At 35.3% G+C, this 211,721-nt stretch overlaps 3 protein-coding genes across 9 annotated transcripts in view; all 3 read right to left on the minus strand.

The window, feature by feature from the left end:
• Positions 1-1,164: 1,164 nt before the first annotated feature.
• On the minus strand, positions 1,165-121,906 carry LOC103230383 (complement factor H-related protein 4). Of its 5 annotated transcripts, none has more exons than XM_037985776.2 (10): positions 121,748-121,906; positions 18,411-18,605; positions 15,860-16,042; positions 14,132-14,308; positions 13,692-13,874; positions 11,138-11,335; positions 8,735-8,917; positions 6,734-6,910; positions 6,265-6,447; positions 2,831-3,252 (listed from the first exon to the last, which is right to left on the minus strand). In XM_037985776.2, the coding sequence occupies exons 1-10, from the start codon at positions 121,803-121,805 to the stop codon at positions 3,056-3,058; spliced, it is 1,734 nt and encodes a 577-aa protein (XP_037841704.2). In that variant the 5' UTR covers positions 121,806-121,906; the 3' UTR covers positions 2,831-3,055. The 5 variants fall into 5 exon arrangements, with proteins under 5 accessions (XP_072867527.1, XP_072867528.1, XP_037841704.2 ...); XM_037985775.2 differs by having other exon boundaries at positions 18,411-18,608; XM_073011426.1 differs by lacking the exons at positions 6,734-6,910; positions 11,138-11,335; positions 13,692-13,874; ... (1 more) ...; positions 15,860-16,042; positions 18,411-18,605 and adding exons at positions 74,892-75,068; positions 75,506-75,700 and having other exon boundaries at positions 1,165-3,252; positions 121,748-121,854.
• Positions 83,149-118,019, minus strand: LOC119619702 (complement factor H-related protein 1-like). Its single transcript, XM_073011934.1, has 5 exons — positions 118,004-118,019; positions 117,267-117,461; positions 116,650-116,826; positions 87,118-87,294; positions 83,149-83,402 (listed from the first exon to the last, which is right to left on the minus strand). The coding sequence occupies exons 1-5, from the start codon at positions 118,017-118,019 to the stop codon at positions 83,149-83,151; spliced, it is 819 nt and encodes a 272-aa protein (XP_072868035.1).
• A 23,554-nt stretch (positions 121,907-145,460) lies between the features above and the next one.
• CFH (complement factor H) overlaps positions 145,461-211,721 on the minus strand; it is a 111,176-nt gene continuing 44,915 nt past the window's right edge. The window contains exons 10-22 of one of the 3 annotated variants that reach the window (XM_007989082.3): positions 193,663-193,845; positions 191,440-191,616; positions 178,972-179,148; positions 177,625-177,807; positions 177,337-177,516; positions 175,760-175,936; positions 161,325-161,507; positions 160,674-160,859; positions 157,537-157,710; positions 156,271-156,447; positions 154,718-154,894; positions 152,343-152,525; positions 145,461-145,854 (exon numbers count right to left, since the gene is read on the minus strand). In XM_007989082.3, the coding sequence (XP_007987273.2) occupies positions 145,640-145,854; positions 152,343-152,525; positions 154,718-154,894; positions 156,271-156,447; positions 157,537-157,710; positions 160,674-160,859; positions 161,325-161,507; positions 175,760-175,936; positions 177,337-177,516; positions 177,625-177,807; positions 178,972-179,148; positions 191,440-191,616; positions 193,663-193,845 (2,372 nt within the window). In that variant the 3' untranslated portion in view covers positions 145,461-145,639. Of the gene's footprint in view, positions 145,855-152,342; positions 152,526-154,717; positions 154,895-156,270; positions 156,448-157,536; positions 157,711-160,673; positions 160,860-161,324; positions 161,508-175,759; positions 175,937-177,336; positions 177,517-177,624; positions 177,808-178,971; positions 179,149-191,439; positions 191,617-193,662; positions 193,846-205,564; positions 205,816-211,721 lie in introns of those variants that run through there. The other 2 variants (XM_007989083.3, XM_007989085.3) reach the window with 2 other exon arrangements.

Raw genomic sequence — 211,721 nt, forward strand, 5'->3', positions numbered from 1 at the left:
GTCTGGAGTACAGTGGGCCTCTTCTCACAGCTCCACTAAGCAGTGCCCCAGTGGGGACTCTGTGTGGGGGTTTCTACCCCACATTTTCCTCCTGCACTGCCATAGCAGAGGTTCTCCATGAGGTCCCCACCCTTTCAGCAAACATTTGCTGGACATCCAGGCATTTCCATACATCCTCTGAAATCTAAGCAGAGGTTCCCAAACCTTAATTCTTGACTTCTGTGCACCCACAAGCTCAACATCACATGGACGCTACCAAGGCTTGGGGCTTGCACGATCTGAAGCAATGGTCTGAGCTCTATGTCGGCCCCTTTTAGCCCCTGCTGGGATGCAAGGCACCAACTCCTGAAACTGCAAAAAGCAGCAAGGTCCTGGGCCTTGCTCACAAAACCATTTTTTTCTCCTAGGCCTCTGGGCCTGTGATGGGAGGGGTTGCCCTGAAGACCTCTGACATGCCCTGGAAACATTTTCCCCTTTGTCTTGGCGATTAACACTTGGCTTCTCATTACTTGTGCAAATTTCTGCAGCCAGCTTAAATTGCTCCCCAGAAAATGGGTTTTTCTTTTCTATCAAATCATCAGGCTGCAAATTTTCTGAACTTTTATGCTCTGCTTCCCTTTTAACATAATTTTCAATTCCAAACCATATATTTGCGAATATATAAAACCATATATTGTGAATATATAAAATGGAATGCTTTTAACCGCACCCAAGTCATCCCTTGAATGCTTCGCTGCTTAGAAATTTCTTCCGCCAGATGCTCTAAATCATCTCTCTCAAGTTGAAAGTTCCACAGATCTCTAGGGCAGTGGCAAAATACCACCAGTCTCTGAGCTATAACATAGCGACAATCACCTTTGTTCCAGTTCCCAACAAGTTTCTCATCTCTATCTGAGACCACCTCAGCCTAGATTGTATTGTCCAAATCACTATCAGCATTTTGGTCAAAGTCATTCAACAAGTCTCTAAGAAGTTCCAAACTTCCCCACATCTTCCTTCTTTCTTCTGAGTCCTCCAAACTGTTTCAACCTCTGCCTGTTTCCTAGTTCTGAAGTCACTTCTACATTTTTTTGTTATCTTTACAGCAGCACCCCACTCTACTGGTACCAATTTACTGTATTAGTTGATTCTCACACTGCTAATAAAAACATACTTGAGACTAGGTAATTTATAAAGGAAAGATGTTTAATGGACTCACAGTTCCACATTGCTGGGAAGGCCTCACAATCATGGCAGAAGGTGAAGGAGTAGCAAAGGTACATCTTACATGGTGGCAGGCAAGAGAATTTGTCCAGGGGAACTATCATTTATAAAATCATTAGATCTCATGAGACGTATTCACTACCATGAGTAGGGTATGAGGGAAACTGCCCCCATGATTCAATTATCTCCACTTGGCCCCACCTTTGATGCATGGGGATTATATAATTCAAGGTGAGAATTGCGGGGATGGGGGGGACCCAGCCAAACCATATCAACAATCATTTTTGAAATTTTATTTATGATATATGTTGATGAAGTAATGTTAGTCACTGGAACTAATAAAACAATTTTTTTACTTTTTATTCACCGGTCTCTGCAAACCTGTTATGTGAAAACCCAGTTAGATTTGATAGCTTACCTCATTTTTCAGTCTTAAAAAGTTATTCCTAGCTTTAGTCACCAAAACCTCAGTCTAGCAATTAACATTTCTCATGCTCTACAGGACTAGATCGTTATACAAGTTCATGCTTTTTTCTCTATAACCAGGAAAAATGTTGGGGAAGGGAACTTTGTTTTCTTTTCTTCCTACCCTGCAACTTCTCACTAAGCATATGCTAACTGGGGGTAAAAATCTATTAAAGTGAATACAGATTTCAATTTGTTAACAGGGATAAATAATATTTTTTAAAAAATCCTTATGTACAGAAAAAATCAAGTACAGAACAGAATGAGAGTGAACACGATAACAGGAGAAAAGACAAAAAAAAATCTGAAGCAAAACAATAAGAAATACAAAAACCACATATGAAGAAACTTTTAAAATATTTGTATTAAGAAAACACAAATGTAGCCTTAAATAAATCAGAAAAAGAATTATTTCCTTAAATAGGAATTTTCAGCATCCTATTTATTTATTTATTTTTAAGACAGGGTCTCACTCTATTGCCCAGGCTGGAGTGCGGTGGCACTATCTTGGCTCAGTTCAACCTTTGCCCCACTGGTTAAAGCGATTCTCCCACCTCAGCCTCCTGAGTAGCTGGGACTACAGGTGCACGCCATCACGCCCAGCTAGTTTTTCCTATTTTTAGTAGAGACAGGGTTTCACCATGTTGGCCAGACTGGTCTCGAACTTTTGACCTCAGATGATCTGCCCAGCTTGACCTCTCAAAATGCTAGGATTAGTGTACCTGGCTTCAGCATCCTAAAGTGTCAACATTGCCCAAGTTAATATATACATTTAATGCACTTCCGGCTGTATTCTCAATGCTCTGAAAGGGTTAGCAAAACCTCTTTTATTTTTTCACAGGAAAATGATAATAATTCACCTTCTTCAGTACTATTTCCTTTAAATCATGATAATGATATAATGTCAGTGTTTGACAGGAAACACTACTTTTAATAAAAATGACCCTTTTTGGTTAACTGCATCTAGAGGACCATGGCTGCAGTAAGGGAATACTATAGTGTGTTTATTTTCACTTACAACTTTAGTATCTAATTTTATGGTATTGTTACTTCCCCAAATAAAGTCTAAAGTCATTTTGTTTCTATGTCTAGGTATATTATACAACATGCAGAAAGCCATTCAGTTATCAGTTTCTATAGTTACTAATTCATTGATAGGAAGTCCAATATAAGGCTAGTTTTTATTATTTTAGTACAAGCATAAGCAATAATTTAGTTTGTTGTAACATTTTTGAGAACATATTAAGTTGCAAATTGAAACTATTATTTTAGTTTTCTTTGAAATAAAATAGAAATTACAACAATATCAGAAGCTATCTTTGCAAGCTTTGAGACTACAAGAGTGAGAAGTGGAAGCTGGACATACATTAAGGGTAACAATGCTGCCTTATTCGCATCTGGGATATTCCAGTATCCCTTCCCAACACACTGCTTGAAATGATGGAATTGATGTATTTGCATTATATCCCAATTTGCACATAAATTCAATGGTATCCCCTGTTTTTGCATAATAGTTTCTGTCACTTTTTCCTTTTAACTGTATGTTATTTTTATTCATGTTTTCTTCAGTTATTATACATGGATCTGAAAGCAGAAAAAAAAACAATTAACAATCATAATCTTCCCTTTCATGAGCAAATAAAATGCATCCTAATGAATACTTTAGGGTAAAATAAAATTATAAAAGAATCCAAATAGTTAATAGTTATTAACTTGTGCTACATACTGACTTTAGCATTTTACAAATATAGAAAGTTCAGTTGCACTTCTCCAATGTCACAGCAGAGATCATCAGGGGAGGGTGATAAACGTGGACCCTGGCAGCCTTTCTCTAGAACCTGAACTCTTCTTCCCTAAAACATGTTATGTCCACCCTAGTGACTTCATATCAAAAAGGATTATGCTAACATGTTCTGTTGGAGTCTTGGTTATTGATTCTCCTTTCCCCTCTATTCGACCAGCCATGACTACAAACACTCCAAATGTACTCACGTTTTGCTAGTTTAATTCTACGTTTCTATTTTTCTCTCATGCCCACGATGTAGAAACAGAACTATAGAAAGCTATAATCTTTCTAATAGTCATCTATTAAAATGAAACTCTCTCTAGATACATACATACATAAATATACCTCAATATCTATCAATTATATCTCTATATATCACCATCATCTATCCCTGTCATCTTCATTTTCTATTTTAAAGAGAGGCAAGGATAAGCACACAAGAGTTAATTTGAATCCCTACATGATTATGGACAAATTACTCTATCTCACTATGCCTTCATCTGTAAAATCGGTAAGATAATGTTACTTCCACATATGGGTTTTCTTTTATAAAATTCTTTTTTAAAAACATTTATAATTTTTTTTTTTTTTTTAGTTCCAGGGTACATGCGCAGGATGTGCAGGTTTGTTATATAGGTAAATGTGTGACATGGTGGTTTGCTGCACCTGTCAACCCATACCCTAGGTATTAAACCTAATTCTTACCTGATAAAACTTTCAGTTCTTAAAGATATCATTCACTCATCTATCTCTTCTTTGGACTCAAGTATTCTGCATTCTAGTTGAGCCCTTAATAGCATTAGTATTTCTTTAGAAATTTCCCCAAATCATATTTTAATACATCTTTCAAGCACTTACTAAAATAAATTTCTTAACATAGTACATATCACTTCTGAAATCCAAAAATTTTTAAGAGCTCTTCAATACATTCAGGGACTGCTTACAATTCAAAAATAAATATTATTCAAACTCTAAATATTTCTCCAAACATATTTTCCAAAACTTTCTAAAGTTTCCTGTTGCCCGGGAAAGTTTTCCTCATTGCTTTAATATGCCATATGTGTATGTAATATTTTCCATAAGGTTGCCTTTTTCCCTAGAATTCTCTGCTTGAATGCTCTTCACTTCTTTAGTTTTGAAGACAGAAAGTCTTGCTTGTATCATGGAACTGATCTTATATCTTCAGATAATTATAATCCTTTCCTGTTCTTGACTGTGAGAAGACGTAATGCTTTTGCTGTGAAACGCGTCTTAGGAGTGTCCATATCCTCAATCAAATTTAAGACTCAGAATTTATCTCTGAAACCTAACACTTTTCTATGAAATCAGGTTTGAAGATACTTGTAAACTATTTTGATTTGAGGATACTAATTTTCCTCTGCAGTCTTGCCACTTGCATAGTTTGGAGCTCAAACTTGGACACGATCATCTACAGAAGTGGTTACATAAATAGGGGACAATAATTAACGTTTAGCCCATTTTAGGATCAGCCAAAATATCAATGTCTTCAGTCAATATGAAAGGTAAAAGGTAGCATAGCATCAAAATAAAGGAAATGAGTCACATCACATAAAAGAATTGCTTGTATCATCCTGTACTTAGGAACTTGAGCACTTGAAAAACTCATGAACTTACAGTTTAAGAGCTGTGATAGGAATAGGTCATCTGATATGCAAGGCCTGATGGGTATCCCAGGGCTCTACCTCATAGGCTAGAGGAAACTTGTGGCAAATTTTCTGTTAGGTTTTCTTGTTGTTGCCATAATTATTGTGGCTCTTATTTTGAATTGTGTGTGCTTTAAGTTCATAGGATTTGCGGGACAAAATTCTGAGAGTATACCTATATTGCAGACTTAAGGGGGTTTTAGTGTATTTATTTTGATTCTGGTATAAGGGAAGGGGAGAATAAGGTAAAAATGGAAACGCATTGGGTTATGGAAATGGCTGTAGTGCCCATTAATTTCTTTCTTGCTTGCTAGGAATACTGATAAAATATAAGTAAGAATAATAATCAGAGAAAGAACTTCTCAGTTTAACCAGGTATGTGTTCTATCAGGAAGAATTTCATGTTTTCAAGTAGGATTTAATAGTTCGTGGTTTTTTGAAACAGTGTTTTCAAAACTGTTTGAAAACTCTTCACCTAAGTTTTAATAATGTGAAAATGATCACTGTTGTTAAACTGAGATGCTGCATTTCATATGTACGCAATAAACAGATGTTGTTCTTGAAGAATCATTAACAAATTGCAGACTCTGAACATTCTTGTTTGTTTGTTTTTTTTCCCTCTCTTTTGCTTTTCTTTTCTTTTTCTTTTTTTGAGATGGAGTCTTGCTCTGTCGCCCAGGCTGGAGTGCAGTGACGTGATTTCAGCTCACTGCAAGCTCCGCTTGCCGGTTTCAAGCGATTCTCCTGCCTCACCCTCTTGAGTAGCTGGGATTACAGGCACGTGCCAGTATGCCTGGCAATTTTTTATATTTTTTTGTAGAGATGAGTTCACCATGTTGGTCAGGCTGGTCTCGAACTCCTGACCTCGTGATCTGCCTGCCTTGGCCTCCCAAAGTGCTGGGACTACAGGCGTGAGCCACCACCCCAGGCCAACATTCCTGTTTTAAAACAGAAACTTGGTCATTGTTTACATGGAATTTTCCAAGTTTATATACATATATCAAGATCTGAAAGGCAAACATTCAGCAGAATAGCTGTTTGTGAACACAGTTCTAGGGTAATAACCCATAAAAATTCTAGTATCAATAAGCACGTATCAAACTTATTACTCTGATTTTCTCAGAATCTAGAATATTAAGAACTTACTTATGCATCTTGGTGGCTCTGACCACTCTCCATTACTACATGTTACATATTGAGAACCCTGAAGTTCATAGTAGGACTGGCATTGGTACTCGACTGTTGACTGTGGCAGATACACTTTTTGCGGGAAGGACTTGATATCTCCATTGCTAATAGGTGGAGGAGGCCCACACTTTTCTGAAGAATCTGAAAAAGAAATATTTTATATGTGGGGAAAAATCAACAGTTTTATCGGACACTTTTTAAATAAAGCTTTTCATATATTCTCAACTGTGTCTTATTTGATTTCTTAGGAAGACATTTGCATTTTCAACCTTGTTCTTTTTTTTTGTCTCAAAATAATTCACACTCATATGAGGACTACATATATATGTATATATATGTACACACTTATATGTGTACATATACATAAGTAGTTGTCTATTATTTTATTTAATTCTAGTAAAAAGAAATACTTGTATAAAATACTTACTATAGCATGTTGGCAAATGTGACCAGCCATCTTCACCACACACTGTGGAACCTGTGGTGTTTCCATATCTGCTTTCATATCCATCATAGCATTCATAGTCCAATGTGTCATGGAGCTTAAACCACATGCCATTACTCTTGGCTCTGGAATTCTCCAAAACAGGCGTATCACAAAATTCTGAAACAAAATAAAACTGAGGATTGCTTTTCTATGCCATATGATGTACAATTCAACTAAGAAAGTTTCATTATAGGAATAAAATTTACCAATCAGTGTGTGCTAATAAATTGAGTACTGTTAAAAAATAGTCTGATAATCAGTGCTTTTTGTGCTATAATAGTTAACTACAATAGTTAAATATATTTCTCTCTATATATTCTTCTTATCATTTAAATTCTGTGAAAATATATTAAGAACATTTAGTTAGTCCTATTTTTATCTGTGAAAATCTCATTGGCTGTTATTAAAGTCTACTATTACGATGCTACAATGTAGTATTTTAAAGATGATAAAATTTTGTGAATTTAAAACATGGTGAACCCCGTTTCTACAAAAAATGCAAAAATTAGCTGTAATCCCAGCTACTCAGAGGGGTGAGGCAGGAGAATGACTTGAATCCGGCAGGCGGAGCTTGCAGTGAGCTGAAATCACATCACTGCACTCCAGCCTGAGAGACAGAGGGAGACTCCGATTGAAGAAAAAAAAAAAAAAAAAAGAAAAGAAAGAGAAAAATAAAAAATTTTTGTGATTTTAAACTTTGTGAATTTTAAAGATGATAAAATTTTGTGAATTTAAATGTAACTATTTATGTATTTATGTAACTATTTACTAACAGTAAGGGTGTATATGTTAGATAAAAATTATATTAATTAGATATAAGTTCTATACAAATTTATGAAGCAGCCTATCGTTTTTTTTACAAGTTTTAATGTAGATCATTTATCAAAGCTGAGTAAAATTGAAGTATACACTTTACACAGAGTCCATGATAAGCATAGAAATAGTAAACAGTATTCTAGAAATGTAGGAATTGATACAGTCTGGAAAACCTATGGTAACTTTGAGATAATCACTTTGTAAGTATATCTTTCTTTTTTCCCACTTAGTTTAATATTTTTGAGATTCATCCATGTTGTATTATGTATCAAGGTTCCATATTATCTCATGGCCAAAAATAGTTGAATTGTACCCTTGAAAAAGAAGTGGATTTTGGAGTATGTAAATTATACAACAGTCTCTGGGTTAAAAATACATTAAGCAATTTATCTTTAAAACTTTTTGTGAATATCTAAAAAGGAAAGAAAAAAATCAAATTTTGCCACTGAAAGACTTCCTTTGTTCATTATGCAATCTCTTTATCATAATAAGTAAAGGTCGAGCATGTTCAGAGAACTTTACGTGTAAGGAATCCATTGGCAAGTATGAGGTTTGTAAACATTCAGCCCACCCACCTACCCTTTTCCTTTACTTGTTTTCTCTGTAGTAAACAATAGGCTGGAGATAATTTTTTGATTGGATATCCTCAGTAGCATCATCGATACAAATCATTAAGGTCTGATTCTCCTGATGCTAGCAGAAATTCAGAATTAAGGATTCATTTCTCCCCTGACATGTACATTTTTTCTGAGTGTGAGCAAGGAATACAATACAAGCAGTTGATAATTTTGAAATGCAAATAAAGACAAAAGAACAAAGTTTTTATTGGCAACTAATACATTTTGCTGATATTCCCATGCAGCTGCCTAACTAGTCTGTACATTATAAGATTGCTTTTATGTAAAGGCACATTGAGTTGTAAGAGATGAAATGATCATCTTCCCAAGTAGCCATTACTCTAAAAATGCAGAAGACTTAGTTTGGCCCAGAATGTTAAATGGTATTAGAAGTATTTGTATCTCTTTACTCCTAAAAGTGTTTTCTATATTTTTAAGTAAAACACTATCATCTCAAAGAGAGGAAAGAAGCTGACAGAAACTGAATGGGAATATGTAAATCACTTACTAATGCAAATTGGTTGTGCTGACCATCCATTTTGCAAACATGTAATTGATCCTGAAGAATTTCCATCTGCTGTTGCATATCCTGGTTTACATTTATATTGCATTTCTTTATTTAAAATATAAATAGAGGAAGATTCAGAAATAAATCCATTTTCAATTTCTATATCTGATTTTGAGCATGTTCCTAAAATAGAAAAAGTAGAGAAAAAATACGTATTTGTTGGATACTTCTTTTATAGAAGGGAACAAGTAAAAACATGGCAATATGGCAAAACAATGAAACATTTGTTAATGAATTGAAAACAGCAAAACTGGAAGTTTTCTAAACATCAGTGTTCTTAAAAGGAAACCACGAATTTTTGAAGGAAATGTTGAAAACACAGGGAAAGGCAGAATAAAAGCAAAGAATCCTTGAGACTGTCAACAGAGTTGTGGCAGGCCTTGAAAAATGCAGATCTAGCAGACTCTCAAGTCCCTAATGATATTTTGGAAGACTTTCTGGCTACTTTGCAACAACCTAAGTATTTTTGGTACTATTAAGGTGTCTTACACCTCATTAAGTCAAATGCCATTTCCCAGGCAAAGATAATGTACACACTGCTACCACAGGCAAGAAAGTAATTTTGTAAATCCTTTATCTCCAACAATTGAAAATGGTTGTCATCTTAAGTGGGTGCTTAAACACATAGAGACGTGGTATTTGAGAGGAATGTGGAAATGTAAACAGAAAAAAGAAAGCAAACAAGATTGCCAAAAGAAGTTCTAATACATTCGTAATGTGTTTGTTCTTTATATATTAGTAATGTATGTGTTCTACACATTACTAATGGGTATATGCATAAGATAGTAATTATTTTAGTAATGTTATGTTCTAAGATATTAGTAGTGTACATGTTCTTTTCTAATTAGTAATTAGAAAAAAATGTAAATGGACCAATTTTACTATCTGAAAGGAAAAGAAATCATGTTAAAGATGATACATATTTATAATATAGCATTTGTCATAATCATGAGTTTTCTGATCTATTCTTGCCTACTTTTCAATTAATCTCCTCCAGTCTCTAAACTACAGTGTTCAGTTTCTCTTGTTAACAATTTTATTTTCAATATCTATAAAGCACTTGACACACAACAATATTTATTAGGCAAATTAATGATAGAGTTGGTGCCTATGGCTTAGGCTATTGTTGAGGATACTTGCTCCTACAAGCTGTAAGGAGATTCCCATTGTCTTTCATCTCAATTATATAATAATTATCATGCGGTTTCTATAATGGAATGTTTTTGTAAATTGCAAGCAATACACGAAAACGACTTTCAGAGACTCCTTTGCCTAAAAAGTGAAAGTCAGCTATAACAGAAGATGAGTCTTAATTTAAAGCAACAGATCACTAACTATAACAATAGATGTCATATAATTGTGAGAGATGTACAAGTGACCTTTGAGAAAGCATTATATTTATTGTTTAGCTAATGCTATAATTTTATAATCTACTTAAATCAATGCATTTAGCATGATTTCAGTATAAATACTGAAGCAGTGTTACTTTCACCTGTATTTTATTTATTTTGTGTTATTCATGACATATTTCTATTGTTACTTAACTATTAAGTGACAGAATTCACTCATTATCCAGAAATTATAAATATATTCACACATCTTTGGAACTGAAAACTAGCTAGGCTTCTACTTAAAAATAAAAAAGATATATATTTAGCTTGAGAGTTGATATACAAAATTTTCCTGTTAAAGGTCTAGATCTCAGACAGTTACGGACATACTGGGATCTCAAACGAGTGGAACTGCCACGAATGTATCTGGGAGGAGGAGACCAATCATCCTCTGTACATGAAACTGTGGTCTGCACATTTGGAAGATGGTAGTCGGGACAGACTTCAGCTTTTACAGATTGACCCTGTCAATATGTCCCTTCATATTTTGTGTTATATCCATTCTCCAAATAACTGAGAATACATTGTCCTAAAGACCATACAATGATTAAAAAGTAGATTAGAAACATGAATTTAATCAAAATAGTATATTAAAATAATTTTTAGAATATTTAAATAAGACTGCATCAATACTCAAAAATAATGTATAACTGAAGGAAAACTAAAGCTACTCTAAATGTACAAAAAAGTCAGTATTCAGTGTTACTTATCTTTAATTTTTATAAAATATGTTTAGAATATATCTGTATTCTCCTACAGTTCCTATATTTATTTCTCATGTGATTTTCATGAAGATCTCATAACAGAAAAAATCCATTTTGGTCTTTTTGCTTGAACAACTCTTTCCTTGGTACCATTTCTGTCATATAAGACAATGTAATCATTTATTTGCTCTTCTCTCTCCATTCTTTGCAAGTTTTATGCACATATTGTTGTGAAGAGGTTTACTTACTGAGGCATGGGACTGTTGGCAACCACCCATCTTGTGTGCAATGAATGTAATCCCAGTAACTTCCTGAAGGAGTCACAAAATTTGCATCACAGTAATAGGAGTAAGATTTTCCTGCAGCTACTGGAAAGTATGGTCTACGTATAGTCTCATAATATAGACCTCCATGTTGAATTTCTGGAAACTCACAAGGTTTCATTACTTGTAACAAAAAACAAAAATAGTATAAATAATGTTTCACTGTAACAGACAATGATATGAGATGACTGTTTTGATTATGTTACCTTCCACATAATGGTTTTGTTTTCTTTTTTCTTTTTTTTCTTTTTTGATATGGAATTTCACACTTCTGCCCAAGCTGGAGTGCAATGATATGATCTTGGCTCACTGTAACCTCCATCTCCTAGGTTCAAGCAATTCTCCTGCCTCAGCTTTCTGAGTAGCTGGCACTATGGGCACACACCACCATGCCCATCTAATTTTTGTAATTTTAGTAGACACAGGATTTTACCATATTGGTCAGGCTGGTCTCGAACTCCTGACCTCAGGTGATCCACCCACTTCAGCCTCCCAAAGTGCTGGAAATACAGATGCGAGCTACCGCACCTGGTTCGTTTTATTTTAGAATTTTTTTAAAAAATTTTTATAATAATTTTTTAAGTTCTGGGATACATGTGTAGGATGTGATGGTTTGTTACATAGGTAAATGTGTGCCATGGTGATTTGCACCACCTATCAACCCGTACCCTATGTATTAAACTCAATTCTTCCATGGTAAGCTTTCCATTTTTGATGATATCATTCACTCCTCTTTCTCTCCTTTTGATGAAAGTATTCGGCACTCAAGTCTAGCCCTTATTAACATTGGTATTTCTTTAGAAACTTCCCCAAGTCATATTTTAATACATCTTTCATGAACTTACATATATACATTTCTTCACATAGTACATATCACTTCTGAAATCCAAAAATGTTTAAGAGCTCTCAATACATTCAGGGGCTATTTACAATTCAAAAATAAATATTATTTGAGCACTAAATACTCCTCCAAACGTATTTTCTAACACTTTCTAAAGTAGATACAGAAGTGAATACATAAATAGGGGACAATAATTAAGGTTTAGCTCATCTAGGATCAGCCAAGATATCAGCGTCATCAGTCAATATAAAAGGTAAAAGGCAGCATAGCATCATAATAAAGGAAATGAGTCACATCACAGAAAAGAGCTGCTGGTATCATCCTATACTTAGGAACCTGAGCATTTGAAAAACTCATGAGTTTACAGTTTAAGAGCTGTGATAGGAATAGGTTATCTGATATGCAATGCCTGATGGGTATCCCAGGACTCTACGTCATAGGCTAGCAGAAACTTGTGGCAAACTTTCTGTTAGGTTTTCTTGTTGTTGCCATAATTATTTTGGCTCATATATTTTGAATTGTGTTGCTTCAAGTTCATAGGACTTGGAGAACAGATTCTGGAAGTATACCTATATTACTGACTTGAGGGATTTTTCAAGTATCCATTTTGATTCTGGGATGAAGGGAGAGTAGATAAAGGTAAAGACAGAAAACATGGGGTTTTAGAAATGGCTGACCTTTCCTTTAATTTCTTTCTTTCTTGCTAGAAATATTGGTAAAATATAAGAAAGAACAATAATCAGAGAAAGAACTTCTCAGTGTTAACTAGCTATGTGCTCTCTCAGGATGCATTTCAGGTTTTCAAGAAGGATTTTAGTTAATCATTCATGGTTTTTATTATAATTTAAGTTCTGGGGTACACGTGCAGAACGTGCAGTGTTTTTACATAGGTATATATGTGCCATGGTGGTGTGCTGCACCCATCAACACATAACCTACATTAGGTATTTCTCCTAGTGCTATCCCTCCCTTAGCTCCTCACTCTGTGACAGGCACTGGTGTGTGATGTTCCCCTCCTTGAGTCCACCTGTTCTCCTTGTTCAACTCCCACTTATGAGTGAGAATATGTGGTGTTTGATTTTCTGTTCTTGTGATAATTTGCTGAGAAGGATGGTTTTCAGCTTCATCTTTGTCCCAGCAAAGGACATGAACTCATCCTTTTTTATGGCTGCATAGTATTCCATTGTGTATATGTGCCACATTTTCTTTACCCAGTCTATCATTGATGGACATTTGGGTTGGCTCCAAGTTCATTGTTTTTAAAACAGTGTTTTCAAAACTCTTTGAAAACTCTTTTCCTAAATGTTAATAATGTGAAAATGATTACTGATCTTAAGTTGAGATGCCATATTTCATATGTGTGCAATACATCGATGTCATTCTTGAAGACTGATTATATCCATTAACAAATTGATGTCTCTGAACAATCCTGTTTTAAAAAAGAAACTTTGTCATCATTTACATGAAATTTTCCAAGCTTATACACTTACATATTAAGATCTGAAAGGCAAACATTCAGCAGAATAGCTGTTTGTGAACACTGTTCTAGGGTAATAACCCATAAAAATTTTAGTATAAATAAGCAAAGATCAAACTTATTACTCTAATTTTCTCAGATCCAGAATATTAAGAACTTACATCTGCATCTTGGTGGTTCTGACCACTCTCCATTACTACAAGTTACATATTGAGAACCCTGAAGTTCATAGTAGGACTGGCATTGGTACTCGACTGTTGACTGTGGCAGATACACTTTTTGCGGGAAGGACTTGGTATCTCCATTGCTAATAGGTGGAGGAGGCCCACACTTTTCTGAAGAATCTGAAAAAAAATACATGTAGGGGAAAATCAACAGTTTTCTTGGACACTTTCTGAAGTTTTTTATATAGTCTTAACTGTATCTTATTTGATGTCTTAGGAAGACATTTGCATTTTCAACCTTGGTTTTTTTTTTTTAAGTTTCAAGGTAATTCACACTCAAATGAGGACTGCATGTGTATGTACATATACATATGTATGTTTTTATTTATTTATTTATTTAATTCTAGTAAAAAGAAATACTTGAATAAAATACTTACTATAGCATGTTGGCAAATGCGACCAGCCGTCTTCACCACACACTATGGAACCTGTGGTGTTTCCATATCTGCTTTCATATCCATCATAGCATTCATAGTCCAATGTGTCATGGAGCTTAAACCACATGCCATTACTCTTGGCTGTGGAATTCTCAAAAACTGGCATATCACAAAGTTCTGAAACAAAATAAAACTGAGGATTGCTTTTCTATGCCATATGATGTACAATTCAACTAAGAAAGTTTCATTATAGGAATAAAATTTACCAATCAGTGTGCACTAATAAATTGAGTACTATTAAAAAATAGTCTGACAATCAGTGCTTTCTTTGTGCTGTAACAGTTAATTAGAAGAGAAAAATATATTTCCCTATATATATCCTTGTCATCATTTAAATCCTATGAAAAACATATTAACAATATTTAGTTAGACCTATTTTTATTTGAGAACATAATGCATTATTTTAAAGACGATAAAATTTTGTGAATTTAAAAGTTAATATACATATTTATGTACACAATTTACTGACAGTATTGGTGTATAAGTTGTATTAAAATTATATTCATTGGATAATAGGTTCTACAAAAATATATAAAGCATCTTATCTTTTATTTTACAAGTCTTATAGTAGATCATTTATCAAAGCTGAGTCAAATTAGATTGAAGTATACAGCTTTTCTTTACACAGAGCCCATGATAAGCATAGAAAATGAAAACAGTAGTCTAGAAATGTAGGAATTGATATTTTATAGCTCCCAAACCTCAGAGTAACTTTGAGATAATCACTTTCTAATTGTATCCTTTCTTTTTTTCACTTAACTTAATACTTTTGAGATTCATCCATGCTCTGTTATGTATCAGTAGTCCCTTCCATTTCATCTCATGGCTAAAAATAGTTGAATTGTAGACTTGAAAATGAAGTGGATTTTTCACTATGTAAATTATATATCAATATGTGTGTTAAAAATAAATTAAATAATTTATCTTTAAAAATCTTTGTGAATGTCTACAGAGAAAAGACAAAAAAGATCAACTTTTGTCACTGCAAGATTTCCATTGTTCATTATGCAATCTCTTTAATAATAAGTAATTACAAGTTGGGAATGTTTTAGAGAACTTTAGTTGTAAGGAATCCATTGCCAAGTATGAGGTTTGTAAACATTCAGCCCACCCACTTACCCTTTTCCTTTACTTGTTTTCTCTGTACTAGACTATAAGCTGGAAATAATTTTCTGAGTTGGTTCTCCTCAGTTGCATCATTGATACGAATTATTAAGGTCTCATTCTCCTGATGCTAGCAGAAACTCAGAATTAAGCACTCATCCCTTCCCCGACATGTACATCTTTGCTGAGTGTGAGCAAGGAATACAATACAAGCATTTGATAATTTTGAAATACGAAGAAAGGGAAAAGAACAAAGTTTTTATTGACAACTATTACATTTTGCTGAGAGTCCCATGCAGCTGCCTTACTAGTCTGTACATTATAAGATTGCTTTTATGCAAAGGCAAATTGAATTGAAAGAGATGGAATGATCATCTTCCCAAGTAGCCATTACTCTAAAAAGGCAAAAAAGGCTTAGTTTGGCCCAGAATGTTAAATGATATTAGAAGTGTTTATATCTCTTTACTCCTAAAAGTGTTTTCTATGTTTTTAAGTAAAACACTATCATCTCAAAGAGAGGAACGAAGTTGACAGAAACTGAATGGGAATATGTAAATCACTTACTAATGCAAATTGGTTGTGTTGACCATCCATTTTGCAAACATGTAATTGATCCTGAAGAATTTCCATCTGCTGTTGCATATCCTGGCTTACATTTATATTGTATTTCTTTATTTAAAACATAAATAGAAGAAGATTCAGAAATAAATCCATTTTCAACTTCTATATCTGATTTTGAGCATGTTCCTAAAATAGAAAAAGTAGAGAAAAAAGTAAATATTTGTTGAATATTTCTTTTATAGAAGGGAATAAGTAAAAACATGGCAATACGGTAAAACAATGAAACATTTATTAAGGAATTTAAAACAGCAAAACTGGAATTTTCCTAGACATCCATGTTCCTAAAATAAACCATGAATTTTGAAAGAAAATAGTGAAAACACAGGGAAAGGCAGAATAAAAGCAAAGAATCCTTGAGACTGTCAACAGAGCTCTGGCAGGCCTTGAGGAGGAATGCAGATCTTGCAGACTCTGAACTCCCTCAAATTTTTGGAAGAATTTCTGGCTGCTTTGCAATAACCTGAATCTTTTTGATGCTGTTAAGAGATCTTAGACCTCATATAGTCAAATGCCATTTCCCAGGCAAAGATACAGTGAACACTACTACCATAGACAAAAAAATAAATTTGAAAATCTTTAATCTCCAGGAATTTAAAATGGTTGTCATCTTAAGTGGGTCTTAAACCCACCTAGACATGGTGTTTGAGAGAAATGTGGAAATGTAAGCAGGAAAAAAACAAACAAGCAAGATAATAAAAATAAGTTCTAGTATACTAGTAATGTATATGTTCTTTATATATTATCACTGTGGACCAATTTTACTATCTGAAAGGAAAAGAAATCATGTTAAAGATGATACATATTTATAATATAGCATTTGTCATAATCATGAGTTTTCTGATCTATTCTTGCCTACTTTCCTATTAATCTCCTCCAGCCTCTAAACTACAGTGTTCAGTTTCTCTTGTTAACAATTTTATTTTCAATACCTGTAAAGGTGCTCGACACACAACAATATTTGTTAAGTGAATTAATAACAGAGTTGGTGCCGATAGCAGGAGACAAAGGGACTTTTCTTTTAGAGGCTTACACTGTTGTTGAGGACAGTGCTCCTATGAATGTGCAAGAAGATTCCCATTCCCCTTCATTCCTATTGTATCCTAATTATCATATAGTTTCTGTAATGGAATGTTTTATAAATTGCAAATAATACACACAAAAAACTTTCAGAGACCCCTTTACCTAAAAGGTGAAAGTCAGCTATAACTGAATATAAGTTTTAATTTAAAGCATGTGAGAGACGTACAAGTGACCTTTGGGCAAGCATTGTATTTTTTAATTAATGTTATAATTTTATAATCTACTTAAATCAATGCATTCACTTTGATATAAACACTGAAGCAGTGTTACTTTAATGTGTATTTAATGTATTTTGTGATCTTCATAACATATATATGTTTGTGTGTATATATGTGTGTGTATATACATATATATATATATATATATTTTTTTTTTTTTTTTTGAGATGGAGTCTTGCCCTCTCACCGAGTCTGGAGTGCAGTGGTCCAATCTAGGCTCACTGCAACCTACGCCTCCCTGGTTCAAGCCATTCTTCAGCCTCAACCTCCTGGATAGCTGGGATTACAGGCTTGTGCCACCGCATCTGGCTAATTTTTGTATTTTTAGTAGAGATGGGGTTTCACTGTGTTGGCCAGGCTGGTCTTGAGCTCCTTACCTAAAGTGATCTGCCCATCTTTGCCTCCTGTAGTGCTGGGTTTACAGGAGTGAGCCACCGCACCTGGCCACTGACTTATATTTCTGTTGTTACTTGACCCTATTAAATGACAGAATCCACTAATTATCCAGAACTTATAAAGGTGTTCAGATATATTTGGAACTGGGAACTAGATAGGCTTTTGTTTTAAAATAAAAAGACATAAATTCAGCTTGAGAGTTGATATACGAAATTTTCCAGTTAAATGTCTAGATCTTAGGCAGTTATGGACATACTGGGATCTCAAACAAGTGGACTAACTGACACCAATGCATCTGGGAGGAGACCAGCTCTAAATACGTTCTTCCATATTTTTTATTATATCCATTCTCCAAATAATTGAAAATACATTGTCCTAAGGACCATAAAATGATTTAAAGGTAAATTAGAGACATGAATTTGATCAAAATGCTATATTAAAATAACTTTTAGAATATTTAAATAACACTGCATCAATACTCAAAACTAATGGATAACTCAAGAAAAATTAAACCTAGTACTAAGTGTTTGTACAAAAAAGTCAGTATTCAATGTTATTTAACCGTAGTTTTTATGATAAAATATATTTAAATTATATAGGTATTCTCCTAAAGTTCCTACATTTATTTCTCATGTAATTTTCATGAAGATCTCATAATAGAAAAGATCCATTTTGGTCTTTTTGCTTGAATAACTCTTCCTTTGGTCCTATTTCTGTTACATAAGACAATATAATCGTTTATTTGCTTTTCTCTCACTCTTTTCAAGTTTTATGCACATATTGTAAAGAGGTTTACTTACTGAGGCATGGGACTGTAGGCGACCACCCATCTTGTGTGCAATGAATGTAATCCCAGTAACTTCCTGAAGGAGTCACAAAATTTGCATCACAGTAATAGGAGTAAGATTTTCCTGCAGCTACTGGAAAGTATGGTCTACGCTTACTCTCATAATACAGACCTCCATGTTGAATTTCTGGAAAATTGCAAGGTTTCACTTCTTGTAATAAAAAACAAAAAACAGTATAAATTATGTTTTACTATAATGGATAATCATACAACAGATGACATTTTTGATCAATGAATTATTTTCTCTTCTAAGCATAATTACACTCATTGAATTAGGGGTTTTAGGGCAAGAAAAGTTACAGAATTCCAATGATCTAGATATGTGAAGAGCTGTTTGCTAATGAAGATTGAAGAAAACTGCAGACCTATTTAATGTACTCTCCATGAGTACAGATCTTCTAGTCCTGGTTGATTAGTGAGCTTCCTGGTTGAGAGATGAAGACGCTTATTTTACCATTCAGCTCATGTCTTCTTTTCCTTTCTGTTCCATTCCGTTAGAAATCAGAGCCCTGCCTTTTCTTCTCAGACCAACTCTATAGTGGGAGATAGTAGTTTTTGGGGGATTGTAAAAAATTGACTGGAAGGAATGTAAAAACTACAGGGAAACATAGAGATTTCTCATTGATCACATAACACAACAAAATAATATTGCTAATTCATGTCTCAAACCAGTTATTAAGACAAGATTTCTATTCTTTATTTAACTAGGAAAATGAACTACGAATATTTCTTAATATCTAAATATCTAAGAATATAATAAGCATTTTTATTTATTTTTAATGTCGATTAGAAAGTAAGATGTTTTTAATGTTTTATGTAATTTTTTTTTTTTTGAGACGGTGTCTCGCTCTGTCACCCAGGCTGGAGTGCAGTGTCCAGATCTCAGCTCACTGCAAGCTCTCTCTGTCACCCAGGCTGGAGTGCAGTGGCCAGATCTCAGCTCACTGCAAGCTCCACTTCCCGGGTTTATGCCATTCTCCTTCCTCAGCCTCCCGAGCAGCTGGGACAACAGGCGCCCGCCACCTCGCCTGGCTAGTTTTTTTTGTATTTTTAGTAGAGACGGGGTTTCACCGGATTAGCCAGGATGGTCTCGATCTCCTGACTTTGTGATCTGCCCGTCTCGGCCTCCCAAAGTGCTAGGATGTAAAATATTTTTAGCATACTATAATTACAGTTTATTGAGGAATTTGTGTATATTGAATATTTGACATATAAGTTTAAGCCTATGTCATCATAAGGCTTATACTTGATGTTTCCAAAAAAAGTTTCCACTCCCATGGGATGATTCAGAGATAATCTACTACTTGTAATACTAGAATAGTATTCAGTTTTTCTATGAAATGTGATCATTGTTCAAGAAACCTTATACTACACATAAAAGATTCCAACATATGCACCACACACACACATACACACACACACAATATTGTTTATGATCTCCATTATTCTTTAGTCCACTGGTTTATTGTCTTTCTTTCTTATTTTTTCATTAGAGAGATTCTCAGGCAGTTTCTACAGTCTTGTTATGTGGATTATAAATGCTGACTTCTTGCATCTCTTAAGCACCTTTATTTAAATGATATGTGAGTAACTTCTCTAGGTATAGATTCTTGGCCTACAGTCCATATTTCTCATCACCTTTTTTTTTTTCTTTTTTTTTTTCTGCCACATTTTTGAAACTTCCAATGTGGAAGTTCAAATATTCATTCAGTTTCATTGCTTATAAATAGCATTTCAATTACTCTGATTTTAGGGTATAAATCCTCAGTTGTGCTGTTTTTGAAGCTGAGCTCAACCTCTTCCCCCTATTGCAATAGCCAGATAAAATCTGTCTTGTCATATTTAACAAGGGTCAGATGAATAATTTGTCTTTAACACATCTTGCATTCATCAATCTATTTCTTTTTGTTTAATTAGAAAAATTTTTCAAGCGATTTCTATAGATTAGTTTTTGCAGATTGTAACTTTGAATCCTTGCATGTTGTAAATGTATTTAACAAAGACCTGGGAACAATACCTTGTCTTTGTATAGTTTCTTGGCCTATATCCATATCTCTCATTGTTGATAGATTTTGCCCCTCATTTTTTGAACCTTCCAAAGTTGAGCTCAAAATGCTCGTTTAGTTTCATTCCTTCTATGTTACATTATGCTGTTTTCCCCCCACCACTGTTTGGAGATTTGTATTATTTTCTCTTTACTTTTGAACTTTGCGAATTTCACCATGATACATTATGATACATTGGCATAGGTCATTTAAGACTAATTCCAGCAGGCGGAGCAAGATGGCCGAATAGGAACAGCTCCAGTCTCCAGCTCCCAGCGCGAGTGACACAGAAGACAGGTGATTTCTGCATTATCAACTGAGGTACTGAGTTTGTCTCACTGGGGAGTACCGGACAATCGGTGCTGGTCAGCTGTTGCAGCCCGACCAGCGAGTGCTGAAGCAGGGCGAGGCATCGCCTCACCTGGGAAGCGCAAGGGGGAAGGGAATCCCTTTTCCTAGCCAGGGGAACTGAGACACACAACACCTGGAAAATCGGGTAACTCCCACCCCAATACTGCACTTTAAGCAAATGGGCACACCAGGAGATTATATCCCACACCTGGCCAGGAGGGTCCCATGCCCAAGGAGCCTTCCTCATTGCTAGCACAGCAGTCTGCGATCTAAGCGCAAGGCAGCAGCGAGGCTGGGGGAGGGGCATCTGCCATTGCTGAGGCTTAAGTAGGTAAACAAAGTCCTGGGAAGATCGAACTGGGTCGAGCTCACAGCAGTTCAAGGAGGCCTGCCAGTCTCTGTAGACTCCACCTCTGGGGACAGGGCACAGCTAAACAACAACAATAACAAAAAGCAGAAGAAACCTCTGCAGATGCAAGCGACTCTGTCTGACAGCTTTGAAGAGAGCGGTGGATCTCCCCACACAGACGTTGAGATCTGAGAACGGACAGACTGCCTGCTCAAGTGGGTCCCTGACCCCTGAGTAGCCTAACTGGGAGACATCCTCCACTAGGGGCAGACCGACACCCCACACCTCACATGGTGGAGTACACCCCTGAGAGGAAGCTTCCAAAGCAAGAATCAGACAGGTACACTCGCTGTTCAGCAGTATTCTATCTTCTGCAGCCTATGCTGCTGACACCCAGGCAAACAGGGTCTGCAGTGGACCTCAAGCAATCTCCAACAGACCTACAGCTGAGGGTCCTGACTGTTAGAAGGAAAACTAACAAACAGGAAGGACACCGACACCAAAACTCCATCAGTACGACACCATCAACAAAGACCAGAGGCAGATAAAACCACAAAGATGGGGAAAAAGCAGGGCAGAAAAGCTGGAAATTCAAAAAATAAGAGCGCATCTCCCCCTCGAAAGGAACACAGCTCATCGCCAGCAACAGATCAAAGCTGGACGGAGAATGACTTTGACAAGATGAGAGAAGAAGGCTTCAGTCCATCAAACTTCTCAGAGCTAAAGGAGGAATTACGTACTCAGTGCAAAGAAACTAAAAATCTTGAAAAAAGAGTGGAAGAATTGATAACCAGAATAATTCATGCAGAGAAGGCCATAAATGAACGGACAGAGATGAAAACCATGACACGAGAAATACGTGACAAATGCACAAGCTTCGGTAACCGACTCAATCAACTGGAAGAAAGATTATCAGCGATCGAGGATCAAATGAATGAAATGAAGCGAGAAGAGAAATCTAAAGAAAAAAGAAGAAAAAGAAATGAACAAAGCCTGCAAGAAGTATGGGATTATGTAAAAAGACCAAATCTACGTCTGATTGGGGTGCCTGAAAGTGAGGGGGAAAATAGAAGCAAGTTGGAAAACACTCTTCAGGATATCATCCAGGAGAACTTCCCCAACCTAGTAGGGCAGGCCAACATTCAAATTCAGGAAATACAGAGAACGCCACAAAGATACTCCTCGAGAAGAGCAACTCCAAGACACATAATTGCCAGATTCACCAAAGTTGAAATGAAGGAAAAAATCTTAAGGGCAGCCAGAGAGAAAGGTCGGGTTACCCACAAAGGGAAGCCCATCAGACTAACAGCAGATCTCTCAGCAGAAACTCTACAAGCCAGAAGAGAGTGGGGGCCAATATTCAACATTCTTAAAGAAAAGAATTTTCAACCCAGAATTTCCTATCCAGCCAAACTAAGTTTCATAAGTGAAGGAAAAATAAAATCCTTTACAGACAAGCAAATGCTTAGAGATTTTGTCACCACCAGGCCTGCCTTACAAGAGACCCTGAAGGAAGCACTAATCATGGAAAGGAACAACCAGTACCAGCCATTGCAAAAACATGCCAAAATGTAAAGACCATCGAGGCTAGGAAGAAACTGCATCAACTAACAAGCAAAATAACCTGTTAATATCATAATGGCAGGATCAAGTTCACACATAACAATATTAACCTTAAATGAAAGTGGACTAAATGCTCCAATTAAAAGACACAGACTGGCAAACTGGATAAAGAGTCAAGACCCATCAGTCTGCTGTATTCAGGAGACCCATCTCACATGCAGAGACATACATAGGCTCAAAATAAAGGGATGGAGGAAGATCTACCAAGCAAATGGAGAACAAAAAAAAGCAGGGGTTCCAATACTAGTCTCTGATGAAACAGACTTTAAACCATCAAAGATCAAAAGAGACAAAGAAGGCCATTACATAATGGTAAAGGGATCAATTCAACAGGAAGAGCTAACTATCCTAAATATATATGCACCCAATACAGGAGCACCCAGATTCATAAAGCAAGTCCTTAGAGACTTACAGAGAGACTTAGACTCCAATACAATAATAATGGGAGACTTCAACACCCCACTGTCAACATTAGACAAATCAAAGAGACAGAAAGTTAACAAGGATATCCAGGAATTGAACTCATCTCTGCAGCAAGCAGACCTAATAGACATCTACAGAACTCTCCACCCCAAATCAACAGAATATACATTCTTCTTAGCACCACATCACACTTATTCCAAAATTGACCACATAATTGGAAGTAAAGCACTCCTCAGCAAATGTAAACAAACAGAAATTATAACAAACTGTCTCTCAGACTACAGTGCAATCAAACTAGAACTCACGACTAAGAAACTCAATCAAAACCGCTCAACTACATGGAAACTGAATAACCTGCTCCTGAATGACTACTGGGTATATAACGAAACGAAGGCAGAAATAAAGATGTTCTTTGAAACCAATGAGAATGAAGATACAACATACCAGAATCTCTGGGACACATTTAAAGCAGTGTGTAGAGGGAAATTTATAGCACTAAATGCCCACAAGACAAAGCTGGAAAGATCTAAAATTGACACTCTAACATCATAATTAAAAGAACTAGAGAAGCAAGAGCAAACACATTCAAAACTAGCAGAACGCAAGAAATAACTAAGATCAGAGCAGAACTGAAGGAGATAGAGACACAAAAAACCCTCCAAAAAATCAATGAATCCAGGATCTGGTTTTCTGAAAAGAGAAACAAAATGGATAGACTGCTAGCAAGACTAATAAAGAAGAAAAGAGAGAAGAATCAAATAGATGCAATAAAAAATGATAAAGGGGATATCACCACCGACCCCACAGAAATACAAACTAACATAAGAGAATACTATAAACACCTCTACGCAAATAAACTAGAAAATCTAGAAGAAATGGATAATTTCCTGGACACTTACACTCTTCCAAGACTAAACCAGGAAGAAGTTGAATCCCTGAATAGACCAATAGCAGGCTCTGAAATTGAGGCAATAATTAATAGCCTACCAACCAAAAAAAGTACAGGAACAGATGGATTCACAGCTGAATTCTACCAGAGGTACAAGGAGGAGCTGGTACCATTGCTTCTGAAACTATTCCAATCAATAGAAAAAGAGGGAATCCTCCCTAACTCATTTTATGAGGCCAACATCATCCTGATACCATAGCCTGGCAGAGACACAACAAAAAAAAGAGAATTTTAGACCAATATCCCTGATGAACATCGATGCAAACATCCTCAGTAAAATACTGGCAAACTGGATCCAACAGCACATCAAAAAACTTATCCACCATGATCAAGTGGGCTTCATCCCTGGGATGCAAGGCTGGTTCAACATACGCAAATCAATAAATGTAATCCAGCATATAAACAGAAACAAAGACAAAAACCACATGATTATCTCAATAGGTGCAGAAAGGCCTTTGACAAAATTCAACAGCCCTTCATGCTAAAAACACTCAATAAATTCGGTATTGATGGAACGTACCTCAAAATCATAAGAGCTATTTATGACAAACCCACAGCCAATATCATACTGAACGGGAAAAAACTGGAAGCATTCCTTTTGAAAACTGGCACAAGACAGGGATGCCCTCTCTCACCACTCCTATTCAACATAGTGTTGGAAGTTCTGGCTAGGGCAATCAGGCAAGAGAAAGAAATCAAGGGTATTCAGTTAGGAAAAGAAGAAGTCAAATTGTCCTGTTTGCAGATGACATGATTGTATATCTAGAAAACCCCATTGTCTCAGCCCGAAATCTCCTTAAGCTGATAAGAAACTTCAGCAAAGTCTCAGGATACAAAATTAATGTGCAAAAATCGCAAGCATTCTTATACACCAGTAACACAAATAGAGAGCCAAATCATGAATGAAATTCCATTCACAATTGCTTCAAAGAGAATAAAATACCTAGGAATCCAACTTACAAGGGATGGAAAGGACCTCTTCAAGGAGAACTACAAACCACTGCTCAGTGAAATAAAAGAGGACATAAACAAATGGAAGAACATACCATGCTCATGGATAGGAAGAATCAATATCGTGAAAATGGCCATACTGCCCAAGGTAATTTATAGATTCAATGCCATCCCCATCAAGATACCAATGAATTTCTTCACAGAAATGGAAAAAACTGCTTTAAAGTTCATATGGAACCAAAAAAGAGTCCGCATCTCCAAGACAATCCTAAGTCAAAAGAACAAAGCTGGAGGCATCACGCTACCTAACTTCAAACTGTACTACAAGGCTACTGTAACCAAACAGCATGGTACTGGTACCAAAACAGAGATATAGACCAATGGAACAGAACAGAGTCCTCAGAAATAATACCACACATCTCCAGTCATCTGATCTTTGACAAACCTGAGAAAAATAAGAAATGGGGAAAGGATTCCCCATTTAATAAATGTGCTGGGAAAATTGGCTAGCCATAAGTAGAAAGCTGAAACTGGATCCTTTCCTTACTCCTTACATGAAAATTAATTCAAGATAGATTAGAGACTTAAATGTTAGACCTAATGCCATAAAAACCCTAGAAGAAAACCTAGGTAATACCATTCAGGACATAGGCATGGGCAAGGACTTCATGTCTAAAATACCAAAAGTAACAGCAACAAAAGCCAAAATTGGCAAATGGGATCTCATTAAACTAAAGAGCTTCTGCACAGCAAAATAAACTACCATCAGAGTGAACAGGCAACCTACAGAAAGGGAGAAAATTTTTGCAATCTACTCATCAGACAAAGGGCTAATATCCAGAACCTACAAAGAACTCAAACAAATTTACAAGAAAAAAACAAACAAGCCCATCAAAAAGTGGGCAAAGGATATGAACAGACCCTTCTCAAAAGAGGACATTCACACAGCCAACAGACACATGAAAAAATGCTCATCATCACTGGCCATCAGAGAAATGCAAATCAAAACCACAATGAGATACCATCTCACACCAGTTAGAACGGCAATCATTAAAAAGTCAGGAAACAACAGGTGCTGGAGAGGATGTGGAGAAATAGGAACACTTTTACACTGTTGGTGGGATTGTAAACTAGTTCAACCATTATGGTAAACAATATGGCGATTCCTCAAGGATCTAGAACTAGAAGTACCATATGACCCAACCATCCTATTACTGAGTATATACCCAAAGGATTATAAATCATTCTGCTATAAAGACACATGCACACGTATGTTTATTGCGGCACTATTCACAATAGCAAAGACTTGGAATCAACCCAAATGTCCATCAGTGACAGACTGGATTAACAAAATGGGCACATATACACCATGGAATACTATGCAGCCATAAAAAAGGATGAGTTTGTGTCCTTTGTAGGGACATGGATGCAGCTGGAAACCATCATTCTCAGCAAACTATCGCAAGAACAGAAAACCAAACACCGCATGTTCTCACTCATAGGTGGGAACTGAACAATGAGATCACTTGGACTTGGGAAGGGGAACATCACACACTGGGGCCTATCACGGGGAGGGGGGAGGGGGGAGGGATTGCATTGGGAGTTATACCTGATGTAAATGACGAGTTGATGGGTGCTGACGAGTTGATGGGTGCTGACGAGTTGATGGGTGCAGCACACCAACATGGCACCAGTATACATATGTAACAAATCTGCACATTATGCACATGCACCCTAGAACTTAAAGTATAATAATAATACTACTACTACTACTAATAATAAAAGACTAATTCCACCTTGGATAAGCTTGAGTCTTTGGATTTGCAGGAAGTGAGCCTTGAGAAACTCAATTAAATTTTCCATTAAATGGTAGAGCAGAGATTTAATCTTTAGTTTTCTGATTTCAGAACAAGTATAGTTATCTATCTCATGATGGTGTTTCATAGAATGTAAGTAACATAGTCTGCTGAGATTTCTTTTCAAAAAAATCAAAAAGGAATTATAATTAAAAGTAGCTATCATTATCATTAATTCCACAAGCTTGAGCCACTTTGTGACTTTTCTTTTTTACTGAGCAAATTTAGAACACTTTTATCTTTTTCACATGGTAGTTCTCTAAAGAAAAAAAAAATTCCACCAATGATCTAATTGGCATTGAAGTTAGCAGAACTTAGAGCAGCTTCATTCTATTTCTTAATCTTCTACCAATGTAAGTTGTAGACTCATAAGCAGTTATGATGGTTCTATCACAATGTTAACTCAAACTGACCTTAATATTGATTAAAATGCTCACTGATTTTTATAGTGGTTGCTAATCTCTTTGTACCAGTACAGCTGATTCCTTTGACCCAGGACCAGGATCTTACAGTTACCACTATTCAATTTAATTTTATTGGATTTAGCTTTGCACATAGGATTCTTCTGGAATCATGAATCTATACTAATGCAGATTCACTATCACCATTTGCTGTAGCATTTTGTTTGTGAATTTATACTGCATTTCTCCTACATCATTAAACTATGGGCAGACACAAAAGAGTAATAAAGCCTGAGAATAAAACGCTGTAACTGAGAATCAGGAAAAACATATTTAATAAAACTACAAACTACTTGATAAATCATCAAACCAGTCAGTTTCTCCATCTTTTCCACACAAATTTCAGAAGGTCATTTGTAAAATACTTTTGCAGAAAACCAGATATAACTGGGATTCAGTTGGTCCAGAAGCATTTGGGCTGATCTAGGATTTTCATAAGCCAACTATAGAATAATTACATATTTTCCTTACAGTTTTTATGCACATTGAAATTGATTTCACAGTTACAATAGCTACCTCTCTTAAGAGCTCATGCTTTTGGCAATTCATCTGGGCTTGGGCACGATAATCCTAACACCTTGGGAGGCCAAGGTGCAAGGACCGCTTGAGGCCAGGAGTTTGAGATCAACCTAGGCATCATAGAAAGACCTTGTGTCTATAAAATAAAAATAAAACATTAACTGGGCATGGTGACACATGCCTATATTCCCAGCTGCTTAGGAGATTGCAGTGGGAAGATCGTTTGAGCCAAGGAGGTCGAGATTACAGTGACGTATACTGTGCTGCTGCACTCCAGCCTGGGCAACGTATACTGTGCTGCTGCACTCCAGCCTGGGCACTCCAGCCTGGGCAACAAAACAAGGTTTTAAAAAGAAGAGAAAAGAACATTTTTCTGTCATGGACTATCCACTTTAAGTATGGTTCCCTTTACAATGCACTTCAAGATAGAAAAAAAGAATATGTTTGTAGAGACAGGAAAAAACCCCCAAAAAGGCAAAAGAACCATCATAGAAATAAAACACCGTATTGACGTGAGAGACCTTTTGCTACCTTTGATGATTTGTGGAAATTCCGCAAATTCTTCAATACTCCTTCCTCAAAATAGTGGAGTCTAATTCTCTTCCACTTGTTGTGTGCTGGACTTAGTGACTCATTTCTGAAGAATAAATATGGCTCAGGTGAGAGTGTGTAACTTGGTGATAAATGACATGAAGGCTTCCTCTTCCTCCTCACTCTCTCTATCTTGAATCTTTAGCTCTGGAGAAATTTAGTTGCCATTTAAGCAACCTGTGAAGGGGACAATGTGGTAAGGTACTGGGGCCTCCTACCAACATCTGTGTGAGTGAGCCATGTTGGAAGCAGATCTTGCAGCCCAGCCACGTTGTTAGGTCACACAGCCCAGGCCAACATCCTTGACAGCTACACAGGAGAGAATCTGACCCAGAACTAAACAGCAAAGTCACTCCCAAATGCCTGACCCACAAAATCTGTGAGAAAATAAAGGTTTGTTGTTTTAAGCAAATATGCTTTTAGCAAAATATGTTACACAACCATACATAATTAACATACTAGGCTTTAGAGGGTACTTGTCTCACCCAGTGTATTATTTTGGACATTGGAACAGTAGAGACATACCTATTCATACACACACTTACATGTGTATAATTCTGAGTGACAAATATTAAAAAGAATTTAGTTTACAAAAATCGTTTTAAATTCTACTTAGAATTGTCTACTTTGGAAAACAAAGAGTTCTTAAAACTCCATATACTAAAATATTGAAATTTATTGTTTCCCCTATTTTTTGTATTTAAGAGAAAGTAATTTCAGATTTTAAATGTAAAGTCAATACATGGACTGGAACTTACCGCTACATCCTGGAGCAAGTAGGTACCCACCCACTACTAGTGCATTTGTCCTGGTTCCCTGGGTTGCAGGATAAAAGCCATCTATACACTTACATATGATTAAATCTTCAATTCTGTGTTTTGCCCTTTCAGGTGTGTAGACACCATTTTGAATATAAGGAGGATTATATTTTTTTTTTTCTGAAAAGAAAATGGCTGTGTGGACTATGTAGAAATGACTACCCATTAAAATAAAGTACATTCTTGCTAGAAACACAGTAAAAATGCAAATAAGAAGGAAGGCCTGAGTAAGGACTTACCAGTGTTAACCATCCATGTATTCTTCACAGAAGTCTTTCAGCTTTTCTCCTTGAGTACACATATCTTAGTTTTGGTTGATTTAGTGAGAGTCTTTGATAAGGAAAGGAGACAGGCAAATACTGGGTAGAAGAGGGCGGTGCCCCAGCAAAGGCCCCATCCCAACCTTAAATGAGGACAGATATGTCTGTTTTCCTGTCCAAAATGTTGCCTTTTGGCCCTCCATGCTCCTCATCCGGTCCCCATATAAACCCAGCACCTTAGCGGGCACACTTAGACGGCTGAACATCAAGACTAATCACTGTGGAACACGGCGGCAGAGAGAGAAGAGGAGGGATGTCTGGATGCCAGGGAGGTGGGTTCCGCTGGGGAAGGTCGGAGAAAAATCTGGCCGCTGGATGGCCCAACTCCAGGGGAAGACTACCTTCCCACTCCATCCCCTACTTCGGGCTCCCCTTCGAACTTGCTGAGAGCCACCTCCATCATTCAATAAAATCTTGCACTCATTCTTTGAGCCCGCATGTGATCCAATTCTTTCGGAACAGGGCAAAGGCTCAGGACACAGAAGGCTATACACTGGTCCCAGGCTCTTGAGATAAGGCAGAGGGTCCTTTGAACTGATTAACATGCAAGCCGTCTGCAGACAGCAAATCTGAGTTTGGTAACACACGTCCACCTGGGCTTCCGTAGTCAGACACCTACCCCTAGACTCTGCCCTGGGGCCAGAACTCAAAAGCACTTATGCCGGCCTCTGGACCTGCCCGTCTGCCAGCAGCTCCTAGGGGTTTGAGCTGCGGGGCGACAAAGCAGGTGACACCCCTGTTGCATGTCCTGCGAGGGGAATCAGGGAACCCTCCCATTTATAAGCTCTTTTCAGCTCATGAAAATATTTCCCCAAATATAAGTTTTATGAAAGCATCTTTCAGCATTTCCTTCTGAACTACAACCCAAACAATGCCTAAACACCTTTCTAATATAATACAGTGTTTTTGGGAAAAAAGCATTGTTAGGGAATGACTTTCACTTGGCCTTAGTGTGAATGACTTGGCCTTGTCAACATGGGTGGTGTTATTTTAAACACAGAACATCCTGTACAGTGATTTTCATTGTAAAGTGTGTGATGCCAAACTTCAATAAAATTTCTTTTTGGTAATTGAACCTGAAAAAGAAGAAGGAGGAGGAGGAGGAGGAGGAGGAGGAGGAGGAGGAGGAGGAGGAGGAGGAGGAGGAGGAGGAGGAGAAAGGTGCTTTCACCAATTCAGTCCTTCAGTCCTTGGTCTTTTTTTCTTTCTGTTCCTTTCCATCAGAATTCAGAGTCCTGCCTTTTCTTCTCAGAACAACTCAATGGATGGAGTTAGTAGTGTTTTTGTCTGATACCTAATGTAAATGAGGAGTTAATGGGTGCAGCACACCAACACAGCACATGTATATGTATACATATGTAATAAATCTGCACGTTGTGCACAGGTACCCTACAACTTAAAGCATAATAATAATAATAATAATAATAATAATAAAGATTAAATTCATTAGTTTGTTATTCTATTTACTGAAAGCAATGTAAGAAATATAGAAAAAGAAATCTGGGAAGATGGCGGAGGAGGAAACACCTGGAATTTGACTCCTCACCTTTACAGTTGCATGGCCAGAATTTGTCTAATTGTACTATTTTTGGAGTCTATTGAAGGCCTACAACTTCTAGGGATGACTTGGATCATAAGTTGCACTCACATTCAGTAGATTTTAGCTCCTAGCACAGTGGCATATGTTCATACCACGCTCGTTAGCCACATGATAGGCAGCTGTATGTGTATTTCTGGAGCAACCTGCGCATAGCATCAGGGAGTCAGAGTGTCGAAAACAACTCGATTCTTCAAATATTTGAGATTTGTGATCTGATTGCTGGGTTCTTTGATCACAGAGATGCAGAGAGAAAGATAGGCGGCCATTGTTTTTGCAGCTTTCTCCATTGTTGCAATTCCCTCTCCTTGGCTGATGTGAATTTGCCCAAGGGGAGATATGCTAGGATATTCAAAAGTAACCGCATGAATGGGGAAAATTAGAAAATGACTATGAACACTTAGGAAAAAGTGCAGGCTTGGAAAACACTGGAGACAACCTAAAGTCTATACTACAGTCTAATTCTTGACACAGACATAGCCTACAGCATTCAGACAAAAACAATAAATGAAAACAATGCAGAAAGAACCTCAGCAAACATGTAGGAGAATCTGATTCCCATTGTTACCCATTATTAAATTAAAATGTTCAGTTTTCAACAAAAAAATTATGTCATATAAAGAAATAGGAAAATATGGCCTATTAAAAAAATAAACTGAAAGTTTCCCTGAAAAAGTTCTGATGGTAGGTCTATTAGACAGAAACTTTAAGATAACTGTATTAAAGATGCTGAAAGAAGTAAAGAAAGACGTGAAGAAAGAAAATGATGTATGATCAAAATGGAAATATGAATAAAGGATAGAAAGCCTGAAAAGGAACCAAAAAGAAATTCTGAAGGCACAAAGTACAATCATTGAAAAGGAAAAAGATCAAAAAAGAGATTCAGACGCATAGTAGAGCAGGCAGATAAAGGAATCAACAATTTTAGGAAAACCAAAATTATTGAATCTGAATAACAGAAAAAGAGATTAAAGTATAACGTGAAGAGAATCTAAGGAACACAGGACAGCAGGAAGCCGACCAACATACACAAAGTGGATTTCAGAAGGAGAAGAGAGAGAAAGATGAATAGAGAATGTTTGAAGAAATAATGGCATTGATAGAGACCTTCAATAAACTTAATGAACTTAATGAGAATGAACTCAAAGAGATAGATATCAAGATACATTAAAATCAAGATTTTGTCAAAGATCAGATGGCTGTAGATGTGCGGTATTATTTCTGAGGGCTCTGTTTTGTTCCATTGCTCTATATCTCTGTTTTGGTACCAGTACCATGCTGTTTCGGTTACTGTAGCCTTGTAGTATAGTTTGAAGTCAGGTAGTGTGATGCCTCCAGCTTTGTTCTTTTGGTTTAGGATTGTCTTGGCAATGTGGAGTCTTTTCTGGTTCCATATGAACTTTAAAGCAGTTTTTTCCAATTCTGTGAAGAAAGTCATTGGTAGCTTAATGAGGATGGCATTGAATCTATAAATTACCTTGGGCAGTGTGGTCATTTTCACAATATTGATTCTTCCTATCCATGAGCATGGTATGTTCTTCCATTTGTTTGTGTCCTCTTTTATTTCACTGAGCAGTGGTTTGTAGTTCTCTGTGAAGAGGACCTTTCCATCCCTTGTAAGTTGGATTCCTAGGTATTTTATTCTCTTTGAAGCTATTGTGAATAGGAGTTCATTCATGATTTGGCTCTCTGTCTGTTACTGGTGTATAAGAATGCTTGTGATTTTTGTACATTGATTTTGTATCCTGAGACTTTGCTGAAGTTTCTTACCAGCTTAAGGAGATTTTGGGCTGAGACAATAGGGTTTTCTAAATATCTGATCTTTGACAAACCTGACAAAAACAAGAAATGGGGAAAAGATTCCCTATATAATAAATCGTGCTGGGAAAATTGGTTAGCCATAAGTAGAAAGCTGAAATTGGATCCTTTCCTTACTCCTTACACGAAAATTAATTCAAGATGGATTAGAGACTTAAATGTTAGACTAAAACCATAAAAACCCTAGAAGAAAACCTAGGTAATACCATTCAGGACATAGGCATGGGCAAGGACTTCATGTCTAAAACACCAAAAGCAACGGCAACAAAGGCCAAAATTGACAAATGGGGTGTAATTAAACTAAAGAGCTTCTGCACAGCAAAAGAAACTACCATCAGAGTGAACAGGCAACCTACAGAATGGGAGAAAATTTTTGCAATCTACTCATCTGACAAAGGGCTAATATCTAGAACCTATAAAGAGCTCAATCAAATTTACAAGAAAAAAACAAACAACCCCATCAAAAAGTGGGCAAAGGATATGAACAGACCCTTCTCAAAAGAAGACATTCATACAGCCAACAGACACATGAAAAAATGCTCATCATAATTCGCCATCAGAGAAATGCAAATCAAAACCACAATGAGATGCCATCTGACACCAGTTAGAATGGCAATCATTAAAATATCAGGAAACAACAGGTGCTGGAGAGGATGTGGAGAAATAGGAACACTTTTACACTGTTGGTGGGATTGTAAACTAGTTCAACCATTGTGGAAAACAGTGTGACGATTCCTCAAGGATGTAGAACTAGAAATACCATTCGACCCAGCCATCCCATTACTGGGTATATACCCAAAGGATTATAAGTCATGCTGCTATAAAGACACATGCACACGTATATTTATTGCAGCACTAATCACAATAGCAAAGACTTGGAATCAACCCAAATGTCCATCAGTGACAGGCTGGATTAAGAAAATGTGGCACATATACACCATGGAATACTATGCAGCCATAAAAAAAGATGAGTTCGTGTCCTTTGTAGGGACATGGATGCAGCTGGAAACCATCATTCTCAGCAAACTATCACAAGAACAGAAAACCAAATACCATAGGTTCTCACGCATAGGTGGGAACTGAACAATGAGATCACTTGGACACAGGAAGGGGATCATCACACACCAGGTCCTATTGTAGGGAGGGGTAGCGGGGAGGGATAGCATTAGGAGATACACCTAATGTCAATGACGAGTTAATGGGTGCAACACACCAACATGGCACATGTATACATATGTAACAAACCTGCACGTTGTGCACATGTACCCTATAACTTAAAGTATAATTTAAAAAATCAAGCTTTAATTTAATTAAGTTATTTAATTTGTAGAGATAGGGTCTTGCTCCGTCACCCAGGCAGGAGTGCAGTGATGTGATCATAGCTCACTGCAATCTCAAATTCCTAGTCCAAAGCAATCCTACTGCCTCCGCCTTTTCAATAGTAGGACTACAGGCATGCTCTACTATATCAGGGTAAGTTTTTAATTTAATATAACTTTTTATTATTTTTTTGACAGGGTCATGCTCTGGCACCCAGGCCGGAATGCAGTGATGTGATCACTGCTCACTGTAGCCTCGACCTCCTGGACTCAAGTGATCCTTTCACTTCAGCCTCTTGAGTAGCTGGGACTACAGGTGCATTTCACCATACCTGAAGACTTTTTGTTGTTGTTGTTTTAGAAACAGGGTTTTGCCATGCTAGCCAGGCTGGCCTCAAACTGCTGGCTTTAAGCAACTCTCCCCATTCAGATTTCCAAAGTGCTGGTTTTACAGGAATGAGATACTATACTTGGTGATAATCAAACTTTTAAATAGCAAAGACACAGAGAGTCTTGAATGAAGCAAGAGAGAAGCAATTTCTCACAGGTATTTCTTAGTTAGATTATTAGCAGATTTCTCATCAGAAACTTATAGGCCAGAAGGTGTTGGGCCAATATGTTCAATATGCTAAAAGAAAAAACGTCTTTCAAATAAGAATCCCATATGTGTCAAAAGTGTCCTTCAAAAGTGAAGGAGAAATTAATTCATTCCCAAATAAACAAAAGCTGAGGGAGTTTGAGACCACTAGACCCATCTTTCAAGAAATGTCTAATAGAGTCCTGAAGGGTAAAGTGAAATAATACTGGACAGTAACTGGACAGTAAAGGAAGAAATAATGACCTCAATAAAGGTAAATACATGAGCAATTTAAAAAGACCAGCATTACAGTAACAATGGTTTTGTTTCCATTTTTTTTTTTATTTTCTATATGATTTAAAAGACCAGTGAAGTTTAGAAAAACAATTATTAACCTGAAAGCTTTTATTGTTGTAACTTTGATTTATAACTCCACATTTCATTTTCTACATGATTTAAGAAAACAATGCATTTAAATGAATTATTACATTTTGGGCACATGATGTGTAAAGAAGCAATTCTGTGACATTAACAACTGAAAAGGGGGAATGGAGCAAAGTTTTTATGTATTAATGAAGTTAAGCAGGTGCAATTCAACCGAGAGTGTTGTAATATGTAATAGGTGTAAATGAGAGTTAATATTCAGATGGGGGGGTGGTTTTAAGAAGCCATTGGGGAAATTTTTGTGTTCTCTTCCCAACTGTTAAGAGTTATCATGGAAGCACATAGAGAGATTAGGTCTGTGTCACCTGAGTCTTAGAATTCTTGTAATAAACAGAATTCCCTTCTAAGCTACATTGAAAACAAAGTGTGAACAAGACATAAACTTTGGTTTATTAAGCTACTGAGATTTGAGAATACAATTATTCCCAAATAAAAAGAAAATCTGCTTCTTGTGTTGGTAAACCTTTTACATCTGAAGACAAACAATGGTATTCCACGTACTATCAGCCAAACATAAATTGAATGTGGGTTATCATTTTCTTGTGTTCATTAATATCTTTCTAACATTTTTTCTGAACAGTACTTATAAGTGAAGATCGCTCAATTGTGTAGTGAAATATATTTTCCAAGGACCTGCTTGTGAGCTCAAGTCAAAAATTAAAAGAAAAATAAATTATAAAATCAACTCAAAAGATAACTGCAGTTTTAAAAATAGAGTATAATTAAAACAAGGTTTGTATGTGTAATTTTGAATCATACAACTTAAAATGTGGAGGGCTCAGAAGAGATCAACTCTTCTACCCTGCCATCCCCACAACATATGGCAATATCTGTAAAGGTCACCATTTTAGAAAGTCACTCGACCTCTGACTCGATGTTGGATAAAACTGTTACCTGCTTCACTGACTGTGACAGTCTTCATCAAAAGCTAACTTGCTCCCCTTCATAAGTGCTTTGAAATACCTCGACAGTCATCATAATGCTATAACTGTACCTTTTTGCATGCTTCTTGTGCTATAATTTCTTTAACTCTTCAACTATCTATATATTGTCTTCCATGCCGTGATAGTTTGATACCAATCATTTTAAAATGTGGTAGAGCGAGTGCAATACACTATTACAGATATGATATTTGGTGGGCAAACCACGCAGTTGAGATTAATTCATTGATAATGAAAAACATCATTCCTTGTGAAGTCTAGAAGAGATAGATGTTTCTTTCAGTACCACCATTGTCTATTAATATTAGGCTTATTAATGAATATCTTCATTTTCTTCCACTTAATTGTGTTGTTAGTTCAATGTTTCCTCATCTGGTATCAGTGGAATTTACTTTTAAAAGCTAAATATAAATGTTGTTTCCACTAGGTAAATCTGCCAACACAAAAGTAAAAATTCTTTTTTGACTTGAATGCTTCATGAATGATTTATTTGTTCTTAATAGATAAATAATAAAGGTATTTTTGAAAGAAGTTAAAATTTTAATTAAAAATATGTTGCTGATTTTCCTTGATTTGAAGGTTAGTTCTCTTGAGATAAATAGGGTAGAGTAATATTCTTTAAATGTATATATGAATTTCAATATAGACATAGGTTTGCTGTGACAGCTATTTTCTCTGAGTCAGCTGCAAAAATAACCCATGCTCTGTTTATTCATAATATAGTAATTATTGACAGAATTTTTTTGGGGGGAGAAATTCATGTTAATCATTCTCATTACCTCTCTCAAACTTAACCGAAATTCTGAATTTGTGGTGTTCCCTTTCATTCAATTTTTCTATCAAAACAAACAAACAAAAAAACACAACAGGCACAAAAAAAACCAGGCAATAATCTTTGATATCAGCTTCTCTCAACCATTTTCTTCTGGGATTACAGCAACCATAACTAGTTTCCTTATCTTCACTTCTCACCTTTATAATCTATTTTCTTGTGTATAAATTAATGACCCTTCATCTGGTCATTTTATTTCTCCACTTAAAATCCTTAATGGATCCCAAATCAGCTAACAGTACAAGAATAACCTCATTCCACTTTCTCCACTTCTCCTACGTAGTATGGTCTCTTTGGCAATTTTGGAAATTTTATCAGCATTAACTTAAACTGAGCTTATCTAACTCTATACCAAGTTATGCTAAAGCTGTCGGTTCAGGGTGCACACATTAGCAATGACTGTTTTTTGGAAAAGAGAGAAAATAAATATTACTGTAACATGAGAAAAAATCTGAAATGTAGCAAATTATCTCCAGAAATAAAACATTTTGTTGTGTTTTGTGGCATTTTGTTTGTTAGAATTCATGTATCAGGTGAGATATATTATTGATATAAAAATATAGGCACACACACGAATATACATATATATTTATACATTCCATATGTATATGTATATATATATGCATATATATAGAGAATGTTGAACAACACAGTTTAAATAGCATACAATTTATGTTTCTTTATAATTTCAAAACAAGTTTCTTTATATCAAGTTCTTCATAATTCTGAAACAATGATAGAAATTAATATTTACATTATATTTGTTATGAAATCTTAAGAATATAACTAAAGAAAAATCTGTAAGTTTGAATCATAAATCAGAGAGAACTGGAAGGAGGCTAGTGGCACGACAGCTTTAGTGTGCAGATGAGAAGACTAAATTCAGAGAAGTGACATCTTTACTTTGTAGGAAGCACTTGCTAGTTACGGAACTGGCCCTAGAGGTTTGTTGGGTGACTCATGACAACTTCTCCGACCCAGCCCTTCAACCATGGATGCACAGTTTTCTGCTGAGTCTCCTCCGTATTGGAAAATCTAACCTTCCCTGCTTTGTGTAACGTCCTGAGATACTCCTACGTTTTCTTATGGTTGCAGGATATTTAGTCCGAGGAAGAAAGGGAAATAAACTAAAGGAAATAATTTTATTTATTTATTTATTGAGACAGTCTTGCTCTGTTGCCAAGGCTGGAGTTCAGTAGTGCGATCTTGACTCACTGCAATCTCCACCTCCCAGGTTCAAGTGATTCTCCTTCCTCAGCATCCTGAGTAGCTGAAATTACAGGTGTTTGTCACCATGCCTGGCTAATTTTTTGAATTTTTAGTAGAGACAGTGTTTCATCATGTTGGCCAGGCTGGTCTCGAACTCCTGGCCTCAGGAGATTGACCCACCTCGACCTCCAAATTGCTGGGATTACAGGCATGAGCCACCATGCCACCATGCCCGGTCAAAAATTCTTTTTCTTAGTAAATGATATTTTCAAACCTGAAGTGAGGTTTTCATAGTTTAGGTTGATTTCTAAAAATCGTTTCTCCCACTAGAAGACACTGGAGTTTCATAGAGAAATTATTGGAACTGGGTGTGTAGTAGGAAAAGTCAAGGAAAGCCTGGAACCTTTTGTTATGCCAAAGCTTATTGGGGGCACGTGAAATACACACAGAAGTCAGCTTCTTAGTGAGATTTGAAACAAATTTGAGCGTCCCAAAGAAGTACAATGGCAACTGATTGTAATGCATTGGGTATTGAAAATGATCCAGTTTGAAAGGGATTTAGAAGCAACCCTGCTCTACAATACGAATTGTCACCCTTGATACTTTGTTATGGCAACTCTAATAGATGAATGTAATATCTATACAATTTTAAAAGGATATTCATAATTAAAATAATTTTCCTGACAACCTATTTTTAAATAAATGTTAATAATTTATGAGTTGATGAAAGAAATAATATTCAATACAAAGTCAATGAACATTATAATAGGTTATAATTACTAATTTTCTGTCAAGTTTATCTTTCAAATAGCATGGCTTCCAAAATAATTATTATTCAGAACTGAAACGTCAACTATGATTAAAAAAAGTTTCCTAGCATAAGCAACTCACAAAGTATGTCTTTCATTAATCATATGAAAAATATTTCTTAGATTTGCTTTACCAGATTCTAAATATTTATGAATACAGGTATATAAAAACACAAAGTATTCAACAACACAAAACTCAGCAAGGACAATACAGCCAAGATATAATTACCAAATTCTAATAAATACCCTCTAAAATATGTATTGTGGGTATATACGTATCCTTGAGTGAAAAGTAAAAATTAGTTTTAATTATATTATTTTAATAAATTGTGTAAATATCATTGTATTTTTCTGCTAGCGCTACTATAACAAAGTACCACAGATTTCATAGAAATTTATTTCCTTGGAGGTCTGGAGGATAATAATTTGAGATATAGCTGTCAACAGGGTTGCATTCTTCTGAGGCCTCTTCCTTTGCCTTGTAAATGGTTGTATTCTGTCTATGCCTTTATGTGGTCTTCTCTCTATATGGTGTGTCCTTATTTTCTCTTCTTATTGACACCGGTTATACTGGAGTAGGGCCCACCTGAATCATTGACCTTTAACTTAATTACATCTTTAAGCACTCCTTCTCCAAATGCAGTCGTATTCTCAGGTATTGGGAATTTGGGCTTCAACAAATGAACTTTGGAGGAATGCAGTTGAACCAATGCTACTGAATACACAAAGATGTTTCTCTCTACCAAGGTATTATTCCACTAAATGAGTTACTTTCTCCATTCAGATATATAGGTGCGACCCTATATATCTAGATACTATATATCTATATATCTAGATACTATAGACATTTTGCTCAAGTTTACTCTTAGAAAGAGTTCACTGGAGGAGACAAGTTTTCGACTGGAATATCAAATAAGAAAGAATTTGTCATGATTCTTATAGTGCTTTTGAGAAAGTAAGTAAGAAAGTATAGAGCTTATTCTAATCTAATTTCAGTCATTTCAAAATAGTACTGATTCTCTATTTTTCTGCATTGCATTCTACTTTAATCTATTTAATCCTTATTTTAAAAAATGTGCCTGTAGCAGTTTAGTTAACAAAGGAAATAACAGGAGAAATTGCTTTTTTTTTCATATTGGCACAAATCAAGGTTGATTTTGCACAGCAATTAAAACTAGCAAATCATGTGATAGATAATACTGTAAAACCTAAAATTCTTAACGTAGAATCAAATAAGGTGGCATAGTTTTGAGAGGAGTGGCTGAGGGAAAAGATACTCTCATAAATTGACAGTGGGATTTCCAGTATTATCCTACACTACATTTGTTGGAACATTATAAAGTTTTGGACAATTACAAAATTTGTTTTCTTCATTAATGGCCACACACCCTTGATTCTCCATGATTTTTACCCCATGTGGTTCCACTGCTAATGTTATTATGTAGTTCTTTAATATGCAAGGCCTGCATTCAAAGAGATAGTTAATATAGAAAATACATGACTACTGAAGAGAAAACATATCAGAGAACAATGACATAAAGCTATGAAAGGTATTTATTTCTGTATTTGTTTATTGCACATTTGCTAGAAAATTCAGAAATGCAAATTAAAATTTACTGTCATTGCAATGTAAGCTTATATTCTGCTTTTTGATTACATATATGTTGTGATTTACATATTGCTAATCTTGTTGAAATATTAAATTCTTATGATAATTAGTTTTAGCAGCTTTCTTAAGGTATAATGGAAATGTAAGAAATGGCATAATTTAAAATATTTTATTTGCGGTTTTGATATATGAATCTATAAAAAATCACTATATGTAAGATTATGAAAATGTCGATCACTCCCAAAGTTCCCCTTGTATTACGAATGAGAAACTTCTGAACATTTTAAGGTTAGAATCTGTCTAATGACATGTTTTCTACTTAAAATTTTATAAGTATATTCACATATCTCCATAATGAATATTAAATACCTTTTACGCTGCAGAACTTGTAAAACAAAGAAAATATTATTCATTTTTTCTTTAAGTTGGAATGAGATTTTTTTTCATAAAATTAATTTCTGTTGTACTCTCACAAAATATGCTACTTCTGCTAGCATAGTGAATATATCCTATTAGATTTATAAAAAAATTATAGACATACAAAGCTAGATATTACATGAAGTTACAATTAAGAGGGAAGCTGAGTGTTTAGATCTCTTTCAACTTACCTTGTCCACTAGCACAGGAAACCCACAAGGTGAGAATGACATTGATTAGTAACAACATGTTAGATATTCTCAGCAGTATATTCATACAACAGTTTCAGTTGCACTGTTTGAAATCTTTCATTATGAGTTATCACATAATTCTGAATTTAAGTGCACTACCACGAAGCTAGGTCTTTAAGGTCACTTAGTAAATATCAAAGTTCAGAGAGTTTTGCAAAAATGCTTCAATGATTCCTATTAGTGGTTTCACAATCATCTGTGGAATTGATTCCCTGATATGTACATGTACAGTTTTATTTAGCGACAGTAATAGACCAACTCCAAAAGTAACATAAAATATTAATTCATTTTTATTTCTTAGTTTTTGAGCAAAGAGAGTTTTAATAAAGGGAACAAAAGGCTTCTGCAACTATCGGAAGCACTGAGGGAACAAAGGTCGGAAATGCTATTTCCAGAAAATTCCAAAGTTCAGGAATCTTAGTGATGCCCTCACTAATTATCCATGGTGCTGCAGTGGATGTTTCTCAGGAAAACTTCCAGAAGCAAGGAAAGCTACTGTTGGTGATCTCAGCTGCTACCAGCAGCTGCTGCCAGAGAATGCTTTGTCTTTATCTTCTTCCAAATCTTCTTTAAGTACATGTTATGGAGAAATCTGAGGGAGAAGCAAGCTATGGAGAAAGGGACTTCAGAAACTGTAGTTTCAGACTTATCTTCTGCACTGCAGAAGAAAATGAAGATAGGAGCTGGGTTGATGTTACGTTGAAAATAAACGTCTGGCACACTATTCTACTTCTGAAAATCCTGCTGTTTGAGCATGGCAAGTTGTTTTTTTCCACAAATGGTCACGATACTATCTCCTGTCCCAGATACTCTTCTCACAATGAGAACACTAATTTTAAAATTAAACACTGGAAAATAGGTGAAGTTCTTCAACAAACAGATTAATCATAAACGAATAACACTCAGAGTCCATGTCACTAAAATTTTCTGTTGTCCTTTGCTTTCCAATTCCCAGCTTAATTATTTAAGAATACACGTATTGATTTTGTGAAACAAAAATCAATACGGGTTTGTCTGGACCCCATTCCACTGCCCGTATTTTCATGTGTTTAGAGAAGCATACTGAGTTTCAGAACTCACAATAGATCATACTGGGTACAAAAGTTTCAGCATATATATATATATATACACACACACACATACATATAAAAATTTATGTTTTGTTGGAAGAATATAACTCAAGTCCACACATGTTCTCTAATTGACTTCTTCTGTTCTTTCTTTACTTTATTTTACATTATCATACTTGCCATGATTTAAGATTCCGTTGATTAAAATAAGAGAATCGTGGAGAGAATAACATCAGCAAAATAGCAGTGTAGGCGTTCTCCAGTTTCCCTCTCTCCTACAGAAATTCAAGTATCAACTACCCAGAGCCAAGTTTACCACTCTGAATATAATAGAATATAAGAGTGAAGCTATAATATAGGAAACAATTTAAAATAATAGCTACAATAGTGGTTGAAGGATATGTGATTTAAAAAGTTGTAAGTTGTGACATCGAAAATTCAAAATGTGGACTGAAGTAGAGTAAAAATATAGTGTTGATTTTTCTTGTAAAAAGTGAATCACAAGTTGTTATCATGGTAAAATAAGCTGTTATAAATATAAGAATTTTGTGAGCCTCATAGTAACCACAACACAAATCTATAGTAAGTACACTACAAATAAAAAGAGAAGAGGCACACAACACTAACAGAAAAAAATCAACCACAAAGGAAGGAAGAAGAGAGGAAGAAAAAAAATATCGGCCAAACGACTAGAAAGCAATTAAAAATGGCAATAGTTAATCTTTGTCTATCAATAATTACTTTGAATAACAATGTAATAATAATGAATTATTCAATTAAAAGACATAGAGTGGGTTAGTGGATTAAAAAAAAAGAAACAACACTCGACTATATGCTCCCTGCAAGAGACCCATATTACCTCTAAGGACTCATAGTCTGAAAGTGAAGTGATAGCAAGAGATACTCCATGCTATTGGAAACAATAAAAGACCAGGAGCAGCTATACGTAAATCAGATAAATTAGACTTTAAGTAAAAACAGAAAAAGAAACAAAGAAAGTCGTCATATAATGATAAAGTCATCAATTCAGCATAAGCACATGAGAATTGTAAATATATATATATACATATTTATATACACTCAACATTAGAGCAGCTCTATATATAAAGCAAATATTAACAGCTCTAAAGAGAGAGAGAAAGATTGCAATGCAATAATAGTAGGAGACTTCAACTCCCTACTTTCAGCAGTGGAAAGATACCCCAGACTGAAAATCAACAAAAAAGCACTGAATTTAAAGTACATTCTAGATCAAATGGCTTTAACAGGCATTTTTGGAATATTTAATTCAACAGCTGTAGAACACATTCTCCTCAACTGCACATAGAATATTCTCTAGAATAGCTCATAAGTTAGGTCATAAAACAAGTTGTAACAAATAGAAAAAAATTTAGAATTACATCAAGAATCTTTTCTGATCATAATGGTATAAAACTGGTAATTAGTAACAGAAGAAAACTTGGAAATTTTGCAAACATTTGGAAATTAAACAGCATGTTTATTTAAAACCAATGGGTCAATGAAGGAACTAAAAGGAAAATTTGAAACGTTTTTAGACAAATGACCATGGAGACACAACATAGCATAATAGATGAGATACAGCAAAACCAGTTCTAAGAGGAAACTTTATAGCAATAAATGCCTTACCAAAAAGAGGAAAGCTCTCAAATAAACAACCAAACATTGCACCTTAAGGAGCTAGAAAAACAAGAACAACCTTATCAAAACCAAGTAGAAAAGGAAATAATGAATATCAGAGCAGAAATAAACAACATAGAGACTAAATGTAAATACAAAAAAAGTAAAGATTTGTTTTAAAAAAATAAAAACAAAATTGACAAACCTTTTATTAGACTAAGAAAAAAATAGAGAAGATCCAAATAAATAAAATCAGAGGTGAAAAAGGAGACATTACCTCTGGTTCTACAAAAAAACACAAAGTATCATAAAAGACTATAAGAAACAAATATTTGTTTAAAAAAAAATTTGGTAAACCTGGAACAAATGGATAAATTTTTGGACACAAACAACATATCAAGACTGAATTCGGAATATACAGAGAATCAAAACAGACAAGTAATGAGTAAGGAGATTAAACCAGTAATAAAATTCACCTATCAAAAAAGCCCAAAACCTGATGTCTTCACTGCTCAATTCTAGCAAACATGTTTTTAAAAAGAAAACTGATAGTATTTTTTCTCAAATTATGCAAAAAAAAAAAAAAAAAAAAAAAGATAATGGAATTTTGTAACTCATTCTAGCATGCCAACTGATACCAAAACCAAACAAGGAAATAACACAAAAAGAAAACTACAGACTGATGTCCCTGTTGAACAGAGGTGCTAAAATTCTTAATAAATTACAAGAAAAGTGAATTTCTGTTTGTTTGTTTGTTTTTGAGAAAGGGTCTCTCTCTGTCAGCCCAGTTGGAATGCAGAGGCACAATCTTGGTTCGTTGTGTCCCTGACATCTTGGCCTCAAGCAATACTTTTACCTCAGCCTCCTGAGTAGCTGGAACTATAGGCCTGTGACAGCACACCTAGCTAATGTTTGTATTTTTTGTAGAGATGGGTTTTTTCCATGTTACCTGGGCTGGTCTCAGACTCCTGGGTTCAAGCAATCGGCTCCTCTTAGCTTCCCAAAGTGCTGGGATTACAGGCATGAAACACTGTGCCTAGCCTAGAAACTGAACAGCACATTTAAAAGATCATTCAGCATAATCAAGTGGAACTCATTTCAAGGACGCAAAGATGGGTCAACATATGCAACATATGCAAGGAAGCATATCACAATAACAGAATAAACGAAACTATACGATCATTTCAATAGAAACAGAAAAAGCATTTGAGAAATGGACATTTCTTCAATATAAAGACTCTCAACAAATTATTCCTCTTCCAAGATACGAATTTAACAACTATCTACACAGAAAAAAAAAAAACCAAAAAACAAAACACCTTCATGAAACAAACAAATAAACAAAAAAACAGGTTAGTACTCTTAGTACCTGGTTTTAACTTCATATCCCTGAAAGAGTCCCCGAAGAGATAGATAATACAGTCTTGAATCACTGACACCACCAAAGCTTTCCCCTATCTCCACACTTGCAGCTGTGCCATGATATACAGAGCCTTTCTCTAGGCACTGAGGGAGGGAGAACACAGCAACTGTGAGTTATTGAACAAAGTGCTGTGCTGTTAGAGCAGAAAGGAAAATCAGACCAAACTCACCTAACACCTGCCCATGGAGGGAACATTTAAACCAATCCTAGCCATGATGGAATCGTTGATCACAGGGGTCTGAAGTCGAGTTCCTGCAAATCTTGCCATCTAAGGCTACCTACCATGCATTGTGTCTCTAAATAAACTAGAGAGACAGTCTAGGACATAAGGACTGCAACACTTAATGTGAGTCCTAGTGCTCAACTAGGCCCAGAGACAGTGGATTGGGGGAAAACATGCAATATTCAGAGGCACCAGCTGCAACAGCTGGGGCAGCCAAGGGAGTGCTGGCATCACCCAACACCTAATCCCAGTCTTCACAGTTTACAGCTCCAGAAGAAACCCCTTCCTTCTGCTTGAGGAAGGCAGAGGGAAGAGTGGGGAAGACTTTGTCTTACATCTTGGATATCAGCTTAGCCACAGCAGTACAGGACAATAGTCAAAGTAATGAGGCCCCTGCTCTAAGCCGAAGCACCCAGATGACATTTCTTGACATACCCTGAGCCCAAAGGGAACCCACTGCCCTGAAGGAAATGATGCAGTCATGACAGCATTCATCCAGGCTAACTAAGAGCCCATGGGCCCTGAATAACCAGCAGTGATACCTAGGTACTACATTGAGGGCCTTAGGAGAGCCTCTGAGACTTGCTGACTTCAGGTACCAGCATGGGCACAGGGGGTAGAAAACCAGTTGGGCTCCTGGGGTCCCCAATTCCAGGAGTTGACTCCTGGATGCATTTCTGGATATGGCCTGGACCAGATGAGATCCCAGTGGCCAGAAGGGTGAATCCTAGTCAGTCAGCACTCAGTACAAACTGACTTAGGAGCACCTAAACCTTAAGGGAACATCAGCAGTTGTCTGACAGTACTTGTCATGGCCTGGAGTCCTGGAGTGGTGTTAGACCGTGAGGTGAGGCTCCTCTGCCTTTGGAAAGGGCAGGGAAGAGTGAGAAGGACTTTAACTTGCCATATGACTGCCAGCCCAGTTGCAGTACCATAGAACATCAGGCAGACATCTAAGGTTTTTGACTCTGGTCCCTGACTCACAGATAAAACCTCTGAACCAACCTAGGCTGGGGCCTTTATCACCCTGAGGGGTAAAACACTGGCCTGGCTGTTTTGCCACCTGCTGATTTTAGAGGCCCAGGGCCTGCAGTGAACATAGGCAGTAACCAGGGAGTGGTGACCTTGGACGACCCAAGGCCCAGTTCTTGGCTGGCTTCAGGTCTGACCCAGTGCAGTCTAGTGTCAGTGGCCACAGGGGGCATTTTTTCACTCCATACTCATATTTAGGTGGCTCAGAACAATGAGACAGACATTCTTAGTGAGAAAGCAAGAGAAGAGAACACGTTTCTCTGCCTGGTAACCCAGAGAATTCTCCCAGATCTTATTTAAGACCATCAATACCACACTTCCAGAAGTCTGCAAGAACTACAGCATTACTGGGTTAGGGGTGCCCCCTAAAGCAGATATAGCTTAGGTCACAACACCCAAGACCTTTCAAATATGTGGAAAGTCTTCCCAAGAAGGATGGTTACAAATAAGCCCAGTTAGTGAAGAAAACAGTAAATACCTAACTCTTCAGTGCCCAGACACTGAAGAGTATCTGCTAGCATTAACGCCATCCAAGAACACATGACCTCACCAAATGAACTAATTAAAGCAATAGGGAACAACCGTGGAGAAACTGAGATATGAGAACTTTCAGAAAAAGAATACAAAATAGTCTTGTTGAGGAAAATGGAAGAAAATCAAGATAACACAGAGAAGGAGTTCTGCATTCTATCAGACAAATTGAACGAAGAGATTGAAATAATTTTTAAAAATCAAGCAGAGATTCTGGGGCTGAAACATGCAATTGACATATTGAAGGAGACATTAGACATGCGATTCTTTAATAGTAGAATAGATCAAGCAGAAGAAAGATTTGTTGAGCGTGAAGACAAGCTATGTGAAAATACTGAAGACATTAAACATGCTATTCTTTAATAGCAGAATAGATCAAGTGGAAGAAAGAATTGTTGAGCTGGAAGAAAAGCGATGTGAAAATACACAGAGGAGACAAAAAAATAAAGAATTAAAAACAATGAAGTATGCCTACAGGATGTAAAAAATAACCTCCAAAAGGTAAATCTAAGAGTATTGACCTTAAAAAAAGAAGTAGGGAACAAGACAGGAGTGGAAAGTTTATTCAAAAGGATAGTGAGAAACAACTTTCCCAAACCTAGAGAATGATATCCATATCAAGTACAGGAAGGTTACAGAAAACCAAGCAGATTTAACCCAAAGAAGACTCCCTCAACACATTTAATAATCAAATTATCTAAGGTCAAGGATTAAGGGACTCTTCTAAAACCAGGAAGAAAAAAGAAACAGATAACATACAATGGAGCACAAATACATCTGGCAGCAGGCTTTTTAGTGGAAACCTTACAGGTCAAGATGGAGTGACATGACATATTTAATGTGCTGACAGAAAAAAAACTTTTATCCTAGAATAGAATATCTGGTGAAAATATGCCTCAAACATAAAGAAGAAATAAAGACATTCTCCAATAATCAAAAAGTGATGGATTTTATTACACCAGACCTGTCCTACAAGAAATGCTAAAGGGAATATTTCAATCAAAAAGAAACTGACATTCATGAACAATAAATAATCACCTGAATACACAAAACTCACTGATAATAATAAGTACATAGAAAAATACAGAATATTATAACACTGCAACTGGATTGTGTAAGCTGCCCTTAGTCTAAGTAGAAAGACTAAACAACGAACCAATGAAAAATAATAACTATAGCCTTTCAAGACATAGTCGTTATAATAAGATAAAAATAGAAACAACAAAAAGTTTGAGAGCAGAAGAAAAAATTAAGGTGGAGAGTTTTTATGAATTTGCCTTTTGCTTGTTTGTTTATGCAAACAGTGTTAAGATGTTTTCTGGTAAAAAAAAATCAGGTTATAAGAAAGTATTTCCAATTCCTACAGTAAGTTGAAACCAAAAAACATACAATGGAGACACAATAAGTAAAAAGCAAGAAACTAAATCGTATCACCATAAATAATCAACCTTACTAAAGGAAGACAAAAGGGAAAGAAAAAAGGAAGAGGAGATCATGAAAAAAACAGAAAACAAATACCAATATTGCAATAATAACATTGAAGGTAAATGGACTAAACTTTCCAATCAAAAGAACGAAAAAACAAGACCCATTGATTTTGTTGCCTATAAGAAACACACTTCACCTATAAAGACACATATAGACTGAAAATAAAGGGATGGAAAAAGATATTCCATGTCAGTGGAACCCAAAAAGAAGCAGGAACCACTGTGCTTCCATAAGACAAAATAGATTTCAAGATCAAAACTATAAGAACAGAAAAAGAAGGATACTATATAAAGATAAAGAGGTCAATTCAACAGTAGGATATGACAATTTTAAATATATATGCACCCAACACTAGTGGACCAATATATATAAAACAAATATTATTAGAGCTAAAGGGAGAGATAGGCCCTAGTACAATAATAGCTGGAGACCTCAATATCCCACATTTAGCATTGTCCAGATCTTCCAGACAGAAAATCAACAATCTTCACTATATACCAAATGGATCCAATGTACATTTTCAGAACATTTCATTCAACGACTGTAGAATAAATATTCTCTTCACCACATGGATCATTCTCAAGGACAGATCATATATTCAGTCACAAAGCAAGTCTTAAAACATTTTTAAAAGTTGAAATAATGACAAAAATCTTCTCTGACTACAATGGAATAAAACTAGAAATCAATAACAAAGGAGAATTTTTGAAACTATGCAAATGAATGGAAATTAAAGAATATGCTCATGAATGCCCAGTGGATCAATGAAGAAATTAAGAAGGAAATTAAAATATTTTGTGAAAAAATGATGATGGAAACACAAAACCTATGGGATACAGCAAAATTCATACCAAGAGAAAAGTTTATAGCTATAAGTGACTACATCAAAAACAAAAAAAAAAAGGAAAAACTTCAAATAAACAATTTGGTGATTCATGTTAAATAACTAGAAAAGGAAGGGCAATCCAAACCCAAAATTCATAGATGAAAATAAATAATAAAAGTCAGAGAAGATAAACTTGAAATTGAAATTTAAAAAATGAAGATTAATGAAACAAAAGTTGGTTTTTTGAAATATTAAACAAACTGATAAACTTTTATCCAGACTAAGAGAAAAAGAGAGATTCAAATAAATTAAATCAGAAATGAAAAAGGAGACATTATATCTGATACTGCAGAAATTTATCATTATTGGACACTAAGTGTAAATACATGCCAAAAAAAATGGAAAATCTAGAAGAAATGGACAAATTCCTACACACATAAGACCTACTAAAATTAAATCAGAAAGAAATCCAAAACCTGAACAGATCAATTATTAATACAATTAACATGAGATTAATTAGTAGTGAGATCAAAGCAAGAATAAAATGTCTCATAGTAAAGAGCAGCTCAGGACATGATAACCTTCGCTGTTGAATTACACCTAACATTTAAAGAAGAACTAGTACCAATTCCATGCTAACTATTTTGAAAAATAGGGGAGGAGAAGGAGGAGGAGGATATATTTCCCAACTCATTCTATGAGGCCAACATTACCCTGATATGAAAATCAGACAAAGATACATAAAAAGGAAATATCTCCGATAAATATAATTATTCTCAACAAAACAATAGCAAAAAAATTTAACAATATTTAGGAAGATCATCCAACATGACCAAATGGGATTTATCCTTGAGATGCAAGGATGGTTCAACGTACACAACTCAATCATTGGGATACATCATATCAACAGAATGAAGGATATAAACCATATAGTCATTTCAATTGATGCCGAAAGGGCATTTGATAAAATTCAAAATCCTTCATGATGAAACACTAAAGAAAACTGAGGACAGAAGGAATACAACCAAACATCAAAACTGTGTTTGACAGACGCACAGCTACTCTCATGCTGAATGGAGAAAAACTGAAATCCTTTCCTCTAAGTACTGGAATATGGCAGGGATGCCCACTATCACCACTGTCATTCAACATAATACAGGAAGTCCTGGCTATAGCAATTAGACAAAAGAGGGATATAAAGGGTATCCAAACTGAAAAGGAAGAAGCCAAATTATCTTTGTTTGCAGATGATATAACTTTTTATTTGACAAAACCTAAAGTAATCACCAGAAAACTATTAGAACTAATAAATCCAGTAAAGGTGCAAGATATAATATCAACATAAAAAATCAGTAGCATTTCTATATGTCGACAGCAAACAATCTGAAAAAAATCCAAAAGGTAATCCCTTTTACAATAACCACACATAAAAATAAATAATTAGAAATTAACTTAACCAAAGAAATCAAAGATCTCTATAAGGAAAACAGTAAAACACTAAAAAAAGAAGTTGAAGTGGACACCAAAACATAAAAAGATATTTCATGATCATGGATTGAAAGAATCAATATTGCTGTGTATATCACTAATGCTGTGTATATACCAGCAGTGAATGAAAATCGGTGTATGTAAGAGATATCTACACCTCTATGTTTGTTGCCTCATTGTATACAGTAGCTATTATTTGGAAGCCACCTAAGTGTCCATCAACAGATGAATGAATAAATAAAATGTGGTACACATACACAATGGAGTAATATTTAGCCATAATAAAGAATGAGATCCAATCATTTGCAACTACATGGATGGAACTGGAGATATTATTTTAAGAGAAATAAGCCAGGCACAGAAATACAAATCTCACATGTTCTCACTTATTTGTGGCATCTAAAAATCAAAACAATTGAACTCATGGAAATAGAAAGTTGAAGGATGGTTACCAGAAACTGTGAAGGGTGGTATAGGGCTAGAGGGGAGGTGGGGATGGTCAATGTGTATCAGAAAAAAAAAAAAGAAAGAAAGAAAGAAAGAAAGAAAGAAAGAAAGAAAGAAAGAAAGAAAGAAAGAAAGAAAGAAAGAAAGAAAGAAAGAAAGAAGAAGAAAGAAAGAAAGAAAGAAAGAAAGAAAGAAAGAAAGAAAGAAAGAAAGAAAGAAAGAAAGAAAGAACAGAAAAAATAAGACTTTCTATTTGAAAGCACAACAGGTTGGCTATAGTCATAACTTACTTGTACATTTTAAAATAACTTATAGAGTGTTATTGGATTATTGGAACTCAAAGGATAAATCCTTGAGTATACCCCATTCTCCATGATGTACTTATTTCACATTGTATGCCTGTATCAAAACATTGCAAGTATTCTATCAATACATACACCTACTATACACCTACTATGTACACATAAAAATTTAAAAATATAGTTATAGAAGAAATGTACTTCAATACCATGAATAGCATATGTGGCAAACCCATAGCTAACTTTTATATTCCGTGAGCAAAAGTGGAAATCTTTTTCTCTAAGATCAAAACAAGTCAAGGATGCTTACTTTCACCACTTTTATTCAAGATAGTACTAAAAGTTTTAGCCAGAGCTTTTTGGCAAAAGAAAGAAATAAAAGGCATCCAAGTTAAAAAGAACTATTTACAGACATTTGGGTTTTATATGCAGAAAGCTTTAAGGACTCTTAAACAAACTGTTAGAAATATTAAGCAAATTCCGTAGAGTTACAGAACAAAATCAGCATATGAAAATCAGAAGAATTTTATATGCTAAAATCAACTCTCTGAAAAAGAGACCAAGAAATTAATCTTATTTAAATTTATACAAAAAATAAAATAGGAATTTAATTGAGGAAGTGAAAGATCTCTACAATGAAAACCATATAGAAAAACAAGACTGAAAATGGTGAAAAATTTAGCTAACACCCACATAGGGAGGAAGAGTTTGGAGTTCAAGGTGAGCATAATTTGTTAAATTCCTCACGTTGTACTGGAACTCAAAACGTATGTCTTAGGAGTAAATGCCATGTCCCAGGAGTGGACTAAGTGCTATACATTTGGAATAAGTCAAAACTGAAGTAGATTCACCATAAGAAAACTGAAACTCATGACTTCATAAGATGATAGTTTTCCAGCAGGAACATTATTTCTTTTTTTTTTTTATTGTTATACTTTAAGTTCTAGGGTACATGTGAACAACCTGCAGGTTTGTTACATATATATATGTGCCATGTTGGTGTGCTGCACCCATTAACTCGTCATTTACATTAGGTATAGCTCCCAATGCTCTCCCTCCCCCACCCTCCCCACAATAGGACCTGATGTGTGATGTTCCCCTTCTTGTGTCCAAGTGATCTCATTGTTCAGTCCTCACCTATGAGTGAGAACATGCGGTGTTTGGTTTTCCGTTCTTGTGATAGTTTGCTGAGAATGATGGTTTCCAGCTGCATCCATGTCCCTACAAAGGACACGAACTCATCCTTTTGTATGGCTGCACAGTATTCCATGGTGTATATGTGCCACATTTTCTTAATCCAGTCTGTCACTGATGGACATTTGGGTTGATTCCAAGTCTTTGCTATTGTGAATAGTGCATTATTTCTTATAAAGAGGAAAATCAGTATTATTCTGACATGCATAGCAGGATCTGTAATCATCACAATGTGTTATTGGCATTGCCCAGAGAAGAATAAAACACTTCTAGATAGGTAAAGAAGCAGAAAATATGGCCTATATTTAGGAGAAAAAGATCTATCAATAATACTAAAGACAAACTGTATAAAAAATATAATAAATTAAGCAAAACGTCTCCCATAACTTAAAATTACTAAAAATGTAAATCAGAGAATCTTCAGGAAAATACATATGTTATATATAAATATATAATATATATTTATATATTTTAAATATGTACTTTAATATATAAATACATATTAAAATATATATCACATAAAATATATATTACATATATTTATATATACATACATTTATATATATTTTATATTATATATTATGTATAAAATATATATTACATATATTTATATATTTATACATACATTTATATATTTTTATATATATTTTATATGTAAGATATATATTTATATTACATATAAAAATATATAACATATATGTAAATGGTGAAGAGATGTAGAATTTTAGTTGTATGACATTTAGCCAGTATAACATGTTAATGAAAACTTTTTCAGTTATAATGAAATTTTACTCTATCTGTAAGTGGTGTATGTAAAACCTTTTAAAAAGTATTGTAATTTTCAAAACTATTGTTATTAATCTTAAACATGGTTGTTTTTGAAATTCTGAAAAAAAGAAAAAGAAATATTTTTTTAAAAAATTATTTTTCCAAGTGTTCCAACCTTTTGGAACAGCTGTGATTGGTCAGAAATGTGGATTATAATAAACTTTAAAATGTAGCACAAAGTGTTTTCACAGTTCTTTGCACAAAATATAATCAGAACTTACTTACCAAGGACCTTAGTGAAGAACACCAGGAAACCACTAATATTGTTTAGTGTGCTATTAACAAAAAGAAGAGTAAGCCAATAGTATAGCATAGTAAAAAACCTTGATTATCCAACACTACATACGCAAGTAGGTTCTTCAGTGGATTTTTTAAGGAGATTATATGATTGTATACATTATTTGATACTATTTTAATTTTTTCAAAATTCAGTGAATACAAAGTGAAACACCCAAACTGAAACATGCTTCAGGCCCTTGTCTTTTTTTCCATAATTTTTTTCTTATGGAATAATTTTAGACTTACATAAAAGTTGTAAAGAGTATTCAAATAAGGTCTTTGTTGATCTGAAAATCAATAAAACAAAGATTAGATTAATTATGTGAATATCAATTGAACTTATTTTTGTAAGAAAAGCATACTTATAACAAATGTTAAGCATCTTTTCCTGTAGTAGTCAGAAAGGCTCAGCTTAAATATATTAAATAGAACATATCTACCCACAGCAATATATAATAATCACTATTATTATTATTAAGTGTGACCACCGTGCTATGCAATACATAGTACAATGTATTCCTCTAGTCTAACTGAAACTTTACACCCTTTGACCAACACCTCCCTAGAACCACCCCCAATCCCTTCAGCCTCTGGTAACCACCACTCCACTCTCATCTTCTGTAAATGTGAAGTTTTTAGATTCCACATATCAGTAAGATCATGCAGGATTTGTCTTTGTGTCGAATTTATTTTAGTTAGCATAATATCCTCTAGATTCATCCATGTTTTCACTATTGAAAGAATTATCTTCTTTTTAGTCTGTATAGCCTTCCACCGTGTGTATATACCACATTTTCTTTTTTGTAAACATTTTCATTTATTTTTTATTGAAAATAAATGTTGCATATGTTGATTATGTACAACATATTATTTTGACATATGTATACATTATATAATGGCTAAATCAAGCTAACAAATACATGCTTTACTTCACATATTTCTCATTCTTTTGTGTGTGGTAAGACTACTTAAAGTCTGCACTCAATAATTTTCAAGAATAAATCATATTAACTATAGTCACCATGTTTTACAACAGATATCTCAATTTATTTCTCCTATCTAACTAAAATTTTTTATCCTTTGACCAACATCTCTCCACCCTCATTCCATCTCAGTCCTGGTAACCACCATTCTACTCTTTCTATGAATCCAACTTTTTAAATTCTGCATATAAATGGGATCATGTGGTTTTGTGTGTCTTATTTCACTTAGTGTCTTCCATGTTCATTTTATGTTTTTGAAAATACAGAATTTCCTTTTTTCAAGGCAAATAATATTCTATTATGCATATACACCACATTTTCTTGATCTATTCACGTGTAATGGATACTTAAGCTGATTCCATATTTTGGGTATTATAAATAATGCTATAATGAATATGGAATGCAGATAACTCTTGGACATATTGATTTCATTTTCTTTGTACATTTATTCAGTAGTGGGATTACTGGATTGATAATATGTTATGTTTTTCATTTCTTGACAAACTGCATACTATTTTCCATAATGGCTGTACTAATTTGCATTTCCACCAACAATGTGCAAGTGTGCCCTTTTCTCCACATGTTTGATAACACTTGTTTTTTGTATTGCTGATAAAAATACTTGTTGGTCATTTGTACTTCTTCTTTTGAGAAATGTCTATTCAAGTATATTGGCTATTTTTAAGTTGGTTTATTCATTTTTATTAGCCATTGAGTTGAGTTTGTTATATATTTTGAATATTAATCCTTCAACAGATGTATGCTTTGCAAGTATTTTTTTTCCAATCCATGAGTTGTCTCTTCACTCTGTGCATTAATTTGCTATGCAGAAGCTTTTTAGTTTGGTGTAATACAATGTGTGTATTTTTCCTTTTGTTGCCTGTGCTTGGGGGTCCGATCCAAGAAATCATAGCCCAGACCAATGTCATGGATTTTTTTCTCCTTTGTTTTCCTCTAGTAGTTTTATAGTTTCAGGCTTTCATGTAAGTCTTACATATATTCTGAGTAGATAGTTTTATGGAGTGTGAAACAGGGTTCCATTTCATCTACATGTGAATATTCGATTTTCCCGGCAAGATGTAGTGAAGAGTCTATTATTTTCCCATTGTGTGTTCTTGGAATCTTTATTGAAAATACATTGAATTCTATTCTGTTTTATTGATAGATATGTCTTGTTTTATGCCAATGTCATACTATCTTGACTAAGTTAGTATTATAAAGTAAATCAAAATTTAAAAGTGTAATGCCTCCAGCTTTATTCTTTTTGATCAAAATTGGTTTGACCTTCTGGATCTCTTGTTATTTTATACAAATTTTTGAATTGTTTTTCATGTTTCTGTGAAAAATGACATTAGTATTTTGATGGGGACTACATTGAATTCTTACATCATTTTGTGTAATATGAACATTTTAACAATATTAAATCTTCCCATCCATGAACATGGGTTATTTTTCTGTTTACGTGTGTCTTCTTCAAATTTTTACATCAATATTTTATTGTTTTCAATATATAGATTTTTGAGATCCTTGGTTAAATTTACTCCTAATTATTTTATTTTTTGCTGTCATCACAAAACAAATAGGTTTTTAAATATCTTTTTCAGATAGTTTATTGTTAGTGTATAAGAAACAAAAAAGAAGCAAAATCTAAGAATGAAGAAAACTAGTGAAAATTAATATACAACTCTATGAATTTGGTAATAGGGTCAATCAAAGATGAGAAATATTTCAAGTAATTTTTGAAAAGAGGATTCACACTCAGAGTCAACTATCTAGGGACAAAATAAACAAAGAAATTTTAATTTTCACTTAGTAATTTAGTAATAGCGATGTTTCATTATACTTTTGACATTTTCATGAATCAATCAGTAAAGACAAATGACACAAAAATATATTTAATGAGTACAAAAATATAGTTAGATAGAATAAAAAAGATCTAGTATTTGATAGCACAACAGGGTGACTACAGCCAAAAGTAATTTATTGTACATTTAAAAATAACTAAAATGTATATATAATTGGATTGTTTGTAACACAAAGAAAGGATAAATGCTAGAGATGATGAGTAACTTATTCACCCTGATGAGATTATTAGACATTGTATGCCTGTATCAAAATATTTCCTGTACCCCATACATATATAGACCTATCATGTACTCATAAAACTGAAAAATAAAAATATACATACTAAAGTTGTTTTAATGCATGTATCATTATATTTGAATTGTAAAATCCAGTAAGAATTATAAACTTTTATATTTTATTTATGTTTCAAAGATTTTACCACCAAAAATCCCTGAAAATAATTATATTTTCAAAGTATTGAACATTCCCATCTATTAGCAATACTTCATGTCTCTTGAGTTCTAAATAATATTCTGCTTTAAAAATAATAAGACTTTCTCAGAAACATGTATGATTTTGAATGTTGGGCAGAGGAAATGTAAAGTGAACTTAGAACATGTTTTGGTAGACAAAAACAAACCAAAAGAAATCCTCAAATACCAATTAGGACATGTGAGAAGTAATGAGGAGTCAGTTTCCAGAGGCACTGAGTAGCCAAATTTGGTACAATTTGAGCTTCAAATAGAATAAAAACTGTATTTATTTTAACAGATTGAATAAATCAAAATTAAGGACACCAAGGTGATATACACAACTACAACAACACACAATAAATCTTTTCTTTTTATAAAAAGAAGTATTTATATTGCCAATATCTAGAAGTATTATTTTGGTCTATTAACTTCCATTTTTCTTTGATTAATGTAATCTTTTTTTCACTTTTATAAAAGTGTCATTGGCAAATACAAATTTTTACATTCATGTTATGCAACATAATATTTTAAAAATGATTATCACAATGAAGCTAATCAAATATCTAGTATCTCACCTAGTTACCTTTTGTGTGTATAAGTAAAGTCAGAATACTTAAGAATATTGTCTTTGTAATTTCCAGTATATATTAATAAAAACTATAGTCACCATGCTTTACACTAAGTCTCCAGTACTTATTCACCTTGTAACTTGCATCCTCTGATGGACATCTCTCCATTTCTCCTACCGTGCAACCTCTGGTAACTACCCTTCTACTCTCTGCTTTTATGAGCTCAGGTGTTTTTTAGAGTCCACATATAAATGACATCATGCAGCTCTTGTCTTTCTGTGTCCGGTTTACTTCACTTACTTAATACTTGTCAGGTTTGTCCATGTTGTTAAAAATGGCAGAATTTCCTTCTTTTTAAAGGCAGAATTTAATGTGTTCCACTGTATATATACACCACGTTTTCTTTATTCAATCATCTTTGACAGAAACGTAAGTTGTTTCCATATCATTGCTATTGTGAACAATGCTGCAATAAACGTCATGAGAGTGCAGATATTTCTTTGACGTACTGATTTCATTTTCTTTGTTTATGTACCCAGAAGTGAAATTGCTGAATCATACGATAGTTCTGTGTTTAATATTTTGAGGAAACTCCATACAGTTTTCTACAATGGATGTAACAATCTGCATTCCCACCCACAATGTACAAGTGTTTCCTTTTTTCCACATCCTAACCAACGCTTGTCATGAAGCTTCAGTGAAATTATTGAAAAATTTCTGGGGACAACACCCCAAAAGCAATCAGCAGTTTACAAACAGATAAGTCATTTTAGGCAGAGAAAAGACAATGTTAAGGATGAAGCCCAAGTGGCAGACTAGCCACACTAATTTCTGAGAACAAAAATTCATTTTGCTCATACCTGGATTAAAGAGGACTGATGATTAAGAGCAGAATTAATAGCCAACACCATAATTAGTTCACTAGTTCACCTTACAAATTCTGATGGAAAAATTAATGTTAAAGCAAAATTTCCATTCAATGAGCGCCAAGATACATTGCACCTTAATGAGGTGTAGTAGAAAAGAGAATAGGGTTGTTTGTTTGTTTGTTTGTTTGTTTGTTTGTTTGTTTGTTTTGAGAGGGATTCTCCCTCTATCACCCAGGCTGGAGTGCAGTGACACGATCTCAGCTCACTGCCTCTCAGGTTCACGCCATTCTCCTGCCTCAGCCTCCAGTGTAGCTGGGACTACAGGTGCCAGCCACCTTGCCCAGATAATATTTTTATTTTTAGTAGAGACGGGGTTTTACCATGTTAGCCAGGATGGTCTTGATCTCCTGACCTCGTGATCCACACACTTCGGCCTCGCAAAGTGCTGGGATTACAGTTGTGAGTTACGGCGCCCGGCTGAAAAGAGGATAGTTTTTAATGGAAAGTGTATTAAACAAGTGGGAACAAGAACCTGAAACATTTCTTCAAATATTTGTAACAAGAGTTGAATCATGGGTTTATCAGTATGATCCTGAATACGGCACAAGTGGTCCAATGAAAACAAAAGCAAACCAGTCAGGAGAAAACATCATGGCAACAGTCTGTGAGATGGCCAAGACATTTCACTAGTTGAGTTTCTGGAAGGCCAAAGAATAACATTTGATTCTTAAGATAATGTTTTGAGAAAGTTTTCAAAGCTTTAGCAGAAAAATGCCCAGGAAAACTTCATCAGAGAGTCCTCCCCCACCACAGCAATGCTCGTGCTCATTACTTTCATCAAACAAAACCAATGTCGTGAGAATTGTTATGGGAAATCATTGAGCATTCCTACATTACAGTCTTGATTTGCTTCCTCCTGATTTCTTTCTTTTGCCTGTTTTTTTTAAATTTTTTTTTTAAATTATACTTAAGTTCTAGGGTACATGCGCACAACATGCAGGTTTGTTACCTACATATACATGTGCCATATTGGTGTGCTGCACCCATTAACTCGTCATTTACATTAGGTATATCTCCTAATTCTAGCCCTCTCCCCTCCCCCGACCGCATGACAGGCCCCGGTTATGATGTTCCCCTTCCTGTGTCTAAGTAATCTCATTGTTCAATTCCCACCTATGAGTGAGAGCACGTGGTGTTTGGTTTTCTGTTCTTGCGATAATTTGCTGAGAATGATGGTTTCCAGCTGCATACATGTCCCTACAAAGGACATGAACTCATCCTTTTTTTATGGCTGCATATTATTCCATGGTGTATATGTGCTACATTTTCTTAATCCAATCTGTCATTGATGGACACTTGGGTTGGTTCCAAGTCTTTGCTATTGTCCATAGTGCCACAATAAACATATGTGTGCCTGTATCTTTATAGCTACATGATTTATAATCCTTTGGGTATATAGCCTGTAATGGAATGGCTGAGTCAAATGGTATTTCTAGTTCTAGATCCTTGAGGGATCACCACACTCTCTTCAACAATGGTTGAACTACTTTACAGTCCCACCAACAGTGTAAAAGGGTTCTATTTCTCCACATCCTCTCCAGCACCTGTTGTTTCCTGACTTTTTAATGTTCCCCATTCTAACCTTTGTGAGATGGTTTCTCATTGTGGTGTTGATTCGCATTTCTCTGATGGCTAGTGATGACGAGCATTTTTTCATGTGTCTGTTGGCTGCATAAATGTATTCTTTCGAAAAGTGTCTGTTCATATCCTTTGCCCACTTCTTGATGGGGTTAATTTTTTCTTGTAAATATTTCTGAGTTCTTTGTAGATTCTGGATGTTAGCCCTTTGTCAGATGAGTAGATTGCAAAAACTTTCTCCCATTCTGTAGGTTGCCTGTTCACTCTGATGGTAGTTTCTTTTGCTGTGCAAAAGCTCTTTAGCTTAATTAGATCCCGTTTGTCAATTTTGGCTTCTGTTGCCTTTGCTTTTGGTGTTTTAGATATGAAAGACTTGCCCATGTCTATGTCCTGGATGGTATTGTCTAAGTATTTTCCTAGGGTTTTAATGGTTTTAGGCCTAATATTTAAGTCTTTAAACCATCTTGAATTAATTTTTGTATAAGGTGTAAGGAAGGGATCCAGTTTCAGCTTTCTACATATGGCTAGCGAGTTTTCTCAGCATAATTTATTAAATAGGGAATCCTTTTCCCATTTCTTGTTTTTGTCAGGTTTGTCAAAGATCAGATGGTTGTAGATGTGTGGTATTATTTCTGAGGGCTCTATTCTGTTCCATTGGTCGATATCTCTGATTTGGTACCAGTACCATGCTGTTTTGGTTACTGTAGCCTTGTAGTATAGTTTGAAGTCAGGTAGCGTGATGCTTCCAGCTTTGTTCTTTTGGCTTAGGATTGTCTTGGCAATACGGGCTCTTTTTTGGTTCTATTTGAACTTTAAAGTAGTTTTTTCCAATTCTGTGAAGAAAGTCATTGGTAGCTGAATGGGGATGGCATTGAATCTGTAAATTACCTTGGGAAGTATGATATTAATTCTTCCTATCCATGAGCATGGAATGTTCTTCCATTTGTTTATATCCTCTTTTATTTCATTGAGCAGTGGTTTGTAGTTCTCCTTGAAGAGGTCCTTCACATCCCTTGTAAGTTGGATTCCTAGGTATTTTATTCTATTTGAAGCAATTATGGATAGGAGTTCACTCATGATTTGACTATCTGTTTGTCTGTTATTGGTATATAAAAATGCTTCTGTTTTTGCACACTGACTTTGTATCCTGAGACTTTGTTGAAGTTACTTATTAACTTAAGGAAATTTTGGGCTGAGACGATGGGGTTTTCTAAATATACCATCATGTCATCTGCAAACAGACAATTTGAATCCCTCTTTTCCTAATTGAATACCCTTTATGTCTTTCTCCTACCTGATTGCCCAGGACAGAACTTCCAACACTATGTTGAATAGGAGTGGAGAGTAGGGTATCCCTGTCTTGTGCCAGTGTTCAAAGGGAGTGCTTTCAGTTTTTCCCATTCAGTATGATATTGATTGTGGGTTTGTCATAAATAGCTCTTATTATTTTGAGATACGTTCCATCAATATCTAGTTTATTGAGAGTTTTTAGCATGAAGGGCTGTTGAAATTTGTCAAAGACCTTTTCTGCATCTATTGAGATAATCATGTGGTTTTTGTCTCTGGTTCTGTTTATATGCTGGATTACATTTATTGATTTGCGTATGTTGAACCAGCCTTCCATCCCAGGGATGAGGCCCACTTGATCATGATGAATAAGCTTTTTGATGTGCTGCTGGATTTGGTTTGCCAGTATTTTATTGAGGATTTTTGCATCGATGTTCATCAGGGATATAGGTCTAAAATTCTCGTTGTTGTTGTTGTTGTTGTTGTTGTGTCTCTGCCAGGCTTTGGTGTCAGGATGATGATGTCCTCATAAAATGAGTTATGGAGGATTCTTCCTAGCTTCAATGGTCTTTACATTTTGGCATGTTTTTGCCATGGTTGGTACCAGTTGTTCCATTCCATGTTTAGTGCTTCCTTCAGGAGCTCTTGTAGGAAAGGCTTGGTGGTGACAAAATCTCTAAGCATTTGCTTGTCTGTCAATGATTTTATTTTTCCTTCTCTTATAAAACTTAATTTGGTTGAATATGAAATTCTGGGTTGAAAATTCTTTTCTTTAAGAATGTTGAATATTGGCCCACAGTCTCTTCTGGCTTGTAGAGTTTCTGCTGAGAGATGCACTGTTAGTCTGATGGGTTTCCCTTTGTGGGTAACCAGACCTTTCTCTCTGGCTGCCCTTAACATTTTTTCCTTCATTTCACCTTTGGTGAATCTGACAATTATGTGTGTTGGAGGTTCTCTTCTCAAGGAGTATTTTCGTGGCATTTTCTGTATTTCCTGAATTTGAATGTTGGCCTGCCTTGCTAGGTTGGGGAAGTTCTCCTGCATAATATCCTGCAGAGTGTTTTCCAACTTGGTTCCATTCTCCCCATCACTTTCAGATACACCAATCAGACACAGATTTGGTCTTTTCACATAGTCCCATATTTCTTGGAGGTTTTGTTCATTTCTTTTTACTCTTTTTTCTCTAAACTTCTGTTCTCACTTCATTTCATTCATTTGCTCTTCAATCACTGATACCCGTTCTTCCAGTTGATCAAATTGGTTACTGAAGATTGTCCATTCATCACATAGTTCTCGTGCCATGGTTTTCAGCTCTATCAGGTCATTTAAGGAGTTCTCTACATTGGTTATTCTAGTTAGTCATTCATCTCATCTTTTTTCAATGTTTTTAGCTTCTTTGTGATGGGTCCAAACATCCTCCTTTAGCTTGGAGAATTTTGATCATCTGAAGCCATCTTCTCTCTACTCATCAAAGTCATTCTCCATTCAGCCTTGTTCCATTGCTGGTGAGGAGATGCGCTCCTTTGGAAGGGGAGAGGTGCTCTGGTTCTCAGAATTGTCAACTCTTCTGCTTTGCTTTTTCCCCATCTTTGTGGTTTTATCTACCTTTGGTCTTTGATAATGCTGACATACAGATGGGGTTTTGGTGTGCATATCCTTTCTGTTTGTTAGTTTTCCTTTTAAAAGTCAGGACCCTCAACTGTAAGTCTGTTGGAGTTTGCTGGAGGTCCACTACATACCCTGTTTGCCTGGTTATCAGCAGCTGAGGCTTCAGAAGAGTGAATATTGCTGAACAGCAAATGTTGCTGCCTGATCGTTCCTCCGGAAGCTTTGTCTCAGAGGGGCACCTGGTTGTATGAGGTGTCAGTTGGCCCCTAATGGGAGGTCTCTCCCAGTTAGGCTACTCGGGGGTCAGGGACCCACTTGAGGAGGCAGTCTGTCCATTCTTGGATCTCAAACTCCAAACTGGGAGAACCACTACTCTCTTCAAAGCTCAACTGGAAAAGCAGAAATCCCCAATCTTCTGTGTTACTCATGCTGGGAGCTGTAGCCTGGAACTGTTCATATTCGTCCATCTTTGAACTGCCCCTCTTTTGTGTAATTAAAAACAAATCTTTAAAGAGTACACATTGTTTCAGTTAATTGTGTAAAAAAGACTGCTTAACATGGCTATATTCCCAGAACCATCAATTCTTTAGCGATGGACTAAATGGTTTGTATAGCTGTTGACAAGAATGTGTTGAACTTGACGGAGCTTATGTTAAGCCATAAAGTATATTTTTAAATTTTTCTCATTTTAGTTCAACTTTTCATGAATATTTTGAAGTGTCTTTATATATGCATGAGTTTAGGAAATTTTAATTCTGTCTGTGTACCTTTTTTGCATCAAGACTAAACTGTTCTCTGGTTATTATAGATTTGTAGTGTAATTTGAAACCAGAGAGCATGATAGTGTGCTGTCTCTAGCTTTTTTCTCTTCTAAGACTGCTTTAGCTACTCGGTGTCTCTTGTTCTATATTAATTTTAGATTTTTTTCCATTTCTGTGAAAGATGTATTTAGAATAGGCTGGGTGCAGTGGCTCAAGCCTGTAATCCCAGCACTTTGGGAGGCCAAGATGGGCAGATCACAAGGTCAGGAGATCGAGACCATCCTGGCTAACATGGTGAAACCTCGTCTCTACTAAAAAATACAAAAAACTAGCTGGGCGAGGTGGCAGGCACCTGTAGTGCCAGCTACTTGGGAGGCTGAAGCAGGAGAATGGTATAAACCCAGGAGGCGGAGCTTGCAGTGAGCTGAGATCCAGTCACTGCACTCCAGCATCGGTGACAGAGTGAGACTATGTCTCAAAAAAAAAAAAAAAAAAAAAAATTGCATGGAATCTAGAGTTTTAGGTATTGAAGACAATTTTATAATATTGATTCTTTTGACTCTTGCAGACAGGACATATTTTCATTTATCTGCGTTTTCTTCAATTTCTTTCATCAGTATTTTATAGTTTTCAGAGTACAGAACTCTCATCTCCTTGCTTTGATTTAGTCTTAAGTATTTTATTATTTTTGATGCTATTGTAAATTGGAATTTTTTTTCAATTTCTTATTTCAATAGTTTGCTGTTAGTGTATAGAAATGTAATTGGTTCTGTCTGAAGATTTTGTACCCTGCAGTGTTACTGAATTGGTTATTAGTTTTAGCAAGGTTTGGTGAAGTCCTTGGGTTTTCTATGTGTATATAATGAGATCATGTCATCTGCAAACAGAGACAACTGTCTTCTTATCCAATTTTCATGCCTAATAGCTCTATCCAGGATTTCCAGCACTATGTTGAACAGAAGAGGTGACAGTGAACCTCCTTGTTTTTTTCTGATCATAAAGAAAAATGTTTCAACTTTTCACTCTTGCGTATCATGTTAAATGTGAGCTTCTGATATATAGCCTTTTTTGTCTTGGGGTAATTTCTGCCTAATTTGTTGAGACTTTTTATCATGAAAGGATGTTGATTTTTGTTAAATGCTTTTCTGTATGTATTGAGATGAGTATACAATTTTTGTTTTTCATTCTTTTAATTTGGTGTGGAGCAGTAATCGATTGGTGTGTGTATACTATCTTTACATCCCAGATATATATCCCCTTTTCATTATGGTGAATGATTCTTTTAATGTGTTGTGCTCACTTTGCAAGTATTTTGTTGAGCATTTTTGCCTCTATGTTCATGAAGAATATTGACCTATAATTATTTTGTAGTGTTCATCTGTGACTTTGGTGTCAGCGTGATTTTGACCTCATATAATAAAACTGAGAGTTCACGCTTAATTTTTTGACAGAATTTGAGAAGCATTAGTGTTGATTCTTTAAATGTTTGCTAGGATTCCATCCGTCATGAAGCCACCAGTTTTTTGAGGTTTTTTTTTTTTGATGAGAGACTTTTTATTACTTGTTCATTTTTCTTACTCATTACTGTTCTGTATTAATTTTGTATTTCTTTATGTTTCAGTCTTGGTAGGTTGTATGTGTCTATGAATGTATCTGTTTCCACCAGGTTATTCAACAGATATATGTGGCGTACAATTGTTCCTAGTGGTCTCTTCCAGTTTTTTTTTTAATTTCTGTTCTATCAGTTGCAATGTTTCCTCTTTCATTTCTAGTTTTATTTATTTGTTCCTTCTCTCTTTTTTATTTCAGCTAAAGTTTTGTCAATCTTGTTTATGTTCTCGAAAGCTAACTTCTAGTTTTGTGGATCTTCACGATTATTTTTCCAGTCTGTTTTATTTATTTCTGTACCTTGCTTTTTTTTTTCTTTCCACTAGCTTTGGGTTAAATTTTTTCTTCATTTTCTAGTTTCCAGACATACAAAGTTACTTGCTTTATTAGAATCTTCATGGAGTCATTCATGTCTCTAAACATCCCTTTAAAACTGCTTTTGCTGCATACCATATGTTTTTTACTATGTTGCTTTTCCATTTTTGTTTGTCTCAAGATATTTTTAAATTTCCCTTTGAATTTCTTCATTGCCTCATTGGTTGTTCAGGATGATGTTGTTTAATTTCCATGTATTTGTGAATTTCCTAACATTTCTCCAATGGATTTCTAGTTTCATATCACGATGCCTGAAAAAAAATACTTTATGTAATTTCAATCTTTTTAAAAATTTTAAGACTTGTTTTGCGGCCCAACATATGATCTATATTGGAGAATGTACTTTGTGTGCTTGAGAAGAATGTTTATTCTACTCTTGTTAAATGGAATATTCTATATAGGTCTTTTAGGTCCATTTGGTCTACCTTATAGTTCACGTCCAATGTTTTTATTGATTTCTGTATAGATTATCTACCCATTGTTGAATGTGGGGCATTGAAGTCCCATACTATGATTGTTTTGTTGTCTATTTCTTCCTTTAGATATATTGTTTGCTTTATACGTTTCATTGCTCCCATGTTGAGTGCATATATATATATATATATTCAATAGTTATGATTTCTTGGTGAATTGACTCCTATTTTATTATGTAATGACTTTCCTTAATTCTTTCTACAGATTTGACTCAAAATTCTATTTTAGTTAATGTCATATATCCACCCTTCTTTCTTTTGGTTTCCATTTACATGGAATATATTTGTTTATCCATATGCTGTGCTATGGTCTGCATAGTAGTGTCCCTTCAAAATTTGTATGTTACATCCTCATCACTATGGTGATTATATCAGAAGGTGAGGCCTTTTTAGGTGATTAGGTCATGAGGATTCCACCCTTGTAGACTGAATTAGTCTTTTTACAAACAAGCCTCATGGAACTCCCTTGCCCCTTCCACATCGTAAGGATGTAGTGGGAAGTCACCATGGTGGGAAGGCACCATAGTAGGAAGGCACCAAAGCAGGGAACAAGCCCTTACAAGACATCAAATTAGTTGGCATCTTAATCTTGAAAATCTCAACCTCTAAAACTCTATGAAATAAATTTCTATTTTTTATAAACTAGCCAGTTTATGGTAATTTCTTATAGTGGACCAAATGTACTAAAACAATTTAGGAATAAATGTATATTCCTAGGTGTTGACATTACTACAAACACTACTTGCTATTTATAACAAAAGTCCTTTAAATTTGTGAAAGCTGGCTTTCCTCAACTCGAACAATTTATCTAAATCAGGATCCCTAACAAGGGGAAAGCCTGAGTATACAAGTCACCTGATTTTATGCAATTTGAAGTCATAAGGTATCATTAAATAATATTTTTGGTGTACTATTTATATCTTTATTTGCACATAATGGCTTCACCTCCTTTAGGAGTTTAAAATGTTCCTAGTCAAAAATGATTTTAACTAACTAGTGCTGGTTAAAATGAATGAATTTTAAAATTACACTTCAGAACCTTATTATTGAAATTTCCAAAACTCTTCTCCAAAAATAGTTAAGAAGTTATTTGATGTTAAGATCATTACTGATGACATGTTTATCATTTTCAACATGTACCACCTTGCTTGTTATAAATCATTATTTAAAATAAATTTTGCTTTTGGTTCAATGTAATATATGTTAAAGGTAGAAAAATCAGAGAATACTGATATATACAAAGGAATTAAATCACAAATTTTACCCTTACTATCTCTAAACACATATATAGAATTGTATCCACAGTTTTGAATTTCTTGGCAACATTCTTTTCTATAAACATTAATTCAAGGCAAAACTATCATGTTTCTGTGTTTGCAGGTGAGTGTGTGCATGTGAGTGTGTTATAACTGATACTGTATTTGTATTTTTTGTATATCTATGTTATAGTATTTATATACCCAATTACATTTTCATTCCTCTTTGTGATTAGTTTGCATTATTATGTGTGCTTGATTGACATCTTGTAGAAGTATCTGCATTTCATCAGTTTTGGTGCATTTATGTGTTGATATCACTTTGGTGCATTTATGTATTCATAAATAGTAATTACTTTTATTACTAACATGAGTTAAGACTTGACTTGGTTTTTACATCTTTGTGAAGTGATATAATTTTGAAGTCAGAGACAATAATATGTTTTCCATTTACTGTAAAACAATGAGCCTCAGAAGTTATGGAGAAAGCTTTGAGAGATTTAACAGTGATGGACAGAAATCCAGTCTGAAAAAATTGCATCAAATTTCATGCCATAAAAATTTTATGAACTGGACACAACAGTTTGTTTCCCAAGTTTTAATGTGGTGCTTTTAAGAAGAGAGCCACCAGTCTCAGATTATAATTACATTTTCACAAATCAACCCCAAAATTTTACTTATGAATAAAAAGAAGTAAAACATTACTTAAAAAATGAAATTGAGAACTGATTTAATACTAAAGTTCTGAATAAAGGTGTGCATTTTATGATCGATGATGTCTTTTTACACAAGTTGGATACTCCAGTTTCCCATCCTGACATGTTGTTCGCAATGCATGAGAGTTTGGTGAAAGACGATATCCAGATCTACACACAAATTCAACTGGTTCACCAGTTCTCGAATAAAGTTTCTCTTCGGCTTTCCATTTCAATGTTATGTTATATTTTTCCAGAATTGCTGGGGATATTAGACACGCATCTGAAAATAGAAAACAGTAAACATAAAAACATTAACTATTATGCAAATCTTCATAGACTTTCAGGTTTTCAAGTAGAATGTTATATGATGGTTCAGGAATTATTTCTCAAAACACTATCCAAACTGACTATGTAAAAACATCATATTGATTTACATAAAGTTAAAATGGTAAACGATGTAAAAACGAGGTACTATGTTTAATGTATGAGAATTAGAGGTGTATTATCAATGATTCATTACATCAATTGTCATTTTAGGATCCCTGCATTTTAGAACCTATCATTGCTGTTTTTTGTTGATTAAGACATTGGTCAAAGAGTACAAACTTTCAGCTATAATATGAACAAGAACTGGGAATCAAACGTAGAGATCTAGTGATATTTATAGCTAATAATATTGTACTATTTATTTGAAAATTGGTAAGGAAACAGATTTTAAGTGTCCTAACCACAAACACACACACACATACTCACACACCCACTTACACACAATGGTAAGCATAGGTGATGAAGAATGAACTAATTAATTTGATTGTGGTAATCACTGTATTCCAAATATATCAAAACAGTATATTGTCAAACTTGAAAATATTTTTGTTTGTCAACTAAATGTTTTAACATAAAATGTAAATATAAAGAGAAAGATTTCCTTTCTTTCTTTTTTTTTCTTTTTGAGATGGAGTCTTGCTCTGTTGCCCAGGGTGTAGTTCTGTGGTCCCAATCTCGGCTCACTGCAAGCTCTGCCGTCTGAGTTCAGGCCATTCTCCTGTGTCAGCCTCCCGCCTAGCTGGGACTACAGGCGCCCACCACCCTGCAGGGCTATTTTTTTTGTATTTTTAGTAGAGATCGGGTTTCAGTGTGTTACCCAGTATGGTCTGGATCTCTTGACCTCGTGATCCACCCTCCTCGGCCTCCCACACTGCACGATTACAGGCCTGAGCTACCGTCCCTGCCATAAAGAAAAATTTCTAAAGTTTGCTTTCTAACATAAATATTTGGTAGGCAAGCATTCAGCAGAATGGTTATACAATAATCTGTGATTATTTTGTTACAAACAGCGAAATATCAGACTCATCACACTGATTTTTCCAGGGTCCATGCGAATATTAAAGTACTTACGTAAGCATTTTGGTGGTTCTGACCATTGTCCATTTCTACATGTTACTCGCTTGTTACCCTCAAGTTGATACAAGTTCTGGCATTGATACTCAACTGATGAATCTGGAGCATATAGTGACAACGGGAATGAAGTAATGTCTCCGTTGTCAATAGGTGGAGGGGGCCCACACTTTCTTGCAGAATCTAAAAAACATCATTTCATCACTTGATTTATTGTGAGAGCAAATCAAAATATAAGTTCAAATAAGGCAAATACAAACACAGCACTTCATATCGTATCAACAATTTTGTGATTTCTGGTGAAAGAAATGATTCCTGGAAGAAATTTTACTTCTACAAACTGAAAGTAATATATTTAAGTTATTTTTGCCTTACTGAAGAAACACATAAAACATTAAGAAATATTGCCACTTATAGTAGACCAGAATTAAGAAATGTCTTTTCGAATGAATACATGCTAAACATAGAAAACTATGACAAAGGAAGTTTCTTATTTTGTATTCAACTTTCTTTGGAGTGACACTAAGAGGATACAGGTTTTGAAATTGATGATGGTTTTTAAAAACCCAATAGGAGTTATAAAATTGAAAAATTTGAAAAAATTTTTTAAAAAACATTTGATAGGCTTAATAATACATTGTGAGCTAACAGACAATGTAATCCATAAACTTGAACATAGAGCAATATAAATTACCCACTCTGAAAAAGATTGAAAACAAAAAACTGAACTGAGACATTTAGAAAAATACAACAACAACAAATAATGCAGATCCATAAAAAGAAGAGAAAGGGTATTAGGTTCGAAAAATGAATAAATAAAATAATGGCTGAAAACTTCCCATTTTGTACATAAGGTATAAACTTACGTATTTAAGAAGCTGAGTGAACTCCAAAGAGGATAAACACTTTGGAATTTATACCAAATATACGTTAAAATAAAACTACTTTTAAAAAGAACAAAATATTTTGAAGGCAACTAGACAAAAACTATGCCTTTCCTCTAGGGGATCAACAATGTCAGTGACGCTGAGTTTTTCATCTATAACCATGTGGCACAGTTATCAAGTGTTTAAAGAACTGTCATACTAAATTTTATATCCAGTGACATTATCCTTTACAAGTAAAGGGGTAAATATAGACGTTCTCAGAAAAAGGGAAACCAAGAGAATTCGTCTCCAGTAGACCTATGCTTAAAGATTAACTAAAGGAATTCTTCAAATTAAAATAAAAAGATAAAAGAAAGAGCTTGAGACTTTAGGAGACTGAAAGAATAGAACAATATAATAGATAAAAAGAGGAGTCAGGCCGGGCGCGGTGGCTCAAGCTTGTAATCTCAGCACTTTGAGAGGCCGAGACGGGCGGATCATGAGGTCAGGAGATCGAGACCATCCTGGCTAACACGGTGAAACCCCGTCTCTACTAAAAAATACAAACAAAAACTAGCCGGGCAAGGTGGCGGGCGCCTGTAGTCCCAGCTACTCCGGAGGCTGAGGCAGGGGAATGGCGTAAACCCGGGAGGCGGAGCTTGCAGTGAGCTGAGATCCGGCCACTGCACTCCAGCCCGGGTGACAGAGCAAGACTCTGTCTCAAAAAAAAAAAAAAAAAAAAAAAAGAGGAGTCAATATAACAGGCTTTTTCCCCGTATGATTTTTCAATTATGTTTGATGTTTGAAGCAAATGAGTTTAATATGGTGCTCCATATATGTATGGAAAATACTAGTGGCATTTGTACTTAAAACGTGGAGAGTAAAATTGGATCTACATGAAAGTAAGGTTTCCATATTCCAGTTGAAGATTTAAATGTCAGTACCAGTAGACAGTAATATATTATTATATGTATATAGTATTAGCTAAAGCAACAACTTTTTTTAAAAAAGGTAAAAAGTTATGCAAGGGATACAATCAAAAACAATACATATGAATCAAAATTAATCTTTTTTAAAGATTTCCCCACAGGGAATGGAGGAATAGGGTAATAGGGCTGAAAACCAGAGGAAGCAAACAGAAACTAATAAATGACAGAGGTTTAAGTCCTATATATCGATAATTATTTTAAGTGTGAATAGTCCAAGTGCACCAGTTAACAGGCCAAGAAAGGCAGAATGGATATGTAAATAAGACCGACGTCAAGGGAAATTGGTATTCTGTGATTTATTTGGCAAATGTTTTCTTTACATGATTATTTTAAAGGAAATCACAGCCAGTTTGCACAAACGCAGGACAGACTCCAATATATATCTGCTGTATTCATTTAAGTATATTTAAATTTTTCTGCTTATTTTCACAACATGGTTTGAGGAATTTACATTTTATTAAATTGAGAAGTATTGTGATTCACTGATAATTGACTGTACATTGATAATATAACGTTGATATCTCCATCTGAAGATGAAGCTAAGTCTTGTTAATTATATGACCACTACAAAGTAGATAAATAACTTGACTAAAGTACAGAGTCTAGCATGAAGAGCAAAATAGTAACATTATTAGGAATAACTTGAGCCAGACAAACTTGAGACAGAAGAAAGGAAGGAAGGAAGGAGGGAAGGAAGGAAGGAGTGAGGAAGGGAGAGAAAGAAGGAAGGAAGGAAGAAAGAGAGAAAGACAAAAGAAAGAAAGAAAGAAAGAAAGAAAGAAAGAAAGAAAGAAAGAAAGAAAGAGAGAAAGAGAGAAAGAAAGAAAGAAAAGAAGGAAAGAGAAAAAAGAAAAAGAAAGGTAAAGAAAGAAAGGAATAAAGGAAAAAGTCACAGAGAAAAAGAAAGAAAGAGAAGGAAGAGAAGGAAACAGAGAAAAAAAGAAGAAAGAGAAAAATAAAGAAAGAAAAAAGGAAAAATAAAGGAAGAGAAGAAAAGAGAAAAAAGAGAAAGAGAAAGGGAGAAAAAAAGAAAAAAGAGAAGAGAAAAGTAGAATAAAGGAAAAAGGAAAGGAAAGGGAAGTAAAAGGGAGAAGGACAGGGAAAGGGGAAGGAAAGGAAAAGAAAGGAAAGGAAAGGAAAGAAAGGAGAAGAGAGGAGAGGAAAGGAAAAGAGAAAGGAAAGGGGAAAGGAAAGGAGAAAGGAAAAGGGAAAGGAAAAGAGAAAAAATGTAGTTGACTCTTTCAATAGCTGAAAGAAGAAAGAAAGGAAGCAAGGAAACAAGAAAGGAAGGAAAGAAGGAAGGAAGGATGGAACGAAGGAAGGAAAGAAAGGAAGGAAGGAAGGAAAAAAGTAAGAAAAATAAAAAGGAAATAAGTAGTTGACTCTACAATTAGCTCCAAAACCAAAGCAAGGGGCATAAACCTTGATTGAGTTGGTTGATATCAGCAGAAATTGCACATCTAATCAAAGCTTATTATCAGCCTCAATCTTTAAAAATAGTCTAAAAGTAATGGGATCATCTGACACAGAATGATGAGATACGTAAAAGAGACTAATGAAGAAAAAAGACTGGGGTGAAAGGTCATCATTAGAGTGAAAAGCCATATCCATACTTATTGTAAACCTATATTAATTAAAATTCAGGAGATGGAGGTTGCAGTGAGCCAAGATCCCACCAATGCACTCCAGCCTGGGTGACAGAGTGAAATTCTGTCTTAAAATAAAATAAATAAATAAAATTCAATAGAGGGTTACTGGAATGCTGATTAAAAAATTGTTTACTAATACTGTAGAACAGAGTATTCAGAATAATAGTCATTGTGTGTGTGTATGCCTGTGTGTGTATACACACACAATGTACAAAATATACAACATAACATATACTATATGAGAAAGGTACCATAAAAACTGTTAGGGAAATGTTGAGTTTATCGTATTTTATTTAAAAATGAAATATAGCTGTTATCAAGAAAATAAAAAATATTTTTTAAGTATGAAAAGATAACATATGACATTTTAGAATAAAGAATGGTATAATGGCTCTGTGCTTTTGAAAATGTATTCCTTTAAAAAGAACCAAAAAAATTCATCATGAAAAAAGATTGACAATTATTTAGTAAAATGAGCAACTTATGTTCCTAATGCAGAAAAAAGGAAAGAACAATACTAGCCACAAAAATAATGCATTTACATTACATATAATTAAAGAGATTTTATATTCAGAATTATTAAGATGATTCCAACTAATAAATACCAAAACTCCCAAAAAGGTAAATCAAAAAACATCAAACTGTATTTCCAAAGATTAGAATCATTAAATACCAATTAAATTGTGAACATATATTGTAAATCCAGTTGGTAGTAAAAGAAATGCAAATTTACACTAAAATGCTGTAACATTTTATAGCCACTCAACTTGTAAATATTAAAATGTGACATCACCAATCATTAGAAACATGTAAAAAAGGAAGGAACTGTTGATATAAATATATATTGGAATAAATACTGTAGGAAACCTTCTAGAGTTGAATATGCACAATATCCCAGAACACTTATTTGTAATTAATGTTCTTGGTGCGAGATGACCAACCTCAAGTATTTACCCCAGACAGTGATGCTGCTTCGATATGACTTTATTTAACCAACAAGTATTGTGTTCTAACTCTTTTATTGTATTCTTGACTAATGTCCATTAATAGGAGCATTTATTTTGCTATGTACTTATCAAGAAATTTGTATATTCACACAATTAAAAAGTAAAACTAAATAAGTCCGTTGGCAAAACGAGTTGACAAAAACATTTTGCCACAGTTAATATGGATGAGTCTGAGAATGCCATCCATGTTACTTACAAAGACATGAACATGCTGGGATCTCAGAGCAGTGTACTTACTGACACGAATGCATCTGGGAGTAGGAGACCAGCCATTCTCTGTACATGTAACTGTGGTCTGCTCTTTTGGAAGACCGTAGCCAGGATGGCAGGCAACTTCTATAGAGTTACCCTGTACAAACTTTCTTCCATTATTGTCATTATATCCATTTACCAAATAAGGAAAATAACATTTTCCTAAGGACCATAACAATGATAAATAAATAAAGTAAATGAGAAGCATAAATTTGCTCAAAATAGTATATTAAAATTATTGTTACCATATTAGAGTGCATAAACATCAAAAAATAATATATAAATAAGTATGAACTAAAATTATTAACAAAAGTTTTCACAAAAAGAAATATCAATATTGAAGATTACTTATCTTTAGTTTAAATAATTAAAATATTTATAAACTATATAGATATTCTCATAAAGTCTCTATATTTATTTCTTATATGATTTTCAAGAACTCCTCATAATAGAAAAGATCTATTCTCGTCATTTTGCTTGAACAACTCTTTTCTTGGCCCTATTTCTGTTACATAAGACAAGAGTAATCACTTATGTGCTCTCCTTTCTTTAATCTTTGAAAGTTTTATGCATGTATAGCTGTCCAGAGGTTTACTTACTGAGGCATGGTACTGCTGGTGACCACCCATCTTGTGTGCAATGAATGTAATCCCAGTAACTTCCTGAAGGAGTCTCAAAAGATTCATCACAGAGATAGGAGTAATATTTTCCTACAGGTACTGGAAAGTATGGTCTACGCATGTTCTCATAATACAGACTTCCATGTTTAATGTCAGGAAAATGACAAGGTCTCACTTGCAATAAAAAACAAACAAAAAAAGTATACATATTTTTTACTGTAATAACTCATATTAGAGATAAATTTTGATATCACCTTCTCTCAAACATTTTCTTCTGGAATCACAGCAACCATGACTAGTTTCCTGATCCTGACCGCTCATCTTTATAATCTATTTTTCTTTGTATAAATTAATAACCCATCATCTGGCCATTTTATTTCTCCACTTAAAATCCTTAATGGATCCCAAATCAATTAACAGGACAAGAAGAACCTCATTCCACTTTCTTTAATTCTACTCACGTAGTATGGTCTCTTCAGCAACTCTGGAGGTTTTATCAGCATTAATTTAAACTGAGCTTATCTAACTCTATACCAAGTTATGCTAAAGCTGTCCGTTCAGGGTGTACACATTGGCATTAATTGTTTTTTGGAAAAGAGAAACAAGAAATACGACTCTAACATTAAAAAAAAAAAAATCAGAAATGTAGCGAATTATCTTCAGAAATAAAACATTTTGTTGAGTTTCATGGCATTTTGTTTGTATTCGATGGCATGCATTCTTACCATAGTGCGAACTCATGTATCGGATGAGATATATTATTAACATAAAAAATATGGGTAAATACACGAATGTTCAAAAAAATATATATATATATATTTATACTTACACCATAATTTACATAGAATATAATTTATGTTTCTTCTACAATTCTGTAACAAGTGATAGAAAATAATATTCACAACCTATTTATTGTGAAAACTTAGAATGTAACTAAATAAAAATCTTTAAGTTTGAATCATCATAAATCAGAACTGGAAGGAGGCTAGCGGCACAACAGCTTTAGCGTGCAGATGAGAAGACTAAGTTCAGAGAAGCGACATCTTTACTTAGTGGGAAGCGTTTGCTAGTTACATAACTGACTCCAGAGGCTTGTTGGGTGACGCATGACAACTTCTTTGACCCAGCCTTTCAAGCATGGATGCACAGTTTTCTGCTGAGTGTCTCTTCCATATGGAAAATCTAACCTTCCCTGCTCTGTATAACCTCCTGAGAAACTTTTACATTTTCTTATGATTGCAGGATATTTAGTCTGAGGAAGAAAGGGACATATATTAAAGGAAATCATTTTTCTTTTTCTTTTTCTTTTCTTTATTTCTTTTTTTTTTTTAACAGTCTTGCTCTGTCGCCAAGGCTAGAGTACTATGGCACGATCTCAGCTCACTGCAACCTCTGCCTCCCAGGTACAAGTGATTCTCCTGCCTCAGCCTCTTGAGGAGCTGGGATTACAGGTGTGTACCACCACACCCGGGTAAGTTTTTGAATTTTCAGCGTTCCATCATGTTGGCCAGGCTGGTCTCCAACTCCTGACCTCAAGTGATCCACACGCCTTGGCCCCCCAAAGTGCTGGGATTAAGGCATGAGCCCCCGGCTCGGTCAAAAATTACTTTTCTTAGTCAACGATAATTTCGAACCTGTAGCAAGGTTTTCATAGTTTAGGTTTGTTTCTAAAAATCGTTTTTCCCACTAAAAGCCACTGGAATTTCATAGAGAAACTATTGGAACTTGGTCCGTAGTAGGAAAAGTCAAGGAAAGCCTGCAACCTTTTGTTATGCCAAAGCTTAATGGGGACATGTGAAATATACACAGAAGCCAGTTTCTTAGTGAGATTTGAAACAGATTTGAGCGTCCCAAAGAAGTACAATGGCAATTGATTGTAATGCATTGTGTACTGAAAATGATCAGTTTAAAAGGGATTTAGAAGCAACCCTGCTCTACAATATGAATTGACACCCTTGACACTTTGTTTTGGCAACTCTAATAGATGAATGTACAATTTATACAACTCTAAAAGGATATTCAAAATTAAAAATAATGTTCTTGACACCCTATTTTTAAATAAGTGTAAATAACTTATGAGTTGATGGAAGAAATATTGGTCAATGCAAATTCAATGAACATTATAGTAAGTTACAATTACAAATTTTCTGTCAAGTTTATCTTTCAAATAGTGTGACTTCCAAAAGAATTGGCATGTTGATTTTATTGTTCAGAACTGAAACATCAACTACCATTAAAAAAAAATTTCTTAGCATAAGCAACTCACAAAGTATATCATTCATTAATCATATGAAAACTATTTGTTGATTTGAATTACTAGATTCTGAACATAGATGAATACAGATAATATGTAAACATAAAGCATTCAACAAGACAAAAATTAGCAAGGACAGTACACCCAAGATATTATTACCAAATTCTGATTCCCTTAAATCTTTAAACTGTTCAATGACACAAGTGAGTAAAGTAGCAGTTCTGAGAATAAAGTCCTGCATCTGATAATTAGATATGGTTATTTAATGAAATTAGAAACTGATAAACCATGTAACTGATCAACTTCTCCTCTTGTCCATGAGAACTCCAGATGGTTCAATGTTAAATGTTAACAATTGAAATCCAGACATAGTTGGATCTCAGTTGGTCCAGATACATTTGAGCTGAACTACATTGTCACAAGTCAACCATAAAATGATTTAATACTTGGAACCATAAAATGATTTAATATTTGGAACTATTGGAACTTGGTCTGTAGTAGGAAATGTCAAGGAAAGCCTGGAACCTTTCATTATGCCAAAGTTTAATGGGGACACGTGAAATATACACAGAAGCCAGCTTCTTAGTGAGATTTGAAACAAATTTTAGCGTCCCAAAGAAGTACAATGACAATTGATTGTAATGCATTGGGTATTGAAAATGATCAGTTTAAAAGGGATTTAGAAGCAAGTCCTTAGAGACTTACAAAGAGACTTACACTCCCATAAAATAATAATGGGAGACTTTAACACCCCACTGTCAACATTAGACAGATCAATGAGACAGAAAGTTATCAAGGATATCCAGGAATTGAACTCAACTCTGTACCAAGCGGATCTAATAGACATCTACAGACTCTCCACCCCAAATCAACACAGTATACATTCTTCTCAGCACCGCATCACACGTATTCCAAAATTGACCACATAGTTGGAAGTAAAGCACTCCTCAGCAAATGTAAAAGAACAGAAATTATAACAAACTGTCTCTCAGACCACAGTGTAGTCAAATTGGAACTCACGACTAAGAAACTCAATCAAAATTGCTCAACTACATGGAAACTGAACAACCTGATCCTGAATAACTACTGAGTACATAAATAACTGAAGGCAGAAATAAAGATGTTCTTTGAAACCAATGAGAACAAAGATACAACATACCAGAATCTCTGGGACACATTTAAAGCAGCGTGTAGAGCGAAATTTACAACACTAAATGCCCACAAGAGAAAGCAGGAAAGATCTAAAAGTGACACCCTAACATCACAATTAAAAGAACTAGAGAAGCAAGAGCAAACACATTCAAAAGCTAGCAGAAGGCAAGAAATAACTAAGATCAGAGCAGAACAGAAGGAGATAGAGACACAAAAACACTCCAAAAAAATCAATGAATCCAGGAGTTGGTTTTTTGAAAAGATCAAGAAAATTGATAGACTGTTAGCAAGACTAATAAAGAAGAAAAGAGAGAAGAAACGAATAGATGCAATAAAAATTTATAAAGGGGATATCACCACTGACCCCACAGAAATACGAACTACCATCAGAGAATACTATAAACACCTCTACTCAAATGAACTAGTAAACTTAGAAGAAATGGATAATTTCCTGGACACTTACACTCTTCCAAGACTAAACCAGGAAGAAGTTGAATCCCTGAATAGACCAATAGCAGGCTCTGAAATTGAGGCAATAATTAATAGCCTACCAATCAAAAAAAGTCCAGAACCAGACGGATTCACAGCCGAATTCTACCAGAGGTACAAGGAGGAGTTGGTACCATTCCTTCTGAAACTCTTCCAATCAATAGAAAAAGAGGGAATCCTCCCTAACTCATTTAATGAGGTCAACATCACCCTGATACCACAGCCTGATGGAAATACAACAAAAAAAGAAAATTTTAGACCAATATCCCTAATGAACATTGTTGCAAAAATCCTCAAAAAAATACTGGCAAACCAAATCCAGCAGCACATCAAAAAGCTTATCCACTATTATCAAGTGGGCATCATCCCTGGGAGGCAAGGCTGGTTCAACATACACAAATCAATAAACGCAATCCAGCATATAAACAGAACCAAAGACAAAAACCACATGATTATCTCAATAGAAGCAGAAAAGGCCTTTGACAAAATTCAACAGCCCTTCATGCTAAAAACTCTCAGTAAATTCGGTATTGATGGAACATATCTCAAAATCATAAGAGCTATTTATGACAAACCCACAACCAATATCACACTGAATGAGCAAAAACTGGAAGCATTCCCTTTGAAAACTGGCACAAGACAGGGATGCCCTCTCTCACCACTCCTATTCAACATAGTGTTGGAAGTTCTGGCTAGGGTAATCAGGCAAGAGAAAGAAATCAAGGGTATTCGGTTAGGAAAAGAAGAAGTCAAATTGTCCCTGTTTGCAGATGACATGATTGTATATTTAGAAAACCCCATCGTCTCATCCCAAAATCTCCTTAAGCTGATAAGAAACTTCAGCAAAGTCTCAAGATACAAAATCAATGTGCAAAAATCACAAGCATTCTTATACACCAGTAACAGACAAACAGAGAGCCAAATCATGAATGAACTCTCATTCACAATAGCTTCAAAGAGAATAAAATACCTAGGAATCCAACTTACAAGGGATGTAAAGGACCTCTTCAAGGAGAACTACAAACCACTGCTCAGTGAAATAAAAGAGGACACAAACAAATGGAAGAACATACCATGCTCTTGGATAGGAAGAATCAATATTTTAAAAATGGCCATACTGCTCAACGTAATTTACAGATTCAATGCCATCCCCATTCAGCTACCAATGACTTTCTTCACAGAATTGGAAAAAACTGATTTAAAGTTCATATGGAACCAAAAAAGACCCTGCATTGCCAAGACAATCCTAAGCCAAAAGAACAAAGCTGGAGGCATCATGCTACCTGACTTCAAACTATACTACAAGGCTACAGTAACCAAAACAGCATGGTACTGGTACCAAAACAGAAATATAGACCAATGGAACAGAACAGAGTCCTCAGAAATAATACCACACATCTGCAGCCATCTGTTCTTTGACAAACCTGACAAAAACAAGAAATGGGGAAAGGATTCCCCATTTAATAAACAGTTCTGGGAAAATTGGCTAGCCATAAGTAGAAAGCTGAAACTGGATCCTTTCCTTACTCCTTATAAGAAATTAATTCAAAATGAATTAGAAACTTAAATGTTAGACCTAATACCATAAAAACCCTAGAAGAAAACCTAGGTAATACCATTCAAGACATAGACATAGGCAAGGAATTCATGTCTAAAACACCAAAAGCAATGGCAAAAAAAGCCAAAATTGACAAATGGAATCTTATTAAACTAAAGAGCTTCTGCACAGGAAAAGAAACTACCATCAGAGTGAACAGGCAACCTATAGAATGGGAGAAACATTTTGAAATCATCTGACAAAGGGCTAATATCCAGAACCTATAAAGAAATCAATCAAATTTACAAGAAAAAAACAAACAACCCCATCAAAAAGTGGGCAAAGAATATGAATAGACACTTCTCAAAAGAAGGCATTCATACAGCCAACAGACACATGAAAAAATGCTCATCACCACTCGCTATCAGAGAAATGCAAATCAAAACCACAATGAGATGCCATCTCACACCAGTTAGAATGGAAATCATTAAAAAATCAGGAAACAACAGGTGCTGGAGAGGATGTGGAGAAATAGGAACACTTTTACACTGTTGGTGGGACTGTAAACTAGTTCAACCACTGTGTAAAACAATGTGACGATTCCTCAAGGATCTAGAACTAGAAATACCATTAGACCCAGCCATCCCATTACTGGGGATATACCCCAAGGATTATAAATCATGCTGCTATAAAGACACAGGCACACGTGTGTTTATTGTGGCACTATTCACAATAGCAAAGACTTGGAATCAACCCAAATGTCCATCAGTGACAGACTGGATTAAGAAAATGTGGCACATATACACCATGGAATGATATGCAGCCATAAAAAAGGATGAATTAGTGTCCTTTGTAGGGACATGGATGCAGCTGGAAACCATCATTCTCAGCAAACTATCGCAAGAACAGAAAACCAGGTACCGCATGTTCTCACTCATAGGTGGGAACTGAACAATGAGATCACGTGGACACAGGAATGGGAACATCACACACTGGGCCCTATTGTCGGGAGCGGGGAGGGGAGAGGATAGCATTAGGAGACATACCTAATGTAAATGACGAGTTAATGGGTGCAGCACACCAACATGGCACATGTATACATATGTAACAAACCTGCAGGTTGTGCACATGTACCCTAGAACTTAAAGTATAATTAAAAAAAAAATGAACATAAAACAATAACTATTATGCAAATATGTAAATTGTCATAGACTTTCAGGTTTTCAAGTAGAATGTTAAATGATGGTTCAGGAATTATTTCTCAAAACACTATCCAAACAGACTATGTAAAAACGTCAGATTTATTTAAATAATGTTAAAATGGCAAAGGATGTAAAAATGAGGTATTATGTTTAATGTATGAAAATTACAGGTGTATTATCAATGATTCATTACATAAACTGCCATTTTAGGATCCCTGCATTTTAGAACTTATCATTGCTACTTTTTTTGATTAAGATATTGGTCAAAGAGTACAAACTTTCAGCTATAATTTGAATAAGAACTTGGAATCAAATATAGAGATCAAGCGATGTTTATAGCTAATAATACTGTATTTATTTTAAAATTGGTAAGAAAGATATTAAGTGTCCTCACCACCTTTACACACACACATACTCCCACACCCACCTACACACAATGATAACCATAGGTGATGAAGAATGTGCTAATTAATTCGATTGTGGTAATCATTGTATTATAAATATATCAATACAGCATATTCTCAAACATGAAAATATATTATTTTTATTTGTCAACTAAATGTTTTAAAATGAAATATAAATATAAAGAGAAAATTTTCCTTTCTTTTTTTTTTTTTTTCTTTTTGAGATGGAGTCTCACTCTGCCGCCCAGGCTGGAGTGCAGTGGCAAGATCTTGGCCCACTGTAAGCTGAGCCACCCAGGTTCACGCCATTCTCCTGTCTCAGACTCCCAACTAGCTGGGACTACAGGCACCCACCACCACACCCGGATCTCTTTTTTGAGACAGGGTTTCACCATGTTAGCCAGGATGGTCTGGATCTCCTGATCTCGTGATCTGCCCGCCTCAGCCTCCCAAACTGCTGGGATTACAGGCCTGAGCCACCGTCCCTGCCGTAAAGAAAAATTTCTAAAGTTTGCTTTCTAACATAAATATTTGGTAGGCAAGCATTCAGCAGAATGGTTATACAATAATCTGTGATTATTTTGTTACAAACAGCGAAATATCAGACTCATCACACTGATTTTTCCAGGATCCATGCAAATATTAAAGTACTTATGTAAGCATTTTGGTGGTTCTGACCATTGTCCATTGCTACGTGTTACTTGCTTGTTACCCTCAAGATGATACAAGTTCTGGCATTGATACTCAACTGATGAATCTGGAGCATATAGTGACAACGGGAATGAAGTAGTGTCTCCGTTGTCAATAGGTGGAGGGGTCCCACATTTTCCTGTAGAATCTAAAAAACATCATTTCATCATTTGATTTATTGTGAGAGAAAATCAAACTATGAGTTCAAATAAGGTAAATATAAACACAGCACTTTATATAATATCAACAGTTTTGTGATTTCTGGTGAAAGAAATGAATCCTGGAAGAAATTTTAACCCTTTAAACTGAAAGTAATATATTTAAGTTCTTTTCTCCTTTATTTTTTTTTTAAATTTATTTATTATTATTATACTTTCTAGGGTACATGTGCATAACGTGCAGGTTGTTACATATGTATACTTGTGCCATGTTGGTGTGCTGCACCCATCAACTCGTCATTTACATCAGGTATAACTCCCAATGCAATCCCTCCCCCCTCACCCCTCCCCATGATAGGCCCCGGTGTGTGATGTTCCCCTTCCCGAGTCCAAGTGATTTCATTGTTCAGTTCCCACCTATGAGTGAGAACATGCGGTGTTTGGTTTTCTGTTCTTGTGATAGTTTGCTAAGAATGATGGTTTCCAGCTGCATCCATGTCCCTACAAAGGACACAAACTCATCCTTTTTTATGGCTGCATAGTATTCCATGGTGTATATGTGCCACATTTTCTTAATCCAATCTGTCACTGATGGACATTTGGGTTGATTCCAAGTCTTTGCTATTGTGAATAGTGCCGCAATAAACATACATGTGCATGTGTCTTTATAGCAGCATAATTTATAATCCTTTGGGTATATACCCAGTAATGGGATGGCTGGGTCATATGGTACATCTAGTTCTAGATCCTTGAGGAATCGCCGTACTGTTTTCCATAATGGTTGAACTAGTTTACAATCCCACCAACAGTGTAAAAGTGTTCCTATTTCTCCACATCCTCTCCAGCACCTGTTGTTTCCTGACTTTTGAATGATCGCCATTCTAACTGGTGTGAGATGGTATCTCATTGTGGTTTTGATTTGCATTTCTCTGATGGCCAGTGATGATGAGCATTTTTTCATGTGTCTGTTGGCTGTATGAATGTCTTCTTTTGATAACTGTCTGTTCATATCCTTTGCCCACTTTTTGATGGGATTGTTTGTTTTTTTCTTGTAAATTTGTTTGAGTTCTTTGTAGGTTCTAGATATTAGCCCTTTGTCAGATGAGTAGATTGCAAAAATTTTCTCCCATTCTGTAGGTTGCCTGTTCACTCTGATGGTAGTTTCTTTTGCTGTGCAGAAGCTCTTTAGTTTAATGAGATCCCATTTGTCAATTTTGGCTTTTGCTGCTGTTGCTTTTGGTGTTTTAGACATGAAGTCTTTGCCCATGCCTATGTCCTGAATGGTACTACCTAGGTTTTCCTCTAGGACTTTTATGGTATTAGGACTAACATTTAAGTCTCTAATCCATCTTGAATTAATTTTCGTATAAGGAGTAAGGAAAGGATCCAGTTTCAGCTTTCTACTTATGGCTAGCCAATTTTCCCAGCACCATTTATTAAATAGGGAATCCTTTCCCCATTTCTTGTTTTTGTCAGGTTTGTCAAAGATCAGATGGCTGTAGATGTGTGGTATTATTTCTGAGGACTCTGTTCTGTTCCATTGGTCTATATCTCTGTTTTGGTACCAGTACCATGCTGTTTTGGTTACTGTAGCCTTGTAGTATAGTTTGAAGTCAGGCAGCGTGATGCCTCCAGCTTTGTTCTTTTGACTTAGGATTGAACACATACAATATTACCAAATATTGCTGCTTACAGTAGACCAGGATTAAGAAATGTCTTTCTGAATGAATATATGCTAAACATAGAAAACTATGACAGAGGAGATTTCTTATTTTGTATTCAACATTCTTTGGAGTAACACTAAAGGACAGAGGTTTTTAAATTGATAATGGTTTTTAAAAATCACTTAAGAATTATAAAATGAAAAAGCATGATAAAATTATTTAAAAAAATGAATACACTTTATAATACATTTGGATCTGACAGACAAATAAATCCATGAACTGAACAAAGGGCGATACAGATTTCCTGCTCTGAAAATAGATTGAAAACAAAAAATTGAGCTGAGACATTCAGAAAAATACAATAACAAATAATGCAGATGCAGAAAAAGAAGAGAAAGAATATTGGGCTGGAAAAAATGCATAAATAAAGTGATGCCTGAAAACTTCCTATTTTGGTCATAAGGCATAAACTTGTATTTAAGAAGTTGAGTGAACTCCAATAAGGATAAACACATTGGAATTTATACCAGTATATATTTAAAAAAAAAAAAACTACTTAAAAAACGAAAAAAATATCTTGAAAGCAACTAGGCAAATCTATGCCTTTCCTCAAGGGGATCAACAATTCCAGTGATGGTGAGCTTTTCATCTATAACCATGTGGCACAGTTTTCAAGAGTTTAAAGGACTGTCAACTCCAAATTTTATATCCAGTGACACTATCCTTTACAAGTAAAGGGATAAATATAGACATTCTTAGAGACAAGGAAACCAGGAGAATTTTTCTCCAGTAAACCTATGCCTAAAGATTAACTAAAGGAATTCTTCAAATTAAAATATAATGATAAAAGTAAGAGCTTGAGACTTTAGGATACTGAAAAAATAGAATAATATAATGAATAAAAAGAGGAGTCAATATAACAGGATATCTTTTTCTTCATAAGTTTTTTCCATTATGTTTGATGTTTAAAGCAAACGAGTTTAATATGGTGCTCAATGTATGTACAGAAAATATCAATGGCATTTATACATAAAATGTGGAGAGTATAAATGGATCTACATGAAAATACGGTTTTTATATTCCAATTGAAGATTTTAATGTCAGTACCAGTAGACAGTAATATTTTATTACATGTATATAGTATTAGCTAGAGCAACAACTTTTTAAAAAGAGGAGAAAAGCTATACAAAGAGATACAATAGAAAACAATACACAATACATATGAATCAAAATTAATCTCCTTAATAATTTTCCTCATACGAAACAGAGGAATAGGGAAATAGGACCGAAACTGAGAGGAAACAGACAGAAACAAATAAATGCCAGAGGCTTAAGTCTTATATATCAATAATTATTTTAAGTGTAAATGGTCCAAGGGCATCAATTAACATGCCATGAAAGGATGAATGGATATATAAACAATATTCAGCTACATGCTGTCTACAAAAACTCACTTCAATATAAAATATAAGTAGAGTCTAAGTAAAATAGTGAAAAAAAAAGAAAAACATTAATTTTAAAAATAAAAGTGGGTAAGATACCATCTCCTTTGTTGGTTTTCCTTGCTTCATGTCTACATATTAGAATGACCCAGGACTATGTGCTCAGACTTCTTTTTATAAATACAGTCAGTCACATGCCTTGAAATAAAATCCATATACTGAAGATGCCCACATTTATATCACAATCTATGATCTCTCTTCAACTGCCTATTCCATATCTTAGAATGTACATCACTTATTGCTGTCAAAAGCACATAGTGTATCTTTATAACACGTATTCCTGAGAACGAAATCAGTGTTGTAATGCTTAACATACTTATTTTTTGGGTACCGACTCTTTTAATTTGACCGAATCTTTCCCGAAAATATACAGTTTTACTTGTGTTCTGTTCACAAGAAGAATTGAATTATAAGCACCATTAATCATTTTATTTACATTTGAAAAATCTACTCATAAAAAATACTTTATTTTACTGAAATCAACATATTCTAACCTTGCTATACTCTCCCAAAGTATTAAAGGAAATATAATACTCTACCTTTGCATTGAGGTGGTTCTGTCCAGTTTCCATTTACACACATCACTTCTTCATCCCCAAACATTTCATAAGAGTTCCTACATTCATAACGTACTCTCTCACCAGATGCATATTTACTCATCTGTCTCGACACTATATGAGCGTTTTGTACTGTGGGTGGATTCACACAGGAAGTGTCTGAATAGAAAAAAAAAGTGGTTCCCCCTTATGTTCATTTTGAGTAGCAAATCAACCAATACAATTACAAATATATTTCAAGATGAATTTAAAATAAACAGAAAATCTCTTATCAAATATTTTGTTGATTTTAATAAATTTAAATGTAGTATTGAGGAAAAGACATAAAACTATTTTTTGTAAGGTACAAGCTTTGATGTTTTAAATTTCTTCTTCATCCTTCTCTGGAACACAGATAGATCATTTTTTTTTTTCCTTCTGAAAACCTGTGTAAATGAATGTTTTCCTGGGTATCTCTCTTTGAGTTTGAGTAGAAAAAACATTACCATTTCTATTTATTTAACATTAATTTATAAAATGCAAAAGTCAGCATAAATAGATTATGGGATATCGGATTGTGCTTTGCAATCATCTTGCTTATACATTTTAGCCTCTTAAAAATAAACACAAATAGACATTTTCTTAGCGAATAAGCAAAGAATTAAAAACACATTTGAAAATGACCCAAGTTAAAAGAGAGGAAGGATGGTTAATCAAAGGATCCAAATTGGAGATGTGGAAAAATAAAAGAAAATAAGTCTACAATAATAAAAATAACTTCAGATAATTTAATTGCCAATGAATAAGGATACTATGCTGAACAATGCAAAATTCATCAGAGAGTTTCACGTCCATGTGTAGTAATAACAGGCTATAGCAGTGCTTCTCATACAGAAGTGTGCATAGAATTCCCTGGAGGGGTTGGTAAAACAGTTTCAGGGTTCTATTTCGAGACTTTTGATACCATATGTCTAGAATGAGCTTATGGAATTTTACTTTCATTTCAAACAATCGCCAAGAAGATGATGATGCTACCAGTTTAGCAACCACACTTTGAGAATTACTGAGCTAAGATTAATCATCAAATATTCAGTTCCATCTTTTTATTTTTAGGCATATGCCCACTTTGTTCTGCCCTAAAAACTTAATTTATGTCCGTTTTAATGATGTTAGAGACAATTCTTTATTTTATTGCCTAAGACAGTCTATATAAATAAATTGTACTTATATATTTATTTATTTATTGGAGATTTAATCTCACTCTGACACCCTGGGTGGAGTGTAGTGGCACAATCTTGGCCCACTTCAATCTTCATCTCCCTGCTTCAAGTGATTCTCCTGCCTCAGCCTCCCGAGTAGCTGGGACTTCAGATGCATGTCACCATGCCCCGCAATTTTTTTGTATTTTTAGTAGAGACGGGTTTTCACTATGTTGGCCAGGCCGGTCTCGAACCCCTGACCTGAAGTGATCTGCCCCCCTTGACCTCCCAAAGTGTTGGGATTACAGGCATGAGCCACTGGGCCAGGCCCATGCATTATATAAATAAATTTTAAGAATTCATCAAAGTACCTCTGCATGTTGGCCTTCCTGTCCATCTGCTATTAATGCATGTTACAGTACTGGGTCCATCCATTTTGTAATATGTTGCACAAGTGTAAGTCACCTGCTCACCAGACTTATATGAATCCTTCTTCTCTCCCATGGGTATGGCATTTTCAAAGCTTGGCAAACTGAGACAATCTGTTTCTGAAATAGGAAAAATATGTATTTGTTCAGCAAATCTTTAAAAACAGGTTACGTACAATGCATGTAAAGTATTCTAAAATAGAGATATATAGAATCAATGAATACTGTACAACATTTTGCTTATAACTTGAGGAAATATATTGGCCATTTTCTCTTAATTATATTAAATTCTTCTAAATCTATTAAAAATACAAAATAGGAATGATATTAGAAGCCTCAAGAGATATTGGTAGCCGTAGCACTTGAGATTACACATTTTTTTGTTCACATTATTTTTTGTCCATACTTGCCACCTGATATGGTTAGGCTTTGTGTCCCCACCCAAATCTCATCTTGAATTATAATCCCCAGGTGTTTAGAGAGAGACCTGATGGGAGGGGATTGGATCATGGTGGCAGTTTCCCACACGCTGTTCTCATAACAGTGAGTGAATTCTCACAGGATCGATGGTTTAATAAGTGTTTGGAAGTTCCTCCTTCGCTCACTCCTCTCTCTCCTGCCACCTTGTGAAGAAGGTGCCTGCTTCCCCTTCAGTGGTAATTGTAAGTTTCATGACACCTCCTCAGCCATGCAAAACTGTGACCAATTAAAATTTTTTCTCTTATAAATTACCCAGTCTCAGGAAGTTCTTTACGGCAGTGGGAGAACAGAATAATACACCAATTATGTGTGTATTGTATTATTTCCAAATGTTTTGCTCCTGTCAAATGTGAAATATTTTAATAATTTCGTAAATATTTTAGAAAATTTAGGGAGATTGTTGATAAACTGACAGAAAATTGAATAATGATGAGATTGATGAGTAGAGGCAATTGTGCCCTAAGAACAGAGATGAGAAGTCTGAGACTATACATCAGAGGGCGCTTAAAGTTCACACAGGATGATGTGAAAATGAACCAATTTGGCTTATAAAGTCAAATGTTTTAATTACTAGAGTTATAATTTTCCACAACAATCCAGAATACTCAAGAAAACCTTATGAAATTCTAGAGTCACTGTTTTCTTCTTATTGGTAAGACGTACACTTTGAATGAAGAATATTTATCGTATATATAATAAAATTCAATACACCATACTTATGCATGATGGAGGGTGAGACCATTTTTCTCCTAAGCATTTTGTAATTGGAGGTCCATCAATTCCAAAACCTTCAGAACATTTGTACGTAACTTCTTCTCCATACTGATAACTGTCTGACGTGTGAGCTACAACACCATGAGAAATCTCAGGTGGAGATTTACAAGGAAGGCCTAAAAAAAAAAAGAATGAATTCAGGTTTCACTAACTCAGAAATTTAATTTTATGTGCCTGTTTTTATATTGAGTAGTTACATTTGATAAGAAACAACACCGGAGCTACCATGATGTTGCAGAGAAGTACATAAATATTTCCTAAAACCAGCCTTCTGGTGTCTGTGTATCTATCCGACTGTCACCAACTGAGGAAGGACTTGAAACTAAAAATAGCAATACATTTAAGAAAAGGATCATCAATGCCTCGGTAGGGAATGCCTCTGTAAACTTACTCGTGATAATAAGATACACATTTATGGTTAACAATCCAGATAAAACATAATATATTGTAGGAAATCAGAAGGAGCATTGTAGGAAGAATGTAAAAGAAGTTTTAAAACATAATGACAAAGCAAACATGACAACTTGCAGAACAAGTTTGGCTATGTCCACACCCAAATTTCATCTTGAATTGCAGTTACTATAATCCTCATGTGCTGTGGGAGGGACCTGATGGGAGTAAAGTGAATCACTGGGGTGATTAATCCCTCTGCTGCTGTTTTCATGATTGTGAGTGAGTTCTCATGAAATCTGATGGTTTTATAAGGGGTTTTTCTGTCTTTGCTTTTCTCTGCACTTTGCTTTGCATTTTTCCTTCCTGCCATGATATGAAGAAGGACATGTTTGCTCACCCTTCCATCATAGTTGTAACTTTCCCAAGGCCTCTCCAGCATTATGGAACTGTGAGTCAATTAAACCTCCTTCCTTTATAAATTATGCAGTCTTGGGCAGTTCTTTATAGCAGTATGAGAACAAACTAATACAGTAAATTGGTACCACAGAGAGTTGGGTGCTGCTGTAAAGATAACCAGAAATGTGGAAGCCTCTTTGGGACTGGGTAAAAGGCACAGGTTAGAACAGTTTGTATGGGTCAGAAGAAGACAGGAAAATGTGAAAAAGTTTGGAACTTCCTAGGAATTTGGAGGGCTCAGAAGACAAGAAGATATGGGAAAGTTTGGCAGTTCCTACAGACTTGTTGAATCGTTTTGACCAAAATGCTTAGTGATATGGACAATGAAGTCCATGATGAGGTGGTCTCAGATGAAGATGAGGAACTTGTTGGAAACTAGAGTAAAGGTCACTTCTGCTATGGAAAGAGATTGGTGGCATAGTGGTCCTGCCCTAGAGATCTGCAGAACTTTGAACTTGAGAGAGATGATTTAGGGTATCTGGCACAATAAATTTCTAAGTGGCAAAGAGCTCAAGAGGAATCAAAGCATAAAAGTTTGGAAAATTTGCAGACTGATAATGCAATAGAAAAGAAAACCTCATTTTCTGGGGAGAAATTCAAGCCTGCTGCAGAAATTTGCAAAAATAATGAGCTAAAAGTTAATCACCAAGACAATGGTGATGTCTCCAGGGCATGTCAAAGGTCTTCATGATACCTCTCCCATCACAGGCCCAGAAGCCCAGTAGGAATAAATGCTTTCATAGAATAGGCCCAGGGTCCCACTGCTCTATGCAGTCTCAGGACATGATATCCTCTATCCCAGTTGCTTCAGCTCCATTTGTGGCTTAAAGGGGCCAACATACAGCTTGGTCTGTTGCTTCAGAGTGTGAAAACACCAAGCCTTGCTGGGAGTTACACGTGGTCTTGGGCCTGTGGGTGCATAGAAGTTAAGAATTGAGGTTTGGGAACCTCCGCCTAGATTGCAGAAGATATATGGAAATGCCTGGATGTCCAGTCAGAAGTTTGCTGCAGGGTGGAGCCCACATGGAGAACCTCTGCTAGGACACTGAGTGAGGGAAATGTGGGGTCAGAGTCCTCACACAGAGTCTCCACTGGGGCACTGCCTTGTGGATCTGTGAGAACAGGGCCACAGTACTTAAAACCCCAGCATGGTAGATCTATTGATAGCTTGCACCATGCTCTTGGAAATGCCACAGGCACTCAATGCTAGCCCAAGAAAGTAGCCAGGAAGGGGACAAAGTCACGGGGAGAGATTCTGCCCAAGGCTGTGGGAGCCCACCCCGTGCATCAATTAGCATGACCTGAATGTGAGACATGGAATCAAAGGAGATAATTTTGGAACTTTAAGTTTTAATGACTGCCCTATTAAATTTTGAACTTCCATCAGGCATGTAGCCACTTTGTTTGGGTCACTTCCTCCATTTTAGAATGGGAGCATTTACCCAATGCCTGTATCCCCATTGTATCTAGGAAATGACCAACTTGCTTTTGATTTTACAGGCTCATAAGCAGAGAGGATTTGCCTTGTCTCAGATGAGACTTTGGACATGAACTTTTGAGTTAATGCTGGAATAAGTTAAGATTTTGGGGACTGTTGGGAAGGCATGATTATGTTTTGAAATGTGAGGATGTGAGAATTGGGATGGGCCATGGTAGAATGCTATGGTTTGTCTGAGTCCTCAATTAAGTCTCTTGTTGAATTGTAGTTCCCATAATCCCCATGTTTCATGAGAGGGACACAGTCGGTGGTCATTGAATAATGGGGGCAGTTATCTCCATGCTTCTGTTCTTGTGACGGTGAGTGAGTTCTCATGAGATCAAATGGTTTTATAAGGGGCTTTTCCTTTTTTGCTCAGCAATTAACCTTCCTGTCATCATGTGTTCGCTTCTCCTTTCACAAGGATTGTAAGTTTCCTAAGACCTCCCAAGCCATGCAGAACTGTGAGCCAATTATACCTTTTTCCTTTATAAATTACCCAGTATCAGGCAGTTCTTTATATCATCATGAGAACGAACTAATATGGATATGTTTAATTTTACTAGATATTATTTTTTAAATGCCAGAATAAAAAATGATTCTATCATGAACAAAATAAAATTAACAGGAGTAAAATAGATTCAATCATGCAAAAAGTATTTTAATGGTATAACATATAAATAATTTTATATATGCAGCAATCTGAATTATTCTGTCCCCTCACTTTGATAAGAAGAGATTGTTTTTAGTGAATTCTACCATAAACAGAAATTGAGTATTCGTATTGTCCTAACCTTCACAATGAGGTGGAGAACTCCATTTTCCCATGTAGCATGTTATTTCATTTTCTTTAGATAGCCTGAAACCATCTTCACAAGTATAACTCAATTTAGTCCCATGTGCATAATTTTCTTGTGAAGACCTGGATGAAATAATGCTTCCATGTTCTACATGAGGTGGCTGTGTACATGGAATCTTTTCTAAATGAAGAACAAAAATCAAAGGGTCAAGAACAAACAAAATATTTAGATTGAAATATAAAACTAAATACTATTTTGGATTTTAAAGTGAGTACACTTTGAACAAATAAAATTATTTAAAAACTAAAACATATTAGAAACTTACAAAGATATATTCCCCTACCATATCTATGTTACCATCCTCTTGTTCAATAATCCTCTTCAGTCATGTCCTATTCATCATGATGATTAAAATATACATGAATTGAAAAGTTACATGACATTTACATAATATTCCAAAGATTTGGGCTGTATTTCATCCAAAAAACTGAAAGAGTGGTTATTGATTAATGAGCCTACATCCTAATTTATTGTGTAAGGATAAAGGAGTAGACACAGAGAAAGAACTTCTCTCTTGGTTACACAAAGCACAAGAGAGTATTAACTTCATTTGAAAGAATTAAGTAAAACAAGTTATACGTTACTGACCAACACAGCGTGGTATTGACTGCCATCTTCCATCTTTGCACATCATTTCTTCTCCTTCCTGAATCAGATAATTTTCTTGGCAAAGAACAGACACTTTTTCTCCATCTCGATAATTCAATGTGGTTTTCATAGTCCAAGAATTGGGAATCTGAGGTGGAGGTGGGCATAACTGTATTTGTGCCACTAAAAATTATTGAAAATATTAAAAATATGATTAATATTAAAATAAAAATTTAAATATTTAAATATTAAAATTAGGCTTTTTGATTAAAAATCATAATTTCTATGATGAAAATAGAATAAATAGAATATTCAATAACTATGTTTCATAAATTATCACATCTTAATTGTGATGTTCTATGTATACATATGCTATACCTTTCAACTGTGTAACAGTTACATTAAATGATAAAATTTTTGGCTTGTATTCTCAGATTTTCTTGTAGTTTTTTCATATATTCTTTGTATAATAAATTTTGCGTAATTTATGTATTATCGATTTTAATTATTTTGAACCTTTAGAATGTTTAACGGTATTACACACTCTTAATTACATGCAATAATAAAAATTGATATCTATGATCAAATGCATTAGAACTGGATTAAAACCCTCACAAAATTTTCTGTCAATAGAATCTAACTAGCCAGAAGTAGAATTACATTTAGTTAATAATCAATTTGGTACTGACACTTAACCAATATAAGCATTAAATATATTCACTAGTAATTTATCGTGTGCTATTTAAAGCTTGAAACTCCCCTAGAGCTTTTATTTACTAGCTAACCTATACTGTTTAGGCATATTTAAATGGATGGTATGCACCCAGTTTAATGCATTGCACAGCCTGTTATATATAGTTTATATATATACTAATATATATAATCACATATAAAGTTATATAATCACATATAAAGACACCTTTGTAAACTCACAGCTGAGCTCTTGTTAAATTGCGATACATCAGAAATATCTTATTTTTTCATCATATGAAAATGAAGCATGTCCTGTTTGACACTGATGGGGGAGTTTAGAAGCATCTAGGAGCATTCAGCCCTCTATAATCCCTTGATTTGCTTCCTCCTATCACAGTGTATGCTCTACCTCACCTAACGCTTTATGCAAGCATACTCTAGGAAACCATGACAATGATTTCAAGTGTCTGACATTTTGTTATCAATTCAGGGAGACGTTTGGGTGAATAAAACTTTACTAAAGGTTATTTATTGATAACTTCAAGTTTTCTTTTTCTGCCTACGATAATTAAAGTATTTTATATTTTATCAAAAGTATTTTTACTTATTTCTATTTTTCAATATTTTAACATGTTTTTAGCCTTCTTGTCCATTTATTTTTCTTAAGACAAATGAGCAACTATTTATGCTTGAATGATAATTTCCTTCTGTTTTTGTTAGGTGTATGTTCCTGTCTACCTTCTTGATTGTAGTACTTGTTACTTTTATTTTTTTTTCTTCTAATGCACGTTGTGATGTCCAATACATCTCTGTTAAAGCTGTATCCCATTGATTTCAATGTGTACTGCAATCATTATTACTCATTTTAAAAGTATTTTCTGATAGTAAGTAATTGAGAAAGAGATTATTTATTTAACAAATTTGTGACACAGCCAAATATATTTAAAGAACATTCTGATCCAGTATAGCCTAATTCTACATTTAGTGTGTATGCACATTTTTATTTGTAAATAATACCATCAGCAAGGTAGACTACGTGCTATGCAATTAAAACACTGAGTGTTTCAAAACATTGCAATTTTCCCAGTATTCTTTGACAACAGAATTAAATTACAAACCTGCAAAAATAGGTTATCTAGAAAAAATCAAATATTTGGAAATTAAACAATAGACATCTATATAAATGATCATCAACAAACAAACCACAAGGCAAGTGAGAAAATATTTCAAATAAAATAAAAATAAATCTCTCTCTCTCTGTCTCCCCACACACAGAGCATAAACACATACACACATACATATATAACATTTTGGGACACAGCTAAAGCAGTGCTCAAAATGTTGGTGCTTTAAAGTTTTATGTTTTCAAAGTGTCATAGTTTATGACCATGTTTTCGTTTTCCACCCTAAGATTGAGAGAAGTGAAATTAAAATTGAAGTCATCAGAAGGAAGAAAACAATAAAGTCAGTGAAGAAGAGAAAACAGACAAAGAAAAATAGAAAAGGGAGAAAGCTGCAAAGCTAAAATTAGTAAAATATAAGAAATCTAAAAAAATAGAGAGCAAATGGAGAAAATTTAAAGGTATTATAATTGGTTTTTGAAAATATTAATAAAATTGGGAAAAAAGTAAAACAATGATCAAGATTTTTAAAACATGATTAATATTGAGAGTGAAAGAGGGCAGTGACATCAGCAAGATGGCAGTATAGGAAGCCACAACTCACTGTTGCCCTGGCAAGCACACTGATTCAATGATGATATTGGAAACAATTCCCTTTGTGAGAAATCTAGAAACCAGTGCAAAGCCTCTTGCAACCCCCTAAAGTAAACAGAAACCAATATATTTTGGCTGCTTCTCCCTCAGAGAGGAAAGATAAGAGTGAACTATGTGTTTATCATGCTAGTGTTTTGGGGAGCATCTTGAAGTACTGGTTTCTCTCTTGCTTGTGTAGGAGCACTTAACGATACCTGTAATATTCTAGTTTCCTGGGAGTAAAATAAAGAGCTAGTCATGGGGTGATGTCAGCAACATGGCAGGAGTGGAAGCTCCTGACTCTTCTTCCACCCAAGAATGTCCTAAACAAACATCTATTCATGAATGAACTCCTTCTGAAAGAAAGTCGGAGACCAACAAAGGGACTCCTACCCACCAGGCAAGGAAGAAAACATTCACATTGAACAAGTAAGAAAAGTTGCCACACACTGGAGCATGGACCCCAGTCTTGTGCACTGCACCATCCAATTAGAAAAGGAGTCTCAAAAACCCAATTTCTCATTGTGGAGAGGAGTCTTTAGATCTCACACAAAACATCCAAAGTTTAAGATTTCCTGTGCTTTGGCTCTTAATTCACTAATTTTGGAAGCAGAGGAGATTAGACACATGAGAGTCTCTCTAGATCACAGGAGAAAATGTGGTTTGATACAGGTGCTGAAGAGTTTCCAGAAACTTCATTCCCTAATAGCAGTTCAGAGAATGGGCTGAAAAAACACAGACCCCTGTTCCTCCGAAGAAAGAGTTTTATGAATATTCTTCCTGTGGCTACTTGGAGGTCTAAATTCTAAAAAACTCGCAGTCTGGATTCTAACGAACTCGCATCGGGTACTTCTCTAGCCGGTTCTAGTGGCTCACCCCAGTGACAAATCCAGGGACACTGATTACTCTTTCAACTAGTTTGTCCACACAAATTTGAGTGTCCTAACTTTTATAACTTTCATTCAGGGACTATATCATAAAACTCTTGGTTCTGGGAGTAGAGGGCACAAAATATATCCGGAGTCTATCTAGACCACACACAAAAAAATGGCAGTTTTATATGGGTGTGTAAGCACTTCCAGGAGCTTCATTGCCCAAGAGCAGTGAAGAGAAAGTGTGTTTAAAATGCAGTTCCATGGTTATCCCCAAAAAGGTTTATGTCTCCATCAAGTGCTGCAACTTTTACTTACCTCCAAAAGGACTCTATCCAAAAACTCTTAAATCTTACAGCAGAAGATACTGGAAATATACCAGTCTCCCTAGATCATAAAGCAAATAGGTGGTCTTAAAATGGTATGTAAAAACTGCAGGCGCAACGCCAAATTGGAGCAGTGCAGAAAAGGCAAATAAAAAGTGAATGGTTATATAAAATGGAATTTCCACAAGATTGTCAGTGGATTACACAACAGAAACTTTGCAGGACATAAGGAAGTGGATTGATATACTCAAAGTTCTGAAAGAAAATAGCTGCCAACCAATAATTCTAGATTCCACTATTCTGTCTTAAAAACAAAGGAGTGATAAAAGCTTTCCAAGATTAAAAAAGGCTGAGAGAGCATAAGGACACTTTTCTGCCTTACAAGAAATGCTAAAGGGAGTTCTTGAAGGTGAAAGAAGAGGATGCTAATTAGTAACAAGAAGGTGTTAAAGTATGAAACTTACTAGTAAAAGTAAGTACAATATGAAATCCAAACACTCTAATACTTCAATGGTGATGGGTAAATATAGCTAGGCAAATAAAGGTTAAAAGGCAAAGCTACTAAGAACAACTGAAGCTACAAACTTTGTTAAGAGATATGAATTGTAGAAAGATGTAAAGTGTATCATCAAAGACAGAAAACATGAGAGGGGCAGAGTAAAATTTAGAGATTTGATATGTAATCAAAATTCAGTTTCTATCAACTTAAAATAGACTTTTGTAAGATATATTATCCAAGCCTAAGGATAATAAAGCAAAGCCTCTAATAGATACACAAAAGATTAAAGAAGAAATCCTAAGCATATGACTACAGAAAGACACCAAAGTATAAATAAAGCAAGCAAGAGAGAAAGAAAAAAATGGTTTAAAAACCAACCAGAATACAATTAACAAATTGCCACTATAAATCCTTACCTATCAAAATTACTTTATATGGAAATGGAATCTATTCTACAATCAAAAAGCCTAGAATGAATAAATTATAGATTAATACTCAATTATAAATTGCTTACAATTGACTTACTTCACTGTAAGGTACATTCATAGATTGCAGTGAAAGAATGGAAAAAAATTTATAAAAATAAAAACTAAAAGAGGGCAGGGGTAGTTATATTTATTTCAGACAAAATAGACTTAAGGGAAAAACTGTACAAAGGGACAAAGAAGGTTACTATATAATGATATCAGGGTCAATTTATCAAGATAATACAACTATTGCAAAGATATGTATACACTCAACATCAGAGCAACTAAATATATAAAGGAAACATTTAGGAATCTGAATGGAGATGTGGACTGCAATACAGTAATAGTAGGGGATATCAATGTTTTACTTTCAACATTTAGAGAGAGCATCCAGACAGAATATCAATAAGGAAACATTAAACTTGAACAATAATTTATACCAAAAGATTGGACAGACATATAAAGAACATACTACTTAAAAACAACATATAATATTTTCTTCTCAAATGCACACAGAACATTCTCCAGAACATGTCATATGTTAGACCATAAAACAAGTCTTATCAAATTCAAGAAGACTGAAATCATATCAAGTATTTTTTCTGACAACAATGGTATGAAAGGAGAAATCAAAAAAGGAGGAATTAGGGAAAAGTTAAAATTAGGTGAAAATTAAACAATACACTCTGAAGCAATAGTGTGGTCCAAAAATTTAAAGAAATTTAAAAATATCTTGAGAAAAAGGAAGATGGAAACGAAACATAGCAAAACTTATGGGATGCAGCAAAAGTACTTCTAAGATGGACATTTATAGGAATAAATGCCTATATCAAGAAAGTGGGAAAAACTCAAATAAACAATCTAGTAGTACACCTCAAAGAAGCAGAAAAACATGAACAAATTAATCAACCTCAAAATTAGTAGAAGGATAGAAATCATAAAGCAAAAGTAAGAAAAATGAGCTCCAAAAGCAGTACAAAATATCAATGAAAGAATTGTTTTTATAAGATAATCAAAATTGACAAAGCTTCAACAAGAATAACTGAAAACAAAGAGATACGGTTTAAAGAAACACCATCAGAGATGAAAAAGGAGACATTACAACTGATACCACAAAAATGTAAATAATAATGAGAGACCATTACTAGCAATTATATAGCAACAAATTGAATAACTTAGAAGAAATGGATAAATTCCAAGACACACACAGCCTACTAACTCAGAGGAAATGGAAAAATCTTAACAGACTAATCCTAAAGAGAGATTACATCAGTAATAAAATGTCTCCCATCAAAGAAAATCCAAGACCTGATGGCTTCATTGCTGAATTCTACCAAACATTTTAAAGAGAACTAGTAACTATTTTCTAAAGCAACTCCAAAATTGGAAGAGGAGATCATTTTTCTAATTCATTGTAGTGGCCCAGCATTACTCTGAAACCAAAACCAGGCAAGGACACAACACAAAAAGAAAACCACAGGCAAACTCCCCTGATGAACACAGGTACAAAAAAACTTCAACATTATATTAGCAAAACAAATCCCACAGCACATTAAAAAGAGCATTTGCTATGAACAAATGGGTTTAATCCAAGGAATGTAAAGGTGGTTTAACATAGGCAAATTAGTAAACGTGCTGCATCACATTAACAGAAAGGACAATAACCATACGATCATTTCAATAAACCTAAGTAGAAGTTAGGTAAAATATAAATATAAATATTTTTAAAACTTCAAGAAAATATAAAATATAAAACTTCAAGAAAAAACTGTAGAACATGTACACTTCACTGCATGTATACATTATTTGTTTCTTTAAGGACCCTAAACATATTGAAATGTTGACAGTAGATTAGTTTTTGTATTGGTTGTCAATGCTTTCTGTATATCCTAGACTGAGAGACATTAGTAAAAATATTGAGGCTAGTGAGGCAACGAACGCAACTGGAGAGCAAAATACATGTATCGAATGTGGGAAGACTGGAATAAACCCTACACTATTCAAGTGAAACTGTAGGTGTCAATATGACTAACTTTTCAAAATAGATAAACAATAAATTAATAGATAAACAGATGACTAGATAGATGGACAGATAGATGAATAGATGGTTACGTAGATGAATAGACAGATTGATTAAATAAGTGAATAGATAGAAATAGATACAGATACATACACACATACACACAAACAGATACATAGTGGTTATTGGAATAGACAGAGGTATAGGCACCGGAACATTTGTTGACAAGAAAAGGAATGGGAAGTACTGGTCCTCCAACAGTAATGACGACATGGAATGCCTGAATGTTAATTTAAAAAACCAATGAGTTTATGTGTGTGTTTTTTTCCTTTTAATAGCAAAGGTAAGTAATTGACATGGCACAGTGAGTATTAAGAAACACTGCTTCCGTTAGTTTCTAAATTACCTTCGTGGTTCAGGAGCATTTGTAATAATAAATAGCTAAAGTTTTAAAAGACAAAAATGTATGTATTATTCTTCCAAATGAGAAATAGAATACATTTCTGAAAACAAAATAAGAGCTTACTTGAGCAGGTCACTTCTGGATCCCACTTTCCATTTATGCAGACTGTGTGTATGTGTTCTTTTTTTCCTCTACATCTGTACCTTATGTTAGAATTATGATTGAATTCCTTCTTGTTTGTTAAATTTCCCTCAATTACAATTAAATTTGATGAGTTGCACTTCTTAAGTTGATCTGTTGCTATAAAATAAATATATTTTTATGAAAATTCAAATTATATGAATCAAACCATTACATAAACATAGCTAAAAGTTAATAGTATCAGCATAGTAAAATTATGATTTATCATTTTAAATTTCACCAACCAAGTTATTCCTGATCACATTGCCTCAAAATGCTATTATGTAAAAATATAGGCCCTGTATTCGGTTGCTGAAATGTCAAGAGAGAATATCTATCATAAGACATTTTGTACTTTGGTAAATATAAAATATCATTGAATATTTCATTGGATGAACAAGTGGGATTGGACATTTAGGACTCTTACCATGCAGGACCCAGGAAAACTTTAGGCAATAACTCAGTTTTAGAGAAAAGGGAATGAGGGTCCCCAAGATCCATCCAGTTAGTCATCAAAGAGTCAAGATGATTTTAAAGACTTGTACATCTCAAATCACACTGTAAGTGAATCACCTTGGCTTCCTGCTGATCAGGACATGAGACTTACAGTGTGAAGTCCACCAATGAGATTTACGTCCTGACTCAGTCCCTGACTACCTCATGTCACTTAGCTATATCACTGACCTAGAGGGCCTGTGGCCCACCAACCCTCCAGCACATTAACTTATTTTGGCTGATATGGAATAAACTGAAAAATTACTGCTTTTGGAAGCTTTAAGAAAGAAAAGAATCCTATGGGAGAGTAGTAAGTATTTTGTTAACTTTGTTTCTTTGCTTTGCAGTGCCAAAAAGGAGTACCACATAACAATGATACTTTTATTTTATATAAAACAGTTATAATTTCTCAGTAATAGTACTCATATTTAACCATATGACAATTTTTTAATATTTTAATTTTTTAAAGAAAGAGTCTTACTCTGTTGCCCAGGCTGGAATGCACAATAAAGCTCACTGCCATCTCGAACTCCTGGCCTTAAGCAATCATCCCTCCTCAGCCTCCTGAGTGGCTGGATTACAGGCATGCACTACCACACCTAACTAATTACACAAATTTTTTTTATAGAGATGGACTTTTGCTATATTGCCCACACTACTCTCTAGCTCTTGGCCTCAAGCATTCTTCTTGCTTTGGCCTCCCAAAGTGTTGGGAGTATAGGCGTGAGCAACCACCCTGGCCTCACATGACAATTTTATAAGTAAAATGTTGCTTCACGCTTTTAAATATAAACAATACTGATATCAGAGGCAGAAAGAGTCATAAAATTATATTGCTAACTTTATTTTTTCTCTCTAGACACATGTTGAATTATAAACAATATGAGAAAGATTGGTTTCATTATATTGAAGACTGGACATTTTGAGCCATATCTGTAAATTTCAAAAATTCAGTTGCTAATATTGTTTTTACAATAAAAATATTAAACTTTATTAAATGTTGATTTAAGAGGTGTATTCTCACCCACACACTGAGGAAGTTGGGTCCATACTCCATGAATACACGTAATTGATCTGTGCCCAATCATTGTAAATGATTCTGAGCAACTGAACTCCACCGAATCTCCATAGTAATAAGGAGGAGAAGAAAGCTCGGAATAGCCATGTTCAAGTTCAGGTATATCTCCACAGGTACTCTCCTCCTCTATGTAAATTTTACAAAAAAGTTTATTGTGAAAACATGATTTATGTGCTTTAGATCCAAAATACAAAAGTTTTGACAAGTTTAAATATTAATATTTTATACATTACCGATACACACTGGCAAGGTTGTCCACGCTCCATCAACACATTGAATTTTATTAGGTCCCTTCATTAGAAACTTAGGATTGCAATAATATTCCACCACTTCACTGTGTCTATATTCTTCTTTTGTTTTTACCTTAACATTCCCATTGAGGAGCTCAGGAGGCAGACCACACGACTGTACTTGCTCTATAGTAGAAATACTATGTAAATAATGGTTAAGTTGACTGAATTCATTAGATTACAGACGATGGAAGCCCAAACAAAATTAAGAAAAAAAAATTGGTATTAAAGTTCTAATTCCCATTTCAGCAATTGTAAGATAAACATTCACCTTTACATATTGGGAGGTCAGGGGACAATCCAAAGTAGTAGCACTGAACTGAATTAGGTCCAACTCTTGTAAATCCTGGTTTGCAGGAGAATTTCAACACCTCTCCAACTTTATACTCATCTTTCTTGGGATCAGGAACTAAGTGTACATCTATCTTAGGAAGTTCACATTCTCTTTCTGAAAAAAGGTAAAATAATTTCGTGAGAATATATGATTAATCATTGCGAAAGTAAATTTTACATGTGCCACAACAAAATGAGATTTATATTGGGTCATACATACAGAGGCACATCAGATGAACATTTTCCCTGTAAAGAATGCTACATACTGTGTTTTATATGTTGTTGAAATTGAAATTGAACTTTACAAGAAATGTTACGGTACTGAAATGTATGTGTTCTAAAAATCGATCTGTAAATTCAACTTGTTTACAATGAATCTAGTTTTAATCACTGATATTTATGAAATTTAATATTATTTCTTTTATTCAAAACATGAAATTACTCTCTCATATTAAAAAAGACTAATACTACAATTTTAAAATTGGATACATAGCCCAGAATTGGGGCTTTTTAAAAACAAGATGAGTGACAAAGGAGTTTGGACATCAGTTCTCCTCAGAAAGAACAACCAAAGTTACAGGAAAATGATCATAACTTGAAAAATGTCAGAGAGAGGGTGCAGGACCGTCATAGAGAAATCATGGAGAGAAGCCAAAGCACAGAAAACGACAGAAGCAAGAGTCTGCAAAGGTTGACTAGGATCCTGTGGGACTTCATAGACAGTGTAGGTAGGAGTCTTTTGGGCTCCCTGCAGCTCACCGTGTGGATCCAAGCTATAAGAGAGCTCCTCTGCCCTTGTGAACCCAGATACCGGTGTGAGTGGAGATCTGGATACTTCCTGAGGGCATTACCCCAACTACTAGCTTGAACAGGGTCATTTGATTTCCCTCAGACCTGAGTTACAGTGGTAGGTTTCATGCCTGCAGTGCACTGACACGGGGACTGTTTCTTACCCAGGAACCTCAGCTCTCTATCCTCATAACACCAGAGCTGTACAGACATTCCCTGGCACCTGCTTGGATGTGGCAGTCACCCATAGCTGGCTGGACCCATGGGAGCTACAGCATTCCCAGTAGTTTAACCATCAGGGAGTAGTATTCCTAATGGGAAGGAAGGGAGAGTGCAGTGCAACAAAGGGACACCCCTCGTGACAAAGAAGACTGTAGCATTCACTTTCCTGTGTGCAAGAGTAACCAGCTTCTTGTGGGATGAAAGTGACTACACCACTTCCAGCAGACACACAGGCACTGTGCTTGGCTCTGCAAGGGAAGTGTATAGATCCATCCCAGGAGCCAGGTGACCCCAGTGCTTGAGCACAGATGTAGAGGGGGGCACATCTCCCCTGCACCCAATTCTGTGGACACAGCTGTGGTCACTTGCAAAGGAGACTGGTGCAGACACACTAGAGGACAGACATTCTAGGGGTGTTAGGGTTGGCTGCATCCCCAGTGGTGATGTGCCCAATGGAGCCAGGCCTGCAAGAAAGACAAGGCCTCTCCCACTCTTTACACAGAACAGCAGTGTTCCTGTAGGAGGGAGCAGGAGAACTGAAAAGCTGTGTGTTTTGGGCTGAGTGAGGCCGTTCCACATAGAAAACATTTTGACAGGGAACTGCAGGGCAAACGCCTTTCATAGCTATCATCTACATTGCAGCCTGGAGAAAGAAAGTGGTGCCTGTCTAACCTGAGTGTACTGGGCACTCAGACTGGGGTGTGACAGGTAAGTGGATCAGGTTCTTGCCTGCCCAGGCTGTGCAGTAGGGGCAACTACCTCCCACACTGCAGACACCTAGGAGCATCTCACCAGGGTTTTTCCCTGACACCCCTGTCAGGGCTGGTGCTTGTGCTTATCCTTGTAGCATCTAAGGGTGAACTTAGTGGTTCAGATCCACCCAGTTTGACCCCACCTCCTCAGACCACTGTACATTTCACAGATCAGTCCATTGTTTGGGGCAACAGAGTGTTTCTCCCATAAACAAGGACAAGCATATACTCATCTAATTCTGCTGCAGCTGGCTCTTACCTGTCCGTGCCACTTACTGTCCTGGATGTTGAACTGCACACCCCAATGCAAATTCTGCTGACACTAGGGTATGATGCTGGAGAACAAGGTTAGTTTTCTGTGAAGTCCTCCATACCAACCCTTCAGGAAGCAGTAAGTCTTGTCATACACTCAGTACATAACGACTATAACCAGTAATTAAGAAAGCCATCATGTAAAAGTTATCTCTAACCAAACGACGAACACAGTCTTTAGCCCTGAAAGAACACAGAACCTAAACCAAATAACCCTATACAACATACATCATAGTACATCCTCCAAGGGAAAATAATCCTGTCTATGGAAAACTACACTCAAAATTAATAGGAAGAGATAGTTCATCTGGATGAGAAGAAACGACTGAAACATTTCTGGAAGTATGATAAAACAGAGTATTACAACACTCCCAAACGATCATACTAACTCTTCAGCAATGAGTCCTAACCAAAATAAAATATTTGAAATACCAGACAAAGAATTTAAAATATTTATTTTAAAGTAGCTCAATAGAGTCCAAGAGAAAGTTGAAAAGCAACACAAGCAAATTAGAATAAAAACACTCCAAACATGAATGAAAAATGTATTAAAACGTTTTTAAAAAGCAAATAGAACTTATGAAAATGAAAAATTCATTGAAGAATTACAAAATAAGGTTGAAAGACTTAATTATAGGTTACACCAAGCAGAACAACTTGCTCTCAGAGCCTGAAGACAGGTCTTTCAAATTAACCCTGTCAGACAAAAATAAAGAACAAAAAATTTTTTTTTTTTTAACGCACACTTTTTTTTTATTATATTAAAATCAGGCAATGGTCTGACAATAAAAAGGCTGCTTATGGAATACTGCTATGTTAAACCTCACTTACAGAATGTTAAATCCTTAGAACTAAGGTTTTTCCTCCAAGAAAAAAATCAATGGAAACATCAATTGCTTTTCAGACTTGATAGTTGCTGCTTCAAAAGGTGGTTTTACACAAATACTAAATTAAAAAAAAAAAAAAAACACTTTAGTACACAATGAATTGGGTGAAATAATTCAGATTCAGAAAGTAAAATCCTGCATATTGTTACTTATAAGTGGGAGCTAAATAATGTGTACATATGGAAAGAGGGTTCTGAGTAATAGACTCAGAAAGGTGGCAGGATAGCAGGAGGGTGAGGAATAAGAAATTACCTAATTGCCGCTATGTTCACTATTTGGGTGACGAATACACTAAAAGTACAGACTTCACTGCTGTGCAATATATCCATGCAACAAAACTGAATTTGGACCCTCTAAACATATAAAACATAGAAATCAAAATTTTAAAAAAGAAATGAGCACACCATCAAACACCATGGAAATATCTTAAGAAGTTAAATTTATAATACAACTAGAGAGAATCCTGAGAATAATGATGATATAATATCTGTTATTCCAAAGTCAAAGACACCTTTATTTAACTGAAACTAAACAACCTTCAAATAATTCCTGGTCTCGTCATGTTTATAATTCTTGGTGATTGACATATACATCACAAGAAGGTAAATTACCATCAAGGATTTATTAGTGAAGATGTATGTCCTAAGAAATTAATTAAAATTGGTATTTTGTTAATGTATTCAAGGAAGCAAAACCTAAAATAACATTTCTAATATATTTTATGTTAGAAAAAATGTAAAAATCACATAATTAATGTATTACAAATAAAGAAAACAAATTAAGATGTATTTTCAGAATCATATGGAAAGGCAAATTCTAGGTGTCCTGAATATTTATTTTAACATACAACAATTTTAGTATCTCTACCATTTATATCAATGTTAAATAAATTTGATAATTATCCTGATTCAAATAAGAAAAGTATAAAATTATCCCTTACATGTTTATAATTTTTAAAAATTAGCAACATCACCAAATATTATTCAAACAATTATTTTTCTTATTTGGAATCCTTCTTTCTTGCTAACTTAGGAAAGTAAAATCTAGAATTCATAAATTAGAATCATACTAAAAAGAAAGTTCATCACATCATAATTTCAAGTATTAATACATAATTACAAAATTACATTTAAAACTATTCTTAAAAGAGATGTCACAAAATAATAACTACAGAAATTTGCTTTTGTATGTGTTTTAATATTAAGTTTTGAAGATTATTTGAGAAAATGACACTTGAATGAGAATCACTGGGATTTCTCTCCTAAAAATCTTCTACATAGCAACTCTTTTATTTCTATGTGTGTTTCTTTACATATTTTGTGCTAATTTTATATAAATTCTCTCTGTAATCATATTGTGAATAGCATTGCCTTAAAAAGAAAAGTTAAGATCTTGATTATTGGGTATTATTCAGTTGCTGTATTTATATGGAGGTAATAACTTAGGAAACGTGATTTAGAGAAGAATGTGAATGGACACTCCCTGAATTAGAAATATTTTTCTTCATCTAAAACTTAAAACCCTAAGTCGTAGTACTGGATATGTGAAATGTTAGTATGAGTTTTTCACTCTGAGGTATATACTCCTTGAAGATTGTAAATCTTGTTTAGCTTAAGTGCTCTGTAATAACAATTCTGTGGAAACCATTCCCCAAAGAAGAGACCTCCCTGGACAGTTGAAATATGAATAAAATCTCTGGATAGGTAGACATGTGCTTGTGTTTTCACCCTTTTCTACTGTCCTATGATAGGTGTTTACAACACCTAGAATGAATCAAATTTAACTGGACCTTTGACACTGCCTTTCATCTACAATTTACTCATTCTCTTTCTCAGCTGTGACTATTTGAAAACTTTTCTATACTACCTAGTACTCTTCCTCCTCCTTTGCCCACACACTATTCAATCTCAGATGACCATGTCTCATACATCAAAACAGAATCCATCAGCTTCTACCATTTTCCAACCTTACTGCTCATTTTCCTTCCCATCTCCTGTCACAAAGTTGTAAGCAGTTCTGTTGCCACCTGTCACAAAGTTGTAAGCAGTCCTGTTGCCACCAGTCACAAAGTTGTAAGCAGTTCTGTTGCCACCAGTCACAAAGTTGTAAGCAGTTCTGTTGCCACCAGTCACAAAGTTGTAAGCAGTTCTGTTGCCACCAAAGCACAATACCTCCACAGTAGCTCTGAAACCCTTCCCCTCGCATTTTCTCAGGGCAACTGTGTAAGTCATGTGTTCAGTATTTACAGCTTCCCTCTTTGCTATATCTGCTCTGGTGTCTTCCATCTTTTTTTTTTTTATTTTCCCTTCAGTGCAAAACTTTCCTCAAGCAATATTCTGAATTTCCTATTTGATGCACAGCCAGAATCTTGAAACAGTTATGTCCACAGTCTGTATTAAATGTCTTGCTCATTATTTTTATTGGCAGATTGTATGTAGGGTCTGTCTCTTCTACTCTATTAAAAACCACTTTTGTTACACTTGTCGTTGGCCTCTACCTTGCCAAATCCATCAAACTTTGCGAACTGAACATAATAACTAAATTGCAAATATTTATCATGTCAATAATGATAATAATGTAATTAAATTACAACTTCTTTGACTTTATCATATAAGGCACTATGGCAATAAATGTTTATAAATATTTTAGTCTGCTAACCAAAACAATCCTTTGAAATATTAGAATTGTTTGTAAATATTGTGACATTTTACCAATAAGAGTCAACAAAGCTTCAGATAGACTTGCTGTGTTGACCAAAGATACAGGCTTAGCAAGTAGTGGAATTAGAATTCAGACACGATGACTTTTTAAGCAATCTGTTACAATCCTTTTTCATTAATAATTTCCTTACTTTTATGTCTATGGCAACATTCTAGATTTTTTCTTCTGTTTCTCTGGTTACTCCTTTTTTTTTTTTTTTTTCATTTTATTTACTATCTCTTCCTCTTCTGCCTTATATTTAAATGTTGTAATGTTTCAGAGCTGCGTCTTGAGCTCTTTGCTCTTTTCATTCTTTATTCTTATCCAATTTAGTGTCATCATTTATATGATGATACTCCGAAATGCATATCTCCTCACTAGATGCATATCCAACTCCACAGTTCACTTATCCAGTTTTGATTTTCCATTGGCAACTGAACCATAATGTGACCAAGTCAAAAGTTGCAACAGCCCTCTCAAAATGCTTTCTCTCCAGTCAGTACAATTTTCCCAAATGGTATTCCCATTTACCTACATACTTGTGAGAAAACAATTAAAAACAAACATGTGAGTCCCTTGATCTCATTCTTTTTCACACCCAACATTTAGTAACATCACCTGTACTCTCCACCACCAAAATGTTTTCCAAATCAGCCTTCCACTCTGCACCTCCTCTATCATCACTCGCTCTCAGTCCCCACACTTTCTCACCCTACCTGGACTCATTGTGTCGCCTCTTGCCTACAAAAAGTACCGCATCCTGGAAAACAATTCAACAAAACTAGAAATCAAATTATACCATTCCTTTTCTTAAAACTCTTTTATGGGCTTTCATCAGTCATAAAATGAATCCAAATGATAGGATGCCCTGAATTGATCTGGACAATTGTTTCCTTGCCTCCCATCTAGCCTCTGCAAGCTAGACTCTGCTTTACCACCTTGAAATACATTGTTTTGTTTTTACAGCTTTGCACATATTTTTCTTTGCCTTGGAACACTCTATATATACTTGTTTTTCCCACAGAGTTGATCCTTCTTCTAACCCTGAAAAATAGATGGCTGATTAGGAAACATAAATGAGATTCATGTAATAGTTCCCAGAACTTGTCAAAGTTAGAAAATAAAAAACTACACTCAGAAAGTACAGAAATTAACACAAAAGACAGAAGATGTAAAGTAGACGTTAAAAAACAAATTAGCTGAGGAAGTTGTAACAAAGCATAATTTTGGTAATGAGTGCTAGGTTCTAAATAGTTTGAAAGCTTTTATTTAAGGTAACAAAAGCAATTGCACTATAGTCACAAATCTGGAAGGTAGGTGGCCCACAGGAAACATTAATTTAATGCATTATTTTAGAGATATTTTCAAAACCCTCCTTCTTTTCCCAGTTTATGTCAAATCATGAGATACCTTGATTTTAATCAACATTCCTTAAGAATTTCTCTATATAATTCAAATTTTTAAAATTGGAACACAGATTTATTTTCATTTTGAAAAATGAATTTCTGAAAAACCAGTACTTACCATAACATATGGGTAAATCAGACCAACCATTGTCACCACACACTATGGAGCCAGTGGTGCTTCCAGTATTGCTTTCATAACCATCATGGCATTCATAATCTAATATGTCATTCAGCTTAAACCATGTGATGCTACTTTTAGCTCTGGCATTCTTAAATACTGGCATATCACAAGATTCTAGTGCATAAAAAATTTAGAATATTATTTCTAATGTCATGTAATAAACAACCTGAATATTTCCCATTCTAAGAAGAAAAAATAAGTACTGTACAAAAATAAGACTGGAGAGAATTTATTATTTGAAAATAGTTGCCAAAAATGAAAGTATATGTTTCTACACAGCATGTTTTTCATTGTGTAAGCCCCAAATCTATTTTAAGAGCATTTTTCTTAATTCATTTATACAAAAGCACTTATGACAATGCTAGTAATAAAATAGGCCACTACAGGTGTACATTATTTTTTTAAAGAAAATCATAACAGCATTTTGTAAATTGAGAGGCCAGGCTACTTTGTACTTGAGACGTATGTAAAAAGGAAAAAAAATGATTGAAAAGATGAATTCCTTTGTTATACAAGACATTTTCTCTTTCATAATAAGAAAACCTTAAAAGAAAATTAATAAAAATTTAGTATGAGTATTTTATGATAACATTTTTGTAAACTAGGCCTCATATTAAGCATAGACATTAAAAAAAGAAATGAAAGCAGTATGCATTAATATCCTAAATATTAAGTTCACTTAATATGAGCATATTAAACATTACTTCACAAATATTACTGATAAGTGGGGAGATCACTGGAGGTCAGGAGTTCAAGACCAGCCTGGCTAACATGATGAAATCCCGTCTCTACTAAAAATACAAAAATTAGGTTGGCATGAGATGGCGGGTGCCTGTAATCCCAGCTATTTGGGAGGCTGAGGCAGGAGAATTGCTTGAACACAGAAGGCGGAATTTGCAGTGGCCAAGATCACGCCACTGCACTCCAGCCTGGACGATGACAGAGCAAGACTGTCTCTCTCTGTCTCTGTGAGTGTGTGTGTGTGAGTGTGTGTGTGTATACACATATATAATATTATATACAGATATACATATATTACTGAGTTGCTTTGCAAAAAATAACACAAACTGAGCCAACTCTTCCTAGAAAATCTTCTTAAATATCTACATAGTGTGTTAGGGAAATTGTGCAGTAGAGGAGAAATTGGTACCGTCTAGGAATATTTTGTCTCTCTACTACCTATATATTTGCAAAAAATTTGTAAGGGGGAAGATATTCAGAATTGGACATATCCTACAGTGCCAAATCTACAAATTACAGAGTTTAAATTATTTTGATATTATTCACTATGCATCTGTATCTTCATTAAAACATTGCTTTTAAATCTAGGACAAAGACTTTGATATAAAAGGCTAATCACATAAAACAGGTATATATAACAGTCATAAGGGTCTCAGCTAAATCAAAATCAGGTTAAACCAGAATACACATAAAGCTTCCTAACTTGTTTAACATAGAATGCTTTAGAGGGGGAAAATCCTGAATGGAAAAGCAGACTAATATTTGAGTAATTAATGTGAAAAGGAAAGAAAATTGATGTCTGCTTTGTTCCTCAAAGTTTTTTTTTCTTATCTTTTCAGATGAAATTATATAAGCTCCCACAAAAAGACTAAAGTTAGTAAACTTTTGTGTATCATCTGGATAACCAATACAAATGTAATAAATTACTTACTAATGCACGTGGGTTGAGCTGACCATCCATTTTTCTGACATGTAATTGATCCTGATGTTTCACCATCTGCTGTTATATATCCTAGTTTGCACTGATATTTTGCTTGTTTATTTAAGGCATATGTATACTGAGATTCAGAAATAAACCCATTCTCAATGTCTATACTTGATTTGGAACATGTTTCTAAATGGAAGAGAGTAAGAAAAAGACAAGCATATGTTCAATAACATTTTTTAAGAATTTAAATAATATGCAAATATAAAAAAATAATGAGTCATTTGTAACTGAAAACCTAGATAATCATAAGCATTTAAATACTTAAGTCAAGGAAAATAAGTTCTGAGTTGCCAAAGATATTGTGGGGAAAAGAAAGAGATCAGCCTGTTACTGTGTCTATATAGAAAGAAGTAGACATAAGAGACTCCATTTTGTTCTGTATTTGAGATGCTGTTAATCTGTGACCGTACTCCCAACCTTGTCCTTGCAAGAGACATGTGCTGTGGTAACTCAAGGTTTAATGGATTTTGGGCATGCAGGGTGTGTCTTTGTTCCTAGAAAAGCTAGGTATTGTCCAAGGTTTATCTCCATGTGATAGGATGAAACAATGCCGCTAAAAGGTTTATCTCAAGGCACAGGATTTTCCTTTAAACTTATTCATGTCACAGAGATCCTTGTTCTTATGTCTTACTGCTGATTTCCTCCCTAAAAACGATCCTATTGTCCTGCCACTCCCTTATCTTTAAGATGGTAAAGAGAATTATCTATAAATACTAAGGGAACTCAGAGACCGGTGCCGGCGTGGGTCCTCTGTAAGCTGAGCGCCGGTCCCCTGGACCCCTGCTTTTCTTTCTCTATACTTTGTCTCTGTGTCTTATTTCTTTTCTCAAGTCTCTCGTTCCACCTTACGAGAAACACCCACAGGTGTGGAGGGGCAGGCCACCCCTTCAGATATTATATCAAGACTCTTTGTCATTTTTTAAAACAAGGCTCTATTTAAGACACTTACAATTCTTTCTAAGAAATTATTGGAAATCTGTTTGTCTAATGGATTTGGAATTCTTCAGCATGTCAGAACTCAATAGACAATGAATATTGTTTCTTAGGAGTTTTTAATCTTGCCTATTTTAGATCTGCTAGGCAATTCCAAAACTCATTTAGCCAATTGGAGTATCTGAGATCTTGTGATGATCTTAAAAAATCTGCCAAAATAACTGTCATAGTCTTTGGTTCCAAGAATTTGAAATGCCATTCTGTGTACTTCAAAGTAAATGGACACGTGGAGTTCAAAGAAGATGAGAGACAGTAACAGATTTATTTATACTGAAAGGCCAAAATGATGATTCCTCAAATTATGTAGAACTTAACTTGAAAGAGTGGAAGTTACTGTCTCTGTAAACTGATGATAGAAATTACTGTCAGTTCCTACGTTGCTTCCCAGAACTCAGCTTCATTTATAAATGACTCATGAATAAGGAGAAAATCAGAAGAGGAAACATTAAATATTTTGAACTGAATGAAAATAACAACATATTAAATAAAACTTGGTGAGAAGATACTCAAATAGTGCTTAGACAGAAAATTTCCATTATATAGCTATAAAAGAAAAGAATACAAACTGAAAATAAAGTATTATTTACAATAAATTATAACAAAGAAAGCAGACAAAATCCAGCATGAGTATAAATTTTGAGAGGTGAATTAACTTACAAAGGTGACACAGCTGTCATCTACATCGCAGCCTGGAGATAGAAAGTGGTGCCTCTTTAACCTCATTAAACTCTTTCTAACATATTTTCTTAACAGTGCTTGTAAGTGAAGTTCACTCAACTGTGTAGTTAAACGTATTTTCCAAGGAGCTGCTTGTGAGCTCAAGTCAAAAATTTAAAAATCAACTCAAAAGATAACTGCAGTTTTTAAAATAGAGTATAATTAAAACAAGATTTGTATGTGTAATTTTGAATCATACCACTTAAAATGTGGAGGGCTCAGAAGAGATCAACTCTTCTACCACCACTATCACCCCGGCCCTCAACATATGGTAATATCTGTAAAGGTCACATTTTCAGAAAGTCACTTGACCTCTGATTCGATGTTGGATAATACTGTTACCTGCTTCACTGACTGTGACAGTCCTCATCAAAAGCTAACTTGCTCCCCTCCATAAATGTTTTCAAATATCTCAGGATAGTCATTATAATGTTATAACTGTATCTTTTTGTATGCTTTTTTATGCTATAATTTCTTTAACTCTTCAACTACCTATATATTTTCTTCCATGCCATGATGGTATTCTGTGCTTTATTTGACAAATGTTTTTTTTTAAGTGATTATTTTAAAGGAAATCACAGCCAGTTTGCACTCATGCAGGACACACTCCAATATGTATCTGCTGTATTCACTCAAGTATATTTAAATTTTTCTGCTTATTTTCACATGATTTGAGGAATTTAGAGTTTATTAAATTGAAAAGTGCTGTGATTCACTGATAATTGACTGTACATTGATAATGCAATGTTGATATCCCAATCTGAAGATGAAGCTAAGACTTGTTAATGATATGACCACCATAAAGTAGCTAAATAACCTGACTAAAGTACAGGGTCTAACTTGAAGAGTAAAATAGTAACATTATTAAGAAACATTTGAGCCCAACAAACTTGCAATAGAAAGAAAGAAAGAAAGAAAGAAAGAAAGAAAGAAAGAAAGAAAGAAAGAAAGAAAGAAAGAAAGAAAGAAAAGAAAAGAAAAGAAAGGAAAAGAAAAGAAAAGAAAAGAAAAGAAAAGAAAAGAAAAAAGACAGAATGGAAGAGAAAGAAAAGAAGAAAAAAAAACAAAGAGGAAAAGAAATAGAGGAACAAGAAATGGAAAGACAGAGAGAGAAAGAAAGAAAGAGAAAGGAACAAAGAGAAAAAGAAAGGGAAGAAAGAAAGAAAGAAAGAGAGAGAAAGAAAGAAAGAAAGAGAGAAAGAAAGAAAAGAAAGAGAAAATAAGTAGTTGACTCTACAAACAGCTCCAAAACCAAAGCAAGGGGCATCAAACTTGATTGAGTTGGTTGATATCAGCAGAAATTGCACATCTAATCAAGCCTAATGTAGCCTCAAGTAATCTACAAAGAAAAAAATAAAAGTAATGGGATCATCTGACACCGAATGGTGAGATACAAAACAGAGATTGATGAAGAAAAAAGATTTGGATGAAAGGTCATGATTAGGGTGAAAAGTCATATGCATACTTATTGTAAGCCGATATTAGTTAAAATTTGGGAGTTGGAGGTTACAGTGAGCCATGATTGCACCAATGCACTCAAGCATGGGTGACAGAGTGAGATTCTGCCTCAAAATAAAATAAAATAAAATAAAATAAAATAAAATAAAATAAAATAAAATAAAATAAATTCAATAGAGGGTTACTGGAATGCTGGTTAAAAAATTGCTTACTAATACTGCAGAATAGACTATTCAGAATAAGAGTCATTGTGTGTGTGTATGCCCGTGTGTGTATACACACACAATGTACAAAATATACAACATAACACATACTGTATGAGAAAGGTACCATAAAAATTGTTAGAGAATTGTTGAGTTTACCATATTTTATTTAAAAATTAAATATAGCTGTTATCAAGAATAAAATAAAAAGTATTTTTCAAATATGAAAAGATAACATATAACTTTTTAGAATAAAGAATAGTATAATACCTCTGTGCTTTTGAAAACCTATTCGTCTAAAAAGAACCAAAAAAATTCATCATGAAAAAAGATTGACAATTATTTAGTAAAATGAGCAACTTATGTTCATAATGCAAGAAAAAGGAAAGAACAACACTAGCCACAAAGAGAACGCATTTGCATTACATATAATTAAAAGAGATTTTATATTCAGAAATATTAAGATGATTCCAACTAATAAATACCAAAATCCCAAAAAGGTAAATCAAAAAAATATCAAGCCGCATTTCCAAAGATTAAAATCATTAAATAACAATTAAATTGTGAACATATACTGTAAATCCAGTTGGTAGTAAAATAAATGAAAATTTACACTACAGTGCTGTAACATTTTATAGCCATTCAACTTGTAAATATTAAAATGTGACATCACCACTCATTAGTAACATGTAAAAAAAGAAGGAACTGTTGATATAAATGTATATTGGAATAAATACTGTAGGAAACCTTCTAGAGTCGAATATGCACAATATCACAGAATACCCATTTGTACTTAATGTTCTTGGTGTGAGGTGACCAACCTCGAGTATTGACCCCAGACACTGATGCCACTTCGATATGACTTTATTTAGCCAACAAGTATTGTGCTCACTTTTACTGTATTCTTGACTAATGTCCATTAATAGGAGCATTTATTTTGCTATGTTCTTATCAAGAAATTTGTATATTCACACAATTAAAAAAGTAAAACTAAATAGGTCCATTGGCAAAACAAGTTAACAAAAACATTTTACAACAGTTAATATAGATGAGTCTGAGAATGTCATCCATGTTACTTACAAAGACATGAACATGCTGGAAACTCAAAGCAGTGTACTTACTGACACGAATGCATCTGAGAGGAGGAGACCAGCCATTCTCCGTACAGTTAACTGTGGTCTGCTCATTTGGAAGACCATAGCCAGGATGGCAGGCAACTTCTATAGAGTTACCCTGTACAAACTTTCTTCCATTATTTTCATTATATCCATTTGCCAAATAAGGAAAATAACATTTTCCTAAGGACCATAACAAGGATAAATAAAGTAAATGAGAAGCATAAATTTGCCAAAAAATAAAAGTTTATTAAAATTATTGTTACAATGTTAAATAAGATTGCATAAACATCCAAAAAAAGTATAAATTAGTATGAACTAAAATTACTAACAAAGATTTGCACAAAAAGAAATATCAACATTGAAGATTACTTCTCTGTAGTTTAAATAATTAAAATATGTATAAACTATATAGATATTCTCATAAAGTCTCTATATTTATTTCTTATATGATTTTCAAGAACTCTTCATAATAGAAAAGATCTATTCTCATCATTTTGCTTGAACAACTCTTTTCTTGGCCCTATTTCTGTTACATAAGACAAGAGTAATCACTTATGTACTCTTCTGTCTTTAATCTTTGAAAGTTTTATGCATGTATAGCTGTCCAGAGGTTTACTTACTGAGGCATGGTACTGCTGGTGACCACCCATCTTGTGTGCAATGAATGTAATCCCAGTAACTTCCTGAAGGAGTCTCAAAAGATTCATCACAGTGATAGGAGAAATATTTTCCTACAGGTACTGGAAAGTGTGGTCTACGCAAGCTCTCATAATATAGACTTCCATGTTTAATGTCAGGAAAATGACAAGGTCTCACTTGCAATAAAAAACAAACAAAGCATAAATATTTTTTACTGTAATAACTCATATTAGAGATAAATTTTGGTATCACCTTCTCTCAAACATTTTCTTCTGGAATCACAGCAACCATGACTAGTTTCCTGATCCTGACTGCTCATCTTTATAATCTATTTTCTTTTGTATAAATTAATAACCCATCATCTGGCCATTTTATTTCTCCACTTAAAATCCTTAATGGATCCCAAATCAATTAACAGGACAAGAAGAACCTCATTCTACTTTCTCTACTTCTGCTAATGTAGTATGGTCTCTTCAGCAACTCTGGAGGTTTTATCAGCATTAATTTAAACTGAGCTTATCTAACTCTATACCAAGTTATGCTAAAGCTGTCAGTTCAGGGTGTACATATTAGCATTAATTGTTTTTTGGAAAAGAGAAACAAGAAATACGACTCTAACATTAAAAAAAATCAGAAATGTAGCAAATTATCTTGAGAAATAAAACATTTTGTTGAATTTCGTGGCATTTTGTTTGTATTCGATGGCATGCATTCTTACCATAGTTCGAATTCATGTATCGGATGAGATAAATTATTGACATAAAAAATATAGGTCCATACACGAATGTTCAAATATATATATTTTATATATATATATATATATTTTTTTTTTTTACACCATAATTTAAATAGCATACAATTTATATTTCTTTTATAATTCTGGAACAAGTGATAGAAAATAATATTTACAACCTATATATTGTGAAAACTTAGAATGTAACTAAAGAAAAATCTTTACGTTTGAATCATCATAAATCAGAACTGGAAGGAGGCTAGCGGCACAACAGCTTCAGTGTGCAGACGAGAAGACTAAGTTCAGAGAAGCGACATCTTTACTTAGTGGGAAGCGTTTGCTAGTTACAGAACTGGCTCCAGAGGCTTGTTGGGTGATGCATGACAGCTTCTCTGACCCAGCCTTTCAAGCATGGATGCACAGTTTTCTGCTGAGTGTCTCCTCCATATTGGAAAATCTAACTTTCCCTGCTCTGTGTAACCTCCTGAGATACTCTTACATTTTCTTATGATTGCAAGATATTTAGTCTGAGAAAAAAAAGGACATATATTAAAGGAAATAATTTTTCTTTTTCTTTTTCTTACTTTTTTCTTTTTCTTCTACTTTTTTTTGATGGTCTTGCTCTTTCGCCAAAGCTAGAGTACTGTGGCACGATCTCGGCTCACTGCAACCTCTGCCTCACAGATTCAAGTTATTCTGCTGCCTCAACCTCTTGAGGAGCTGGGATTACAGGTGTGCGCCGCCACACCCGGCTAAGTTTTTGAATTTTCAGTAGAGACAGCGTTCCATCATGTTGGCCAGGCTGGTCTCCAACTCCTGGCCTCAAGTGATCCGCGCGCCTTGGCCCCCCAAAGTGTTGGGATTAAGGCATGAGCCCCCGGCTCGGTCAAAAATTACTTTTCTTAGTCAACGATAATTTCGAACCTGTAGCAAGGTTTTCATAGTTTAGGTTTGTTTCTAAAAATCGTTTTTCCCACTAAAAGCCACTGGAATTTCATAGAGAAACTAAAGGAACTTGGTCTGTAGTAGGAAAAGTCAAGGAAAGCCTGGGACCTTTTGTTATGCCAAAGCTTGATGGGGGCACGTGAAATATACACAGAAGCCAGCTTCTTAGTGAGATTTGAAACAGATTTGAGCGTCCCAAAGAAGTACAATGGCAATTGATTGTAATGCATTGGGTACTGAAAATGATCAGTTTAAAAGGGATTTAGAAGCAACCCTGCTCTACAATACTACTTGTCACCCTTGACACTTTGTTATGGCAACTCTAGTAGATGAATGTACAATTTATACAACTCTAAAAGGATATTCAAAATTAAAAATAATGTTCTTGACACCCTATTTTTAAATAAGTGTAAATAACTTATGAGTTGATGAAAGAAATATTGGTCAATACAAATTCAATGAATATTATACTAAGTTACAATTACAAATTTTCTGTCAAGTTTATCTTTCAAATAGTGTGACTTCCAAAAGAATTGGCATGCTAATTTGATTGTTCAGAACTGAAACAGCAACTACCATTAAAAAAAAATTTTTAGCATAAGCAACTCACAAAGTATATCATTCATTAATCATAGAAAAATATCTGTTGATTTGATTTACTAGATTCTGAATATAGATGAATACAGATAATATATAAACATAAAGTATTCAGCAAGACAAAAATCAGCAAGGACAATACACCCAAGATATTATTACCAAATTCTGATGAATACCCTCTAAAATCTGTGTTGATGGGTGTGTGTATCTATCTGTCTATCTATCTATCTATCTATCTATCTATCTATCTATCTATCTATCCATCCTTGAGTAAAATGTAGACAGTTATTTTTAATTATTAATATTGTTTTAATAAATTGTGTAAATATCATTCTATTCATCTGCTAGAACTACCATAAAAAGTATCACAGATTTCATAGAAATTTATTTTCTCACAGTTCTGGAAGCTACTAGTTTGAGATATAGCTGTCAACGGGGTTGAATTCTTCTGAGACCTCTTCCTTTGTCTTGTAAATGGTTGTATTCTCTCCATGCTTTGCGTGGTCTTTCTCTATCTATATGGTGTGTCCTTATTTTCTCTTCTTATATAGACACCAGTTATATTGGAGTAGGGCCCACCTGAATCATTGACCTTTACCGTAGTTATCTCTTAAACACTCCTTCTCCAAATGCACTCACATTCTCAGGTATTGAGAGTTTGGACTTTAACAAATGAATTTTGGAGGGATGCAGTTGAGCCAATGCTCCTGAATACACAAAGATGTTTCTCTCTACCCAAGACGTTATTCCACTAAATGAGTTACTTTCTCCTTTGAGAAATGTAGGTGCGACCCAAATTTCCAAGACATTTTGCTCAAGTTTACTCTTACAAAGAGTTCATCGGAGGAGACAAGTTTTCAACTGGAATATCAGATAAAAAATAATTTGTCATCATTCTTTTCTATAGTGCTTTTAAGAAAGTAAGTAAGAAAGTATAGCCCATATGCTTCTCTAATTCCAGTCATTTCAAACTAGTACTATTTTTCTTCTTTGCATTCTACTTTAATCTATTTAATCTTTATTTGAAAAAATGTACCTGGAACAGTTCAGTTAAAAAAGCAAATAACCGGAGTAATTCCTTTTTTTTTCCATTTTGGAATAGATCAAGTTTGTTTTGCACAACAAATAAAACTAGCAAATCATGTGATAGACAATACCATAAAACTTAAAGCTCTTTCCCTAGAATCAAATAAGGTGGCCTAGTTTTGAGAGGAGAGGCTGAGGGAAAAGATAGTCTCATAAATTGACAATGGTATTTCCGGTATTACCCTCTGTTATGTTTGCTGAAATATTATAAAACCTTGAATAATTACAAAGTTTGTATTCTTCATTAATAGCCACACACCCTTGATTGGCCATGATTTTTGACCCATATGGTTCAGCTGCTAATGTTATGATACAGTTCTTTAACATGGAAAGCCTGCATTCAAAAAGATAGTTAATATAGAAAATATGTGACTTCCAAGGAGAAATCAGTGAACAATAACATAAAACTCTGAAAAGTATTTTCTGTGTATTTACTTATTGAACATTTGCTAGTGGACTCAGAAAAGCCAGTCAAAACTTACTGTCATTCCAATGTAAGTTTATATTCTACTTTTTATGTCATTCCGATATAAGTTTATATTCTATATATATAAAAATATGTTGCTAATTTTGTTGAAACAGTAAGTTGATGATAATGTTAATTAGTTTTAGCAGCTTTTTAAAGATATAATAGAAATATACAAAACTGCATAATTTAAAATTATTATTTGATTTTTGATATATAAATCTATAAAAATCACCATATGTAAGATTATGAAAATATCAATCACTCCCAATGTTCCCCTTGTATTACGGATAAGAAAATTCTGAACGTTTCAAGCTTAGAATCTGTCTAATGACATGTTTCCTAATAAAGTTTCATGAGTATGTTCACATATATCCTTAATCAATATTAAATGGCTTTTACAGTGCAGAACTTAGAAAACAAATAAAATATTATTCATTTTTTATTTAAGTTAAAATGAGATAACATTTTATAAAATTAGTTTCTCTTATACTCCCACAAATATATGCCACTTCCACTAGCATAGTGAATAAATCCTCTTTGATTCATTAAAAAAAGATAGACATACAAAGCTAGATATTACCTGAAGTTACATTTAAGAGGGAAGCTGAGTGTTTAGATCTCTTTTAACTTACCTTGTCCATTAGCACAGAAAACCCACAAGGTGAGAATGACATTGATTAGTAACAACATGTTAGATATTCTCAGTAGTATATATTAATACAAAGGTCTCAATTACACTGTTTGGGGTTTGAAATCTTTCCTTGCTAGTTACCAAGTGTGATTCTGAATTTAAGTGCACTACCACAAAGCTAAGCCTTTAAGGTCACTTAGTAAATATCAAAGTTCAGAGAGTTTTGCAAAATCTTTCAATAATTCCAGTTAGTGGTTTCACAATCATCTGTGGAATTGATTCCCTGATGTGTACTGGTACAATTTTATTTAGGGACAGTAATGGACTGAATCCAAAAGTAATATAAAATATTAATTTATTTTATTTCTTATTTTTTGAGTAAAGAGAGTATTAATAAAGGGAACGAAAAGCTTCTGCAACTATTGGAAGAACTGAGGGAACCGTGGTCAGAAATGCTATTTCCAGAAAATTCTGATATTCAAGAATCTTAGTGATGCCCTCACTAATTATCCATGGCGCTGCAGTGGATGTTTCTCAGAAAACTTCCAGAATCAAGAAAAGCTACTGTTGGTGATCTCAGCTGCTACCAGATAATACCTTGTCTTTCTCTTCTTCCAAATCTTCTTTAAGTACATCTCATGGGGGAATCTAAGGGAGAAGCAAGTTATGGAGAAAGGAACTTCAGATACTATAGTTTCAAACTTATGGTCTGCAATGCAGAAGAAAAGGAAAATAGGAACTGGGTTGATGTCACATTGAAAATAAACATCTGGCACACTAATCTCCTTCTGAAAATCCTGCTGTTGAGCTTGGCAAGCTTATTTTTTTTTTTTTTTTTTCGTCACAAATGGTCAAAATACAATTTCTTATCCAACATACTCTTCTTAAAATGAGAACACTAATTTTAAAATTAAACACTGGAATATAGGTGAGTTTCTTCCACATACAGATGAATCTTGAATGAATAACTCTCAGGGTCCATGTCACTAAAATTTTCTGTTGTCCTTTGCTTTGCAGTACCCAACTTAATTATTTCAGGATGTACGAAAACAAACCTGTGTGTCTGGACCACATTCCACTGTCTGTATCTTTATGTGTTTAGAGAAACAGACTGATTTTCAGAACTCACAATAGATCATACTGAGTAAAAAAGTTTCAGCATATTCTTGGTATTTAAATATTTTTAAAGTTGTGTTTTGGGGTATCTTTTATTTTAAGGTACAATACATTTATACACACACACACACATATATATATATAAATTTCTGCTTTGTTAAAAGAATATAACTCAAGTCCACACATGTTCTCTCATTGACTTCTTCTGTTTTTTCTTTATTTTACATTATTATACTTGCTGTGTTTTAAGATACTGTTCATCAAAATAAGAGAATCATGGAGAGAATAACATCAGCAAAACAGCAGTGTAGGAGTTCTCCAGCTTCTCTCCCTCCTACAGAAACTTAATAGCAACCACCCAGACCCAAGATTACCACCCTGAATATCCCAGAACTCAGGAGTGAAGCTATAATATAGCAAACAAATCAAAATAAGAGCTACAAAATTGGTTAAAGAACATACAATTTAAAAAGTTATAAGTTGTAACTTCAAACATTCAAAATGCGTGCCAAAGTAGAGTAAAAACGTAGAGTTGTTTTTTTTTCTTTTAAAAAGTGAATCACAAGTTATTTTCTTGGTAAAATAAGCTGTTATAAATACAAGAATTTTGTGGGCCTCAGAATAACCACAGCACAAAGCTATAATAATTGCACTACAAGTAAAAAGGGAAGAGTCAAACAACACTAATAGAAAAAAATCATTTAACCACAAAAGAGTGAAGAAGAAAGGAAGAAAAAAAATTCTGCTTAACCACTAGAAAATAATTACAAAATGGCAATAGTTAATCTTTATCTATCAATAATTACCTTTAATGTCAATGGATTGAATTATTGAATTACAAGACATAGAGTTGGTTAGTGGATTGAAAAAAAAAACATTCAATTTTATTCTTGCTACAAGAGATACACGGTACTGTAAGGACTTATAGTCTGAAAGTGAAAAGAGAGAGTTATTCCATGCTGTTGTAAAAGAAGAGCAGGAACAGAAATATGTAAATCAGATAAAATGGACTTTAAATAATAACAGAAAAAGAAACAATTAAAGTCATTATATAATGATAAAGGCATCAAATCAGCATATGCATGTGAGAATCGTAAACATACACATATATTCTCAACATTAGAGCACATATATATGTGTATGTATATATATATATAAAAAGCAAATATTAATAACGCTAAAGAGAGAGAGAGAGAGTGCAATACAATAATAGTAAGAGTTTTCAACTCCTTACATTCAGCAATGGAAAGATACTTCCCACAGAAAATCAACAAAATGACATTGGATTTAAAGAACATTGTAGACCAAATAGATCTAACAGGCATTTTTTGAATATTTAATTTAACTGCTGAAGAGCACATTCTCCTTAACTGCACATAGAATATTCTCCGGAATAGATCATAAGTTAGGTCATAAAACAAGTTGCAACAAATTATAAAAACAGGAATTATATCAAGAATCTTTTCTGATCCTGATGGTATACAACTAGTAATAACAGAAGAAAACTTGGAAACTTTACAAACACTTGGAAATTAAACAACGTGTTCATTTAAAACCAATGGCTCAGTGAAGGCACTAAAAAAAACATTTGAAAAGTTTTAGAGACAAATGACAATGGAAACACAATATACCATAATAGATGAGATACAGCAAAACTAGTTCTAAGAGGAAACTTTATAGCAATAAATGCCTTATCAAAAAGAAGAAAGCTCTCAAATAAACAACAAACATTGCACCTTAAGGAGCTAGAAATAAAAGAACAACATTAGTAAAAACAATTTGAAAATAAATAATAAATATCAGAGCAGAAAAAAACAACATAGAGACCAAATGTAAGTACAAAAAGAATCAGTAAAGCAAAGATTAAAAAAAAATTGACAAACCTTTCAACCTTTTATTAGACTAAGAAAAACAAGGAAGAAGATCCAAATAAGTGAAATCAGAGAGGAAAAAGGAGACATTACATCTGGTTCTACAGAAACACAAAGGAACATAAAATCTATAGGGAAAAATTGTTTGCAATAAATTGGTATACCTGGAAGATATGGATAAATTTTTGGACACATACAACACATCAAGATTGAATTAAGAATAAAAAGAAATCTAAATAGACAAATAATGAGTAAGTTGATTAAATCAGTAATAAAATTCACCCATCAAAAAAACCCCAAAACCTGTTATCATCACTGCTGAATTCTACCAAACATAAAAAAAAAAAAAAAAAAAGATAGTAATTTTTCTCAAACTATGCCAAAAGTAAAGATAATGAAATTTTTCCCACTCTTTGTAGCATGCCAGCATTGCCCTGGTACCAAAACCAAACAAGGAAACAACATAAAAAGAAAACTACAGGCTGATGTCCTTGTTGAACAGAGGTGTTAAAATTCGTAATAAAATACAAAAAAAGTTAATTTCTGTTTGTTGGTTTGTTTTTCAGATGGGGTCTCTCTCTGTCAGCCTGGTTGGAATGGAGGGGCACAATCCTGGCTGGCTGTATGCTCCACCTCTTGGGCTCAAGCAATCCCCTCACCTCACCCTCCGGAGTAGCTGGGACTATAGGCCTGTGTCAACAGACCCAGCTAATGTTTGTATTTTTCGTAGAGATGAAGTTTTGCCATGTTACCTAGGCTGGTCTCAAACTCCTGGCTTGAAGCAATCGGCTCTCCTCAGCTTCCCAAAGTGCTGGGATTACAGGCATGAGACACCGTGCCTAGCCTGGAAAACAGAACCATAGCACATTAAAAAGGTCATTCAGCACAATCAAGTGGAACTCATCTCAAGGAAGCAAAGATGGGTCAACATGTGCAAATCAATAGATGTTACATATCGAAATTGCAGAATGAACAAAATTATAAGATCATTTCAACAGAGACACTAAAAGCTTTTGAGAAAATTTGACATTTCTTTAAGACAAAGACTCTCAACAAATTAGCAGAGCAGAGCCAGATGGTGGAATAGAAGGTGACACTAACCGTTCCCCTTCAAAGACACCAATTTAACAACTATCTACACAGAAAAAACACCTTCATAAAACAAACAAAAAAATATCAGGTTAGCACTCAAAGTACATGTTTGTAACTTCATATCCCTAAAGAGACAAGGAAGAGATAGATAAGACAGTCTTGAATCATTGACACTACCCTTTCCCCTCTATCCACACTTGCAGCTGTGTCATGGTGTACAAAGCCTCGCTCTAGGCACTGAAAGCGGGAGAACACAGCAATTGTGAGGCATTGAACAAAGTGCTGTGCTGTTAGAGCAGAAAGGAAAACCAGACCAAACTCAGCTAACACCTGCCCATGGAGGGAGCATTTAAACCAACGCTAGCCATGATGTAATTGCTGATTGCATGGATCTGAAATCGAATTCCCACAAGTCTTGCCACCTGGGACTACCTACTCTGTCTCTGAGTAAACTAGCAAGACAATCTAGGACATAAGGATTACAACACGTATATGAGTCCTAGTACTGAACTAGGCTCAGAGACAGTGGATTGGGGGAAGACACATGATATTCAGAGACACCAACTCTACCAACTTGGGTAGCCGAAGGAGTCTTGGCAAAACCCAGCCCCTAATCCCAGGCTTCATAGTTCACAGCTCCAATAAAACCCCCTCTTTCTGCTTGAGGAGGGCAGAGGGAAGAACGGGGAAGACTTTGGATATCAGATCAGCCACAGCAGGATAGGGCAACAGTCAAAGTAATGAGGCCCCTGCTGCTAGCCAACATTTCTTGACACACCCTAAGGCAAGAGGGAACTCACTGCCCTGAAGGAAATGATACAGTCATGGCAGCATTCATCCAGGCTAACTGAAGACCCCTTGTCTCTGAATAACCTGCAGTGATACTCAGATACTACATTGAGGACATTAGGTGAGCCTCTGAGACTTGCTGGCTTCCGGTACCAACATGGCCACAGGGGATATAGAACTAGCTGGGCTCCCGGTGTCCCCAGTTCCAGGACTTGACTGGTGGATGGCATTAGTAGACATACCCTGGACCAGATGGGAGTCCAGTGCCCAGAAGGGTGAACCCTAGGCCAGCCAGCATTCACAACAAACTGACTTAGGAGGACCTAAACCTTAAGGGGACATCAGCAGTTGTCTGACAGTACTCCTGATAGCCTGGAGTGGTGTTAGACCATGGGGTTAGGCTCCTCTGCCTTTGGAAAAGGGAGGGAACAGTGAGAAGGACTCCAATTGGCAATATGACTGCCAGCCCAGCTGCAGTACCATTGAACATCAGGCAGTCATCTAAGGATTTTTAATCTGGTCCCTGACTCACAGATTATATCTCTAAGCCACCCTGGTCCAGGGGCCTTCATCATCCTGAATTCTCTCGGATTTTGTACAAGACCATTAATACCGTACCTCTAGAAGTCTGTGAGAACCACAGCATTATTAAGCTTCGGGCACCCTGTAAAGAAGATACAGCTTAGGTCACGACACCCAAGTCCTTTCAAACACGTGGAATGTTTGCCAAGAAGGATGGATAAAATTAAGCCCAGGCAGTGAAGAAAAGAATAAATACCTAACTCTTCAGTGCCCAGACACTGAAGAACACCTGCTAGCATTAATGCCATCCAAAAAAACATGACCTCACTAAATGAACTAAATAAAACACCAGGGAACAATCCTAGAGAAACTGAGATATGTGATCTTTCAAACAAAGAATTCAAAATAGTTTTGTTGAAGAAACTCAAAGAAAATCAAGATAACACAGAGAAGGAATTCTGAATTCTGTCAGATAAATTGAACAAAGAGATTGAAATAATTTTTAAAAATCAAGCAGAGATTCTGGAGCTGAACCATGCTGTTGGCAATCTGAAGAAGATATTAGACATGCCATTTTTTAATAGCAGAATGGATCAAGCAGAAGAAAGAATTGTTGAGCTTGAAGATAAGCTATGTGAAAATACACAGTCAGAGAAGACAAAATGTAAAGAATTAAAAACAATGAACTATGGTTACAGGATCTAATAAATAATCTCCAAAAAGCAAGTCTATATGTATTCATCTTAAGGAAGAAGTATGGAACAAGATAGGAGTAGAAAGCTTATTCAAATGGATAATCACAAAGAACTCCCCAAACCTAAAGAATGATATCTATATCAAGTACAGAAGGTTATAGAACACCAAGCAGATTTAACCCAAAGAAGACTACCTCAACAGATTTAATTATCGAATTCTCTAACTTCAAGGAGAAAGGGATTATTCTAAAATCAGTAAGAAAAAAGAAATAAATAACACAAAATGAAGCACCAATGCATCTGGCAGCAGGCTTTTGAGAGAAAACCTTATGGGCCAGGATGGAGTGACATGACACATGCTGACAGGAAAAATCCTTTCATCCTAGAATAAAATATCTGGTGAAAATATCCCTCAAACATAACGAAGAAATAAAGATATTCTCGGATAAGTAAAAGGTGAGGGATTTTATTACACCAGACTTGTCCTACGAGAAATGTTAAAGGGAATATTTCAATAAAAATTTCATGAACAATAAATAATCACCTGAAGACACAAATCTCACTGCTAATAGTAAGTACATAGAAAAATACAGAATATTAAAACACTGAAACTGGGTTGTGTAAGCTACCATTATCCTAAGTAGAAAGACTAAATAATGAACTAATGAAACATAATAACGACAGCTTTTCAAGACATAGTTGGTACAATAAGATAAAAATAGAAACAACAAAATGTTTGAAAGCAGAAGGAAAAATTAAGATGGAGAGTTTTTATGAGTTTTCTTTTGGCTTGTTAGTTTATGCAAACAGTGTTAAGTTGTTTTCTGGTGAAAAGAACAGGTTATAAAATAGTATTTGCAGTCCTTATGGTAAGTTGAAACCAAAAATTAAAGAATATGGAAATTAAAGTATATGCCCCTGAATGCACAGTGGAACAATGAAGAAATTAAGAAGAAATTAAAGCATTTTGCATAACAATTGATAATAGAAACACAAAGCCTTTGGAATATAGCAAAATTAGTACCAAGAGAAAAGTTTATAATTATAAGTGACTACATAAAATAGAAAGGAAAACTTGAAATAAACCATTTGGTGATTCATGTTAAAGAACTAGAAAAGGAAGGGCAATCAAACCCAAAATTATTAGAAGAAAATAAATAATAAAAATCAGAGCAAAGAAACTTGAAATTGAAATGAATAAAATATGAAGATCAATGAAGAATAATTTGTTTTATTTGAACTATTAAACATACTGATAAACCTTTATCCAGACTAAGAGAAAAAGAGTGAAGATTCAAATAAATAAAATCAGGAATGAAAAAGGAAACATTACATCTGATAGTGCAGAAATTCAAAGAATCATTATTGCCCACTATGTGCAATGATATTCCAATAAATAGGAAAATCTAGAAGAAATGGACAAATTCCTGGACACCTAAGATCTACTAAGATTGGACCAGAAAGAAGTCCAAAACCTGAGCAGACCAACTATTAATACAAGTAATGAGATCAACGCCAGAATAAAAAGTCTCATAGTAAAGAAAAGCTCAGGACATATTGGTTTCACTGTTGAATTCTCCCTAACATTTAAAGAAGAACCAGTACCAATTCTACTCTAACTATTTAGAAAAATAGAGGAGGAGGAGGAGGAGTAAATACTTCCAATATGAGGCTAATATTACCCTGATAAGAAAATCAGACAAAGACACATTTTTAAAAATGTATACTACAGGTCAATATCTGATACATGTAATTGCTAAAATTCTCAACAAAACAATAGCAAACAAATTTAACAACGTACTAGAAAGATCATTCAACATGACCAAATGGGATTTATCCTTGCGATGCAAAGATGATTCAACATACACAACTCAATCAATGTGATACATCATATCAACACAATGAAGGATATAAACCACATGATTATTTCAATTGATTTTGAAAAGGCATTTGACAAAATTCAAAATCCTTTATGATACGACACTAAAGAAAACTGAAGATAGAAGGAACACACCCAAACATAATCAAAGCTGCATTTGACAGATACATAGCTACTATCATACTGAATGGAGAAAGACTGAAGTCATTTCCTCAAAGTACTGGAACATGACAAGGATGCCCACTGTCACCACTGTTATTCAACATAATACTGGAAGTCCTGGCTATAGCAATTAGACAAGAGAGGGATATAAACGTATCCAAATTGAAAAGAACGAAGCCAAATTATGTTTGTTTGCAGATGGTATAACTTTTTTTGTTAACCTAAGGTAATCACCAGAAAACTATTAGAACTGATAAACAAATCCAGTAAAGGTGCAAGATATAATATCAACATAAAAAATCACTAGCATTTCTATATGTCGGTGGCAAACAATCTGAAAAAATCCAAAAGGTAATCCCATTTACAATAATCACAGATAAAAATAAATAATTAGATATTAACCAACGCACTCAAAAATCTCTATAAGGAAGACAGCAAAACACTAAAAATAGAAGTTGAAGAGGATGCCAAAAATTAAAAAGATATTTCACGATCATGGATTGGAAGGATCAATATTGTTATAATGTCCATACTAATCAAAGAAATCTACAGATTCAAGCAATCACTATGAAAATACCAGGGACATTTGTCACAGCAATAGAGAAAAACAATCCTAAAATTTATGTGATACCACAAAAGTGAAAGATATCCAAAATAGTTAAAACTATCCTAAGCAATAAAAACAGAACTGAAGGAATAACATTACCTGACTTCAAATTATACTACAGAGTTATAGTAACTAAAACAACATAATACTGGCATAAAAACAGACACACAGAACAATGGAACAGAATAACGAACACGGAAACAAAATCACACATCTACAGTGAACGCATTTTTGACAAAGATACACTGGGGAAAACATGGTCTCTTCAATTAATGGTTCTGGGAAAACTGGATTTTCATATGCAAAGGAATGAACCTAGACCCCTGTGTCTCATCAAAAATCAAATCAAAATGGATAAAGTCTTAAGTCTAATACCTCAAATTATGAAACTTCTACCAGAAAACCATGGAGAAAATCTCAAGGACTTTTCTCTGGCCAAAAATTTCTTGAGCAATAACCCACAAGTACAGGCAAGCAAAGCAGAAATGGACAAATGAGATCCCATCAAGTTAAAAATCTTCTGCACAGCAAAGGACACAATGAACAAAGAGAAGAGATAACTCACTGAGTGGGTCAAAATATTGCAAACTACCCATCTGACAAGGGATTAATAACCAGAATAATTGAAGAGCTCAAACAACTCTATCAGAAATCATCTAATAATCAGATCAAAAAGGGCAAAAGATCTGAATATAGATTTCTTAAAAGGATATATTCAAATGGAAAACAGGCATGTGAAAAGATGATCAACATAATTGATCATCAGAGAAATGCAAATCAAAACTACAGTGAGATATCATCTCACTCCAGTTAAAATGGTTTATATCCAAAAGAGAGCAAATAACAGATGCTAATGAGGATGTGGAGAATAGGGAACTCTTGTACACTGTCGGTGGGAATGCAAGTTAGTACAACAACTTTGGAGAACTGTTAGGAGGTTTCTTAGGAAACTAAAAATTGAGCTACCTTATGATCCGGCAATCCTAATGCTGTGTATACACCAGCAGTGAATGGAAATCAGTGCATGGAAGTGATATCTGCATGCCTATGATTGTTGCCTCTCTGTATACAATAGCTATGATTTGTATCATAAGATGAACATAAATGTCCATCAGAAGATGAACGAATAAATAAAATGTGGTACACATACATAATGGAGTACTATTTAGCCATAATAAAGAAAGAGATCCAGTCTTTTGCAACAATATGGATGGAATCGGAGATCGTTATTTTAAGTGAAAAAAGCCAGGCACAGAAAAACAAACCTCACATGTTCTCACTTATTTGTGGCATCTAAAAATCAAAACAATTGAACTCATGGACGTAGAAAGTTGAAGGATGGTTACCAGAGACTGTGAAGGGTGGTACAGGGCTAGAGGGGAGGTGGGGATGGTCAATGTGTACAAAAAAAGAAAAAATAAGTAAGTCCATCTATTTGATAGCACAATCAGTTGACTATGGTCAATGATAACTTACTTGTACATTTTAAAATAACTTACAGAGTATTATTGGATTGTTGGAATTCAAAGGATAAATGCTGGAGGGAATGTATACCCCATTCTCCATGATGTGCTTATTTCACATTGTATGCCTGTGTCAAAACATTGCAAGTACTCCATGAATACATACACCTACTATAAACTTATGTTGTACACATACATTTTAAAAATGTAGGTATAGAAGAAAATTACCTCAATACCATAAATACCATATATGAGAAACCCACAGGTAACTTTTACATTCCACAGCTATCATCACAATGTTTTATTGGCATTGCCCAGAGTAGAATAGACACTACTAGATATGTAAAGAAGCAGAAAATATGGCTCATATTTAGGTGAAAAAGATCTATAAATAGTGCTGAAGACAAATCATATAATAAATATATTAAAATAAGCAAAGCGTCCTCCATAACTTTAAAATAACTTAAAAACATAAGTTAAAGAATCTTCAGGAAAATATGTATGTCAATGGTGGAGGTGGAATTTTAGTTGGATAATGACATTTAGCCAAGTATAACATGTTAATGAAAATATTCTTAGGTATAATGAAATTTTCCTCTATCTGTAATTAGTGTTTGTAAAAACTTTATAAAGGTATTGTGATTTTCAAAACTATGATTACTATTTTAAACATGATTGTTTTTGAAATTCCATAAAAGAGAGAAAGAAATATTTTTGAAAATAATTTTATTTTTCCAAGTGTTCCAACTTTTTGCAACAGCTGTGATTGGTCAGAAATGTGGATTATAATAAACTTTAAAATGTAGCACAAGGTGTTTTCAAAGTTTTTTGCATAAAATATAATCAGAAATTACTGACCAAGGACCTTAGTGAAGAACACAAGGAATCCACTAATATTGTTGAGTGTGCTATTAGGAAAAAAAGAGTAAGTCCCTTCATTAATTAATGTTTAAAGTATAGCATAGCAAAAAACCTTGACTATCAGAAATGACACAGAAAAGTAAGTAGGTTCCTCAGCATATTTTTAGGAGGTTATATGACTGTATGTATTATTTGATACTATTTTAATTTTTTCAATATTCAGTGAATACAAAGTGAAATACCCAAACTAAAACATGCTTCAGACTTTTATCTTTTTTGCACATAAAATTTTTCTTATGGGATAATTTTAGATTTACATAAAATTTGTAAAGAGTATTCAGTTAAGGTCTTTGTTAATCTTAAAATCAATGAAACAAAGATTAGATTTATTACATGAATGTAAAGTCAACTTATTTTTTGTAAGATAAGCATATTTACAATTGTTTAGCTCCTCTTTCTGTAGCAGTCAGAAAGGCTAGGCCTAAATATATTAAATAGAATGTATCTACTCACAGCAATATTGAAATATAGAATATTATCGCTGTTATTATTAAATTGTGACCACCATGCTGTGCAATAGATAGTACAATGTATTCCTCCAGTCTAACTGAAACTTTACACCCTTTGAACCAACACCTCCCTAGAACCACCCCCATCCCTTCAGCCTCTGGTAACCACCACTTCACTCTCACCTTCTGTAAATTTGAATTTTTTAGATTCCACATATCAGTAAGATCATGCAGGATTTGTCTTTGTGTTGAGTTTATTTTAGTTAGCATAATATCCTCTAGATTCATCCACATTTTCACTATTGACAGAATTGTCTTCTTTTTGGTTTGTATATTATTCTACTGTGTGTATATACCTCATTTTCAATTTTTGTAAACATTTCCATTTATTTTTTATTGGTCAATAAAATTGCATATATTTATTATGTACAACACATTGTGTTGAAATATGTATACATTATATAATGGCTAAATCAAGCTAATAAATACATGCTTTACTTCACATCTCTTTTTTTGTGTAGTGAGACTGCTAAAAATCTACACTCAGTAGTTTTCAAGAATACAGCATATTATTAACTATAGTCACCATATTTTACAACAGATATTTTTATTTATTTCTCCTATCTAACTGAATTTTTTTACCTTTTGACCAACATCTCTCCACCCTCATTCCCACCCTAGTCCTGGTAATCACTATTCTACTATTTCTATGAGTCCAGCTTTTTTGGATTCCACGTATCAGTGCGATCATATGGTTTTGTCCGTCCTATTTCACTGAAATTAGTGTCCTCCATGTTTATTCTGTGTTCTTGAAAATACAGGATTTCCTTTTTTCAAGGCTGAATAGTATTACATTGTGTATACAGACCACATTTTCTTTATCTATTCATCTGTAATGGATACTTAAGTTGATTCCACATTTTGGCTATTACAAATAATGCTGTAATGAACATGGGAATGCAGATAACCCTTTAACATACTGATTCCATTTTCTTGGTACATATATTCAGTAGTGGTATTATTGGATTGATCATATGCTCTGTTTTTCATTTTTTGACCAGCTGTATACTATTTTCCATATTGGCTGTACTAATTTTTGCATTTCCACCAATAATTTGCAAGTGTGCCTTTTTTTCCACATGTTTGATAACACTTAGTTTTTTTTTTTTTTTTTTTTGTATTGTTGATAATAATACTTGTTGGCCATTTGTACATCTTCTTTTGAGAAATGTCTATTCAGGTACATTGCCTATTTTTATTTATTTATTTATTTATTTATAAATATAATTTCAACTTTTATTTCAGATTCAGGGGGTGCATACACAGGTTTGTTTCATGGGCATATTGTATGAAGCTGAGGTTTGGGTACTATTGATCCCATCACCCAGGTAGTGTGCATATTACCTGATAGTTAATTTTTCAAATTTGTTTCCGTAATTATATCCATGAGTACCCAATGTTTGGCTCCCACTTATAAGTGAGAGTATGTGGTATTTAGCTTAATATTACTGTGTTAATATGCTAAGGACAATGGTCTCCAGTTGCATCCTTGTTGCTGCAAAGGACATGAATTCATTCTTTTTTATGGCTTCACAGTATTCCATTGTGTATGTGTACCACATTTTTAAAAATCTAATTCACTGTTGATGGACACTTAGGTTGATTCAATGTCTTTGCTATTGTGAGTGTTGTTGAAATGAACATATGAGCATGTGTTTCTTTTGGTATAATAATTTATTTTCTTTTTGATATATACCAAGTAATGAGATGGCTGGATCAAATGGTAGTCCTAATGTCTTTTTTTAAAATTATTATTACACTTTAAGTTCTAGGGTACATGTGCACAACGTGCAGGTTTGTTACATATGTATACATGTGCCATATTGGTGTGCTGCACCCATTAACTCGTCATTTACATTAGGTATAGCTCCTAATGCTGTCCCTCCCTCCTAAACCCTCCACACAATAGGACTCGGTGTGTGATGATCCCATTCTTGTGTCCAAGTGATCTCATTCTTCAATTCCCACCTATGAGTGAGAACATGTGGTATTTGGTTTTCTGTTCTTGTGATAGTTTGCTGAGAATGATGGTTTCCAGCTGCATCTATGTCCCTACAAAGGGCACAAACTCATCCATTTTTATGGCTGCATAGTATTCCATGGTGTATATGTGCCACATTTTCCTAATCCAGTCTGTCACTGATGGACATTTGGGTTGGTTCCAAGTCTTTGCTATTGTGAATAGTGCCGCAATAAACATACGTGGGCATGTGTCTTTATAGCAGCATGATTTATAATCCTTTGGGTATATCCCCAGCAATGGGATGGCTGGGTCAAATGGTATTTCTAGTTCTAGATCCTTGAGGAATTTACACACTGTTTTCCACAATGGTTGAACTAGTTTACAATCCCACCAACAGTGTAAAAGTGTTCCTATTTCTCCACATCCTCTCCAGCACCTGTTGTTTCCTGACGTTTTAATGATTGCCATTCTAACTGGTGTGAGACGGTATCTCATTGTGGTTTTGATTTGCATTTCTCTGATGACAAGTGATGATGAGCATTTTTTCATGTGTCTGTTGGCTGTATGAATGTCTTCTTTTGAGAAGTGTCTGTTCATATCCTTTGCCCACTTTTTGATGGGGTTGTTTGTTTTCTTGTAAATTTGATTGAGTTCTTTCAGGTACTGGATATTAGCCCTTCGTCAGATGAGTAGATTGCAAAAATTTTCTGCCATTCTGTAGGTTGCCTGTTCACTCTGTTGGTAGTTTATTTTACTGTGCAGAAGATCTTTAGTTTAATTAGATCCCATTTGCCAATTTTGGCTTTTGTTGCCGTTGCTTTTGGTGTTTTAGACATGAAGTCTTTGCCCATGCCTATGTACTGAATGGTATTACCTAGGTTTTCTTCTAGGGTATTTTATGGTTTTAGGTCTAACATTTAAGTCTCTAATCCATCTTGAATTAATTTTCGTATAAGGAGTAAAGAAAGGATCCAGTTTCAGCTTTCTACTTATGGCTAGCCAATTTTCCCAGCACCATTTATTAAATGGGGAATCCTTTCCCCATTTCTTGTTTTTGTCAGGTTTGTCAAAGATCAGATGGCTGTAGATGTGTGGTATTATTTCTGAGGACTCTGTTCTGTTTCATTGGTCTATATCTCTGTTTTGGTGCCAGTACAATGCTGTTTTGGTTACTGTAGCCTTGTAGTATAGTCTGAAGTCAGGTAGGGTGATGTCTCCAGCTTTGTTCTTTTGGCTCAGGATTGTCTTGGCAATGTGGGGTCTTTTTTGGTTCCATATGAATTTTAAAGCAGTTTTTTTCCAATTCTGTGAAGAAAGTCATTGGTAGCTTAATGGGGATGGCATTGAATCTATAAATTACCTTGGGCAGTATGGCCATTTTCACAACATTGAGTCTTCCTATCCATGAGCATGGTATGTTCTTCCATTTATTTGTGTCCTTTTTTATTTCACTGAGCAGTGATTTGTAGTTCTCCTTGAAGAGGTCCTTTATATCCCTTTTAATTTGGATTCCTAGGTATTTTATTCTCTTTGAAACTATTGTGAATGGGAGTTCATTCATGATCTGGTTCTCTGTCTGTTACTGGTGTATAAGAATGCTTGTGATTTTTGTATATTGATTTTGTATCCTGAGACTTTGCTGAAGTTGCTTATCAGCTTTAGGAGATTTTGGGCTGAGACAACAGGGTTTTCTAAATATACAGCCATGTCATCTGCAAACAGGGACAATTTGACTTCCTCTTTTCCTAACTGAATACGCTTTATTTCTTTCTCTTGCCTGGTTGCCCTAGACAGAACTCCCAACACTGTATTGAATAGGAGTGGTGAGAGAGGGCATCCCTGTCTTGTGCCAGTTTTCAAAGGGAATGGTTCCAGTTTTTGCCCACTCAGTATGATATTGGCTGTGGGTTTGTCATAAATAGCTCTTATTATTTGGAGATACGTTCCATCAATACCGAAGTTACTGAGAGCTTTAACATGAAGTGTTGGGGTCCGCACGTTTCCTAAACAAAGGAATGAACACATAAGACAACACAAGACAAGACAAACATGGCAGCCACCTCGAATGGTGTGCTCTGCTTTTTTTTTATACAGTCGTTTGTGGAATGTTGCTAAGTCACAAGACACATTGTTGTTTTTCTGACCTTTCCCTGACTTTCTGGATTTTCAACATGTTTACACGTAAACAAGCCCCCAACGCCCTGCTTCCTTTGCAAGAGCAGGACTTATCGGGAACGCCCTGCTTCGTTTGCAAGAGCAGGACTTATCGGGAACGCCTTGTTTGTGAGCACGTAGTCCTCTACATGAAGGGCTGCTGAATTTTGTCAAAGGCCTTTTTTGCATCTATTGAGATAATCATGTGGTTTTTGTCTTTGGTTCTTTTTATATGCTGGATTACATTTATTGATTTGCATATGTTGAACCAGCCTTGCATCCCAGGGATGAAGCCCACTTGATCATGGTGGATAAGTTTTTGATGTGCTGCTGGATTCGGTTTGCCAGTATTTTATTGAGGATGTTTGCATCGATGTTCATCAGGGATATTGATCTAAAATTCTCTTTTTGGTTGTATCTTTGTCAGGCTTTGGTATCAGGATGATGTTGGCCTCATCAAATGAGTTAGGGAGGATTCCCTCTTGTTCTATTGATTGCAATAGTTTCAGAAGGAATGGTACCAACTCCTCCTTGTACCTCTGGTAGAATACAGCTGTGAATCTGTCTGGTCCTGGACTTTTTTTGGTTGGTAGGCTATTAATTATTGCCTCAATTTCAGAGCCTGCTATTGGTCTATTCAGGGATTCAACTTCTTCCTGGTTTAGTCTTGGGAGAGTGTAAGTCCTGGAAATTATCCATTTCTTGTAGGTTGTCTAGTTCATTTGCGTAGAGGTGTTTATAGTATTCTCTGATGGTAGTTTGTATTTCTGTGGGGTCGGTGGTGATATCTTCTTTATCATTTTTTATTGCATCTGTTTGATTCCTTTCTCTGTTCTTCTTTATTAGTCTTGATAGCAGTCTATCAATTTTGTTGACCTTTTCAAAAAAACAGCTCCTGGATTCATTGATTTTTCAGAGGGTTATTTTTGTCTCTATCTCCTTCAGTTCTGCTCTGATCTTAGTTATTTCTTGCCTTCTGCTAGCTTTTGAATGTGTTTGCTCTTGCTTCTCTAGTTTTTTTAATTGTGATGTTAGGGTGTCAATTTTTGATCTTTCCTGCTTTCTCTTGTGGCCATTTAGTGCTATAAATTTGCCTCTACACACTGCTTTAAATGTGTCCCAGAGATTCTGGTATGTTGTATCTTTGTTCTCATTGGTTTCAAAGAACATCTTTATTTCTGCCTTCATTTCGTTATGTACCCAGCAGTCATTCAGGAGCAGGTTGTTCAGTTTCTATGTAGTTGAGCAATTTTGATTGAGTTTCTTAGTCGTGAGTTCTAGTTTGATTGCACTGTGGTCTGAGAGATAGTTTGTTATAATTTCTGTTCTTTTACATTTGCTGAGGAGTGCTTTACTTCCAACTATGTGGTCAATTTTGGAATAAGTGTGATGTGGTGCTAAGAAGAATGTGTATTTTGTTGCCTTGGGGTGAAGAGTTCTGTAGATGTCTGTTAGGTCCGCTTGGTGCAGAGCTCAGTTCAATTCCCAGATATCCTTGTTAACTTTCTGCCTCATTGATCTGTCTAATGTTGACAGTAGGGTGTTAAAGTCTCCCCTTATTATTGTATGGGAGTCTAAGTCTCTTTGTAAGTCTCTAAGGACCTGCTTTATGAATCTGGGTGCTCCTGTATAGGGTGCATATACATTTAGGATAGTTAGCTCTTCTTGTTGAATTGATCCCTTTAGGATTATGTAATGGCCTTCTTTGTCTCTTTCGATCTTTATTGCTTTAAATTCTGTTTTGTCAAAGACTAGGATTGCAACCCCTGCCTTTTTGTTTTGTTTTCACTTTGCTTGGTAGATCTTCCTCCATCCCTTCATTTTGAGCCTATGTGTGTCTCTGCATGTGAGATCGGTCTCCTGAATACAGCAAACTGATGGGTCTTGACTCTTTATCCAACTTGCCAGTCTGTGTCTTTTAATTGGAGCATTTAGCCCATTTCCATTTAAGATTAATATGGTTATGTGTGAATTTGATCTTGTGATTATGATGTTAGCTGGTTCTTTTGCTCATTAGTTGATCCATTTTTATTGATTAATGTAATCAATTTTTTCACCTCTATAAAAATATCATTGGCAAGTACAAATTTTTATATTAATGTTATAAAATATATTATTTTGATATATATAACATTTTAAAATGATTATCATAATGAAGTTAATCAAATATCCAATATCTCCCCTAGTTACCTTTCGTGTGTGTGATTGACATCAGAACACTTAAGAACTATTGTCTTTGTAATTTCAAGTATATTTCAAGTATATAATATATTATTAATAACTATAGTCACCAGGCTTTACACCAGGTCTCCAGAACTTATTCATCTTATAACCTGCATCCCCTGACTGACATCTCTCCATTTCTCCCACTGTGCAACCCCTGGTAACTACACTTCTACTCTCTGTTTCTATGGGCTCAGGTGTTTTTTAGATTCCACATATAAATGACATCATGCAGCACTTGTTTTTCTGTGTCTGGTTTACTTCACTTACTTAATATCTGCTGTGTTTGTCAATATTGTGAAAAAAGGTAGATTTGCCTTCTTTTTAAAGGCACAATTTAATGTGTTCCACTGTATACATGCACTGCATTTTCTTTATTTAATCATCTTTGACAGAAACATAAGTTGTTCCCATGTCATAGCTATTGTGAACAATCCTGCGAAACACGTAAGAGTGCGGATATTTACTTGACATACTGATTTCATTTTCTTTGTTTATACACCCAGAAGTGGAATTGCTGAATCATATGATAGTTCTATGTTTAATATTTTGAGGAACCTCCATAGAGTTTTTTACAATGACTGTAACAATCTGCATTCCCACCCATAATGTAAAAGTGTTTCCTTTTTTCCACATCCTAAGAAACAGTTGTCACGGAGCGCCAGTGAAATTATTGAAAAATTTATGGAGATGAAACCCCAAAAGAAATCAGCAGTTGACAAAGAGATAACTCATTTTAGGCAGAGGCAAGACAATGCTAAGAATGAAGCCCACAGCGGCAGATTAGCCACACTAATTTGGGAGAAAAAAATAATTTTGCTCATACCTGGGTTAAAGAGGACTGATGATTGAGGGCAGAATCAATAGTCAACACCATAATTAGTTCACCTTAGAAGTTCTGATGGAAAAAATAATGTTACAGCAAAATTTTCATTCAATGAGAGCCAAGACCATTGCACCCAGATGAGGTGTAGTAGGCAAGAGAATAGTGCTTTTTTTTTTTTTTTTTTTTTTTTTTTTTTTTTTTTTTTTTTTTTTTTGAGACGGAATCTCCCTCGGTTGCCCAGGTTGGAGTGCTGTGGGGAAATCTCAGTTCCCTGGAAGCTCTGGCTCCCGGGTTCCTGCCTTTCTCCTGCCTCAGCCTCTCCAGTAGCTGGGACTTCGGGCACCCGCCACCTCACCTGGATAATTTTTTTATTTTTGGTAGAGATGGGGTTTCACCCTGTTAGCCAAGATGGTCTCAATCTCCTGACCTGGTGATGCGCCTGCTTCCGCCTCCCAAAGTGCTGGGATTACAGGCATAAGCCATGGCACCTGGCCAACAAGAGAACAGTTTTTAATGGAAAGTGTATTAAACAAGTGGGAATAAGAACCTGAAACATTTCTTCAAAGATTTGTAACAAGAGCTGAAACATGGGTTTATCAGTATGATCCTGAATACCAAGCATAATCGAAGCAATGACACAGCAAAGGTGGAAGTGGTCCAATGAAAACAAAAGCAGAACAGTCAGGAGAAAACATCAGGGCAACAGTCTGTGAGATGGCCAAGGCATTTCACTAGTTGAGTTTCTGGAAGGCCAAAGAATAACATATACTTCTTAAGAGAATGTTTTGAGAAAGTTTTCAAAGTTTAGCAGAAAAATGCCCAGGAAAACTTCATCAGAGAGTCCTCCTCCACCAGAACAATACTCCTGCCCCTTCTTCTCATCAAACAAAAGCAGTTTTGTGAGGATTTTTATGGGAAATCATTGAGCATTCCTATATTACAGTCCTGATTTGCTTTCTCCTGACTTTTTTCTTGTGCCTAATTTTAAAAAATCTTACAAAGTGTACCCACTGTTTCAGTTAATTATGTAAAAAAGACTGCTTAACATGGCTATATACCCAGAACTATCGATTTTTTAGGGATGGACTAAATGGCTTGTATCAGAGTTTACAAAAGTGTGTTGAACTTGATGGAGCTTATGTTAAGAAATAAAGTGTATTTTAAAAATTTTCTTATTTTAACTCAATTTTCCATGAATATTTTCAAGTACCTTTATATACGCATGAGTTTGTTTAGGAGCTTTTAATTCTGTCTATGTATCTTTTTTGTATCAGGACTAAACTGTTCTGATTATTATAGATTCGTAGTGTAATTTGAAACCAGAGAGCATGATAGTGTGCTGTCTCTAGCTTTTTTCTCTTGTAAGGCTGCTTTAGCTATTTGGTGTCCCTTGTTCTATATTATTTTAATTTATTTTTCTGTTTCTGTGAAAGATGTGTTTAGAGTATTGACAATATTGCATGGAATCTAGAGGTTTAAGGATTGAAGACAATTTTATAATATTGATTCTTTCGATCCTTGAAGACAGGACATCTTTTCATTTATTTGTGTTTTCTTCAATATCTTTCATCATTATTTTCTAGTTTTCAGAGTACAGGACTCTAATCTCCTTGCTTTGATTTCGTCTCAAGTATTTTATTATTTTTGATGCTATGGTAAATTTAATTTTTTTTTTCAATTTCTTATTTCAATAGTTTGCTGTTAGTGTATAGAAATGTAATCAGCTCTGTCTGTAGATTTTGTACACTGCAACTTTACCGAATTGGTTATTAGTTTTAGCAAGGTTTGGTGAAGTCCTTGGGTTTTCTGTGTATCTATGATGAGATCATGTCATCTGCAAACAGCAACTGTCTTCTTATCCAATTTCCAGGCCTAATAGCTCTAGCTGGAATTTCCAGCACTATGTTGAACAGAAGTGGTGAGAGTGAGCCTCCTTTTTTTTTTCTTTTTCTTTTTCTTTTTCTTTTTTTTTCTGATCATAGAGAAAAATGTTTCAACTTTTCACTCTTGAGTATAATTTTAAATGTGAACTTGTGATATATAGTGAGCTTGTGATATATAGCCTTTATTATCTTGGGGTAATTTCTTTTCTGCCTAATTTGTTGAGACTTTTTATCATGAAACTTTTTATCACTAGTTTTTTTTCTCTCTTTTTTCTTGATAGACTTTTTATTACTTGTTCATTTTTCTTACTCATTACTGTTCTGTATTAATTTTGTATTTCTTTATGTTTCAGTAATCTTAGTGGATTGTGGGTGGCTACGAATGTGTCTGTTTCCACTAGGTTATCCAACAGTTATTGTTGGCATATAACTGTTCATGGTGGTCTCTTCTGATTTTTGGTATTTCTGTGTTATCAGTTACAATGTTTCCTCTTTCATTTATAAGTTTATTTGTTTGCTCCTTCTCTTTGTTTTAGTTCAGCTAAAGTTTTGTCAATCTCATTTATGTTTTTAAAAGCCAACTTCAAGTTTTGTGGATCCTCATTATTATTTTTCCAGCCTGTTTTTTTTTTTTTTTTTTTTCTGTTCTATATCTTATTGTTTTTGTTTGTTTGTTTGTTTTTCCCACCACCTTTGGGTTAATTTTTTTTTTCATTTTCTAGTTTCCAGAGATACAAAGATATTTGCTTTATTGGGATCTTCATGGAGTCATTCATGTCTCTAAACTTCCCTTTAAGCTGCTTTTGTTGCATACCATATGCTTTTTAGTATGTTGCTTTTCCATTTTTGCTTGTCTCAAGATATTTTTAAATTTCCCTTTGAATTTCTTCATTTCTCCATTGGTTGTTCAGGATCATGTTGTTTAATTTCCATGTATTTGTGAATTTCCTAACATTTCTTCTGCTGTGGTTTTCTAGTTTCATATCACAAAGCTTAAAAAATTTGTATGTAATTTCAATCTTTTTAAAAATGTTTAAGACTTGTTTTGTGGCCCAACATAAGATCTATATTGGAGACGATACCTTGTGTACTTGAGAAGAATGTTTATTCTACTGTTGTCAAATGGAATGTTCTATGTAGGTCTGATAGGTCCATTTGTTCTAACATATAGTTCAAGTACACTTTTTTATTAATTTCTGTATAGACTGTCTATCCATTGTTGAACGTGGGGTATTGAAGTCCCCTACTATTATTTCATTGTTGTCTATTTCTTCCTTTAGATGTATTAATGTTTGCTTTATAGGTTTCATTGCTCCCATGTTGAGTGCGTATATACTTGCAATAGCTATAATCTATTTGTGAATTGACTCCTTTATTACTATATAATGACCTTCCTTGTTTCTTTTTACAGGTTTGACTTAAAATTTGATTTTAGTTAATGTTTGTATAGCCACCCTGCTTTCTTTTGGTTTCCATTTACGTGGAACCTATTTGTTTATCCCTATGCTGTGCTATGATCTGCATGGTAGTGCCCCTTCAAAATTTGTATGTTACATCCTCATCACTATGGTGATAGTATCAGAAAGTGAGTCCTTTTTAGGCGATTAGGTCATGAGGATTCCACCCTCAGAGACTGGATTAGTCTTTTTACAAAGAAGAGTCATGGAACTCCCCTGCCCTTTCCACATTGTAAGGACAGAGTGGGAAGGCACCATAGCGGGAAGGCACCAGTAAACAGGAAGCAAGCCCTTACAAGACATCAAATCAGTTGGCATCTTAAGCTTGAAAATCTCAGCCTCTAAAACTATATGAAATAAATTTCTAGTTTTTATAAATTAGCCAGTTTATGGTAATTTCTTAAAGTGGCCCAAATGTACTAAAACAATTTAGGAATAAATGTATATTCCTAAGTGTTAACATTGCTGTCAACATAACTTGCTAATTATAACAAATGGCCTTGAGATTTTTGAAGTCTGGCTTTCCTTAGCTCGAGTAATTTATCTAAATCAGGATCACTAACAAGGGGACAGCCTAAGTATATAAGCCACCTGATTTTATACAATAAGATGTAATAAGGTAGCATTAAATCATATTTGTGTTGTATTTTTGATATCTTTACTTTTCATATAATGGCTTCACCTCCTTTATGAGTTTAAAATGTTCCTAGTCAAAAATGATTTTACCTAACTAGTGCTGATTAAAATGAATGAATATAAAAACTACATTTCAGAACCTTATTATTGAAATTTCCAAAACTCAAAACTCTTCTTCTCCAAATATAGTTGAGGCTATTTGATGTTAAGATCATTACCGATGGCATCTTTATCATTCTCAACATGCACAGCCTTGCTTGTTAGACTCATTATTTTAAAATAAATTGTGCTTTTGTTTCAAAACTGATATATGTTAAAAGTAGAAAATTCAGAGAATGCTGATATATACAAAGGAATTAAACCATAACTTTTACCCCTACTATCTCTAAACACACACACAAATACACATATATATGTATATACACACACACACACACACATATATATACACACACACACACACGTTTATCTATAGTTTTAAATTTACTAGCAATATTTTTTCTAAAACATTAATTCAGGGCAAAAGTATTGTGTTTCCGTGTTTGCAGGTGAGTGCACACAAGTATGTTATAACTGATACTATATTTTTATTTTTTGTATGTTTATGTCATAATATTCATATACCCAATTACATTTTAATTCCTCTTTATGATTAGTTTGCATTATTATGTGTACTAGATTGACATCTTATAGAAGTATCTACATTTCATCAGTTTTGGTGAATTTATGTATTGATAAATAGTAATTACTTTTATTTTATTACCAACATGAGTTGAGACTTGATGGAAATGAGAGACAATGATATGTTTTCCATTTACTGTAAAACAATGAGCCTCAGAAGCTATGAAGGAAGCTTTGAGAGATATAAGAGTGATGAACAGAAATAAAGTCTGAAAAATTGCATCTAATTTCTTGCCACAAAAATTTTATGAACTAGACACAACAGTTAGTTTTCCAAGTTTTAATATGGTGCTTTAAAGATGAGAGCCACCGGTCTCAGATTATAATTACATGTACACAAATTAACCCGAAAATGTACTAATGAATAAAAAGGAGGAAAACAATACTTAAAAAATGAAATTGAGAACTGATTTAATACTAAAGTTCTGAATAAAGGTGTGCATTTTATGATCGATAACGTCTTTTTACACAAGTTGGATACTCCAGTTTCCCATCCTGACATGTTGTTCGCAATGGGTGAGAGTTTGATGAAAGATAATATCCAGATCTACACACAAATTCAACTGGTTCACCAGTTCTCGAATAAAGTTTCTCTTCAGCTTTCCATCTCAATGTTATGTTATATTTGTCCATAACTTCTGGGGATATTACACACGCACCTGAAATGGAAAACAGTAAACATAAAACATTAAGTAGTATGCAAATCTTCATAGACTTTCAGGTTTTCAAGTAGTCAGGATGGTTGAGGAATTATTTCTCAAAATACTATCCAAACTGACTATGTAAAAACATCATATTGATTTAAATAAAGTTAAAATGGTAATCGATGTGAAAATGAAGTTCTATGTTTAATGCTTGAGAATTAGAGGTGTATTATCAAAGATTCATTACCTCAGTTGTCATTTTAGGATCCTTGCATTTTAGAACTTATCATTGCTGCTTTTGTTTGATTAAGATATTGGTCAAAGAGTACAAACTTTCTGCTATAATATGAATAAGAACTTGGAATTAAACACAGAGATCTAGTGATATTTATAGCTAATAATATTGTATTGTTTATTTGAAAATTGGTAAGAAAGCAGATTTTAAATGTCCTCACCACAAACACACACACACATACGCACACACCCACCTGCACCCAATGGCAAGCATAGGTGATGAATAATGTGCTAATTAATTTGACACTAGTTATCACTGTAGTATATATATAGCAAAACAGCATATTGTCAAACATGAAAATATATTTTTATATGTCAACAAAATGCTTTAAAATAAAATATAAATATAATAAGAAAAATTATTTTTATTTATTTTTATTATACTTTAAGTTCTAGGTTACATGTGCACAACGGGCAGATTTGTTACGTATGTATACATGTGCCATGTTGGTGTGTTGCACTCATTAACTCGTCATTTACATTAGGTATATCTCCTAATGCTATCCCTCCCCACTTTCCCACCCCAGGACACGCCTCAGTGTGTGATGTTCCCCATCCTGTGTCCAAGTGTTCTCATTGTTCAATTTCCACCTATGGGTGAGAACATGCGGTGTTTGGTTTTCTGTTCTTGTGATAGCTTGCTGAGAATGACGTTTTCCAGCTGCATCCATGACCCTACAAAGGACATGAACTCATCCTTTTTATGGCTGCATGGTATTCCATGGTGTACATGTGCCACATTTTCTTTTTTTTTTTCTTTTTGAGACTGAGTCTCACTCTGTCGCCCAGGCTGGAGTGCAGTGGAGGGATCTCAGCTCCCTGCAAGCTCCGCCTCCCGGGTTTACGCCATTCTCCTGCCTCAGCCTCCCGAGTAGCTGGGACTGCAGGCACCCGCCACTTCGCCCAGCTAGTTTTTTGTATTTTTTTAGTAGAGACGGGGTTTCACCATGTTAGCCAGGATGGTCTCGATCTCCTGACCTCGTGATCCACCCGTTCCAGCCTCCCAAAATGCTGGGATTACAGGCTTGAGCCACCTTGCCCAGCCCCACATTTTCTTAATCCAGTCTGTCATTGATGGACATTTGGGTTGGTTCCATGTCTTTGCTATTGTGAATAGTGCCCCAATAAACATACGTGTGCATGTGTCTTTATAGCAGCATGATTTATAATCCTTTGGGTATATACCCAGTAATGGGATGGCTGGGTCAAATGGTATTTCTAGTTCTAGATCTTTGAGTAATTGCCACACTGTCTTCCACAATGGTTGAACTAGTTTACAGTCCCACCAACAGTATAAAAGTGTTCCTATTTCTCTACATCCTCTCCAGCACCTGTTGTTTCCTGACTTTTTAATAATCGCCATTCTAACTGGTGTGAGACGGTATCTCATTGTGGATTTGATTTGCATTTCTCTGATGGTGAGTAATGATGAGCATTTTTTCATGTGTCTGCAGGCTGCATAAATGTCTTCTTTTGAGAAGTGTCTGTTCCTATTCTTTGCCCACTTTTTGATGAGGTTGTTTGTTTTTTTCTCATAAATTTTTTGAGTTATTTGTAGGTTCTGCATATTAGCCCTTTCTCAGATGAGTAGATTGCAAAAATTTTCACCCATTCTGTAGGTTGCCTGTTCACTCTGATGGTAGTTTCCTTTGCTGTGCAGAGGCTTTTCAGTTTAATTAGATCCAATTTGTCAATTTTGACTTTTCTTGCCATTGCTTTTGGTGTTTTAAACATGAAGTCCCTACCCATGCCTATGTGCTGATTGGTGTTGCCCAGGTTTTCTTCTAGGGTTTTTATGGCTTTGATCTAACACTTAAGTCTCTAATTCATCTTGAATTAATTTTTGTACAAGGTGTAAGGAAGGGATCCAGTTTCAACTTTCTACATATGGCTAGCCAGTTTTCCTAGCACCATTAATTAAATAGGGAATCCTTTCACTATTTCTTGTTTTTGTCAGGTTTGTCAAAGAACAGATGGTTGTAGATGTGTGGTATTATTTCTGAGGACTCTGTTCTGTTCCATTGGTCTATATCTCTGTTTTGGTGTCAGTACCATGATGTTTTGGTTACTGTAGCCTTGTAGTATAGTTTGAAATCAGGTAGCGTGATGCCTCCAGCTTTGTTTTTTTGGCTTAGGATTGTCTTGGCAATGCAGGCTCTTTTTTGGTTCCATATGAACTTTAAAGTAGTTCTTTCTAGTTCTGTGAGAAGAAAGTCATTGGTAGCTTAATGGGGATGGTATTGAATCTATAAATTACCTTGGGTGGTATGGCCATTTTCACAATATTGATTCTTCTTATATGCGAGCATGGCATGTTCTTCCATTTGTTTGTGTCCTCTTTTATTCCACTGAGCAGTGGTTTGTAGCTCTCATTGAAGAGGTCCTTCACATCCCTTGTAAGTTGGATTCTTAGGTATTTCATTCTCTTTGAAGCCATTGTGAATGGGAATTCACTCATGATTTGGCTCTCTGTCTGTTATTGGTGTATAAGAATGCCTGCAATTTTTGCACCTTCATTTTGTATCCTGAGACTTTGCTGAAGTTACTTATCAGCTTTAGGAGATTTTGGGCTGAGACGATGGGGTTTTCAAAATATACAATCATGTCATCTGCAAACGGGGACAATTTGACTTCCTCTTTTCCTAGTCTAATACCCTTTCTTTCTTTCTCCTGCCTGATTGTCCTGGCCAGAAATTCCAACATTATATTGAATAGGAGTGGTGAGAGAGGGCATCACTGTCTTGTGCCCGTTTTCAAAGTGAATGCTTCCAGTTTTTGCCCACTCAGTATGATATTGGCTGTGGGTTTGTCATAAGTAGCTCTTATTTTTGAGATATGTTCCATCAATACGGAATTTATTGAGAGTTTTTAGCATGAAGGGCTGTTGAATTTTGTCAAAGGCGTTTTCTGTATCTCTTGAGATAATCATGTGCTTTTTGTCTTTGGTTCTGTTTATATGCTGGATTGCATTCATTGATTTGAGTATATTGAACCAGCCTTGCCTCCCAGAGATGAAACCCACTTGATCATGGTGAATAAGCTTTTTGATGTGCTGCTGGATTCTGTTTGCCAGTATTTTACTGAGGATTTTTGCATAGATGTTCATCAGGGATATTGGTCTAAAATTCTCTTTTTTTGTTGTGTTTTTGCCAGCCTTTGATAACAGGAGGATGTTAGCTTCATAAAATGAGTTGACGAGGACTCCCTCTTTTTCTATTGATTAGAATAGTTTCAGAGAGAATGGTACCAGTTCCTCCTTGTACCTCTGGTGGAATTTGGTTGTGAATCCCTCTCGTCCTAGACTTTTTTTGGTTGGTAGGCTATTAATTATTGCCTCAATTTCAGAGCCTGTTATTGATCCAGTCAGGTATTCAACTACTTCCTGGTTTAGTCTTGGAAGGGTGTATGTGTCCATGAATTTATCCATTTCTTCTAGGTTTTCTAGTTTATTTTTACAGAGGTGTTTAGAGTATTTTCAGATGATAGTTTCTATTTCTGTAGGGTTGGGGGTCATATCCCCTTTATCATTTTTTATTGTGTCTATTTGATTCTTCTCTCTTTTCTTCTTTATTAGTCTTACTAGCAGTCTATCCATTTTGTTTCTCTTTTCAGAAAACCAGATCCTGGATTCATTGAGTTTTTGAAGGGCTTTTTGTGTCTCTATCTCCTTCAGTTCTGCTCTGATCTTAGTTATATCTTGCTTTCTCCTAGCTTTTCAATGTGTTTGCTCTTGCTTCTCTAGTTCTTTTAATTGTAATGTTAGGGTGTCAATTTTAAATCTTTCCCGCTTTCCTCTGTGGGCATTTAGTGCTATAAACTTCCCTCTACACACTGCTTTAAATGTATCCCAGAGATTCTAGTATGTTGTATCTTTGTTCTCATTGGTTTCAAAGAACGTCTTTATTGCTACCTTCATTATGTACGCTGTAGTCATTCAGCAGCAGGTTGTTCAGTTTCCTTGTATTTGAGCAGTTTTGATTGTGTTTCTTAATTCTGAGTTCTAGTTTGATTGCACTGTGGTCAGAGAGACAGTTTGTTATAATTTCTGTTCATTTACATTTGCTGAGGAGTGCTTTACTTCCAACTATGTGGTCAATTTTGGAATGAGTGTGATGTGGTGCTGAGAAGAATGTACATTGTGTTGCTTTGGGGTGGAGAGTTCTGTAGATGTCTGTTAGGTCTGCTTGGTGCAGAGCTCAGTTCAATTCCCAGATATCTTTGTTAACTTTCTGCCTCATTGATCTGTCTAATGTTGACAGTGGGGTGTTAAAGTCTCCCATTATTTTGTGGGAGTCTAAGTCTCTTTTTAAGTCTCTAAGGACTTGCTTTATGGATCTGGGTGCTCCTGTATTGGGTGCATATATATTTAGGATAGTTAGCTCTTCTTTTTGAACTGATCCCTTTACCATTATGTAATGACCTTCTTTGTCTCTTTTCATCTTTGTTGCTTTAAATTCTGTGTTAATAGAGACTAAGATTGCAACCCCTGCTTTTTTTTGTTTTCTATTTGCTTGGTAGATCTTCCTCCATCCCTTTATTTTGAGCCTATGTGTGTCTCAGCATGTGAGATGGGTCTCCTGAATACAGTAAACTGATGTATCTTGACTCTTTATCCAATTTGCCAGTCTGCGTCTTTTAATTGGAGCATTTAGTCCATTTACATTTAAGGTTAATATTGTTATGTGTGAACTTGATCCTGTCATTGTGGTATTAGCTGGTTATTTTGCTCGTTAGTTGATGCAGTTTTTTCCTAGCATCAATGGTCTTTACATTTTAGCATGTTTTTTCAATGGCCAGTACCGGTTGTTCCTTTCCATGTTTAGTGCTTCCTTCAGGAGCTCTTGTAGGGCAGGCCTGGTGGTGAAAACATCTCTAAACAGTTGCTTCTCTGTAAAGGATTTTATTTCTCCTTCACTTATGAAACTTAGTTGGGCTGGATATGGAATTCTGAGTTGAAAATTCTTTTCTTTAAGAATGTTTAATGTTGGCCCCCACTCACTTCTGGTTTGTAGAGTTTCTGCTGATAGATCTGCTGTTAGGCTGATGGGCTTCCCTTTGTGGGTAACCCGACCTTTCTCTCTCGCTGCCATTAACATGTTTTCCTTCATTTCAACTTTGGTGAATCTGACAAATATGTGTGTTGGAGTTGCTTTTCTCAAGGATTATCTTAGTGGCATTCTTTGTATTTCCTGAATTTGAATGTTGGCCTGCCCTGCTAGGTTGGGGAAGTTCTCCTGCATAATACCCTACAGAGTGTTTTCCAACTTGGTTCCATTCTTCCCGTCACTTTCAGGTACACCAGACAGATGTAGATTCGGTCTTTTCACATAGTCCCTTATTTCTTGGAGGTTTTGTTCATTTCTTTTTACTCTTTTTTCTCTAAACTTCTCTTTATTTTTTGTTTTTAATGAGATGGAGTCTCATTCTTTCTCGCAGCCTGGAGTACAGTGGCACAATCTTGGTTCACTGAAAGCTCTGCTTCCTGTGTTCATACCATTTTCCTGCCTCAGACTACCGACTAGCTGAGACTACAGTTGTCCATCACCATACCCAGTTATTATTATTATTATTTTGTATTTTTATTTTTATTTTTATTTTTATTTTTATTTTTATTTTTTGAGACAGAGTCTGGCTCTGTCGCCCAGGCTGGAGTGCAGTGGCCGGATCTCAGCTCACTGCAAGCTCCGCTCCCGGGTTCACGCCATTCTCCTGCCTCAGCCTCCCGAGTAGCTGGGACTACAGGTGCCCGCCACCGCGCCCGGCTAGTTTTTTGTATTTTTTAGTAGAGACGGGGTTTCACCGTGTTAGCCAGGATGGTCTCGATCGCCTGACCTTGTGATCCGCCCGTCTCGGCCTCCCAAAGTGCTGGGATTACAGGCGTGAGCCACCGCGCCCGGCTATTTTGTATTTTTAGTAGAGACGGAGTTTCACCATGTTAGCCAGGATGGTCTTGATCTCCTGACCTCCTGATCTGCCCACCTTGGCCTCCCAAACTGCTGGGATTACAGATGTGAGCCAAGGCACCCAGCCTTAAAGAGAAAAATTTCTAAACTTTACTTTCTAACATAAATATTTGGTAGGCAAGCATTCAACAGAATGGTTGTTTAATAATCTGTGATTATTTTGTTTTGTTTCACTCTTTGTAGAGTGAAATTTCAGACTCATCACATTGATTTTTCCTGGGTCCATGTGTATATTAAAGTACTTACGTAAGCATTTTGGTGGATCTGACCATTGTCCGTTTCTACATGTTATTTGCTTGTTACCCTCAAGTTGATACAAGTCCTGGCATTTGTACTCAACTGATGAATCTGGAGCATACACTGACAATGGGAATGAAGTAGTGTCTCCATTGTCAATAGGTGGAGGGGGCCCACATTTTCCTGTAGAATCTAAAAAACATCATTTCATCATTTGATTTATTATGAGAGAAATCAAACTATGAGTTCAAGTAAGGCAAATACAAACACAGCACTTTATATAATATCAACAGTTTTATAATTTCTGGTGAAAGAAATGAATCCTGAAGAAATTTTAACCCTTTAAACTGGAAGTAATGTATTTAAGTTCTTTTCTCCTTACTGAAAGAACACATAAAACATTACCAAATATTGCTCCTTACAGTAGAAAAGGATTAAGAAATGTCTTTCTGAATGAATATATGTTAAACATAGAAAACTATGACAGAGGAAGTTTCTTATTTTATATTCAACATTCTTTGGAGTAACACTAAAGGACAGAAGTTTTTAAATTGATAATGGTTTTTAAAAATCCCATATGAATTATAAAATGGAGAAGTATGATAAACATTCTTTAAAAACAATGAATATACTTAATAATACATTGGGAGCTGACAGCCAAATAAATCATTGAATTTGAACAAAGAGCAATATAGATATCCTGCTCCGAAAATAGACTGAAAACAAAAAACTGAGCTGAGACATTCAGAAAAATACAAAAACAAATAATGCAGATGCAGAAATAGAAGAGAAAGAATATTGGGCTGGAAAAATTTATAAATAAAGTGATGTCTGAAAACTTCCCATTTTTACCATAAGGCATAAACTTATATTTAAGAAGTTGAGTGAACTCCAAAGATTATAAACACATTGGAATTTATAGCAGTATACATTTTTTAAAAAAAAAACTACTTAAAAAAAAGAAAAAAATATTGAAAGCAACTATACAAATCTATGCCTTTCCTTGAGGGGATCAACAATTCCAGTGATGGTGAGCTTTTCATCTATAACCATGTGGTACAGTTTTCAAGTGTTTAAAGAACTGTCAACTTCAAATTTTATATCTAGTGACAATATCCTTTACAAGTAAAGGGGTAAATACAGACATTCTTAGAGACAAGGAAACCAGAAGAATTTATCTCCAGTAGATCTATGCCTAAAGATTAATAAAGGAATTCTTCAAATTAAAATAAAATGATAAAAGTAAGAGTTTGAGACTTTAGGATACTGAAAAAAAAAGAATATTACAATGGATAAAAAGAGGAGTCAATATAACAGGATATCTTTTTCCTCATAAATTTTTTCCATTATGTTTGATGTTTGAAGCAAATGAGTTTAATATGGTGCTCAATGTATGTACAGAAAATACTAATGGCATTTATACTTAAAATGTGGAGAGTATAAATGGATCTACATGAAAATATGGTTTCCATATTCCAATTGAAGATTTTAATGTCAGTACCAGTAGAGAGTAATATATTATTACATGTATATAGTATTAGCTAGAGCAACAATTTTTTAAAAGGGGGAGAAAAGCTGTACAGGAGATACAATCAAAAACAATACACAATACATATGAATCAAAATTAATCTCCTTAATAATTTTCCCCAGACAGAAGAATAGGGAAATAGAACTGAAACTGAGAGGAAAAAGACAGAAACAAATAAATGACAGGGGCTTAAGTCTTATGTATCAATAATTATTCTAAGTGTAAATGGTCCAAGTGCATCAGTTAACAGATGATAAATGGAAGACTCACTTCAATATAAAATATAGGTAGAGTCTAAGTAAAAGAGTGAAAAAAAAAACATTAATTTTAAAAAATAAAAGTGGGTAAGATACAATTTCCTTTGTTGGTTTCCCTTACTTCATGTCTACATATTAGAATGACCCAGGAATATGTGATTAGACTTTTTTTATAAATACAGTCAGTCACACACCTTGAAATAAAATCCATATACTGAAGATGCCCATATTTATATCACAATCTATGATCTCTCTTCAACTGCCTATTCCATATCTTAGAATGCACACCACTAATGACTGTCAAATGCACATAATGTATCTTTTATTACATGTATTCCTGAGAAGAGCTAAGTGTTGTAATGCTTAAGATACTTTTTTTTCAGGTTCCAAGTCTTTTAATTTGGCCGAATCTTTCTCGAAAATAATATACGCTATTACTTGTGCTCTGTTCACAAGAAGAATTGAATTTTAAGCACCATCAATCATTTTATTTGCATTTGAAAAATCTATTAATAAAAATTACTTCTTTTTATTTAAATCAACATATTTTAACCTTGCTATACTCCCCCAAAATATTAAAGGAAATATAATACTCTACCTTTGCATTGAGGTGGTTCTGTCCAGTTTCCATTTACACACATCACTTCTTCATCTCCAAACATTTCATAAGGGCTCCTACATTCATAACGTACTCTCTCACCAGATGCATATTTACTCATCTGTCTTGACACTATATGAGCATTTTTTACTGTGGGCGGATCTGCACAGGAAGTGTCTGAATAGGAAAAAAGAAGTAGTTCCACCTCGTGTTCGTTTTGAGTAGCAAATCAACTAATACAATTACAAATATATTTCAAGATAAATTTAAAATAAGTAGATAATGTCTTATCAAATATTTTGTTGATTTTGATAAATTTAAATGCAACATTGAGGAAAAGACATAAAACTATTTTTTGTAAGGTACAAGCTTTGATGTTTTAAATTTCTTCTTTTTTTTTTCCTTCTGGAAACCTGTGTAAATGAAAGTTTTCCTGGATATCTCTCTTTAAGTTTGAGTACAACAAATATTATCATTTCTATTTATTTAACATTAATTCATAAAATGCAAAAAAGTCAGCATATACAGATTATGTGGTATTGGATTGTGCTTTGCAATCATCCTGCTTATACATTTTAGCCTCTTAAAAATAAACACAAATAGACATTTTCTTAGCGAATAAGCAAAGAATTAAAAACACATTTTGAAAATGACCCAAGTTAAAAGAGAGGAAGGATGGTTAATCAAAGGATCCAAATTGGAGATGTGGAAAAATAAAAGAAAATAAGTCTACAATAATAAAAATAACTTCAGATAATTTAATTGCCAATGAATAAGGATACTATGCTGAACAATGCAAAATTCATCAGAGAGTTTCACGTCCATGTGTAGTAATAACAGGCTATAGCAGTGCTTCTCACACAGAAGTGTGCATAGAATTCCCTCGAGGGGTTGGTAAAACAGTTTCAGGGTTCTATTTCGAGACTTTTGATTCCATATGTCTAGAATGAGCTTATGGAATTTTACTTCCATTTCAAACAATCTCCAAGAAGATGATGATGCCACCGGTTTAGCAACCACACTTTGAGAATTATTGAGCTAAGATTAATCATCAAATACTCAGTTCCATCTTTTTATTTTTAGGCATATGCCCACTTTGTCCTGCCCTAAAAAACTTAATTTATGTCCATTTTAATGATGTTAGAGGCAATTCTATATTTTATTGCCTAAGACAGTCTATGTAAATAAATTGTACTTATATATTTATTTTTATATATATTTATTTTTTGTAGATGGAATCTCGCTCTGTCACCCTGGGTGGAATGTAGTGATGCAATCTTGGTCCACTTCAATCCTCACCTCCCTGGTTCAAGTGATTCTCCTGCCTCAGCCTCCTGAGTAGCTGGGACTTCAGATGCATGTCACTATGCCCCGCATTTTTTTTGTATTTCTAGTAGAGATGAGTTTTCACCATGTTGGCCAGGCTGGTCTTGAACTCCTGACCTGAAGTGATCCACTCACCTTGGCCTCCCAAAGTGTTGGGATTACCGGTGTGAGTCACTGGGCCGGGCCCATGCATTACATAAATAAATTTTAAAAATTCATCAAAGTACCTCTGCATGTTGGCCTTCCTGTCCATCTGCTATTAATGCATGTTACAGTACTGGGTCCGTCCATTTTGTAATTTGTTGCACAAGTATAAGTCACTTGCTCACCAGACTTATATGAATCCTTCTTCTCTCCCATGAGTATGGCATTTTCAAAGCTAGGTAAACTGAGACAATCTGTTTCTGAAATAGGAAAAATATGTATTTATTCAGCAAATCTTTAAAAATAGGTTATATACAATGAATGTAATGTATTCTAATAATAGCGATATATAGAATCAATGAATACTGTACAATATTTTTCTTATAACTTGAGAAAATATACTAGCCATTTTCTCTTAATTACATTAAATTCTTCTAAATCTATTAAAAATACAAGATAGGAATGATATTAGAAGCCTCGAGAGATATTGGTAGCCATAGCACTTGAGATTACACATTTTTTGTTTCACATTATTTTTGTACATACTTGCCACCTGATATGGTTAGGTTTTGTGTCCCAACCCAAATCTCATCTTGAATTATAATCCCCAGGTGTTTAGAGAGAGACCTGGTGGGAGGTGATTGGATCATGGAGGCAGTTTCCCACATGCTGTTCTCATAATAGTGAGTGAGTTCTTACAAGATCTGATGGTTTAATAAGTGTTTGGAAGTTCCTCCTTCGCTCACTCCTGTCTCTCCTGCCACCTTGTGAAGAAGGTGCCTGCTTCCCCTTCAGTGGTAATTGTAAGTTTCATGACCCCTCCTCAGCCTTGCAAAACTGTGACCAATTAAAATTTTTTCTCTTATAAATTACCCAGTCTCAGGAAGTTCTTTACAGCAGTGTGAGAACAGAATAATACACCAATTATGTGTGTATTGTATGTATTATTTCCAAATGTCTTGCTCCTGTCAAATGTGAAATACTTATAATAATTTTGTAAATATTTTAGAAAATATACTTATAGGGAGATTGTTGATAAACTGACAGAAGATTGAATAATGATGAGATTGATGAGTAGAGGCAGCTGTGCCCTAAGAAAAGAGATGAGAAGTCTGAGACTATACATCAGAGGATGCTTAAAGTTCACACAAGATGATGTGAAAATGAACCAATTTGGCTTATGAAGTCAAATGTTTTAATTACTAGAGTTATAATTTCCCACAACAATCTAGAATATTCAAGAAAACCTTATGAAATTCTAGAGTCACTGTTTTCTTTCTTATTGGTAAGACGTACACTTTGAATGAAGAATATTTATCGTATATATAATAAAATTCAATACACCATACTTATGCATGATGGAGGGTGAGACCATTTTTCTCCTAAGCATTTTGCAGTTGGAGGTCCATCAATTCCAAAACCTTCAGAACATTTGTACGTAACTTCTTCTCCATACTGATAACTATCTGATGTGTGAGCTACAACACCATGAGAAATCTCAGGTGGAGATTTACAAGGAAGGCCTAAAAAATAAAAAACAATGAATTCAGGTTTCACTAACTCAGAAATTTAATTTTATGTGCCTGTTTTTATATTAAGTAGTTTCATTTGAAAATATACAATACAGGAGCTACTATGACATCACAGAGAAGTACACAAATGTTTCTTAAAACCAGCCTTCTGGTGTCTGTGTATCTATCCGACTGTCACCAACTGAGGAAGGACTTGAAATTAAAAGTAACAATATATTTCAGAAAGATATCTTCAATGCCTCGGTAAGCAATGCCTCTGTAAACTTACTAGTGATAATAAGATACACATTGAGGTTTAACGGTTCTAGGTAAAACATAATGTATTGTAGAAAATCAGAAGGGGCATTGTGGGAAGAATGTAAAAGAAGTTTCAAAACATAGCGGCAAAGCAAACATGACAACTTGCAGAACAGGTTTGGGTGTGTCCCCACTCAAATCTCATCTTGAATTGCAATTGTCATAATCCTCATGTGTTGTGGATGGGACCCGATGGGAGAAAATGGAATCATCAGGGCGATTATTCCTCTGCTGCCGTTCTCATGATACTGCGTGAGTTCTCCTGAGATCTGATGGTTTTGTAAGGAGCTTTTCTGTCTTTTCTTTGCACTTCTCCTTCCTGTCATCATGTGAAGAAGGACATGTTTGCTTACCCTTCCACCATGGTCGTAAGTTTCCTAAGGCCTCCCAGCCTTGTGGAATTGTGAGTCAATTACACCTCTTTCCTTTATAAATTATGCAGTCTTTGGTAGTTCTTTAGAGCAGTATGATAACAGACTAATAGAGTAAATTGGTACTGCAGAGAGTAGGGTGTTGCTGTAAAGATTACGAAAATGTGGAAGCAACTTTGGAACTGGATAACAGGCAGGGGTTAGAACAATTTGGAGGGGTCAGAAGGAGACAGGAGAATGTGAAAATGCTTGGAACTTCCTAGGGAATTGGAGGGCTCAGAAGACAAGAAGATGTGGGAACGTTTGGCACTTCCTAGAGGCTTGCTGAATGGCTTTGACCAAAATGCTTATAGTGACATGGACAATGAAGTCCAGGATGAGGCTGTCTCAGATGAAGATGAGGAACTTGTTGGAAACTGGAGTACAGATCACTCCTGTTATGCTAAGAGACGAGTGGCATATTGCCCTGCCCTAGAGATCTGTGGAACATTGAACTTGAGAGAGATGATTTAGGGTATACAGCAGAATAAATTTCTAAGTGGCAAAGAACTCAAGAGGAAGCAGAGCATAAAAGTTTGAAAAATTTGCAGCCTGTAAATGCAATAGAAAATAAAACTTCATTTTCTGGAGAGAAATTCAAGCCTGCTGCAGAAATTTGCAAACATAATAAGCCAAATGTTAATCACCAAGACAATGGGGAAAATATTTCCAGGGCATGTCTGAGGCCTTCATGCCACCCCCACCCATCACAGACCCATAAGCCCAGGAGGGAAAAATGGTTTGATGGACCTGGATCAGGTCCCTGCTGCTCTATGCAGCCTGAGGACATGGTGTCCTGTATCCCAGCTGCTTCAGCTCCAGCTGTGGCTAAAAGGGGCTAACATGCAGCTTGGTCCATTGCCTCAGTGGGTGAAAACCCCAAGCCTTGGTGGATTATAAGTAGTCTTGGCCTTGTGGGTGCACACAAGTCAAGAATTGAGGTTTGGGAACCTACAACTAGGTTGCAGAGGATATATGAAAATACCTGAATGTCCAGGCAGAAGTTTGCCACAGGGTTGAGCCCACATGGAGAACCTCTGGTAGGCCATTGAGAAAAGGAAACATGAGGTCAGAGCCCTCACACAGAGTCCCCACTGGGGCACTGTCTTGTGGAATTGTGAGAACAGGGGCACAATTTTTGAAACCCCAGAACGGTAGATCTATCAATAGCTTGCACTATGCTCCTGGAAAAGCCACAGACACTCAATGCAAGCCCATGAAAGCAGCCAGGAGGGGGACAAAGCCACATCTGCCCAAGGTTGTGGGAGCCCACCTCTTGCATTGGCATGACCTGAATGTGAGACATGGAGTCAAAGGAGATAATCTTGGAACTTTAAGGTTTAATGACTGCCCTATTAAATTTCAGACTTCCATCAGGCATGTAGCCACTTTATTTCAGCCATTTCCTCCCTTTTGGAATGGAAGCATTTACCCAATGTCTGTATCCCCATTGTACCTAGGAAATAACTAGCTTGCTTTGGTTTTACAGGCTCATGGGCAGAAAGAACTTGCCTTGTCTCAGATGAGACTTTGGACATGAACTTTTGAGTTAATGCTGGAATAAGTTAAGATTTGGGGGACTGTTGGGAAGGCATGATTGTGTTTTGAATTGTGAGGACAAGAGACTTGGTATGCGACACAGTGGAATGATAGGATTTGACTATATCCCCAACCAAATATCAATTTGAATTGTAGTTCCCATGATCTCCACGTTTTGTGTGAGGGACCTAGTAGAAGATACTTGAATAATGGGAGCAGTTATCCCCATGCTTCTGTTCTTGGGATAGTGAGTGTGTTCTCATGAGATCTAATGGTTTTATAAGAGGCTTTTCCCTCTTTGGTCAGAACTTCTCCTTCCTGCCATCATGCGTTTGCTTCTCCTACCACAATGATTATAAGTTTTCTAAGACCTCCTCAGCCATGCAGAACAGTGAGCCAATTAAACTTACATATATATAAATTACCCATTATTGGGCAGTCCTTTATGGCAGCATGAGAATAATACAGGCAAGTTTAATTTCACTAGATATTATTTTTTAATGCCAAAATGAAGAGTGACTCTATCATGAACAAATAAAATTAACATAGAGTAGATTCAATCATGCAAAAAGTATTTTAATGGTATAATGCATAAATAATTTCATATAGTCAATAATCTCAATTATTCTTTCCCCTCATTTAATAACAAGAGATTATTTTTAATGAATTCTACTGTAAGCAGAAATTGAGTATTCATATTGTCCTAACCTTCACACTGAGGTGGAGAACTCCATTTTCCCATGTAGCATGTTATTTCATTTTCTTCAGATAGCCAGAAACCATATTCACAAGTATAACTCAATTTAGTCCCATGTGCATAACTTTCTTGTGAAGACCTGGATGAATTAATTGTTCCATGTTCTATCTGAGGTGGTTGTGAACATGGAGTTTTTTCTAAATGAAGAATGAAAATCAAAGGGTCAAAAACAAATAAAATACTTAAATTGAAATATAAAATCAAACACTATTTTAGATTCTAAAGTGAGTATAATTTGAACAAATAAAATTATTTAAAAACAAAAACTTATTAGAAACTTGCAAAGATATATTCCTCTACCATATATATGTTACCATCCTCTTGTTCAAAGATCCTTTTCATTCATGTCTTGTTCATCATGACAATTGAAATATGCATGAATGGAAATGTTATCTGATATTTACAAAATATTCCAAACATTTGGCTGTATTTTGTTCAAAAAACTGAGAGTGGTGATTGATTAATGTGCCTAGGTCCTAATTTATTTTGTCAGGATAAAGTAACAGATATAGAGAAAGAATTTCTCTCTTGTTTACATGAAGCACAAGATAATATTAACCTCATTTGAAAGAATTATGTAAAACAAATTACACACTACTGACCAACACAGTGTGGTATTGACTGCCATCTTCCATCTTGGCATGTAATTTCTTCTCCTTCTTTAATTAGATAATTTTCTTGGCAAAGGAGAGATACTTTTTCTCCATCCCGATAATTCAATGTGGTTGTCATATTGCGAGAATTGGGAATCTGAGGTGGAGGTGGGCATAATTTTATTTGCGCCACTAAAAAATATTAAAAATATAATTAATTTCATAATAAAAATTAAACATAAAAATATTAAAATTAAGTTTTTAGTTTAAAAATAACAATTTATATGATTAAAATAGAATCAATAGAAAAATTCAATAACTATGTTTCATAAATCATCACATATTAATTATGATGTTCTTGTATGCAGATATTATACTTTTCAACTGTGTAACAGTTACATTAAACAATAGAACTTTTGGCTTGTATTCTCATAGACTTTCTTGTAGTTTTTTTGTATATTTTTTGTTTAACAAATTTTTCATAATTTATGTAATATTGATTTCAATTATTTTGAGCCTTTAGAAAGTTTTAATAGAATTACACATTCTTAATTACATGCATTAAATAAAAATTGATATATATGATCAAATACATTAGGATTGGATTAAAACCCTCACAAATTTTCTGCAAATGGAATCTTATTAGCCAGAAGTAGAATTATAGTTAGTTAATAATCAATTTGGTACTGACACTTGGCCAATATAAGCATTAAATATAATCATTAGTATTTATAGTGTGCTATTTAAAGCTTGAAACTCCAATAGAATTTTTATTTTCTAGCTTATCTGTACTGTTTAGGGATATTTAAATGGATGTTATGCACCCAGTTTAATGCATTGCACAGCCTGGCTTTCGTTATATAATCACATATAAGGACACCTTTGTAAGCTCACAGTTAAGCTCTTGTTAAACTGTGATACATCAGAAATATCTTATTTTTTCATAATACGAAAATTAAGCATGTCCTGCTTGACTGACGGGGGAGTTTAGAAGCATCTGGCAGCATTCAGCACTTTATTATCCCTTGATCTTACTTTCTCCTATTATAGTGTATGCTCTACTTCACCTAAAGCTTTCTGTCAGCATACTCCAGGAAATCATGGCAATGATTTCAAGAGTCTGACATTTTGTTATCAATTCAGGGAGATGTTTGGGTGAATAAAACTTCATTAAAGGTTATTAGTAATGTCAAGTTTTCTTTTTTCACCTATGATAAAGTATTTCATATTTATCAAAAGTATTTTGCCTATTTCTGTTTTTCAATATTTTAATATGTTTTCAACATTCTCATCAATTTATTTTTCTTAAGATTAATGATCAACTATTTATGCTTGAATGATTCTTTCCTTCTATTTTTGTTAGGTGTATGTTCCTGTCTACCTTCTAGATCTCTGTTTCAGCTGTATCCCATTGATTTTAATGTGTACCACAACCATTATTATTTAATTTAAAGTATTTTCTGATAGTAAGCAATTGAGAAAGAGATTATTTAACAAATTTGTGAGATGGGCAAATAAATTTAAAGAACATTGTGACCCAGTATAGCCTAATTCTACATTTAGTGTGTATGCATATTTTTATTCATAAATATAACCATCAGCAAGGTAGATTATGTGCTGTGTAATGAAAAAACTGAGTGTTTCAAAATATTGAAAATTTCCCAGTATTCTTTCACACAGCATTAAACTAGAAACCAGAAAATAATCACTTATCTAGATACAACAAATATTTTGAAATTAAACAATAAACTTCTATATAATTGATCATCAACAGACAAACCACAAGACAAATGAGAAAATATTTCAAATCAAATAAAAATGAACTCTCTCTCTCTGTCTCCCAACACACAGAACATACACACACGTACACACACACACACACACACACAGAGACATGTGTAACATTTTGGAACACAGCTAAAGCAGTACTTAAAAGGTTGGAGCTTTAAAGTTTTATATTTTCAAAGTATGATATTTTATGACCATGTTTTCATTTTTCACCCTAAGATTGAGAGAAGTGAAATTAAAATTGAAATCATTGGAAGGAAGAAAACAATAAAATCAGTGAAGAAGAGAAAACAGACAAAGAAACACAGAAAAGGGAGAAAATTAACAAAACTAAAATTAGTAAAATATAAAAAAACTAAAAAATAGAGAGCAATGGAGAAAATTTAAAGGTATCAAAATTGGTTTTTGAAAAATATTAATAAAATTGAGGACAAAGTAAAAACAATGACCAAGATTTTAAAAATGATCAATATTGAGTATGAAAGAGGGCAGTGACATCAGCAAGATGGCAACATAGGAGTCACCACTCTCCCCCGCACAGGCACACTGATTCAATGACGATACTGGAACCAATTCCCTTTATGAGAAATCAAGAAACCAGGTCAGAGCCTCCTGTAAACCCCTAAAGTAAACAGAGACCAATATATTTTGGCTGCTTCTCCTTCAGAGAGGAAAGATAAGAGTTAACTAAATATTTATCATCCTAGCTTTTTGGGGAGCATTCTAAAGTAGTGGTTTCTCTCTCGCTTGGGTAGGAGCACTTAATGATACCTGCAATACTCTAGTTTCCTGGGAGTAAAATAAAGAGTTAGGCATGAAGTGATGTCAGCAACATGGCAGAAGTGGAAGCTCCTGACTCTTCTTCCATCCAAGAATGTCCTAAACAGATATCTATTCATGAATGAACTCCTTCTGAAAGAAAATCAAAGACCAATAAAGGGACTCCTACTTACCAGGCAAGGAAGAAAACATTCACATCGAACAAGTAAGAAAAGTTACAACACAATGGAGCATGGACCCCAGCCTTGTTCACTGCACCACACAATTAGAAAAGGAATCTCAAAAAACCCAATTTCTCCTTGTGGAGAGGAGTTTTTGGATCTCACATAAAGCATCCAAAGCTTAACTTTCCTTTTCTTTGGCCTTTAATTCACTAATTTTGGAAGCAGAGGAGATTAGACACATGAGAATCCCTCTAGATCACAGGAAAAACAGTGGTATGATACAAGTGCTGAAGAGCTTCCAGAAATTTCATTCCTTAATAGCAGTTCAGAGAAGGGGCTGAAGTCTGAATTCTAAAAAAGTTGCAGTCTGGATTATAACGAACTTGCATCAGGCACTTCTCTAGCTAGTTCCCATGGCTCACCCCAGTGACAAATCCAGGTACATTAATCACTCTTAGAACAAGTTTGTCCACACAAAACTTGAGTGCTCTAACTTTTACAACTTTCATTCAGGGACTGTATTCTAAAGCTCTTAGTTCTGGGAGTAGAAGACACAAAATATATCCAGAGTCTATCTAGAACACAGAAAAAAGAAATGGCAGTTTTTTATGGGTTTGTAAGCACTTCCAGGAGCTTCATTGCCCAAGAGCAGTGCAGAGAAAAAGTTTTTAAAATGCAGCTCCCTGTTTATCCTCAAAAAGGTTTATGTCATCCATCAAGTGCTGCAACCTTTACAGTTACTTCTAAAAGCACTCCTCTTAAAACTCTTAATTCTCACAGCAGATGATATTAGAAAAATACCAGTCTCCATAGATCATAAAGCAAATAGGTAGTCTTAAAATGCTATGTAAAAACTCCAGGCACCACGCCAAATTGGAGCAGAGGAGAAAAGGGAAGAGAAAGTTCAATTTCCACTTCTCTGTAGAAACAGCTTAGGGCACATACTTCCACTGGCTACTTAAGGAACTGGCTTCTAGCGAGCTTGCACAAGGCATCTAATGATGCAAACAAACAACAATCTTCCTGCAGCCAAATCCAAAGTTTGGCACTTCATGAGTCTCACCCCAATGATAAAATCAGATTTATCCATTCTTCCCAGACCAAGTTTAGCCATGCAGTCAAATGTCATTACTTCTATAGCTCTGACTCAAGAGATTGTCTCCTTAACAAACTCACACTGGGAGATGATAGATATTTGCATTCCTGAAAGGCCCTACATCTCAGAATACAAAAAGCTGATAATACAATGGACTCATTTCAAGCAGCTACCTCTTCAGGATCAGAGTATGCAGCCTGAATATTAGTACAGGCATTTGCCACAGATTCTTTACTTGGTGCAATACAGAGAGAGTGGGAGATTAACATGCACATTCACTTTCACTATGAAAGTAGAAAGAAGTAAATATACAGCCAAGTCCTCAGTATTTTCAGCTACATCTAGACAGCCTGGCTCCTAACTTATTGGTACCGAGTCCTGAAAAGATGTGGTGCATTCTAACCTCCAGGGTGGCACCAAAACTAAGAGACAGCAGTCTGAACAAAGACTTGAGAGGCACATGAAAATCTCTGGCTGGAAAAATTAGTGAGATCTTTCTCCTATATGAAGCCAGTCTGATGAGACTGAGAAAGGCCATTGTCTCATCTATTGCATAGAAACACAGTGAGTTAAAGGAAATAAAGAAATAAGAGAATATACTCCAAACAAAAGAACAAGATGAGTCCCCAGAAATTAACCTGAGGAAAGTGGATATAGGTGTTTTACTCAAGAAGGAATTCAAAATAATGGTCATAAAGATATTCACTGAGACCAAGAGAGCAATGCAAAAACAAATTAACTACTTCAACAAAGAGGTAGAAAGTATTTTTTAAAGTACCAAACAAAAATCACAAATTTGAGAATACTATAACTGAATGGAAAAGTTTTAAGGAGGTATTCATCAGCAGATCAGATGAAGTAGAAGGAGGAATTAGTGAACTTGAAGGCAAATTACTGAGAATCACCGAATCTGAGAACCAAAATAAATAAATAAAGTGAAGACAGCTTAAGATCCAGATGAAATATCACCATGTGGAATAATGTATGCATTATCAGCATGTTAAAAATAGAAAGAGACACAAAAATACAGAAAATATATTCAAAAAAACAATGATAGAAAACTTTCAACAACTGGGAAAGAAATAGAAACTGACATCCAGAAATCTCAAAGGATATCAAGTAAGTTTAATAAAAGATAGTCATTTAAAGACATAACACAATAAAATTATCAAAATATATAGATGAAGTGCTGAAAAAAGCCAATGAAAAGTGAATGGTTACATAAAATGGAATTTCCACAAGACTATTAGTGGATTACTCAACAGAAACCTTGCAGGTCATAAGGATGTGGAATGATATACTCAAAATTCTGAAAGAAAATAACTGCCAACCAATAATTCTAGATTCCACTATTCTATCTTAAAAACAAAGGTGTGATAAAGGCTTTCTGAGATTGAAAAAAGCTGGGAGCACCCAAGATGGCCGAATAGGAACAGCTCCAGCCTCCAGTTCCCAGCATGAACAACACAGAAGATAGGTGATTTTTGCATTTTCAACTGAGGTACTGGGTTCATCTCACTGGGGTGTGTCAGACAGTCGGTGCAGGTCAGTGGGTGCAGTCGAACCAGTGAGAGCTGACGCAGGGTGAGGCATTGCCTCACCTGGGAAGCCCAAGGGGGAAGGGAATTCCTTTTCCTAGCCAAGAGAAGCTGAGACACACAACACCTGGAAAATCGGGTAACTACCACCCTAATACTGTGCTTTACCAAGGGTCTTAGCAAATGGCACACCAGGAGATTATACCTCATGCCTGGCTGGAGGGTTCCATGCCCACAGAGCCTCCCTCATTGCTAGCACAGCAGTCTGAGATCTAACTGCAAGGCAGCAGCTAGGCTGGGAGAGGGGTGCCTGACATTGCTGAGGCTTAAGTAGGTAAACAAAGTTGCCAGGAAGCTCAAACTGGGTGGAGCCCACCGCAGCTCATGGAGGCCAGCCTGCCTCTGTAGACTCCACCTCTGGGGACAGGGCATAGCTAAACAAAAAGCAGCAGAAACCTCTGCAGATGTTAATATCCCTGTCTGCCAGCTTTGAAGAGAGCAGTGGTTCTCCCAGCACAGAGGTTGAGATCTGAGAATGGACAGACTGTCTGCTCAAGTGGGTCCCTGACCCCTGAGTAGCCTAACTAGGAGACATCCTCCACTAGGTGCAGACAGACACCTCACACCTCACACAGCTGGGTACACCTCTGAGATGAAGCTTCAGAGCAAGAATCAGACAGCAACACTTTCTGTTCAACAATATTCTATCTTCTGCAGCCTCCGCTGCTGATACCCAGGCAAACAGGGTCTAGAGTGGACCTCAAGCAAACTCCAACAGACCTGCAGCTGAGGGTCCTGACTGTTAAAAAGAAAGCTAACAAACAGAAAGGACACCCACACCAAACCCCATCAGTATGTCACCATCATCAAAGACCAACGGCAGATAAAACCACAAAGATGGGGAAAAAGCAGTGCAGAAAAGCTGGAAATTCAAAAAACCAGAGTGCATCACCCCCTCCAAAGGAATGCAGCTCATCGCCAGCAATGGAACAACGCTGGACGGAGAATGACTTTGACGAGTTGAGAGAAGAAAGTTTCAGTCAATCAAACTTCTCAGAGCTAAAGGAGGAATTATGTACCCAGCACAAAGAAATTAAAAACCTTAAAAAAAGAATGAAAGAATGGATAACTAGAATAACCAATGCAGAGAAGTCCATAAATGAAGTGATAGAGATGAAAACCATGACATGAGAACTTGGTGACAAATGCACAAGCTTCAGTAACCGACTCGATCAACTGGAAGAAAGAGTATCAGAGATTGAAGAAGAAAGGAATGAAATGAAGTGAGAAGAGAAGTTTAGAGAAAAAAGAGTAAAAAGAAATGAACAAAACTTCCAAAAACCATGGGATTATGTGAAAAGACCAAATCTATGTCTGATTGGTGCACCTGAAAGAGACAGGGAGAATGGAAACAAGTTGGAAAACACTCTGCAGGATATTATCCAGGAGAAATTTCCCAACCTAGCAAGGCAGGATAACATTCAAATTCGGGAAATACAGAGAATGCTACAAGATACTCCTCAAGAAGAGCAACTCCAAGACACATAATTGTCAGATTCACCAAAGTTAAAATGAAGGAAAAAATGTTAAGGGCAGCCAGAGAGAAAGGTTGGGTTACACACAAAGGGAAGCCCATCAGACTAACAGCAGATCTCTCGGCAGAAATTCTGCAAACCAGAAGAGAGTGGGGACCAATATTCAACATTCTTAAAGAAAAGAATTTTCAACCCAGAATTTCATATCCAGCCAAACTAAGTTTCATAAGTGAAGGAGAAATAAAATTCCTTACAGAGAAGCAAATGCTTAGAGATTTTGCCACCACCAGGCCTGTCCTACAGGAGTTCCGGAAGGAAGCACTAAACATGGAAAGGAACAACAGGTACCAGTCATTACAAAAACATGCCAAAATGTAAAGTCCATCGATGCTAGGAAGCAACTGCATCAAATAATGAGAAAAAGAACCGGCTAATATCAGAATGACAGTATCAAGTTCACACATAACAATATTAACCTTAAATGTAAATGGAGTAAATGGTCCGATTAAAAGACATAGACTGCCAAATTGGATACAGAGTCAAGACCCATCAGTTTGCTGTATTCAGGAGACCCATCTCACATGCAGAGACACACAGAGGCTCAAAATAAAGGGATGGAGGAAGATCTACCAAGTAACGGAAAACAAAAAAAAAGACAGGGTTGCAATCCTAGTCTCTGATAAAGCAGGCTTTAAACCAACAAAGATCAAAAGAGACAAAGAAGAAGGCCATTACATAATGGTAAAGGGATCAATTCATCAGGAAGAGCTAACTATCCTAAATATATGTGCACCCAATACAAGAGCATCCAGATTCATAAAGCAAGTCCTTAGAGACTTACAAAGAGACTTAAACTCCCACACAATAATAATGGGAAACTTTAACACCCTACTGTCAACATTAGACAGATCAACGAGACAGAAAGTTAACAAGGATATCCAGGAATTGAACTGAGTTCTGCACCAAGCAGACCTAATAGACATCTACAGAACTCTCCACCCCAAAGCAACACAATATATATTCTTCTCAGCACCACATCGCACTTATTCCAAAATTGACCACATAATTAGAAGTAAAGCACTCCTCAGTAAATGTAAATGAACAGAAATTATAACAAACTGTCTCTCTGACCACAGTGCAATCAAACTAGAACTCAGAATTAAGAAACACAATCAAAACTGCTCAAATACACGGAAACTGAACAACCTGCTGCTGAATAACTACAGCGTACATAATGAAATGAAGGTAGCAATAAAGATGTTCTTTAAAACCAATGAGAACAAAGATACAACATACCAGAATCTCTGGGACACATTCAAAGCAGTGTGTAGAGAGAAATTTAAAGCACTAAATGCCAACAAGAGAACACAGGAAAGATCTAAAATTGACACCCTAACATCACAATTAAAAGACCTAGAGAAGCAAGAGTAAACACATTCAAAAGCTAGCAGAAGGCAAGAAATAACTAAGATCAGAGCAGAACTAAAGGAGATAGAGACACAAAAAACCCTTCAAAAAATCCATGAGTCCGGCAGCTGGTTTTTTGAAAAGATCAACAAAATTGATAGACTGCTATCAATACTAATAAGAAAAGAGAGAAGAATCAATTAGACACAATAAAAAATGATAAAGGGAATATCACCACCAACCCCACAGCAATACAAACTACCATCAGAGAATATTATAAACACTTCTACGCTAATAAACTAGAAAACCTAGAAGAAATGGATAAATTACAGGACACATACACTCTCCCAAGATTAAACCAGGAAAAAGTTGAATCCCTGAATAGATCAATAGCAGGCTCTGAAATTGAGGCAATAATTAATAGCCTAGCAACCAAAAAAAATCCAGGACTAGAGGGATTCACAGTCGAATTCTACCAGAGGTACAAGGAGGACAGCTACCATTCCTTCTGAAACTCTTCCAATCAATAGAAAAACAGGGAATCCTCCCTAACTCATTTTTTGAGGCCAACATCATCCTGATACCAAAGCCTGGCAGGGACACAACAAAAAAAGAGAATTTTAGATCAATATCCTTGATGAATATTGATGCAAAAATCCTCAATAAAATACTGGCAAACTGAATCCAGTAGCACATCAAAAAGCTTATCCACCATGATCAAGTGGGCTTCATCCCCAGGATCCAAAGCTGGTTCAACATACACAAATCAATAAAAGTAATCCAGCTTATAAACTGAACCAAAGACAAAAATCACATGATTATCTCAACAGATGCAGAAAAGGCATTTGACAAAATTCAACAGCCTTTCATGCTAAAAACTCTCAATAAATTCAGTATTGATGAAACGTATCTCAAAATAATAAGAGCCATTTATGACATACTCACAGCCAATATCATACTGAATGAGCAACAACTGGAAAAATTCCCTTTGAAAACTGGCACAAGGCAGGAATGCCCTCTCTCACCACTCCTATTCAACATAGTGTTGGAAGTTCTGGTTAGGGCAATCAGGCAAGAGAATGAAATAACGGGTATTCAGTTAGGAAAAGATGAAGTCAAATTGTCCCTGTTTGCAGATGACATGATTGTATATCTAGAAAACTCCATCGTCTCAGCCCAAAATCTCCTTAAGCTGATAAGCAACTTCAGCAAAGTCTCAGGATACAAAATCAAGGTGCAAAAATCACAAGCCTTCTTATACATCAATAACACACAAACAGAGAACCAAATCATGAATGAACTCCCATTCACAATTGCTTCAAAGAGAATAAAATACCTAGGAATCCAACTTACAAGGGATATAAAGGACCTCTTCAAGGAAAACTACAAACCACTGCTCAGTGAAATAAAGAGGACACAAACAAATGGAAGAACATACCACGCTCACGGATAGGAAAAATCAATATCGTGAAAATAGCCATACTGCCCAAAGTAATTTATAGATTCAATGCCATCCCCATTAAGCTACCAATGACTTTCTTCACAGAATTGGAAAAAACTGCTTTAAAATTCATATGGAATCAAAAAAGACCCCACATTGCCAAGACAATCTTAAGCCAAAAGAACAAAGCTGGAGGCATCATGCTACCTGTCTTCAAACTATACTACAAGGCTACAGTAACCAAAACATCATGGTACTAGTACCAAACCAGAGAGCTAGACCAATGGAACAGAACAGAGCCCTCAGAAATAATATCACACATCTACAGCCATCTGGTCTTTGATAAACTTGACAAAAACAAGAAATGGGGAAAGGATTCCCTATTTAATAAATGGTGCTGGGAAAATTGGATAAGTAAAAAGCTGAAACTGGATCTTTTCCTTACTCTTTATACAAAAATTAATTCAAGATCAATAAGAGACTTAAATATTAGACCTAAAACCATAAAAGAACCTAGAAGAAAACCCAGGTAATACCATTCAGGACATAGGCATGGGCAAGGACTTCATGTTGAAAACACCAAAAGTAATGGCAACAAAAGCTAAAATTGACAAATGGGATGTAATTAAACTAAAGAGCTTCTGCACAGCAAAAGAAACTACCATCAGAGTGAACAGGCAACCTACAGAATGGGAGAAAATTTTTGCAATCTACTCATCTGACAAAAGGCTAATATCCAGTACCTAAAATAACTCAATCAAATTTACAAGAAAAAAACAAACAAACCCATCAAAAAGTGAGCAAAGGATACGAACAGACTCTTCTCAAAAGAAGACATTCATACAGCCACCAGACACATGAAAAAATGCTCATCATCACTCGCCATCAGAGACATGCAAATCAAAACCACAATGAGATACCATCTCACACCAGTTAGAATGGCAATCATTAAACCGTCAGGAAACAACAGGTGCTGGAGAGGATGTGGAGAAATAGAAAGACTTTTACACTGTTGGTGGGACTGTAAACTAGTTCAACTATTGTGGAAAACAGTGTGGCGATTCCTCAAGGATCTAGAACTAGAAATACCATTTGACCCAGCCATCCCATTGCTGGGTATATACCCAAAGTATCATAAATCATGCTGCTATACAGACACATGCACATGTATGTTTATCGCGGCACTGTTCACAATAGCAAAGACTTGGAATCAACCCAAATGTTCATCAGTGACAGACTGGATTAAGGTAATGAGGCACATATACACCATGGAATACTATGTAGCCATAAAAAAGGATGAGTTTGTGTCCTTTGTAGGGACATGGATGCAGTTGGAAACCATCATTCTCAGCAAACTATCGCAAGAACAGAAAACTGAACACCGCATGTTCTCACTCATAGGTGGGAACTGAACAATGAGATCACTTGAACACAGGAAGGCGAACATCACACACTGGGGCCTGTTGTGAGGTGGGGGGAGGGGGGAGGGATAGCATTAGGAGATATACCTAATGTAAATGACGAGTTAATGGGTACAGCACACCAACATGGCACATGTATACATATGTAACAAACCTGCACATTGTGCACATGTACCCTAGAACTTAAAGTATAAAAAAAAACAACAACAACTGAGAGAGCATAAGTACGCTTTTCTGCCTTACCAGAAATGTTAAAAGGAGTTCTTGAAGGTGAAAGAAGAGGATGCTAATTAGTAAGATGAAGTTGTTAAAGTATAAAACTTACTGGTAAAAGTAAGTACAACATGAAATTCAAACACTCTAATACTGTAATGGTGATGGGTAAATATAGCTAGCATGAAGGTTAAAAGGCAAAGGTACTAAGAACAAACTTTATTAAGAGATACCAATGATTGAAAGATGCAAAGTATGTGATCAAGGACAAAACATGGAAGGAGCAGAGTAAAATTTAGAGATTTTATATGTAATCAAAATTCAGTTTCTATCAACATAAAATAGCCTTTTATAATATATGTTATGCAAGCCTAAGGATAGCCACAAAGCAAAACCTCTAATAGATACACAAAAGATTAAAAGAAAAAATCCTAAGCATATGGCTACAAAAGTCATCAAACCATGAATAAAGCAAGCAAGAGAGAAAGAAACAATGAATTTAAAAAACAACCAGAACACAATTAACGAATTGCCACTATAAATCCTTACCTATCTAAAATTACTTTACATAGGAATGGAATATATTCTATAATCAAAAGGCATAGAATGACTAAATAAATTAAAAATTAATACGCAAATATAAACTGCTTACTTAACTGTAAGGTACATTCATAGATTGCAGTGAAGGCATGGAAAAATCTATATAAAGAAAAACTAAAAGAGAACAGGGGTAGTTATACTCATTTCAGACACAATAGACTTATGGGAAAAATTGTATAAGGGTACAAAGAAGGTTATTATATAATGATAATGTGGTAAATTTGTCAAGATAATACAACTATTTTAAACCTATATATGCACTCAACATCAAAGCAACTAAATATATAAAGGAAACATTTAGCAATCTGAATGGAGTTGTGGACTGCCACATAGTAATAGTAGGGGATATCAATATTTTACTTTCAACATTGAGACAGATCATCCAGACAGAATATCAGTAAGGAAACATTATACTTGAACAATAATTTATACCAAATAGATTAGACAGACATATAAAGAACATTCCACATAACAACAAAACACATATTCTTCTCAAATGCACACAGAATATTCTCCAGAATATATTATATGTTAGGCCACAAAACAAGTCTTATCAAATTCAAGAAGACAGAAATTATATCAAGTCACTTTTCTGACAACAAAGGTACGAAAGGAGAAATCAATAATAGGAAGAATTATGGAAAATTTTAAATTAGGTGAAAATTACACAATATGCTCTGAAACAATAATAGGGTCAAAACATTTCAAATAAATTAAAAAATATTTTTAGAAAAGGAGAATGGAAACAAAACGTAGCAAAACTTATGGGATGCAGCAAAAGTAGTTATAAGATGGATGTTTTTAGGAATAATTGCCTACATCAAGACAATGGAAAGAACTCAGATAAACAATTTACTAGTACACCTCAAAGAAGCAGAAAAACGTGAACAAACTAGTCAATTCCAAAATTAGTAGAAGGATAAAAATCATAAAGATCAGAGTAAAGTAGAGCCCCCAAAGCAGTACAAAATATCAATGAAAGAATAGTTTTTTTAAGATGATAAAAAATTGACAAAGCTTTAACCAGAATAACTAAAAAAGAGAGAGATGGCTTAAAGAAACACACAACTGGAGATGAAAAAGGTGACATTACAACTGATATCACAAAAATATAAAGAATAATGAGAGACAATTATTAGCAATTATACACCAACAAATTGGATCATCTAGAAGAAATGGATACATTTCTAGACACACACAGCCTACTAAGATTAATTCAGAGGAAATAGAAAGTCTGAGCAGAGTAATCATGAGGAAAGAGATTAAGTCAGTAATAAAATGTTTCCCATCAAAGAAAATCCAAGACCCGATGGTTTCATTGCTGAATTATAACAACATTTTAAAAGAGCTAATACCGACTCTTCTAAAACGACTCCAAAATTTTTAAGAGATCATTTCTCTAACTCATTGTAGTGGCCCAACATTACTCTGAAACCAAAACCAGACAAGGACACAACACAAAAAGAAAACTACAGGCAAAATCCCCTGATGAACATAGGTACAAAAACCCTCAACATTATACTAGGAAAACAAATCCTACAGCACATTAAAAAGATAATTCACTATGATCAAGTGAGTTTAATCCAAGGAATGTAAAGGTGGTTTAAAATAGGCAAATCAGTAAAGGTGATGCATCACATTCACAGAAAGGACAATAACCATACGATCATTTTAATAAAGCTCTATAGAAGTGCTAAAACTATAAAACTTCAAGAAAAATCTGTAGAACATGTACACTTCACTGCATGTATATATTATTTGCTTCGTTAAGGACTCTAAACATATTGAAATGTCGATAGTAGATTAGTTTTTGTATTGGTTGTCAATGCTTTCTGTTTTTCCTAGACTGGCAGATGCTGGTAAAAATATTGAAGCTAGTGAGGAAAGGAACGCCACAATTGGAGAGCAAAATACATGCATCAAATATGGGAAGACTGGAATAAACCCTACACTATTCAAGTGAAATTGTATGTGTCAATATGACTAACTTTTCAATATAGATAAACAATAAATTAATAGATAAATAGATGATTAGGTAGATGAACAGACAGATGAAAAGAGAGCTAGATTAAATAAATGAATCAATGGAAATAAATATAGATACATACATAAATACACACATACCCAAACAGATACATAGTAGTTATTGGCATAGACAGAGGTATAGGCACAGGAACATTTGTTGACAAGGAAAGGAATGAGAAGCACTGGTCCTCCAACAGTAATTATGACATGAAGTGCCTGATTTGTGTGTGGGGGTGTGTGTGTGTTTTATACTAAAGGTAACTAATTCACATGGCACAGTTAGTATTAGGAACAATGTTTTCATTAGTTTCTAAATTACCTGCCTTATTCAGGAGCATTTGTAATAATAAATAGTTAAAGTTTTTAAGACACACATACATAATACTTTTCCAAATGAGATATAGAATACTTTTCTGAAAACAAAATAAGAGCTTACTTGAGCAGGTCACTTCCGGATCCCACCTTCCATTTATGCAGACTGCGTGTAGGCGTCCTCCTTTTCCTCTACATCTGTACCTCATGGTAGAATTATGATCGAATTCCTTCTTGTTTGTTAAATTTTCCACAATTACAATTGAATTTGGTGATTTGCACTTCTTAAGTTGATCTGTTGCTGTAAAATAAATATATTTTTATGAAAATTCAAATTATAAAAATAAAACCAACTATCACATAAAAATAGTTACAAAGTAAATAGTATTAGCATCATAAAATTATGAGTTATCATTATAAATTTCACCAAGTTATTCCTGATTACATTGCATCAAAATACTATTATGTAAAAATATAAGCCCTGCATTCTGTCGCTGAAATGTTAGAGATATCTATCATAAGACATTTTGTTCTTTGGGAAATACAAAATATTATTGGATATTTCATTGGATGAATAAGTACGACTGGATATTTAGGACTCCTAGAATTAGGACCCAGGAAAATTTAGGAAATAACTCAGTTTTAGAGAAAAGTGAATGAGGGTCCCCAAGATCCTCCTGGTTAGTCATCAAGGAGGCAAAATGATTTTAAAGATTGTAAATCTCAAGTCGCACTGTAAGTGAATCACCTTACCTTCTTGCTGATCAAGACATGAGACTTACAGTGTGAAGTCCATCAATGAGATTTACGTCCTGACTCAGTCCCTGACTACCTCACGTCACTTAGCTATATCACTGACATAGAGGGCCTGTGGCCCACCAACCCTGCAGCACATTAACTTATTTTGGTTGATATGGAACAAACTGAAAAATTATTGCTTTTGGAAGCTTTAAGAGAGAAAAGAATCCTATGGGAGAGTAGTAAGTAGATATTTTGTCAACTTTGTTTCTTTGCTTTGCAGTGCCAAAAAGGAGTACCATATAACAACAATAATATTTTTATTTTACATAAAACAGTTATAATTTCTCAGTAATAGTACTCATATTTAATCATATGACAAATTTTTAATATTTTAATTTTTTAAAGCAAGAGTCTTACTCTGTTGCCCAGGTTGGAATGCACAATAAAGCTCACTGCCATCTCGAACTCCTGGCCTTAAGCAATCATCCCTCCTCAGCCTCCTGAGTGGTTGGATTACAGGCATGCACTACCACACCTAACTAATTACACAAATTTTTTTTATAGAGATGGGCTTTTGCTATATTGCCCACACTACTCTCTAGCTCTTGACCTCAAGCATTCTTCTTGCCTTGGCCTCCCAAAGTGTTGGGAGTATAGGCGTGAGCAACCACCCTGGCCTCACATGACAATTTTATAAGTAAAATGTTGCTTCACGCTTTTAAATATAAACAATACTGATATCAGAGGCAGAAAGAGTCATAAAATTATATTGTTAACTTTATTTTTTCTCTCTAGACACATGTTGAATGATAAACAATATGAGAAAGATTGGTTTCATTATATTGAAGACTGGACATTTTGAGCCATATCTGTAAATTTCAAAAATTCAGTTGCTAATATTGTTTTTACAATAAAAATATTAAACTTTATTAAATGTTGATTTAAGAAGTGTATTCTCACCCACACACTGAGGAAGTTGGGTCCATACTCCATGAATACACGTAATTGATCTGTGCCCAATCATTGTAAACGATTCTGAGCAGTTGAACTCCACCGAATCTCCATAGTAATAAGGAGGGGAAGAAAGCTCAAAATAGCCATGTTCAAGTTCAGGTATATCTCCACAGGTACTCTCCTCCTCTATGTAAATTTTACAAAAAAAGTTTATTGTGAAAACATGATTTATGTGTTTTAGATACAAAATACAAAAGTTTTGACGAGTCTAAATATTAATATTTTATACATTACCGATACACACTGGCAAAGTTGTCCACGCTCCATCAACACATTGAATTTTATTAGGTCCCTTCAGTAGAAATCTAGGATTGCAATAATATTCCACCACTTCACTGTGTCTATATTCTTCTTTCATTTTTTCCTTAACATTCCCATTGAGGAGTTCAGGAGGTGGACCACACGACTGTACTTGCTCTATAATAGAAATACTATGTAAATAATGGTTAAATTGTTTTACAATATAAAAATTCAGTAAAATGGAAAGACTTTCTTCTTTTATTCATGTATTCTTCATTATGTAACTTATTATAGCATTGTAAACAATCAAGAATGGTGTTCATATTGTATTACTTATACTAAATTGTCATATTGAAGGTATGATAAAAGGTTAAAATATACTCAGACTTCCAGATATCTTAAAGATGCAAGAAAATCAATTAGCAAATGTGGTTATGAAAATCACGTTAATTTTTACATTTCATGGAAACATTTTGTCGTAACATTTTGGAAAAATATCATAACGGAGGCAAGCATTTGATCAACATACTTTAAGTTTGACTAATCAATACAAGCAACTGAATTGAATATAAACTGCTTAAATATTGTTTAGACACACTCAGTGAAACTTAAGTTACAGCTCACACTATATAAAATGTCCAAAATGGATGCTGACATTTCAGGCAAAATGAAAATTTACAAAGAAATCCCTCCATTGTCAGCCATGCTATGGTTTAAATGTTTGTCACTTCTAACCCCATGTTGAAACTTCATCCCAAATGTTTCAGGCGGGGCCTAATGGGAGATGTTTGGGTCATGGGTATGGATCTCTCATGAACAGATGAATGCCCCCACTCAGGGAGAGTTCTCATTCTATTAGTTCCTGCAAGAGCTGGTTCTTACAAAGAGCCTGTCACTGCCCTGCTCTCTCTCTTGCTTCCTCTCTCATCATGTGTTCTCTGGACACACTGGCTCCTCTTTCCCTTCTACCAGCATTCTGTGGCTCTCACCGAATGCAGATGCCCAATCTTGAATTTTATAGTCATGAGAACAGTGAGCCAAATAAAACATTTTTATAAATCATCCAGCCTCAGTTATTCCTTTATGGAAACAGAAACCTAAAGTAGACTAAGACTGACAACACCTGTGTGTCTAAGAACACTTCTAGTACACTGTTCAAGAAACAATGGAGATTAACTTAAGTAACTGAACCTTAGGTATTCAGTACCCAACACATATCCTTCGCAGGCAAATATTTGACTTAATTCATTAGACAATAGAAGCCCAAAATAAATTAAGAAAAAAATATTCGGTATTCAAAGTTCTAATTCTTATTTCAGCAATTGTAAGATAAGCATTCACCTTTACATGTTGGGAGATCAGGAGATAATCCAAAGTGGTAGCACTGAACTGAATTCGGTCCAACTCTTGTAAATCCTAGTTTGCAGGAGAATTTCAACACCTCTCCAACTTTATACTGGTCTTTCTTGGGATCAGGAACTAAGTGTACATCTATTTTAGGAAGTTCACATTCTCTTTCTGAAAAAAGGTAAAATAATTTCATGAGAATATACAATTAATCGTTGCCAAAGTAAATTTTACATATGCCACAATAAAGCCAGGTTGATACTGGGTATACAGAAGGGCATCAGATAAATCCTTTTCCCTGTAAAGAATGCTACATATTATGTTTTATATACTGTCTAAATTGAAATGGAACTTTATGATAAATGTTACAGTATTGAAATGTATCTGTTCTAAAAATTAATTTGTAAATTCAACTTATTTACAATGAAATTAGTTTTAATCACTGATATTTATGAAATTTAATATTACTTTTTTTACTCAAAACATGAAATTACTCTCTCATATTAAAAAAGACTAATTTGGCCTGGCGTGGTGGCTCAAGCCTGTAATCCCAGCACTTTGGGAGGCCGAGACGGGAAGATCACGAGGTCAGGAGATCAAGACCATCCTGGCTAACACGGTGAAACCACGTCTCTACTAAAAAAATACAAAAATCTAGCCGGGCGAGGTGGCGGGCGCCTGTAGTCCCAGCTACTCGGGAGGCTGAGGCAGGAGAATGGCGTAAACCCAGGAGGCGGAGCTTGCAGGAGCTGAGATCCGGCCACTGCACTCCAGCCTGGGCGACAGAGAGAGACTCCGTTTCAAAAAAAAAAAAAAAAAAAAAAAAAAAAGACTAATTTACAGTTTTAAAAGTGCATATAGACCAGAATTGGGGCTTTTTAAAAACAGGATGGCTGAGTAAGGAGTTTGGACACCAGTTCTTCTCAGAAAGAAGAACCAAAGTTACAGGAAAATGTTCATAACTTGGAAAATATCAAAGAGAGGGTGCAGGAACGTCATAGAGAAATCATGGAGAAAAGCCAAAGCATGGAAAGAGATAGAAGCAAGAGCCTCAAAGGTTGACTAGGATCCTGTGGGACTTCATAGGCAATGTAGGTAGGAGTCTTTTGGACTCCCTGCACCTCACCATGTGAATCCAAGCTGTCGAGAGCTCTTCTGCCTTCATGAACCCACACACTGGTGTGAGTGGAGATTTGGGAACTTCTTGAGGGCATTACACCAAACTACTAGCTTGAACAGGGTCATTTGCCTTCCCCTTGGACCTAAGCTACAGTGGTAGGTTTCATGCCTGTAGTGCACTCATGTGGGGACTGTATCCTACACAGGAACCTCAGCCCTCTGATCCCATAACACCAGAGCCGCACAGACATTCCCTGGCACCTGGTTGGATGTGGCAGTCCCCCATAGCTGGTTGGACCCAAGGGAGTTACAGCATTCTCAGTAGTTTAACCATCAGGGAGTGCTATTCCTAATGGAAACTGCAACAAAGGGACACCCCTTTTGACAAAGAAGACTGTAGTATTCACTTTCCCGTGTGCAAGAGCAACCTGCTTGTGGGCTGAAAATGACTACACCACTTCCAGCAGACCCACAGACGCGGTGTTTGGCCCTGCAAGGGAGGAGTATAGATCCATCTCAGGGGCCCAGTGGTCCCAGTGCTTGGGCGCAGATGTAGAGAGGGGGACATCTCCCCTCTGCCCAATTCTGCGGACATAGCTGTGGTCACTCGCAAAGGAGACTGGTGCAGACACACCAGAGAACAGACATTCTAGGTGTATTAAGGGTGGCTACATCTCCATTGGTGATGTGCCCAGTGAACCCAGGCTTGCAAGAAAGACAAGCTAGGGATATCTCACCAGGGTCTTCCCCTGACACCCCTGTCAGGGCTGGTGCTTGTGCTCATCCTTGGAGCATCCAAGGGTGAGCTTAGTGGTTCAGATCCACCCCGTTTTGTCCCCAGCTCCTCAGACCATTGTGCTTTTCATAGATCAGTCCATTCCCTGGGGGCAACAGAGAGTTGCTCCCATAAACAATGGCAAGCACAGGCTCAACTGCTTCTGCTGCAGCTGGCTCTTACCTGTCCACGCCACCTACTGTCCTGAATGTTAAACTGCACAGCCCAATGCAAAATGCTGACACTAGGGCATGATGCTGGAGAACGAGGTTAGTTTTCTGCGAAGTCTTCCATAACAGCCCTTCAGGAGGCAGTAAGCCTCGTCATGCACCCAGTACATAACTACTACAACCAGCAATTAAGAAAACCATCACACAAAAATTGTCGCTAACCAAGGTACTCATACAACGTCTTTACCATTGAAAGAACCCAGAACCTAAACCAAATAACTCTATACAACATACATCATAGTCATATTCTCAAAGGGAAAAACAAATCCTATCTATTGGAAACTACAGTCAAAAATAAGAGAGAGAGTTCATCTGGATGAGAAGAAACCATTGAAACATTTCTGGAAGTATGATTTAAAAGAGCGTATTACAACACTCCCAAAGGATCACACTAACTCTTCAGCAATAAGTCCTAACCAAAATACAATCTTTGAAATATCAGATAAAGAATTTAAAACATTTATTTTAAAGTAGCTAAATGGAGTCCAAGAGAAAGTTGAAGAGCAACACAAAGAAATTAGAAAAGAAACTCAGGATATGAATGGAAAATGCACTAAAATATGTTTTAAAAAACAAACAGAACTTATGGTAATGAAAAATTCATTGAAGAATTACAATATATAGTTGAAAGATTTAATTACAGATTATATCAAGCAGAAAAACTTGCTCTCAGAGCTTGAAGACAGGTCTTTCAAATTAACCCTGTCAGACAAAAATAAAGAGCAAATAGCTTTTTTTTTAATGAGCAAAGGTTTTGAGAAAAATGGCGTTCTAAAAAAATGAGAAAACTTAAGAGTTATAGGTATTCTTGAGGGAGAAGAAAGAGCTAAAAGTTAGAAAACCTTTCTGAGGAAAATTTGTCTCCTCTTGCCCTCTTGCTAGAGATATAGATGTTTGTATACTAGAGGCTCAGATAACACCAGGAAGATACACTGTGAGATGAACTTCTACAAACATATAGTCATCAGGCTATCTAAAGTCAATCTGACTGGGAAAAATTATGGAATCAGCAAGAGAACACATCTAATCAACTATAAAGAAAATCTCATAAGACTAACAGTGGACTTCTCAGCAGAAACTTTACAAGCCAGAAGAGATTGGTGTCCTATTTGCAGAGTTCTTTTCAGAAAGATTATTTTATATTTCTTGAAAAAACACCTATTAGAGGTATATTTTGTATTTTGCTAAATTAAGCTTCATAAATGAGGAATACATAAAATCTTTCCAAGACAAGCTAATACTAAGGGAATTCATCACCAGTAGAAAACCAATTTAGGAATTCACCCCTCAATAAATGATCCAGGTTGTTCTGAACATGAAATCAGATGGTCAATACTCACCATCATAAAGACATGCAAAAGTACAAAACTCACAAGTCTTATTAAATAATTACACAGTTGAGACTACAAACCAGCTAGGTAACAACTAACATAATGACAAGAACAAAACCTCACATGACAATATTAACTTTTAACCTAAATAGATTAAATGTTCCACTTCAAAGATACCGATTTGTGGGCCAAATTTAGAAAACAGAAACCAACCACATGCTGCTCACAAGAAACCCACCTAACTGAGAGAAACTTACACAAACTCATGATAAATGTACGGAAACAGGTATTTTGAACAATAGAAACAAAAAGTATTTGGTATAGTTATATTTATATATAAAAAGACTTTAAATCAACAACAGAAAAAAAGACAGTGAAGATCATTATATAATGATAAAGGAAGCAAGAAGATATAGTAATTCTAAATATATATGCACTCAAAACTTCAGCACCCAGATTCATAAAGGAAATGCTACTAGAGCTAAATGGAAAGATAAACAGCAATATAATGAGGGCAAGCAACCTCCACATGCTCAATGACTGTACTATCCAGATTTCCTGGAAAAATAAAAAATAAACAAAGAAACCTTATACTTACATTGAACTCTAAAACAAATGGACTTTACAGGTATTTAAATGACATTCCACCCAGCAACCTCAGAATATATGTTCTTCACACCTGTGCATGGGACATTCTCCAAAATAGACCATATGCTAGGCTACAGCCACAAAGCAAGTTTCAAAAAACTTTAAAGCTTAGAAATAATATCAAGTATCTTATCAGAACATGGTGAATTATAACTAGAAATTAATGTCATAAATAATTTTCAAAACTATCCATATACGTGAAAAGTAAATGACTTACTTCTGAGTGATTTTTGAGTCAGTGATAAAATTAAGATGGAAATTTTAAAAAATTAAATGAAAATACAGACACAGCATACGAAAACCTCTAGGATATGGCAAAAGCAGTGCTAATAGGAATGTTTACAGTGTGAAATGCCTGCATAAAAAGATAGAAAAGTCACAAATTAACCTAACCTTGCACCTAAAGAAACTACAGAAAACAGAACAACTAAACCCAAAACTAGCAGAAGAAATTTTAAAAAATCATAGAAGAACTAAGTAAAATTGGGACCAAATAAACAATAGAAGATCAAAAAACACAAAGTTAGTTTTCTGAGAAGGTAAACAAGATTAATAGACCACTAGCAAGACTAATCGGGAGAAGAAGAAAAAAGGTTACAATAAACACAAGTACTTTACTTCCACACAAGTAGAAATAAAAAATAGAAATGTTACAATTGATACCACAGAAATAAAGAAATCACCAGAGAATCTAGAGAAAATGAATAAATTGATTAGAAACATACAACCTTCAAAATCGAACAAGGAAGGAATAGAAATACTGAAGAGATCAATACCACCAATAACAAGCAGTGAGATTTAATCGGTTAAAAAATCTCTACCAGTTAAAAAAATATAAAAGCCCAGTACCAGAAGGATAAATGGCCAATTTCTACCAGACATATAAAGGAGAATCAATACCAATCCACTGAAACTGCTCCAAAAACATCAAGGAAGAGAAAATCTTCTCTAACTCATTCTATAAAGCCGGCCATCGACAACAGAACAAATAAACTAGTGGCCAGTATCCCCATTGAGAATAACTGCTAAATCTTAATGAATACTAGAAAATTTAATCCAACAGCATATCAAAGTGATGATACATCACAATTAAGTGGCTTTTATTTCAGGGATGCAAAATTCGTTGAATATAAGGTAAATCAATAAATGTGATTCGCCATATAAACAGAATTTTTTTAAAAATTAGATGATTATTTCGACAGATGTGGAAAAAACATTTGATAAAATTCAGTATTACTTCTTAATGAAAATAGTCAAGGCACTAGTCATGGAAAGAACATATCTCAAAATAAAAGCCATATATCACAAAAACCTACAGCCGACATTATACTAAATGGAAAAAGTTGAAAGTGTTCCCCCGTAAGAACTAGAACAGGATAACAATGCCCAGTTTCTCTGCTTTTACTCAACATAGTGCTAGAAGTCCTAGCCAGAGTAATCAGGCAAGAGAAAGGAATACAAGGCATCCATATGGAAAATGAGGAATTCAAATTCTCTCTGTTCGCTGATGATATGATCTTATACCTAGAAAATCCTAAAGACTCCTCTAAAAATTCCTAAATTATGTAAATGAATTTAGTAAAATTTCAGAATACAAAATTGATGTACAAAAATTGGTAGCATTTCTGTACATCAATAATGGCCAACCTGAGAACCAAATCAGAACTCAATCATCTCATTTCCAATAGCCATAAAACAAATTAAATACCTAAGAATGCAATTAACCATCAGAGTGAGAGATCTCTGCAAGGAAAACTACAAACACTGATGAAAGAAACTGTAGAGGAGACAAACAAATGGGAAAATATCCTCTGATCATGGAATGGAAGAATCAACGTTATTAAAATGGCAATACTGCCCAACACCATCTATACATCCAACGCAATTCCAAAGAAAATGGCAACATCGATTTTCACTTAATTCAGAAAAAACTGCTCTAAAATTCATATGAAACCCTAAAGATCCCAAGTAGCTAAAGAAATTCTAAGCAAGGGCATCACGTTACCTGACTTCAAACTATACTACAAACCTGCAGTGACCAAAACATCATGGTACTGGTATAAAAATGGACACACAGAAAAATGGAACAGAATAGAGAATTCAGAAATAAAATCACAACTTACAACCAACTGAACTTCAACAAAGTAGTCAAGAACATACACTGAGGAAAAGAGGCACTATTCAGTAAATGGTGATAAGAAATTTGGATAGCCACATGCAGAAGAATGAAACTGGACTCCTATCTCTTGTCACATAAAACAATTAATCCCAAATGGATTAAATAATTTAATGTAAAACCTGAAACTATGAAAATCATGCAAGAAACCTAGGGTAAACTCTTTCGGACATTGGATTAGGCAAAGAATTTACAATTAGGACTTCTAAAGGAAATGTAATAAAATCAAGTACAGACAAATACATCTGAATTAAACTAAAAATCTTTTGCACAGCAAAAGAAGTAATAAACAGAGTAAACAGACAACCTCAGAATGGAAGAAAATATTTGCAAACGATGAATCTGAAAAAGAACTGATATTCAGAATCTACAAAAAACTGAAACAACTCAACAAGAAAAAAATCAGGTAATCCCATGAAAAAGTGGGCAAAGGATATGAAGAGACATTTTGCAAAAGAAGACATAAAAATGACCAAGAAACATGAAAAAAACTCAGTATCACTAATCATCAGAGAAATGCAAATTTAAAAATGATTATCATCTTATATTAGACACAATGGCCACTGTGAAATACTCAAAAAATATTAAATGTTGGTGACAGTGAGAAGAAAGAAGAATGCTTATACGCTGTTGGTAGCTATATAAATTAGTACAACCTCTATGGAAAACAGAACGGACATTTCTCAAAGAACTAAAAACAGAACTACGATTTCATCCAGCAATTCCACCGTGTATCTACCCAAAGGAAATAAATTATCATATCAAAATGATAGCCGGACTCACACGTTTATAGCTTCACTACTCACAGCAACAATTATATGGAATCAAACTAATGGTCCATCAACAGATGATTGGATAAAGAATATGTGGTGTGTATATATATATGTATATGTGGTGTGTATATATATGTATATATATACACACACACGTGTATATATATACACACGTATATATATGTGCCATAGAATATTACTCAACTAAAAAAAAAAAAAAGGAAAAGAAAAGAAAAAATGATGCCTTCAGAAGCAACATGTATAAAACTAGAGGCCATTATTTTAGGTGAAATAATTCAGATTCAGAAAGTAAAATCCTGTGCATTGTCACTTATAAATGGGAGCTAAATAAAGTGCACATATGGAGAGTGCTGAATAATAGACATTGGAGACTCAGAAAGGTGGCAGGATAGCAGGAGGGTGAGGAATAAGAAATTACCTAATGGGTGCAATGTTCACTATTCGAGTGATGAATACACTAAAAGTACAGACTTCACCGCTATGCAATATATCCATGCAACAAAACTGCCTTTGGACGCTCTAAACGTATAAAACATAGAAATTAAAATTTAAAAAAGAAAATAACACATCATAAAACACCATGGGAATATGTTAAGAAGTTAAATTTATAATAGAACTGGAGAGGATCCTGAGAATAATGATGATATGGTATCTGTCATTGCAGAGTCGAGGATACCTTTATTTAACTGAAACTAAACCACCTTCAAATAATTCCTGGTCTCGTCATGTTTATAATTCTTGGTGATTGACATATACATCACAAAAAGGTAAATTCTCATCAAAGATTTATTAGTGAAGATGTATGCACTACGAAATTAATTAAAATTGGTATTTTTGTTTACTGTAATCAAGGAAAAAGAACCCAAAATAGCATCTCTAATATATTTTAAGTTAGAAAAACATAAAAATCACATAATTAATATATTACAAATAAAGAAAACAAACTAAGATATATTTTCAAGGTCACATGGAAAGGCAAATTCTAGGTATCCTGAATATTTATGCTAACATATAACAATTTTGGGCCTGGCACAATGGCTCACACCTGTAATCCCACCAGTTTGGGAGGCTGAGGCAGGTGAATCACGAGGTCAGGAGATCTAGACCATCCTGGCTAACACAGTGAAACCCTGTCTTTACTAAAAATACAAAAAATTAGCCGGGCGTGGTGGCGGGCGCCTATAGTCCCAGCTACTGGGGAGATTGAGGTAAGAGAATGGCGTGAACCCAGGAGGCAGAGGTTGCAGTGAGCCAAGATTGTGCCACTGCACTCCAGCCTGGGTGATAGAGCAAGACTCCATCTCAAAAAAATAAAAATAAAACTAAGTAATAATTTTGTTATATCTACTATTTATATCAATGTTTAATAAATTTGATAATTATTCTGATTCAAATAAGAAATGTGTAAAATTATCTCTTACATGTTTATACTTTTTAAAAACCAGCAACATTACTAAATATTATCCAAAATATTGTTTTTCTTATTCAGAATACTCCTTTCTTGCTTACTTAGAAAAGTACAAGCTAGAATTCAAAAATTAGAATCATACTAAAAAGAAAATTAATTACATCATAATCTCAATTATTACTATATAATTACAAAATTAGATTTAAACCTATTCTTAAAAGTAATGTCACAAAATAATAACTACAGAAATTTGCTTTTGTGTTTGTTTTAATGAGTTTTGCAGATTATTTCAGAAAATCACACTTGAATGAGAATTACCGGGATTTCTCTCCTAAAAATGTATACCAATCTTCTATATAGCAATTCTTTTATTTGTATGGGTGTTTATTTATATTTTTTGTGTTAATTTTATATAAATTCTCTCTGTAATAATACTGTGAAAAGCATTATCTTAAAAAGAAAAGTTAAGATCTTAACTATTGGGTATTATTCAATTACTGTATTTAAATAAAGGTAATAACTTAGGAAACGTGATTTAGAGAAGAATGTAAATGGACACTCCCTGAATTAGAACTATTTTTCTTCATCTAAAACTCAAAACCCTAAGTCCTAGTACTAGATATGTGAAATATTAGTATGAATTTTTAACTCTGAACTATATACTCCTTGAAGATTATAAAACTTATTTAGCTTAAGTGCTCTGTAATAACAATTCTGTGGAAAATTTTCAACAAAGAGAGACCTCCTAGGACAGTTGAAATACACTCAGATGTCTGTCAATATGTATGCAGTTTTCTGTTACATGGGCTGAGAGAAGAATATTTGAAAAGAATACTAAGCTGGCATTTCTTCATTTAATGTTTGGAGGCTTGTACTACACTAGCAAATTCCTAGTTATGTGTTCAAATGATCCTAAGTCTTTGTACAGTTTGCAATAGAAAGCCATTTTCTACATCAGCTTCTACTGCTATGTCCGCCACTCCAACTTTCTCTCCTTTAGGTTTTCATTTCATGTCTGGTGATTGGAAAGACTATTCAAATAATATATTTGCGATTTTGTGTTCTTTTTCTGAAGAAGACCCCTCAAAATTGTAAAAGCATCTGGCTTCATAAAACCTAAATTGACCTATCATAACAGAAAAGAAATTTATGATTCTCTTAAATTAAGCCTCCCCCTCTCAATTAGAATAAAATTCAAACTCTTTATGATCCACGCCTACTCTTCCAATGTTATCAAATGTCTCTCTCCTCCACTAAATCTAGGATTCAGATTTTACAATCTTTGAATTTTATTAAAAAGGTAAAGTTCTTTCCTGCCTTAGCTGTTGCACATACCCTTCTCACTAAATGAATGGCTTTCAACCATTCTTTGCATAGATGACTTCCTATGTAAAACAGATCTCCAGTTCCTTTCCTACTATTTTCTATCTCAATCATTGGATTTTCTATTTCTCTGAACCCGGTGATCTATAAAATATATTTTAAAGATTTTTATTACTTGGATATTTGGCTTATTTTTGTTTTGTTTTGTTTTCCACTCTCTTATATTAGGAAAAAATCTCTGGACAGGTAGACCTGTGCTTGTGTTTTCACCATTTTCTACTGTCCTATGATAGGTATTTACATCTGGAATGACTCAAATTTAACTGGGCCTTCGACACTGTCGTTCATCTATAATTTACTCATTCTCTTTCTCAGCTGCGACTATTTCAAAACTTTTCTATTCTACCTAGTACTCCTCCTCCTCCTTCACCCACACACTATTCAATCTCAGATGATCATGTCTCATACTTCAAAACAGAATCCATCAGCTTCTACCATTTTCCAACCTTCCTGCTCATTTTCCTTCCCATCTCCTGTCACAAAGTTGTAAGCAGTCCTGTGGCCACCTGTCACAAGGTTGTAAGCAGTCCTGTTGCCACCAAAGTACAATACCTCCACGGTAGCTCTGAATCCCTTCCCCTTGAATTTTCTCAGGGCAATATGTAAGTCATGTGTTCAGCCTTTGCAGCTTCCCTTTTGCTGTGTCTGCTCTGGTATCTTCCATCTTTTTTTTTTTTTTTTTTAAATCTTCCTTCAGTGCACAACTTTCCTCAAGCTATATTCTGAATTTCCTATTTGATGAACAGCCAGAATCTTGAAAGAGTTATGTCCGTATTCTGTATTAAATATCTTGCTCATTATTTTTATTGACAGATCCTACTTAGGGTCTGTCTTTTCTACTCTATTAAAAACCATTTTTGTTACACTTGCCGTTGGCCTGTACCTTACCTAATCCATCACAATTTCTGAACAGAACATAATAACTAAATTAGAAATATTTATCACTTTGATAGTGATAAGGTAATTAAATTACAACTTCCTTGACTTTATTATACAAGACACTGGCAATAAATATTTATACATATTTTAGTCTGCTAACCAAAACAATCCTTTGAAATATTAGAACTGTTTGTAAATATTGTGACATTTTACCAATAAGAAAGAGTCAACAAAGCTTCAAATAGACTTGCTGTGTTGACCAAAGATACAGGCTTAGCAAGTAGTGGAAGTAGAATTCAGACAGGATGACTTCTTAAGCAATCTGTTACACTCCCTTTTCATTAATAATTCCTTATTTTTATGTCTATGGCAACATTCTAGATTTTTTCTCCTGTTTCTCTGGGTACTTCCCCTTTTTTTCCATTTTCTTTACTGTTTATTCTTCTTCTGCCTTATTTTGAAATGTTGTAATGTTTCAGGACTGCATCTTGAGCTCTTCGCTCTTTTCATTCTGTATTCTTATCCAATTTAGTGTCATCATTTATATGATGATACTCCGAAATGCATATCTCCTCACTAGATGCATATCCAACTCCACAGTTCACATATCCAGTTTTGATTTTCCATTGGCAACTGAACCATAATGTGACCAAGTCAAAAGTTGCAACAGCCCTCTCAAAATGCTTTCTCTCCAGCCAGTACAATTTTCCCAAATGGTATTCCCATTTACCTACATACTTGTGAGAAAACAATTAAAAACAAACACATGAGTCCCTTGATCTCACTCTTTTTCACACCCAACGTTTAGTAACATCACCTGTACTCTCCACCACCAAAATGTTTTCCAAATCAGCCTTCCACTCTGCACCTCCTCCATCATCACTCGCTCTCAGTCCCCACACTTTCTCATTCTACCTGGACTCATTGTGTCGCCTCTTGCCTACAAAAAATACAGCATCCAGGAAAACAATTCAACAAAACTAGAAATCAAATTATACCATTCCTTTTCTTAAAACTCTTTTATGGGCTTTCATTAGTCATAAAATGAATCCAAATGATAGGATGCCCTGAATTGATCTGGACAATTGTTTCCTTGCCTCCCATCTAGCCTCAGCAGGCTAGACTCTGCTTTACCACCTTGAAATACATTGTTTTGTTTTTACAGCTTTGCACATATTTTTCTTTGCCTTGGAACACTCTATATATACACTTGTTTTCCCACAGAGTCGATCCTTCTTCTAACCCTGAAAAATAGATGGCTGATTGGAAAACATAAATGAGATTCATGTAATAGTTCTCAGAACTTGTTAAAGTTAGAAAATAAAGAACTACGCTCAGAAAGTACAGAACTTAACACAAAAGATAGTAGATGTAAAATAGAAATTAAAAAACAAATTAGCTGAAGAAATTGTAACAAATTATAATTTTGGTAATGAGTGCTAGGTTCTAAATAAGTTGAAAGCTTTTATTTAGGGTAACAAAAGCAATTGTACTATAATCACAAATCTGGAAGGTAGGTGGCTCATAGGAAACATTAATGCACTATTTTAGAAATATTTTCAAAACCCCCCTTCTTTTCCCAGTTTATGTTAAATCAGGAGATACCTTGATTTTAGTCAACATTCCTTAAGAATTTCTCTATATAATTCAAATTTTTAAAATTGGAACACAGATTTATTTTCATTTTGAAAAATGAATTTCTGAAAAACCAGTACTTACCATAACATACGGGTAAATCAGACCAACCATTGTCACCACACACTATGGAGCCAGTGGTGCTTCCAGTATTGCTTTCATAACCATCATGGCATTCATAGTCCAATGTGTAATTCAGCTTAAACCATGTGATGTTATTTTTAGCTCTGGCATTCTTAAATACTGGCATATCACAAGATTCTAGTCCATAAAAAATTTAGAATATTATTTCTAATGTCATCTGATAAACAACCTGAGTATTTCCCATTCTAAGAATAAAAAGCTTTATTGATTAGATACACTAATAAATAAGTACTGTACAAAAATAACCTGTGACTGGGGAGAATTTATTGTCCTAAAATAGTTGCCAAAAGTGAAAGTATATGTTTCTACACAGCATTTTTTTCATTGCTTAAGCCCCAAAATCTATTTTAGGAACGTTTTTCTTAATTCATTTATATAAAGCATTTATGACAATGCTAGTAATAAAACAGGTCACTACAGGTGTATATTACTTTTTTAAAGAAAATCGTAACAGAATTTTGTAAATTAAGAGTCCAGACTAAGCTGTAGTTAAGACATATGTAAAAAGGAAAAAAAGATTGAAAAGATGAATTCGCATGTTATACAAGACATTTTCTCTTTCATAATAAGAAAATCTTAAAAGAATAATTAAAAATTTAGTATAGGCCAGGCGCAGTGGCTCAAGCCTGTAATCCCAGCACTTTGAGAGGCCGAGACGGGCGGATCTCGAGGTCAGGAGATCGAGACCATTCTGGCTAACACGGTGAAACCCCGTCTCTACTGAAAGATACAAAAAAACTAGCCGGGCGAGGTGGTGGGAGCCTGTAGTCCCAGCTACTAGGGAGGCTGAGGCAGGAGAATGGCGTGAACCCGGGAGGCGGAGCTTGCAGTGAGCCGAGATCCGGCCACTGCACTCCAGCCTGGGCGACAGAGCGAGACTCCGTCTCAAAAAAAAAAAAAAAAAAAAAAAAAAAAAATTAGTATAAAATCAGTTTTTTATGAGGAATAACATTTTTTGTAAACTAGACCTCATATTAAGCATAGACATTAAAAAAATGAAAACAGTGTACATAAATAACCTAGATACTCACTTTACTTAACATGAATATATTAAACATTACTTCAAATATATTACTGAGAGGCGGGCAGATGATTTGAGATTAGGAGTTCGAGACCAGCCTGGTAATATGGCAAAAGCCCGTCTCTACTAAAAATACAAAAATTAGGTGAGCATGATGGCAGGTGCCTGTAATCCCACCTATTCAGGAGGCCGAGGTGGGAGAATCGCTTGAACACGGCAAACAGAGGTTACAGTGAGCCAAGATCCCGCCACTGCACTCCAACCTGGACCACCACAGAGTGAGACTCCATCTCTTTCTCTCTCTCTCTCTCTTTCTCTCTCTCTCTCTCTCTCTCTCTCTCTACACACACACACACACACGCACACACACACATACATATATAAATGTAACTGAGTGGTTTTGCAAAAAAAAATAAGACAAACTGAGCCAGTTGTTCCTAGAAAATCTTCATAAATATCTACATAGTGTGGTAGGAAAATCATGCAATAGAGCAGAAATTGGTCCCATCTAGGAATATTTTGTCTCTCTACTACCTATATATTTGCAAAAATTTTCTAAGGGGGAAGATATTCAGAATTGGACATCTACAGTGCCAAATCTACACATTATAGAGTTTAAATTATTTTGATATTATGCGCCATGCACCCTTATCTTCATTAAAAACATCACTTTTATATCTAGGAGCAAAGACTTTGATATGGGTGCTGACGAGTTGATGGGTGCAGCACAGCAACATGGCACAAGTATACATACGTAACAAACCTGCACGTTATGCACATGTACCCTAGAACTTAAAGTATAATAATAATAATTTTAAAAAAGGCTAATCACATAAAACAGGTATATATAACAGTCATAAAGGTCTCAGCTAAAGCAAAATCAGTTTAAACCAGAATACACATAAAGCTCCCTAACTTGTTTAACACAGAATGCTTTAGAGTAGGAAAAGCCTGAATGGAAAGACAGACTAATATTTGAGTAATTAATATGAAAAGGAAAAAATTGATGTCTGCTATGTTCCTCTAGGTTTCTTTTTCTTATCTTTTCAAATGAAATTATATCAGTCCCCCAAAAGAGACTAAAGTTAGTAAACTTTTGTGTATCATCTGGATAATCAATACAAATGTAATAAATTACTTACTAATGCACGTGGGTTGAGCTGACCATCCATTTTTCCGACATGTAATTGATCCTGATGTTTCACCATCTGCTGTTATGTATCCTAGTTTGCATTGATATTTTGCTTGTTCATTTAAGGCATATGTATACTGAGATTCAGAAATAAACCCATTCTTAATATCTATACTTGATTTGGAACATGTTTCTAAAAGGGAAGAGAATAAGAAAAAGGCAACCATATGTTTGATAACATTTTATGAGAACTTAAATAATACGTGAATATAAAAAATAATAAGTCATTTGTAACTGAAAACCTGGGTAATCATAAGCATTCAAATACTTAAGTCAAGGAAAATAAGTTCTGAGTTGCCAAAGATATTATATCAATACTCTTCATCATTTTTTAAAACAAGGCTCTATTTAAGATATTTATAATTCTTTCTAAGAAATTATTGGAAATCTGTTGTCTAATGGATTTGGAATTCTCCAGCATGTCAGAAGTCAATAGACAATGAGTATTATTTCTGAGGACTCTTTAATCTTGCCTATTTTAGATCTTTTAGACAATTCCAGAATTCATTTAGCCAATTGGAGTATCTGAGATCCTGTGATGATGTTAGAAAATCTGCCAAAATAACTGTCAGAGCCTTTGGCTCCAAGAATTTGAAATGCCATTCTTACTGTGTGCTTCAAAGTAAATGGACATGCAGAGTTCAAAGAAGATGAGAGACAGTAACAGATTTATTTATCTTGAAAGGCCAAAATGATGATTCCTCAAATTATGTAGAACTTAACTTGAAAGAGTGGAAGTCACTGTTTCTGTAAATGGATGACAGAAATTACTGTCAGTTACTAGGTTGCTTCCCGGAACTCAGCTTCATTTATAAATAACACAGGGATAAGGAGAAAATCAGAAGAGGAAACATTAAATATTTTGAATTGAATGATAATAAGAATATATTAAATAAAACTTGGTGAGATGACACTCAAATAGTGCTCAGAGGGAAATTTATCATTACATAGCTCTAAAAGAAAATAATAAAAACTGAAAATAAATTATGATTTATAATAAATTATAACAAAGAAAACAAACAAAATCCAGCATGACTACAAATTTTAAAACAAATCCAAATATGAGCAGAAATCAAACAGAAATCAAACAGTAGACACAATTTAAAAAGGTAAAAGGCCAGGCAAGAAAAATCAAGTAAAACAGAGTTCCAGCCACAAATAAAGAAATGGAACCAAATAGATGAAAATAACATTTTCAGACATTGGAAAACGGGAAGCACCCAATTCCAGAGAAAAAGTGACAATGAGATGAGTTCCATCATCAAAGTGACTTTATGCTGGGAGAAATTTTCCAAACAGCAGCACAGAGGAGGAGAATTCAAGCAGAAAATGACACACTTGCTAAGTAGAAGAAACAAAAGTCAGTGTTCCCAAAGAAGATGAGGTCACTAGAATCTGCAGGAAAGAAGGGGAGATCACTAGAATCTGCAGGAAAGAGAGTGAAAAAAAGAAGAAACTATGGAGTGAAAGGGCTCTACAAATATCCACAGCAACTCCCTGGATTATTTGGCTGAATATTGACACTCTGGAGAGTAGAGCAAAACTCCCCAAGAACGGACCAAGGATACCTATCAGATGAAGAACACTACCAGAGAACAAAAAGGTAAAAGATTCCCAGAGCACACACAACACAGGGAGACATTTAAATGGAATCAATCAGAGTAGAAAGACTCTTTTGAACATCTAGGTCATTTAGTAGATACATCAGAAGCAGCTTAACATTCTGAACAAACTGTCTGTGGGTAAACAGTTTACCTAGAACTGGGACACAGTAGCCTCCCTAAACCAGCCCTTTAAAACCTTAAAAATAAGTCTTGAAAGAACCAAGTTGACCCATAACAAACTTAGACTTAAAAAAAATATTAAAACAAGTTATCCGTGGGGTCTCACAGATGTACAGACTTTAGAAGTTCCAAAGCTGCTTCTCTTAGCTAAAATGCAGAGTGGAGTTAAAAAAAAAAAAAAAAAAAAAAAAAAAATCCACCTTTTGGCAACAATACCCTCTCCCCACCTCCCTCCAAAAACACAGTAAATCTTTTATGGAATACTCACCCTACTCCAGTCAAACGCTGATGGATAAACTACACATCAGAAGTTGTGGAATGGCACTAGAGCAGTATGAAATACATTGGTGTCACTAAATAGTTGGGATAGAAAATGACAGTGTTCCCCTTCAATAATCTTAGCCTCTACCATTAGACATTAGAAAAAATAGAAAAAAAAAATCTCAAAGTAAGCAGAAGAAATACTACAATAAGGATCAGAGATGAAATAAGAAAGAAGTAAATATGTATATAAACAAGGAAACCAAAAGCTTGTTATTTTAGATCTCTATAATTGAGAAACCTTTAGACAGACCAAATCAGAAAAAAAGATGACACAAATTGCTTATGTCAGCAATGACAGAAATGATATCATTATGGTTTTTACATATATTAAAAGAAAAATAAAAAAATATTCTGAATAATGTCATGTCAATAAATTCAAGAACTTGAATTAATTAAAAAATTACTGAAGCCACAAACTATCATAGCTCTCTAAAGAAGAATTAAGCAGCATTAATAAATTATATTTATTAAACAAATTGAATTTGTAGTTGAAGGATGAAAAGCAAAATATGTACTTATAAATCTAATAAAATACAGGATCTGTAGGCTGAAAATCATAAAAAACTAGTGTAAGAATGTGTGATCTTACTAAATCAAGGGATATATAATGTTCATGGACTGAAAAATTTAATACTGTTACATATCAGTTCTCCCCAGATTCATCTATGAATGTGTCCCAGTTCTGGTGAATAACCAAGCATAATGTTTTGCACATATGGACATGCTGATTCTAAAGTCATATGGAAAGGCAAAGGGGCTAAAACAGCTAAACAATTCTTCAAAATAAAAGAGAAGTCGAAAGCTCACATTACCAAATTTTAAGACTTAGTAAAAGCTACAGTGAGTAAAAGGATCTCCTGACACTGGTGAAAGGATAAACACACAGAACAATAGAAGAGAAAAGGGTGTCCAGAAATAGACTCGTGCATGGATTGATCCTTTAAATAGCTTCTTTGTATTTTGTTATAACACTATCAGGTTCACAAGCCCACTGTTTAGCAATAGGCCAATACACTGAGACAGTAGGGTTTGCAGCAAAGAAAGGCTTTAATCAACACAAGGGCACCAAACAAGGAATTGGGAGGATTGTCAAGCCTCAAATCTGTTCTGGGAAGGGGCTATGTGTTAAAGACTTTAAGGGGATCATGGAGGGTAAAGGGCTAGAAAATTTGGGTTGTCAATTGGTCAGGGTGAGGGGGATGAAATCACCAGGATATGGAACCTGCATTATTTCCTGAGTCAGCTTTTTGCTGGGCTCTTTTGACCAGCTGGTGTGTGTGTGTGTGTGTGTGTGTGTGTGTGTTTGCTTTTTGTTTTTGAGACATGGTCTTGCTCTGTTGCCCAACTGGATTTCAGTAGCATGATCTCAGCTCACGGCAACTTCTGCCTCCCAGGCTCAAGTGGTCTTCCCACCTCAGATCTCCTGAGCAGCTGGTACTACAGACCTGTGCCATGATGCCTGGCTAATTTTTTAATTTTTTGTGAAATTAAGGTTTTGTCTTGTTGACCAGTATGTTGGCAGGTTTTTTTTTTTTTTCTTTTTTCTTTTCTTTTTTCTTTTTTTTTTTTTTTTGGTATGCAGAACCTAAAAGAGAAACTCATGCAGAAAGATTATCATCTCACAACGTCTTAGGTTTTATCTATGGAAAAGAAAAGAACCAAAAGGTCTTCTGACAAGGGCTTCTTTATCCTAGGGTAGTAATCAGTGACCAGTTACAGAGAAGTAGGACAAAGGGAAAGCTGGCTTAATGATTACTGCTGATTGTCCTGAAAACATAGTTGAATTTTTCCCCCTTAATCAATTTTATATAATTTTCCTAGGGACACATTCAATTCCTCCAGGACTTGATCCCTTCTCAATCCTGAGGTGTAACAGCTAATATGGTGTGAATCGGGCAATGGCCATTCTAGCTTCTTTTTGCTGACAAGTGGCACAGAAAATGAGTCAGGATTAGAGGAATGAATCCGTCTTGTAACAACTTGCATGTTGTTATACCCGGCTGAGGGTGCTGCATGAACATGCTAGTACTTCAGTCTATGGTTTTACTGTAATATTTAATTGAATAGCAGCCTATGATGTAAATTAAAAGCCCTGTAAACAGAATTGTGAGCTTGAACTTTAAGAGCCCTTGAAAAAAGGACTGGAAAACATGGAGTGTGCAGAGGAAAATCTCAAAAAACTACTCAGACATAGTGTCTGTAGTAGAGAAGTATGGTCTCCAGTGAGACTGCTGAAAGATTTTCTTTAGCTTGGCTTTTACTTTACCAGAAGCACTGATATAAGTACAACAGGTAGTATTCATCACTGTACAGACTCCTCTCTGTAAAGTCAAGAGACAATCAAGTGTAGTTCCATTGTCAAGAACTATCTGGGCAAGTAAATTTGAAGAGTTTTCTCAGCCTTAATATTCTTAGCAGCCTCTTTTGCAATTATGTCTATGGTTGCCAATAAGTTTCTGATCATGTCCCAGTGAGTGTATACTCCATAGCTAGGACTCGTGATGCCTAGAAGGCTCTGCCATCCGATATATTGATATATGCCTGGCAGTCCCTTTTGGAGTCTGTGGGAATCTTCTGTCATTAACATGAACTGAGAAGTATCTCAATAAGTGAGAGCCCTTAATATACAGGTTATTGAGACACCAGTGGGCTTGTCCTAACAGAGGAGGGTCTGATCCTATACCACAAAAGAAACATGTACCAAGGGGGCGCACAGGTAAAGCCCTCAAGGGTGCATTTATTGATGGATTTTTTCATGGGGAATATAGACAAATGGAATTGAACTATGAATCTTTTTTTACAGGCTCCACAGAATTTGATATTCCCCACTGTAAATATTTTTGGCATAGTAAGGAGAAACTTTTAGTTGCATTTCCTTTCTCCTGGCTGCATTTGTCTGCCCAGTATGCCATGGGCCAGGGAGGGCCTATGTAATGGAATGACTTTCCATTTATGATGGGGAAAGAGAGATTGAAACATGGGGTAGTGATTTCTTGGTGTACTACTAGTTGGATCTGGAAAGTAGCCATGGAAAGAAGCTGGTGCAGATAGGTAGTCGTATTTGGGGCATCCAGAAGGTCAATGACAAATATAACTAACAGAAAATGCCTATTTTGAATAGTTTGGGGGAGTAACTGACAGATCAAACATTTTGGTAAGTTTCTTCCAGTGGCAATACCTTGAAACAGTTGAGCTACAGTGTTGTTATGCCTGTCTAGGCATTGTAGTAACAGGAAAGGTATAATTAGAAGTTTTAAAACAAGAGTGACCATTTCTAAATGTTAGAATGTCCAAATAATGAGGGGCAGACTAAGTTAGCCTGGCATAGGATGTCTAGAAAATCGGTAAGTCTAACAATTATAATGACCAAGACAATTATGAAGTAAAATTTATAAATGTAGTAATTGTAATGACTTAGGCAATTATAATGACCAAGTAAATATATGGGTTATGCATTCAGTAAGGCAGGGAATAGACAGGAAGTTATCTCACCTTTCTATATAAAATAATTATAATAACAAAAATTCCTATTATGCTCAAAGTAACTATTGTAGTAGTCAAGAGGACATGTGTTTTGTCTAATTTCATTAAAGTTAGTTATTTATCTGATATTTTTCTTCAAAAGATATTTGAGGCCCATCAAAGGATTTACTTATCCATTCAAATAGGTTTGAGACAGTCTCTGAAGTTGAAGTGGTGTCTCTATATTTACTGATAGCTCTAGCGTCTCGCGGGGTGGGTTTTATATGGCTGTGGTGAATCCAGGGTCTACGTCCTTCAAGCTGAACAGAGAAATGAGTCACCAGTCATGCTTTGCATGGCCTCGTTCACTGTGTTTTTAAATGGTCCTCAAGATGTTGAGTTTTCCTGGTCTTGAGCAGAACCCAGTCTCTGGGTTGGAGGCGATGAAAGAGAATGTCAGCTGGATACCACAATCTGCTGGAACCACAAACTCATTAATATCAATTAAAGTGCAAGCTAAAGATTGTGTATATTTGATAATATCTAATTTCTTTATGTGTACATTATTGGCATTCCTTAGTCTGAGAAGAGAACAGAAGAATGATCTCCCCTATAAAATTTATAAAGGCTTAATTTAAGCCCACTCTTGGGGGCCACCTTTACTCTGAGCAGGGCAATGAACAGAATGTTATTCCAGGCTGTTAGTTTATTGGCAAATCTTAGCTAAAGTTTGTTTTGTTTTTTATAGTATGATTTATCTTTTCAGTTTTTTCAGTAGACTTCAGTCTCCAGGCTGTATGAAGATTCCAGATTATGCGGAGAACCTGGAATACATGGTGTCCTAGGCTACAAAAGTTGCAATATATTCACACTAGATGAAGACAGGCCATCTAAACCCGAGGATAATCTTCTCTAAGAAGGCTTTCATAACCTCAGACATTCTCTTGGTCTTGCAGGGGAATACTTTCATTTATCTTGAAAATATATCTACAAATACAAACAAGTATTAAAAATTTCCTGCAACCCTTGGCATCACAGTATAATCAATTTGCCAGTCCTCTGTTAGCCTTGAACCTCTTGCTTAAATCCCTGGTACTTGGGGTGGAGGACCAGTCTTAAGATTGTTCTGGACACAAGGTAGGTATTTAAAAATTATCTTTTGGATCACCTTCTTTAAGTGTGTCCCAAAGACGTAGTCCTGGATCAGTTGAAGGGTGGCATGCCTGCCATACTGTGTGGTATCATGTATGTCTTTGATGATACCTGTCATAGGATACTTGGGTACCAGAACCTTTTCTTCTGTGTTACATATCTACTCAGTTTGGGTTCTTTGATTGGAGTCAAAGCCTCAATCGAGTGATTTTAGATCTTCTTCCAAATAGGTATGGACTTTAGACTGAAGTTCATTTCAGGGATTAATGGCATTAGCAAAGCTTTGGGCGTTTTTTTCTCTGGTCACCCTTTTGGTGGCCTGGTCTGCCTAGTGATTTTTTTTCTTGCTACCAAATTGTCCATCCACTGATGTCCAGGGTTGTGTATTATAGCTACTTTCTTGGGTAACAAGACTACCTTTAGTCAGGCTAAGATTTCTTTAGCATGCTTATTATTTTTTTTTTTTAATCATTAAAGATTAAGAGTCCCCTTTCTTTCCAAATAGCCCCATAAGCATGGACAACAATAAAAAATACCTGGAAGCAGAGTAATCGGTGACTCAGGAGTCTTTACCTAGTTGGGATGCCCTGATTACGATTCTAAGTTCTGCCTTCTGTGCCGATGAACCTCGAAGGAGTGTCTCTGCATCTAGGATCTGTCACAGGGTTACCACAGCATACTCAGCCTCTGTTGTCCATGGTTCATAAAGCTGCTTTCCTCAGTAAATATTTCTAAGTCCAGGTTTTTAAAGGGAATTTTGGTCATGTCTGGTTGAATAGAACACACTTGCTCAATAATTTATATACAATCTTGTATAGGTTTATTTAGCAGAAATTAGAGTAGAAACGGCTCTCAAAGTAACACTAGGATTATCCAGGAAGATGACCTGATATCTATTCATTCCTCTAGAAGTAAGTCAGTAGCTCCACTTCCATTCCAACAAATAGCATACACAGTGTGGGGTGTGTACTGTGCTAGGTTAACCCAAAGTGAACTCTTCTGCCTCCTGGAGAAGATCACAAGTGTGCCAATGGCTCAGAGACAAGAAGTCCAACCCATCATAACAATGTTCAGCTGTTTTGAAAAGTAGGCTACAGGTCTCACGATATTCCCAAGTCTTGGGTTAGTACTCCTAAACCCACCCCTTCTCTCTCATATATGAACAAATTAAATGGCTTTCTTAGTTCAGGCAGTCCCAGTAGTCAGGTCCATTAATAATTTTTATTTAATGGTTAGAAAGGCCTTTTGACATTCCTTAGTCCATTCTAGAAGTCAAGTGTCTGGTCTTAGGGCTCCATAGGGACATTTTGCTATCAGTCCAAAACAATAAAATAAAATATGGCAACATCCAGCCATACCTAAAAACCCCTCATAGCTGCTGCCATGTCCTGAATCTGGCCACCCTGACAAGAGTCTCTCTCCAGTCCAAAAGCAGATTGCTCTGCTCCTGAGAAAGTTCAAACCCAAGATACGTAACTGAGGGTTTCAAGATTTGTGCTTTTTTCTTGGATACTCTGGATCCTCATCCAGACAAAAAATGTAAAGTCAGTATAGTATTCTGGTCAATTTGCCTTAGTTGTGCCAGCTACTAATATGCCATCAACATAGGTAAGCAAAGTCTCATTTTTCAACTGAAAGTCCAAAAACTCCTTAGCATGTATTTCCCCCAGATGGTTAGCGAGGTTTTGAAGCCTTGAGGAAGCACTGTCCAACAATACCATTATTTAACTTTGGTGTCAGAGTCTTCCTATTCAAAGACAAACACTACATGGGACTCTGGACTCAGGGGAATACAGATGAAGGTATCCTTCAGATCCAAGACTGAACACAAGTACAACTCACTGGTTAAAGTCATGAAGAGTGTATAAGCATCGGGTATCACCAGATAAATGGTTTTGAAAATTTGGCTAGTAGCCCTCAAATCCTGTACAAACCAATATTCCTCAGTCCCATTTCTTTGTCCTGGCAAGACAGGTATATTTCCTGGGAAATGAGGAATTCTTCCTGTATTGCAGGAAGGCCATTAGCAGAGGTTAAATGCATTTCTATGCCTTTTCTCTCAAAGAATCCTGCTTTAGATTTGACAGTGCTACTCCTGCACAAAACTTGGCTTGTACTGGAGATGCAGTTTTTGTTTTCCCTGGCCTCCCATCTGCCCATGCTTCTGGATTAACCTTTTGGAGTATCTCTTCAGGGCTGCAGGCACTTTCAAGGATCTCCAGTTGTAGTAATGTGGCCTGAAGAACACATACTTGGTCTGAAAGCACCTGGATGTCCAATCATCCTCAGAGAAAAAGTAATCTTAGCATTTAGTTTGGTTAAGAGTACTTGCCCCAACAGGCGGGGGACGGTGGCTCACACCTGTAATCCCAGCTCCTAGCACTTTGGGAGGCCAAGTGAGGCAGATTACTTGATGTCAGGAGTTCGAGACCAGCCAGGCCAACATGGTGAAACCCTGTCTCTACTAAAAATACAAAAATTAGCTAGCCATGGTGGCACACACCTGTAATCCCAGCTACTTGGGAGGCTGAGGCAGAATTGCTTGAGCCCGTGAGGCGGAGGTTGCAATGAGCTGAGATCGTGCCACTGCACTCTAGCCTGGGCGACAGAGCAAGACTCTGTCTCAAAAAAAAAAAAAAAAAGGACTTGCCCCAACAAAGGGATAGGACATTGGCAGATGTACAGAAAAACTCTGCTTTTTTTTTTTTTTTTTTTTTTTTTTTTGAGACACAGTCTTGCTCTGTCCCCCAGGCTAGAGTGCAGCGGCATGATCTTGGCTCACTGCAAGCTCTGCCTCCCAGGTTCACTCCATTCTCCTGCCTCAGCCTCCCAAGTAGCTGGGACTACAAATGCCTAACACCATGCCCAGTTAATTTCTTGTATTTTTAGCGGAGACGGCATTTCACTGTGTTAGCCAAGACGATCAGGATGGTCTCGATCTCCTCACCTCACGATCCACCTACCTCAGCCTCAAATTGCTGGGAATACAGAAGTGAGCCACTGCACACAGCCAAAAAGCTCTGCTTTAAATGATCTTGCTCTAGTTGACAATTCAAAATTTGGAGGAATGACCTCATCGGAAATTTTTCCGAGATTTCAGTCACCTTCATAGTTTCTGAGGAAAGTTTAGACAACCAGATATTTATCACCAAATAGGAGACACCATGTCTACTAGAAAGTCCAGAAGCTGATTTCTCACCATCATTAGGATCTGGAGTCCCATATGGGAAATATGGAGGGTGTTGTGTGGGTCAGGAGAAGTCCCCGGATGCCACCATTTCTGGTCTTTTTCTTCAGTATCTCTCTCAAGCTCCCCAGCTATCCCAGGCATTCGGTGGGCAGAAGGCTGACTCTGTTTAACATTAGGCTTTGTAAGGCGTGGGCAATTTTCCTTTCAGTGTCCCCCCTGTTGCAGTAAGGACAGTGCTTAGGACCTGCAATGGGATATGCCTTTTTATTGGCTTTTGGGGGCCCAGGTGGTTCTACCATAGATGGAGTGTCTGATGGCGGCCCTTGTTGTGGTCCAGGGACTACTAGGGTCAGAGTCACAGCTAACAAGTCAGCTTGCCTCTTCATTGTTCCTTATGTTTTGTGATCAGTAAATACATTAAAACCAGTCTTCACTAATTGAGACATAAACATGTCCAAAGCCTCAGCTACATTTTGTAACTTTCTCTGCATAGCTGGGGCACTTTGTTGGATAAACATCATGTTAGCTATCATTAAATTTTCTGGGGCTTCTGGGTCAATATCCATTTATTGCCTGAAAGCTTCAAAGACTTGTTCTAAGAATTCCAAAGCAACCTTCATTAGGCTTCTGTTTGATCTCCTGGATCTTATTGAGGCTGCTTTGCTTGGGCACTCCTTTCCAGAGGCTGATCAAAATGCAGTCTTGATTATATTTGAGGTTAAATCTATCTCCAGTGTTTATATTCCATCCCAGGTCAGAGGTGGGAACTGCAATCTGAGCAGCTGCCCTTACTGGATTACTGGGAGAGTGAGTGTGAATAAGATCAGCCTTTTCCTTAGTTTTATCTAAAACCATACTTTGCTTCTCTGAACTCAGCAAAATATTGAGCAAATTTTGAATATCTGCTCAAATAGGGTTGTGGGCGGCAAATACAGAGGAGAATAGATTCTCCATATACTTTGGATCTTTATATATATGTATTTTTAATCCTGTTCCTTCTGTAAACTTTAGATCTTCTCAATAAACAGGCCTATTAGTTTTCTAATTAAGTAGGTTGGAAGTGGAGAACAGAGAATAAACCAGGATAAATCCTATAGGTTGACCTGTGGCAGCAACACCTCCTATAAGCAGTTGTTTTGAGGAAACTGCCTCTCAGAACCAGAGTGACACCGTGGCTAAAGGGAGTTCCCTGCTGGGTATAAGAAGGGACACCCTGCCTAAATGGAGTCCCCTGTTGGGTATAAGAAGCAGAGATCATACCTGTTGCCCTGGATTTGTGACTTTTTGGTGGTAGGGACTCTGGAGAGTTGCCAGTAGTGCTGCTGCAGCTCCCCCATAAGGTGGAGGGGGGTAAGTCATAGGTTCCTTTAACTGAACCACCATAGCATCATCATCTCTTTCTTGTAAATCAGTCCAAACAGTTTTTAATTTCTTGCTTTATCATGATTTTACCTTTTTCTACATTGTTCTACTTTTCCAAAGCAACATAAAACATTATACGTAGGGGATTTCATCTCATTCCTCTTCCTTCTTACAAAACAAATCTAGCTACAGGATGGTACTGTAAGCATGAGAACCATGCAGGGGCCACCGTTCTCTGAAATCCAGTGGGTATTAAAGTCAAGCTATGCTACAAAATAAGATAATCTTTTTTTGTTTCACGGAATAATAGACAAAGGTCTTTCAATTTTGGAAGCTGTAGCCCATCAGGGTTGCATTGTGGGTTACTTGGGGAGAACTAAGGGACAGCCCTTAGCTCATCAGAACTGAGAAGTCGCTAGGGCTTGTCTCTGGGTCTGCCCCAGTGGCAAGGGGGCACTAGGCTGTGAGTAAATGCCCTCAAGGAGAGTGACCTCTACCTGACCTGCCACAAATGTTATGAGATGTCAGATTTGTATGCCTGCTGCACAGCAACAGAACAATACACTGAGACAGTGGGGTTTGCAGCAGAGAAAGAGTTTAATAATCTCAAAGCCACCAGCCCCATTGGGCTGCCTGGAGGAGCTGAATTAGCTTTTCCCATTCTGGCTGGAATAATACAGACGTAACAAAACACAGATACTAGTCACCATACTCAGGACCCAAGTATTGACCTGGCAAGGCTCAAACTTGGTTCCATTGGCCCTTGTCATCTTTGATCCACTCAAGCTGGAGAGAGATGGCCTTTGATCAGGAGTTCAGTGGGTGAACCCTGGGAAAGAATGAAGAGCAGACGGTTACCCTGAGTTAGGCTTGCTCAGATTCCACTAGCAACTCCTTCAGGACTAACTGAATGTGACTGACCAAAGAGGAAGAGTTTCCTGAGTTAGTAATTTCTTCCGCTGGTAATTTCCTCAGGGATCCCCTCCACAAACATAAATACATATAACAAGACAAAGACAAACAAAAGACCTTTCCATATAAAGTTTCAGATTCCAAAATCTAAGACCATTTCTCCCAAGCAATGCCCTCTAGTCTTTTTCCATCTGAAGGGAGATCTCAAATAAATCCCTACCTAGACTTAGGGAGTTCAACAAGACCTCAAAAGAGGCCACAAGACCTCTAAGGTTGAAACACACATGCGCATGCACTCACACACACACACACACACAGAAGGAAATGGGGTGCCAGCTGCTCTAAGAAAACTCACCTGAGACTTCTTCTTAGACCAGAAATGGTTTCTCTGCTGCAGACAAAGTTATGTGCTGAAATTCAGCACTGCCCTGCCAACAAAGAAGGCCCCAGCAATGGCCCTTAGCTCATCATAACTAAGCAGCTGTTTGGGCTTGTCTTTACGTCAGTCCCAGTGGGGGCTTGCCATGAATTTTTTTTTCTTTTTTTTTTTTTTTTTTTTTTTTAAGAAAGAGTCTCACTCTGTCTCCCAGGGGGAAGTGCAGTGCAAAATCTCGGCTCACTGGAACCTCTGCCTCCCAGGTTCAAGTGATTCTCCAGCCTCAGTCTCCCAACTAGCTGGGATTACAGGCATGGGCCACCATGCCTGGGCAATTTTTGTATTTCTAGAAGAGACAGAGTTTTGTCATGTTGGCCAGCCTGGTCTCGAACTCCTGACCTCAAGTAATTTGCCCTCCTTGGCCTCCCAAAGTGCTGGGATTACAGGTGTGAGCCACGATGCCCAGTTGCTTGCCATGAATTTTTACAAGATTGTAAGGTTTGTATGCCTGCTGTGCAGCAACAGAACAATACACCAAGATAGTGGAGTTTGCAACAGAGAAAGAGTTTACTAATTGCAAGATCACTGAAAAAGGACATGAGAAGAATTCTCAAGACTCAAACTCATTTCACTGAAGGTTTCTGGGCAAGAGATCTTTGAAGGGGGAGTGGCTGGAAAATTGAGGTCATCAATTGATTTGGGCAAGGCGGCTGAAATCATTAGGATATGGAAACTACATTCTTCCCTAAGTTGAGTTTCTTGCCAAGCATTTCAGAAGGGCTGGCATCAGTAGTTTTGTTAGTATGAAGAACCTAAAGGATAAATTCAAGTGGAAAGATTGGCATCTCTTAGTGTCTTATGTTTTATCTAAAGAACAGAAAGAAAACAAAGATTCTGGTGACAAAGATTATGTTATCCTAGATTAGTAATCAGTGACCAACTACAAGGAAGTGGGTCAATGGAAAGCTGGCCTAATGATTACCATTGATTTTCCTACAAACCTAGTTGAATTTTACTTTTTCTTCCTTAACTGTTTTTACAAGACTTTTTTGAGGATGTTTTCAATTTAAAAAAGGAGCAATGACAATTCAATAAACAAAACATAGTCTTTTCAACAAGTGATACTGGAACAGTAAGGCACCAAATGCAAAATAATAACCCTCTACATATTCCGCATACCTCGTACAAAAATTAACTCAAAATTGGTCATATAGCTAAGTGTAAAATGTTAAGTTCTAGAACTGAATATGTCTCTGGTTTAGGCAAGGAAATTTTAGGTGACACAAAGAGCATAATCTATAAATGAAAAATTTGATAACATCAAAATTACATATTTTTGCCCATTGAAAGGAACTGTTAGGGGAAAGAAAAGTAAAGCTACAGATGCAAGAAAAATATTTGCAGAATATTTATTCATTGAAGGACTTGTAGCCACAATATATTATGTAGTCTCAAAATTCAGTAATGGAAGAAACAACTCAATGATAAGTGGGCAAAATTTAGATAGAGTTCACCAAAGGAGGTATATAGATGGTAAATAAGTACACAGAAGATGCTAAGAAGCATCAGTCACTAGGGAATGCAATACTATCACACACGTATTAGAATAGATAATTTAACGGAAAAAAAAAAACACTATCTCAAAGGCTGGCAAGGTTGAGAAACAATTGGAATTCGCATACACTGAGTATGTGAAGGTAGAACATATGATCACTCAGGAAAACAGTTTGTCTATTTTTTTATAAAAATAAACACATATATTTAGTATGATATTTGCTGTGGGTTTCTAAAATATAGCTCTTATTATTTTGAGATATGTTCCATCAATACTTTGTTTATTGAGTGTTTTTACCATGAAGGGTGTTGAATGTTATTGAAGGCCTTTTCTGCATCTATTGAGATAATTATGTGGTTTTTTTTTTTTTGTCATGGGTTCTGTTTATGAGATGGATTGCATTTATTGATTTGTGTACGCTGAAACAGTCTTGCATCACAAAGATAATGCCAACTTGCTCATGGTGAATAAGCTTTTTGATATGCAGCTGGATTCACTTTGCCAGTATTTTATTGAGGATTTTCGCATCGATGTTCATCAGGGATATTAGACTGAAATTTTCTTTTTCTCTTGTGTCTCTGCCAGGTTTTGATATCAGGATGATGTTGTCCTCATAAAATGAGTTAAGGAGGAGTCCTTTTTCTATTGTTTGAAATAATTTCCAAAGGAATGGTACCAACTCCTCTTTGTACCTCTGGTAGAATTTGGCTGTGAATCCATCTGGTCCTGGGCTATTTTTGGTTGGTAGGCTATTAATTACTGCCTCAATTTCAGAACTTGTGTTTGGTCTATTCAGGGTTTCAACTTCTTTCTGCTTTAGTGTTGGGAGTGTGTATGTGTCCAGGAATTTTCCCATTTCTTACAGATTTTATAGTTTATTTGTGTAGAGGTGTTTATAGTATTCTCTGATGGTAGTTTGTATTTCACTGGGATCAGTGGGGATACCCTCTTTATCAGTTTTATTGTGTCTATTTGATTCTTCTCTCTTTTCTTCTTTATTAGTATGGCTAGTAGTGTACTTTATCAATCTTTTCAAAAAACCAGCTTCTGGATGCATTGATTTTTTGAAGGGTTTTTCATGTCTCTATCTCTCTCAGGTCTGCTCTGATCTCAGTTATTTCTTGTCTTCTGCTAGCTTTTGAATTTATTTGCTCTTGCTTCTCTAATTCTTTTAATTGAGGTGTTAGGGTGTCGATTTTAGATCTTTCCCACTTTCTGATATGGGCATTTAGTGCTATAAATTTTCCCCTAAACACTGCTTTAGCTGTGTCTCAGATATTCTGGTATGTTGTGTCTGTCTTCTCGTTGATCTCAAGGAACTTATTTACTTCTGCAGTATTTCCATTATTTACCCAGTGGTCATTCAGTAACAGGTTGTTCAGTTTCCATGTAGTTGTGTAGTTTTGAAAGAATTTCTTAATCCTGATTTCTAATCTGATTGTACTGCGGTCTGAGAGACTGCTTGTTAAGATTTTTGTTCTTTTGCATTTGCTGAGGAATGTTTTACTTCCAATTATGTGGTCGATTTTAGAATAAGTGCTATGTGATGCCGAGAAGAATGTATATTCTGTTGACTTGTGGTGGAGAGTTCTGTAGATGTCTATTAGGTCTGCTTGGTCCAGAGTTGAGTTCAAATCTGGAATATCCTTATTAATTTTCTGTTTCATCAATCTGTCTATTATTGACACAGTATTGGAAGTTCTGGACCGCGCAATTAGGCAAGAGAAAGAAATAAAAGGTATTCAAATAGGAAGAAGAAGTCAAGTTGTCTCTGTTTGCAGATGACATGATGGTATATTTAGAAATCCCCATCGTCCCAGCCCAGAAACTCCTTGAGCTGATAAGTAACTTCAGGAAAGTCTCAGGATACAAAATCAATGTGCAAAAATCACAAGCATTCCTATACACCAATAATAGACAATCAGAAAGCCAAATCATGAGTGAACTCCCATTCACAATTGAAACAAACAAACAAACAAAAACCTAGAAATACAACTTACAATGGATGCGAAAGACCTCTTCAAGGAGAACTACAAACCACTTCTCAAGGAAATAAGAGAGGGCCCAAATAAATAGAAAAACATTCCATCCTCATGGATAGGAAGAATCAATATTGTGAAAATGGTCATATTGCCCAAAGTAGTTGACACATTCAATGCTATTCCCATCTAGCTATCATTATCTTTCATCACAGAACTAAGAAAGCTACTTTAAACTTCATATGAAGTCAAAAAAAGGTCCCATATAGCCAAGAAAATCCTAATCAAAAAGCACAAAGCTGAGGGATCACGCTACCTGATTTCAAACTATACTACAAGACTACAGTAACCAAAATAACATGGTACTTGTACCAAAACAGATATACAGACCAATGGAACAGAACAGAGGCTTCAGAGATAACACCACACATCTACAACCATCTGCTCTTCAACAAACCTGACAAAAACATGCAATAGGGAAAAGATTCTCTATTGAATAAATGGTACAGGGAAAATTGGCTAGCCATATGCAGAAAACTGAAACTAGATCCTTCCCTTACACCTAATACAAAAATTAACTCGTGATGGATTAAAAGCTTAAATGTAAGACCTAAAACCATAAAAACCCTAGAAGAAAACCTAGGCAGTACTATTCAGGACATAGGCATGGGCAAAGACTTCATGACTGAAATACCAAAAGCTATGGCAACAAAAGCCAAAATTGACAAATGGGATCTAATCTAATCTATATACCAAAAGGATTATAAATCATTCTACTATAAAGACATGTGCAAATCTATGTTTATCGCAGCATTATTTACAGTAACAAAGACTTGGAACCAACCCAAATGCCCATCAATGATAGATTGGATAAAGAAAATGTGGCACATATACACCATGGAATACTATGCAGCCATAAATTGAATGAGTTAGTGTCCTTTGCAGGGACAGGGACGAAGCTGCAAACCATTATCCTCAGCAAACTAACACAGGAACAGAAAACAAAACACCACATATTCTCACTCATAAGTAGGGGTTGATCAATGAAAACCCGTGGACATAGGGAGGGGAATATCACACACCAGGGCTTGTTGGGGTGTGGGGGGAAAGAGGAGAGATAGCATTAGGACAAATAGCTAATACATGTGATGTTTACAACCTAGATGACGGGTTGATGGGTGCACCAAAACACCATGGCACATGTATACCTATGTAACAAACCGCACATTCTGCACATGTATCCCAGAACTTAAAGTATAATAATAAGAAAACACCCACACACACACACCATTTACCCAACAAACCCACTCCTAGATGTGTATCCATGATGAATACATTTGTGTTTATATAAAAACTGTAGATGAATATTTTTCTTACCAGCATGATTCATAAATGCCAAAAACAATGCAAATGGCCTTCAACAAGTGAATTGATTAACAGACCATGATACATGATACAATGGAATAATACTTAGCAATAAGAAAAGGTGTTCTGGGTAGTGTGACAAAATCCTATGCCATTCAGCTCCATTCTCCCCAGAGCATGAATCCTTTCTTGTCTAGTGTATCCATAGTTTATACCACCTGCCTGTTAGTTACTTAGTAGTCTTCCAAGTTATCAGGTGGAAAAACATAGTCTACTTGGGTTTTACACTATTAATCGTTTCAGGAATCTACTGGGGAGCCTGGAACATATCCCACATGAATAAGAGGGACTAATGCAGCCTTTTTCTTTCACACGTAAGGAGAGACTACTCTATCTACCTTCAGAAGAATCATTCAGATGGCACTAGTAATTCAAGTTTTACAAGTCAAGAGAAATTTATATTCTGTGATTTGTCTGGCAATTCTTTTCTTTAAATGACTATTTTAAAGGAAACTGCAGCCAGTTTGCACTCATACTGGATACACTCC

This window comes from Chlorocebus sabaeus, chromosome 25 (assembly GCF_047675955.1).
Source record: "Chlorocebus sabaeus isolate Y175 chromosome 25, mChlSab1.0.hap1, whole genome shotgun sequence".
NCBI lineage: Eukaryota > Metazoa > Chordata > Mammalia > Primates > Cercopithecidae > Chlorocebus > Chlorocebus sabaeus.

Excerpts from the sequence above, each read along its gene's own strand:
- LOC103230383 (XM_037985775.2), bottom strand. The coding sequence starts at position 121,805 with ATGTTGTTACTAATCAATGTCATTCTCACCTTGTGGGTTTTCTGTGCT. Across the intron at positions 18,609-121,747 it reads TTTCTGTGCTAATGGACAAG|AAGTGAAACCTTGCAATTTT; the intron begins GTAAGTTAAAAG and ends TTTTATTACAAG. Across the intron at positions 3,253-6,264 it reads AGAGCCACCAAGATGCATAA|ATCCATGTATAATAACTGAA; the intron begins GTAAGTTCTTAA and ends TTCTGCTTTCAG.
- LOC119619702 (XM_073011934.1), bottom strand. Across the intron at positions 87,295-116,649 it reads TCTCAGATGCATTCGTGTCA|ACACTTCCTGTGTGAATCCA; the intron begins GTAAGTACACTG and ends TTTTCTATTCAG. Across the intron at positions 83,403-87,117 it reads AGAACCACCTCAATGCAAAG|ATTCTACAGGAAAATGTGGG; the intron begins GTAGAGTATTAT and ends GATGTTTTTTAG.